Source organism: Nyctereutes procyonoides, unplaced genomic scaffold (genome assembly GCF_905146905.1).
Source record: "Nyctereutes procyonoides isolate TBG_1078 unplaced genomic scaffold, NYPRO_anot_genome, whole genome shotgun sequence".
Taxonomy (NCBI): Eukaryota; Metazoa; Chordata; class Mammalia; order Carnivora; family Canidae; genus Nyctereutes; species Nyctereutes procyonoides.
Window position 1 is genome coordinate 2,784,538 of NW_026575020.1, and position 274,933 is coordinate 3,059,470.

At 51.4% G+C, this 274,933-nt stretch overlaps 14 protein-coding genes and 1 long non-coding RNA gene across 31 annotated transcripts; 10 read left to right on the forward strand and 5 right to left on the reverse strand.

Moving 5' to 3' along the window:
- Positions 1-394: 394 nt before the first annotated feature.
- Positions 395-45,006, forward strand: ACLY (ATP citrate lyase). 7 transcript variants are annotated; one of them, XM_055315254.1, is made up of 30 exons: positions 395-482; positions 1,151-1,196; positions 4,765-4,951; positions 6,100-6,222; positions 8,254-8,316; positions 8,774-8,964; positions 9,449-9,528; positions 11,119-11,249; positions 12,055-12,173; positions 13,233-13,369; positions 14,267-14,328; positions 15,574-15,691; positions 17,524-17,678; positions 18,193-18,283; positions 19,397-19,426; positions 21,976-22,117; positions 22,402-22,570; positions 25,019-25,123; positions 25,940-26,136; positions 29,775-29,856; positions 30,516-30,626; positions 35,822-35,949; positions 36,542-36,635; positions 39,775-39,929; positions 40,981-41,131; positions 41,332-41,475; positions 42,405-42,518; positions 43,050-43,132; positions 43,583-43,659; positions 44,036-45,006. In XM_055315254.1, the coding sequence occupies exons 1-30, from the start codon at positions 395-397 to the stop codon at positions 44,128-44,130; spliced, it is 3,468 nt and encodes a 1,155-aa protein (XP_055171229.1). In that variant the 3' UTR covers positions 44,131-45,006. The 7 variants fall into 7 exon arrangements, with proteins under 7 accessions (XP_055171229.1, XP_055171235.1, XP_055171213.1 ...); XM_055315260.1 differs by lacking the exon at positions 19,397-19,426; XM_055315238.1 differs by lacking the exon at positions 1,151-1,196 and having other exon boundaries at positions 421-532; positions 4,770-4,951.
- A 1,400-nt stretch (positions 45,007-46,406) lies between these two features.
- Positions 46,407-54,039, forward strand: KLHL11 (kelch like family member 11). Its single transcript, XM_055315191.1, has 2 exons — positions 46,407-47,130; positions 51,405-54,039. The coding sequence occupies exons 1-2, from the start codon at positions 46,586-46,588 to the stop codon at positions 52,984-52,986; spliced, it is 2,127 nt and encodes a 708-aa protein (XP_055171166.1). The 5' UTR covers positions 46,407-46,585; the 3' UTR covers positions 52,987-54,039.
- Positions 54,040-54,136: 97 nt separating this feature from the next.
- KLHL10 (kelch like family member 10) lies at positions 54,137-63,800 on the reverse strand. Its single transcript, XM_055345554.1, has 5 exons — positions 63,607-63,800; positions 61,141-61,630; positions 59,790-60,407; positions 58,308-58,457; positions 54,137-58,080 (listed from the first exon to the last, which is right to left on the reverse strand). Exons 1-5 carry the CDS (start codon positions 63,798-63,800, stop codon positions 57,706-57,708), a joined length of 1,827 nt encoding a protein of 608 aa, XP_055201529.1. The 3' UTR covers positions 54,137-57,705.
- An 811-nt stretch (positions 63,801-64,611) lies between these two features.
- NT5C3B (5'-nucleotidase, cytosolic IIIB) lies at positions 64,612-74,612 on the forward strand. The gene is made up of 9 exons (XM_055335710.1): positions 64,612-64,680; positions 64,923-65,021; positions 65,623-65,692; positions 65,779-65,825; positions 69,059-69,144; positions 69,705-69,794; positions 71,853-72,015; positions 72,899-73,099; positions 74,125-74,612. The coding sequence occupies exons 1-9, from the start codon at positions 64,669-64,671 to the stop codon at positions 74,257-74,259; spliced, it is 903 nt and encodes a 300-aa protein (XP_055191685.1). The 5' UTR covers positions 64,612-64,668; the 3' UTR covers positions 74,260-74,612.
- Positions 74,613-76,365: 1,753 nt separating this feature from the next.
- Positions 76,366-84,906, reverse strand: FKBP10 (FKBP prolyl isomerase 10). The gene is made up of 10 exons (XM_055336915.1): positions 84,589-84,906; positions 81,297-81,442; positions 80,673-80,862; positions 80,431-80,576; positions 79,874-80,063; positions 79,556-79,701; positions 78,610-78,802; positions 78,063-78,205; positions 77,727-77,890; positions 76,366-77,409 (listed from the first exon to the last, which is right to left on the reverse strand). Exons 1-10 carry the CDS (start codon positions 84,831-84,833, stop codon positions 77,224-77,226), a joined length of 1,749 nt encoding a protein of 582 aa, XP_055192890.1. The 5' UTR covers positions 84,834-84,906; the 3' UTR covers positions 76,366-77,223.
- Positions 84,907-85,930: 1,024 nt separating this feature from the next.
- Positions 85,931-92,781, forward strand: P3H4 (prolyl 3-hydroxylase family member 4 (inactive)). The gene is made up of 8 exons (XM_055337610.1): positions 85,931-86,491; positions 87,026-87,178; positions 87,272-87,443; positions 88,102-88,230; positions 89,114-89,259; positions 89,962-90,045; positions 91,899-92,043; positions 92,345-92,781. Exons 1-8 carry the CDS (start codon positions 86,012-86,014, stop codon positions 92,365-92,367), a joined length of 1,332 nt encoding a protein of 443 aa, XP_055193585.1. The 5' UTR covers positions 85,931-86,011; the 3' UTR covers positions 92,368-92,781.
- Positions 92,782-102,965: 10,184 nt separating this feature from the next.
- Positions 102,966-127,516, forward strand: JUP (junction plakoglobin). 5 transcript variants are annotated; one of them, XM_055303629.1, is made up of 14 exons: positions 102,966-103,101; positions 113,942-114,154; positions 115,848-116,107; positions 116,338-116,576; positions 117,471-117,672; positions 119,746-119,890; positions 120,012-120,115; positions 121,305-121,643; positions 122,859-123,014; positions 123,242-123,361; positions 124,933-125,083; positions 125,195-125,316; positions 125,911-125,950; positions 126,207-127,516. In XM_055303629.1, exons 2-14 carry the CDS (start codon positions 113,950-113,952, stop codon positions 126,356-126,358), a joined length of 2,235 nt encoding a protein of 744 aa, XP_055159604.1. In that variant the 5' UTR covers positions 102,966-103,101; positions 113,942-113,949; the 3' UTR covers positions 126,359-127,516. The 5 variants fall into 5 exon arrangements, with proteins under 5 accessions (XP_055159604.1, XP_055159683.1, XP_055159836.1 ...); XM_055303708.1 differs by having other exon boundaries at positions 102,967-103,101; positions 113,945-114,154; XM_055303861.1 differs by lacking the exon at positions 102,966-103,101 and adding an exon at positions 103,168-103,185.
- Positions 127,517-140,455: 12,939 nt separating this feature from the next.
- Positions 140,456-149,175, forward strand: HAP1 (huntingtin associated protein 1). Of its 4 annotated transcripts, none has more exons than XM_055337573.1 (13): positions 140,456-141,026; positions 142,050-142,126; positions 142,532-142,648; positions 142,771-142,967; positions 143,182-143,287; positions 143,379-143,445; positions 144,887-145,017; positions 145,416-145,490; positions 145,811-145,966; positions 146,117-146,208; positions 146,461-146,499; positions 147,253-147,719; positions 148,905-149,175. In XM_055337573.1, the coding sequence occupies exons 1-12, from the start codon at positions 140,582-140,584 to the stop codon at positions 147,704-147,706; spliced, it is 1,956 nt and encodes a 651-aa protein (XP_055193548.1). In that variant the 5' UTR covers positions 140,456-140,581; the 3' UTR covers positions 147,707-147,719; positions 148,905-149,175. The 4 variants fall into 4 exon arrangements, with proteins under 4 accessions (XP_055193548.1, XP_055193565.1, XP_055193573.1 ...); XM_055337590.1 differs by having other exon boundaries at positions 145,832-145,966; XM_055337598.1 differs by having other exon boundaries at positions 145,838-145,966.
- Positions 149,176-156,627: 7,452 nt separating this feature from the next.
- On the reverse strand, positions 156,628-157,065 carry GAST (gastrin). The gene is made up of 2 exons (XM_055318373.1): positions 156,855-157,065; positions 156,628-156,731 (listed from the first exon to the last, which is right to left on the reverse strand). The coding sequence occupies exons 1-2, from the start codon at positions 157,063-157,065 to the stop codon at positions 156,628-156,630; spliced, it is 315 nt and encodes a 104-aa protein (XP_055174348.1).
- A 16,783-nt stretch (positions 157,066-173,848) lies between these two features.
- On the reverse strand, positions 173,849-175,921 carry EIF1 (eukaryotic translation initiation factor 1). The gene is made up of 4 exons (XM_055325004.1): positions 175,753-175,921; positions 174,869-175,032; positions 174,622-174,723; positions 173,849-174,067 (listed from the first exon to the last, which is right to left on the reverse strand). Exons 1-4 carry the CDS (start codon positions 175,781-175,783, stop codon positions 174,023-174,025), a joined length of 342 nt encoding a protein of 113 aa, XP_055180979.1. The 5' UTR covers positions 175,784-175,921; the 3' UTR covers positions 173,849-174,022.
- A 45,651-nt stretch (positions 175,922-221,572) lies between these two features.
- On the forward strand, positions 221,573-228,998 carry LOC129509031 (keratin, type I cytoskeletal 42). The gene is made up of 8 exons (XM_055324385.1): positions 221,573-222,334; positions 224,603-224,685; positions 224,813-224,969; positions 226,078-226,239; positions 226,841-226,966; positions 227,228-227,448; positions 228,510-228,559; positions 228,689-228,998. Exons 1-8 carry the CDS (start codon positions 221,834-221,836, stop codon positions 228,784-228,786), a joined length of 1,398 nt encoding a protein of 465 aa, XP_055180360.1. The 5' UTR covers positions 221,573-221,833; the 3' UTR covers positions 228,787-228,998.
- A 1,862-nt stretch (positions 228,999-230,860) lies between these two features.
- LOC129516466 (keratin, type I cytoskeletal 17) lies at positions 230,861-235,952 on the forward strand. Its single transcript, XM_055335878.1, has 8 exons — positions 230,861-231,374; positions 232,417-232,499; positions 232,881-233,037; positions 233,652-233,813; positions 234,412-234,537; positions 234,630-234,850; positions 234,947-234,972; positions 235,749-235,952. Exons 1-8 carry the CDS (start codon positions 230,943-230,945, stop codon positions 235,841-235,843), a joined length of 1,302 nt encoding a protein of 433 aa, XP_055191853.1. The 5' UTR covers positions 230,861-230,942; the 3' UTR covers positions 235,844-235,952.
- A 6,298-nt stretch (positions 235,953-242,250) lies between these two features.
- LOC129517774 (keratin, type I cytoskeletal 16) lies at positions 242,251-245,184 on the forward strand. The gene is made up of 8 exons (XM_055337857.1): positions 242,251-242,865; positions 243,329-243,411; positions 243,534-243,690; positions 243,784-243,945; positions 244,037-244,162; positions 244,462-244,682; positions 244,778-244,824; positions 244,929-245,184. The coding sequence occupies exons 1-8, from the start codon at positions 242,332-242,334 to the stop codon at positions 245,030-245,032; spliced, it is 1,434 nt and encodes a 477-aa protein (XP_055193832.1). The 5' UTR covers positions 242,251-242,331; the 3' UTR covers positions 245,033-245,184.
- A 14,562-nt stretch (positions 245,185-259,746) lies between these two features.
- LOC129515205 (uncharacterized) lies at positions 259,747-263,200 on the reverse strand. 4 transcript variants are annotated; one of them, XR_008665539.1, is made up of 5 exons: positions 262,865-263,200; positions 262,440-262,573; positions 261,700-261,803; positions 260,355-260,409; positions 259,751-260,029 (listed from the first exon to the last, which is right to left on the reverse strand). It is a non-coding gene; the product is annotated as an uncharacterized LOC129515205 (long non-coding RNA). The 4 variants fall into 4 exon arrangements; XR_008665538.1 differs by having other exon boundaries at positions 259,747-260,409; positions 262,865-263,195; XR_008665540.1 differs by lacking the exons at positions 259,751-260,029; positions 260,355-260,409 and having other exon boundaries at positions 260,428-261,816; positions 262,865-263,195.
- Positions 263,201-264,441: 1,241 nt separating this feature from the next.
- LOC129515201 (keratin, type I cytoskeletal 14) lies at positions 264,442-268,848 on the forward strand. The gene is made up of 8 exons (XM_055333943.1): positions 264,442-265,069; positions 266,308-266,390; positions 266,944-267,100; positions 267,252-267,413; positions 267,508-267,633; positions 267,725-267,945; positions 268,041-268,087; positions 268,592-268,848. The coding sequence occupies exons 1-8, from the start codon at positions 264,515-264,517 to the stop codon at positions 268,687-268,689; spliced, it is 1,449 nt and encodes a 482-aa protein (XP_055189918.1). The 5' UTR covers positions 264,442-264,514; the 3' UTR covers positions 268,690-268,848.
- The last annotated feature ends 6,085 nt before the right edge of the window (positions 268,849-274,933 follow it).

Below are 274,933 nucleotides of genomic sequence, written 5' to 3' on the forward strand. Positions count from 1 at the left end.
GAGGGAGACTCCAGGTCTCCAGAACTGCGCTACAGCCCATTCCGCCAACCCCACCCCCACACCGCTCCCTTCAGAGTGGCGTCGGCCCAGCCCCTAAGTGATCAGGCCACGGCCCCCCGCCGCGTACGTTCTTCTCCAGCATAGACCGGCCCATCTCCCCACCCGAAGCCCCGCCTCAGCCCCGCCCCCAGCCCCTCCCCGGCCCTGCCGGCTCCCGAGAGGCGGTGCCGGCCAGCTGTCTGGACGGACGCTCCAGGTGGACTACAAGTCCCAGCAGACCCTGCGTCCCGCCCCCTGGGGCGGAGCTATACCGGGCAGCGAATTGGGAGGAGCCCTGGCGCTCAGGCTAGGGAACGCGTGTGACCAATCGCAGAGCCGCTCGCTCCGTGTGCCGATGGGGGCGGGGAGAAGTCCGCAGGGGCCCAGACAAAAGCCGGATCCCGGGCGTCTGCTGGAGGCTGGAGCGCTCCGGGCATTGGGCGGTGAGGCGGGGCCTGCGGAGGGAGCGCCGCGCACGGACTTTCGCAGCGAGGTTAGTGGCGGGCTGCTGCCTTCGCGAGAGGGACCCTACCTGCCCCGGGAGCTTCCCGCCTCCCTCCCCCAACCCGGAACCGCCTTCGTCGACGCCGGCTTGGTGCTCACGTGCCCTCCCTGCACCTGCCTGCAAGTTCTGGGGGTCTTCGCTTTAGGTTAGCCTTCGCTCGGAGCCCCGGCTGGTGGCCGCGTGTCGGCGGCCCCACCCCCACTCCCCCACATTCCAGTTTCTGGGAATTTGCACGCAGTGAGCCGTCGTCCTGGCTGCTTTTCCCTCCGCCACGCTGCCTTTGCGCTATCCGGGCGCCCCTCACCCCGACCGGGGGCCAGTCCTTGAGCCTCTTCGAGCTTCAGCGGGCTCCCTTGTGTGCCCATCCGGGTCTCCCCACCGCACGCGGGGGACGGGAAGTAGGAAGAGTGGTGGCCACTCGCCCCACTCCTGCCCGGGCTCAGGCCCTTCCTCAATTTTTTTGTGAAGAGTCGACCGAGTCCCGCGCGGAGAAAGTGGAGGGAGCGAGCGGGATGCACAGCCTTGGCAGCCACGCGGGGCCGGGCTGTCCCACGGTGCCCGAGGCCTGGCCTCGCTGTGGGGACCTGCCTGTGGGGCAGCGGGTAGGACCCTCCTCGCTCTGGAAGTGCCTCCGGGCCCAGCCTCCGAGCGACAGATGGCCAGAGTGCCGCTCTCCCTCCCCACCTCTGGCGCTGACGCGGAGCCCGGCCAAGGCTGGGTCCTGAAGGAGCCTCAGGATGCGGCCGCCGCCCTCCTGTAGGGCCTGGCTGAGGGCCAGACCCAGCGCCAGCTGCCCTCTCCAACCTTGCCGGATACTGTGCAGTACCCAGGAGTTCGGCCTTTGGGTGGTCCCCTAGGGTCTGCTTGGCAGGGGAGTTTTAGCGGGAAGGAGCAGTGCATGGCACAGTTTGGCCAGCCAGCCTACTCCCTCCACCCTTTGACTTTGCTCTTCCAGCCGGCTCAGATCCTTGGATATCTGAAATGCTGGGTGAGGAAAAGCTGGTAGACCCCAGCTGCCCAGGGCTGGTAACTTTCATCTCTGAGAGAACTTTAACAGGTTGGGCCAAGGTGACAGGAAGAGCCCTTGGACACGGGGTAGCTGGTGTCTCCACCCCCATTCTGACACTATGCTTGCTGCAGGAGGGGACCCTCACAGAATTCTGCTTCTCCCTTTTCCTCCAGGAATTGCTTGTCCTCACAGAAACAAAAACCACACCAATCTTATGGATACTAACCTAAAAATGAATGCTTTCTGTCTTTCCCAGACAGAGACCCTAAGTAGCATCCCAGTGGTTCCTCTGCGCTGGCTGTGTCCCAGGGGTACATTCCTGGGGGATGAACTCCTTTCATTCAGCCTTACTGTGGGCTGCCTCAGCCCTCAGTGGCTGCTGTGGATGAACGAACTCAAATCCTGGGTCGCTTACCTGTCTACAGAAAAGACCCCATTCAGCACATAAAGTCCTTCCTTTGAGGGGGGAGAAAGAGAGTGGTTCCTTGGCATGATTTCCCCCGAATGATTTACTTGGTATTAGGTGACAGTTCCTGGAGCCTCAAAGCAGACCCCGGGGGTCTTAACTCTGTCCTAAAACCACCTGTCATCAGTTTGACCACATAATTCAGTCCTTGGGGAGTTGGTGGCCTGGATTCCCAGATCCAGATTGGTATACACTTGATTTGGGGCGGGGGTGGGGGGTGTTTGTTTTGTTTTTTAACACTTTATGTCTCATTGTCACTAGAGCAGATTCTCTTAAGTGATGGTCTATGGTCATAATCAGAAGCGCCTTGAAATGATATGCACAGTCAGGTAGGGGCACATTTTTCTGGGCTTTAGGTGCTCAGGAGTCTGAGACCTCAAATAGATGAAGAGCCGTGGCCCTAGAGAGACTACCAAGACCCCCCCTGAATGATTAAATTTTTGAGCTTTCTCTACCCAGTCTATTCCCTGGGTTTGTGAGCCTTACCCTGCATTGGTGAATATGCAAAGGCCAGATACTGTCCCTACTGTTACTCTATCATATAAATCCTGCCTGGGCCTTGAAAGGCCCTGTCCCATCTAAGCCACAGTGCTCTGGTGGCATCTGTTGTTTTGGTAAGATGGCAAATATGTTCTATCCTATATCATGCCTGTGTTGTGTCTCCCCCCTCCCTCCAGGACCCTGTGGAAAATGATCTCTTGGGTCTGAGATTTGATCTGGGGCTCAAGAAAGTTGTGATTTTTCAGCTGCAGAACATCTCTTTTCTCAGCCTTATCCTTTTGTCTGCTTTGGGAGGTGCCAGGTCTGGGGGGTCGTTGTTCTGGGAGTGTCTATCAGACTGCTCTCTGCTGGGGAGGCTTAGCTGAGGGGCTCCTTCCTCCTGGAGTTTGTGATCACAGGTACCTGATATGTCTGAACTGCTGAGGGTGGTCAGCAGCTGTGCCCTCCTTTCCCTGATTCATCTGCCCTGGGTTATATACTCTGTTTGGGAGGGGGGTGGGGGCAGGTGTACCCATCTGATTTCAGGACCAGTTTTTCTGGTCTGAAGTCAAGAAGGTTGGGAAATGGAGCTGGAGTGGGTGGGGGGTGGAGGACTGTGGGACACTGGGGCTGGTTGAGGCATCACCTTCAGAAACATGTCGAGGAGGAGCCGGAAGTCATCCCAGGGGAAGGCTAGAAAAGGAAACATTTCTTTTGAGCCCCTTCCCAGCTACCCCACTTTGGGCCAGACACCAGACTGAAAGCACCCATTGTGCTGAGCTGGAGACTAGCTGGGAGGCTGAGGGGGCCAGCCAAGCCAGAGTGAGAACCTGAAGCCCCAGCCTGGTCAGTTGGGAGGGAGGTGGAGTGTGGCCTCTGGAACTTTGGCCTGTCCTGAGCTGGGGATGGAGACCAACCTTCCCTGGTATATAACCCAGCCAGGCCTATAACTCTGCCCTCCTTTATTTGAACGACTTTTCTTCCCTAGCAAACTCAGCAGCTTCAGTTCTGGATCTTTGTGGGAGAGATTGGAGTGACTTTTACTGATCTGGACAAACTCTTAGCATGAATGATGGTTTCCTTTCATTCCCTCCCCCCCACCTCTCATTCCTTTCCCCAACTTGCTCCTGTCACTCCTCATGAGAGAATGGGTGTTTCAGGACACAGCAGTGGGGAGGGAAAATAAGGAGATTGTCATCACAGACTCTTCTGTGAGGTGAAGGGGGGCCACAGCCTGGTCCTTGGAGAAATGGTCTTTTCTCTAAGGCTGAGGTGTTAGGCGTTTTCTGGGGACCAGGAATAAGGATTTGAGTTCAAGTCCTGGGTCTCCTGCTTATTAGTTTGACTTTTGGGGCTAGTTATCTTAATTCCTCTGAACTTTTATTCCTCATCTAAGAAAGAGGTGAATTTCAGTGTACTTCCCAGGGTTCATGTAAGATGAGCGTCTACATGCATGTGACCGAAGATGACTTCTGGCTCCTTCCCCAGCTCTGGCTCAGTTAGAAGTGACCAGTACAGGGCGGTCCCCAAAGAGGCCCCTGGCTTGCTCTAAACTAGCTGCTGGGTGACTCATTGGAACGGGTGGGATGCACTGAAGGTCACTCTTCCCCTGCCCTGTGTCTGCTCTGAACTCAAGGGTGGGAGCCTAATGTCCTGGGAGAAATAAACTCTGAGACGACTCTTCCTCTTTGCTCCTTCGGGACTTGATCCTGCCTGAGGTTAAGTAAACTCACTTGCCTGGCTCTCAGCCTGGTTGGTGATGAGTGTAAGTGTGTGAAGTGGGTGAGTCTGGGCGTGGGGGGGATAAAACCTGTAGGGGAAGTAAGGGTAGCATTGCACAATTCTGGCTGGGCGCCCCGTAGATCACAGAACCAAAGGGTGTGTTTCCGTGTCTGTGTGAGACCTCAAGTGTGACCAATACTCGGGTTTGGGTCACACACTGGTATTCCTGTCTCCCCATCCAGCTACCTTTTACTGCGAGACGAATGTGAGTTGGTTTGCTGAGAAGAAAGTAGAGACAGGATTGAGGCCAAGAGTCCTAGGGAAAATACCACCTTTGTTTTTCTCCACTACCTTCTCTCCCATCATTTCCTGATCCTCCTTCCCTGCTGTCGGAAGTGGTCATTAAGATCTCCCTTCCATCCCTCCGGCTGAGCCACTTTTCTTTCCCTCTTTTGAGAAGCACTAAGATCTGATTTTATTGTCTGGGGGCAGCTGTATACTGATCTGTTTCCCCTGCCCTTTCCTACCAGCTCTTCTTCCCCCAACAGGTAGAGCGGGTCCCTCTGCAGCCATGTCGGCCAAGGCGATTTCGGAGCAGACAGGCAAAGAACTCCTTTACAAGTACATCTGCACCACCTCGGCCATCCAGAACCGGTTCAAGTATGCCCGGGTCACCCCTGACACAGACTGGGCCCGCCTGCTGCAGGACCACCCTTGGCTGCTCAGCCAGGTGAGCCTGCCCTCCCCGGGCCCCTTCTTCCAGGCCCAAGGTCAGAGGAAGAGAAAGGATTGGTGTAGTAGAGACATCACAACAAGTCACATGATGGCATACTGCCCGCATCAATAGACAGTGTGCAGTGCACTGAGTGGGGTTTTTGTGTTCTGCTGTGGACTCCACATGTTGAGGTGCCCTCGTAGGAGACAGCACGTGGGCTTGGAACTGGACAAACTGGAGTCCAGATTGAAGCTGTCTGTCGATTAAACATGTGGCCTGGAGCAAGCTGTTTTACCATTCTTGAGTGTCTTAATTCCCCATCTGTCAGATGAGCGTAGCACTCACCCTGTGAGCAGTATAGAATTAGCAGTAATGTCTGGAAAACATTTAGTGTGCCACGTGGCACTTGGTAGATGTTCAGTAAAAGTAGGTTTGTGCCCCACCCCCCAAATAGAGCATAACAAGAATGTGTCCACAAGGAAATGTACTGTGAACTTTGTGTAGAATGGCTGATAGCCTTGGGCAGCTAGCCTGGAGTCTGGGGTCAAGGCTCCTTCATTTGATTCCTTACAGGGCCATTGTTGGGAAGTGCAGACTTCCTGGGTAGGGCCCAGAGAGCAGGACTAGGACCCGTGGCAAGTTCTGGGGGTGTATATTCCCTCCCGCTGCCTTAGGAGGTGGTGCCTTTCCTGGCTAGCAGTGTGTGAGAGTGCTTAGAGAGTGCTTAGGGGCTGCTTGTGGGGCTTGTAGACAGGATCAAGCACCGGGATAGGATTGATCAGGTCTCTAAGGTCCTTTATCACCCCAGGGCTCTGTCTCTATTCTTCCTTTTGGATCACAGGTGCTGGTCCATATTCTGAAGAGTTCATGGTTCAGTGAAGCTAAGATACCACATAGAGAGGGTAGTGAATCATTCATTCAGCAGGGATTTGGCGAGCACCTACTCTGCCAGGCCCGATCCTGGGCCATGGATGGCTCTAGATTCCTGGTTGGCAAAAGAAAGGTGTAGGCTGGAAGAGGGGAAGGAAGCTTCCAGAAGTTGACCCTGAAGAGTAGGTGCATGGATTAGAAGCCACACAGGCTTTCCTGTGCTTTGGGTCCCCAGACTATAGCCTCTTGCCCTTCTCTTTCCTTGCTCCACATACAAACCCCTCTCATTTCAGAGTTTGGTAGTCAAGCCAGACCAGCTGATCAAACGGCGTGGAAAGCTTGGCCTAGTGGGAGTCAACCTCACACTGGAAGGCGTTAAGTCCTGGCTGAAACCGCGGCTGGGACAGGAGGCCACCGTGAGTATGGGGACAGGTTGAGGTGGAGATGCTCTTGTAGCAGAAGCAGATGCGGTCACCTCCAGATCAGTGGCGCTGTGGGTTACCCTTCACCCATCCACGCTGTAGCCTGGGGAAGGCGAGAGTCCTGAAGAGCTAACTTGAATGGCAGGGCTAATCATGGTGCCCATTCCCAGCTCTGCCATCAGGGAATGGCAAGATGAGCTGCAAAAGTCACCCCAGTACAGTTCACAGCTGGGTGAAAATGGTGTTTCGTTAAAGGTGATCGTGGAGATGGGACTCTGAGGCCCATTCTGGGAATTCCTTCTTTCCTTCCTCCTTCCCTCCTTCCCTCCCTCTCTAACTCCCTCCTTCCCTCCTTTCCTTCTTCCCTCCCGTGCTTGCTTGCTTGCTTTTTAAAAATATTTATTTATTTGATGGAGAGAGAGAGTAAGAGAGCAAGCACACAGCAGGCAGAGGGAGAGAGATAATCAGGTTCCTAGCTGAGCAAGGAGCCTGATGCGGGGCTCGATCCCAGGACCCCAGGATCATGAGCATGCGCTGAAGGGAAGTGCTCAACCGACTGAGCCACCCAGACGTCCCTGGGAATTCCTTTCTTTTCAGTTTCCAGAAAAGGCATGGCAGCTTGTGACGTGTATACCAAAGGGGGACGGGGGTGGTACTGTTCAAGAAGGGAGATACAGACTGTTTGGGGCCGAGATTCTCAGATGAGACTGTTAATACTGAAGAGTAAATTCAGTTTTTGGCTACTCCCAGCTTGGTGATTAATGTCTGCTCTGTAGATGAGAGCTAAAGTGAGATATGGTTTGGGAAGGCAAGGAGAGGCTTAGGGATAAAATTGCAGTTTTTCTCGCTCTTAGAAGGGGCTGGAGAGCAGGGACAGGGATAAAATTGCAGTTCTTCTCCCTCTTAGAAGGGGCTGGAGAGGGGGAGGGGGCTCAGGTGTCCCTGAGACCAGGGAGGGTGTGCTGTCCTGTGACTGTGACCAGGGGTGAGCTATTCTCTTCCTTGGCAGTCCTGGAAGTAGGATGAGGGTGGCAGTGGACTGTCTTCCTCTCTTACTGGGCTTTCTCAAATTAGCTCTTCATGGTAATTTCTCAGTTTCTGGCTCTTGGAGTCAAGAGGGCTTCTTAAAGTCTTACATGGACCTGGAGGCAGAGGGATCTTGACTGGCCTTTGTGCTTGCAGTCGTCCGGGGAGAGGATGGCAAGGTTAGGGGCTGAATGTTTATCTCCAGGGAGGTCCTTAGGCTGGCCCTTGGGAGGGGGATGCCAGCAATGTCTGAGCTGGCAGCAGCGTCAGTCCCAGCAGGAGCGGCTCATTAGCTCTGATGGATCACTGTCTGGTTCCTGACTCAGCAGTGACGCACATGGGCGGGCAGGGGCTTTGGGACACACTGGGATGAGGACTGTCTCGCCTCAGCAGGCTCCAGGGGCACACTCAAACTGATTAGCTCTGCAGGTCTGTTATCCTCAGCCAGGAAAGTGTGTGTGAAGTTTTCCCTGTCAGGTTCTCACTCCCTCCCCCTGCACCCATCCCTGCTATTCCCTGGGCCTGGACTTCCATCCTTGGGTGGTGTCTCTCTGGTTGAGCTCTGGGAGGGAGTGCCTTGATTTGTCTGGGCTCTTTAATTTGCACGGCTGACAGCAGGAGGGAGAGGACTCCTGATGTCTGTGACTTTGGGGCTGGGGCAACATTGTCTGCCCAGCTTGTTTGTCAGCCTCTAGAGGAGGCAGAAAAAGAACGTATGAGGTCAGTACACTTCAAAGTGTAGCTGGAATGAGGGTAGTGGACGGAAAAGACTATCTCATGAAGACTTCTTTAGCTTAGGGGTCTGTGACCCCATTGCCCTGTTTTTGTTTTTGTTTTTTTTTTTTTTTCCTGGAAAATCTAGCTCTGTCAGATGTTGTAGCAGTAATACTTGGGCCCCACCTCCGATGGGACAGCCAGGTGGGAGGAGCAGAGGGCAGTCCTGTCCTGGGGAACAAGATATACTGTCCATCCAAGCTTTATATTCCTTGATCCCCATAGGTTGGCAAGGCCCGAGGCTTCCTCAAGAACTTTCTGATTGAACCCTTCGTTCCCCACAGTCAGGTATGTGTGAGGTGGCTTCAGGCTGGGTCTTCTCCCTTCCTTTGTGTTCGTCAACCCTAAAATGGTAAAAGAAGAAGCTACTGGAGAAAAGTCAAAGGGACAAGAGTCTCTGAAGCTTCACCAGAGGTCTGAGGGTGCCATGGAGAGGGAGTCCAGAGATGAAGGAAAAGACTTAGTTTGTAGCAGGGAGGAATCAAGGCTCATAACAGAGGGAACTTCTCAGCGCTGAGATGAGAAAGACTTAGAGGTAGGCGTCCTCCCCCAGGTCAGTTCACAGTGACTGAAGTTGTCAGCTGCGAGGCAGTGGCCTCTTCTCTCCTCTTGTCCCCGAGGGGAAGATGGGGGACAGGTCTCCCCAGGTGAGTGTTCCCTACTAGGGTTTTAGAAATGAGACCACAGGGATTGGGCTCCTCAGGTGAGTGCCCCTCACTCCTGTGGTACTGGCTTCCCCTTCAAGGCGGAGGAGTTCTATGTCTGCATCTACGCTACCCGAGAAGGGGACTATGTTCTGTTCCACCATGAAGGTGGGGTGGACGTGGGCGACGTGGATGCCAAAGCCCAGAAATTGCTCGTTGGTGTGGACAAGAAACTGAATCCCGAGGACATCAAGAAACACCTGCTGGTCCATGCTCCTGACGACAAGAAAGAGTTGAGTGAGAGGGAGGGCAGGCAGGTGGCATCAGGGAAGTGGGGAAGGCTGACAGCTCTGGGCACAGAGTAGGGAAAGCAAGGCAGTCTTCCCCGTGAGGGCATCTGCTGACCTGCCCCAGCATCTGGGTGGGAGGGTGGGCACAGCCTGTACCCGTCCTGAGGAGGGGAACTGGGGACGGACAGGAGGCTGGCTCACATTGAAATATGCCAGCAGCGTCCCTCACCTTGTTGCCCCTGTGTCTGGCGTCACCGCCTCCAGCTTAATGCCTGACAGCTCCTTTCCGCCTGGATGGCTGAAGAGTGATGTCCAGGGAGCAGGGTTCACTAGAAGAAAATGAGAGGTTGGCAGGGCGAACCTGTCAGTGGAGCTGTCAGTGGCAGTGAGATTTTGCTGTAGAGAGGGGCATGTTTGAGGGGCTGCTGCTGAGCCTGCTCCATGGCTCCCTGAGGATTGACTGTCCCCTTCTCGCTCCCCCTCTAGGATTCTGGCCAGTTTTATCTCTGGCCTCTTCAATTTCTATGAAGATCTGTACTTCACCTACCTCGAGATCAACCCCCTTGGTAACTGGCTCTGCTGGGGTGGGCCTGGGCGAGGGTCAGTTACAATAGGGTCCCAGTGCCTGTGGTAACCCTGACATTGACATTCAGAACACCAGACCCCACCCCCAACACTCGTAGAGGGCAATACAGACAAGTGTGTTTGCAGAGGGATGTCTGGGCTCATGGAGTGTAATCTCCTGTTTCTGAGCTCTCAGAAGACCATGATTATTCCTCTTTGACCAACTCCAGCTTTCTTTGGTTTTAATTTGTTCTGTGATGGGTAAGTCCTGATTTTGATCTCTCTGCCTACTGGGTGTTCCTGCCCGTGGATTAAGCTGTACTGCCAGGATCTGGGCTGCCTCTGCACAGGTCTGACCATTCAGGCCCTTCTTTCCTCTGAGTGCCCTCAGAGCACCCCCCAGGAGTTGGTCAATCATGGAGCCCCAAGGCTGGGAAGACCTTAGTCCAAGCCTCTCAGGCTGTGAGAGAGGAGGGTGGCGTGAGCTGGCTCTGGCCAGGACTGCTCAGGGCGAAGTCCGATTCCAGATTCTAGCTGGAGATGCAGCCCCTCTAATGAACCAGATGGTTCTGTGCTAACTTAATTAGCTAAATGGCCCTGGGGTGAAGGGAAGATGAATGTCCAGTTAGACGGCAGTAAGTGAATCCTGGCTGGGGGCCCAGTGCACCCCGTGGCTTCTCACTCCCCAGACACTGAAGGCTTCCCAGCCAACCTCAGGAAACCCAGATGTACACACTCTGGGCTTCCCATCAGGGGTATTCTGACAGCAGCCTTTACTTTAATGCTTTTTGTTTTAATGGCAAGGCTATGGACGGGTCAATGGTTAGATTTAAGGTATGGAATGTACCATTTCTTTCTTCTTTTTTTAAGATTGTTATTTATTTATTTATTTATTCATTCATTCATTCATTCATTCATTTACTTGTAAATGAACAAATGAATGAATGACAGGCAGAGACATAGGCAGAGGGAGAATTAGGCTCCCTGCGGGGAACCCGATGTGGAACTTGATCCCAGGACCCAGGGATCATGACCTGAACCAAAGGCAGATACTCAACTACTGAGCTACCAAGGTGCCCAGAATGTAGCATTTCAGAAAATGTTTAAAATCTGCCATGGCATAGGGGTACCTGGGTGGCTTAGTCAGTTAAGTGTCCAATTCTTATGCTCAAGTCATGATCTCATGGGTTGTGGGATCATAGGGCTCCGTGCTCAGCAAGGAGTCTGCTGCTCTCCTTCTCCTACTGCACCTCCCCTGACTCACACGTGTTCCCCCCTCCCTTCCAATAAATAAATACATACATATATTTTTTTTAATGCCATGGCAACTAAAACAGACTTCCCTGTCACATTACCTGTAGGTCAGGGCTGAGGGGTAGTGATCTTAAATAATTTTCTTTTAATGGGGTAAAAGCTGTGTGGAAGGGCCATCTGGTCTTCTGTGGAGCTGGGCAGTTAGTTATTAAGTCTGGGTGGGACCCCGGGGGGGAGGAGGGAGGTGGTGGTGTGTGGGGAAGCCTGTGGAGGTGTTTGGAGGTTGGTGGTTGTCTCTGCCTGGGGTCTGCCTCTGATTGCCTCTGCTTTTTTTGTAGTTGTGACCAAAGATGGCGTCTATGTCCTTGACTTGGCGGCCAAGATAGATGCCACGGCTGACTACATCTGCAAAGTGAAATGGGGTGATATAGAGTTCCCTCCTCCCTTTGGGCGGGAGGCTTATCCAGAGGTAAGGCTGCTCTGGGGAGGAGATGGAGGGTGAGGGGGACCTGGGAGAGGGTGACTGATCTCAGAGGAACATCAGGCTCCCCTCGTGGGCTGTACATTTGGCAGGAAAGGAAGGTTGAAACCATTTAATTTTCTTAAAACCCCAGAGGAGGGGGGAGTGGGAGTCAGCCAAGCCTCTGAATCATGGCCAGAAATCCTTTTAGACTTCTCTCTTAATCAACCTCCCTGGGCTCTTAACTTGATTTGTTGATAATTCCGAGTGGCTCTTGCTAATCCTGCCAGAGGAAGGTAGTTCTTTTGGCCACTTGCTGAGAATTTTAATTGCTCTTTCCTACCTCATCCTTTTGAGAGGTCCTCACAACAGGATCAGGCCTGTGAGTCATAGCTGAGACCAGGAGAAGAGGCTGAGCTGGGAGAAGGGATGGGGCCTGCAGGTGGACATTGGGAGTGGGGGCCATGGTAGAAGCAGGGTGACCAAAAAAACCAAACCAAACAAAACAAAAGAAGCAGGGTGACCTAGTGAGGCCTGGGGCTTGAGCAGAGGGCCAGGAACTTGAGGTCAGAGAGAAAGGAGTTGGGAAGTGTGTCCCGAGGCAGTGACTGCGGCCATGGGGGTTTCGGTACTTGAGAGACATCATCATGTTTTGTCCCAGACACATAGGACCTTACACAACTCCTCTCCTTGGCCCTGTTAAGGCAACTGAGGACCTCTTCATGTGTCTCCAGGGAAAGGAGCAGGGTCCTGGGAGCTGGGACCCAATGAAGGGGGTACCTCCAGGGCCCACCTGTTGCTCTCTGGTCCCTAGGAAGCTTATATTGCAGACCTGGATGCCAAAAGTGGGGCGAGTCTGAAGCTGACCTTGCTGAACCCCAAGGGGAGGATCTGGACCATGGTGGCCGGAGGTGGCGCCTCTGTAGTGTACAGGTGATGGAGGGGCTGCTGCAGGGATGGCAGCTGAGTCTGTCTGGAGTCCACGTGTGCATGGTCTAGAGCAGACTGCCTCATCTTGGGGTGGGGGTGGGGGTCGGGGTGGGGCTCTTCATTTTCTCCCCTTCATGCAGAGCAGAGGCTCTGGTAAAAGCCTGTATGCTACCTTCTGCAACTTTCTTGTTGGCTTCCAAGTGAGGTTATTTTTTTATTGGTTTTCATGTCTGTGGTTAATGATACGTGCTTCACACAGGTATGATAAATGCAGAGAAGAACCTAAAAGTGAATGTTGCCCGACTCTTTCCCCACCCCTCCTCCCAGTAGGTCACCATAGTGAGCACGGTGCTGCTTATCCTTCCAGCTGTTTTGACGGCTGTATAAGTACTCATACTTTCACATTCCACAGGAAAATTGGGATCGTATTCTTTTTTTTTTTTTTTTAAGATTTTATTTACTTATTCATGAGAGACAGAGAGGTAGAGACACAGGCAGAGGGAGAAGCAGGCTCCATGCAGGGAGCCCGACATGGGACTCGATCCCGGGTCTCCAGGATCACACCCTGGGCTGCAGGCAGCATTAAACTGCTGTGCCACCGGGGCTGCCCTGGGATCGTATTCTATACCGTTTGCAATATCTGGTGGTTCTGCACTATTTCTAGGCAGTGATCTACCATGTTCCCTTCTGTGCCTGGCTGGGCCCTCCTCTAGCTGCAACCATTTCACTTCCCTGTTGGGTAGCCTGGCTGGGACTCCTGCAATATGTGATTTTTCCTTGTGTCTGGAAGTGCTCCTTGTTTCTTTGACTTGCCAGTATCAGTGTAGGGCCCCATAATGGCCTGGGGCTAGCAGAGCTCACTGTCAGGGAGAGTCTGGTGTAGTGCAGTTGATCTTCAGGCATGCCTTTTGTGGACCTGGAGGGTGTGAGGCCCAAGAGATTGGCTCCGTGGGCTGGCTACTGGGTGGGCTTTGGGGGGCATCTACATGTCCTCCTGGGCACCCGGCTGCCACCCTCTGCCACTACAGTCAGCCAGCATTGACTTCTGTGTCTCCCTGGCAGTGATACCATCTGTGACTTAGGGGGTGTCAACGAGCTGGCAAACTACGGGGAGTACTCAGGTGCCCCCAGCGAACAGCAGACCTATGACTACGCCAAGACAATCCTCTCCCTCATGACCCGGGAGAAGCACCCAGACGGTGAGATATACACGCTCCTTCCCCAGGACAGCCCCTTGTGCTGCAGTGGGAATAGCTTTGGGCAAGAAGGCACTGGGGTGGTGGTCCTAGTCCTTTGCAGCCTGGGGTTAGTCCTTTAGCTTCTGGACCTCTGTTTCTCCAACTAGACAGTGTGCAGTGTGGCATCTGCTAGATGTGGGAGGCTCTGGAGAGGCAAGGAAGTGATGTGTATATAAAGCCCTATGAGGGACTGCAAAGGAGGTAGCAGTGTGCTCTTAACAACTGCTATAAACTCAGATCTTAGTGGCCTACTTCTTTTTTTTTTTTTTTAAGATCTTATTTATTTGAGAGAGAGAGACACAGAGAGAACAAGAGAGGGAGAGAGCACAAGCAGAGAGAAGGGCAGAAGGAGTGGGAGAAGCAGATTCTCCACCAAGCAGGGAGCCGGATGTGGGACTCATCCCAGGAGGGATCACAACCTGAGCCGAAGGCAGATGCTTTACTGACTGAGCCATCCAGGCACTCCTAGTGGCCCAGTTCTACGTTTACTATCTGGGCTGTGGGATTTCCAGCTTCCCTTTACCACCTGTCCAGTGTTTGGGGCATACCAGTTTCCCCGCCCTTGGGCCAGAAGAGATTCCCACTAGGGGTATCCAGAAACCAAACTGAGTTTCTCAGTGCCAACTAGGAACAATGTAGAGGTTCCTAACCAACTGCTTGGTGGCATAGGCGATGGAAGGCTGAGTTGGTTAAGATTGAACGGACGTCAAGGGAAGCCAGCCTATTCCCTGCCCCACCCAGCCTCTGTATGGATACCTCTTAACACTTGGGGAACCTTTGCTTTTGAACTCCCTTAGTTGTTGGCTATCTGGTAAGATGTTCATGTCTATCTTTCTAACCTTTCTACTTCAAACACAGGCAAGATCCTCATCATCGGAGGCAGCATTGCAAACTTCACCAATGTGGCCGCCACGTTCAAGGTAATCAGCCACAGGGGACTATGCAGCTTCTAGGGAGTGTGGGTTTGAGGGAAGTCAGGAAGGGAGGTTTCCATAAGCCAAGGTTTGAGGCAGAAGCAGGTTCCCATGACTTTTACCCAATTCAGTAGGTGTGCTTATCCCAGGGTTCCTTGTTGGGGATGCAGAAGACACTGGGATAGATTCGGGTCTTCTCCTAAAGGTCAGAATGAGGAAAATGGTTCAGTGATCTGGGGCTCCTGTTCAGCCAGCCAGGGCCTATCAGCCTGGGTCTGTGTGCCGAGGTCAGGGGTGTGAGCACTCAGTTCAGAGTATGACTGCTGGTCAGGAAGAATGGCAGCACTATAATGGTTGGGAGTCATCCCCTTCTGAGCAGCCAACCCAGGAGGCTATTTCTTGTTCTGTATTGTCTGATTGCTCAGTGAAGCTATTCAAAAGAATGTGTCCCATTTAGTTGTTGCTAGAAGTCTTGAGAATAATGAATAAATAAATGTCAGCCTTGAAAATCTGAGCTCTAAAGAAGTAGGAAGACCAGGCCTTGTCAGTTTTATCCTAAAACAGGGTCTCCTTCATTGGTCCCAATTCAACAAACAAATCTGAAACAGGTGAATCTTGACAGTTTTGTGTTCACTTCTGAGTGATCCTATAATAAAGGGAGCAGTGTTGATTGGGTGCTCAGGTCTGGAGCAGGAACTGGGTATAGTGCATTCACCTTGGGTGACAGTAGACACTCCACTCCTGACTGAGTGAACCAGCCTCCTGTATGGAGAGACAGAACTGATACGTACCTGTACATTGTCCCAAATTGTTTCCAGAGTTGATATTCTTTGCAAGGGCTGTTCCATAAAATTGCTGGAAGAAGCTTTAGTAGGACTTTGATATTAAAGTGGACCAGGTCCTAATACTTCTGAGAACTCTTGCATAGGACCCTGGCCTTAGTTTCCCCCCAGACTGCAATAAGAGATAATGGCTGGAGCCAGCACCCTGCGTGTTGTGGGGCGTGACTCCCAGATCCTGCAATACGGTGTCAGCCACATCATGAGTGCCTGGGTGTCCCAGGCCTTGCAGTTGATTGTGCGTAGTCCAATCCACACATGTGAAATTCTTGGCTGCCTGTGCCTGCCATGCTTCTCCATGAGGAAGCCACTTTCGTTATGTGCACCCTGGTATGTTTATTGTAATTGTAACTAACTGACTTATGACTGCCCTGTTTTTAGTCAAATGTCTGTTGGCCTTTCATGCTTCCAGGGCATCGTGAGAGCGATTCGAGATTACCAGGGGCCCCTGAAAGAGCATGAGGTCACCATCTTTGTCCGAAGAGGTGGCCCCAACTATCAAGAGGGCTTGCGGGTGATGGGAGAAGTCGGTAAGATGGGGACCTTTTCTCTCCCAAACCACCATATAGTGGCCTACCTCTGTGGGCTTTCTGGAAGAGGCTCACTTCCGTGAGCAGACACTTCCATACTCCTGCCCTCCCCTTTCTGGATATGCAGCTTGCTTCTGCTAACATTCTCTGTGCTCATCTGACAGAACCCCTGACCTAAACTTCAGAATGGTTCAGAAAGCATTTCCATTCAGCTGTTTGTTGAGCAAATATTTGTGGAACGCCCACTCTATGCCAAGCACCAGAGTTAGAGCTGCACATGTGACAGATAGCAGGCCCCTTGTGCTGTTGTGAACATTGACTGTAACATCAGGTAGCACTAGGTGCCACAAAAGCAAACAAAGCCAAATAAAGGGATGGTGTGTTTGTTGCGGGGGGACAGGACCGGTTTTAATGGAGTGATCAGCGAATGCTTCACTGAAAAGGTGACATTTGAGCTGGAGGAGAGGAGGGAGCAGCTCAGCGGCGATCACAGAGGGAAGGGCAAGTCCCAGGACCCTGTGTGGGAGTGTGCTACTGTGTTAGACCAGCAGGCAGGACCAAGGGAGCAAAGGCAGGTTGTTGGCAGGCGAGGAAGGGAGACAGTGGGAGCCATGTGGGGTGGTACAGGTACCAGGGGCACTTGGCCATGGCCCTGGGCTGGCAATCTCTGCAAGACTGAGGGAGTGGCACGCCTTGACTTAGGGTTGGAAGGGTTGTTTGGCTGCCAGGTGGACAGTAGGTTCAGAGGCAGGAGGGTGGTGACCTCTTGGGCTGTGGGGGAGAGGAAGGGCAAGTAACTGGTAAATGGGAAAGCATTGTCCCTTGCTAAGATGAGGGACAAGAGGGTGGTGGCCTCTGTTTTGGTTTCCTTTCTCCCTTCTGCATTTTGAGTGTCTCCAGCAGGTTCCTGAGACCTCACGTTGAGAGGTTTCCAGAAGCTGGGGACCTCCTCTCAGTCTGGACTAAAATTGTGTCTCCCTAAGTTAACCTCACTGAGCCTGAGAATGTGAATTGGTCACCAGCAACTTTGATCTTCCATGCAGCCCTCATTGCTAAGAGAGTTAGTTGTGGGGCAGGGATTCATGTGAGATGTCAGAGGGGTGACAGAAGATGCTCTTGCTCCGGGAGCAGGTCGTGCCTCCATTTATTTTGGAGGGGCAAAAGCTTCCCATCTTCCTGTTTTCCCAAATCTGGTGGGTTTGGCAGACAACCCACCTACTTCACTTAAAGGGGTGCCAGGCCTCATTTGCACTGACAGCTGAGTTCCTGCTGGGGGCCCAGCCCTTGGGGACAGCACAGTGAATGTTTGTCACAGGCAATTCAAGTAGGAGGGGACAGTAAGCAAGTAAATGATTACTAAAAGAAGATGCTGTCCGGTGGGGATGCATACGGTGGAGTGGCAGGTGCGGGGAGAAGGTCAGGGAAGGCCTTTCTCAGGAGGTGGCACTCCAAAGGGTTCCACACAGAGGAAGGAGAAGGACCAGAGCTCCAAGGAAATAAGCCCAGGAGCTCAGAAACAGAGGCCAAGCCAGGCAGATGTCAAGGTCGAGGGGTTGGGGGGGCCAGGGGCCAGCTTCCAACAAGACAGTGCAGACCCTAATTATGCTTGTGGCTACTGCAGGGTATCAGCAAAGCTCTTTCTTGCTTTACTCAGCAGGTCATCTTTACAAAGAGTTGCTTGATGCTGAAAATAATGACAGTTGGTCTATCCTGGATAATTGGTCTTGTGCAGAAAAAAGCACTAGATGTCAGGCAGGGGCCTTTGTAGAGTCATGTGGACTTGGGTACTTATTTGAAGACTTGAATGATGGATTCTTTTCTTTCCCTCCTAGGGAAGACCACTGGGATCCCCATCCATGTCTTTGGCACTGAAACTCATATGACAGCCATTGTGGGCATGGCTCTGGGTCACCGGCCCATCCCCAACCAGCCACCCACAGCAGCCCACACTGCAAATTTCCTTCTCAATGCCAGTGGGAGTACATCGGTAGGTGCCACCTGTCCTCTACATAAAGCATACTGTGTCATCTTTGCCTCCTCATCATACCTTCCTCCCATCTAGAACACAGTGCCCGTCCTCTGTGCCGAGCCATCTGGGGGCACTGGGGAAAAAGGTTGGTTTCTTTAAAGTAAGCTCAACACCCAGCATGGGACTTGAACTCACAACCCCAAGATAAAGAGTCGCACACTGCACTGACTAAGCCTCGAGCCATCGAGGTTAGATCGGGGGTTAAAAATCAGACCTGAATTTAATCCTGTTAAGAGTGGGGCTTTAGCATGTGTCAGAGCCTCAGTTTGCTCATCTGTGACATGGGACAATACTAATTCCTATCTCAAGAGGGCTGTTAGAATAATACTTTTGGAAGCACTTTGTAGAGGATGTGCATCGTTCTTGTTACTGGATTTCTTTGGGCCTTAAGGAACCAAAGCTTAAGGACCAAATAGTTCTTTTTCCCAGTTGCTACCTGTGACTCTTACCCTGTCTCCTTGTCCCACCCCAGACTCCAGCCCCCAGCAGGACAGCCTCTTTTTCTGAGTCCAGGGCTGATGAGGTGGCACCCGCAAAGAAGGCCAAGCCTGCCATGCCACAAGGTAACTACCAGCAGGCTCAGGCACCCCTGTCTGCCTGCCCTATCCAGGTTCTACTGGGGCGGGCCATGCTGGGGCACAAAGCTGGGCTTTGCTATGAGAGTGGGTATGGCGCATGGGCCAAACGGATGTGAGGACATGAAAACTCGGGTCTTTCCAAGCCTTCCTGTGGGCTCTCCTGGCACTGAGGGACCCATACTGTGCCTGGGTCACCCCACTCCTCGCTATCTTCTCTTCCACCCCCTTACTTCCTGTGGGGGCATGTGAGCCAGGCAAGGAAGCTGTGGAAGAGTCAGGGAGACAGCAATACCCGGAGGTGGCAAAGTCTCCCAGACTGTTTCTAAGCGGAGAGCAGGAGCCTAGAGCTGGGACCGCAAAGGAAGCACCCACGTGGTGGTTCCTATCAATGCAACCTCCTGGGGTTATTACAGGTACCACCCATCACCCTTCCTGCGAACCCACCGTAAAAGCACACATAGATACCAGCCTGTCTGCATTTCGCGTACCCTGTTTATCCTCTGGTTCATCAGATGCGACCCCTGCCACCCAGCCCTTGCAGCCAGCATCAGATATAGGCATTAGCGTGGGGCTGATGCTGCCTCTTTTTGGTACACACAGTGTGAGCTTGAGGCATTTTGTGAAACAGTTACACGGGCTCCAGGCACTCGAGATTGTAGCTGTTTCCTGCAGTTCCCAAACCAGTAGCTTTGTCTACAGCACAGAGTGACACATCCAACCCTACAGTGACGTAACTGTCTTATTGTGCTTCACGGGGATAACCCGGGATTGACATTATGAGGGTGGATTCAGCCAACTGCCTCTGCTCCAGGCCTGGGGGTCTTTGGTGTTTAGCACCCCCTCCAAGCCTTCTTGCCCTTCCCGCCCCCTCTCTGGCCTTTTGGCCCTTTGCCCTTTGGCCCTTTCTTCTGCTCTGCTGATCAGTGCTCTCTTCTCTTCACTTGGCTTCAATCCTGTCTATTGTGGAATAGACGAGAGACTGAGGGCATGAGCCCTACAAGGCTTGTTCTTGGGACCCTTCCCTCTTACCACTCTTTCCCTCCAAAGCCTCCAGCCACCAGCAGGTAACTCAGCTGCCTTGGTCATTTTCTTTGACAGATTCAGTCCCAAGTCCAAGATCCCTGCAAGGTAGGATGCCCCCACCCCACCCCAGCTCTGTGTGTGGCTTTGGTTAGCGGGTTATATAGCCTTACCGTGTGCTTTGTTTGCTCCCAAGTCCTAGTCTTCGCTCTCCTTCGCTGTCCTGCCGCTACTTAGTCACTCCCACCTCCACTCAGCACTCTCCTGGCTGGCTCTCTCTGGCTCCACACTCCCAACAGGACAGGGTAGGGAGTGTGGGAGCAAGAGCCAGGCCCACAGTCTTAGTGGAGTGGTGCCTGCTGAGGAGGGAGGGGGGTCCTGGGAATGAGGGAGCCATGGAAGCTGAGGGGGGAGTGGCAGCACAGGGGCAAGGAGGGCAGCAGCCGCCCTCCGGGATTCCCATCTCCGTCTCAGAGTCTCTTCTTACTTTTCCCATCTAGCCTCACCACCACCTACTGCATCCCTGAGCTCTCAGTGCCAGCAACAGGTTTAGATTTCTCTGGATTTTGCATGGAAGACAGGGTAGACAAGTCAAGGTGAGAGGTATAAGCCTAGATGGATGTGCAATAAATCTGTAGAGGGGACCTGGGCTTTGATGTATGAGGTCACTCTTTATGGAGGACATTTGCTGTGTTCATTCACACATTTGTGCAAACACATGTTCCCCTGTTGACTAATGTGAATGGATTCATCCCTCCAATGCCTCAAGGCTTCCACTGAACTTTTTGACATTCACTTCTGTGGGAGAATTCTCCCTGGGGAAGGGGGAAAACTTGATGACCTTTGATTCTTTGCTAAGGGGAGGGGAAGGGGCAGCTAAGCTAGATCAAATATCTCCCCCTAGAAAAGCCAAGAATGCAGTCCTCTCACCATCTGCCTTTAATCCCTATGTTTCCTGTCTCTGGAAAGATCCTTTGTTACTTGAAGGACTAGACCTAGCCCTGTGTGGAAAGAACTGGGGCCTAACCCCAGTTCTGAGAGCTCTTCCACCCAGGGGGTGGGCTTATCCTACTGTTAGTCCCTGAGCCAGTGGAGTAGCCTGGTGGGGGGAGGGTAGCCCACAGCATGGGTTCCCAGGGACTCATGCTGCTGGTGGGATGAGGATGATGGCCTTTGGCTTTGCCATCTCTGTGCTGGAGAGGAGCACGCTTGAAATCTGCCCCTTTTATGCTGGAAGTGCAGGGTGGGGGCTTGTAAAGATTCCAGGTTTAGTCTCCTTTCTGTAGTCTTAGGTAGACAGATGCATGTGTGTGTGTTTGCTCACACTCTGACTTGGGGGAGTGTGGGCTCGCTTCCTCCCCGAGGGTGGGGAGAGGCCAGGCCCTCCTGGCTTGGATCCCACCCTCCTCCCTTGCATGGTTGAGTTGCATCATAAATTAGTATATAATCTGACCCTGATGCGAGATGGCAGGATCTCCATCATTTGGCATCTCTGAGCTTCAGGTTCCCGGGCCTGGGAAGCAAGGGTACTGGATTAGGTGGCTTCCTTTGTTCTGTGATCTCCTGTCTCTTGAGAACCCCAGTGAGTCTGATGACAGTAAGTCCCAGGTATTTGGAACAGCAGGAGCCTTCTGGTATGAGAAGCTTAGAGCTGAAAGGGAAGAAGCAAGCTTGTATAGGGATGGGAACCCTGCATGCCTAGGGAGAGTGATCTCAAATTTATTTAATTGGACCTTGAACCTAAGGAGCCAAGCCTGCGCTAGTATACCAGGTTGATCAATACCAGATGGCCACTGAGCTCAGTGCCTTGTTCTCCCTGGGGGGAGCTGAGAACCTCCCCTGGGGGCTACTTTCCTGCAGTGGGGACTTGGGGACTTGCAGAGAATGGGAGAGCCAGGTCATCGGTCTGCAGAGTGATGAAGGGGCCTTTCCCTTCAGGCAAAGGAAGCACTTGTAACAGCTTTTCTTTCCCCTTCTCTTCCCTCTCATTCCTTTGTGCTGTTGGAGAGCTGCCCTGGAGCATTGAGCAGGAAAGGCCCATCTGCTGGAGGGGGGCGGGCAGGAGGGACACAGCGCAGAGAAAGTTGGGAGGTGGTGAGAAGCCAGTGCGCTTCAGCCAGAACCTCAGGAGAAATAAGGCTGTGGCCAGCCTCTTCTTTGGGCCCATACTGACCTAGAATCCTGAGGATTCGGATCCTGACCCAAGCTGGTTTATGTCCAGAGTTAGAGGTGATGATTGTCAGGTTGATTCAAGTCCCATGGCTACTAGAATTGGGAGAGTTTGATGTTTTTTTTTCTCAGTGGCTTTAAAAATAATTGATTAAACCTTCATTGGCATGTAAGCAAAATGCTGATGACATGCCTCTCTTGTGAATCAATTCCCTGTGGGAATTCTCTGCCTGGGAATCCTTTCTGTCTTGATTGCTAGCTCTTTACCAGCTAGGCAGGCCTTAGCTCTCTTCCCTCTCTCTGCCACCTCTTTGCAGAGAGACCAAGGCACCTCTTCCTGCAGTTCTCAGAATCCCATCCTCTTGACATCCCTTTGCCGTGGTGATGAGCCCCCCATCCCTGGACCTGGGCATGGAGGGGTGTGGCAGCCCTGAGGGTCTCCCCGGAGTGTGTGTTCTGGGTGCACTCGTTGTGTCTTTGCTCACCAGGAAAGAGTGCCACCCTCTTCAGCCGCCACACCAAGGCCATCGTGTGGGGCATGCAGACCCGGGCCGTACAGGGCATGCTGGACTTTGACTACGTCTGCTCCCGAGATGAGCCTTCAGTGGCTGCCATGGTGTACCCTTTCACGTGAGTCCCACCGAGGCGGGAAGCTAGAGATGGCTGCCAAGTGAGACTTTGTCATCTCATCTCCCTCACTGAGACAGAGTTTGGGGAGCCAGCAAGATTACCCCCTTTGCTGGGGAAGCATCTGCCATCCCAGACTGGGGTGATCCATATTCCTGGGGGATGTTTCACACACGTGGGACCCTGTCTCTCCACCTTCTAGATGAAGCTCCTCCCCTCGGCTTCCCCCTCCCCAGCCCTGACAGCTTAGGGGTGTTCTGACCCCTCCTACTCTTCCTTTCTCACAGTGGGGACCACAAGCAGAAGTTTTATTGGGGTCACAAGGAGATCCTGATCCCTGTCTTCAAGAACATGGCTGATGCCATGAAGAAACACCCAGAAGTAGATGTGCTGATCAACTTTGCCTCTCTCCGCTCAGCCTATGATAGTACCATTGAGACCATGAATTATGCGCAGGTAGGTCAGTGGGCATTGGGATGGGGAAGCAGGGAAAGCTCCTGAATGGTGTCTACCAGCACTGCCACCTAGGACAAATGGCTTGGCACTCAGGACTGGCCGGTGGTTTGGGAGAAAGTGGTTGGATACACTTGATCTTTAGGAGGTAGAGTGGTAACAGGGTAGGTAACAGGGCAGGCAGGCTGGACAGCACTGCTTAACTAGGCTAACAAAGAGTCCGTTCAGGATCATCTGCTCCCCCTACCCACCCAGGTCTTTGTTGTGCTTCTAAGACTGGCTTTCACAACAGAATCAAAAGCAATTTCTTATTATAAAATTATTACGTGGGGTTTGTTTTGTTTTAGATTTTTTTTTTTTTTATTCATGAGAGAAGCAGAGACATAGGCAGAGGGAGAAGCAGGCTCCTCACAGGGAGTCGGATGCAGGACTTGATCCCAGGACTCCAGGATCACGCCCTGAGCCGAAGGCAGATGCTTAACCACTGAGCCACCCAGGTGTCCCTATTACATGTTTATTGTAGAGAAAACTGAAATACTTTTAGGTAAAGAGAAAAAAATGAATACCTCAGTCAATTTCTATTTCCCAGAAACATAGTTGCCAACATTTGAATTTAATCTTCTCCACTTTTTTCTCTGGATTTGAACATGTGGAATAATACTGTCCGTGGCTGTTTTGTAATCCGTTTTCTTCAATTACTCTTTTCACCTCCATGAATATTCATTGGCAACATCAGTTTTGCTTTTTCTGGTCTTGCAGTGAGCATCTTAGATGAATATTTGCATATATGCTTAATTATTTCCCCAGCATAAGTATCTGGAAGTCAAACTGCTGCATCAGAATGTGCAGATTCAGAAGCCTTTGATCCATCCTGCAGGTGCCCTCCAGAAAAGTTATAAGGACATAAACTCCATCAGTGGTTCAAGAAGGCCTGCTGTCTGTACCCTGGCCAACGCTGAATGTTTGCATTTTAAAAACATGTATTTGGGGCCTCTGGATGACTCAATTGGTTAAGCCTCCTACTCTTGATTTCAGCTCAGGTCATGATCTCCGGTTGTGATCGAGCCCTGCGTCTGGCTCTGCATTGTGCATAGAGCCTGCTTAAGATTCTCTCTCTCTTCTTTCTCTCTCTCTTTCTCTGTCCCTCAACCCTTGCTCCCACATGCACCCTCTCTTTCTCTCTAAGAAAAACAAGCATGTATTTGACAAGTGATAGGCATTTTATTTAATTTGCGTATCTTTTTTCTTAAAGCTTTTATTTGAGAGAGAGAAAGTGTGCACACAAAAGTGGGAGGAGGAGGAAAGGGACTCCCTGCTGAGCAGGGATTGTGAGGTGGCTAGATTCCAGGACCCCCGGGGTCATGACCCAAGCTGAAGGCAGATGCTTAACTCACTGAGCCATCCAGGCACCCCTAATCTGCAGATCTGTAATTATTAACTAAGATGAGCTTTTAAAAACATTTATTGACCATTTATATTTTGTGACTTGCTCTTCCTTTTTTTCTTTTTCATTTTTTTTTTCTGTTAAGGTATTTGTCTTTTTGTTAATTGATTTGTAAGAGCCTATAGACTAAGATACTGATTTTTATGTTCAAAATTATTGTCTGATCCCGGACTGGCTTAGCACAGTGTGGGAGAGACTGGAGAATGTAAATTTGTTTTGCCATCTCCGTGAAGCAAAAACAAAAGCACACCTGCTGAAAATGAGCTGCTTTTTCATTCTAGAGCAAAGTTCAGCAAACTGTAGCTGACAAGGGTCAAACCTAGCCCCCTGTCTGTTTTTCTAAAGTTTTATTGGAACACAGCCATACTGTGTTCATTTACATATTGTTCACAGCTGTCTTCATGCTACAGAGGCAAAGTTTAGTAGTTATTGCAGAGACCATATGACCAAAGGAGCCAGAAAAAGTTTGCTGGCCCCAGGTCTAGAACCAAAGAGAGAGAGTTCTTGATCTTTCCTGCCCATCCCCACTCCTTCTGGCTTTCTTCTCCAGCCCACTCTGGTCTGAGTGTGGAAGCAGCTCATTTGTGTTCCATACCCACCCTGAGACATAGAGTCAGAGACTCAGAGGATACAGTGGAAAAAGCCATAGATACCTGCTTTATGAACAAGCACCAGGACAGGTGGGGATTAGGTGGGTCTGAGTCTGGTGGGTTTTTGGATGGGAGAGAATATAGACACTTTTGATGGTAGAAGGGTTTTCAGAAACGTTTGCTCCTTCTTGGTTACTGAATTACTGTGGTGTTAACCAGTGGAGATTGGTTTTGGATGTCTACACCTCTTTTTTGGGAAAGAGTTGGAGTCATCAGGCTAGGGACAGAGCCCTGTAGGAAGAAGGGTTTGTATACTATTAACATTACTTTATTCTTAAGTCTAGAAGGGGGCATGGAAGGTGGGTCCTCGTTGCTTCATTTGAGGCACACAGTTAACAGGAAGGGACTGTCCTTTAGATCCGGACCATCGCCATCATAGCTGAAGGCATCCCTGAGGCCCTCACAAGGAAGTTGATCAAGAAGGCAGACCAGAAGGGAGTGACCATCATCGGACCTGCCACCGTGAGTGTCCTTTCTGGAAAGCCTTTTAAGTTCAAGCCTGTCTTACGAAGTTCTGGTCCCACAGAAAGCTAACTTACTAACACTTCTGTTTCCCTCTTGGGTTGAAAAGATTCAGAGTATACCCATTACAAGTCAGTCTGTTCATATTCAGTTACTACGGGCTCCCTCCCTGATCTGTATCACCTTTATAGTTTTAAGGGGCTAACTTTACAGTTTTAAGGGGGTTTTTTTTGTGTGTTAGTCCACCTTCATACAACCATAGCAATCTTTGATTATTCCTTTCACTGTGATCCAAGGAAGAATCTACTTAGAGGTTTTATTTGCCCAAAGGTCGTCACATAGAAAGGAATCACTCTGAGAATATTTATTGTTGTTTTTCCTTAGCTATTGCATTAAAAAGTTGTTTGAAGGTCAGATTCTTTAATTAAGCAAGGGGCCTTTCTTTCATCTCTGAGGCAGGGGGTGGTGACGTTGAGCAGAGGCACACACGTGTTTTACACTTGTCCTGGGTGCCGTCACCCTTTTAGACCAAAGGAGGTGACTTAAGCCTGAGTATACATATCTGAATCCGCAGTACTAAGCCATGTTTTACAAGGAAGCTTCTCTTTTTACCTGCGTAATGGCTCTTGACAGGGAGATGAGATACTTCCCGAGCTGAAAACCCATTGTGCGGGTAGTTAGCTCTCTCGGACCATTTTCTCCCCATCCTGACCAGAGTGGGGGGAGCAGGTGGTATTGGGCTTTGTGATTCCCCTGAGCTCTGTGGTCGATCAGGAGCTTCTTCCTCCCTGACTATTGTTTCTGCCTCCTCAACAGGTTGGAGGCATCAAGCCTGGGTGCTTTAAGATTGGAAATACAGGCGGGATGCTGGACAACATCCTGGCCTCCAAGCTATACCGCCCTGGCAGCGTGGCCTACGTCTCGCGTTCTGGGGGCATGTCCAATGAGCTCAACAATATCATCTCTCGGACCACAGATGGCGTCTATGAGGGTGTGGCCATTGGCGGGGACAGGTGATCAGCTGGGCCAAGGCAGGCCTCCCACACTTGGGAGTGGCAGTCTGGGAGAAGAGGGGCACTGGGTCCTCCAGTCTCTGCTCCTTGCTGCTGAGTTGAGTCCATAAAACAGAGCATTTCTACTCTGCCTCAGGAGTGACATCAGCATGAAATCAGGGGGAAAAAAACAGGAAAAGGTGTTTTTCAAAGATGTTTGGGCTTTAGGGGTAATTCTGTTTGTTGTCTGAGTTGTGGCCATAGGGAGGCAGCAGAGTGCAGTGATTGGACTAATTCTGAAATCAGAGCAAGGGGGCTCAAATCCCAGTTTCTCTGTTTACCAGGGAGGTGTCCTGTGCAGGTCACTCACCCTCCCTGGACCTCCATCATCCTTACAGATCAAATGGGCAAAATAATTGCACCCCCCTCATGGGTTGTTGGAAGGATTAAGTGAGGTAATAATTTATATTAAGTGGCTAATACAGGACCTGGCACTTAGCAAGTACTCAGCAGGTCTAGCTATAGTCTGTAATGGTGAAAGGAAGAACTGTTTCTTTTTTTTTTTTTTTTTAATTTTATTTATTTATTCATGAGAGAGAGAGAGGCAGAGACATAGGCAGAGGCAGGCTCCATGCAGTGAGCCTGACGTGGGATTTGATCCTGGGTCTCCGGGATCATGCCCTGGGCTGAAGGCAGGCACTTAACCGCTGAGCCACCCAGGAATCCCAGAAGAACTGTTTCTCTACTTTCTTCCATGATCTCACTGACACTTCTGGCTACCAAATGTTGGGATTTTTTTCCTCATACCAAGCAGTTCTCTGCTTCTCGGCTGGGTGTCCTACAGTTCGTTTCAATTCTGACAGTATCTACCTGGAGTTAGTACCAGATCCCACAGGTGAAGGGCTCAGTCCCACAAGATGCCAATTCCAAGTCCAGGCTTCTGATACTCCTGACCAGCTGGCTATACATTGGGGGTCTCCATACCTTAATTCTTGGGTTTGGTAATTGGCTCGAATGGCTTGCAGAATCCAGGAACAGCCAAATGAAAAAAACACGTATGGCAAGTTACGGGGGGCAGTGCATGGAGTTTCTGTGCCCTCTCTGGGCATGCCACCCTCCCAACACATTGGTGTCTTCACCAACCCAAAAGCTCTCCAAACCCCCTTCTTTAGGGATTTTTATGGAGACTTCATCATATAGGCACAATCGATTATTAATTCAATCACTAGTCCTCCCCTCTGCGGAGGATGGTGAGTAAGGCTGACAATTCCAAGCCTCTGATCACGGCTTGGTCTTCTAGCAGCCAGCCTCCATCCAGGGGCTCTGTAGGCTCCCACCAGGAGTTGCCTCATGAGAACAAAAGACACTCCTACCACCTAGGAAATTCCAAGGGTTTTAGGAGCTCTGCATCAGGAACTGAGGACAGAGACCAAATCTCTATTTCTTATCTCACAAATAGTATATTCATTGTTTTTGTTAGTGTGAATGGTAATCAGGATATTATCAAGAGTATTATTTTTTTTAAGATTTTATTTGAGTTAGAGATAGCAAGAGAGAGGACGAGTAAGGGAGAGAGGGAGAAGCAGGCTCCCTGATCTGGGGCTCAATCCCAGGACTCTGAGATCATGACCTGAGTTGAAGGCAGACACTTAACCAACTGAGCCATCCAAGTGCCTTTCAGTAGAGTATTATTTTAGAGTAATGCCTAGTACTTAATGCCATAATACACATTAGCCATTGCTGTTTTTTATTATTACGGTTGCTGTTTCCCTCAACCAAAAGCTATTGGGAGAGCCAGTCACCTTGTCTGTCTCCTGACTCTCCTGTATTGTGTCAGATGGACTTCCCAAGTGAGAAAGATCTCTCACACAGGTCTTTAGGACGGTGGCCTGGGGGACCCTTGTTCCCCGTGCTCCCTGACAATGGGCTCCCGCTCAAATAAATCTAGGCCATTCCACTGTCCCTTTGGGATTTATAATGTTCTTGAAGATCTACAGAGTCACATCCTGGCCCTTAATCCTTTTGTAAACTCACTTGGCAGGAGAAAATTAAAATACAGGTGACCCTCAAACAACATGGGTTTGTTGCATGGGTCCACTTATATGCAGGTTTCTTTCTTCTTCTTCTTCTTTTTCTTCTTTTGCAGATTTTTTTCAATAAATAGAGTATAGTACTGTAACTATTTTCTTTCTTTCTTATGGTTTTGTTAATAACATTCTCTTTTTTTATAGCTTGGTTTAGAGTAAGAACACAGTATATGACACATATAAAATATGTGTTAATCGATTACTGATGTAGTCAGTAAGGCTTCTGGTCAACAGTAGGTAAAGTCTTTTTTTTTTTTTTTTTTTGGTAGTTAAGTCTTTGGGGGAGTTATAGTTATACTGGATTTTTGACTGCATGTGTGGGGATTGTTGTTCCTAACCCACACGTTGTTCAAGGGTCAACTATATATACAGACCGGTATATGGACCTAACAATAGCCTGCCAATCCTGGGACATCAGTTGGCATGCTATATTGGTATGCTATATATTGCTTGTTAAAAGAAAAAAAAAGTTATGTGAACTGAGTGGTTTCAAACTATAATAGAACATTTGTTCTCCTGGTTTCTGTGGGTCAGGGTTCAGGAGTGGCTCAAGTAGGCAGCTGTGGCTTGGGGAGGGGTAGGGTGCAGTGAAGTGGTAGGTGGCCGAGATGCTATTCTCAGCTAAAGGCCTCAGCTTGAGGCTGGACGTGGCTCATCCTCAGGGCTGACACAGTGCTTTTTTGTGGGTTTCTCCATAGGCTGCTCAGTGTTCTTCAAGACATAGTAACCAAAAAAAAAAAAAAAAGACAGTGACCAGCATCCCCCAGCATGAGCAATTCAAGAGTGCCAGACAGAAGCTGTTTTTATAACCCTGCCACAGAAGCCATTGTCAAAGAGTCATTTCTGTCACATTCTGTTTATTAGAAGCTAATCATCAAGTCTGAGCCATATTCAAGAGAGGCATGAGATTCCACCTTGTTGAAAGAATTTTCAGCTATACTTTTTTTTAAAAGGTTTTATTTATTTATTCATGAGAGACACAGGGAGGGAGAGAGAGAGAGGCAGAGACACAGGCAGAGGGAGAAGCAGGCTCCGTGCAGGGAGCCCGACGCGGGACTCGATCCCGGGTCCCCAGGGTCACGCCCTGGACCAAAGGCAGCGCTAAACCGCTGAGCCACCCAGGCTGCCCCTCAGCCATATTTTTTTTAAAAAAGATTTTATTTATTTATTCATGAGAGACACAGAGAGAGCCAGAGACATAGGCAGAGGAAGAAGCAGGCTCCCTGTGGGAAGCCCAATGCGGGACTCAATCCCAGGACCCCAAGATCATGACCTGAGCCAAAAGCAGACACTCATCCAGTGAGCTACCCAGGTGCCCCTTTCAGCCATATTTTAAAGCCACCACACATGTACTCTATAAGCATCTCTTACTGCCAAGCAAACCTCCCTTCTCCTTCCCTTCCCTTGTGCTTCATTTATTACCCACCCCCCACCTCACCCCTTGCCTCATGAGGCATCTCTGGGCCCTCACTGGACACCCACACTCACAAAAAACCTCACAGTAGCCTCCTACACCTGTACATACATCTCCCCATGTCTCCTGATCCCATGTGTTCTCTCTGCTTTTACCAGGTACCCCGGCTCAACATTTATGGATCATGTGTTACGTTACCAGGATACTCCAGGAGTAAAAATGATTGTGGTTCTTGGAGAGGTGAGTTTTGTTTTTTAATTTTATTTTTCTGACTCTAATGTGTGACCCCAGTTTTGAAAAAAAGCTCATGTATTTGGTTATATATAACTTAAAGTGACAGTCCCTGGTAATCCCGCTCCCTACACCCTGGGCCATAAAAGTTGTCACTGTTAAAACTGCCGTGTCTGTTCCTGAAAACGTTCTTGCCTCTTAGTGGCACAAGACTTTTTAGTACCAATAAAGAAGAAGCTTTTGGCTGACATTGGTCTCTTCGCAGCGCATAGGTGGAGTAAGAAGTGTGGTTTTATAGTTTGGGAGAGTCCTCTCTCCCCATTCCTTGCTTGTGCCTCTGAGCAGGTCTGATCCAAAATCATCTTCTACTCTTTTTTGTTTGTTTGCTTTTTTATCTTCTACTCTTAAATCAAGGAGGGGGAGGGACTCCAGAGGATACCCACTGCCCTTTTACAATTCTTCCTTGTCTCCAGTCTCAATCTTCCAAGCTATTATTTGGCCAAAGCCCATGTTTCTTCATTTCCTAACCAAGTTGTAACTCAGGACTCCTGGCGCCTCTGACCCCCACCTGATTTGGGAAAGATTTTCCTGGTGCAGTGCTGCCCATGACAATTTGGGATGGGTTCCACTAACTTGTGGGCTTTTTCTTGTTCCCTGTTCTTTGGCAGATAGGGGGCACTGAGGAATATAAGATCTGCCGGGGCATCAAGGAGGGCCGTATCACCAAGCCCGTGGTCTGCTGGTGCATCGGGACCTGTGCCACCATGTTCTCCTCTGAGGTACAGCCGGGACACGTCACTCCTGGACAGGGAGGCTAAAGGGGGTGTCAGGTGAACTGTGTGGTCATCTCGTTGAGCAGGTAGTTCCTCCAATGATCATTTACTACTTGAGGGTTACCGTGAGGTCCACCTAGGGCCCTGCTCTCTAGAAGGTTAAATCCAGTTAGGGGGGTGGGGGACAGTCATCAGATGAAGACCAGAGCACAGCTCTGAGTCCCTGCTAGGATTGGAGTAGGGCACACTTCTGCTGGAGCAGTTAGGATGGCTTCACAGGGAAAGTGAGGCTTGTGCTGCATCTAAGGAACGAGAAGGAGTTTACTGAGCAGGAATTTACTGAGGGAAGTGGAGGGGGGAGAGGCACAGAGCTGGGGAGGGGCATGGGGAGAGGCTGTAGAAGAAAGCCAGGTTTGTTCTAGATGTAGAAGTATGCCCAGAGGCATACAGTGAGTGTGGCATGGCCCAGGCATCCAGTACCAACACTCTGAGTCACCTCTCTCTGGCTGGGTATGGCAAGGCAGACTGCAGCCCTAGGACTCCATCTTAGAGGACCCTCTGTCTTGAAGATGGCCCATCCGGTGATGATGAAACTGGGGAAACAAAGAATTGTCACTGATCAGTGATCAATAGCTGAGCAGGCTCAAGGGTGAGGCCTTGTATCAGCAGCATATGCGCTATGTACAGATGAAGGTAAGATCCGCCCATAAGGCTTCCTGCAACAGTGCTAATCCCTACTCTGAACCTCCCAACCTTCCCACCAGCAAGCCTGTCACCCTATTCTTTCTGCCTGCAATCCTGCAATACTTGCCTTCCCCACTGAGATTCGTCCCCACCTCACAGTGACAATATTTGTGCAGTTGTAAAATGCACCTCTCCTTTGAACCAGCTGTTCCGCTTTTACAGATTTACGGGTCTGTGCACAAAAATATTTCGAAGTGTGTGTGCAAGGACACTCAAGATTTTTTTTTTTTTCAAGATTTTAATGGTAGAAAATAGAACAGCCTAAATGCAGGTCTGAAGGAGATATGTCATCCCGGCCCAGCCATACAGTAGAAAACCCAGCAGGCAGGAGAAGAATGAGGTGATTCTTGATATGTTGATAAAGAGTTTATCAGATTAAAGAAACAGCAGGATGTAGTAAATGCTTATAATATGATTTTGTATAAGTATTAACTCTGTATTTTTTTTCCTAAGTAAGTAAAAGGAGAGGGGTAGGTCTTGGAATTATTCCCGTGCCTCATGCGTGACTCCCCCCCCCCCGCCAATCTTGGTCGTTCTGTATAACCAGGGCAGGTCATTTGGCCTCTCTGCCTCAGTTTCCTGGGCTGTAAAATGGGGATGATTCAGGATTGTTCTGTGGCTCATATAAGAAGATAATTGAAAAGGTCTGGCGTATACAGGTCTTAGCAAATGCTCATTTCCATTCTTCAGTTCACCCGATTCCATGAAGCTCTTCCTGATTCTCCTTTTTCTTGACTTCTCTCCCCTCTGCCTGAGCAGCCAAAAATAATTGCAAGTCCCAGCTGCATTGTTTCTCTTAACCAGCTCTGCATTACCAGCCCTCCTTTTCACCCCTGCTAAGCTAAGGACACCGCCAACAGGGCAAGGACCTCACTCTTCTGTTTCTAGCTGGGCACGCATCATCACCCCAGGGATGGTACAGGTCCTCAAGGTGTTCCATTTTTGTCTTTCACTTAATTTTTTAAAACATTGGGAAAGGGATCCCTGGGTGGCGCAGCAGTTTAGCGCCTGCCTTTGGCCCAGGGCGTGATCCTGGAGACCCCGGATCGAATCCCACGTCGGGCTCCCGGTGCATGGAGCCTGCTTCTCCCTCTGCCTATGTCTCTGCCTCTCTCTCTCTCTCTCTCTCTCTCTCTCTCTCTCTCTCTCTCTCTGTGTGTGTGACTATCATAAATAAATAAAAATTAAAAAATAAATAAATAAAAAATTGGGAAATTTCAACCATACACAAAGTAGTATAGTACAGTGCCCAGCTAATAAGTGATTTTTGATTTTTTAAGGTTTTAAATTTATTTATTTGAGAGAGAGCGTGAGGGAGTGAGAGACAGAGGGAGAAGCAGACTTTCAGCAGGGCAGGAAGCCTGATATGAGGCTTGATCCTGGGACCCTGGGATCATGACCTGAGCCAAAGCAGATATTTAACCAACTGAGCCACCCAGGCATCCGTGATTTTTGAGTTCTTTTTTTTTTTTTTGATTTTTTTTGATTTTTTTTTTTTTTTTTTTTTTTTTTGAGTTCTTAAGCAGATCTCATGACCTTACAGAACTTTTGACCCTATAGAGGTCAGGTAGGCATGCAACAAAATCTCCACCTGTTGGCAGGCAGAGACAGCTCCTCAGGAAAAACAGAATTAAGAACCAGGCAATGGGAGTAAAGACCAGAGTTATTGGTAAGGTGACATTATTATTTAACTATGTTCCACAAAACTGGTCCTGTAGCAATGGTCCTCAAAACAAAACAAAAACAAACCAAAGCAAACAGAAAGGGGAGCTACTATAAATTATGAACATGCAACATAATCTATTTCTCTTTAAAAGTTTTTGGGTTTGGGATGCCTGGGTGGCTCAGCGTTTTGGCGCCTGCCTTCGGCCCAGGGTGTGATCCTAGAGTCCCGGGATCAAGTCCCACATCGGGCTCCCTGCATGGAGCCTGCTACTCTATTGTCTCTTCCTCTTTCTCTCTGTGTCTCTCATGAATAAATAAATAAAATTTTTTAAAAAATAAAAATTTTGGGCAGCCCCGGTGGCACAGTGGTTTAGCGCCGCCTGCAGCCCAGGACATGATCCTGGAGACTCTGGATCGAGTCCCACGTCAGGCTCTCTGCATGGAGCCTGCTTCTCCCTTTGCCTGTGTCTCTGCCTCTCTCTCTCTGCATCTCTATGAATAAGTAAATAAAATCTTAAAAAAAAAAAAAAAAAGATTTTAAAAAAATTTAAAAAATTTTGGGGGGTTTGTGGGGCACCTGGGTAACTCAGTAGGTTAAGCTTTCAACACTTGCTTTTGGCTTCAGTCATGATCTCAGGTCATGGGATCGAGTTCCATGTCAGGCTCTACACTGCTCAGTGTGGAATCTGCTTGTCCCTCTCTCTCTCTCTAAAGTAAATCTTTAAAAAAAAAATTTTTTTTGTTTTAGTTTAGAGGAATCTCAGAGTTAAACTTTTAATTTCCTTGAACGAAAAAAAAAAAATTTAAAAAAAAAAAAAGGGATCCCTGGGTGGCACAGTGGTTTAGCGCCTGCCTTTGGCCCAGGGCGTGATCCTGGAGACCCCGGATCGAATCCCACATCGGCCTCCCGGTGCATGGAGCCTGCTTCTCCCTCTGCCTATGTCTCTGCCTCTCTCTCTCTCTCTGTGACCATCATAAATAAACTAAAAAAAAAAAAAAAAAAAATTAATTTCCTTGAATGCAGCATTTTGCTTGAGTACAGAATCTCTCCTCCTTCCCACCCCATCCACCCATGCAGATTCAGTCCTATAAAGAATGCATTGGGAGCCGGCGCTTTAAAGCCTGTGTTTTCGAGTGTTGCTAACCAGAGCAGTGGTTCCTGACCTTTTCCACACTTAAGGCCCCCTTTGTTCTATGTAGTGGGTAGGAACGCAGGGAGAGGCCACACTGCCTGGGTTTATTAAATGCTACCTCATCCTACCTGTGTGGCCTTGGGCAAGTTAGTTTACCCCTTTGGTGTTCCACTTCCCTTCTTTTTTTTTTTTTTTAAGATTTTATTTATTTATTCATGAGAGACAGAGAGGCAGAGACACAGGCAGAGGGAGAAGCAGGCTCCATGCAGGGAGCCCGACCTGGGACTTCATTCCCAGGACCCCAGGATCACGCCCTGGGCCGAAGGCGGCACTAAACCGCTGAGCCACCCAGGCATCCCTCCACTTCCCTTCTTAATGGAAGTAGCCATAGCTACTGAAAGATGAAGTGGGTAAACTACACAAAAAAGTGCCTGGATGTAGTGTTACTCAAACAGGTTAGACATTGTGATTACACATCTCAGCCCACCCTAATCAAGGTTTTGTACCGCATCTTATTTGGTTACCTCGTTTTCCCCATTGCATGGTCAAAGATACAGTTACCATGTAGCTCTTCCCATTGGTTTTCTCTTCCCTGATGCTCCCTTCCGTAGCCAGTCATTTCCTGTGCCATTGGGTTTAGAGTTTATCTTAACTGTGTGCTCAGGTGAAAGGGAGCAGTTACTAGGTGACCCTAGGTGATTGCTGCCATGTGAAAATATAGACCTAGTGGTACACAATCTGACTTCTTATCTTTTTCATTTTTATTAGGATTTATTTACTTTCCAGAGGGAGGCGCAGGGGCAGAGAGAGAGAGAATAACTCAAAGGGACTCAGCACTGAGTGTAGAGTGCAACGTGGAGCTCAATCCCACAATCCCAAGATTATCACCTGAGCTGAAACCAAGAGTTGGACACTCAACCGATGTAACCACCCGGGCACCCCTACAATACTACTTTCTAAAAGGAAGCTAGAGTGGCTCTGCTGGTTAGGCATCCAACTCTTGATTTCAGATCAGGATCTCATAGTCATGGAATCCAGCCCCACATGGGGCTCCACATTCAGCAGGGAGTCTGCTTGAGATTCTCTCTCTCTCCTCTCCCTATATGCCTCCCTCTGTTTCTTTCCTTCTCTCTCTCTCTCAAATAAATAAATAAATCTTTTAAAAATAAACATCTATAAAACTAGGGATTTGTATTTTTACATGAGATTTTATTTTTTTTAATATTGGATATATTTTATAAAAAGTATGTGTAGGATAATCCAATTCTGCCTGTGAAGTCAGCTCAGCCTTAAGGTTGCCAGCATGTAACTTCACTTCTCACAGTGGCTCACAACTAGGGCTGTTCGCCGACCTCCACCCACCCCTGAAGGCTGCTGCAGGGAGATGGGCCTCCAGGCTTTGTGTCCTGACTACAGTACACAATAGCTGTGTGACCTTCTGACCTTCTGGGAATTCTCGGTGCTTCGGTCTCTTCTATAAGTTGAGGGAGTCATGTGGTATATCTATTGAGTGGGCCTGTGTGGGGCTTGGATGAAGTGATTCACATAAAGTGTTCAGCAGGGTCCAGCCTGTAAGAGGTACAGACACTCCTAGGAGCCTGTGTTTTCTCCCTTCCAGTATTAACAAGCCCAGTAGAGCCTCTCCCCTTTGCCTTCCAGGTCCAGTTTGGCCATGCTGGAGCTTGTGCCAACCAGGCTTCTGAAACTGCAGTAGCCAAGAATCAGGCTTTGAAGGAGGCAGGAGTGTATGTGCCCCCGAGCTTCGATGAACTTGGAGAAATCATCCAGTAAGTGGACTGTGGGGAGGATGCCAGCCTCCCGTTCCCTCTCAGAGCCCCCGTGAGGATTACAGCCTCTGCGACACAGAGGTGTCTGAAATTCCTGGTCCCTTTTAGGTGACAAGTACAACCATACAAATGGTCCGAAATCTTTTCTTTTTGGGTTTTGTTTTATTTTGTTTGTAGACACAGTCACGGGCTGTTCAGACTGGTATTAAAACATGTTCGGTTTCTGAGCCTACCTACTTGGCTGTTCTGTAAATAAGAAATGAGCATAGAAACAGCTAGAAGGTATCACCTCTGATTGACAAAGTTATTGGATAACCTATTGTGTCTTCCCATTCCTCCCCTCTGTTGTTCCTTTTTCTTCAGATTCTGTAAAAGCCCCGTGGGGCTTGTGGGTGGGTCCTGGCCAGAACTGGCTTTCCTTCAGTTCTCAGGAATCCAGCTGGTGTGTGGCCTTGCCAGGAGAGGCTGCAGACCTAGAAAACCTAGAATTCTGGGGTTAGGTGGAGGAATGTTCCTGGGATGGCTTAGAAGTACTCAGAAGCCTAAAATCCACCCGGATGTCTTCCCTTCTCCCCTTTCCCCCATCTCCCAGGTCTGTGTATGAAGATCTTGTGGCCAAAGGAGTCATTGTACCTGCTCAGGAGGTACCGCCTCCAACTGTGCCAATGGATTACTCCTGGGCCAGGGTAGGTGCCATGGGTGCTTCTGAGAGTGAGAGTGAGGCAGGTAGGGGGCGGGGGGCTGACAGAGTGGGTTTTGAGTTCACTTGGCTTGAATCCCTGGAAACCAGGCCTGTGTTACTAGTTGGGGCAGTCCTGTAAATCACTACTCTGGCCTCCAAACCAAGCCCCCAGGGGCAGCTCTACTCCAAGGGCATCAGAAGAAACAGTGATGATTATTTTTGGATTCCAGCCCCTCCTTGAGCTGGAGCTTGTGAGCTAGCCCCTTCCGACCAACGGGTAAAACAAATGCAGCACCAAAGAGGGCCAAGGGCAGCATGTATCTCCCACAGCCACGTGGCCTGGCCTGGAAACACAGTCTGAAGACAGACAGTATCCCCAGAGTTGTTTGCACTTGCTCTAAGGGGCTTCAGGGTGAAGCAGAGTCCACTCTGCCTGCTTGTCTATGTAGCAGGGATGAAAAACTAATGTTCTTAATACATGAGAACTCTCTGAAATCAATTTTTAAAAGACCACTAGAAAAATGGGTAGGAAAAGGCCTTTCAACATGCAAAAATAAATGCTTAACCTCACTCATAGAAAGGAGCCAAAGTAAAAGCTGTGATACCAATTTTCCCCTTTTGGGTCAACAAAGAAAAAAATTCTTTGATAGAATATTGTGTCTGTGTGGGTATAAGGAGACTTGTGTGTTTCTGCATTGGTCATGGGAGTAGAACTGGGCAGAACCTTTGTGAAAGGCACCTGGGTAACATCAGATTTAAAAGTGCTCATCCTGGGATGCCTGGGTGGCTCAGCAGTTGACCATCTGCCTTCAGCCCAAGGCGTGATCCCCAGGTCCTCGGATCGAGTCCCACATCAGGCTCCCTGCAAGGAGCCTGCTTCTCCCTCTGCCTATGTCTGTGTGTGTCTCATGAATGAATGGATGGATGGATGGATGGATGGATGGATGGATGGATGAATATTTTTTTCAAAGTGCTCATCCTAGGGGCACCTGGCTAGCTCTGTTGGTTATGCATCTGCCTTCAGCTCAGGTCATGATTTCAGGGTCCTGGGGTTAAGTCCTGCATTGGGCTCCCTGCTCAGCGGGAAGTCTGCTTCTCCTTCTGGCCCTGCATACTCGTTCTCTCAAATTAAAAAAAAATACTTGGGGTACCTGGGTAGCTCAGTCGGCTAAGTGTCTGCCTTCAGCTTGAGTCATGATGCCAGGGTCCTGGGATTGAGCCCCACATCAGGCTCTCTGCTCAGTGAGTGAGGGGTCTGCTTCTCCCTCTCCCTCTGCTACTCCCCCTGCTCATGCTCTCTTGCTCCATCTCAAATAAATTAAGATTTTTAAAAATAAATAAATAATAAAATGAAATTAAAAGTTAAAAAACTAAAAATAAAAAAGTGCTCACCCCTGAGGCACCTGGCTGGCTCAATTGGTGGAATGTGCGACTCTTGATCTTGGGGTTGTAACTTCAAGCCCCATATTGGGTGGGTGTAGAGATTACCACCAAAAGAAAAAAAAAAGCATGCTCACACCAGATGGCATAGTAATTCCATATCTAGAAAGCTATTTCAGGGAAATGCTTATGCTTTCACACAAATGTGTTCAAAATTTTTCCAGTTGATGGTTATCAGTGGAAGAATGACTCCCTTGTGGTTTTGTCATATGATGATGGGATACTATATAGCAGATTAAAGAAATGAACTAGATCTATGTATGTGCCAACATTTATGGAATTCAAGTTCATTGAATAAATAGGATATTGTGGTATATATTGATATATATGGTATATATGGACATATTTGGATATATGATAAACAGGAAGTATATTATGATTATGAAAAAACAAATGTACACAAAACTGTTGTGTATCCTCCATGTGTCTGTGTATGTAAATAAAAGTGAAGAAAGGAAGGCCAAATAGATGTCCATTAAACTGACAAAAGCTAAGGCAGAAAGGTGGGGGTTTTTTATTTTTTAATTTTTAAATTTTTTTAAAAAGATTTTATTTATTTATTCATGAAAGACACACACAGAGAGAGGCAGAGACATGGGCAGAGGGAGAAGTGGGTTCCATGCAAAAAGCCCGATGTGGGACTCAAACCCAGGTCTCCAGGATCATGCCCTGGGTCTAAGGCAGATGTTCAACCACTGAGCCACCCAGGCATCCCCAGAAAGGCGTTTTTAAATTAAAATCGAGGGGATGGAGCCCTGCATTGGGCTTCCCACAGGGAGCCTGCTTTTCCCTCTGCTTATGTCTCTGCCTCTCTCTGTCTCTCTCTGTCTCTCATGAATAAATAATTAAAATCTTAAAAAGAAAAATTAAAATCGGTAGGCCCTTCTCCCTAGCAGTTAGCACTGAGATTGCAGAGTATGTACTCTGGGCTTGGACACACATTTATTATTTTAAAAATTTTAAAAAAAACTTTTAATTTTTTTTTTATTTATTTATTTGTGATAGTCACAGAGAGAGAGAGAGAGAGAGAGGCAGAGACACAGGCAGAGGGAGAAGCGGGCTCCATGCACCGGGAGCCCGACGTGGGACTCGATCCCGGGCCTCCAGGATCGCGCCCTGGGCCAAAGGCAGGCGCCAAACCGCTGCGCCACCCAGGGATCCCCGAAAAAAAAAAACTTTTAAATCTTAAAATTGGTAGAGGATAATGGGAGAAATGGTCTTAGACAGAGTTGGCAACGATGCCCCCCATTGTGCCCCAACTCTCGAAGCTAGAAGTTAGGCCCAGTCCCTTTCCTTGGGTGAAGGATGTCTTAAGGGGATCCCGTTTCCACAGTCACGTGCCTCATTACATTTTAATGGGGGGATTCGCAGCAGAATGTGGAGTGTTAGAAAAATTTCCCTTTAGATTCATTCTTGGATTTCTTAGCCAGGTGACCTTGGGTTGGTTTCTGAACTCTATTCCCTCTTCTTGGGACCCATTTGTGAGGTAAAAAGGGACATGCAGATTGAAACTGTGGGTGCTGTGGGCATGGTACTCCTATTTTCTACACCTGAAACCATATAATGAAAAGGTTTTTGTACTTCTTTCTTGGGAGAAGTTTGTCTGAAAGTTGGTATTTGGCAGTCAGAATTTAAGACCTACTTGGGCCACTTTGGTTCTGTGATCACATCATGTTGCTTCCCCCGCCTCCATCTCTGCTCAGGAGCTGGGCTTGATCCGCAAACCTGCCTCATTCATGACCAGCATCTGTGATGAGCGAGGACAGGAGCTCATCTACGCAGGCATGCCCATCACTGAGGTCTTCAAGGAAGAGATGGGCATTGGTGGGGTCCTTGGCCTCCTGTGGTTCCAGAGAAGGTAAGGGAATGCTAGGGCAAAAGATGGCAGGACTCTGGCACCTGTGACTCAAAATTAAGGATTTTCCCCTGACAAGGGAGTGGGGGTGGGCAACCTTAAGGGAATATGTCCAGTATCAGTGGCCACAGATCAATTGCAAGGCCAGAGGAAAGAGATATCGGCTGTTCCTAGGTCTTCCAAGGACAGAGAGGCCAGTCTCAACCAAGAGAAGTAGAAAGCAATGAGCCCATCAGGGATCTTAGATCAGCCTCTGTCCTTGGGGCTCTTAAAAAAATGAGACAGAATAAATGTAAGCCTTTTGAGAGAAAGGTCTGGGTGGGTCTGGTAGCTCAAAGGGTGCTGGCCTGGTGGAGTTGCTAAATAGGCATGAAGTACCTTGTACTGAGTCCTCTCTCATCAGCCCATTAGAAAAAATTAGTTTCTCTGCAACTCCCAAGCTTAGCCTTCCCCTGGGACTGACAGCTGGTAAGGGAGCCAGTGAGTACCCGATTCACAGAGCCCTGGCTTAGGGTCACTGTGAGCAGAAGGCCAGGTCAAAGTCTTGGTTTGTGTCATGCCCTCAGAGGCAGAGATAGATCTTGATTCTGCTTTAGGCCCTTCCTGGGAGGAGTTCATGGGTTATAACACCTGAGTAGGTTTCCCTGTCTGCTCCTGCATCCCCATGTCTCCAGACTTCATTCTTAATCATCAGTTGGGGGAAACTTGGGGCCTCCTACACTGGGAGGGGGACAGGTGTCTCACTTCTCCATCTGTCACTTGGAAGCCACAAATGCAGGTTACATTCTATTGCAGCAACTCACACTGAAAGCCATTGCCTAAAGGAGAGATTTTCAGACCCTGGTGGCTAATTCTGTTTTAAAAGCAGTTATTTGTGAGCCACCTGGGTGTCTCACTTGGTTAAGCATCTGTCTTTGGTTCAGGTCGGTTCAGGTCATGATCCCAGGGAGATGGGAGCAAGTAGGAGCTTGGATTCTCAGGTCAGCGAAGCTCCTGTTCAGCTGCTTGCCTCTATTCTGACCCTCCTCTTAGTGTCGCTTCCCTTCGCCTCTAGGTTACCCAAATATGCCTGCCAGTTCGTCGAGATGTGCCTGATGGTGACTGCAGATCATGGGCCGGCCGTGTCTGGGGCTCACAACACCATTATCTGTGCTCGGGCTGGGAAGGACCTGGTTTCCAGCCTTACCTCGGGGCTGCTCACTATTGTGAGTACTGGCATCCTGGGAGGGGAGAATTTCAGGGGACGTGTGGCGTTGGCGACGTGGGCTTGGCTGCCACGGAGTCCTAGGAGGGGCCTTGGCATGTAAAACCCTCTTATGGGGAACTTTGGGGTATGCCAGATTGGTCTGCGAAGCTGAAGGAGGCTCTTCCAGCTTAGGACAACATGGGCTTGCCTGTCCTACAGGGGGACCGGTTTGGGGGTGCCCTGGATGCAGCTGCCAAGATGTTCAGCAAAGCCTTTGACAGTGGTATTATCCCCATGGAGTTTGTGAACAAGATGAAGAAAGAAGGAAAGCTGATTATGGGCATTGGGCACCGAGTGAAGTCGGTAAGTTGTGGTTCTCCTTAAGGTAGATGGAGACAGCATTGTTCTAGTTGGGAACACCCAGGCCCCTGATTTCCTTTAACCTGCAGAGCTTTGACTGTGTTGACAGATGTCAAAATAAGGCAGCTATTTTTCCATTATAATACAGAATGCCCTTAAATAGGTTTGCATTAGAATCAGGGACTGTGTTAATAGCTCTGAGGGACTGCTCCAGGGTTTGCAGCCTCAGTGACCTCCTCCCTTAGCAGAGATACGCTGGGTTAGTTTGGATTCCAGAAAGGAAGAAACCCAAAAGCCTGAGTGTGGCAACACAGGGCTGACACTCTCTCCGAAGGAGACCCTGCACTGTGGACTGGAGCAGTGCTGTCTGCTTGGGAGCTGGTAGTGGCTCAAGTCGCTGTAGTATTGGGACTTGGCTGGTACCTGAACCACCTCCCTTGCCCTGCTGACCAATTATTGCTTAGTGTGGGTCTCTGAATGGGCATTGCAGGCCCATGGACAGCAGGTCCAGGGCTTTTCTTCAAATATCAGGGGTGCTTTGCTTCCCCACATCATTAAGTGCTTGCCAGTTTAAAAACGAAGAACTCTATTGAACTTTGTTGCCGCTGGATGAGGCTGCTGAGCTGGTGGGCAACATGATTTGTGGCCAGAACCTAAAACTTTTGGAGATTGGGTCCCCTGGTGCTTAAACTGAGGCCTGTGGTGAACTCAGTTAACATCTCCAGGTCTCAGTTCCTTGTTGGTAACATAAAAGACTTTAGAAACCTTGAGCCCCACGGTAGTGTCTGTCATAATCTGTGTGGATCAGTTCCCTGAAACACACATCCTGGATGTGATACATGCATTTGTGTCTGTCTGTGGCAGGAGCACAAACATATCTCTTAATAGTGATGTTAGGGCAGGTTCCTCTGTAACTTTGGGTCACTTTCTAGATAAACAACCCAGACATGCGGGTGCAGATCCTCAAAGATTACGTCAAACAGCACTTCCCTGCCACCCCCCTGCTTGACTATGCACTGGAAGTTGAGAAGATTACCACCTCAAAGGTAAAAGAGAAAATGTCCCTAATTCCCAAATCATAGCTGTTGGTGAATTTCTTGGGGAAAACAAGAGCCAGCCTACATTTCGATTGTGCAGCCAAAAATCAAACCTGGTTTTCCGGGAACTTTTATATATTTGTTTAGTTTTCAAGATTTTATTTATTCATGAGAGACAGAGAGGCAGAGGCATAGGCAGAGGGAGAAGCAGGCTCAGGGAGCCTGATGCAGGACTCGATCCCAGGACTCCAGGATCACGACCTGAGCCAAAGGCAGATGTCTGCTCAATCCCTGAGCCAGCCAGGTGCCCCGGGAAATTTTATTTCTGTTGCACTAAGTTCAACAGATACATACCAAGTATCAACTCGGTGTTGGGTCCTTTGCTAGACATTGGGAGTTGAACTGACACTTCTTTCCTAACCAGCTGGGGTGTTTTGTTGGGAGGTTTGTAAATTGTGGTCAGAATCTATAGTTAGATTAGTAGTAATTGTGGAAGATTACAAAGGAATAGTAAGTGCTTTGAATTTTTTGCCTTCCTAGAAACCAAATCTTATCCTGAACGTAGACGGTTTCATCGGAGTTGCATTTGTTGACATGCTTAGAAACTGTGGGTCTTTTACCCGGTGAGTTCTGTGGCCATTTTAATCTTAACAATTATTGATGCTGTTATTTCCTTCCAGTTCTAAAAGCAGAGTAATGCTCATTACAGAGGATTTTTTTTTAAGATTTTATTTATTCATGAGAGACAGAGAGAGAGAGGCAGAGACATAAGCAGAGGGAGAATCAGGCTCCATGCAGGAAGCCGGACGCAGGACTTAGTCCCACAACCCCGGGATTACGAACTGAGCCAAAGGCAAACACTCAAGCACTGAGCCACCCAGGCACCCCTCATTACAGAGGATTTAGAAAATATGGAGAGGCATAAAGGAAACAAAAATTATCTTTACTTTTACTACCCAGAGCATCCTTTCTCTACTTTGAAACTTTGTTCTTGGGCAGAAGTTGTATTGTCTGTGGGGAGGAGGGTGGTCATGTGAGCCTTTTTAAAACCACAGGTTGATTGTGTGTTGCAGGGAGGAAGCTGATGAATATATTGACATTGGAGCTCTCAATGGCATCTTTGTGCTGGGAAGGAGTATGGGCTTCATCGGTGAGTTGGTAGTTGTTGCTGTTATTAAGAATTCAGTTTGATTTGGTTCCCTCCCCATGGTTCATCTGGAACACTTAACCTATGTGGGAAGTTTCTACATGTCCTATTATCTTCATCATTGTCCCTAATCCTTCCTTTCGTACTTTAACTTCCCCCTTTATCTTTATTCCTTTGTTCTTGGAAATGACTGCTAGCCCAGGAAAACAATGAAATCTGACGGTTGCCTTTTACCCAGGCTGTCATCCACCTATGCAGTAGATCTGGATTTACTTCGTTTTTTTTGTATTAGATTTCTCATCCTTATCCTCTCCCGCTTGCCAGACTTTTAACAGACTCACCAACTCTTAACAACAAAGATGCCTTTGCTCCATTTCAGGACACTATCTCGATCAGAAGAGGCTGAAGCAGGGGCTTTATCGTCACCCTTGGGATGATATTTCATATGTTCTTCCGGAACATATGAGCATGTAACTGAGCCAGGAACCCTATTGCAGTAAAGTGAAGACAAGAACTCCTCCCCTGGGAAACTGCGTACAGACAGCCGGCACTGGAGCTTGCTATAGGATGGGCCTGGAATGTAAACAGCTTTTGATGTCCAGGCACCGAAGACAGCCACAGGCTAACTCTGGTCAGTCCACACAAAGAAGCTTAGTACTTTTTTTGTAAGCATAGAATAAAAACCAAGCCAATAAATTGTGACATTTGCTCTGGTACCTGCTGTATTTATTATATGGAAGCATCTAAGCACTGTAAGGATAGTGTTTTTCCTCGTTGTAGGATATTAGGATGTTGCTTTCTTCTTTCTATTAGTTAAAAAAAAATTTTTTCCCTCAGAGGAAGGGAATGAAACTTTTAAGACCTCAAGACACTATCAATTGAAAACATCCCTAATGTCTTACTTTTCCACTTCTCTCTCTTCCTCCTATAAACCGAAGAGTGTTGTGTTAAACTGATTTTTAAAGATCTGTTGATGTGTTATGTGTTAAGGGTTTGTTTGGTATCTCACCGAAATGTTCTATGTTGCAGACCAAACTCTCCTTATGTCAAGGGGATGGGACCATTGCATCCTTAGCCATTGTCACAAAATACATGGAATAGTAATTTAAAATGTAAAGTTGTAACATACATATGTTTAAAACAAACGCAAAGTGAAAAGCTGTGAAATGTCTCATGTCTTTCGTTCTCCGTATTTATGCAACCGATTTATCAGTCTGTTACTGAAGTGTGGGTTCAACGATTTGTCTCCAGCCACTTTGCATCTGTAATCCACCAAGATTCTGGGAGCTGCCACCTCAGTCTCTTTTCTGTATTATCAGTTTGGTTTCAATAAACTATCTAGTAACAAGACATACTACTGTCTCGTGTCCTCTGTGTCCTTTCCTCTGTATTCTTTTGAACTATACTTTCTAATGGTTTTACTACATGTCATTTTTTAAAATGTTCATCCACTTTTTCACACACAGAAAATAACTAATCAAAACACTAGCTTCAGGGCAGCCCGGGTGGCTCAGGGGTTAAGCACTGCCTTCAGCCCAGGGCCTGATCCTGGAGACCTGGGATCGAGTCCCACGTCAGGCTCCCTGCATGGAGCCTGCTTCTACCTCCGCCTGTGTCTCTGCCTCTCTCTCTGTGTCTCTCATGAATAAATAAATACGATCTTAAAAACAAACAAAAAAACCCACTAGCTTCAAAGGAAACCACCCCCCATGCGCACATACCCCTGCCAGGGGCTCCTGGCTGGCTCAGTTGTTGGAGCATACGACTGGATCTCAGGATTTTTTTTTTAATTTTTATTTATTTATGATAGTCACACACACAGAGAGAGAGAGAGAGAGAGGCAGAGACACAGGGAGAGGGAGAAGCAGGCTCCATGCACCGGGAGCCTGATGTGGGATTCGATCCCGGGTCTCCAGGATCGTGCCCTGGGCCAAAGGCAGGTGCTAAACCGCTGCGCCACCCAGGGATCCCTGGATCTCAGGATTGTGAGTTTGAGGCCCACCTTGGGTATACTAAAAAATAAAACTAGAAAAATTATGAACAAATAAAAACTCCATCTTCTCCCCTCAATCTGTACCACTCCCTTTCTTAGTGAATAGGAACCAAGCTCTACTCAGATACTCAAGCCACAGAGAGTCCTCCTTTTCTACTCCCCTTCTCTCTGGTTGCCACCTCCTAGGGATCTTATCCTTTCATTATCCCTCTTATCTACCCATATCTCCTCTTTTAACTAGTGCCACTTTTTCATTATTTCTAGAGCCACCAGTGATATTTTAAAACATGCATCTGAGCCACTCCCTTGCTTAAAACCCCAAAGTAGCTTTTATTCATCTTTTTAACAAGTATGCATGGAACAGTAAGTATGAATCAAACCCTACGTAAAACACAAGCATCTCGTTTAATCCTCACAGCCATCTCCCAGCGTAGATACTATTCCATTTTAAGAAGATAGATTAGATCAGAGGCACTGAGTGACTTCTCACCCTCATCCACTTACTTGGGGCTCGGTCTCAAGCCTTTTTTTTTTTTTCTTTTCTAATGTTTACTCTAAATCCATGCTAACTCTAAAAATCCACTGTTGCCACCCGAGACACTAACAATGGGTGGTGGTCCGGGGTGGCTCCTGTTCTACGCCACGGCCACGAGGAGCATGCCTTCGTGAAGGGGAAGGAGACAAGCCGCGCGCGCACACACACACGCACACACACACAACCCACAGAAACGCGGGTGGGACGTCTGCGGACAGCAGCACCGTGGAGCCCTGTCCAAGGTGGGACGGGCAGCTCCGGGCGGGGGGCGGCCGCGCGTGCGCACACCCGCGGCGCCGGCTCCGCCCCGCGCCCACTATTTATTCCCAGAATCCCTCTGTGTCGCACCAGAACGGCTGGATCGTTCCGAGACTGCGGAGGTCGGGCGCGGCGGCGTCAAGATGGCGGCGGCGGCAGTGGCTGCGGCGGCGGCGGCGGCGGCGGCCGCGTCTCTGCAGGTGCTGGAGATGGAGAGCATGGAGACGGCCGCCGCCGGCTCTGCAGGGCTGGCCGCCGAAGTCCGAGGCAGCGGCACGGTGGACTTCGGGTCTGGGCCCGGCATCTCTGCAATGGAGGCGAGCGGGGGCGATCCGGGCCCGGAGGCCGAGGATTTCGAGTGCAGCTCTCACTGCTCAGAGCTGTCCTGGAGGCAGAACGAGCAGCGGCGCCAGGGCCTCTTCTGCGACATTACCTTGTGCTTCGGCGGCGCGGGAGGCCGCGAGTTCCGGGCCCACCGTTCGGTGCTGGCCGCCGCCACCGAGTACTTCACGCCCCTGCTCTCGGGCCAGTTCTCGGAGTCCCGCTCGGGCCGGGTGGAGATGCGCAAGTGGAGCTCTGAACCCGGGCCCGAGCCCGACACGGTGGAAGCCGTTATCGAATACATGTACACCGGGCGCATCCGCGTCAGCACGGGCAGCGTGCACGAGGTGCTGGAGTTGGCCGACAGGTAGGCGGGATGCGGAGGGCCGCGCGCCGGGCCGTGGAGATGCTCGCCCGCCGAGGGCCGCGTCCGTGGAGGAGACCGGAGGCAGTGCCTCCGGGGGGGCCCCGAGGGGATGCGTTTGTTCGATACTTCTGGAGCGTCTGTTGTGCGCTCTGGGGCAGCCACTGCGCTGGGTACTGAAGATGCAGCCGGCCCGTCTGACGAGGGCGCCCTGCTCTTGGGGAGCTCAGATTCCAGGTGGAGGGACAAAGGCAATGAAAAAGAAAGTCTGCGTGTAATCAGTGCTGTGTTGACATTTGAAAAGGATGAAAGGATAGTGATTGGGTAGAGGAAAGACCTTTCTGAAGAGGTGACATTTAAACCGACCTCCAAACGATGGGAAAGACCTATTGTGCAAAGATGGGAAATGAGCATTCCAGGCAGATGGCTCAAAGGCCCTCATGCAGGACCCAGTTTAGCTTAAAGAACTAAAGGAAATATCCAGTGGAGCTGGATCCAGTGGGTGAAGGGTCTGTGAAATGCATTGAAATAAAGGAGTTTGATGATTTTTTTTTTTTTTTTTTTTTTTTTTTTACTGTGGTGGGAAGCTGGGTGAAGAAATTTTCTGATTTGATTATTTTTAAAGATGATTCTGCTGCTGTGAGAAATGGACTGAAGGGTATAGGAATGGAGGCTTCAGAGACTGGTTAGGAGGCAGGTGAATGCCATTTTTAGAGACGTCTGTTGTGGCAGTATTGTGTTACAGGTACATTATTTTAACGAATACCTATTGAGTGCCTGTGATGCGACAGACACCGGGTTCTCAGATGCTAGGAATTCAGTGGTGAACAAAACAGACAAAAGTCCCTTTCCTCATTGCACTTACCTTGGTAGATGGACAAGTAAAGTGAATAGGTGTCAGATTGTTACAATTTTGATGAAAAAACACAGCATGGTAAGGGCATATAGAAAGTGCTGGTGGAGAGGAATTGTGTTTTTTAATTGGGTACAGAGAGAATGCCTAATGAAGAAGACATTTTGCAAAGAACCAAAGGAGATGAGGTAAAGAGTGTTTCAGGTAGGGAGCACAGGTGGAAAGGCCACGAGGTGGAGCTTATCTGGATGTTAGAGAATAGTGGGAGGCCAGTGTGGCTAGATCAGATGGATGCAGATAGAGAGGGGTGGGAGAGACCCTTCAGAGTGGTAATGGGGATGGATCTAGATTCCATGCAATTCAGATTCCAAAGGGTTTGCGGTCTGTGGAAGGACTCCCAACTCTTACTCTGAATGAGATGGGAAGGTTTAGGGGAAGAGGAATGATGCAGTCTGATTTGAAGAATTTTACTTTGGGGGCCGAGGAACAATGCAGTCTGATTTGAAGAATGTACTGTGTTGAAAAAAGAATGGGGTGGTGGGGAAGGAGCTCCTGGGGCAGAAGCAGAGAGATGAGGTTGTTGGAATGGTGGTAGAGGCTTGGATCAAAGAAAAGTAAAGGTGAGTAGTGCGTCAATTCCAGATATGTTTTGAGGGTATAAGGGACAAATTTGCTGATGGGTTTGATGTAGAGTGTAAGGGAAAAGACTGCTAGTTTTTTTATCCAAGCAGTTGGAAAGATGGAGTTATTATTAAGATGTGGAAGAGTGTAGGAAAGCAAGTTTGGGAAGATCAGGAGTTTGGTTTTGGTCCAGGAAATGTCTGAGTAGGCAGTTGGATATAAGAACATTAGGAGAGATTGGGAGGAATAAGGCATGTCATATAGATTGTAATCTCATATCATGAGATAGGATGAAATTACTTAGGAAGAGAGTGTAGACGTAGAAGGGACAGGATTGAACCTTGGGGTTCCAAAAGATTAGAGGAACCAGCAGAGGAGATGGGTCACACAGAAGCCTTAGAAAAGGGTGTAGAGGAGGGAGGGGGTAGCCAATCAAGTCAACTTTGTCAACCATAGTAGATGATTGGATTTGACAGTAATAGAGGTCCTTGATGGCATTAACAAGAGCCATTTAAGTCTTCCTTTAAAGAGGGTCAGAATAATGATACACATGGAAATGTTTGGAGAAGAGTCAGGGGAGGTTGTTTTCTCCCTTGTAAGATAGGAGATACTAGAGCTTGTTTGTGTGCTGGAAAAAAAAAAGACGAATCCGTGGAAGAGGAGAAATTGATGTTACAGAAATGGGGGAATAATTGCAGGAGCAAAGTCCTTAAAACCAAGAATGGGACAGAATCCGTGTTTAAAATGGAAAAGTTGAAAAAATAAATAAATAAAATAAAATGGAAAAGTTGGGCAGCCCCGGTGGCGCAGCGGTTTAGCGCCGCGAGCAGCCCGGGGTGTGATCCTGGAGACCCGGGATCGAGTCCCGCATCGGGCTCCCTTCATGGAGCCTGCTTCTCTGCCTGTGTCTCTGCCTCTCTTTCGCTCTCTCTGAATAAAGAAATAAATAAATCTTTTAAAAATAAATAAATAAATAAATAAATAAATAAATAAATAAATAAATAAAATGGAAAAGTTGGACTGGGAAGGCAGAGTGCAGGCAGATTGACCGGGGGGAGATGATGTTTCCGTCTGATTGCTTTTCTCCAAGCACAGGGGTGGGTCATTCATTAGAAGGTGAGAAAAGATGGGTGCAAGTATAAAGATTTTGCTTATTTTATTATTTCAAAGCAAAACGGTGAGGGGCAGAGGGAGAAGCAGACTTCCCATTGACTAGAGAGCCTGACATGGGGCTTGATCCTAGCTGAAGGCAGATGCTTAACCAACTGAGCCACCCAGGGACCCCAAGATGAAGGCACGTATAGATCTGAGAGAGGGAGGTTTGTTGAATGAAAATGGATGAACATGGTCATTGCACTCACTCAAGCTGTGTTTGTGTCTGTCATGTGGTCTTGTTTTTCCATCCCCCCCCCTTTATAGGGGGAATTGGAGGTGAGGAGAGAAGGCCCCAGGCAATTTTCTTAAAACTCTTAACTTCTCTCCATCTGTCAGCTGCTTGAGCAGCTGCCTTGTGTTAGGCACTGTTTTAAGTGCCTTGCAACCATCACATCTAATCTTACGCATCAGTTCTGAGGCAGCATCCCTCTCCTTACCACCCATATACTCCGTTGATGATACCTTCCTTCAAGGGTACTTACAAGGAAATAACAGGAAGTGCCCAGCACATGACGAAGGCCTGGTATATGATATCTGTTGTTTTCATAGAGCAGTGTTTCCAAACACCCTATCCAAGGGAATATGTGTCAAATGTATTTGGGTGAGCAGACAGCTTCTACTCCGCTACATGCCAAACCACTTTCATACATTTGTTATTGTTGTTTGAGGTTGCATTGCCACTCCTACTTTTAATGAGAACCCATCTCAGGCTGCACCCTCAAAGCACCACCCCCTGCCCCTATCATCTGCTGCCCAAGGAGAAAACTCTGGTGAAAAGATTAAAATCTCTTGACACAAGGCCTCTACTGATGTTCCTTCTGATATTTGAGGAAACAGCCTCCCAGGAGCCACAGTTCCTTTACCATGTAGTTAAGGCTCAATAAAGTCTCTTCCTTCAGAGATCCTGCCTCATTGAAGAAAAGGCTAGTGACTGACGGGATTAGGACAGGAATAGCATAGACAAATTAGGATTGGGATTTGCCTTTGCTAATAAAAATAAAGTGTGGGACTATTGTATTTTTTTATTAATTTTTAAATTTTAATTCCAGTATAGTTAGCATACAGTGTTATATTAGTTTCAAGTGTACAACATAGTAATTCAACAATTCTATACGTTACCCAGTTCTCATCACGGTAAGTGCACTCCCCAGCCCCCATCACCCATTACAACCTCCCTCCTCCCCTATGGTAACCATCAGTTCTCTATAGTTAAGAGTCTGTTTCTTGGTTTGTATCTTTCTTTTTTTTTCCTTTGCACATTTGTTTTGTTTCTTAAATTCCACATAAGAGTGAAATCATATGTATTTGCCTTTCTCTGACTATTGTACTTTATTAAAGGATATGTTCCAGAAAAACCTTACATTATGAAGAACTCTCCATTGTGTATATATGATACATTATATGTATCATATATAATTGTATATAGACTATATAATACAAATAATTTAAAGTATATATAAAGATGACTATGCTTTTAAATATACTTTGCAGCATAAAAATCCGTTTTAATTTGGGGGGATTTGTCTTTTTTCAAATGTTGGGTGTAAATTAAGATGAAGCTTACCATTTTAATTTGTATAATTCAGATGTTCTCAAAATGCAACCACATAAAATATGCACATTTGAAAATTATTTTTCTTGATTTTAGGTTCCTTTTAATTCGTTTAAAAGAATTTTGTGGAGAATTTCTCAAGAAGAAACTTCATCTCTCTAATTGTGTGGCCATTCATAGCTTAGCTCACATGTATACCTTGAGCCAACTTGCACTGAAAGCTGCCGATATGATACGGAGAAATTTCCACAAAGTAATTCAGGATGAGGAATTTTATACTTTACCTTTCCATCTCATTCGAGACTGGCTGTCAGACTTGGAAATTACGGTTGATTCTGAAGAGGTTCTCTTTGAAACAGTTTTGAAGTGGGTTCAGAGAAATGCTGAAGAGAGAGAAAGATACTTTGAAGAACTTTTTAAATTGCTCAGATTATCCCAGATGAAACCTACTTACCTTACTCGGCATGTCAAACCAGAGAGGCTGGTGGCCAATAATGAAGTTTGTGTCAAATTGGTGGCTGATGCAGTAGAGAGGCATGCTCTGAGAGCTGAGAACATACAGTCTGGCACCTTCCAGCATCCCGCTTCTCATGTCTCATTATTACCTCGCTATGGGCAAAACATGGACGTGATCATGGTTATTGGAGGCGTGTCAGAAGGAGGGGATTATTTAAGTGAATGTGTGGGATATTTTGTCGATGAGGACAGATGGGTAAACCTGCCCCATATTCATAATCACCTTGATGGACATGCTGTTGCAGTAACAGAGTCCTATGTGTATGTTGCTGGATCAATGGAACCAGGGTTTGCTAAAACTGTGGAAAGATACAACCCAAATTTGAATACATGGGAACATGTTTGTAGTCTGATGACGAGGAAGCATTCTTTTGGGTTAACAGAGGTCAAAGGGAAGCTCTACAGCATAGGAGGACATGGCAACTTTAGTCCTGGCTTTAAAGACGTGACTGTTTATAATCCTGAGCTTGATAAATGGCACAACTTGGAATCAGCACCAAAGATTCTTCGAGATGTCAAAGCGCTAGCCATTGAAGACCGGTTTGTGTACATTGCTGCCCGCACTCCTGTGGACCGGGACACAGAAGATGGATTAAAGGCTGTAATTACTTGCTATGATACTGAGACTCGACAGTGGCAAGATGTGGAATCTTTGCCACTTATTGACAATTACTGCTTTTTCCAAATGTCCGTGGTCAATTCAAACTTTTATCAGACAGCATCATGCTGTCCTAAGAGTTATTCTTTAGAAAATGAAGAGGCAGTAAGAAAAATTGCCAGCCAAGTTTCCGATGAGATCCTTGAAAGCTTACCTCCAGAAGTCCTAAGCATTGAAGGAGCAGCTATCTGCTATTACAAAGATGACGTTTTCATTATTGGAGGCTGGAAAAACAGTGATGATATTGACAAACAGTATCGGAAAGAAGCCTACCGATACTGTGCTGAAAGAAAGCGGTGGATGCTTCTTCCTCCCATGCCACAGCCACGTTGTAGAGCCACAGCTTGCCATGTGAGAATTCCATACCGGTACTTGCATGGCACACAGAGATATCCTATGCCTCAAAACTTAATGTGGCAGAAGGACCGGATCAGACAAATGCAAGAAATACATCGGCACGCCCTAAACATGCGACGAGTGCCGAGCTCTCAGATTGAATGCTAGGTTCTCTAATAGGTGCAGCTTAAAACAGTTGTACCTGTTTCATGAGGCTGAGGATACCCAGACTGTTACTTGAAAAAGTATGTCGATAACTTATTTTCTACCTAAACTGATTATTGCCCCATATAAAGGAAATATAGTTAAAAACTGAAGAATGGGAAACTCGATTTAATATGTGGTAACTTTTGTTGGTTTGCAGTCTTTTTCTGTCTTTGGTTTGTGTGGATATGCTGGCTTAATGAGATCTTATTAATGACAAGTGGAAAAACCAAGTATAGTCACTTGGGTGTTTTTCTGCCAACAAGTTAAAACTCCTTTGTCTTAGGGACTGTTTTGAACATGCTTTAAGCAACAATTTTATTTGCACATTTACTTTGATATTCCTTTTTATTTTATTTCCTGAATGGCCGATTTTGAAAAGGGCAGAATATGCATTGAGCCCTCATCTGCAGGAGGTATGTGCAATAGTGATACTGAGATTTGAAGGGAAAAGCACAATATTTCAGCAAGATGATTTCAGAAGATTTGCATTGATATTTTGTTGTATGTGCTTATCTAGAAGTGCTAGTTTATTTCTAGAGGAGATGACTGATGAGAAATTTGTGATTGGCTCATTTTTAAAATTTTTTCATTCTTCAGCAACTGTTACAGGCATGGAGCCATCACTTTGAGATGATGGTAGTTGACAAGAATATTGATCTTTAGCTGATTGATTTAATACAGAGGAAGTTATATATGTGAAATTTGTTTCTTTAAGGAGAAAAGTATTGTAGACTGAGCAATCAAAGGCATTAAAACATTTAAATGCTTTTTTCAGGAGTCGCAGGTTTATTTGAGGATAAGTTAATGAGTGTAAATGATGCCTATGACAATCAACACAATGCCTTCAGTTTTAAATTTTCCCCTAATGTATACTGTATAGAATCCTTATTCCTTTCTAAAAGAAACCTTTTCCAAATGCGAAGGAAGGTACAATTTAGAGAACTGTTGCTAAAGAGAAGCCGTATTGTTTCTCAGCCCTAGTTGTTCTAGTATTTTATCCAGTTGCCCTAGACTTTTATTTTTTTTTTTTTTTTTTTTTTTTTAAAGAATTTTTTTTTAATTTTTATTTATTTATGATAGTCACACAGAATGAGAGAGAGAGGCAGAGACATAGGCAGAGGGAGAAGCAGGCTCCATGCACCGGGAGCCTGACGTGGGATTCGATCCCGGGTCTCCAGGATCGCGCCCTGGGCCAAAGGCAGGCGCCAAACCGCTGCGCCACTCAGGGATCCCCTGCCCTAGACTTTTATTGGAACTTTGAACCTAGAATACCAAATTTAGGTACACCATTTTTTTTTTTTAAAGTTCTGATTCTTTCTCAGAACTTTTTTTTTTTTTTTTTTTAATTTTTATGATAGACATACAGAGAGAGAGACAGGCAGAGACACAAGCAGGCTCCATGCACCGGGAGCCCGACGTGGGATTTGATCCCGAGTCTCCAGGATCACGCCCTGGGCCAAAGGCAGGCGCCAAACCGCTGCGCCACCCAGGGATCCCCCTAGGTACACAATTATGTCTCTTAAAAATGTATTGCTTTAGTTATCTTTTATTTTTATGCATTCTTCTGATTCTCTAACACACTCCCAAGCTTTAGCCTAAAGGACTTCTGTTCTAATGGTTTGCAAAAGGGATCCATTATATGTTTGTTTTGGAATACCAATCTCCTTAGACATTCCAGAATGCAGTTCTGGAAGTTGAATTCGAAGTGCAGTGATTATTGTTTCCCTAGTCCATTATATTAGCCTCCTTATTATATCAAACATCAAAAGAAAAAAAAAGTACAGCCAGAAATATTGGCTCTCAATTTGCTGCAAGACTATTAGTATTTAGCTCTTGGACTGTATACTAAGAACTTCCCTGAAATTTCTAAATTAGCATCCCTGCCTAGGACAGTTTTTCAATAAATGTGTTGGAAATCTGCTTTAAAACCATTTCTTTTATTTATTTTTTTAATTTTTTATTTATTTATGATAGTCACAGAGAGAGAGAGAGAGAGAGAGGCGCAGAGACACAGGCAGAGGGAGAAGCAGGCTCCATGCACCGGGAGCCCGATGTGGGATTCGTTCCCGGATCTCCAGGATCGCGCCCTGGGCCAAAGGCAGGCGCCAAACCACTGCGCCACCCAGGGATCCCTAAAACCATTTCTTTTAGATTGGAGTGGAGGTAGTAAACTTCAAGTCCTGTTTCTGTAGGAGGATATATTATCCTATGCCACCTCCTCCATTTTATCAATTTCCATTTGTAGTTATTTTGATAAAAGCCATTTCTGAGAAGTGCTAATTCTGAGTTGAGAGAGGTCTATGCAAGTGAGACAGAAAAGCTCATTGAGTAATATTCTCCTCTCTGATAGATGCCGCTAGCTATCAGACTTCCTTTTCTTGGTGATGGTGAAATAATTCAGTAGTGCACTACAATGGCAGTTTCTCTCCAGAAGGTGTGATGTAAGATTTTTGGATCTTATCTCGGAGTTGTCTTCTGAGACCATCATTACCAAGTTATTTGGGGGGTGGTCTTTTTTCACGTGATGTGACACATTCTAACTCCTCTTAAGATTTAGGTATAATCTGGTTTTGAAAACTTGATTGAAACTGTTGTTTTTTAACTCAGCAGGCAGCCTAGGCCATGGCTGAAAAGAAGTGGTAAGTCCTTCCTTGCATGATGATGTGTGCAGGTTTTCCTGACAACTCAATTTCTAATTTTCATATTTGAATTCACGTGTGACTTCACATCAATAACTTGTGTTTCTGAAATATCCTAACTAACTTGTTAATAAGGAAGGAAACCAGATTTGCTTAAATCTGTTCAAGGCTGACATTCTGAAATCTAAACTGGAAATAACTTTCAGAGTATTTGGAAAGGTTCTGACTATAACCAGCCTAATGGCTTTTTGGGAAGGAAATTTCCTTTTTGATGAAAACTTAGAGTGTGTTTGGTAATTTAAGCAGTTAAAAATATAGCTTTAAAAAAGACAGCATGTTTTCAAGCAAACCTGTTGTTGTTACTGTTGCTTTTGTTTATGTTTTGTGAAAGGAAAAGACAAGAATTGATTATACCAAAAAATAATACCTATACATAATTTTGAGTGCTACTTATATCTTAGAATGGATATCCTTTAATTATACCTACCACACCATGGTATACAAAAAAAAAAAAGAAATCTGTGATATACATTGAGAATGTCAGTCATGAGCTTAGTGTTTAAGTAATACATCTCACTTGCAGTTGTTTGCATGATTAGTCTTGTATATCTTGATATCCAACTTTGCTTTTGTTGTGCCGATTCAGAAATATTTTGCAAAAAAAAAAAAAAAAAACCTCAAAATTCATTGACATCAGTTTTGTTTTGATCACTTAGTTTTATATAGTATTGTTGGGACCAAAAACTTTTAAAATACTGACTTTTTAAAAAAATACAGAACAGAGGTTTGAAGATGGAAAGATAGTGTTTGTCAAAGATTTGTGTGCTTTTTTTAAACTCTTCAGGCTGCTGGTAAGACATTTTCTAGGGCACACTTTTTTCTTGTTTCTGGACTAGTGTAGCATGTGGTATGTTTACTTCATTCTCTGCTTTATAGTTCTAATAAGACACTATTCTGTAGGTAGACAAGTAAGCTAAATTGTATATTTTAGTTACTTGGCCTAATCAAGCATAACTAAAGGGACTTTTTTTGTACTTTCCTCAAATTAAGCTTAAATAAAAAGGGTATATTGGCCACACTTCCTGTCTTTTGAAAGTCCACAGAATTGTGAAGCAAGTTCTCTGCCTCCACTAGAAAAATAGGGTACTTACTGGTTGCCATTTAACTGTAGAATACTTGAGAAACAAACAGTTCAGTCTCTCCTTTAATTGTCAGACATTTTGGCACGGTCCATCACTCCAGTTTGTCACTTTCTTGAGAATGTCCGTTTTTGTTGTTATAATGCCTACATTATAACGTGTTCTTGTCATTGGAAACAAAACAGCTCCTAGTTGAGTAATACAGTAACAATAACATAATATAGTAGTCATCTTGCTTCAAGGAACTTAATTAGGTAGCCAAATAACTGCTTTGTTGATTACCTTGGTAGGGCTTTTGTCTTACTCTCCGAGCATCACTACGGATGTCTGACATTGAAGCACATACAGTAGAGCACTTGTTAACTTAATCCTCCTGCATAATGCATTTGTGAAAAATTAAACTTGCTAGATGTTTGAAGATGATGATCCATGTGCCTAGGGCTCATTGAGTTATTTGTAAAATACATATTTAGGTCAAGTTGACACACAGTGAGTTTTTTGGGCTATCAGTATCCAAGCCCCTACTCTACTGAAAATTTAATCTTGGCTCTCTCCCTTAAAGTCAGAGGAGATGTAGAATTTAGGATGCTTTGAGACATTACATTGTAAAATAGCTTGTTTTATGTTCCTGAAGGTATCTCGTTCTGTGTTGACGCTATTGTCTCAATGTAAGTTACAAATAAACGTATTTCTTTAGAGCTGGTTTGCACTGTTTTTTTTCCTTTTTCATGATGCACTGTTGGATATAAATGCTTTCTACCTTTCCTCTTACTCCCTCCTTCAACCCTTGGCTCCCTTAAGTTGAACATTTTCCAGTACTCTTACAAGTTTAAACACTGTATTTATTTAAAAAAAGAAGTAATTCTTATTGCTTAGACTCTTTATTAGCTAAATGAAGAGGCTCATACAGGTAGGGTACTTGTCGAAGCGGAGTACTTTACTTCATCTCGCAGTGCTAATCCTGTGAAGTTGTCCCGTCTAGCTGCATATTCCCCGACGTTGGCCAGCCCTGGCACCACACAGCAGCTCAGAGCACTGCGGTAGATGCTCATGTCATGGGCGTCATACCACTCGTCCGTCTTTTCGTCATAGCACTCCACGTTAAAGGTGGTAGTGAAGCCATTAAAGCCGCCCACCACAAACAAGAGGTCGTCTACCACCTCGATGCCAAAATTGCTACGAGGATTAAACATAGTGGGGATTGTACGCCAAGTATTAGCCACTGGGCTGTAGGCTTCTGCACTCCTAAGTCGATTTGCTCCATCAAAGCCACCTACCTATGGATGCAAGGGAAACATGGTTGACTGTTAGCCATTACTTCTGTTCAACAAGGAAGAGGTCTTCTTTGAGGGTGGGGGTGGGGAACCAGTGATTTCATACCTCCCTCTTTCCACTGTTTTCCACAGAAAAAAATGCTTTTCAAATGCTTACCAATAAAAGCACAAACCTATTTGTGAACAAAAAATCTAGGGTTATCGTTTTGTGTGGTACAAGATAAACTCACCGCATATACATGTTCTCCATAAGCAATTACACCTATTCCACTCCTCCTGCTTCTCATGGGTGCTATGACTGTCCACTGATTACTCTCAGTGTTGTACACTTCTGCTGTAAACAGACACTCATTTCCGTTAAAACCACCACATATGTAGACCTGTGTGAAGAGAGGCACAAGGGGGACACCTGGGTGGCTCAGCAGTTGAGCATCAGCCTTTGGCTCAGGGTGTGATCCCAAATTCCCCGGATCGAGTCCCACATTGGGTTCCTTGCGTGGAGCCTGCTTCTCCCTCTGCCTGTGTCTCTTCCTCTCTTTCTGTGTATCTCATGAATAAATAAACAAATACATAACATCTTAAAAAAATAATTACCTCTGAGGAGTAGAAAGTAACGGTATGTATGATGGGACCCTTCTGATGTCAGTCTGTACAATCTGTTTCTTTTTTCCGTGTATGCATATGTTGCTTTTTATTTTTATTTTTTTAAGATTTTGAGAGAGAAAACATGAGCAGGAGGATGGGCAGAGGGAAAGGGAGAAGCAAGCTCTCTTGATCCCAGGACTCCAGGATCACGACCCTAGCAGAAGGCAGACACTTAACCAACTGAGCCACCCAGGCACCCCAGGAACATGGGATCTTGACCTGAGCCAAAGGCAGACGCTTAATCAACTGAGCCACCCCATACATTGTTTTTAAAATATATATATATTTTTATTAATTTAAATTCAATTTGCCAACATACAGTATAACACCCAGTGCTCGTCTCATTACATATCCTCCTTAATGTGTGTCACCCAGTTAACCCTATCCGCCTACCCACCTCCCCTTCTTTTTTTTCTTTTTTTTTAAAGATTTATTTATTTACGATAGATATAGAGAGAGAGGCAGAGACACAGGAGGAGGGAGAAGCAGGCTCCATGCCGGGAGCCCGATGTGGGACTCCATCCTGGGACTCCAGGATCGCGCCCTGGGCCAATGGCAGGCGCTAAACCACTGAGCCACCCAGGGATCCCCCCACCTCCCCTTCTGCAACCCTTTGTTTCCCAGAGTTAGGAGTCTCTCATGGTTTGTCTTCCTCTCTAATTTTTCCCCAGTTTCCCCCTCTTCCCTTCCACTAATATTGCTTTTTATTTTTTAATGTAGTCTTTAAAAGATTTTATTTATTCATGAGAGACACAGAGAGAGGCAGAGACACAGGCAGAGGGAGAAGCAGGCTCCATGCAGGGAGCCCGATGTGGGACTTGATCCCGGGACTTCGGGATCACGACCTGAGCCAAGGACAGATGCTTAACCATTGAGCCACCCAGGTGTCCCTCATATTGCTTTTTAATGAGTAAAATTTTAAAGGATCATTACAAAGGGCCACTCAGTCATTTGAGGACAGTTAGTACTGCAAAGTGAGTATTGCCTCTTCTATTTTCCATCCATCCCCAAAAAACAAAGAAGAGCATTGCTTCTGGACATGTTCTTTTCCCCTTCCCCATTCTTACCTTCCCGTAGAGTGTTGTGGCACTTGCGTCGCTCCTCTGCTCGTGCATAGGGGCAATGAGCGTCCACTGGTTGGTCTCTGGCTCGTAACGTTCAGCAGTGTTGAGACGCACATAGCCGTCAAATCCTCCCATGGCATAAATGAAATTGCTGAGGACTGTCACGCTGACATAGCAACGTCGGGAGTGCATCGGGGCCACCTGATGCCACGTTTTCTTGACTGGGTCAAAACGCTTAACGCTATTGAAATAGTCTACACTATCGAACCCCCCAATGATATAAACGTAGCCTTTCAAATAGGCTGCCCCGTGGTAGGCACGGGGACTCTCTTCCTCACAAGTGACATTCACCCATCTGTCTGCCCGAGCATCATATGCCTCAATGGCATTAGTGGGGCTCCCACCACTCCAGCCACCAATTGCAAATAGAATGGCATAGGGCAGGCGGGGCCTGGTGAGTGGGTTGGTAAAGTCAGAATTAGAGGGTCCATTCATGTTTAGGTCATACATGGCCTTTAGGGCATTGATGATTACTGGCTTGCATTCCTCACTATCTTTGACATAGTCATTCATCTTCACATTGTTCATGAAGTACTCAGCATGCATTAGGGCTAAGCGAACCTAAGAAGGAAATACAGGAAGTCAGATGAGGTGAGGGTACCTGGAAAACCCATCTCCACAACTCCCTGTTTACAATCAGCCTTTGAATTGCAGCCCTTTGAACTACATATGAATATGCAGTCATATTTTGTTTTGTGTTTGAAATTTACAGCTCACAGTTTCAATATTTGCTTTTCAGAGGTGGCATACATTTGGATGCTGAGAATGAGCTAGATAGAAGGCACCTCAGTGGTCACAGAGCCAGCCCCCTCCTTGGCCACCAGGCAGTACTATTAGACCAGAGAAAGCTGTGGTGATTGTTCAGTCATTGAACATCTATGTTTCTCTATAAAATAACACAAATTAGCACCAAATGGCTGTAATTGTGTATAATACTCACAGTTTGGTGTCTAGTCCCACTTCTACCTGGGGTTTGGGGAAACTCACAGAATAAAAAAAGGGTGAACGGAAGGCCCTTTAGAATTCTTTTGAAGGCCTTGCCATCTCCTGCCCCACTGCCAGGGAGAATTTTGGTCAAAGAATATAAGTGGGGTGGAAGCAACTAGCAATGCCAAGGGCAAAGAAAACTGCAAAATTCCACAGAACAGTAGGCGATGCCTTCTATACAAGTGTATGTAAATACAGCCCCCGGAATCTGCCAAACATCTGAATATGGCTCTTCGCATAGTCCCTCCGGGATTAATGAACCCAACATGAGCAATTAAGCATCCCACAAAAAATAACTAAACTTGACCTTGGGAAGCAAAACTGAAATATGCTGCTTCCTATTTTGGGAGTCATGAGAAATCCATTTTAAAATGGCCTCAAATACAGCGTCTTCTTGTTTGACGTTGAGCTCATCTTTCTCAATGATATCTTTCAGCTCAGTGACTGAGAGCTCTAAAAACTCAGCCGAGACCTTCACCATCTCCTCAAAGTTGTGCAGTATGAACATATAGGCCTTCTGCCTCAGCTCGGGACAGTAGTAGTAGTCCGTGAATTTGCAGATGCCAATACAGTTATCCAAACACAGCTCCGACTTGAGGAACTCACAGCAACCCCTGACGATACCCATGATGTTAAATTGGTCTGCGGCTGCCAGCAGCTTCTCCACGTTGTCCGGTGTGATCGGGACGGTCCGGGTGTATGCATATTCAATAATCAGCTTCATCATGTCAGGGGAAATGCCAGGAATGTTGTATACCTTCTTTTCAGTGTTGTTCCAGCCACTTGTAAACAAAGCTCTGGAAGAAAGAGAGAAACTAGCAGCCACTGAAACATTTCTCTCCAGTTTGCCAGGTTCTCCCTCCCCACCTTTTGTTTTTGTTGAGGAGAGTTTGGACATTTCCCAAATAGTGCATGGTGAGTAGCCTGGAAATAGATGGGTAGGAGGGAGTCAGACCTGTGTCTATTCTATCTGAATCTTGCTTAAGGGAATTAAGCTTAAGCAATATGCTTTTTAAATAAGTACCATTCAATCAACACACACTCAGGATCTGATGGCTCCTCACTGCTTACTGCTACCTCCTTGGTCCAAGCCACCATCATCTCCTGCCTAGATGATTGGGACTAACCTCTGAACAGATCTCCCTGCTTTTGCCCTTCGATGCTGCCAGAGTTTACCGTCATACCCCAACCACCTTACGAGTTTACATACCCCTTGCACCCTAAACTTTCCACCGACATCCCTTCTTACTCAGAGTAAAATACAAAGTCCTTCCCAGGGAGTACAAAAGTCCTCTAAGATCTGGACCAGTAATACCTCTCTGGCCACTTCCTCCCACCTTTCCCCTCCTTCCGTTCCAATCCCACTGGCCTTGCTTGCCTTGAATACACCATAGGTGCTTCATTTTTGGTCCTTTGTACATGCTGCTGCCTTGGCCCAGAAGGCTCCCCATTGCAGATCTCCATATTTCTCACTCCCACATCCCCCTTAAAGTCTTTGCTCAAGGGACACCTGGGTGGCTCAGTGGCTGAGCATCTGCCTTTGCCTCAGGGCATGATCCCAAGTCCTGGGATCAAGTCCCATATCAGGCTCCCCACAGGGAGGCTGCTTCTCCCTCTGCCTATGTCTCTGCCTCTCTCTCTGTGTCTCTCATGAATAAATAAAATCTTAAAAAGTCTTTGCTCAAATGTCACTTTATCAGCAAACATCATCCTATTTAAAATCGCCACCCTCCTCTCCCTACTTTCCCTTTTTCTCCCTAGCACTTATGATCTGCTATTTTTTATGTATTGAGTGCCTATTCCTCCTCCTAGGAGGTGAACTTCATGAGGACACAAATGTTTATCTCTACTTGTTTTATTTCTAGTACCTCGGATAGTGCCTGTCACAAAATAGGGACTCGGTAAATAATTATTGACAGTGTACTATTCCAGAACTATTTATTGGGCTCCCACTGTATAGCTAGGTACTATTTTTTTGGGTGTTGAATAAGACAGAAGTCCCTGCTCTAACAAATTTTTGCTTCCTTTTTCTAGGTGGCTTCAGGGAATATGGGCTTGGAAATCAGAGATTCTTCTCTAGAGCAGGAGTTTGTGAACTTACAGCCTCTGGGCCAGATTTGGCCTGCCTCTTGTTTTTTGTACCACCTACGAGCTAATAATGTTTTTTTACCTTTTTTTTTTAGAGAGAGAGAGAGAGAGAATGGGCTGGGGGGCAACAGATGGGGGCACATTTATCATATCTTCATTGGAATTGATTACTCAAACATTTTAAGCTCATGAACAAGATAGCTCTGCCACTTTCTAGGTTACAGTGTTGTGGCCCAAACTCCCTTTATCTTCTGATAAACATTTCCTTGGTGCTTTCCTGCATCGTCCTTCCCATCTGCTCCATCCTTGTTAATTTATCACCCTGTTTGAGATAGTCTCTATTGGGATGGGGGCACGAGGGGCAGCTGAAGTGGCACCTGTCATCTAGGTTTAAGTAGGAAATCCAGTATGGGTGTCCAACCTTCCCAAAGGTTGGTTTGGGTGAGAATCAAAGGAAAAAAGCACCTGGCCCACCAACAGTTGGTTGAAATCCAGTTGAAAAGCAGAGAGGAGGCTCTGGCCCTAGTTGTACCTCTTCCGAAGACAAAGCCAGGCCACAGGAACCCCGAGTTTTTGACAGTGTCCCTAACTTAAGATGGTAGGGGGTGGGAAACATGAAATGAACCAAATGTCTCAAAAGGAGCCCCAGTCCCCTTTTTGGCTGAGCCTGGCCACCCTGTTATACCTAAAGTAGGAACTGCAGCTACAGAGGATGTTCTTGTGGGCATTGAACTCAAAGCCATTGACCTTGATGACCACGTCGCAGAGCTTGCCCTCTAGCCTAAGCTCGTTGAAGATCTCACAGGTCATCGCACTCATCTTCCTCTCCATGTGAGGCTGGTGGAAACGTGTGGAGGCCGCCGTGCTCTCCATCTCCATGGCACCCTGGGACCAGCGGAGAGAGGCTGCTGTCCTAGGGTGTCGGGGAGGGTTGTGGGGGTCCCTTTAGCCTGCTGTTGCTCCTTTTCCCTACTACATCTTTCATATAGGGCCCATCAGGCAGCCCAAGTTCCAGAATCCTGGGCCTGCAATGAGATCACTCTCAGGATTGTGCTCTCGGGTTCTGGAACCCTCTCCTGTCTCCGTCCTCCTTCTTTCAACCCCCCCCCCCCACCATTCTGGCTGAATGGTCCCCCACACCTTCCAAGCCCTTGAATCTGGAGTGGGTCGTGACCATGACACCATATAAGAGTTTTTATCCATTCTAGCTCCTGTTGCCCACTTCAGTTGCCCAGTTCTGTATCCTGGTAGCATCATCTACCTTCTTCCACTGCTAGGCAGTGGCTCCCCAGACACTGAATTCAAGGAAACTGAGTCAGAGGAGGCAGAAGGAAGGGAAGCTGCCCGGGAGTTAATGCTGGCCCAGCTGTCCAGGGCCTTCCTGCGCTGCAGACTTGCGTTAGTGGCTCATGATCTTTTGCCATGAGGAGTGGGCCCAGGGAAGCCCCTTCTGGACGTTTGCCATATCCCCCTCCCTTCCTGCGGCTTTTTTGGGGGTTTTGGCCCTGCACACTTTGTGTTTGGAAATGACCATTTTTGCTCCCGACGGTGGCATCCGGTCACCCCCACCTCTTAGGACCCTCGCCCTCCTCAACACAGAGCGGGGAGCCACGGGTCTTCTCCCGGCCCCGCCCGCCGCCCTCTCCCGGCCCGGCCCCGCGGTCCCGGCTCCCGGCGGGCGACGCCTGCGCAGTGCGGCCGCGGGGGAGGTCGTTGTCCCGGCGCCGTCGTCCCGGCCGCGAGCGCCATGGCGGAGGAGGTGAGGCGGGAGGAAGCGTCCGGCGTGGGGCGGGCCCCGACCCCCGGGGCGCTCCGAGGCCCCCAGCGGGCCGCCTGGGCCCCGCCGCGCCACCCCGGCCAGTAGGCGGCCGGGCCGGCCCGGAGCCCCCCTCTGCGCGCCCCGCGCCCCGGCCCGGCCTCTCGGGGCTGCCGAGCCGCCCCGGGCTCCCCTTGGGCCCAGCGCGGTGCCGGGGTCAGCGCTTCTCTCGGGTCTCGGGACAGGTGAGCACCCTGATGAAGGCCACAGTCCTGATGCGGCAGCCCGGGCGGGTGCAGGAGATCGTGGGCGCCCTCCGCAGGGGCGGGGGAGACCGCTTGCAGGTACGGCGGCCGGGGCGAGGTGGGGCGGCTGGGGGGTGACCTGCCCCGGGGCCCGTCCGCGCCGCTGCGGACGCTGCGGGCAAGCAGGGAGCCCCGCGTGATCGACCTGGGGTAGAGCTGGAGAACCTCCATTCCAAACGTATCGGCCTTGACCAGCTGCTGCTTCCTCTAATTAGGTGGAGAGCACCCGGCACCCGGCACCAGGCCCTGGGGCCTTGCTTCCACACCTGCCCCGTCAACGCCCCCCCCTCCCCCCGCCCGGTTGCAGATGGGGAGATGGGTCACCTTGGGAGGGACCCGGGGCATTGAGATGGCGACGCCAAGAGTCAAAGGGGGTCTTGATTCCTCAGTTCCCCATCTGCCAGCGACCTGCAAGAGGCTCGCATCCTCAGGCTTAGCACGCTACTACTAACTGGGATTAGTTCTCCCTTCCACACCCTGGCCTTTCCTAATTCCTGCAGGGCTTTGCCCACTGGCTGGGCACTGAGCTGGTTTGCCTTTCATAATCGTCCGTCCCCCGTCTCCCACCCCCACCCCCACCCCCAGGCAGGGCCACACAGGAAAGAGCCTGTATGGACAGCATCTCTCTTTTGCATTTTAGATCATTTCTGATTTTGACATGACCTTGAGCAGGTTTGCATATAATGGAAAACGATGCCCTTCTTCTTACAGTAAGTCACGTACTAGGTTGCTTTGTTGGGCTTGACAAGATGGTGGTTTCTAAGTGGCAAATGAAAGGAGTTTTGTGTTTTTGCAGACATTCTGGATAACAGCAAGATCATCAGTGAGGAGTGCCGGAATGAGGTGGGTTACTCCCCTTCTTTGTTCAGAGATGGCTATCATATATGACTTCAGACGGTTCTTGGTTAGGACCAAAGATTCCAGGGTAGAGATCTTAGAAGATTAATATTTCTAAAAATTGTTTTTCTCATGCTCAAGTGAACCTGGTCTCGTACACTGGGGCAGTGTCTCCTTTTTGTTAAAGATGTGATGATTGGTGGTTAGAATAGGGATGTTATGGGTACTGCTAGCTAGAGTTTACAAGAGACTTCAACGTCGCTGTTTAACCCTCAGGCAATTCCGAGGGGTGGATAGAACCACTATGATCTCCACTTAACAGATAAGAAAACAGAGGCTTGGAGAGGGTAAACAACTCCTTCAAGGGTCATACAGGCAAGACACAGAGCTTGATTTTCCCATAGATCTGATTCTGTCCCAAACTCTTCACTATTATGCTCTTTCTTTAATAATATAATTTTGGGGAGGGTGCCTGGATGGCTCAGTGTGGGTTAAGCATTTGCTCTTGTTTTTTTTTGGTTTTTTTTTTTTTTTTTTATTTACTTATGATAGTCACAGAGAGAGAGAGAGAGGCAGAGACACAGGCAGAGGGAGAAGCAGGCTCCATGCACCAGGAGCCTGACGTGGGATTTGATCCCGGATCTCCAGGATCGTGCCCTGGGCCAAAGGCAGGCGCCAAACCGCTGCACCACCCAGGGTTCCCTGCTCTTGGTTTTGGTTCAGGGTGGTGGAATCTGGGTTCAAGCCTGCGGAGGGGCTCCCTACTTAGCAGGGAGTTTGCTTGAGATTCTTTCCCTCTCCCTCTGACCCTTCCCCTGCGCATGTGCACTCTTTTTTTTTTTTTTTTTAAGATTTTACTTATTTATTCATGAGACACTGGGACAGAGAGGCAGAGACAGGCAGAGGGAGAATCAGGCTCCCTGCAAGGAGCCCAATGCAGGACTCGATCTCTGGACCCCGGGATCATGTCTTAAGGCCAAGGCAGACACTCCACTGCTGAGCCACCCAGGTGTCCCTCTCACTTTAAAATAAATAAATCTGGGATCCCTGGGTGGCGCAGCGGTTTAGCGCCTGCCTTTGGCCCAGGGCGCGATCCTGGAGACCTGGGATCGAATCCCACGTCAGGCTCCCGGTGCATGGAGCCTGCTTCTCCCTCTGCCTGTGTCTCTGCCTCTCTCTCTCTCTGTGTGTGTGACTATCATAAATAAATAAAAATTAAAAAAATAAAATAAAATAAATAAATCTTAAAAAATACATCATTTTTTGGTAAGGTAACCGGTATCAAGAAAGACCTCTGAATCAATGTCAATATATAATAACGCTCATTTCCGTGCAATACATACAGATATATATCCTGCAGCCTTAGAGTTCATTTCACTTTGTTCCATGTTCTTCCCATCCATGTCCTCTTTGCCATAGGAGAGCTATGCTGGCTGCACATTTCTCTGCAGTTTGCTGAGCTCTTTCTACTGAATAACTCTTATTTAGTTTCACTTCGTCACTAAATTACATGCAAAGGGGTCTCTCAGTCTCTCATATTGGTCAGCTCCTCCAATACTGTCATGATTACTTTTTTTAAAATATTTTTAAAAGATTTATTCATTTATTTATGATAGAGAGAGAGGCAGAGACACAGGAGGAGGGAGAAGCAGGCTCCATGCTGGGAGCCCGACATGGGACTCCATCCTGGGACTCCAGGATCTCACCCTGGGCCAAAGGCAGGCACTAAACCACTGAGCCACCCAGGGATCCCCAATTACTTGTTATTAAGATAGGCAACAAATCGAGATGCCTTGGGGGGCTCAGTTGGTGAAACGTCTGTCTGCCTTGGGCGTGGGTCATGATCCAGGGATCCTAGGATCAAGTCCCATGTCAGGCTCACTGCTCATTAGAGAGTCTCTCTTTCACGTCTTCTCTTCTCAAATAAATAAATAAAATCTTAAAAAAAAAAAAAAAAGATGGGCAACAAATTATAGATAATTCTTATATTCCTACAACCAGTCTCTCTGGAGATGCACTTTTGGTTTAGTGTAAGTTCTGGCTTCAGGACCTTTGGCAGGTCACTTTTAGTGGTTCCCTGACATACCTGATCTTATCAGCTTCCAGAAAGCTGCCCCCACAAGTAAGACAGCTGGTTTGGGTGCCTGCTCAAGGGATGTGCTCTTAGGGAAAACCAAGATTCCAGGTGTTGATGAGCTCCCCCCAAAATTAACACAGCAAAGTTTATGCATAGAATCTTTTTTTCTTTTTAAAAAAGTATTTTCTTCTCCTGAATTATTTTATACTTTTAGAAAAATGTTCTCACATTCCCCCCCCCCCCCCCCCCCACAAAACGTATACATTGAGAATCTTAATGCAGTTCAGGAGGTTTCTCCCTTTGTCAGTTTGTGACCTTTGCCTTTAACTCTCTTTTGGACCTGTGGTCAGGGACTCTACGTTTGATCTCATAATATTCTGAGATTGTGCGTATATTAGAATTAAATTTTTTCCCCAGTTTCCATTTTTATTGGGCGCTGTTCCTGACTGGCCCAGTGTGACACATGGTCCTTGAAGCGGTCTCCCTGGACAAAGGTCCTGGCAGGTGGAAGGAAATCTTAGCAGGGGGAGGCACTTGTAAATGCTCGTCAGGTGGTTCACCCAATGTTGGCGTTGTGATGGTTGTCCACTAACATGTTGGCTCCCAGATTCACTCCCATGATTTTTCTACTTCTGCTTTTTGCCATATCTGTGGTGATTTTTACCACATATTTTACTTAAAGTTTGGTTACTATTAAAAATCTGAATGCAATTAGAAAAGAAACAATCTTTGTGAAAGCCTGAGTTTGATGTGCTAGGAGTCTTTTTCCTTAACATGCATTAAAATGAATCTAAAACTGCTAACATGAAAAGTGTTTATCCACATGCCCCTAAAGTTACTTTGCCTACCCCCTGAGAAAGTGTACCCCATTTTTGGGAAATACAGCATTAATACTTTCTTACTGGTTAAGCCCTGCCAACTGAGCTAATGAATAACAACAAAATCCTAGTAACCGTTCCCTTGAGAGCAAAAGGTCTTTCTTGATTTTTTGGCCTCAGATTCTGAGGGTGCATGCGAAGGGCTGACCAGCTCTGCAAATCAGTCACTCTCTAACACAAAGTTGCATCTTCTAGGTGATTATTTTCTCACGATAAACTGTGGGACTTCGCTGGGAAAAAGTTGACGCGGGCTAACGGCTTTTCTCTTCATTTGGATGTCCCAGCTCAAAGCTCTCCTTCACCACTATTACCCAATTGAGATTGACCCACACCGGACCATCAAAGAGAAGTTACCTCATATGGTGGAGTGGTAAGTGACAGTGGTTTTGAACCGCTCCTGAGCCCCACGATGCACTGATCCAGGAGGGGGTGTGCTTTTCCTGAGCCTGGATGAGGCGGCAGGCCCCCTCTTACCTTATTCAATGCCTCTGGCCCACCTATTAGAACAAACCATCCAGCCACAGTGGGGATGCTTATGGCTGCTGCTAGAATGGGAGGCCCACTGAGAATCCTGGGAATGAGGTACAAACCCCTTGGTTTGGGGGAATAAGTACTTTGGAAAGATAACTCCTACAGGAACCAGTATCACTGGATGGAGCCCCAGTTCTCCAGAATATGGGGTCACCAAGGGAAGGATTCAGAAGAGTGGTTGACTTCAGCAGTTAGCTCACCCACTTCTTGTTCCTGTGGCTGTAGTATGGCTTTCTCACCCTCTTCCTTTTAAGGATGGCCAGAGTCTTTCAGGAAGTGGCTTGGTGGAAAAGGATGAGGCCTCCATTAATCTTTCCAGAGGGAACTTAGTCCTTAAAAGCGAAAGGACGCTTTACTTAGTGGTTGGAATTTGGACTTTTGTGGGGTGTCTGTTTCTAGGTGGACCAAAGCACACGATCTCCTGTGCCAGCAGAAGATTCAGAAGTTTCAGATTGCCCAGGTGGTTAAAGAGTCCAATGCAATGCTTAGGTAAGCGGCTCGCTCTGGAAAACATTTGAAACTGGTTTGCTCACAAAAAAGAGTCTGAGAGGGATCCCTGGGTGGCGCAGCGGTTTGGCGCCTGCCTTTGGCCCAGGGCGCGATCCTGGAGACCCGGGATCGAGTCCCACGTCGGGCTCCCGGTGCATGGAGCCTGCTTCTCCCTCTGCCTATGTCTCTGCCTCTCTCTCTCTCTGTGACTATCATAAATAAATAAAAAAATTAAAAAAAATAAAAAATAAAAGATTTAAAAAAAAAAAAGAGTCTGAGAGAGAGTGGAAGGGAGTCAGTTGCTAGGGGAGTCAAAAGAGACAAAACACCGTGAGTGGCTGATGTGAAGATCTTGCTTTTCGTCTCTGAATATAGCTAAAGGATATCTCACCCTTGGGTGCTTCCTAGGAAACTGTCTACTGCTAGCGGGTATAGTATGAATATGACCAAGGCTTCATCTCCTAGAATAAACAGTTTCTAGCTCATTTTCTCCAGTGGTAAAAAGACTTTGGGGTCACCCTGATGACTGGTGTTCTTAACTCCAATATGAGAGTTGGCTGGCCTGAGACTCTTGATCATCAGCAAACTTCCCAGTGCTGCCATGATCTTTACTGGAGGAGGGATGAGGGCACATAGAGGAAGGAGGCAACATGGATGCCTGCTCTCAAGGATTGGATGTCTTTCCTAGGGAGAGCCACAAAAAGCCAAGAAAGTAGAGACACATGCAAACCCAGTAAGTGCCAAGGGGTTGGGGTGTTTCCTCAGTGAAGCTGTCCCAGATAGCTACCTGGTTGTATTTTGCTCGAGCAAAATAAGGCAAAAACAAACAACAGCCCATTTATATGAAGTTCAAGGATAGGCAAAGCTAATCAGCAGTGCACATGAGGTCACAACAGGAGGGGATGGCATTGGTTGGAAAGGGAACCTTGATCTGGTTAGTAATTACATGGGTGTATACATATGTAAACATTAGTTGAGTTGAAGAATTAAGATTAGTGCATGTTAACCATTTATTATATGTATTTTATACCTCAATTTAAAATGTTTTTAAAAAGAAAAAATGTGGGGATCCCTGGGTGGCGCAGCGGTTTGGCGCCTGCCTTTGGCCCGGGGCGCGATCCTGGAGACCCAGGATCGAATCCCACGTCGGGTTCCCGGTGCATGGAGCCTGCTTCTCCCTCTGCCTGTGTCTCTGCGCCCCTCTCTCTGTCTCTCTGTGACTATCATAAATAATAAATAAAAATTAAAAAAAATTAAAAAAAAAAAAAAGAAAAGAAAAAATGTAGGGGCGCCTGGGTGGCTCAGTTGGTTAAGCCCCCAACTATTGATTTTGGCTCAGGTCATGATCTCAGGGTGGTGAGATCAAGCCCCGTGTCAGGCTCCATACTCAGGGGGGAGTCTGGTTAAGACTCTCCCTCCCTCTGCCCCTCTGCTCCTCCCTCCCTGCACATGTGTGTGCTCTCTCTCAATAAATAAGTAAATCTTTTTTTTTTTTTTCCCTTGTTTTTTTCTTAAAGATTTTAGTTTTTTTTTTATTTTTATTTATTTATGATAGTCATACAGAGAGAGAGAGAGAGAGAGATTGAGGCAGAGACACAGGCAGAGGGAGAAGCAGGCTCCATGCACCAGGAGTCCGACGTGGGATTCGATCCCGGGTCTCCAGGATCACGCCCTGGGCCAAAGGCAGGCGCTAAACCGCTGCGCCACCCAGGGATCCCTAAGTAAATCTTTAAAAAGAAAAAATTTAAAAATATATCACCAAAGTAGAAAATAAAGACCAGGAGCAGACGAGTGCCTGGGTGGCTCAGTTGGTTAAGCATTTACCTTCAGCTCAGGTCATGATCCCAGGTCCTGGGATCAAGCCCCATGTCAGACTCCCTGCTCAGTGGGGAGTCGGCTTCTCCTTCTGACCCTCTCCCCTGCTTGTGCTCTCTCTCTCTGTCTCTCTCTCTCTCTCAAATAAATAAATAAAATCTAAAAAAAAAAAAAAAAAGAAAGAAAGAAAAAAGACCAGGACCAGAGGCAGTGCAATTGCAGAATCCATCCATCTCTTTTCAGGGAGGGATACAAGACGTTCTTCAACACCCTCTACCAGAACAACATTCCCCTTTTCATCTTTTCCGCGGGCATTGGTGACATCCTGGAGGAGATTATCCGACAGATGAAAGTGTTCCACCCTAACATCCACATCGTGTCTAACTACATGGACTTTGATGAGGACGTGAGCCGGGTCTCCTTTAGGCTAGGGATGGAAGAGGGGTGGGGACCACCAGCCCCCAGGGCCATATCTGAAACCATTAACCCTAATCTGGGGAGGGAAGGCATGCTGGCTTCTTGCACTCAGTCAGTTATTTATTTATGCCAGCTAAAGACAGTTACCTCTGAAGGACCTGCCCTCCCTAGGGTGCCTAATTTAGGGTTCAGGCAAGCCCCATGTCTCTGCCCTAGGTCATGTGCCATCCTAGGTACTCAAACTCAAGGTACCTAGGACTTAGACTTTGACTTGTTTTCCTGGAGCCAGAGGTGGGTTACTCTGACTCACTCATGCTCTGACTTCTTCCCTTAAACCAATGGCTGGAATTCCCATCCCTTTAGCCTGAGGTGAGGACATGGCTCACAGCTGAGGGTGAGCACACATGTAGCCTGAACAGTGCTTGTGTCACGGGCTTCATGCTACCCCAGAGTATGTGAACAATGATATTGAGGGTCCTTGTGAGTTTAAATCAGGGATTACAAACTTTTTTTGTAAAAAACCTGGTAGTAAAAAAAAAAAAAAAAAGCCTGGTAGTAAATATTTTAGACTTTGTGGGATAGACTTTATGATCTGTCACAACTACTCAACTCTGCTGTGGAAAAAAAAAAAAAAAAAAGCAACCGTGGACAGATGTAAACCAATGAACCTCACTGCGTTCTGAAAAAACTTAATTTACATACAAAAATAGGCCAAATCTGGACTACAGGACCTAATTGGCTGGCCCCTACTTTAGACTACAATGAGATTTTGGCATTTCTGTCTTTCAGGATTCCCTTTCCTCTGTGATAGCGACAATGGAAAACTGGCTGTAGATGGGTCCCTGTAGCTCTTCTGTCTCTTGATTCTTTAGGGTTTCCTCCGGGGATTCAAGGGCCAGCTCATACACACATACAATAAGAACAGCTCCGTTTGTGAGAATTCTGGGTACTTCCAGCAGCTTCAGGGGAAAACCAACATCCTCCTGCTGGGAGACTCCATGGGGGACCTCACTATGGCTGATGGGGTGCTTGGTGTGGAGAACATTCTCAAGATTGGCTTCTTAAATGACAAGGTAGGTGTGAGACCGGGGCTTCTTATCTTAGTGGCTTGCTTCTTTTTCAATTTCTGTTAACAAATGCCTGGTGAACACTCTATGTGCTAGTCACTGTCGAGTCTTAGAGGCACTGAGGTAAGTCACAAGCTATATTTTCAGAGGGAAACAGAAGAGATACACAGTGATGATGGCTATGTTGGGCACATGGCGCGACAGGAGTTCAGAGACAGGGTCATCAGCCTGCACTTACTGTTGGATGCTCACCACATACCGGGCACATTGACCCATTTAATCCTTATGGCAGCTGTTTGAGGTAGTGACTCTCAGATGGGAAACCGAGGCAAGGAGGTTCATCTACCCATGGTACATAGGATAGGATGTGGTGGGGCTGATTGCAGTCCTCATGTCGTACCTGTAAGGTATGATTGAAGTCGGAGAGAAGTCAGTATTAGGAAAGTGCGTTTATAAGAACAGACCAGGGCAGCCCCGGTGGTGCAGCGGTTTAGTGCCGCCTGAAGCCTGGGGTGTGATCCTGGAGACCTGGGATTGAGTCCCACGTCAGGCTCCCTGCATGGAGCCTGCTTCTCTCTCTGTGTGTGTGTGTCTCTCATGAATAAATAAAAAAAAAACATCTATAAGAACAGACCAGAGGCCGACGGGTGCAAACACCGTGGTCATAAAGGGGCATAGTATGGTGTCAGATTAGAAGGCCACCACTCCTGTCCTCCCCTCACCATCAGCCAGCAGGTGCTGAAGACCTCTAGAATGCTTGAACCTTGTGAAAATTCAATCCAGATGGACTAGAAATAACATCTGTTTTTTAAATTTTAATGCTTGTACTGACCTTTTGGCACTGACACAAGGGTTAATTGTGGTACCCTATGCCCACTGCCATCCAAAGGGCGGGTCCCTGTCACCTGGAACTTCTCTTGAGAGTTGCAGCCTGAATGCCATCGTCCCCCTGCCCCAGGTACCTGAGAGGCAGAGGCAGAGAAGGCAGGGCATCCTTGGGACTCTCTGTCACCCCCCCCCCCCCCGGGCAGGTGGAAGAGCGGCGGGAGCGCTACATGGACTCCTATGACATTGTGCTGGAGAAGGACGAGACACTGGACGTGGTCAACGGGCTGCTGCAGCACATCCTCCATCAGGGGGACTGGATAGAGATGCAGGGCTCCTGAGGGCAGGCGTGGGGCTGAAGCTGCAGGCTGCGGAGAGGAGGGAGCCTCACCCGGAGGCCGCCCTGTGGGGAGCGCTGCTTCTCCCTGTGTGTGCAGAGTCCAGGAGGGTCCAGCTGCTGAGCCCAGGCCTCTCCCTCCTCCTTTCCCAGCATCTTCTGTTGTGTTCTCCAGAGTTTTGCGGGAAGCCCACCAGATGGGAGGGCCAGCCAGGTGAACACAGGACCTATAGAGTGTTAGCACTCTAGGGACCATCTAGTCCAGGGGTTCTTTTTTCCCCCAATTTTTAAAAATAGGAAGCTATTCTTCAAACATCTAATGTGTGAAACAGATCAAAATAAAAAAAGGAAAAAACAGCTGTTTTGATTTGGTGGGTACAGGGCTGGCTGGCTCAGCCTATTGTGTGTGACTCTTGATCTCAAGGTTATGAGTTCAAACCCCATGTTGGGTGTAGAGATTACTTAGAAAATAAAATGTTAAAAAACAAAATCCGAATTCACTCACGATACCCTCTGAGCATACCATAAATGTGCCTGGGGATGGAGGTGGGCTGGTGCGGTTGGAAGGGTGTGTTTCTGACCTGAAATGGTTTGACTTGACGCTGAGGTAGCCATTACACCTAAAATTCTGTTGGGGTCAGCCAGGTCTGGCCAACCCTGTCTGCAGAGTTCCCTTTTTATGGATCCCCCAAAGGGATGCATGTGGGTGTCGATTTTCTCCCTGAGCCCTTGGCTCCCGCCCTCTCTTCTCTTCCTTATGTGGGCCCAGGGCCATGAAGATGGCTGACTTAAGGGGTATCAGGACCTGGGACCTGAAGGGAGAAGGTGCTCTGTGACACAAGAAAGTGGAAGTAATTTCTACTCAGTCGTCTGGCATCACTGGGCTTCCTTCAGAGTTTCTTTCCCTTCTTCCTCCCCTGTTGACTTGGATGGTCAAGAACTAGCAGAATTCTCTCTAGGGCACCTTTTGAAGAGAAAATGTAAAGCAGCTGATGTCACCTGGCCTTATTTAGCCTGTCCTCAGAGGACTTCACCCCTCCTCCTCCTCCTGCAGAGGACGCCTGGCTCTGGGAAGTGCAGGGCTGAAGGAGAAGGTGGCAAGGTGGCGGCTGCTGTGGGCGCAGGCCTTTCAGACCTTCCCAGGGCGGTGTAGTTCCATTTACAGGTGGCTTGGAAAAGACCAGAAACTTGCTTAAACTCCATAGCTAGAAGCAAGAGCCGGGATTTTAGGGTTTCTGACCTAAGCCATAGCATTTCTCTGGCATCGCTCCTCCCTGCGGGCTTTGGTTCAGAGCTGGCTTGTTCGCTTTAGGAGAAGAGGTGGTTACCCTCTGAGGCCAGTGGGTAGCCACTGTCAGAGCCTAAGGTGCCTTCAGGATGCTTTGTAGCCTGGAGTGTCCAGGATTGGTTGTGGGGAGAAGCCGTGTCTCAGGATCCTGGGCAAGAAATGGGTGCTTGTGGGGGGACAGGTTAGTCCAGGGAGCCCAGTACCATTGGCTTCTCTCCCAAGCCTCCCCTGCTCCCCCATCCTCTCCTGGCGTAGGACATCTTTGACGCCCTGGCCAAAGTCCAGCCCTGTGCGGGGGGGGGGGGGGGGGGGGTGGCCTGCCCGCTGGCTGGAGCAATTCTCCCTCAAGACACTGTAGGTTGGAGCTGATAAGTTTCCTTCAGATGAAGGGAGGGAGGATCCAGCAGGTGGTAATGGCTGGCAGCCAGGAGCAAGGAGAGGCGGGAGGTAGCCTAGTATTGAAACAAATCTTCCTCTGGAAGAGAGGAATCCAACCTGTGCAGCTTAATTTAATCCTTGAATTTCTTCAGTTTGAGGTTGGGGGCAGGGGGACCCCACCTTTCCATTCAGTTGGGACAGTTAAGAGCCAGGGATCATCTTTCCACACCTCCCCTGCAGGCCCCCCTGTAGATGACCACTCCCCACTCTCCCTCCAGCACACAGGGGGCTCCCTTTCCATGGGGAGGGCCCTGGTTAGGCCACAGCAGGTAGGAGGCAGAGACCTAGGGACGTGGTATCTTGAACGCCCACTTTCTTCCTGGTTCTTCCCCAGTTTTGGGGTCCCAGGGCCACCCTCCAACTGAAAGAGCACATCCTGAGGCCTTTGGTTTAGTCTTTTATTTGGTACAAAGGAGAAAGGGATCTGCCACCAATTTAGCCTTTTGAATGTGCAGAGCTGTCTACCCCCCTCTCACTTCAAGCAAGCCTTTCTTCCAAGTTTATCTCTCCCCCAAACCAAGGATTTCGTAGCCCTAAGACTACATCCATCCTTATCCCCACCCCCTTCACCCTCCTCTTCTCTGTCCCATAGAGAAAGAAAGCAGGGACAGAGAGGGAGGAAGGGCAACACCAAGCCCAGCCCTGAACAGAGCACCCCAGGGTCACTCCAGCCACCACTGGACATTGTGGGGGGCCAACAGCAGAGGTGTGGGGGAGGGAGTGGGTGGGGGAGGGCAGTGCCCTCCCTAGAAGCCCCCAGAGCTGAGGGTCTGGTGAGTCCTGGTCTATGCTCTTGGGGGGCTGCCTGGACCCAGGAATAGAGACCAGAGCAGGGTAGTTGGGGACAAGGAAAAGTATGGGTAAAAGGAAAGTCTGAGAAAATAAATGACTGAGCTGGGCCTTGTTCAGTGTCTGGTGACGATGGGGGCGGGGGATATGGGTGAGGCTCAGCAATGGCCCCACCCGACCCCCAGACTCCGCCAACAGATTGGCTTTGTGACTCCAAAACTTGTAAGGGAGGGGTTTGGGGCCAGAAGAGAAACAGTAAATCGAGGTCTGTATTGTGGATTTTACTCTCGGGCTGGTGGGGAGACCAGAGTTGTCTCCTCTGACCATGGTTCAGGTGTTCCTAGACATGATGCCTGCACAGGGGAGGGCGACCCTTGGAAGGTCAGCCCCAGGGCCCACTGTCCTCACAGAAGCGGGCCTCCACATTTGGGCCTGGGCCCAGGCTCCTGGCCTTCAGAGCTCCTCATGGACCCGCTCCTGGTCTTCGTCCGACTTCAGTTTGAGCTCCTCCATGGTGATCTTGCCATCCTGGTTGCGGTCCTGATTCTGGAACATGTCTGCTATGGTTTTCTCTGCGTCCTGCCCAGGCATGAGGCGTCCTTTGCCCTCGCTGACTTGAGCCTTGATGAAGGCGGAGAACTGGGAGCCAGGAGAGCCAAGGGGAGAGGGGGGTGAGGGTCTCACCGGAGCAGCTGCAAGTGGCCTTGGGAAGGGTCCCAGAGGGGGCCGGGAGAGGAGGTAGGTGTGGAGGACAGGCAGCAGTGGAAGGGGGGAGCTGGGCTGCATGAAGAAGAGGCAGGGACAAGACCTGAGGCACCGTGACCCAGGACAGGGGCAGAGACAGGTGCAGCTGGGACTGCAGACATACTGCGCTGCATGACACCACCACACACAGCAGCTCCTGTCAGGGTGACAGTGTGGGAGAAGCTATCAGGAGGACCGAACTCCTCACCCACCTCCTCCAGGGGGACCTCGCCGTCCTTGTTGAGGTCCAGGCCTTCGAACAGGTTGACAGGAGGGTCCTCATGCCACACGAACAAGTAGCCTGTAGGCAGCCCCTCCTCCCGGGACACCAGCTCCACCTCAAACAGCAGCACTGCACTGCCAGGGACACCCCGGGCTGGAGATGGGGGGGAAGAAAGGGAAGCATCCCAGTTAGGCGGAGGCCTGGGTCCGTCCTGCAGCCTGCCCTAGGTGCTCCTCAGTCCCCAGTTTCCCCTGTTGGACACAGAACCCTTGGGAAGGCCTCCCTCATGGGCCCCAGCAGCCCCTAGTGCCGGTCTGCTCCTCACCTCCACTCTCTCCGTGCGCCAGGTGTGGGGGTACCACGAGCTGCCGCCTCTCTCCCACACACATGCCCTGCAGGCCTGTGTCCAGGCCTTCGATCACCTTGTTGGCCCCCAGTGTAGCCTCCTGGGGGTCCCCATAGTCATGGCTGCAGCAGGGGGAAAGCAGATTCCCAGGCCAGTCAGCATCCCATCGTCCCCCACCAGCCCAGTCTCCCAGCTACTCCTCCTGGTGCCTGCCCCACACAGTCCAGTGCTGGGCCCAACAGTTCAGAGTAGGATGCCCTCCTCATCATGCCACTGCCCCCCAAGTGCAGCCTGGAGGGCCCATCTCTCCCTGCTTTGGGTTCCCCTCCACAGATGGAGACAGCAGCTCCCCTAGACTAACTGGTTCACCCTCCCTGTGCCCATGCATAGAGAATCTCAGCTCCTCGGGGTCCCCCATGCTGGCTGGATGGGAACATCTACAGAAGCACCCGTCGGGGTGTGTCGGGAGGACTCCCCACGCCTGGGCCCACCCACCTGCCCAGCCCTGGCCCTGCCCCGGACCCACGAGGAGAAGAGCTTGGTGCCATCCAGGAGCGAGCAGTTATAGTGGTAGCGAACAAAGTCCCCAGGCTTGGCTGTCTCATTGCAGGTCTCCGGGGGTGGGGACAGTATCTTGATCTCCACAGGATCCCCAGGGTTGTGGAAGTCAATGATGTGGACATCGAAGATCAGCACAGCAGAGCCGGGGATCTTGTCTCCTGGGGTCAGAACGGAGAATGGATCAGCTCAGAATCCAGGAAGGGCTGCTCAGGCCTCCCCTAGGCCCTTAGGCCTCCCCCCCACCCCACCACCACCCCTGTGTCTGCAAACTAGGATGGGCCACAGTCTTTGTTCCCAGGGTCAATTCTTCTAATACGCTCTTGTGGGGGTGAGGGACAGGGGAGGGGAGGACCAGGCCAGTTAGAAAGCCCATTACGGACACCTAGGTGGCTCAGTGGTTGAGCGTCTTTTGGCTCGGATCATGATCCCAGGGTCCTGGGATCAAATCCCGCATCGGGATCCCCTTGGGGAGCCTGCTTCTCCCTCTGCCTATGTCCCTGTCTCAATCTCTATGTCTCTCATGAATAAATAAATAAAATTAAAAAAAAAAAAAGTAATTTGCCCCATTTTACAGGTGAGGACACTTAGGCTTCCAGCAAAGCTGGGTCTCAAGTCCAGGTCTCTTTGCTTCCTAGGGCTATTTCTTTTCCTCCATAACAACCCCACCTCCCCAAAACTCAGGAGTTGGCTGCCCTCTCCATGATGGAAGGGAGAAGTGGGGCGGGGTGTGCCCCAGGAGGAGAGGATGGAGTCTGTGTGGCAGGAGGCGGGCAGGTGGCAGGTGTGGCAGGTGACTGTTGGTGATGAGAGGGGCAGCGCGGTGGCTGGAATGGCCCTGCGCCCCTGGGGAGTCAGTGGACAGTCTGCAGTGATGCTACCATGGTGACTGTGAGCACAGGGGACACGCCTACCTGTCCCATTCTCTCCGTAGGCCAGGTGTGGGGGGATGGTGATCCTCCGGCGCTCCCCCATGCAGGCGCCCTGCAGCCCCTGGTCCATCCCGGGGATGATGTAACCCTGCCCCACATAGGTGTTGTAGGTGTGGTTGCGGGAGTAGCTGTAATACAAGGCAGGAAGGGCCAGCAAGGGAGGTCACAGGGCCCCCCACCCGGCCCTGCCCGGCAGCTCAGAGCCACCCCCAGCTGCTGCCTGGGGTGACCCCAGGTCCTCACTCCCTCTTCCACCTTCTGTCCTCAGGAACCCTCCTGCTCCCCCCGCCCCACACTAACCTGGAATCAAAGAGGGTGCCGTCCATCAGTGAGCCGTTGTAGTGGTAACGCATGAAGTCTCCAGCCACTGCTCTCCGGACGCAGCCAGGAGGTAGTTCCAGCGTCTCTAGCTGGATGGTGTCCTTTGGGTTGTGGACGTCAATCAGTAGCACGTGGAAGACCAGGGAGGCCTGAGGGGGGATCACAGTCCCTGGGGAAGGGATAGGCTTGAACCATACAAGTGGAGAACAAACGGGGCTCCTTCTCCACTCAGGAAGGCCCGTGTGAGCACCCTGCAGAAAGGTGCTAATTCTGCTCTCCAGAGACCTTGCTCTATCCTCAGCAGCCCTGTTTCTTGCTCCCCCTGTGAGGTGTGAGCTAGATCCTCCGCAAGGCCATCACTAGCCCCTACTGAATGTCTGTGGGAATCAGAATAAAGCACCCTTTCTTAGTGAGATCATAACCAAGAGAGATTTCATCTCTACGGCGTCCTGAGTGCCCTTTTGCAGGACACAACCCGAACAACCGTACGTGACAGTCCTCTTCTGGGGAATCCCCGAGACCCTGTCTGCCCTCACCATAGCCTTTCTCGCCATAGGCCAGGAATGGAGGGATGATGATCTTCCTTCTCTCTCCAGGACACATGCCCAGCAGCCCCTGATCCATGCCCTTGATCAGCCATCCAGAGCCAACATAGGTGTCATAAGTGCCGCCCCTACTGTAGCTGTAGAGAATGAGGTAGAGCTGGTGGAGATGGGCCCTGGACACCCTCCCCATCATACCACGGCCCCCAGTGCCCCAGGACCCCTCTAGCCCTTACCTGGTGTCAAAGGCGGTGCCATCCAGCAGTGTGCCATTGTAGTGGTAGCGGACAAAGTCGCTGTCCTGGACCATGCGGGGGCAGTGGGCTGGGTGGTGCAAGGTGCTCACCTGCACGGTGTCTGCCTTGTTCCACACATCCAGCAGGACCACATCAAAGTAGAGGGTGGCATCCGGGGGAATGAGCCCCGCTGTGAGAGTCCGGAGGCCACAGCTCATGTCCGGTGCAGCCTCCAGGACCCCTCACCATGCCACAGTCCCCTACGCCCAAGACTCCCTCTAGCCCTTACCTGGTATCAAAGGCGGTGCCATATTTGCTGCAGCCCCAGCGTGGCAGGTTGAATGGCCACTTGAACGTCCTGCTTGGCCACCCCCTCTACTGCCCCTAGTTCCCCTTCTCCCTAGTCAAGATTTGATTCTACCCAGGGCCTGTCATTTCCTTTCCTCCCACTCCATGGGCAGGAGACTGAAACTCTAGCCCCAGACCTGTCTCAACGCATACTGCATAGGCAGTGTGACCTTGGGCAAGTCACTCTCCCCCTCCGAGCTTCAGTTTTTGGCCCTGGGGTCCTTGTCTGCCTCCTGGGTCTCCTCCATCCCCATGCCTGTGCCCAACCCTTCTCACCCACACCAATGCTGCCATAGCCCAGGTGGGGAGGCACAATGAGGCGTCGCCGCTCGTTGACACACATGCCCATGAGGCCTCGGTCCATGCCGGTGATGAGGCGCCCGACGCCCACCACGATGGCCACTAAGGTGCTTCGGTCATAGCTGGGGGAGGGGAGGGGAGGGAAGAAGCAGATGGGGTTCAGTGGTCTCTGCCCATGGTCACACACATGCGCAGGTGCACACACACTCTATCCGCCTCCCTATACACAGGCGTGGGTCCACATACTCCTGTCTCCTCTCAAGCCTCCCTCCTCCCTTAATAGGATGGGCTGCTACAGGAGAGACGTCCCTGAGGAGGTCAGGGGTTTTTATTTGCCTGGGACATAGGAGGTCTGCATAGGCCTGTGTGCTACCACTATCTGCTGATAGCAGAGGGGTGCTAAGTATGGCCCAAAGGGGAAAAGGAACATTTACTGAGCATTGGCCATGTGCCAGATGAAATCCTTGACCTTTCCCTTTCACCACCTTATTTATTTTATTTATTTACTTGAGAAAGAGAGCACTGGAGAGACAGAGCAAGCATAAGTGGGGGGCAGAGGAAGAGTGAGAAGCAGGAGCAGCCTCCACTAAAGCCCAATATGGGGCTTGATTGATCCCAGGACCCCGGGATCATGACCTGAGCAGAAGGCAGATGCTTAACTGACTGAGCCACCCAGGTGCCCCTCAATACCTTATTTAATTCTTTCCCCTTTGAAGTGGGCATTAGCATTTTCATTTTTCTCATGACAAAAATTGAGACAAGACACTGACTTGCCCAAGGTTATGCAGCTAATCCGTGCCTTATTCAACTCCATGTTTGTGCCACCACACCATCACTTTTCCAAGGAGAGGAGGGGGAAGCAGAGCTAGCTGAGGATAGAGATTAGTTTCCAATTCTGGAAAGACACATTTTAAAATTGCCATGGCCTTTATTGGTTTTTGTTTTATCTTACTTTTATTTATTTATTATTTATGGAAGTATAATTGACATACAAGATAATACTAGTTTCAGGTGTACAGCATAGTGATTTGACATTTACAGACATTAGGAGAAAATCAGAATAATAAATCTAGTTAGCACCTGTCACCACACAAAGTTAATATGATATTGTTGTCTATGCTCCCAGTGTACACTACATCCCCATGATTTGTTCATTTTATAATTGGAAATTTTTACCTCTTGACTTTTATTTGCTTTTAGTTAGTTTTAAGTTCTCAGATGCTAAGGGAAGATGAGAGGTTTTTATTTTTTAGAAGGAAATTCTTTTCTTTTTTTTAAAGATTTTATTTATTTACCATGAGAGACACAGAGAGAAAGGCAGAGACATAGGCAGAAGGAAAAGCAGGCTTCCCGCAGGGAGCCCAATATGGGACTGGATCCCAGGACCCTGGGATTAAGACCTGATGCTGAGCCAAAAGCAGTCGCTCAACCACTGTGCCACTCAAGAGTCCCTCTTTTCTTCTTTAAAAAAGATTTTATGTAGTTGAGAGTGAAAGAGAGAGAGAGAGAGAGAGAGAGCAAGAGCAGGGAGGAGGGACAGAGGCAGAGGGAGAAGACTCCCCCCTGAGCAGGGAGCCCAATGTGGTACTGGATCCCAGTACTCCGGGATCATGACCTAAGCTGAAGGCAGACACTTAAATGACTGAGCCACCCAGGCGCCCTGGGAGACTTTTATTTAAAACAAATTTTTAAATCACTTTTTTTTAAGTTTATTCAATTTTTTAGTAAGCTCTACCTCCAATGAGGAACTTGAACTCCTGACCCCAAGATCAAGAGTTGCATGCTCTTCCAACTGAGCCAACCCCAGGGGACTCCAAGAGATTTTTCTTTTGACCAAAAGAGTTAAGAACCATGGGTTAAGGACGTTTTTCCAAGCTTAGCACTGCATGAACTGGGGCCAGCCAGGCTCCCAGAGTCCCACCAAGGAAGCCATCCCCGGCTCCCAACCCTTCCCTGACTTGGGCTGTATTCCTGGCCACCAGCCATCCCTCATTCTGCCCACTGAGAGGCTTCCTCCACAGTGCTGTGGTGAGGGCCCAAGCCCACACAGAATTTCTACCAGTTACACACTATCAGAGCACTCAATCCTCCCCAGAGTCAAGGCCCATGTGCCCTGAACTTGCTTTCGGATTGGCAGGCGCTGCGTGAAATTCACTTTCATTCATCATCATACTTGAGCCCTGTTATCAGCCTTAGGAAGAGGGAATTGAATTTTCCAGATTATTTTTAACCTCTGTTTTTCAGATAAGGAACATGAAGCTGCAAGTACTAAAATTTTTTGTTCATGGTCACAGGCTGGATTTGAACTCGGGGTCCTGCACTCTGGAGCTCATGTCCTTCATTCAGTACACTGCCTGCCTTTCAAAGCCATGGCCAACGATTTCCCATAGGCTGAGTTGTGTGTTTTGGGAAGGGGTCTAAGAGGGACTGAGCTCTTGGGATATGGTGTATGACTCGGCTCTGAGGTTTAACCTAGGCTGGCGTGCAGCCCTGCCCTGCCTCTACCCACAAAAGTAACTTGCCAAAGCAGATCAAAGGTCTGATCAGACCAGAAGCCCATCTCTCAAACCCCAAAGCGGACAAGATGGGAGGCAGTCCTGGGCTGGTGGAGCTAAGATGGAGGGAGGTGGGGGGTGCAGGGAAACCCAGAGAGGGAGCTGAGAACCCCCTGAGGAGCCTGGGGGTCAATGCCCAGCCCTGTGACACGTAGACACATAGGGTCCCTACACAGAGCTATGCCCTCCACTCCTGGGTCACCCTGCTTTACCACCCTAGCTGCTCAAAACCCCCGTGGCCTCCAAAAAGGTTCTACTGCCTCTTCTCTGGGTACAAAGGCTGGAAACCTGGGGCTGGAACCAGAAGGGATTCAGGGGGTCCCAGGCTGAGACCACTGGAGGATTCACATGTAGCAGGGACCCTGCCCTTCCCCCCAGCACTAGGGACCAGAACCTCCCTGCCAGGTCTTTAAATAAAGCACTGGTAAGTAAATACAGCAGTTCACCTCCATCATCACTTTGGGGAAAACGGGGAGCTTGCTGTAAAAGAAACTGGGGTCCTTTGAGAAGTGAGGGTTTGAAATTGAGGGTAAGGATGTCCTGGGGAAGATGGATATCTGGAAGTCCCCATTCCCAGGGTGCCGCATTAGAGGTTGGAAGACCACAGAGTGAATAGGGGATGCAGATACAGCCTAAAGGGACTACGGATCTCCAGGATTACAAGAGCCTGGCCCCAAGGGGAGTGGCCAGTCTGGGGGCACCCAACCCGTTACCTCGAGTCAAACTTCTTGCCATCCTCGAAAGTGCCGTTGTAATGGTAGCGCACAAAATCCCCCATCTGCACTTCCCGGGGACAGGTCCTGGGGATGTGGTACCTCTCGATGACTACATCTTCCAGGGGGCCCCCGGTCGGGCTAGCACGGCCCAGCCCCCTCCCCACGGCCTGTACCAGCAGCAGCAGCAACTGCAGCAGGGGGAGCCGGAGGAAGGTGTGGCTGGGGAACCCCGCGCGGAACATGGTGCCTGGAGCGCGGACGGCCAGCAGTGAGGGCGAGCGAGGGAGTCGCCGCCGCCAGCCTCCTTCCCCCCTGCTCCGGGAGCAGGCTCCCCCCCTTCCTGTCCTCGTCCCCACCCCCGCCCTGGCTGGTCCACGTGGAATGGGGGCTGGGGAGACTGAGCTGGCGGGACGGGGGGCGGGAGACGGGGGGTGGGATCGGAGGAGGGGGCGAGGCTGAGTGTTGGAGTTACAGGAATGCGCGAGAAAGACTCCAGATTCCCCCTCCCTCCCGGGGCTCGGCGTCCAGGGGCCCGGCCAGGGAGGGAGGTTCGGGAAAGCCGAGAAGCAGGAGCTGACTCCCATTTCAAAAAAAAAAAAAAAAAAGAAAGAAAAGAAAGAAAGCAATAAAGAAAGAAAAGAAAAAAGTTCGGCATCCCTTTTCCGGAGTCCCCGGGTCCTAAAGCCGAGCTGAAACATCCCTGGCTTCTCTCGCCACCACCTCCAAATTAGGCTCCTCCAGATGGATGGAGGGGCTCCAGAATCTGGGGATATCTTGGCATCTCCCCGCCCCCACTCCCCCAATGCCCCAGGGAGGGCCTCTCCGGGGACAAGCCGCGGTGCCTCGCGGAGGCTGGCGGGCCCGGACCCCGGACCGTGCCGCGCGGGGCTGGAGGCGGGTGGGCAGCTGCGGGAGCGCTGCGCGCCTCCCAGTCGCGAACTGGGGGTGCGGGCGGCGGGGAGAGGACACTAGCAGTGACTCCTTCGGGGCTAGGGGCGGAGAAGGAGCAGAAGGGACCCTGTACTGGAAAGTAGACCAGGTGCCAGGGTTTGGGCAGAGTGGAGGAGGCGGCGCTCCGTCAATTTCTGGACCTTAAGGTGGGGGGTTGTCTTCGCGTGGGGAGGAGGGGCTTTGCGGGCTCCCAGCCCTGCGGGAAGCGTCCTTCCAACCGCTTCCAGAAGGTCAGGGGGCAGACCCCCAAGGGCAGGAGGTGGGCCACCGTAGGAGACTCGGGACACCCCGGGCCCTCTGCCCCTCGGGGGAGCTGACCCAGCCCGCGACCCCGCCCTCCTGCCCCCGGTGCCCGGCACTAAGACCCAGCGGCCCCCGCTCCGCTCCCGCTCCCGCCCGGCCCGCCCGCCGCCCCGCCAGGCCCTGCCGCCTGCTCCGCCCCGGGAGAGCCGGCCGGCGCGGCGCGGCCATGGGGCGGGCGGCGTGGGGGCTGCTGTGGCTGCTGCTGGGCAGCGCCGCGGCGCAGTACGAAAAGTACAGCTTCCGGGGCTTCCCGCCCGAGGACCTGATGCCTCTGGCCGCGGCCTACGGACACGCGCTCGAGCAGTACGAGGGCGAGAGCTGGCGGGAGAGCGCGCGCTACCTCGAGGCGGCGCTGCGGCTGCACCGGCTGCTGCGGGACAGCGAGGCCTTCTGCCACGCCAACTGCAGCGGCCCCGCGCCGCCCGCGGCCTCGCCCTCGGGGCCCGCGCCCGGCCCCGACGGCGGCCGCGGCGAGGAGTGGGCCCGCGAGCTGCAGCTCTTCGGACACGTCCTGGAGCGCGCCGCCTGCCTGCGCCGCTGCAAGCGGACGCTGCCCGCCTTCCAGGTGCCCTACCCGCCGCGGCAGCTGCTGCGCGACTTCCAGAGCCGCCTGCCCTACCAGTACCTGCACTACGCGCTGTTCAAGGTGGGCCCCGCCCCGGCACCCCGCGCGGCGCCCCTCCCCCGACCCTGGAGTCCCCAGGCCCGCCGCGACCCCCAGCCCCGCCGCCTCTTCCCCGACCCCCGAGTCCTCCCGCCCCGCCTCCCCCATCCCTCCTCACCCTCCCCCGCAGTGCGGGTGCCCCTCGACACCCCCCGGGGCCCCCCCAGCCCCGCCTCGCCTTCCGCGACCCCGGAGGCCTCCCGCCCGGCCTCCCCCATCCCTCCTCACCCTCCCCCGCAGTCCGGGTGCCCCTCGACACCCCCCGGGGCCCCCCAGCCCCGCCTCGCCTTCCGCGACCCCGGAGGCCTCCCGCATCCCTCCCCGCTCTCCCTCGCAGCCCGGGTGCCCCCCCAGCCCCCCGACGCCCCTGCCCAGCCTCGCCCCCGGGGCCCCGCTGGGGCGTGTGGTTCCGAGCGGCCGTCGGGCTCCGTGCGGTCGGGAGCGGAGTCGCGCGCACTGCCCGGGACGGCCAAGCCCAAGCCGGCGCTCCCGACCCGCTCTGTGCCCGCCCCACAGGCTAACCGGCTGGAGAAGGCGGCAGCGGCGGCCTACACCTTCCTGCAGAGGAACCCGAAGCACGAGCTAACCGCCAAGTATCTCAGCTACTACCGGGGGCTGCTCGACGCGGCCGAGGAGCCCCTCACGGACCTGGAGGCGCAACCCTACGAGGTGGAGGCAGGGGCAGGGCTGGCCCCCAACGGGGCTGGGAGCGGAGAGGAGGTGTTGGCGGGGCTCCCTGACCCTTCCCACGCTCCCCTCCAGGCCGTGTTCCTCAGGGCTGTGAAGCTTTACAACAGCGGAGACTTCCGCGGCAGCACCGAGGACATGGAGCGGGCCCTGGCCGAGTACCTGGCCGTCTTTGCCCGATGTCTGGCCGGCTGCGAGGGGGCCCACGAGCAGGTGGACTTCAAGGACTTCTATCCAGCCATAGCAGGTATTGCCCACCCCCTCACACCCTTGTGGGCCTCCTGCTCTCCCACAGGGCCCTGCTTCCCGGAGCTCTCAGGCCCCTTAGCACAAGTTTTCATCCCCTACATGTTTATGAAGCACCCAGGAAGTTCTTGGGAGGTGGATAGGAGTGAGGTGTTATCCCGCCCTGGGAGCCTTCAGTCTGTTGAGAGGCATGTGCTACAATCCTGTCCCAAGTGTGGGCATGGGTGCAGAGAGGTGGTTACATCCCACAAGGGGCTGGGGACACTGGGTTCACAGGCCTTCCAGGCAGGAGGGCAATGCAGGGGCAAAGGTGCCAAGGTGCTATGTGCAGGATCAGCCCAGCAGATGGGTGCAGAAGGCAGTTTGTGGTCAGAAATCACACCTAATTGGGATCCCTAACTGTAGGGTCCCTCAGCAGGGGCAGAAAACACCGTCCGAAGCTGCTCTGTCTAGGCTTCTTACCTCCAAACCTCATCTGCTTCAGAATGCCCCGGCTCCCTCTGGTTTCGGGGTAGGGGTGATGTTAGCTCAGGCCACAGTGGCAGTCCTTAGCAGTGTCCTTAGTATGCTCAGCAAAGTCTTCTCCGGCATCATCTCCTGTGATCGTACAGGCTGGGCAGCCACCAGCTCCTCACCACTGCCTCCCCCTCCTCCACTAGATCTCTTTGCAGAGTCCCTGCAATGCAAAGTGGACTGTGAGGCCAACCTGACACCTAACGTGGGCGGCTTTTTTGTGGAGAAGTTTGTGGCCACCATGTATCACTACCTGCAGTTTGCCTACTACAAGTGTGAGCCTCCTGGTGGGCTTGGGGTGGGGGGTAGAGGGCAGAGAGAGTACGGCACTGGGAATGTCACAGAGCCATGGGGAGCCACCCCTCAGAAGTGAGGACCCTGGGTGACGGGAGGGAAGCCTGGGGGTGGCGGGCAGGTGAGAGGGTGGGAAGAACAGAGAGCAGCCTTAGCAGAATTCAGGGACCTCTTAGTTAAATGACTGGGTACCCCACAATTGCACAGAACTTGACAGTTTACATGTCTGTTTATCTCACTTGATACTTTTACCCCCAACCAGCAGACGTTACTGGACCCATTTTTCAGTTGAGGAATCTGAGGCTTATATAGTACAAGGGGCCATTAGTCACATGGCTAATGAGAAGTAGCACCAGGGTTTATGGCTCTTCTTGTCTGGGGGAGATCCTGGGCATCAGCTGGGGCTGGGATGGATGATCTCCAGTGTTCCTGCAATGCGAAGATGCCGAGATTCGGATGGTTGCTAGAGTTGGAGCAGAGGAGCTGAGGCCAGTTCCAGTTGGCAAAGAGGTTGAGGGCCGGGCTGCTGGGCTCTCATTCCCTAGTGCCATTATACTCCAGCTGTGTGAGCTTGAGAAACCTACCTAACCTCTCTGTGCCTCAGGTTTCTTGTCTGTAAAATGGGGATGATGATAACAGTGAAGCTTAAATGACCCGGGCCTGGCACATGGCAAGTGCCCGGGACATTCTAGCTTGCCTTATGATTTGGGGGTGGGTGGGTGAGGTGCCTAGAAGATATTCTGGGAGGCAGCTGGGGAGCCAGGTGCACTGGATTGAATTGGGAGATGGGGCTGGGCTAGGAAGGTGTTGTCCCTGAAAGTGGGGCAGTGCCAGGGCTGCTCCTCACTCCTGTCCTGCCCGCAGTGAACGATGTGCGCCAGGCTGCCCGCAGCGCCGCCAGCTACATGCTCTTCGACCCTGAGGACAGTGTCATGCAGCAGAACCTGGTGTATTACCGCTTCCACCGGGCTCGCTGGGGCCTGGAGGAGGAGGACTTCCAGCCCCGGGAGGTGGGCACTGCCTTTGGAGGCACTCTCAGGACACGTGGTTTAATTTAAAAAAAAAAAAAGAATATATATATATATATATATATATATATATATATATATATATATATATATATATAGGCTGCTTTGGAAGGCCAGATTGGAAGGGAAAAGAAAGACTATGGGTTGTGAGTGGGTCCTGGGTTAAAAGCTGGCCGCCTCAGCTGAATGGGCCTGGGAACATTACTGATCCTTTCTGAATATGTGGCCTCACCTGAAAAATGGGAGTGGGACTGTCTACCCTGACAGCCCAGTGCTCAGGCTGTGGGAGTTGCAAGATACCTGTCCCTGTCCCCACCTGCTCCCTGCCCCACCTTCATCACTCTCACTACTGGCCTTTGCAGGGACCCCGTAGCTTGGACCAACTAAGGAACCCCTGGAATCTAGGGCAAGACTGGCAGTCGGGGGCACATGGTATCACCCTGGATTTCTGCAATGTGGCAGACATTGCTGATGGATAAGGAACTTTCTAGCAGCCCTCAGAATCCTCCTTAACCCAGGCACTCCCAAGCAGCTGTGATTTTTTTCAGTCAGCATGTGAGCTGATACCTATTCCCTGCTCCTTTGACTGAAAAAGGGTGGGAGACCCAGAGCTCCAACAACTTGGCTCCTCCCCCCATCTGGCCACAGGGTCTGGCTTACCCCCACTTCCTCCCCTCCTCTCAGGAGGCCATGCTCTACCACAACCAGACCGCTGAGCTTCGGGAGCTGCTGGAGTTTGCACACATGTACTTGCAGTCAGATGATGAGGTAAGCAGCCCCCCTGCTGTCTAGGCTGGGCCACGATGGGGACCCTCAATCTTTTTCCAAAGCTTGGCCCCACCTCCTGTTAGTCATATGCTGTGACACAGGAGAGAGACCTGTCCCTTACCTGTACCTGTGCTTTTCTCCTCACTCCGTGTTCTCATGCTCCCCTTCTCTACATGTCTGAATCTTGCCCAGTAACTCCGCAGCCCAGCTTAAGTGGCAGCTCCTCCAGGAAGCCCTTGGTGCATGCCCTGGTTCTGTCTCCTGGGCTTTCAGGGCCAACTTTGACCCTCTGTGTCTCCCTGGACCTGGAGTCATTTGCAGCCCCGGCCTATCTCACCCCCAAACCCCTTCTCTAGCTGGGCTCCCAGAGGACTCTGCTCTGGGATGGGACACCAGGTTGTTCCAGCTTTCCCACAGCATCTGCCGCGGAGCTAGTGTTGGGAAACTTGAGTTTGAATGAACCGATAAATGAATGAATGCAGGAAGGAAGGGCTACTATGTGGTACCTTGATTCTTTTATTTTTTTTTTTTGAAGATTTTACTTATTTATTCATGAGAGACACACAGAGAGAGGCAGAGACCTAGGCAGAGGGAGAAGCAGGCTCCCTATGGGGAACCCAATGTAGGACTCAATCCCAGGTTCCCAGGATCATGACCTGAGCCAAAGGCAGATGCTCAACCCCTGAATCACCCAGGTGTCCCAATACCTTGATTCTGAATGAGGGTTTGAGCGTCTGAATTTTGGTGAGGTGTTTCTGTTCAGTGCTTTTTTTTTTTAAAGATTTTTATTTATTCATTCATGAGAGACACAGGGAGAGAGAGAGAGAGAGGCAGAGATACAGGCAGAGGGAGAAGCAGGCTCCATGCAGGGAGCCTGACGTGGGACTCGATCCCAGGTCTCCAGGATCAGGCCCTGGGCTGAAGGCGGCGCTAAACCGCTGAGCCACCTGGGCTGCCCTGCTCTGCTTATTTATTCATTCCCCCCTTTGTTCACTCACCCGTGCCCCTACTTATTACATATGGGGCAGGGGCCACATCGTTTGTACCCCGCCTTTGGTGATAGCCAGCCTGGGCCCCACCACTTACCAGTTGGGTGGCCTCCAGGCAAGTCTTAGGTAGCTCTTGAACTTCTGTTCCTGCATGTGGAATGGGAAGGATGATGCCCATGTCACACCAGCGTGACAGTGAAACGAGGTCAAGTAAGGAAAGTACTTAGTACAGGTGCTCGGTAAATGGTGGCCATTTTGATTACTGTTATTCTTGGCCTGCTGTTTGTCAGACACTGTGTGGGGCTGGGCTAAGTTGATGGAAGGCACCGTCCTTTCCCTAAGTAGCTCACAGTCTAGTGGGTGGGTGGGGAGCACAGACAGTGCTTGGGAGAGGTCAGCACCGGCTACCAGAGGAGGGCTCCAGATCCAACGAGGCTCATGGGCCAGGGTCACATTCTTGATGCCTGGCGTTGGCGAGGTTAACGAGAGCTGTCCAGGCGCTATCCGGGCGCAGGGTGGTGGTTGGGGAGACGATCATGTTCCTGGCCAGGAAACTGCATGAGCAGACAGTATGCCTGGATTAGCAGCATTTGCTCTGGAATTCATGCTTGGAGAGGGAACACTTATGCTGACGTTGAGTCTCTGCTGGGGGAGCCCCATGCATCGGCTCCAGGAGCAATTTGGGAGTGGTACCTTATGGGAGAAACTCTCAGATCAGTCCTGGGTGGGATCCTGAGCCTGGGGAAGGAGGGGCTTTGGGGACTGAGATGGATTGAGGGGAGTGCATCTCATCCAGGAAGGGAGCCCATCTGGCTTTGCGCCTGCTGTGACCTCATTTCTCCCTTCACCCTGGGGCTGCTCTAGATGGAGCTGGAAGAGACAGTGTCTCCCGGAGAGCCCAAGGATCCGCCATCGGATGCTGAGTTTGAGGGCGAGGGGGACTATGAGGAGGGCATCTATGCTGACTGGTGGCAGGAGCCAGATGCCAAGGGCGACGAGGCAGAGGCCGGTCAGTGACTCGAGTCCTGGTGGAGGGTGGGGTTGCAGCCTGGGGTGGAGGTTGGTCACAGGATCCACGTCCTGGGCTGCAGAGGCAGTTGGAGTGCTGGGACCCCTCCTCTGGGGCCTTCTAGCCTGTTAGCCAACCCTGTGTGTGAGGGGGTGGCATCCTTTCTGGAGCTGGGACTCAACTGAGGCCTGTCCATGGGACCCTCTCTCCCTCCTGCCCCCATCCCCCAGGACAGCACCTAGATACTTGCTGGGAGTGGAGGGGGGGGGGCTAACCCCATGTTCCCTCCTTTCCTTTTCAGAGCTGGAGCCCGACCTAGCATGAGAAGAGGGCCACCCTCATATCCCTCAAGAGCTTGGAAAGCATCAGCCCCGTGGCACCGCCCTCACCACCCTGGGCAGCAGCAAGAACTATTTATTAAAAATGTAAAATGGACAGAGCTGACCAGGCCCCATCCCATCCCACCTGTGCTCCCCAGGCCCCTCCTGTGTCCTCTGGGGCTCTGGGCCACGGGATGGTGGTGCTACAGCTGCTGATGGCCCATCTTCCTCCCCAGTGCTCTCCTCACCCAGACAGGCTGCTGGGGAAGAAGGTTCCTGCTCCTCCAAGTGGAGTCTCAGCCTGAATTTCAGGGACAGCAGAGGGGCAACTGGTGTCGTGAAGACCACTGGACCAGGAGTCCAGTGGTTCCTGGTACACTGGCAGTGGGTGCTCAATAAATGTTTCTTGTTGAATGGATTGCAGGACCCTGGGTCCAGTCTCCCCTGGCCTGAAGGTGCAGGTAGTTCCCTCCCTCCCTCCACGTCCATCTCCCCTGTTTGCACATAAGGGATGGGTGAGGGCTCAAGTCTTTGGCCTTGGATCCTGGGCATTTGTGAGCAGAGAGCAATTGCAGATCTGCCCACCAGGAGGCGTGAGCACGCAGTTCCTGCTCCAGTGCCTGGAAGGTGGTTTCAGATTTCTAAGATGGGCTGCCCTACATTCTCCTGGTTCAGCATTGCTTCCCTCTGGGGAGTGTGGTAAGCACCGGGAGGGGGCTAAGGACATTTCCGGCTTTTACTTTCTAGCCATTTCCTGACGCAGGTTCTCCAGGGTCTGAGCAAGCGTGCCCTGCCCTGCTCTCTGCCCATTCTCCCATTCTTCACATTTAACAGATGTGGGGGGTTCCATATCAGCAGCCAGAGGGGCCCCAGGATCACAGGTCGATAACATAAGACCTCATGGTGGCAGTGGACCTGCCAGATCCTCTTGCCCAATCTTCATCAGCTCTAGGGGGCAGGGAGTCTGGAGGTACAGAGGTAAGGGTGATGCCAGGTGGCTAATTGAGCGCTGTGATGCACCGGTGTCCCCTCCAGCCTCCCTAGTTCCACAGTAGAGGGGCAGGCACTCTGGAGAGGGGCCCTGGGCGGGGACCAAGCAGGTAACAGTTCTGACTCCCTATGTTTCAGGCCTCCCTGGAGGCAGGGTGGTGTAGGAGGCTTCTCTTCCTACTGGAGGGTGGGGCTGATGCTGGGAAGCCCGGTTCTCACTGTCCGCACCCCTGCCCTCCCCACAGATGTGCCAGGTGACCTGGCCTGGGCCCTGCCCATCTCTGTGCCCAGGAGGACTCTCTGCCTCACCCCAAACCCCTCCCCTGGGTCTCTGGTGGGGACGACGACAGGAAGGCCAGACAGAGTCAGTCTGGAGCAGGGCTGGGGCAAGGCTGAGGGCACCGGTGACCTCACTCCTCCCAGTCTCGGTCTCCGGTAGGTGGGTCTGCAGCGGTAGCGTCTCCTCGGAGCCTCCCAGGTGCCACGGTGGCCCCGCCCTGCCCACCCCACCCCTTTCTAGCTGCAGGGCTGTGAGCCTCCACCGAGGCCCCGCCCCCCGTTTCTGGGAGGGGCTGCCCTTGGGGCTGGCCCTTGAGAGGGTGGGAGCCGGGACGTGCTGGAGCGCGCCTGCTGTGAGTAGGAGCTTTGGAATCTGGACAGCTGGGTGTGAGTCTGAAAGGGCGTGTGCGCAGGAGCAAGGAGGGCTGTGCGCTTGTGTGCTTCTATGCTGTGTGGACGTGTGGTTCCGGGTGGGAGCCTGTGCCTGCGTGCACGTGTCTGAGGGTGTGGCAGTTTCACGGGTGACCGAAGGTGTTTCTGCACACGGATGCGGATGCGTGGGACTCCGTGTACTTGTGAATGTGTATCTAGATGGGCTCACTCAGCACGTGTTTATTGAGCACCTAGTAGGTGCTAAGCACACTGTTGGCGCTGGCATACAATAGAGAGCAAAGCAGGCCAGGCACCCTGCCTTCGTGGAGTTTGCGTCCCAGCGGAGAGACCTGCAATAAACAGTAGGTGTTGTAATGAATCATTTATGCGGTTAGTCTGATAAATCAGACAGAAAAAGAGACCTGGGAGGTGCCATTTAAGAGGTGTGTTGTGTGTGTCTAAGTGTGCATCTGAGAGTGGCGTCTCGAGTGTGTGGTGGTGAGACAGTTCTTGGGGGGGTAGGTGTCCCCTGGAGGCAGGAGGCCAGCCCCTGCCTCAGCCCTCTCCCCACAACTAGGCTGTAGCTTGAGCCCTTACTCAGCTCTCCTCTTCCAGGCAGCCAGCAGCCCCTCCCATCTCTCCATGATGCCGGCGTCTCCCCACTGCCAGGCCAGCTCCCCAAACCGGTGAGACCGAGTCCCAGCGTGGGGCCTGCCGCCCATTCTCCCAACCACACCCAGGGCAGACACCCTCGCCTCCTCCACATCTGTCTCACCTGGTCCCTCCTTACCCCACCCTCCAGCAACCTGCCCTGCACCGCATCAGTCATAGCATCTGTAGTGTAATGGGTAGAAGGTTGGGGAAGGCCAAAAAGGGACTGGGGATGGTGACCTCACACAATAGGGCCAGGCTCCGATGCCACGGAGGTGCCCGGACCCGGAAAGACCCTGTCCTGAAGCAAGCGTCACGCTGCAGCATATTGAGTACCTACCATGTGGTGGGCACTTGGCGGGTTCTTCATAACCCTTAAAGCAGGCTTGTGACATAGGTATCAGCTCCCTTCTGCTATAGGTGAGGCTGAGGAATGAGGAACAACTTGTCCAAGGTTTCTCAAATTGAGCGATAGTGGCTGAGCTGCATTTGAAATTTCTCCCTGGGACGCCTGGGTGGCTCAGCGGTTGAGCATCTGCCTTTGGCTCTGGTGGTGATCCCAGGGTCCTGGGATAGAGTCCTGCATTGGGCTCCCCACAAGGGACACAATGAATTTGAGACACAGAGAGATAGAGAGAGGCAAAGACACAGGCAGAGGGAGAAGCAGGCTCCATTCAGGGAGCCCGACGTGGGACTTGGTCCCAGGACTCCAGGATCATGCCCTGGGCTGAAGGCAGGCACTAAACCGCTGAGCCACCCAGGCTGCCCTGAAAAATAGTTCTTAAAGTCACACCCTGGTAGGGGGAGTAGGGTCTTGCCTGGGGACAGAGAGCGACCCCCTCCCTGTGTCAGAAGGCTGTGTCTAGTTGGCACTAGTGCCAATAGCAGGTGTAGGGCCCCTAGCCCCCCTGCAGCTCCCCACTCTGGGGTCTTCATCTAGGTCTTGCAACCCCTCTCCAAGGACAGTCCTGGCAGATGGCCTCACCTTCATGGATGGGGAAACTGAGGCCCAGAGAGGCTAGAAGGCTGGCTTAGCCCCAAGATGACTCAAGGATTCAGTGGGAATATGTTGGGGCCTGAGGGCTGCCCATCAGAGCCAGCTCCAGGCCAACCTGTGGACACATCACCTGTAATCACCACCTGCCTGGGTCTCACTTGGCGCCCGAGCAACTGGATAACATCTCTTCTGTCCCCCAGACAGCTTTGGGGTGGGAGCACCTCTCACACCCATGACTCAGGAGGGGAAACTGAAGTAAGGGGGGGGGACATGCCTGCTTTTTCACACACACACACACACACACACACACACACACACACACACACACCACCCGTATACTTAATCCTCTGAATTTGAGGAAGAACTCAACTCACTAAGGTAAGCCACTCCCAATGAAGAGTCAAGGAGACCTTGACATTTTCCATTCTGGGTCACTTTTTCATCTTTCCTTTTTTAGGAGAAGAGTGGGATATTACATTCTTGGAGCAAAGTAAGGAGTGGCCCCATTGAGATGCCTTCCTTTTCCCTTGACCACTTGGCTAAATCCTGGTGGCCTTCCTGGAGGAAGCTAGGAAGGAGCACAGTTCAGCCAGTCTGAGTGGCAAGTCTGGCTTCTCTCCCCCTGGCCCTGAAGGGTGTGGGGAGCAGGGGGCCTCTCAGAGGCCTTGCAGCCATGAAGGACATCCCATTAGAAGGTTTTTGAGGGGTGGGGGGTGCCTGGTTGGCTCAGTCAGAGGAGCAAGTGACTCTTGGTCTCAGGGCTGTAAATTCAAGCCCCACATGGCATATAGAGATTATTTAAAAGTAAAATCTTAAAAGAAAAAAGTGCTTTTGGTATCTCCAAATGAGGTTAGGCTCACAGTTACAGAGACACAGGGATAGGAATGAAGTCAGAAAATGCTTGTCGCATGACTTTAACCCTTTAGCACAATTATTTTGACAAACTTGGTTGTTGTTGGTGGGTTTGTTTTTCTCCTTTGATAATACATTGGGATCCTCAAAAATGGAAATGTCCCAGGCCTTGGAGCGCACCCACCGGCCTGCCCCACGCACACTAACACATGCCACACTTTGGATGGACCTGGCCTCTCTCCAGCACCCTGAGCGTGTGCCCAGTCCAGGCTTCACCCACCCCCACGCCCCCTGCCCCTCCCCCTCCCCCCTCCCAGGTTCTCTGCCAGCGCCATAAATTATCCATGAGCTGGAAGTTGGCTGCTGCTTCCACTGAAGGCTGAAGTGCCGATGAAATATTCAGGGATCTCAACTCTCAAATTCCCTGGTGGCCGCAGGATGGGACTGGGGAGGACGGGATTCATGTACCAGGTTAGGGGGGGCCTCCAAGCCCTGGCTCCTGCTCCCTAGCTCCTGCCCTGCTGGAGTCTAGGGAGGTGGGGGAAAGGTCTCTGCCAAATCCAGGGCCCTGGTCTGGGTGGTGCCCTCTTGGTGTAGAGGCTTGAGTGGCAGTGAGCAGAGGTTACTGATTTCCAGCCCCAGGGAGGGCCCGCCAGCCCAGCAAGGCCTCCCTAGCTCCCTGGCTCTTGAATCCCAAAGTCCCCCCCCCCCCCCCCGCCAAGTTCCATCTTGAGGTGACTTCCCACACAACTGGTTCCCATCTCCCTCTAACACATACCCTGCCCCTCACCTTTGTAGAGGTAGGAAAGACCTAGGTTGGTGGGTCTGCGGGGCTGGTGGGCAGGAGACGAGGTTCAAGTCCCAGCTCTGCCAGGAATTTGCTTGTGTGACCCCAAGGTCAGACCTTCTTCTCCTAGTTCTAGACTCATTTTACACACACACACACACACACACACACGCACACACGCACACACACAAGAAAGGAGGTTCTGATGGATTGTTTCTTCTTCCGTTTCCTAAGAACTCTTCACGGTTTGGGGAGAAATCCTGTTATCAGTGTGTGTGTGTGTGTGTGTGTGCACTTGCACATGTGTGTGCCAGAGGAGGAGCGGCCTTTCTATGGGAAGGCGCTTGTCGAGGCAGGCATTTCTCCCAGCTTGTTGGGAGAGGGAGGGGCAGGCAGGCTGGCAGGCGGGTGGAGCCTCAGCTGTGTCAGCCTGTGCCAGGAGTCACCCAGGCCAGGAGCAGCAAGGGGGTGACTCAAGTAGCAAGGTTCTCTTGGCTGCGTCCCCCCACCCAAACTCTCAGGAGGGGGCGGGAGTTGCTCAGAAAGCTGGGAAGATACAGATCAAGAATATAGTCCCAATTCTTGGAGCCCACCCTGCTGAGTTCCTGAAATTCTGCAATCCCATCTTTTTGGGGGCTTGGGGTAGGGAAGGGGGGACAGTCATCCCCTGGAGAGGTCCTGACCCTCTTCCAGCCTCTCCATCCACCACCACCTCTAGCCCCTGGTATCTCCCCCTGGCTTGTGCTATTTCTGGCCATCCTATCTCTGTTTTCTTGTCTCCCTGTTTTCCTTTTGACATTCCATGCCCGCCCACACGCCTTGCAGTGAAGTGTCTTGGGAGCTACCTCTATAATTAAGAGCACTCCCCAGGCTGGCTGGGCACACACCCTCAGGACCCAGCTGTGGGCAGTCTCTGGCCTCCAGACTCCTCCCCAGGACAAAGAATAGCACAAAAAGCAGGAGTACCTCACCACCACCACCTGCACCCACCCCCGACTCCCCACCTCTGCCCAGGGGTCTTGCACCTTCCTATGTGCTCCTGCTCCCAGCAATGGCTGGCCCCTCTCCAGGCTCTTCTGCAGCCGAGGTTGTCTTCCTAGCCCTGAAGGGATCACACTGAGCAAGTCCCCCCACCCTAACACCAGTGGGCAGGGGCCAGAGTACAAATGGAGGCCCGTACACAAAGATCTAAATTAGCCACAAATTAAACTAACAAACTGTTAAATAAGATGCACCTTGACAAGGATACCCCCACAACGCCCTCAAAGGCCAGGATGCAACTGAGAGTTCTGATTCCTTCTTGGAACACAGCATCTTGGGGATGACTGTTCCCTGACCCCCGGCACCCCCAGCCCCTGGGCCATCTCCCCTTCCCTTCGCATGCCATGCCTGCTCACTAGCACATGACAAAGGGCTTCCAGCACATGTGTGTAGATACCCTAGCATCATGTCAGCTGTGTCCATCCCTCCCCTATAACTGTCACCTCTATCACCCCTTTGCCTAAGTGTGCACATAACACACATGCTGCTGTTGTCCGCTCTCAGGAGAAAGAGCCAGAACAAGAGAACTACAGGCCCCCAATGAGGGGTTAGCTCTGGGCAGGGAGTTTCAGTCTCCGGTTCAGAGGTCCAGAGTGTGATCTCAAAGGGTAGAAGGGGTATGTATGCTCTGTAGGCTCCTCCCCGTGTTCCTGTGTGGAGGGGTGCACCTGTGGGAGGACCAGAGCAGGGGCAGGGCCCGAAGTTTAGCCACCTGTTAGTTTACCCCATCTTCCTTTTTAAGATTTTTTAAAAATGTATTTATTTGAGAGAGAGAGAGCGTGCACACACACACACACACACACACACATGCACTTGCATGAGTGGGGGCAGGGGCAGAGGGAGAGGGAGAAGCAGACTCTACGCTGAGCAGAACTCCTGTTGGGCTCTATCCCAGGACCCTGAGATCAAGACCTACTGATGTCAGGTGCTTAACCTATTGAGCCCCTCCCCTATCTCCTTTTATAGGGATGGCCATCCCTGAGGACACCTGGGGTCAAAGAGGAGGGAAGAAGGGAGTGTGTGTGTGTGTGTGTGTGTGTGTGTGTGTCTGTGCTGGGGAGAGTGCTGACACGCCCGGCATTGTATGTCTGAATTTGTGTCAGTCAGGGTTTATCTTGGAGGTAAGAGTACAGAAGGGTGTGTTTGTGTGTGTGGCTTTTGTAGATCTGAATCCCTGAAGGCCTCCATGTGGGGAAGGGCCTCCCCCGAGAGAGGGGGCTGAGATGGAAGACACAGCAGCGTCTCTTCCACCACCTTAGATGGCCCAGAGGGCTGCAGAGGATGAGCTGAGGAGGGCTGCATGGCTGTTCACCTTCTCCCAGGGAAGCATCTCTCTGTCCCCACCAGCTCCCCACCCCAACATTGGACCCTCATCATACCCCTCTTTGCTGGTAACTTCTGTCTCTGGGGCAGCTTGGGATGAGCCCTTTGGTGCCTGTTCCTTCTTTACTCAGAAAACCCAGAAGGCTGCAAAGGTGAATTAACCATTTGTGTTCTTCGTGGCCCCAAGACTCTGCTTCCACTGAACTCTCGGCAAGAGAAATGAGCTTAAAAGTCAGGAATACGAAGTGAAGCCAGACACAACAAGGAACTTAGAATAAGGAGACAAGGCTATTCATACAAGGGAGGCTGAAGAATTTCCTTTCCTGGAGATCTGTCAGAGAAATCAAGGCCTTATAAAGGCTTGGAGGAAGGGGACTTGTGGCCACAGTGACTCTCATGCCTGTCCCTAGGTGCTTCCTCACCCCCTGAGACCAAATCCCCTACACAGCCAGCACTTTGCAGTAAACATCATTTTCTGATTCTTTTCTGTATCCTACAGGTGAATCCTCAGTGCCAGAGAGGCACACAGTAGGTGCTTAATAAATGTGCAGAAAATCCCTTGACCTGGGAGGAGACACAGCTCTTATTCCAGTCTTTCCTGCTGCTGTAGGAGGTGCCTCCACCCAGTCCCAGTCTGATGCTTAGCTTTGGGGCCGGCATGTTGCAGCTTGTTACAGGCTGACATACAGGGAACATTCTAGGGAGACACACACACACACACACACACACACACACACACAGGATTTATTCTTTTTTTTTTTTTAAGATTTTATTTATTCATGAGAGACACACACACAGAGAGGCAGAGACACAGGCAGAGGGAGAAGCAGGCTCCATGCAGGGGGCCCGATGTGGGATTCGGTCCTGGGTCTCCAGGATCACACCCCCGTGGCCTAAGGGGGGTACTAAACTGCTGAGCCACCCGGGGCTGCCCCACAGGATTTATTCTGAAGCCCTATTTGTGTCCCTCTACTCCACCAGGCTCTTCCACCCCTCTGTAGTCAACCAGCCTTCCCAGCCTGTACACTGAGAGAGGAAGAGAGGAAGGAAGGAATGAAGTCAGGCTTGGGTCTGGGAAGTGTGTGTGTCTGTACGCAGGGGTGGAGGTGGGGAGATGGGCAGGGGATGGGGAGAGCAACAGAGGGAGGAAGTGAAACCCTAGGGTTGGGAGCTCTATTTCTCCCAAGCTGAGGGCTGGCCATGGTACTGGGGACTGGGGACTGCTGGTACTGCCTGGTTGGTGGCTAGGGGGAGCAAATGGGGGGGGGCGGGGAGGGACAAAGTAGGAAGATACTCAGAAAAGCAAGAGGAGGGGGAGTCAAGGCAACTAAATGAAGGACAGTGCCTTGGCATGTGGGATGGTACCTGGTTAAGGATGCTGATGTCTCCTTGACCCCCTCCAGGGAGGCTTCTTGGATGGCACAAGCCTCAGAAGTGAGACTGTTTTGGCCATCATTCCTTTCTCTGGTGGGAAAGTGGTCAAGGATACTGCTGGGGTGCCCTCACCTAGCCCACCCCAAGTGCCAGCGTGGGGACTATGGAACTTGTTGGAGGGAGGACCTTTCCCTGAACAACCACTCCCCCAATTCCCACACACTCAGAGTGGCTATGGTGACCTGTTTATACTTAGCTCTCTGGGAACCTCTCGAGGATTGGGATCATTTTGGTTTTCTGTGTTACCAGGGTCTACTCTGGTGCCTAGCATACAGTTGGTGCTTGATACTTGAATGTTGATGAATGAATGTCTTTAGGAAGTTCAGCATGCTGTACATCCACTGGAGCAGTCATCCGTTTCATTAACCACAGAAAGGAAAGACCCTCATCTTCTTAACTTGCTTGCCTATTGGGAAGTTCTTTCTGATAACTAACCCACGACCTTCCACCAATGAGGGGGTGCTGCTGCCCCATTTCTTTTATGTTAGTGTTGCTTTCTTTTGGATCTGATGCCTGATTTTTTTTTCCACACCCACCACTACTTTCTCTATCTTTGTCCCAAATCATTGCTCTTCTGTCTCAGCCCAGAATAGTTGTTTTTGCCCTTCCCCCTCCCCCTCCCCACTGCTTTGACATTTTATATCTATGCTATTATTCCACCAGGAGAACATGCGCTTGGTGGGCCTTGATAAAATTAGAAGAAAGTGGGATGCCTGGGTGGCTCAGTGGTTGAGTGTGTCTGCCTTTGGCTCAGGTCATGATCCCGGAATCCCGGGATCGAGTCCCGCATCGTAAGGAGCCTGCTTCTCTCTCTGCCTATGTCTCTGCCTCTCTCTCGAATAAATAAATAAAACCTTAAAAAAAAAAAGAAAGAAATTAGAAGAAAGGATTTCTAGCATGCCACTCTGTTGTTTTGTGACTTTTCTGAATTTCAGCTTCCTCATTGTTGAAATGAGGCTCATTTTGTTGTCCTAATCCCCCCCAGAATTGTCATGAGAATTAAAAAAAATCCCTCCATATCATTAAATTCTAACATTTAGCAGTCGTCCAAGTGATTTCACGAGCCTTAGTTTTATTCCCACACTCCCCATGAGACAGATACAGCTAATGCACCCAATGTATAGATGAAGTGGTGAAAGATGAACAATTTATAGATGAACAGGATGAAAGGTAGGGTAACTTGCCTGAGATCAGATAGCTACTAAGCGGCAGAACCCAAACTCAGGCCTTCTGATTCTTTTTTTCTTTTTTTTAGGCCTTCTGATTCTAAATCTCATGCGCTATCCGTCTTTGGGGGGGGAAAAATAAATCCCAACCCAGAAAAAAAAAAAAAAAGCCTGTGAAGTGCTATACAAATATGTTATTATCCCTCTGTGGCAAGAGTGAATAAGCCCAAAGAAGCCTCACGCCTGACGCTGAGTTGGCTGGCCTGTGAGGGCGTCTGTCCTTTCCCATGGCGCCTCCTGACTCACCTGTTGGACAGGTAGGGGGAAGGGGAGAGTAAGGAGTCTCACCTGCTCAGAGCTAGGGTGGGGCAAGACACACCCCATCCTTCCCATTGGTGCTTTCCCCAGCCTTGCTGACAATCCCTTGCCCAATCGGGAGGGAGTAACCTTCTGTCTGCCAATAGGTGCGGAGGGAGGCTGGAACCTCAAGCTGGAGGCCGTCCGCGGAGCCGACTAGCAGTCCCCGGGGCCAATGGCCAGCGGATAAACAGAGGCCGCGGGGGAGGAGGCCTGGGCGCGGGGCCCCGCCCCCCGACGGGGCCGTCGGGAGAGGCAGCCAGTGAGCCCTCCTCAGCGGGTGGGCGTCTCCCTCGGGGGCGGAGCTTCGAGGGGGCGAGAGGCGTGGCTTGGCTGTCAGGTCCCTTCGCCTTTTGTTCGGTTACGGAGTTGCTGCCTTGGCCAGAGTCCGGAGCAGCCGCCGCCCGAGCGCGCCGAGCCCACCCGCTGCCCGCGCCGGCCCCCAGCCCGGCGCGCCCCCTGCCTAGCCCGGCCAGGCTCCACACGCAGGTGCGCACGAGCGGGGCAGGGGCGGCGGGGGCGAGGGAGGGGCGGCGGGCGGCCGAGAGGCCGATGCCCGCGGTCTCCGGGCAGGTGAGGGCGCGAGCCAGGAAGCGCCACCGTGCACCGGCGGCAGGGGGCGCGCTGGGCTCCTTGGGCGCCGCCGCTTAGGGGGCGCGCGGTTCGGGAGGAGGGCGCCGGGGGCCGAGTGCGCCGGGGACCTGCGGAGGGCGGGGAGGGACGAGGGCAGGTGTCTCTGGGGTAGCGCCTGACCCGCGGCCCGTGGGGTGAGCTCGCCCGACGCCGCGTGCCCGACTCGCGCCCTGACTCCTGCGAGGGAGACTTTGCCCTGCTCGTCTGCGTCCCAAGGCTTACTCCGTAGTCAGGAATGTACAGTTCGGGAAACTTGCTGCCGCTGGTGTCTTTGGGGCCACCCTCACCCCACCTCACGCGTCATCCTCGCTTTCCCTCCCTCTCTACTCCCCCAGGCTTGGGTGGGGCCCTATTGTCTGCGCCCGGCTTGCCCAGCCTTGGGGGCCGAGCGCACATTTTCCCAGCGACGCAGGCCCCACCTGCGGAGCAGGTGAGCGCCCGGAGAGTCCCGAGGCCCAGCCCTCCGCTCCTCGGCCTCGTCGGTGCTGTACCTGCGGCGCCTCGGTCCGGCCCGGTGGGCGTCGGACCAGGGCCCAGCCCCCAGAGGTGGGATGGGATGGGATGACAGCGGGACTGGCGCAGGGCCCGGCTCCGCGCGCAGCTGGTGTCTGGCACCCGTGGCTCGGACTGGGGTCCGGGCGGAGGGGTCGAGCCTAGTTGGAGAATTCACTGGCCCTGTTCCCGTGGCTGCTGCTTCCAGGGAACAGGACTGCTCTTCTCTAACCTCGAAAAAATCACCCCCAACAAACTTTCTAGCTGGAAGCTTTCTCCGCGGGTTTTCCTGCCTCCTTGCTCAAGGGCTTTCCCCCAGGCTTAGGGGGTCCGTCTTGGGGCAGAACCTCCTCCCCCAGCCGGCCTGGGTGAACCTGGGCCAGTGCCTGCTCTCTGACCCTGTCCTCCCTGCCCCCACCTCCATCCTGTTTGCTGGGCCCCTAGGGCCCGAGGTGGGGGCAGGGGTGGGGGGTGCGCCAAAGGGGAAGCAGCTTCTTCCTTCTCTTCCTGCCTCCGGGGACCACCACACCCCCTCGCTTGAGGCCTGCGCCAGTGCCTCTCTCCCAAGCTTTGCCCCCTCCCCAGGAATGGGGGTGGGGCAAGGCCAGGCCAAACTGACGAGGGTGGGGAGGGGGGAGCGATTGTTCTGGCCTTTTTTTCCCTTACCCCATCCCCCACGTTATATAGCTGGCTGGTCTTTGAGTCTGAAGAGTGTGGAGCTTGGGGTTTGGTTTCCATTTGATTTCTGGATTTTGAAGTTGCATTCCTTCTAGAGGCTTCTGCAGGCAGTCCCCCAGCCACCCATTCCTGAGGTTGCTGGGTGGGGAGAGTGGGACAGGCTGTAGGGGGGAAGGTTTCAGTAGAGCTGCATGAGGGCCCCTTTCACCCCAATCTCCTGAGAGCCCCTTCCCAGGGCAGAGTTGGAGATCACCAGGCTTTCAGCCCTCGTGTTCAAAAATAGGAGGTGTGGTCTCTCTGCAGGGATTTGGATGCCAGCCTCCTTGAGGAGCAGAGGGGAAATAGAAGAGCCAGGCTTTCCCTCAGTCTTGGGGTGAAGGGAGTTTTGGAGGGAATCAGGGCTATTGGGCCTGACTCAGTTGGGAAGACCCTACCACCTCTTTCATGGTTGTAGTTGGGGGAGTGAGGAGGGGTCAGATCCATATTCATGGAACGCCCTGGGTTAGGGGAGGCTGAGGAGGGAACCCCATCCTTCTGCTCTAGTGGGTCTTGTTCCTCCGGGGAGGCAAAAGGTCATGGAATTTGGGCAAAAATAACCTGTTTTCCTTCTTCTGTGTGCCAAAGTGGAGGAGGGGAAGGCATTGTAATTACATTGGTTAAATGATTAGTTTAGCTAATCTGGTTTGTGGCTGTGATCAAAAGATAATACTGAGGAAGTATCACTAGGAGGTGCCTGGTGGAAACTGGTGGTTCACGGGAAGGGAGGTAGTGGGGGAGGGGGGGGAAAGGTAGGATCCAGTGAGTCATTTCTTGTTAGATCAAGCCCCAGCTTGGGTGACAGGAGCCCTCCACCCTGCCCCCGCCCCCATTCCCTCTGAACCTCTGTTTGGGGTGCCAGGGTGGAAGCTTTGAGAACATGTAGGAAGGATTCCCTCCTGGAGGCTCATGGGGCAGGTTCTGATGAAGGGTTGGGGAGAGGAACCCCTTGAGAGTGATGGGGTGACTGTCAGTGGAAGGGCTGTTGGAGAGATATTACTGTAGGGCAGTTCTGGGTTTGAATCCCAGCCCTGCCACTTATTACCTGTGTGGCCTTGGTCAGGTCCCTTCATCTCTCTGAGCCTCAGTGATCTCTACAAAATGGGAGTAATACCCATAACCCAATAAGTATTTGATAAATGGTGACTAAAAAAGCAAGGGAGGACTTTACAGATACTAAGCACTTTCATGGAGTGTTCTCACTTAATCCTTATGACTGTCCCTAGAGGCAGGTTATCATTACTCTGTCCAGCAGATGGGGAAATTGAAACTCAGGGAAGTTAACTAACTTGTCCAAGGTTGCACAGTGAAACCCAAGAAGGGCCAAGACTAGCCTTTGGGTCCTCTGGTTCCAAGCCTGGATCCCATTCTGCTGTACTGTGTATCACCCCACTACAGCTCTGGGAAGAATCTGCCACTGTTCTTTGAGAGCCTCTGTTTGGGAATCTGGGGAGAAGAGAATTCTAAATGACCAAGGAAGGTATGTGTGGGTGGTGAAGGTGGGGGCAGGTTGGTCAGGAGGGGGTGACTCATGTCCTAGCCTCCAGCCCTCTGAAACCTCCGTGGCTTGGTTTTTAGTTCCTCGGGGAGGGGGACATCTCCCCAAGGCCAGAGGCTGTGGACATGTGTGGAAGAGGCTGGTGGGGGAGAGGAGTGCAGGGGTCAAACTTGCTGCTGCCTCCTGGCCTGCATTGGGCCAGACCCTGGGCTGTTCTGGGCTTGTCCCTGTATAGGAAGTGGGGCTTCCTGCTTTGCTGGGGACTGGGGCTGTGCCAAGATGAAGGGGGCCCTGGTCTCTGGGGAGGAGACGGAAACGAGAGTCAGATTTAGGACTGGGCCACTGTGCTTCAGGATTGTGCCTGGCTGCTCTGGGGCCTCAAGCTGGCTGTCCTCTGCTTGGGAGCCCGGGACCCTAGGACCTGGGCGGGCCTTTCTGGTGGTGGGTGTGGGTGGGGTCAGCCAGGGCCTTGGTCCCTGAGGGAGGGGCTGGTGTCACTGTCTCTGGCAGCTGGGCACCTGACACCAGAATGGGCCTGGGAAATGGGGCCTCTCTGTGGGTGTAGCCTGGGCACTGCCTGTCAGCACTGGGCTTCTGAATCCCTTCAGGTCAAGAGGAGGATACCCCCCCTCCCAGGGTTATTGATCTTGGAGAAGAGAAGCCTGAGGGGACTTGATGTGACAGAGAAGGAAAGAGAATGATCTGATGCTATAGAGAGGGTTCTGGGTTTGCTGTTTTCTATCATCCCTGAGGACACAAGAGCCATCGGGACTGATGCTCTTAGGGAAGGAATGGGGCTAGACAGGAGGAAGGACTTCCTGTCTGTTAGAGATGAGATCTTGCATTGCTGAATAAGAGGGAGAGATGGAAGGTCAGAGGTGACTCTTCTCTGAGGAGGAGGAAGCAGGGCTCTGTGGGAGCTGGACGAGGGCCATCATGCCCAGGAGAGAGGACAGGAAGGAGTCAGTGCCTTTGGTGCCAGTCTGAGGTCTGTGGGGGGGGTCCCTGGGGAAACTCACAGTCTTGTGTCTGTTGGGAGAAGAGAGTCCTGGTGGTAAGAGGGACAGGTATCCATGAGCCGGCTGGCCCAGTGACCCCTGTGAAGAGAAAGAGAGGTGTGGCTGGGGCAGGTCCCTCAGGTCTCTCCCCTGGGGCATGGTTAAATCTAGTGGAGGTCTGGGGGCATGGACTGCCCCAATTTCTAGCAACTTCCTTGGCCAGGCCTGAAGAGAAAGCTCTTTGCTCAGCCTCCTGGCACCTCAGCCTTTGGGAACCCTCAGGACAAGAAGTTCTGTTCCCTGTGACCTGCAGAGTGTGAGTTAACAAGCCTGCTTTCCTTCTCACTGTAGGGACAGGGACTGAGTGGCAGAGACCCGAAGAGTTGGGAAGGGGCTGGGCGATCAGTATGCTTCTTGTTTGGGGCTGAGGGAGAGGCTGGACTGTGTGAGTCCTCCAACCTCTTGATTGAAAAAGTAGTATCTTTTCAAAGATTGGAAAGTTTAGAAAAGTTTGCAAGAGAAGAAAAAAAATCACCCATTATCTCACTCCATAATCCCACCACTAACATTTCTTCCCCTTCTCTTTTTCTTAGCGTTATCTTGTTTCTTAGCCTCCGTCTCAATGATCTCCTGCTCTGTATACAATGACAAATTTTAGGGACGCCTGGGTGGCTCAGTGGTTGAGCATCTGCCTTCAGCTGGGTCATGACCCTGGGGTCCCGTGATGGAGTCCCACATCGGGCTCCCTGCGGGGAACCTGCTTCTCCCTCTGCCTATGTCTCTGCCTCTGTCTCTCTGTGTGTCTCATGAATGAATAAATAAAAATCTTAAAAAACAAAAACAAATTTTAACCAAATCTTTATCCACATCCTAGTTTTCTCCAGCAAATGTAGAACAGGGAAGTCATGGTCGGTTTTTCCTTGTACTTCCAGGAGGGGGTCAGGCAATCCTGCAGAATGAAACCCTTGGGACCACCCCCTAAGGAGAGGATACCAGCTGTACCCCCCAACCCCCCCTCCAGGGGCCCTTGTGTGTGATGTGACACTGACCCAGGTCAAGCCTTTGTTGTTTCCTGAGGCTGGATGAAGTGTTTTTCCATTCCCAGGAGCCCTGGTTTGGGGTGATCCACTGGTTTGGGGTTTTGCCCACAGAGTGTCAGCAGCAGAGACGGGAGCTCCAGCTGGAGCCCTCTCCAGGGGAGCCCGGAGGTTCTCAGGGTCGAGCCACCTGGCCCTGCATTTCCCCCCTTCCTCCAAGTCCCCTTCATTTTCCCACCCTGGTTTGTTTGCTTTGGGAGGGAGCCCAGAAGGAAGAAAACAAACAGCAGCTGGGACGGCCTGACCTGAGCCTCCCCTACCCCCAGCCAGTCCTGGGCAGCAGCTTGGGCTGCCCTCCAGACCGGAAGCGAGGGTTTTCCTCTGGAAGCATCCAGGAGGATGGGCTCCTCTGTCTACTCCTGTCCCCAGGGCCCTGGCCATACATTGTGCCCACTTTAGTCTCTGCCTGCTTGGAATGATCATTTTTTTTTTTTTAAGATTTTATTTATTTATTCATGAGAGACGCACAGAGAGAGGCAAAGACACAGGCAGAGGTAGAAGCAGGCTCCACGCGTAGGGATCCCGACGTAGGACTTGATCCTGGGTCTCCAGGATCACGCCCTGGGCTGAAGGCAACGCTAAACCGCCAAGCCACCCCGGGCTGCCCTGGAATGACCATTCTGAATGGAGAGATTACAGTACCTGTCAAGGGACCTCTAGTCTGTGGGTTGTTTCCTCCTGGAAGCCACACCAGTCTGAGGGGGGAGGCCTAGCTGGGAAGCCCCAGCCTGTTGGGGGAGACAGGGCTCTCAAAGGAAGCAGTCACATCTGTCTCTACTTTTCTAGGGTCTGTTTCTGTCTGTTCTTGGGAGCGCTGGCCAAGTCTCTGCTGGAGTCAGAGACAGTGGGGAAGGGTGGGGGCTGGTGGCCCTGCTCAGCCCAGCCTCTCTCCTGGGACTGCTATGTGGGGAATGTCTAGGCCTACTGGCCTGGCCAGCCCTGGCTGCAGGAAGCAGCACATGTCACTGGGGAAAGGCAAGGCAGTGGTCAGTGGGCAGAGCAGTGTCTTCCCTCCTGGACCAGGCACAACTCCCCAGTCACACCTCACCCCATTCCAGGGGCTCTGGCCTAGGGCTGGGAGGTAGACATCCTCCCTGGTCCTGGGTCCCAAAAAAGGAAGGCTTGGCCGCTGGCCACCTTGCTGGGCCTGACTGCTGGCTCCTCCTCTGCCATTTCTTTGCTTTGCTAATAGAAAAAAGCTCGCCTGGGCCTTTACTGCCCACAGAGGGATTCCACGGTCACGGCTGTGTTAGATCCACAATCCACACATGGTCTGAAGAAAGGAGCGGCTTGATTATCTCTACCTTGCAGATGAGGAATATGAAGCTCAGGGAAGTCGAGTGACTTGCCCAAGGGCACGCAGCCAGTGAGTGAGGATGGATGGATCGTCTCCCCCCACTCCCGTGCTCTCCGGCCTTGCCTGCAGCCCCCTTCCTCTGCGCCCGTGATCTGCTGGTCTCTGGCCCAAGGAATTGCTGGAGAACCCTGCCTGTTCTCCTAGCTCTCCCATGCAATGTGTCTAAGTCTGCTTCCAGCTGGCCTCTTCGGTGGCCCGTTCCTGTCCTCATTCCCAGGTGTTTTATTGACACTTGGCACCCTGCCGCCCAGCCCAGCTGTGCCCAACACTGGTGGGGCAGGGGCCTGAGGTAGGTCTGGTGGCAGGGTTTTTTTTTGTTGTTGTTGTTTATTTAGGTATTTATTTATTTATTTAAAAGATTTTATTTATTTATTCATGAGAGAGGTGGGGGTGCAGAGACAAGGCAGAGGGAGAACCAGGTCCCATGCAAGGAGCCCGATGTGGGGTTCATTTTTTTGGGGGGGGTTCATTTAGTTGTTTTTTTTTTTAATATTTTATTTATTTATTCATGAGAAACAGAGAAAGGGAGAGAGACAGAGACAGAAACACAGGCAGAGGGAGAAGCAGGCTCCATGCAGGGAGCCCGACGCGGGACTTGATCCCGGGACTCCAGGATCGTGCTCTGGGCCAAAGGCAGGTGCCAAACCGCTGAGCCACCCAGGGATCCCCCTTATTTAGGTTTTTAAAAATATTTTATTTTTAAGCAATGGCTAAACCTAAACCGTATTTAGGTTTTTAAAAATATTTTTAAGCAATTGCTATACCCAATGTGGGACTCGAACCCACAACCCCAAGATCAAGAGTCGCCTGCTCCTCCGACTGAGCTAGCCAGGAACCCCAGTGGCAGTTAATTTTAGCGTCTCGGCTGGACCACGCTGTGCCGGGACCGTCTTGGACTTAGGGTGCCCAGTGGCAGGCTGCTGGGGAGGAAGCAGGAATGAAGGGCAGGGTCTGTCCAGAGCTTGCCTGCACATTCCTTCCTTGGCGCTCCTTCTCCAGGGCCCAGGCTTCTCTTCCTGTCCCCTGTACTGTCCCCACCCTACCCTGTGATCTCCCGAGCTGCTTCAGCCTCCTGTGTTCCAGCAGTAGAGCATGCTGTGAAACAAAGGCCCCCCATGCAACTCAGAAAGCTGCCCGGTGTCTGGCTCTGCCCGGCTCTGGCCAGAGCGTGTGGGCAGGGCCCGCGCCTGTCTCGCCCACTTCCACCCTGGCTCTGTCCAGGGGCATTGTGGCAATCCCGCTCCGGGTGCAGGGTGGAGAGGGGTGAGACCAAGCTGGGTGCGGCCCCCTCCGCCCTGGGAAGTGCCAAAACAGCACTTTTCTTTCTTGGTGAGAGAGAATTGCCCTGGTTCCCCTGGGAGCCAGTGAGAAAGGTGGGGTGGCCTGACAGTCCTTCCTGAGGTCTGACTCCTCACCTTCCTGCTGCAGGAGGAGCTCACCCTAGGATCCTTTCCTTGAGAAGAGTTCTAGTGTGTGTCCTCTCTGCACTGTTTGCTGACTCTCCCGTGGCCCACCTTCAGCCTTCTCTTGTCTGTCTTGGGAAGGCTGAGATCTCAGCGCTCCTCTGAGATCAGCTGGGCCACGCTCTCTGTGGATGAAGCACAGAGGGCAAGTAATTGCCTAAGGACACCAGTCAGCCTGGGTCTCTGTGGCTGGGACCAGGACCAAAGGCCTGGTACTCCTGAGTTCACAGCCAGGGCTCTCTGGCTCCAACTGTGAGCACCCTTGGCCTCCCCAGCCTCTTCGCCTGCTGGCAAGGGGCTCAGCTCTACCCATGCTCTGGCCAGCCCCTGTCGTACACCAGTGTCTGGCCCTCTCTCCTTGCAGGGCGTCCCCCGTTAGGAGCCAGGGGAGCAGCCTTGTTTAGTGGGCTGGAGGCTGGTGTGCAGAGAGGCAGACCCCGGATCCCAGCAGAACGCTGCCCTGTTCTTAGGGTGGTGCCTCAGTCTCCTCAACTGGAAACTGGGACCGGTAAAATGCCCCACCAGGCTGGAGATTCATTTGACTGTAAAAGCAACCGAGTGTCCCCTCCCCCATGGATCTTTTGACCTCCTGGTGGCCTCTGTCTTGCTCTGGGCAGCCCTTAGCTTCTCTTGGCTCCAGGCCTGGGCTGGGGGGGTGGTAGTGAGGGGCCTCCACCCCCGCCACCCCCCTCCCTGGCTGGGAAAATGCTCCTCCTGTGGCCAGCCTTGATCTCGGGGGTCCCTGTGGATGGAGGCTGGTGGGGAGTGGGGGGGGGTTGATCCTGAGGTTCTGGGTGAGGCCTGTGCCCCTCTGGCTGAGAAGCCCCAGGGGGAGGTGGAATGGTCTCTGCTCTGGGCAGGATGCTGGGGGGCTCTTCCTGGCTCAGGTGGGGTGTTCTTACTGAGCAGGGCTGGAGATTTCCAGGTTGTCCTGAACAGATCTCAGTGCCCAGATGCCTGCTCAGCCCTCTGCCTGGCATAGTGACATTACAGGGTTAATCCTGATAGAGTTTTACCTTCCTTCTGCAGCACTGGGCCGCCCAAGGCCTCCTCCCCAGGGCTTTCCCCTCCCCAGGGGTGGCTCCGTGACAAGCTTCCTCCTCCAAAGTTCTCTGTTCTTTCTCCCACCAGGGAAGGCAGGAGCACACTGGGCAGTGCGTGGTTAGGGTGGGGGCCGGGGGCTCCTCCTGAAATAGCCGCACTTGGCCAGTGCCTGGGAAGCAGCTGGGTGCATCTGGTGGCACGGAGCCTGCTGTCTGGTGTTCTGGGCCTGCTTCTGTTTATCAGCTCGAAACTCTGAGTCACTTGGGGTGAAGAGAGGAGAGGAAGGAGGCAGCCGGGAGCTGGTCTGGCTCCTGCCTCTGCCTGTTCCAGGTGTGCTCATAGGCCGGGAAGGAGCCCGTGTCACCATAAAAGGCAGGGAGGCCTGAGGATCATTCATCCTCCTCCTTGAGGGTGACCCTGGGAAGACATACCCTAAAGATCTTTGTTCCTGGGGTGGGGCCAGGCTGAACCAGCTGAACCTGGGCCCCCATCACCATGGGACAATAGCTCTGAGGTGCTGAGTACTGCCCGCCTTCATGGGTGGACCAGCCTACAGTCTGCATGTGCCAAGGCCTCAGACTGGGTGTCACCCACACCTCTGCCTGGTCCCAACTCTGCCACCTTACCTGGTGGAGCCTCAGTTCCCCTGTCCATAAACGGGGGGAGCAGAGGATCTGCATTAAAACCTGCTTGCGCAGGGATCCCTGGGTGGCGCAGCGGTTTGGCGCCTGCCTTTGGCCCAGGGCGCGATCCTGGAGACCCGGGATCGAATCCCACGTTGGGCTCCCGGTGCATGGAGCCTGCTTCTCCCTCTGCCTGTGTCTCTGCCTCTCTCTCTCTCTCTCTCTCTCTCTCTGTGTGTGACTATCATAAATAAATTAAAAAAAAATAAAATAAAACCTGCTTGCGCAGATGACAGCCTTATTGAAAGCTCTGCACCAGGCGGGCCCTCACCAGAGCACAGCCCCCCTTGCCTCTCCTCCCAGGGGTGGGACTCAGGGGTCAGCTCCCGAGACAGGGAAGCCAAACAGACCGAGTGAGAGTCCACCACCCTGGTACACAGTATGGCCCAGCAATTCATGCACCTCAAGTGCCCCCACGTCTCTGCAGAGAGATGGAGGGGCGCCTGAATAGCAGCAACCCCTCCTGAGGCCTGCCTCACCCCTTATCTTAGCCTGGGTTCTACAAAGACAGGAAGTGGGAACCCCCCACTGAGGGAGAGGCACCGCTGATAGGTGGCCGGCCACCAACACCCAGCACCCACTATGTACCTGGCACCTGGCTGGGTCCTTTACAAATCTGGCCTTCATAACAACCTGCGGGGGGTGGGGGTGGGGTGGTGTTACCCACATTTTGCAAATGAGGGTTTGGTTCTGCGAAGTGAATTGGTCCAGTCATATGTGGCTGATATTTGGAACTGATCGATGGGGCTCAGAATTTCAGAAAAGGCTTCTAAGACCTGGGGTGCTGGAGAGACAGGGATCTTAGAGCTTGGGCCTCTGGGGTCATTTGTGATCCTGCCCCATCTTCAGGAAAGATCCTTGAGATCCTGGAGTCTCTAAGGGAGCCTCTGACTGCTCCCAGCAGCCTCCAGGGCTCTCCAGAGAAACCCGTCTGACTGCTTCCCTGCCCCACCCAGTTTCCTGTCCGATGCTTGGGGTGTAGCTGCCTCACCATAGACTTTCCCAGAGAGCCCTAGTGCATGGGGGCGGGGTGTCTGTGGGACCCCAGAACCTGCTGGAGGCCCTGGTTACCTTTTGCTCTGAGAGTGTGGGCCTGGGGAGACCAAGATGAGCAAGCCCAGGGCTAGGTTGGGGCATCTGGCTCTTAACTGCCCCACGCCCCCTGGGGTGTGCTCCATCCGGGGCTGGAGGTAAGCGATCTAAGCCCTGGACTCACCCTAGGGTATCCCACCCCACGGTGGGGATTCCCTCCCTGGGCCTGGGAATGGGCTGAAACCGGGGGCTGGGCCAGATGATGATGGGCTGCCTCACTGGAGCCAGCTGATTTCTTGTCTTCCTTTGTGTCCCCAGCAGCCATCATGGAAGTGATGAACCTGATTGAACAACCCATCAAAGTGACTGAGTGGCAACAGACATACACCTATGACTCTGGCATTCACTCGGGTGCCAACACCTGTGTGCCCTCCGTCAGCAGCAAGGGCATCATGGAAGAGGATGAGGCCTGCGGGCGCCAGTACACGCTCAAGAAGACCACCACCTATACCCAGGTGCCCCAGAGCCAAGGTCAGGAGCCCCGGGGACTCGTTCATGGAAACTATTCCATGGAAATACTTTAGCAGAAAACCAGTGTGGGTCCTGGAGGAAGGTCAGGGCAAAAGGAGGCAGACAATGGGAGCTCCTGTCTGAGGGAGGAGGCACAGCTACTTCAGGGTTGCCCCCATCTGAGAGGGCGGCAAATTCCTCTTCCTTAAACTTCTCGTATGGAGGGAGAAGCAAAGTCTGAAGGCAGGGTCCTTACCCTCCATGAGCTTACAGTGTAATGACAAGGTGTCACTGTTGCCCTCAGGAGGCCCATGGATGATCAGGGAAGATGGTCCTTTTGCTCCAGGGGCCCCAAGTTTGACGGGGAGGCAGGGCTCCTGACGGGGGTAGGAGGAGACCTACAGGTAGGTTGTGGCCAGGTGGCAGAGTGACGACCCAGTTCGGGCTCCCATCTCTGGGCCTCCGGCAGCAGGGGATGCCTCACCTAGGGCGCTGGCCTCCCCGGGGTGAGAAGGGTATCTGAGCCCTAGGACTGCTGTCCACGGGTGCCTCCCAGGCCCCGAACACTGAACGGGATGAGCTGTGGGAGCTGGGAAAGGTATGGGGCGGGCTGTGACAGGTGGAGGCCCTTCAGAACTCAGCCTCCGCCCGGGGCTCTCCTCCCTGACAGCAGGCAGGGAGAACCAGGCATTGTGTTGGTAGCTAAAAGTACAGCATTCCAGGTGGGAAAGCTGTGTGGGTGTCTCCTCCTTCCTGACTAATTGGAGGGTGGAACCGCTGCCTCTTTCTCCTCAGGGCATCGGGACACTTGCCAGGGCCGGGCTGCCTGGGAAGTTTGGGTACCTATTTGTGGGGCTGCTGGACCCACCCAGGGGGTGGAACCCGGAGTCTTAGCTAAGAACCCACCTCCTGCTTTCTGAAACCCACACTCCCACCTTTCCCTCTGATCTGTTGTATGATACTGGGTAGCCCTCTGAGCCTCTATTTGTTTGCCTCTATAATGGGAGAGTTGCCTCCTTCAGAGATGATGAGGATATAATTAGAATCATGAGATCTCAAAGAAAGGAGACCTGGGTTGTCTGCTGCTACCCCAACCTGATTGTTAAGGGAGCGGCATAGGGTTGGGGTTTGGGCTCTGGAGTCAGCCTGTCTGAGTTCAGACCCCAGCTTGGGCTCCTAGGAAAACAACAACAACAACAACAACAACAACAACAAAAAACCCAAACAACTCTCTGTGCTTCAGTTTCCCCATCTGTAAAATGGAGATCGTAATAGTATTTATCTTTTAGGGTTATTATGAGATTAAATGAGAAAATATAAGAAAAACGTTTAATTCACTGCTAAGCACTTTGTAAGTGGTCAAAATTTTTTAACTGTTCCCATGATAGTAATCTTCACTAACACTTTTGTAGTGATGTGTGTAGGACATTCTTTCTTTTCAGAGCAAATTACAACTATTATCTCATTTAATTCCCTATAAAAATTCCCTGCGATGGACAGAACAGGTGGTGCCTCATTTTACAGCTGACATGACTGAGGTGGTGGTGACCTCCCCCGGTGAGAGGCAGAACCACAAGTGGTGCTGCTGGGGCTTTGGTTGGGGTGGGAGCCAGCCCAGAGAGCCCAGTCTACAAGGCCTGCCCTGCCCCCTGTGCTTCCCCACCCCTGCCCATCCTGCCACTCAGTCCCTGCCCATTGACACCCCCCCATCCAGGTGACCTGGAGTACCAAATGTCCACGACGGCCAGAGCCAAGCGGGTGCGGGAGGCCATGTGTCCCGGCGTGACAGGCGAAGACAGCTCGCTGCTACTGGCCACCCAGGTGGAAGGGCAGACCACCAACCTGCAGCGGCTGGCCGAGCCGTCCCAGCTGCTCAAGTCAGCCATCGTACATCTCATCAACTACCAGGACGATGCCGAGCTGGCCACCCGGGCCCTGCCTGAACTCACCAAACTGCTCAATGATGAGGACCCGGTCCGTGGGAGGCCTGGCCAGGGTGGGGGCAGGGCAGAGAGGGGAGAGGTCAGGTGTCTTCAGGGGCCGGCTCTACCCAGGGCCCTATCAGCAGAGAGAGTCTGAGCTGGGTCCCTCTGAACTTTGTAGAGGGGGTCACTTGCCCTCCTCCCCCCATCTCACGGTGGCAGCCAGCCCAGCCAGCCCGGCTCCTCTGCTCACTTTTTCCCATCCCTCCCCATCCCCCTCAGGTGGTGGTGACCAAGGCAGCCATGATTGTGAACCAGTTGTCCAAGAAAGAGGCGTCGCGGCGGGCGCTGATGGGCTCGCCCCAGCTGGTGGCAGCCGTGGTGCGTACTATGCAGAACACCAGTGACCTGGACACAGCCCGCTGCACCACCAGCATCCTGCACAACCTCTCCCACCACCGCGAGGGGCTGCTTGCCATCTTCAAGTCGGGCGGCATCCCTGCCCTGGTCCGCATGCTCAGGTACCCACCCCTACCCACTGGGGGATACGGGGGACTCCCCTCACTTGGGCTTACCCTCTCTCTTCCCTGGGCTTCCATACATCAGGTATTGAGGACCTACTGTGTGCCAGGTGCAGACCCATGCCCGTGCTGGTGCTCAGCTACTCACAGCCTAGCAGGCGGGATGGGCATGTGACCGGCGTGTTAGTTACTAGGATACAGTATATGCTGGAGAGAGGTCTGCCCAGGATTGCTCAGAGCTCCAGGAAGCTGTGCACTCTAACAGCGGGGTGTTGATGGATGAGTGGCGTTTGGCCTGCGTAGATGAAGGGAAGAGTATCCCAGGCAGAGGGAACAGCAGAGACAGCCCCTTGCCCCCTGTATCTTTCCCAGCCTTACAAGGTTCATTGGTCTTTCTCCTTCTATCCATGCCAGGCTGTGAGTTCCTTGAGGTTGGAGATACTCTGACCCCCTCATAGGACCTTTCTAGCACACAGCCTCCCATGTGGTAGTTCCTTAGTACCGACTGTGCGCTCAGCCCTGGGCTAAAAGCCCAGAAGCAGGAGGAGTCATGGTCCTGGTGGGGAGAGGAGTGGTGTGTGCTGTGTGATCTCTGCCTAAGAGCGGGGCTGGGCTCAAGGGACGATGAGGTTTTAGTAAAGTGCTGTTTCCTTTTTTTTTTTTTTTTTTTAAGATTTTATTTATTTATTCATGAGAGACACAGAGAGAGAGAGGCAGAGACACAGGCAGAGGGAGTAGCAGGCTCCATGCAGGGAGCCCGATGTGGGACTCGATCCCTAAAGTGCTGTTTCCATGGGGGTGTTAGTATGGGGAAGGCTTCCTGGGGGAGGTAGCCCTCATTTATGCCAGACCTTTGGGGCCTGACTCACATCAAACCACTGCCCACCATCCCAGCTCCCCGGTGGAGTCGGTCCTGTTCTACGCCATCACCACGCTGCACAACCTGCTGCTGTACCAGGAGGGCGCCAAGATGGCGGTGCGCCTGGCAGATGGGCTGCAGAAGATGGTGCCCCTCCTCAACAAAAACAACCCCAAGTTCCTGGCCATCACCACCGACTGCCTGCAGCTCCTGGCTTATGGCAACCAGGAGAGCAAGGTGAGCTCTGCTGCCGCACACCCCCCAACCACACCCCGAGGCCTTCCAGTGTATCTCCTTCTATCCAGCTGTAGCTTTGGACCACTGCCTCTTTACCCCTTTTGGTTTAAATATATGAGTATACGTGGTTGTACATCTTTCATCATATAACTGAATATTCTGAGGTTGAGGAAAAGGAAAAAAGTCACTATCCTTATGCAACCACTGCTATCTCCGTGTGCTTCCTGTGGACTCGTCCTGTGGGCATGTCTGTACATGGTTGTAGTCATGGCAAATGTACAACTTTGCATCTGTTTTCTATGCATTTTTAATTTTTTTCCCGTACCCTCAAAATCACCCTCTACAATGGCAGATAGCATTTCATTAAGTGGGGGTCCCAGACTTCATTCTTAGGGAGGGCATTTAGATTGCTCTCAATTGTCTACCTTTATAAACAATGCTGTCATGAGCATTTTTGGACACACAGCTTTTCCCAAAGAATGGGAAATTTTTTCATCAGTGGGGCTAAGGGTTTTTAATATTTCTGGGCTTGTACCCAGATTGCCAAATGCTTTCCAAAAGGATTGTGTTACTTACAATGTTGTTGGTGGTGTCTGTTAGTAGTTTCACCTCATCCTTGTCAGCATTGTTTATTATCCTTTTTTCTTTTATCTTTTTTAAAATTTTATTTATTTATCTGAGAGAGAGAGAGAGAGAACCAGCGAGGTGAGAGGCAGAGGAAGAAGCAGACTCTCCATTAAGCAGGGACCCCAAGATGGGGCTTGATCCCAGGACCCCAGGGTCATGACCCGAGCCTGAGACAGATACTTAACTGACTGAGCCACCCAGACATCCTTTTAAAAATTTTGACTTTTGGGCAGCCCTGGTGGTGCAGCGGTTTAGCGCCTCCTGCAGCCCAGGGCGTGATCCTGGAGACCCTGGATCAAGTCCCACGTCAGGCTCTCTGTATGATGCCTGCTTCTCCCTCAGCCTGTGTCTCTGCCTCTCTCTCTCTCCCTCTCTGTCTCTATGAATAAATAAATAAAATCTTTTTAAAAAAAAATTTGGCTTTTGGGGATCCCTGTGTGGCTCAGCGGTTTAGCACCTGCCTTTGGCCCAGGGCGCTGTTAGGTTTTTTTTTAGTAACTAAATGGAAATGAGACCGCCAAGGCAAGCAAGGGTCCAAGAACAGATTTTATTGCAGGCACCCTCGGGCGAGGTTCCACGACTCATGGGTCGGGGAAGTCGCGCCAATACAAGGTGGTAGGGGGTTTACATAACCTTGTAAGGCAGAACGGTTTCCTATTGGTTGGCTCATATGCAAAGGAAGGATTGCAACCCAACCAGTCAGAGTGACCCTCACTATGCAGAGGAAGGATTGCAATTCGGCCAGTCAAAGGTGACTTCCTCCTCTGGGGTTTGAAGGGCATTGGGTTCGGTTGGGGAAGTCCAAAGGAGAGGTCTAAGGGTCTGCGTCAAGCTGTCAGCAGGTCATTGGTCCATTGGCGTCCCAAGTGGAGGTAGTGACAGGAACTTCAGCCATTTTGGGGTATCCGCCATCTTAAGGAGTTTCCCTTCCCGCCTGGCCCCAACAGGCGCCATCCTGGAGACCCGGGATGGAGTCCCACATTGGGCTCCCTGCATGGAGCCTGCTTCTCCCTCCGCCTGTGTCTCCACCTCTGTCTCTGTCTCTCTGTCTCTCTCTCTCTGTCTATCATAAATAAATAAAATAAATAAATCTTAAAAAAAAATGTTGGCTTTTTTTTTTTTTAAGATTTTATTTATTTATTCATCAGAGACACAGAGAGAGAGACAGAGGCGGAGACACAGGCAGGGGAGAAGCAGGCTCCATGCAGGGAGCCCGATGTGGGACTCGATCCTGGGTCTCCACGATCACACCCTGAGCTGAAGGGAGGTGCTTAACTGCTGAGCCACCCAGGTGTCCCAAAATTTTGGCTTTTTTAGTAGTCATAAAAGCTGTTCAGGTTTTAGTTGAAGTTTGGTAGCGACAGCTCTGTCACCCCCTCCCCTTTCCTTGTTCCTTGTCATATTTCTTGTCTATCTCACACTCATTCTCCACTGTCTCCCCCTCAGCTCATCATCTTGGCCAATGGAGGACCCCAGGCCCTTGTGCAGATCATGCGCAACTACAGCTATGAGAAGCTGCTCTGGACCACCAGCCGTGTGCTCAAGGTGCTGTCTGTGTGTCCCAGCAATAAGCCTGCCATCGTGGAGGCTGGTGAGGATGGCCTGCGAGGACAGCCCTTGTGCCCAGGAGGGATGGGGTGGGGGCTTTGTCTGGCAGCTGGGCTTGGTGGGCCATGCTCCCCTGCCTTACACGCCCCCATCTCTCGCCCCAGGTGGGATGCAGGCCTTGGGCAAACACCTGACAAGCAACAGCCCCCGCCTTGTACAGAACTGTCTCTGGACCTTGCGCAACCTCTCGGATGTGGCCACCAAACAGGTGAGGGAGACCTTGGGGCCTGGGGTCCACCTCTTCAGCCACCTCATGCTCCCCTCTTGCCACAGGCAGTCTCCTGTCTGGGACTCTGACTTTAGGAGCTGTGGGAGGCCTGAGGCCTCTACATCTTGCCCCACTGTGACTAAGGCTGGAAATACCCTGAAATCCCTGAAATTCCTCATCCCTTTAGCTTAGGGCTCTAATGGCTGTTAAGGACTCAGGAAGGGGAACAGAGGAAGGGGCTGATATTCCTAAGCTGGCATTCAGATGATACCAGGGGAGTAATTTTGATACAGACCCTGCAACAAGGAGCAGCAATGTACCAAGAGATGGCCTGAGGGCTCTGGTAGCTAAAAACACAGTTTAAGGAAAAATGGCAGTTTTAGGACAAGATTCCTGGTCCCTCCTTCCCACCTGATTACCATTCCTAGGAGGCCCCTGCCCCCCATCAATAGGCTGTTTAATGGCCCCCGGCTACATGCTGGACTCTGCTTAGGCCCTGGTGGATATTGGCTTGCTTTGCCCTTTCAACAACTAGAGGTGGAAAGGGGACCCAGTTGGTTGGGTGAAGAAACAGGGTCCCAGGGTGGTCACGTAATGGCCCTTGATCACAGCTAGTAAGTGGTAGAGGTGGGATTCAGGAGTGTCATTTCAGAGCCTGGGGTCTTTCTGTTCTACCACAAGGCCCATGTGGCTCCCCCTGGGAGAAGTGAGGCTTCCAGATCACTGATGTTTCCTGGAAGTGGATTTGGTCTGGGGACCACTGAGAGGGGCAGCATGAAGGCCCAGAATGATGATGAGAAGCCAGGGAAGAGCAGTCAGCTGGGCCACTGAAACAGGTGGCCTCCTCCACTTTTCCTTCTGACCCTGCCTGGGTCTGAGGATGCAGGGGGCGGGATGGGGGTTGGAAGCAAGAGCATGAGCTTGGAGACCGGCCTGAGGTCACAGATGGCTTGCTGGTGGTGGCTCTGTGGGGAGCCCTCAGCCGCTCCGAGTGCCACTGCCCCATGGGACTGTGCCACCTTCTCATGGGGCGTCGGCAGAGGCGCCGGGGCAACGGTTCCCAGGCACGTGGGCACGGCCCGTTGGCTCTCAGCTGCATGGCTATCTCGCTCCCCCTGGACACCTTTGGGAAGACCTCCGGGAGCAGAGAGTCTCCCTCACCCTCTGCTGCCTCCCCCACAACCCACAGGAGGGCCTGGAGAGCGTCCTGAAGATCCTGGTGAACCAGCTGAGTGTGGACGACGTCAACGTCCTCACCTGTGCCACGGGCACTCTATCCAACCTGACGTGCAACAACAGCAAGAATAAGACGCTGGTGACCCAGAACAGCGGCGTGGAGGCTCTCATCCATGCCATCCTGCGGGCTGGCGACAAGGACGACATCACGGAGCCCGCCGTCTGTGCCCTGCGCCACCTCACCAGCCGCCACCCGGAGGCCGAGATGGCCCAGAACTCTGTGCGCCTCAACTACGGCATCCCGGCCATTGTCAAGCTTCTCAACCAGCCCAACCAGTGGCCACTGGTCAAGGTCTCCCCTGTGGCTGTGGTGGGGGTCAGGTGGGGGGTAGGAGGTCTCGGCAGTCAGGATTTAGGTGCTAGCTGGGTACAGGCAGAGCCATGGAGCAGAGAGGCCCTGGGTCTGTAGGTGGTGGCGGGCTTGAGACGCTGCCTTCCTAACACATTCCAGGGTGATGTTGCCAGTCTGTGGGACACATTGCTTCCACTCATGCTTTGGATCTTGACCATGTGGCCATGTCTAGATACAAGGAGGCTAGCAAAGTGTCATGTGTCAGAAGGCCACATCTGCTAAATTTGAGGAGGGATCCTAACCAGATAAAAAATAGAAAGGTTCTGGGGGGACACATTTAGCATCTGTTGGAGGGAGTTAAGGGTGTGAAGGGGTACAGCCTTCTCCACAGGAGGCTGCCTGAGGGCAGGAGAGCCAGCTGGCAGGGCTCCCATTGATGAAGTTTTAGACAGTTTGACAGTACAGATAGGAATGACTCTCAAGTAGTTATACATTGAATTTTAAAAACCCATAGTGAGAAAAAAAGGCATGTGGTCCCTCTTTGGGATTGGTCCCTACCGTAAGCTTGAGGCGGGGGGAGGGTTTCACCTAGCCGCTAAGTGACAAGTGACCTTGGTAGTTCATCTACCTGTGCTCATGTCCTCATCTCGTGATTTTTGTACCTAGCCTTCTGGATTCTTGTTTTGCGGGTCAGAGGAGATGATAGCTTGCTTCGCAAGACCCTGAGGGACCCTAGGAGGCCAGAGTGGCCCCTGGCAGATGGGGTGCCCTGAGGAGGACACTTCTTCCCAAAGCTGCCTTGCTGGGGATTGATTACAATAGAAGTATCAGTAAAGCAGGAAGCTTTGAAGTCAACCATAGCAAGGACTCCCTGCTAATCAGGGTTTGGGAATTAGCTGAAAAGCAAGTAAAACTCCAGTGTATAGGGGAGGGTGGTTGTTGAGGGAAGGGACAAGGGTGAGGGTCAGGGCATGGGGCTGGTGGAATGTTCTGGAGTGGGGCATCATTTTAGCAGGGACTGTTAGCATTAGACATGAGGACCCACAGATTCTATGGAATAAGGGACATGGGCTAGGAGTGGCTCATGGTCTGGAGCATGTTTGTGTCTGGCCTGGGGGATAGAGAGATGACAAGGGAAGGAGGAGATGATGCTTAGAAATTGAGATTCTCTAGATGCCCAAGAATGTCCCTGATTATTGTCCTTTTTCTTATCAGGCAACCATCGGCCTGATCAGGAATCTGGCTCTGTGCCCAGCAAACCATGCCCCACTGCAGGAGGCAGCAGTTATTCCCCGCCTTGTCCAGTTGCTGGTCAAGGCTCACCAGGATGCCCAGCGTCATGTGGCTGCAGGCACACAGCAGCCCTACACGGTAGGTTTGCTGGTGGTGCCTTCCGGGGAGGTCAGAGTTGTCCTGCTAGGGAGTGTGTGTGTGTGTGTGTGTGTGTGTGTGTGTGTGTGTGTGTGTAAATGAGGAGGCAAGTTGCAATTGAATGGAACTCTGAGGACCAATGAGGTTTGGCAGATTGTCATGGTGGGGGCATTTGGGCATGTCCAAGGGCTATCAGTTGCCATGACCCAATGCCTCTTGTTGTACAGGACGGTGTGAGGATGGAGGAGATTGTGGAGGGCTGCACTGGAGCCCTGCACATCCTCGCCCGGGATCCCATGAACCGCATGGAGATCTTCCGACTCAACACTATACCCCTGTTTGTACAGGTGAGTCTGGGGCAGGTGGACAGCAGAGGTCCCTCCAACCCCTGCAGCCATTACTGAAAGTGGCAGCCATGGGTTTGGTGGGTCTGGGCCAGTCATCAAGAGGTCATTGGAGGAGTTTGGAGAACAGTGACCATGCCAGGAGTGACCCCTTAGCAGATCCCTGCATGGGAATGGCTTTCCAAGCTCAAAAGCAAGGGAAGAGATCACAAATGAGAAAAATATCTCAACCACATAAACGTTAAAATCATCTGTACGTCAGAAACAGTCTAAAAAGCAAGAAAAAGTCAGTAGCAAACTGGGAAAATGTTTGCAAGTATCACAACAGACAAGAGTTTAGTATCCTTCATATAAAAGAGCTCAGTAATACTAGACCCCAGTGGTTAGATGGGCAGAGGCAGAAACAATCCCAGGTCGCTCATAAACAGGCAGTGCTCAACCCCAGGAGTTTAAAGAAATGAAGCTTATGCTCCCAGTGAGATCGTCCCATTTTCTGCTATCAAACTGGCAAAGAAAAAAATAAATGAGAATGCCCTGGGCTGGTGAAAATAAATAAATAAAAATCTTAAAAAAAAAAAGAGAGAGATTTATTTATTTATTCATGAGAGACACACAGAGAGAGAGAGAGAGAGGCAGAGGCACAGGCAGAGGGAGAAGCAGGCTCCATGCAGGGACCCCAATGCAGGACTCAATCCCGGGTCTCCAGGATCATGCCCTGGGCCCAAGGCAGACGCTTAACCGCTGAGCCACACAGGTGTCCCATAAATAAATAAAATCTTAAAAAAAAAAAAAAAAGGTCCATTATATCATATGGCTGAATACAGTGAGGTTGAAGAATTTTTGGCTTTTCAAATTTTTTCCCTTTAAGTACTAGAGTTCAGAGTAAGGGATTAGCATCCTTGCAACCTCCAGTTGTGACCAATGAGGGGTTTTGTTTTGTTTTGTTTTTTTGTTATTGTTTGGCTTTTTAGCACTCTCTTTTTTCTTATCAGTATGGACTCAGATTTCTAGGTAAAGCTTTTTAATAATGTAGGAAAATGCCTTATGTTACAGCGTGAGGTAAAACAAACAAACAAACAAACAAAACAGGAATCAAAATATCAAAATAAGGGACAGCCCAGGTGGCTCAGCAGTTTAGCACTGACTTCAGCCCGGGGCCTGACCCTGGAGCCCCGGGGTCGAGTCCCCCGTCGGGCTCCCTGCATGGAGCCTGCTTCTCCCTCTGTCTGTGTCTCTGCCTCTCTGTCTCTCTCTGTGTCTCTCATGAATAAATAAATAAAATAAAATAAAAATCAAAATAGGGATGCATAGTCCTAAAACAGGACTATGATAAAAACATGATGGAAATATGCCAGTGTATTAACAAAGGCTATATGTGGGTGGGGAATTATGGCTGGTTTTCTTTCCTATTTCTTTATGTTTCTTAGACTTTTCCACACTTTCTAGTAGGAGCTGGTGTTAAGTCCAGAACAGGGGAGCCGAGACTAACAGGGCTGGGGGGCTAGCGGGCTTCCCATCTGCCTTACACCTTGCCCACCTGCGCCCCTTCCCCACCCCACGCACCCTCTCCCCAGCTCCTGTACTCGTCAGTGGAGAACATCCAGCGCGTGGCTGCCGGGGTGCTGTGTGAGCTGGCCCAGGACAAGGAGGCAGCTGATGCAATTGATGCTGAGGGGGCCTCAGCTCCACTCATGGAGCTACTGCACTCCCGCAACGAGGGCACCGGTGAGGGGCTGTGCTGTGGGCCAGGGGGAGACAGAGCGGGGGCTGGGTCTTGGTCCTCCAGCCAGGGTGAAGGCAGGCGCTGAATTGATTTTTCCTCTCCTCTCTGCTCAGCCACCTACGCTGCGGCTGTCCTGTTCCGCATCTCCGAGGACAAGAACCCAGATTACCGTAAACGCGTGTCTGTGGAGCTCACCAACTCCCTCTTCAAGCATGACCCAGCTGCGTGGGAGGCTGTGAGTATCCTGGGTTGGACTGCAATGTATGGTTGTGCAAGTTGCACACTGCACATGGGACAGTGCCTTTGAGGGAGCTCCTCCTACCATACTGTCAACTTCAGATTTTTATTTTGTAATTGGATCATTGATGACCATTTCTAGCAGATGGCAGAGGTAGGTTAAACTATCTGCTTTTGACCTGCCAGAATGGCAATTTTATTTTGTCCATGTTATTAGAAGTGTTTGAAGCAGGGGGCGGTGCCTTTTTCTAACGTGTGCAGAGGTGCTCTGTAGGCTATTGCTGCCCCAATCCTGGGTGGGGCAGCTCCCAGTACCCGTTCTCAAGTCATCTTGTGCACTGCTGTCCCCAGGGCTGCCCTAGTTTTGTGTGCATCCCTATGTGAGAACGGTGGGAACTTCAACTCTTCGGAAGTGACTGAGGAGAGGAGTCCATTGGGGCACTGTGTAACCCCATTTCATTCCTCTGTTCCTTCGAGGGGTCTATGCTTTTCCCTCTTTGTAGAAGCATCTCTAGCTGCCCACCCCCCAGCCCAGAGCCGACATTTTGCACCCTTCTCCCCTCCTGCAATGTTTCTCTGTCTCTTTCCTTAGGCCCAGAGCATGATCCCCATCAATGAGCCCTATGCAGATGGTGAGTGTGTGCAGAGTTCCTCAGGGGGCCCCGAGAGCCTGCAGTGTGGGGTCTCTGGGGATGTGAGTGAAGGAGAGGCATTGTGTCTCCAGGGCCGCATGACCAGTGGCAGCCACTGTAGAGTCCACACCTACTCCTGTGTAGGCCCCCTGATGTGGGGGAGTGGAGAAGGGGTCAGACCCACTGGAGATGGACTGTGAGGTCCAGCAGGGTGGTCTGCAGACCTTAGAAGGTCGTCTTCTCTTCTTTTCCCCAGACATGGACGCCACCTACCGCCCCATGTACTCGAGTGATGTGCCCCTGGACCCCCTGGACATGCACATGGACATGGACGCGGACTATCCCATCGACACTTACAGCGACGGCCTGAGGCCCCCCTACCCCACGGCGGACCATATGCTGGCCTAGCTGGCTGCACTCCAGTACGGCACCTTCCTGCTTGCAGGCTTCCCCCATGCCTGGGGCCTCTGGGCCATTGAGACATGCTTTTCTTCCCCGCTAGAACCTGCTTCTCACAAAGGCCCTGTCATCTTTCCTTTGAAACCTTGGCCCTTTTCTGGGGGAAGTGAGTGTGGGGCCTTTTGCCATTGAGCTCCCCTGAGGAAGGTGTGCCTTGGCCTGCCTCACTCCCTTGTCTTGCTGGGGGCAGGTGGGTAGTGGGTGGGTGACACGGAGGTGGCACAAGCTCCTGGAGGCCATAGGCCTGCCCTGACCCCTCTGTGTATAACCCCCCCTCCCCCAGGTGCGGTTCCTCATCTGAGAGGCTCTCCATGTGGGCGATAGGGCGAGACAGGAAAGTGCCTGAGCCCAGGGGAGCAGGGCCACGACTTCTCGCTACGACTTCTCGCCGGCCCATGCCTCCAGACGTCCTCTATAGGGTCTTTCTAGGGATGCTCCTGCTTTTCTGTCCTAGGCTGTGGGTCCAGGGCCCAACACCCCCTCCCACCTCTGTGACCCTGGCACTAAAGCTTTAGACTCAACCACCCACTCTCTTCCCCCACCCAGTAATCACTCCCCACTCCCACCCCCACCCTGGGTGGCCTGACTCCAGCAACCCGGGCCCCTCAGAGCTTTGGTTCCTTCTCTGGGCCTGATTTTCTCACTGAACTCCAACCCACCAACTGTTCTGAGACCCTGGGGTGGCCAGAACCCAGGTTCAATGCTCAAAGTCCCAGAATCCAAAGCTTGTTTGAGAAGTTCAGGGATGGACCAGGGAGATGGGACGGAGATGAGGACACTGCTTGCTCCCCTCTCAAGGATGCTCAGCTGGCTTTGGCCCCTGCTTGGGAGCTCTGGGGACAGCTCCCTCTCACCCCATCCCACCCCATCCCACCCACACAACCGCCCTAGCTGACTCCTGAGAAGTGCTCTTGGCTGACCCCTCTGGTGTGCGGTGAGGGGCTTTCTCTTCCCCTTCCTGTTTCAAACCCTCCACCACCTCCTCACGTGGGTGTGGGGGGCTGGGGGTGGTCCCAGCAGAGAGTTTTATTATTCTCGCTTTATGTTTTTGGTTATTGGTTTTTTTTTGTATAGACCAAAGCAAAGAAAATAAAACTAACACATAGATCCAGTGGAAGCTGTGAGGGCAGGTGGGATGGGAAGTTGGGGGCTCCCTTAGCAGCCTGCTGCCTCCTTGGTTGGGTCCCCCATGAGCTCATGGCCACCATGTGTGTGGCAAAGACATGGGGAGGGGAGTCAGGGAGAAAGGAGCGTTTGAGGATCTGGAATTGATTAAACTCAATACATACTCACAGGGCTTCAGCCTAGAACCTTGGAGCCTTAGGAGGTAGGAGGGGGAAGAGATGGCTGTGCATGAGTTCCCCCACCAGGGACACTAAGCCTTGGTCTCTCCAAGGGGCGACCCCCCTGCTGGCCTCAGCCTCCAGCCCTGCCCTGTCTAGCCTCAATGTACATGTGGTGGATTTCTCTTGGGCGGAACACTCCCTGTGGCCTAGGGCTTGGTGTTCAGCCCCCTTTTTGGTTTGGGGTGGGCCACCCCAGCCCCTGCCCATCCCTTCTGTCCCCTCAACCAGCATCCTCCTTGCTGGTTTATTGCCTCCTGATCTTTGTCCATGCAGTTCCCTCTGCCCAGGATGCTTTCACCTGCATCACTCACTAGGATTCCCCCCCAGACCTCACTCCAGAAACATTCCTCCATGACTTCCCACTGCTCCCAGCCAGGCTTAGCTGCTGCCCCTTCTCTATTCCATAATGCTAGTGCGCACCGTCATTTCATCCAGCCAGCTGTCGTAACTGATAGCTTACGTGATGGCTCCCCACCCATATCCCTTTTCCCAGGGAGGGCCCATTGCAATGTACCGCCAAGTGTGAGGACCTATGGCCCCTGTTGGGCTGTGATGGCTTCATTTCTTCACCGGCCTGAGGTTGGGCAGTGGAGGGAGACCATGGCCTCATCCACGGAGAATCTGTGGCACTGGGATGGATGTGCTGGGGTCAGGTGCATGAGCCCAATGGAGAGGCAGGTGTGGGGTGAGGCAAGAGGTGATGAGATGCCAGATGCTAAGCTGAGCACCTCTGAGGGAAGGGAAAGGACTGAATTTTCAGCATCACAAGGACTTTTAACAATGCATTTCCTCTGCACTCTGTTGGGCTCTCTTATTCTGCTCAGGCTGCTATAACAATATCATAGGCTGGAGGTTAAGCAACAGCTATTTATTTCTCACACGTCTTGGGGCTAGAAGTCCAAGGTCTAGGTCCCAGCAGATTCCTCACCTGGCGAAAGCCCACTTCTTGGCCTGTAGATAGCCACCTCCTCGCTGAGTTCTTGGTGCAAGCTCAGCTTGGGGAGAGATCTCTTTTCCCTCTTAGAAGGGCACTAATCCCATCACCGGGCCCCACCCTCATAGCCTCATCTAAACCTAATTACATCCCAAATGTCCTCCTCTAAATATCACTTGGGGGCTAGGACTTCAACATATGAATTGGGGGAGACACCTTCAGCCCAGGACCCGGCCCTGGCAAGATCTACTCAACTTGGGTAAACTGAGAATTCAAGGAGCAGTTCACAGAGGCGTGAACAGGAGGTAGGACCAGCAAAGAAGAGGGCAGCACCCTCTGGCTAATTACAGTGGCCTCAGGCAAGAAGGTGGGGGAGTGCTTCTTGGGGATGGGATCCTGTGGGTGAGGCTCCCTCCTACCAATGCTGCCTGTTGGCCAAACCTAAACAAACCAGAGAATCCATCCATGTATAGTCCATTTATATCACTGCCACCCACAGCAGCGTGGAGAGATATACAGGGGCCATGGACAGACAAGCTGCCCGACCCCAAGCTTTCCAGAAGAGGACTCGAGGTGGCTTACAAAAAAGGATTGTCCTCTCAAGTCTCCTAAGAAGCAGTGAGGACAAGGGATGGGAGGGGGCAGCATTAGGCACTGAGCTTCCTGGCAGCCTGGATAAAAAGGGAAAGCTAGTTAATGAAGTGAATTGACGCTTCAAGTTTTCGTGTGGAAGCTAACTGAGCCTCATAACCTTGACAAAAATCAATTCATGTCTCTGAGCCTCAATTTCTTCATCTATAAAATGAGGATAATGCCTGCTCTGCCTACATGGAATGAGGGCACAGTGATTCCAGGCAGGAAGAAGGGGAAAAGGCAAAAGGCTTTTTCCCAGAGGAGTTTTGCCTTTCTGTTTTCCAGAAAGGACATCTCCCTGAGGGACATTGGCAGGAAACTGTCACATGACCCTACTATCCTGCAAGGGGAGCTGGAAAATTGAGGATATTTTATTTTATTTTATTTTTTTTAAAGATTTTATTTATTTATTTATTCATAGAGACACACAGAGAGAGGCAGAGACACAGGCAGAGGGAGAAGTAGGCATCATACAGAGAGCCTGATGTGGGACTCGATCCAGGGTCTCCAGGAGTCTCCAGGATCACGCCCTGGGCTGCAGGCGGTGCTAAACCACTGCGCCACGGGGGCTGCCCGAGGATATTTTATTGTACACATTGCCCCCTTGTTAAAATCAGGGTTCTGATGGTAAGAAAGGAAGGAGGCATGGAAGGCGGGGTAGATCTCCAGTTGTGTCTGCCATGACTTGGAGCTAGACTCCCTGGCCAGCCTCTTCCTCTTAGGTAGGCTTCTCTGAGGGAGGCAGCAGAAGTGCTGAGTGGGTGTCCGCAAAGGAGCCTAGCAAAAGGGGAAGTGTGGGCTTACTTAGGTGGTGTGGGTGGGCCAGACTGGACCCCCATGCCGAGCAATGGGAAGCCTGGCCCCAGTGGTCTGGGGGAATGTTAGTGCCCACCACCCACCACAGCAGTTTGTGTCCCCAGTACCAATGGAGACTGACACCCACCCATCACAATGGCAGGTGCCACACTGGAGACCAGGGAGTGGAACAAAGGCCACCCCACCCCCCAGAAATGGCAGTGAGCTAGAACGGGGGACAGAATCCAACAAGGTGGTGTTGGGCAGAGGACCTCCTCCTGCCCTGTGGTTCCTGCCAGCTGGACTTAGAATCAAACTGACATGAGACAGGGACGCCTGGGTGGCTCAGTGGTTGAGTGTCTGCCTTGGGCTCAGGGCATGATCCCAGGATCCGGAATCGAGTCCCACGTCTGGCTCCCTACATAGAGCCTGCTTCTCCCTCTGCCTGTATCTCTGCCCCACCCTGTGTGTCTCTCATGAATAAATAAATAAATAAAAATCTTTTTAAAAAGTTAAAAACAAAAAAACCCCAAATTGACATGAGACAGATGAACAGAAGAAAATAAAATTTAATAGGTATACTGGTATGATGGGGAACCCACCCAGACATGAACTTCCAAAGACAATGAGGCAATGAGAAGCTTATTTGAGCTAAGGAGACCAGGAGGGTCTGAGGGTACAAACAAGAGAAAGCCCACTAGCAGGAAGATAAGAGGAGAAGTTTGGAAAAACAAGGTTGCTCAGGTATGTAGGTTCTTAGGTAAAGGGGAGTCTGCTAAAAGCTCTCTTCCTGATGCAGGCTCTCCTTTCCAATGCAAACTTTGGTAGCTGAAGGGGAAGCAGAGAGCTTTTCCTGCATCTGTTGGGATTTCATTACTTTTACCTCGAAGTAATCTTTATGCCCAAGTGGCCCTTCTTGGGGGCAGCCTGCTCTTGGTCCTAACAGTGGGATTTCAATGTCAAGTTATCAGAGGGCACTTGGCTGGCTTAGTCGGCAGAGCATGTGACTACTGTTGATCTTGGAATTAGGAGTTTGAGCTCCATGTTGGGCAAAGAGGTTACTTAAAAAAATAAAATCTTAAAATCAAGTTATCAAAACAAATCCAAAGTAAGTTATCATTTGTGAACCTAAAAGTACTGTTAAAAATACAATTCCATTAAGAAAAATTTTTAAAAGATTTTATTTATCTATTCATGAGAAACAGAGAGGCAGAGACACAAACAAGGAGAAGCAGGCTCCTGTGGGGAGCCCGATGTGGGACTCAATCCCAGGACCCCAAGGTCATGACCTGAGCCAAAGGCAGATGCTCAATCACTGAGCCACCAGGTGCTCCGAGTCCCATTTTTTTTTTCTGAGTCCCATTTTTAAAAAAGACTTTATACATTTATTTGAGAGAGAGAGAGAGAGAGAGAGATCATGAGCAGAGGGAAGAGGCAAAGGGAAAAGCAGACTCCCTGCTGAGCAAGGAGCCCCATGTGGGACTCGATCCCAGGACCCTGAGATTATGACCCGAGCCAAAAGCAGAAGCTCAACCAACTGAGCCACCCAGGTGTCCCAGTCTTTAAAAAGTTATTTAAAAAATTAAAAATGTTTTTAAAGTAAGTATTACTAGGGTAACTACCTGGCTCAGTCAGTAGAGGGTGTGACTTGGGGTTCTAAGTTCAAGCCTCACATTGGGTGTAGAGATTACTTAAAAACAAAATCTTCAGGATACCTGAGTAGCTCAGTCAGTTAAATGTCTGATTCTTGATCTCAGCTCAGACCTTGGTCTCAGGGTTGTAGGGTCAGAACCCCCTTGGCTCCATGCATGTGGCACCTGCTTAAGAAAAAAAATAAAAACGTTTAAAAAATTAATTTAAAAATGAAAAATAAAGTAAGTCTTACACTAAAAAAAAAAAAATTAAAAACCTGTCTACACAACCTCACCCAAAAAACATGTTAGTTGGCTAAAAAAGACACAATCGACAAGATAAAATAGCTAGGTAGGAAATAATTAGATGGAATCCTAAATCCTATGCTTTAATCCAAAAACATCTACACACATATGGAGAAAATGGGGAAACTTGGTAGCATCCAGGACACGTGGGAAAGATTTGAGAAATTCAGTTAGTTGACCCCCAGGTCCCAATAATTACTAGTACAACGACCCTGTGGGAAAATGTGTCCAAACGCAGCCCTGGTCTGTATTGATAGGGATGTAGTGTCTCTGGAAGGGACAGGAGCACTCTTCATGGACTAGATTCATGGGTCATTCGTTCATTCAATCACCAAAAGCTTCATAAAGACCTGCTTTCTGCCAGGCTTTGCTCAAGGCCCTGGGGATAGAGATGCCCCACATGCTTCCAGTGCAAATCGGACAGGGAAGCATGCTAGCAGGAGAGTGTGCACGTGTGCAGGGTGCTGTGGGTTTCGTGCGTTCTGTGAGCCTATGGAGGGAGAAGGTGACAAGTGAGCCACCTTTCAAATGAGCAGGTGTTTGACGGAAATCTTGGAAGACCCGAGCCTTCCTGGCAGTGGGAGCAGCAAAGACATGAGGAGGGGAAACTGAACACAGAGTAAAGAGAAATGACCGTGGGTTGAGCAAGAAACAGGCTGAAAAATGAGGCAAAACTGGTGAAAGGTCTCCATGGAACATAGCACAATGAGGTGCCTGTGACAAGGGAACCCCAGGACACTTTCTTCTGCTGGGATTGGCTGGAATGCCTGCAGTCCTCACTCAGTGGTCAGGGGTGCTAGCCCCCTGTTTCTCATCTATCAAATAATAATATTTCTTCTTCCTTCTGGTGATGATAAAATGAAGTAACACATACAAAGCTTAGGGGACCCAGTGAATTTGTGTTTCTCTCTGCTTTGCTGTCCGCCAACCCCATGACTTGTTCCTGGAAGGGCTCTGAGTCTGGACATGGACCCAGGGTTCAGAAGGAGCCGCTGAGTCTGGGGACAGAGTCAGGGAGTGAAGGGCTCCTCTGTCATCTCCCTGACCCTGGAGATAGAGGAGAGAGGCCCAAGGACAGGAGAACAGCCTCCCAGGCTCGCCACCATTGCCTACCCAGCAGGCTAGACATGGCTGATGGCCCTGCCCTCCCTGACACTGAGTGCTATGGTTCCCTCAACCTGGCTCCCAGGTGCTTCTCACGGAGCCTCCCAGGCCCCGGGCAGGCCCTGTGACCAGCCACCTGCTGATAGATCCTATCCCACTTAGGCCTCCAACTCTGGAGCCTAGAGGAAGTGAGTGAAGGCTGAGCTGAGGGGCTCTAAGTACGAAGCAGGGAGGGGACTATGCTGGAGTCCCCTAAAACCCTCCACCCCCGAGGGTCAGCTGTCCTTGTGTCCTGGGAGGTCTCCTGGTGGGGCTCACCTATGTTGGGGAGTGTGGAGCGCTGTGCAGCGTCCAGAGCCTTAGGATCTCACCCTAACTGGGTAAGCCTCTCCGGAATCTTGGGGGGACACTCCCCACCCCCTCCCACAACCAGACTCACCCAGAGAATCCATCATGTGGTCATTCAACAGATACTAAGTGCTTACTCTGGTTAGAGCCCTAAGGATACAGAAGTGAGGAGACACTACTCTCCTGGTTAAATAACCACCTTATAAGTAACAGAATCTTACACTGTGAGCAGTGAGAGGCAGGAAGATGCCAGGAGAAGGCGCAACAGGGAGGCACCCCTCCTGGGACCAGGGAGGGCTTCTCAGAGGAGGAGGCCGCCCTCAGCAGGAGAGCCGGAGAAGAGCAGGGGCGAGCCTGCAGGCTCTGTGGGTGGCAGGTAGTGGGTGCCCCACCAAGACTAGAGCCCCCAGATGAGAGAGGGTGCCGTGGGGTTTGGAGTGGAGGTCATCATCGTCCCCTAGGACCCTGGCCATCCCTGCTAGAGCCCGGCCCCCTCCATCATCCCGTACTTCCCCTCTGCCTTTTCTCCAAGCCTCTTGCCTTCCCTCGCCCTGACCAGCAGGGGGCCTAGAAACCCAGAAGACACCAGGCTGAGCCACGCAGGACCCCTGTGTCCCCAAGTCCTCACTCCAGGCTTGGGAGAGGCTTGCGGTGTTCTGTGCTCAGGAGTCTGGTCAGGGTCTGGGGAGGAGGAAGAAAAGAAAGGGGGGCCTTACCTTGCAGAGGGGCCCGGGCACCTGGTGGGGAAGAGGGGCCAGGAGAGGGAGGAGGGCTCCCAGGGGTCCTGCAGGAGAGCAGTAGGAGTGGGGGTGGTGAGGCGGCTCCCTGGCCCTATGCCCAGGGCACTCCCTTCTGTCTGATGCAGAAAGTGGTCCTGGTGTCTGGCCGTGCCCAGATCCCTGGCACTGACCCTCAGGGGCCCTTGCTGTGGGGTAGCCTGTTTTCTAGGATCAGGCCAGGGGGGGTGGCCTGAGTGTGTGTGTGTGTGTGTGTGTGCGTGGCCCGAGGCTGGGTTTTGGAGTGACTGTGCCCCCATGTTCATGGCTGTGAGGGGTCACGGGTCCCTTCCTATCCTCTCTCTGGTTCAGCAGGTGTCAGAGGGTGCATGCTGGGAGGGAAGGCAGGAGGCTTCGGGTTTCTGTCCTGCCAATCCCTCTGGGGGACAAGGCTGACGGACACTGCTGGAGAGGGGCCCAGCCAGGTCTCCCGGGCAGCCCTGCGCTGTGGGAGACATCCATCAGCCAGGCCAAGAGGCCTACTTGTGGAGTGACCAGGGGTCTGAGCTTTGGCTTCTCCATCTGCAAAATGAAGTCACCATCCTTTCTCTGCCACTTGTGGGGTCACTGATCCCACACGTGAGGGCCGCCTGGGTGAGGGTAGGGATATGTGGGCTGGCACTGCCCCCTGGTGGCTGTAGCTAGAGTTACTCTGCAGGGGTGTCCAGACCTGGAGGGTGCAGTGTCCTGGGAGCCTGCAGGGTCCCCTCCATGTCTGTCTTCTCCACTCCACTTTCTTCTTCTTCACCTCAAACTTCCCAGGGTCCTCAGGGCTGCTTTCTCATGAACAGGGATAAGTCAGCTCAGCAAACGTCCATTTAGTATGGAATGGGCACCTATTTATGTCCTGTTCTCTGCCACCCCCCAAATAAATAAATTTTTATTTTTAAAAAATATTTCATTTATTTATTCATGAAAGAAACAGAGACAGAGGCAGAGACATGGGCAGAGAGAGAAGCAGGCTCCCTGTGGGGAGCTTGATGCAAGACTCGATCCCAGGACCCGGGAATCAGGACCTGAGCCAAAGGCAGATGCTCAAATCACTAAGCCACCCAGGTGCCCCAAGTAAACAAATCTTAAAAAAAAAAAAAAGGTATGCAGGGGGAAAAAAGACAAATTACACTCAGGGAAATAAAGAGAAGAATGAATTCGAGTCCCAATTGAGATGTGCTATGAGAATAAAATGCACTCTCAGTTTAGTATAAAAAATGCAAAATATAATCTCATTAATAATTTTTTATGTTGATTACATGTTGAAGTGATAATATTTTGGAGACATTAAATTAAATTAAATATATTATTAAAACTAATTTTAGGGCACTTCGCAGGCTTAGTCAGTGGAGCATGGAACTCTCGATCTTGAGGCTGTGAGTTCAAGCCCCACAATGGGTGTGAAGCTTACTTAGATTAAAAAAAAAAGAAAAGTTAAAAAAATACACTATAGCTGCTAGAACATTTAAAAATACAAATCTGTTGTGACCGAAATAGATTTGCAGTTACCAGAGGCTAAGAACAACGAGTGGGATGAAGGGGAGATAAGAACTCATTGCTGATTAGTATGGGGAGTTTTGTAGGGGTAGGTGATAAAAAAATGTTAAGAAATTAGATACTGGTGTTGGTTGCACAGCTCTGAATATGCTGAAAACCACCTATTGGACACATTTATTTATTTATGATTTTATTTTATTTTAAGATTTATTTATTTATTTTGGTGGGAGAAGGGGCAGAGGGAGAGAGAGATTCCCAAGCAGACTCTTTGCTGAGGTGGGCGGCAGACCTGGGGCTAGATCCCATGACCTGAGATCACCAACTGAACAGAAATCAAGTTGATGCTCAACCGACTGAGCCACCTAGGAGCCCCTATGATTTTATTTTATTTTTTAAAAAGATTAATTCAATTTATTTATTGAGATATATAGAGAGACACAGAGAGAGAGGAGCACAAGCAGAGGGGAGGAAGAAGCAGACTCCCCGCTGAGTAGGGAGCCTGAGGCAGGGTTCGATCCCAGGACCCTGAGATCATGACCTGAGCCAAAGGCAGATGCTTAACTGACTGAGCCACCCAGGCACCCCTCTGATTTTATTTTATTTTATTTTATTTTTGATTTTATTTTTAAGTAATATCTATACACAACTTGGCGCTTGAGCTCACAATCCTGGGATCAAGAGTTGTATGCCCCACTGGGTGAGCCAGCGAGGCACCCCTGGACATTTTTAGGGGTGCCTGGATGGTTCAGTAGGTTAGGTGGCTGACTCTTGGCTTTAGCTTAGTAGACAATCTTTTTTTTTAAATTTTATTTATTTATTCATGAGACACAGAGAGAGAGAGAGAGAGAGAGAGAGAGAGAGAGAGAAGCAGAGACACAGGCAGAGGGAGAAGCAGGCTCCATGCAGGGAACTTGACGTGGGACTCGATCCTGGGACTCCAGGATCACGCCCTGGGCTGAAGGCAGCACTAAACCACTGAGCCACCCGGGCTGCCCTTAGTAGATAATCTTCTTCCTCCCTTCTTTCTGTACCCCCTCCACCTCATGGACACTCTGTCTTTGAGATAAATAAATACATCTTTTTTTTAAAAAAGCTATTTTTTTGTTGTTGTTTTGCTTTTTAAAGAGGGACAGGGTTGTTATGGTCTAAATGTTTGTACCCCCCTGCAATTCATGTTGAAATCCTAACTCCCAGAGTGATGGTGTTTGGAGGGGGGCCCTTTGGGAAGTGATTAGGTTTTGAAGTGGGAAGCCTCACAAATGGGAACCAGTGGCTCTTGTAAAAGAGGCCCCAGGGAGCTAGCACCCTTCACCCTTCCACCACCGTGAGGACCGCAGGGAGAAGACAAGACAATTGTCTCTGGACCAGGAATTGGAGGTCTCACCAGACACCAAATCCGTGGGCATCTTGATCTTGGACTTGCAGCCTCCAGATCTCTGAGAAACAGTTTATAAGCCACCCAGTCTAGGCGGGTCTTGATAAAACCGCCTGAGCAGACTAAGACACCGCCCACTGTCTGTCTACTCTCAGCCCTGGCCTTCCTGTTCAACCCAAGTTAGATGACATCTCTCTGATGACAAGCCCTCCACTTCCTCAAGTGAGGTCTGGTCCTTGAGCCTGCTGCTCCCTTTCTGACTCCACCACCTGCAATTCTCTCTGATGATTTTGGCCATTCCCATCACCTCCTTCTGCCTCAAGCCTTTGCTTTTGCTGTTGTCTTTCACCTTCTTTCAGTGACTATCCTCTCCTGCTCCCTCCCTCCATCTGCTTTGGGCAGAAGTGACTCTTCAGGGACCACCCTGATGTTTAACTTGCACCCCACAGCCCGCCTACTGCTCCCAGGCAGCCCCTCCTGTTGTCTTTTCCTCCACAGTACATGCCCCATCTAATATACTCTCTGATTTGCTTCTTTGTTTATTATTTGTGGCTCCCCATTGTATGTGGGCCCTAGGAGGGCAAAGATCTTTGTGTGTTTTGTCTCCTGATATGTCCCCAACACCTGTCACATTGCCTGGCATCCAGGTGCTTAATACATGTGTGTTGAAGGAATAATGATGGATAATTTAGGGGGACAGGAACAGTGGAGATGAAAGAAGAAAGGAAGTCAACAAATATTAAAGCAGCTCAAGATAATCATCAGAAAACAGGACAGCACGTGAAAAGCACGGCGGGGGGGTGGGTTGTGAATCTTGGATGCCTCCTCTTCTTATCCCCATGCCTCTGGCCTGAGCCCCCCTTAATAGTTTGGAAGGAGTATTGCAGTCTGGGTGGGAGGAGGGGAGGAAATGAGGATGAAGAGGCCTGTGGGCAAAGGTTGGGAGGGGTCTGAAGTCCACAGGGGAACTGCTTCTTACTTCCCTGCCCAGAGGAGGCTGGACTTGGAGCCAGTATTTTAGAAATAACATGACTAAGGAAGATTGCCCCTTTGATAAACAGGCAGATAATTCCCCGTCGGGCTGATGGGGGTGGGCGTGAAGGATTTGGTGCTGGGGAGGTGAATGGGCACCAGGGTTCACTCACCAGTCAGGAATGAGGGATACTGGCTCCTGAGGAGAGAGGCTGCCATTGGAGGGGGACAGGTATGAGCTGGCTGTGAAGGCTGGCGGAGTGGCCTGAGATGCAAACTACCAAGCCATTAATGATTGTCCTCCCCCACCCACCCAGACCACCCCGTCAGACAGGTTATTTCTATTTTTCTCATAGTTCCTTGTTTTGTTGTTTCCCTCCCCCCAAATTCACCATATTTTGTAATTGTCTTGTTTTCTCATTTATTTGTTTCCCTCTCTAGAATCTGAACTCCAGGAGACCAGGGATTTCTCTTGTTCCCTACTCTAGTCTGAGAGTGTATATATACATATATATATATATATATATATATATACACATACATATATATATACATACACATATATATACATACATATATATATACATACATATATATACATATATATACATACATATATATATACATATATATACATATACATACATATACATACATATATACATATACATATACATATATACATATACATATACATATATACATATACATACATATACATATATACATATATATACATATACATACATATACATACATATATATATATACATACATATATACATACATACATATATATACATATATATACATACATATACATACATATATATATATATATATACACACACAGACCTACTATATATATATATATATAGTAGAGACCCTCTCTCTCTCTCTTTCCTTCTTTTCAAAGATTTTATTTATTTGACAGAGAGAGATGGTGAGAGAGCACGAGCAGGAGGAGAGGCAGAGGGAGAGGGAGAAGGAGACTCTCCATGGAGCAGGGAGCCTGATGTGGGACTTTATCCTAGGACCCTGAGATCATGACCAACCGACTGAGCCCCCCAGGCACTCTATGGTAGGGATTTGTCAAATGAATGAATGGACCCAGATGGAATTCTTATCACAATGCTTCTCTGTGGAAAGCTGGTGGACCAGGTAGTCTGATCCTTGTCCCTGGTTTGTGTCTCTTGTCCTGTGCTATGACCTGGATGTCTGGCCCCAAAGGCACGTGTCAGCAGTAGGAGCCTCTGTCCCAGGTGCAGTCCTTGGGCAAGAGCCTCTGTCCTGGGCTCAGGCTTGGAGTGGTGGCTATGTGCAAGGGGTTCCTGGAATTCCTTAGGGATGGATTCATGTGGAGGGGGCAGGGGGAGTATCATGAAAATCTAGAAGAGAGGATGAGGCCTCAACAGCAGAGGGGCTGGAGAGGAGACTGCACGTTTGAGGCATATTTAGAAGGTAAATTAAGCAGGATTGGTTATTCAAGGGAAGAAAACTGTGGCACCAGGGATGATTCTAGGCTTGAAAATAATTAGTGCCACCACCGTCTCTTTCAGGCCTGCAGGTTCTTCCAGCCTAAAGGTGCAGAAATGGCCCCCAGACTCCTGTGCTGCCCCACCCCGCTCATTCCGGACTTTGGGACTACTGGACTCTCACTCTCTCGTGGGTACCGCCTCCCGTGGCGCGTTCCCTGCGCTGAAGGGCCGCAGGTGTGGTCTTGGGGACAGACGCACTCTGAGCACTGCCGGCCACTCGAAAAGGATGCTTGGGGCCACGCGGGACGCGGTCGCAGGAGTCTTCACCCGGAGACCTCCTCTGAGCGCGGTCTCCAGGAAGAACAGGTTTGCAGGGTGGAAGGAGGTGGGCAGAGTGGATGAAGGCTGGAGGCAAAGCACAAGGAGAGGTAATAGGGTGAACCCCGAAGTAAGCAAGAGGGCTGTGGGGCGGCTGGAGCGCGGGGTGGGAGCGCGGGCCGAGTGCGTGACGCGCCCCCCTGGGCAGCGCGCTGAAAGCATCCTGGAGTTTGGAGTCACCTCCCAGCCCCCGGGGACAGCACAGGACGGCGCTAACTGCCCGCTCACATCCAGGTGGGCAGCCGCAGCCCCGCGGGAGCACAGGGAGGCGTCCCCAGCCGCGGTCCTCGAAGTCTGTACCCGAATTCCAGGGCCGCGGCGACTTGGGACAGAACCATTCTCCGGAGGCGGAGAGGGGAGGAGAAGTCCTGCCCTCGGACCCCAAGCCCATGGAACCAGCTGGAGCCGCCGCTGCACTCTTCTCCTTCTTCTGATTTTTGCGCTCTGCTCCTGCCGCCGAGAGCTTCCCGCGCGCGGCCCCCAGGCCCGGGCCCCAGCGGTGGCTCCCGGCCGCCCACTCCCGCGCGTGGTACGGCCCGGCGGGCGCCCACTCGCGGCGCTGGTTATAAGGGCCTTGGCTGCGGCAGCCGCCTGCGGACTCGAGCGAGATGCGTCCTAGGGGGTCGGGCCAGGGCGCCGCGGGGCGCCGCGTCAGGCCCGGGGCTCCAGCGCGAGTCACCCTCGCGCCGCGCCCCGCGGCCAGTCCCGCTCCGGAGCCCTGCGCGCGGCCCGAGCGCGGCCCTGGGCACGCACCCGCGGGGGCGCAGGCGGCAGGCTCCAGGTCCGCGTGCGTCTCGGGACCCCAGGCCCGAGCTCGCCCCACCTCCAAGGCCCCCAAGGCCGGATCCACGTTCTCCGTTCTCCAGGGGAATGCCCAGGCCGTGCCCCGCAGCTTGGACGCGCCATGGACCCGCTTCATATTCCAGGGGCCCTTGGGTCCCCGGGCCGCTGGCCTGGGGACTGGGAAGGCGGCAGGCATCTGGAGGACGCTTCACCCAGGGCCTGGGGTGTCGGGCCCCGACCGTGCCGCCTTCATTCGGGAGCTGGAGGAAGGTAAACCGGGTCCCCGGAACCCCAGAGCTGGTGGGACCCGGGCATTCCCAAGGAGAAGGGGGCCCCGTCGGGTCCAGGCGCCCCGCCCCCCGGCACTCAGTCTCATCCCTCGGTCCTCCTGCGATGTCGCTGTCTGCGGGGCCTGTCCGGTCGCCTCCTCCCCATCTCCTTCCTCCTCCCTTCTGTCGTCTCCCGATTGCTGTCGGTGGGTCCGGTGCAGGGGCTCCGCGCGCGCCCGTTGCTCCGCAGATCTGCGCGCTGTCCAGGGCACCCCTGCCCAGGCTCCCGCAGTGCCCGGAGGGGGGGGGCGGGGGGCGGGAGGGCGCTGCCCACCGTGCTCTGAGTCTGCGCTGGCCGCCAAACCAGCGCCGGGGAGGGGAGGGGGCGGCGGAGGGGGCGGCTTTGGCAACCTTTAGGGGAGGGGGTCAAAGCCCTGCCTTCCCCAGCCTGGGGGTGGGCTGGGCCTCAGGTTTCTTCCCCTCGTGGTCTCTCCTGGGTGGTGGGAGATCCCTGGATTGGGTCTAGAGTCTCTCCGTCCCCCTACTCAGTGCTGGAAAAGTCTCTTCCTCCTCTCCACATGCAACAGGTGCACGGTGGGTGGGTGACTGTGTCTTTTTTTTATGACCCATGAAGCTCCAGTGAGTCGGCCAAGGCTGCCCTCTGGGGAAGGGGTGATGAGTCAGTCTGCGGCTGCACTTCCATTCCACTAGCCGCCTGCATTCTTCTAGGTGCCAGGGACCCAGGCGGCCGAGCTTGGAGGACTGTGATCCTTCACCTCACCCAGGGCTTTCCAGAACAAAAAAGAGTCCAGTTGGCCCTGGGAGCAGGGAAGGGAGTGCTCGGTACTGGGGGTGTGTGGAGAGGATATTGGAGGCAGGAAGGGAGCTCAGTCTTCTTCTTCCTTGTCACTGACTCTTGTTGTTGGGGGAGAACTGGGGAGAGGGCAGGAAACAGAGAGATGTGAGGTAGGTTATGAGCCCCCCTCCCATCTTTCTGACCCAGCCACTCCACCTGCTTTTGCAGCTCTGTGCCCTGACAGACACTTGCCAGTCAAGATCACCCAAGAAGATGTCAAAGTGATGTTAAATTTGCTAGAGGAGGTGTGTACTGCCTTCCCTACTGGGGCCAGCCTGAGCCTTAGCCAAGCCTCCATGCTAATTCTGCCCTGGAGGGGTAGGAGTCTTGTCTATTTCCTGCTTGACTATTTCTCTGGGGGCCAAGCTGGGGGATCCCTCTTATGGAAAGCAGGTATATGTGGGATGTCTAGGCTGGAATTGGTCTCAGAACCATCTGATCTGTTCTCTTCTATAAGGGGAAACTGAGTCGGGCCCCACAGTGGGTTGATGGCAGACTCTTCTAGTACCCTGGAAAACTAGGGTGTGGAAGGGTTTTGTTTAGTGGCCTAGCTTCCCGCTGACCCCTGTGTACTCCTTCGCTTCTCCCAACTGTCTGGGAGATCCCAGAAAACAGGAAAGTATTCCCCATGGATGTGGGTCCCTCTGCAGAGAGAGCGGGACCTAAATACGGCGGCTCGCATTGGCCAGTCCCTGGTGAAGCAGAACAGTGTTCTGATGGCGGAGAACAGCAAGCTGGAAGCCATGCTGGGCTCAGCCAGGGAGGAGGTAACTGGGCAGGGAGGAGGGGTAGGGGGGGTGCCATCCCAGACCTGCCTCATTGCCCTTGTGCCAGGACCTGTGCCTGCCCCTGCCTGCGTTCCAACAGGGATCCTCTCCCCCACTGCCAGATTTTACACCTGAGACACCAGGTGAGCTTGCGAGATGATCTCCTTCGGCTCTACTCAGACTCTGAGGAGGAAGAGGAAGAAGAAGAGGAAGAGGGGGAAGAGGAAGAAGAGGAGGAGGAGGAAGAGGAGACAGAGGAGGAGGAGGAAGAGGAGGAAGAGGAGGAGCAGCATGATCATCCCTATGGAGCCTCTGAGCTGTGAGTATCCTGCTTTTTCATCTGGGAAGCCCCTTCTCTGTGCCTCGGTTTCCATATTTGCAAACAGGGACACGTGGGGTAGCTGCCAGCAGGGTTGCTGGGCCAACTGAGACCACCACATTTAGCCTGAGTGGGCCAACCCTGGGTGGACTGGGACCTGGGTCCCCCCTCTCCCCCCTCACGGTGCCCTGACGCCCATGGCTCCCACCCCTAGGACTTCTCTGGAGGAGCCGGAGTCACTGCACTTCTGCCCACAGCTGGAAGCCCTCCAGGATCAGCTGAGGCTGCTGGAGGTGGAGAACGAGCAGCTGAGAGAGGAGGTGAGGATGTGGCAAGGGGGCGCCCCTGCAGGCAGGGGCCTGTTGACTCCCCTGCCCCTTCCTCTCTCCCTTCCTCTCTCCCTCCTTCCAGGCCTCTCAACTCGACGCCCTGGAGGAGGAGGAGCAGATGCTCATCCTGGATTGTGTGGAGCAGTTTTGTACGTGGGGTTGTAACTTTTCATGGAGGGCTATCCCAAGGAGCAGAAGGAAGACTCTGAGTTTGAGTTCCAGCTCTGACTCGTTCTAGCTGTGTGAGCTTGGACAAGTTCCTTGGCCTCTCTGAACCTTCATCTTTAGAATGGGGAGGAATAATCTCAGCCCTGCAGACCTCTCCAGAGGCACAGCTGAGGAAGTGCTTTAGCACACTGTAAAGAGCTGTACAGAAGCTAGGGGGCCCCTCTATGCCTGTTTCCTTTTGTTATTTGGGAGGTGCCTGGAAGCAAGGAAGAGAGGAGCTGTGAGCTGCCAGAGACCAGGAGAGGCCCCGGGACTGGGGCAGGGGCTGGGCTGGTACCAGTACCGTGTGTTTATGATGAGGGAGGCGCAGCGTGAAGCCAAGTCTAGTTGTGAGATGCAGGCACGAGATGGCAACATGCTGCTCCCTCCCCGCACGCCTGGCTTTCCTTCCCTTGGTTCCTGCCCTCGGAGCTGGTCCCCAAGTTCTGTTGCTTCCAAATACCTCCTAAGAAAGGCTCAAGTCTCCTTCCTTCTCCTCACCCCCTGCTCTAGCCCAGGTCTGGTAAGGTCTGGTCTTAAATGGTCACTTTGTCTGTACTGCTGTGCTTCCAGGTCCTTCTGCACACAGCCCAAATATAGTTTGTTTGTTTGTTTGCTTCTTTTTTTTTTTAAGATTTATTTATTTGTTCATGAGAGACACAGACATAGGCAGAGGGAGAAGCAGGCTCCCTACGAGGAGCTGATGCAGGGACTCGATCCCAGGACCCCGGGATCATGCCCTGAGCCAAAGGCAAACGCTCAATCACTGAGCCACCTAGGCAACCACCCCCTGCCCCCCAAATAAGTTTTCTAAAGCCAAATCTGACTATGTCATCCTGGGCCTAAAACCCTGAACTTCCCTTTGGCCAAAGGGTAACCTCAGCCCCCTGCCCAGCCCCTAAGCCCTCCCTCCCAGGGCCTGGTGATTGGCTCTGGGCTGCTCCACGTGCTGCCTGGACCTGGTTCACCCTTCTTTGCCCGGCTGGCCTGCTTACCCTGCAGGTCTTCGCTTCGAAGCTGGTGTAAGGCAGGATGGGAGCCGCAGCTCTGATTCCCAGCGCACCCTTTACACTTGCTCTGTCCTACCCAGAGTAGGCGCTGGTGGAATTTCCTTGCCCATCGATGTCCCCACTAGACTTGAGCTCAGTGTGCACTGGGACCTGGTCTCGTGGACTGCTCACCCAGGGCTCACCGAGGGCCTTCCCCATGTCAGTCAACAAACATTTATTGGAATGAAGACCCAGGGAGGAACACAAAGTCCTGGAAACCCAGAGTCCTCTGCAGGAGCCGAGGGTTGGGGCAGATGGAGGCATCGGGAGGGCCAGACCGGTTGCTGAAGGCCATGGGAGCCAGCGCTGACCTTCCGTCCCTGCCCTTCCCCAGCCGAGGCCAGCCAGCAGATGGCAGAGCTGTCAGAGGTGCTGGCACTCAGGATGGAGAGCCATGACCAGCAGCGGAGGGAGGTCACCCAGCTGCGGACCCAGGTCCTGAAGCTGCAGCGACGCTGCCAGTCGGTGCGTCTGGGTGTGTGCATGGCTCCCTCCTTCTGTCCTGGTCCCCACAAAACCCCAGCCCCCTTCTTCCTGCCCTGGCCTCATGGAGCTCTCAGCTCAACCAGGCTCATAGGCCCCTCGCTGTGGCAGAGTCAGAGTCGGAGGAGATCTCAGTGAGCATCTCATTCTGCCCCCTTGTTGTCGCAGGGAGGGGACCAAGGCCCAGAGAGGGTCACGGGGTGTTTCAGGAACCAGGCCACACGACTCTCCTGCCTTATGTGGCCTCATTCCCTGTGACTTCATACTTCAAGGGTTGCCAAAGGCTCATCAACATGCCTGGGGAGACTTGGCGGAGGTGGTAGGGACTTGGGTGGGGCTGGCCAGTCCCGGGTCTGGCTGACCTGTCTTGGTCCTTCCAGTATGGGGTTGAGACGGAGAAGTTGCAGCAGCAGCTGGTTTTGGAGAAAGAAATCCAGATGCGGCTCCAGGATGAGGTGAAGCTCCCCCTGGCTCCTGCCCCAGCCTTTGAGAGCCCCTGGCCCAGAGCAGGGAACTGGGGGCCCTTGGTCAGCTGGCTGAGGCTGACTCTCCCTGGAAGACGACGAGCCCCTTGAACAGGCTCTGGGTCTGTTCCTTTACATGCCCTCGGTATCTGGCATGGGGCCTGGCGGGTAGCAGCTCAGATGGGGTCTGAGTGGAGGAGAGTCCGGGGACCTGCCTGGGGGCACTGCTTGCCTCTTAGCCCACACTTCCCTGCACGGTGGGGAGAAGATGGGCCTAGTGTGCTTGTCTGGGGGTGCCTGGGTCCCCGCAGAACCTGCAGGTGGCTTCCCAGCTGCAGGGCCTGCAGGAGAAGTACACGGAGCGTGGGGGCATGCTGACTGAGGCCCAGGAGGAGGTGAAGACCCTCCGCCAGCAGGCCTCTGTGTCCACTGGTCCTGTCACCCACTACACATACACCGCACCTCTGGTGAGGATCCCCAGCTGCCTGCCTCAGCCCTCTGTGTGCTTGTGCCTTGGCCCCGCTGGCTGATTTCTATCCCCAGTCCCTTTCTGTCCCTGGCAGTAGCGGCTGGAGTTTTGGGGGGGTCCCCTGGTAATGCCTGCCTTTCCACTGTAGGATGCCCTTCCTGGTTTCCAGGAGACCCTGGCCAAGGAGCTCAGAATGTCTATAAGGAGGATTATCTCAGACCCTGTGTTTTTTATGGAAAGGTGACCCCCGGGCCCTTGCCTGATGTGCACTCACTTTCCTAGAGTGGGGAGGGGGTTTGCTTCCTACCTTCCTTCACTCATGATGTTCCCTGTTACCTGCCCCAGTTCCTCCCCCTCCCCACCCTTGTCTCTGTCCGTGGGTGTGGGTCTGTCATTTTTCCCTGGGATCTTTTCCCATGTTGGGGCCCCAGGGACTTTGTGGTTTCAGCTAATGTTGCCTTGGGACAGTGAAGGCCCTTTTCTCTATTGAAGGAATCATGGAATTACTGCAGACGAGATGCCACACCTGGGGTAAGCTGGCCAGGGGCTCCCCTGTCACCTGCTCTCACTTTTCAGCAGCCACACAACCACCTGTGGGCCTGCCACCCTGGAGAAAGCTCTACTCTCTGGGCTGGCTGCGCCCAGATGTTCTGAGAAGGGGCTGCACCCTTTCCCTTCCGATCTTGCCCCATATGTGGCCATCTGACTTAGGCTGTTCCAAATAGGGACTGAAGCCTTCCCTTCACCTCACTAGGGACTGAGAGGTGAATGAGCACTGGCCTAGGAGCTGGAACCATCTGGGACTGAGTCCCAGCTTGATCCCTTTATTGGCTGTGTGTCCTTTGGGCAAATCCCTTGACCTGTCTGAGCCTTACTAAAATGGATTTGTTCCTATGGCAACTAGCTGTGGCATGGCCTGTGATGGTTAAATCCTGGAGAGGAGTGGAGGGAATATACTATCCTTGCTGCTCTGTGCTGTGCACAGGGTGGGAGTACTAGGGGATGGCAGGGCTTGTGCAGTGTTGGTGACTGTTCTCTCTCCTTCTCACCTGGTTCCTGGGCTGAGTATTTGAAGCCCCGAGGGTGGTACCCAGCTCCCCTTTCCCCTTGGCTGGGACAGAAGTGGGAAGTTAGCCATTGGGTGTATGTGTAGATGGGCAGAGAGCAGGAGAGCTCCTCAGCCCTGGTGGCTGGGGATGTCCTGGGGGAGCAGAAGAGGGGGGCTGAGGGCTCTGGCTGGGGTTGGCTTTAGGGGCACAGAAACTTTCCTGTCTCCCTGCCCAGGTACAAGCTGCGCTGCGGTGAGGCACAAGAGCAGGGACGGGGGTTTGAGGCTGAGAAGGGGTTAATGAGAGCAGAGGATTTTGTGGCAGAAGATTTTGTGCCTTCCGAGGAGTCAGTACCTGAGGAAGAGCCAGGGGCTGCAGAAGAGGTGGTGCCAGCTGATGAGAGGTCGACAGAAGAGGCAGAGCTTGTGTCTGAGGAGACTGAGGCCTGGGAGGAGGTGGAACTGCAGCTGGATGAGACAACGAAGCAGACGAACACAGTGACTTCAACCCTGGAGGCCACAGGCTTGGGCCCCTCTCACCTAAGCATGAAACATGTCCTCCAGCAGCTGGCTAACTGGCAGGACTCGGGGTACAGGCGGCACCTGAGGCAGAGAATGCTCCAGGAAGGTGGGTGCTCCCACAGGGGCCTCCCTTCGGCCAGGACAAGCTGCAGATCATCAAGCCTATGAAAGTTGAGGACAGGTGAGCTCTGGGGTGCTCACTTACCCCAGCCTGGCCCCACCCACTGGGCTGATTTGCATGTACTTTGCATATCAGTTGCATAGGCACCTCTGGGTTCCTTCGGTAGGAGCTATAGCTCTAATACTCATTTATGTGGAATTTGCCTAGGATTTCAGAGCTCTACCCCCTTTTCTCCTGGGAGCTGGGGCTGGGGATCAGATCAGGACTACAGCTCCCCATTGCACCTCAGCTTCCTCTCTCTCCTGTCCCCTTCCCTGGCCTCCCACTCCACCTCCCCCATCCCCAGAGCTCCCCAGCCATACAGCAGTGGTGGCAGCAGTGGGTCAAAACTGTGTAGGGGGAGGGATCTCAGAGCAGGAGCTAGGATGCTTACCCAGGACTTCCAGTGTCTGGAGGAGGACAGGGCCAACCCCCCTTCCAGGGCCTGGGAAGAAGGAAGGTGTCCTGGGGCCACCCAGGCCATTGGGACAAAGGCCTCTGCCAGCAAGGGTTGAAGTTGGACTAGTTCCCTGGGTAAGTCTGAAGATGGGCTAGAGTCTCCTTCAGGGTGGCAGGGGGTGGGCCCGGGTCTCCTCTCCCCAGCTAGAAACCCCAAGGTTTGGGGAGCTGCACCTGCTTAATGCCAGCTACATGCTCTGCGAGTGTGAGTCCTGCCTTCCAGGAGCTCACAGAGATACCAAGGTGATTTAGTGACTGGCATTGTTTCCTTTCATACTCACACCCCCCATAGGTAGGAGTTACCATCCCCCTTTGTTAGGTGAGAAGCCTGAGGTTTGCAGAGCTAGAGTAGCATGTTCAAGGTCACACAGCTCACACAGCTGGAGTGGATCTGAGCCTGTTTCCATCACTACGACACCATAAGCACCATAAGGATTTCCTGGCCTGTCTCTCCCCTCTGACCGTGTCTGCTGCCTGCCTGGCCTGCTCAGTCAGCTGTAAAATTTATAGCCTGTTGTTAGCCTTACTGTCATTATGTGGCCAGCCCCCACTCCGATGGCCTTGTCACTGCTGGGCAGCCTCAACAGGGTCACCATGGAAGGTTGTGCAGTTTGTAAACTGAACGGTGACCTCGTTGGCTGGCCTGCACAACGATCCATCCTGGTTATCTTTTTGATACAGCTGACAAGGCCTCAGCCCCTGCCCACTATCGGCCTCCAGTTCACATCCGTTCCCCTTCTCTTCCAGGCTTTGCTGTTCCTCAGCAGCCTACAGAGGCCCCACAGACAGACCGAGGCCCCTCCTTCAGCTGCCTGGCCAAGTCCCACCTGCCCCAGAAACCTCCTTCCCATCCTCCCAAACAGGACCCTCCTGTCTGTTGCTAATGCACCATCAGTCCTGACCAACTTAGGCTGGGGCTCAGGACCCCGGTGGGTCTGGCCCTGCTCCCTGCTCTGCTGCTCGCTCTTCTATTGTTTGTCAGGCCGTACACCTGCCGGTACAGGAAATAAAGGACCTGTGTGCTACCTGGCCGGGACTCTGGCATCTTTCTTGGAGTGTGCACATGTGTGTGCATGTGTGTGCATGTGTGTGTGCTCATGCCGGCAGCTTTGCTGCGGCAAAGTTGTAGAGAGAGAATGGGCTCTAATACTGAATCATGCGCCAGGGCTTTTTTTTTTTTTTTTTTTTTTTTAGATTTTATTTATTTATTCATGAGAGACACGGAGAGAGAGGCAGAAACATAGGTAGAGGGAGAAGCAGACTCCCTGCAGGGAGCCTAACATGGGAGTTGATCCCAGGACTCCGGGATCACGACCTCAGTCAAAGGAAGACAATCAACCACTGAGCCACCCAGGCATTCCTGCCATATGCTTTTATTAAAAACATTACTTAGTCACATCAACAACCCCTGTGGAGTGGTGGGTGAGCTGATAAATGGTTGTTGGAGGATGAAACAGGCCCAGGCAGGTTAAATGACCCCCCCAAGGGTCTAGCAGCTAGCCACGGAACTGGGATGTGAACCCAAGCCCTCAGGCCTCTGGAACCTACAGTTAGGCTCCTTTCCTTGTTTTTCTGCTGCAGGGATTCTGGCCCAGTACCCTGGCTGCAAGGGATAAGACACAGACCGACAAGAGTCACCCACTGTCTTAGGTAGAGATCCCTCAGACCTGAAATCAGATCTGGAACAGCATTTGAAAACAAGTAGTTTGGAAGATGATCCAGGAAGCACTTCTGGGCGAAAGTGGGGAATTGAGAATGGGAGGATGCTAAAGAAGGGAGATGCTTCACTGACTGAACCACTCAGGCGCCCCGGTTTATTTATTTTAGAGAGAGTGCATGTGAGCGAGCATGGAACCCAACACGGAGCTCAATCCCCAAGATCATGACATGAGCCAAAATAAGAGTTGGACGCTTAACCTACTGAGCCACCCAGGTGTCCCATCATATGGCCATTCACAGACAAGACCCCCAAGGAAACCAGCTGGCCTATTGCCATCATGGTAACTCTTGCACCTTAACCGGTGACAACCTGATTGCAACTGTTGTGCCAGTGTGGGCAGCTTTCCAAGGAGAGGTCAACACAACCTCTGATACCTATCTGCTGCTGTTGATTTGATGAAAACTTGATTTCCTATCTATTTACCTGGAACAGACTGCAGTGCCCACTCATAGTCTTGCCCAAGTCTGTGTCAGCTCCCTGGCTTTCTGTCACAATATCATCCGATGCAATATAATTATCTAGACATTCTGCAGAGTACCACTATGGTCCAATTCATCGATGTCATCATAATAATCAGACCTAGTAAGGAGGAAGTGGCAAGTACTCTGGCTGCCCTGCTGCTAAGACACATGTGCGTCAGAAGTTGGAGCACAAACCGTTCAAAAATTCAGGAATCCTGGTAAAGTTTTTAGGGATTCAGTAGTCTAGGGCAAACCTTACCTCTACTACTAAAAAAAAGAGGCACAGGGCTTGCTAGGACTCTTTGGGTTTTGGAACTAACACTACTGTCCTTGGAAATACTGCCCTGATCCATTTATCAAGTGAATTAGGAGGCTGCCAGTAGAGCCCAAATCAAGGAAGAATTCTTGGGCCAGTCCAGGCAGCCCTACTGATTGGAACTTATGACTTGGTGGACCCCACAATGCTAGAAGTATCCATGGTGGACAAGGACACCATGTGAAGTCTCTGACAAGTCCCAATAAGAAGCACAGTGCAGGGACGCTTGGGTAGCTCAGTCATTGAGCATCTACCTTCAGCTCAGGGCGTGACCCCGGGGTCCTGGGACTGAGTTCTGCATCAGGCTCCCTGAGCCTGTGTCTCCACAGCCTCTGCCTGTGTCTCTGCCTCTCTCCCTGTGTCTTTTCTGAATAAATAAATAAAATCTTTAAAAAATAAAAGAACTGTAGTGCAGACCCCCCTAGGACTGGCAAACTTTCTCTAAAAGATAGAAAATAGTTTAGGATTTGCAGGACAAGAGGCAAAACCAAAGATATGATGTAAGCATTCAAATAACAATGTAAAGTGTAGCCATTTAGGGGTGCCGCACTGGCTCCATGGAAGAAGCATGTCTCTTGTTCTTGGGGTCATGAGTTTGAGTCTCATGTTGGGTGTAGAGATTACTTTAAAAAATAAAAAAAGGGGCACCTGGGTGGCTTCGTTGGTTGGGCATCTGCCTTGGGCTCAGGCCATAATTCTGGAGTTGAGGGATCAAGCCCCACATCAGGCACCCTGCTCAGTGGGGAGTCTGCTTCTCCCTCCCCATCTACTGTTCCCCTTGCTTGTGCTCTCTTGCTCTCTCTCACTCTCTCTTTAATACATAAATAAAATATAACAAAAAAATAGGGGCACCTGGGTAGCTCAGTCAGTTAAGCATGTGACTCTTGATACCAGCTCAGGTCTCAATCTCAGGGTCCTGAGTTCAAGCCCCACGATGGGCTCCATGCTGGGTATGGAGCCTACATCATACATACATACATATATAAAGTATAGCCATTTAAAAATATCCATCCCAGGGGTGCCTAGGTGGCTCAATCAGTTAAGCATCTGTCTTGGGGATCCCTGGGTGGCTCAGCAGTTTAGCGCCTGCCTTTGGCCCAGGATGTGATCCTGAAGTCCCAGGATCGGGTCCCACATCAGGCTCCCTGCATGAAAGCTGCTTCTCCCTCTGCCTGTGTCTCTGCCTTTCTCTCTGTGTCTCTCATGAATAAATAAATAAATAAATCTTAAAAAAAAAAAACCAGCATCTGTCTTCAGCTCAGGTCATGATCCCAGGGTCCGGGATTTCCCTGCTCAGTGGGGAGCCTGCCTCCCCCTCTCCCTCTGCTACTCCCCCTCCTTGTGCTTTCTCTCTGTCAAATAAATACAGTCTAAAAATTAAATAAGTAGATAAAATCTTCACAAAATTGCCATATGATGGAGTCCATCTCCTATGCACTCTTTAAGGATGGTATTAATCTCTGCCATTCCACCTAAAATGTATTGTGAGCAGGAGGGCGGCTTCACTTAGCTTTTCTCCCCATGATGGCACTTGCTCCCCATGACAGGGAATTAATGTGAGGGTTCTGACAGTTTTTAAATTTATCTGTCCCTATCATGCAGTTGGGGACCAGAGAATGACCAATTTGTGTCCAAGGATCCATTGGTTCTACTGTGAGACAGATGCCACTTGTCACTTGGCCTCCATGCTCTCTCTCTTTTAAAGATTTTATTTATTTATTTGAGAGAGAGAACAAGTGAGCAAGTGAGCAAGGGCACAAGCAGAGGGAGCAGCAGAAAGAGAAGCAGATTCTCTGCTAGGCAAGGAGCCTGATGTGGAGCTCAATCCTAGGACCCCAGCATCATGACCTGAGCCAAAGGTGGATGCTTAACAAACTGAGCCTCTCAGGCGCTCCAGAAAAAAAAAAATTAAAGATTTTATTTATTTGTGGGAGAGGAGCAGAGAGCGATTCCCCACTGAGCAGAGCCTGGACTGGGGCTTGATCCCAGGACTCTGGAATCATGACCTGAGCCGAAGGCAGATGCTTAACTGCCTGAGCCACCCAGGTACCCTAGAAATTTTTTTTTTTACTTAAGTAATCTCTCTACCCAACATGGGGCTCAAACTCAGGACTCTGAGATCAAGAGTCTCATGCTCTATTGACTGATCCAGCCTGGCGTGGCACCCCGATGAGCTCTTTCTTTAACGTAGGTGGAGGTGTGATGACATTTGGGGTTCTCTGGTGTGGTAGCAGCTCAGACCCTGTATACAACAGCTTTCGAAATATCTGGGTGTGCCTCCTTCTCCAGTGTACACAGGTAAATGGCAACTTCTGAGAATTGTTGCAGATTTGTAAACCAGGCAATGGATCTTGATTTTTCATTTTGGCAGTTGACATCAGCCTTAGGCTCATCTGCTCTTGATCCATGCTCCTTGTATAGGGCAGACCATGCCCTTCTTGGCCACCCATATATCTCAAGTTTAGAAACACCATGGTCTGTCAGCTGCCGCTGCAAATCCTGTGGGTTAAGGCCTACTACTGACTATGTCCACTTTACTTCTGATGGTTAAGTGCTGACACCTGGTCCCCTCTGTCTTGCAATCCTGTCATCCCCACTGACACTAAGTAGCCCAGGTCCATAGTAGCATCTCCTACATCAACCCTGGCCTGCAGCGGATAGCCACTGCTGAGCTTCTCAACAACTTTTGTGTCCTCACTAACACATTTGTTATGTCCTCTGGAAAAGGACTATTCTTTGGGCCCTTGCAGGGACTGTAATCATGTGGTGGATGCTCTTGTCTTAAATGACAATTCATTCTAACATGCCTACCCACATTTTGACTCTTTCCTCAATACTCTGCTGGGGCAATTTGAGGGCTTCACTTCACTTGCTATAGGCCACTGCTTTGTCCAAGCTTCAGGGAGTCATTTCCAGCAAGGCATTAAGACTGGCTCTGGGTGTCCTTGCCAGGACCTGAAACTCTAAGTTAATGGGAGACTGTCCTCCTCTCCCGTATCCACAAACTCTCCCTAACCAGTCACTCTGCCATTCTCCAGCCAGCCTCCTTGGTCTGCCAGCCTCAAAAATCCCCTACTGTGTGTACTCTCCTGGTTCTTGCTGTGACACATTATCCAGCTTATTCAGATCTTTCAGTATTTTGGGTGAATAATACCTTTTCCCACATGTTTGGGACAGTGCTTCCGCACATCCTAAGACCTGACCCTAGCTTCTGGTGCGGAAGCCCTGAAGGGAGGCAGGGGCAGATCTTGAGAAGCATCAGTTTGCAAGGCATCTGCCTCAAGGAGGCCTTGGCATGATCTCCAAGGAAGGGGAGGCTGCTCCCCTCTGGCAAGGTGGAGGCACTTCTTCAGCCCAGAAGGTTCCTGGAAACCTAGGAGTTCAAAATTCTTCAGGGCATCTCAAATGACCCATGCAACGTGTCATGGCCCCCTGCCTTTCTTTTCTTTTTTTTGTTAACAGTTTATTTTTATTTTTTTAAGGATTTATTTATTTATTTATTTATTCACGAGAGACGGAGACACAGAGAGAGGCAGAGACACAGGCAGAGGGAGAAGCAGGCTCCGTGCAGGGATCCTGATGTGGGATTTGATCCTGGGCCTCCAGGATCAAGCTCTGGGCCGAAGGCGGCTGCTAAACCGCTGAGCCATCCAGGGATCCCCGGTCCCCTGCCTTTCATTCTAGGACTTTGACGGGAGAGACTTGCTGGGGTTCCAGCTTATCAGCTTTCTTTGTTATCTGACCTCCTACATTCAGATCTTGGGTTTGAGTTAATGGTTGGCTGACCTGAGGTTAACATTTTCTTCCTTCAGAGATTCTCTGATGATTAGTGGTAGCCAACAGATGACACAACCATAATCATCATTGCTCTTCTGTCTCAAATGCTGAAGCAATTGGCTATGCCAGTGCACTTCTACGACTTGTACCCCATCCGGATGCACCAGCGATGAGAATCTTAGTAATAGTGTTGCCACAACACTCCAGGGGTTATCACACCCTGCTTAACACCAGCAAAGGAGTCTGGTTAGTGAAAGATCAGATTCCAGAACCCCAACATGAGAATGTTGCTTTCTACAACTCTTCTAGGACCAACTGTTTTCAGAAGAGTCCCCTGCCCAGACGCAGATTTGGAAATAAGGATTTGAGTGCAAGTAGTTTATTTGGGTGGTGATCCCAAGAAACACCAGTGGGACCGTGAGCATGTGAGACAGGAAAGGGAGGCCAGTCAACAAAGGATGGCCTTGAGCAGGTTCCTGAAGTGGGTAAGTGGGGCTCAGTCCTGTGGGGGCATTCTGGGAGACGGAGCTGAATACACCTCAGAGTTATTCTACCCAAGGGGTGAGGGAGCTGGGGTATTGATCCTTCCACTCTCATCTGTCACTGACTTGGAGCTGCTTCTGGAGGCACTAACTCTGTGGCATTTCCAGCCTGCCTTGCACTCAGAAAGCCCTCAGAGGAACAATGGAACATGCTTGTGGAAGGATGCCGCTGACAGGCAGAGAACAATGAGGGAATATGGGTGAAACATCAACAGTGCTGGGACGTCTGGATGGCTCAGTTGGTTAAGCATCTGCCTTTGGCTCAGATCATGATTCCAGGGTCCTGTGATCGAGTCCTGCCTCGGGCTCCCTGCTCAGTGGAGAGTCTGCTTCTCCCTCTCTCCCTCCTCTCTGCTTGTGATTGCTCTCTCTCTCAAATAAATAAAATCTAAAAGAACAAAACGAAACCAACCCAACCACCAACAAACAAACAAACAAACAAACAAACAAAAAACCCATGAACAGTGCTTGTGCCAGTCACTCACCCACTCGTCTGACAAATATTTATTGGATACTTGCTGTATTTGGAACTGAGGATACAGCAGGGAAGAGGGACACATGATCCTCACCCTTATAGAACTTCCCTTCTAACTGAGGAGGCAGCCAATAAACTAGCAAATGAGACAATGACAGTGACAGTGTGAAATGTCCTCTAGAGACCAATGTCAGAGACTATGGGGCCATCAGAGAATACCGGGGGCTGTGTATGAAGTGGGAGGAGCAGAACAGGCGGGTCTCTCTGGAATAGACATTTCAGCCAGGCCCTCAGAGGGCAGGCCATGTTTGTGCCTGGGAAAAGCCTTCCGAGCCTAGGAAATAGCAAGGACAAATGCTCTGAGCAGGACTGAGCGCATTTGTGTAAGAGAAAGGGAGAGAGGAGGAACATGGCACCTGCCCTGAGGACAACAGGGCTGGGCTTAGGGCTCTGGCAAGGAGTTTAGGTTTTATTCTAAATGCAACAGGAAGCATTGGAGGGTTAAAACCTGGGGTGGCACAATTTGATTTATCTTTTAGAAAGCTGACTCTGGGGCAGCCCCGGTGGCTCAGCAGTTTAGCGCCGCCTGCAGCCCGGGGCATGATCCTGGAGACCCGGGACTGAGTCCCATGTCAGGCTCTCTGCATGGAGCCTGCTTCTCCCTCTGCCTGTGTCTCTGCCTCTCTCTCTCTCTGCATTTCTATGAATAAATAAATAAAATCTTAAAAAAAAAAAAAGAAAGCTGACTCTGGGGCACCTGGGTGGCTCAGTCCATTAAGTATCTGTCTTTGGCTAAGGTCATGACCAGAGTCTTGGAATTGAGTCCGGCCCTGGTCTCCCTGCTCAGCAGGGAGTCTGCGTCTCTCTCTCCCTCTACCCCTCCCCACTGCTCCCCCCCCAAAATAAATAAATAAGTAAAATATTAAAAAGTGAAAAGGAAAGCTGACTCTGGTTGCAACCCCAACACCATTTTTCACCTGTGTGACTAGATTTGTGGTCAGCGTTAGGCTGGCCAGGCCCTGTCCCCAGGAAAGTGCTCAGTCTCAACCCTGGCCCCACCAACTCCCCTCTCCTGCCCCACACTTGACACAAGGTGATCCATTGGAAGCTAGTTTATTTTGATTGGTTTTTCATGGGGCTGGGCGGGGCTGGGAGATAGCTGGGCTTTGAAGCTCTGTCCTAGGGACGTTGGTCCTCTTCCTCAGCACTGCGGCGGCCGAAGTCCATCCATCCGTATGCTGCTTCTTCTTCTTCCATCCACGGTCCCTGCTTCTTGGACAGGTCTGAGGGTCAGAGGAGGAAGAGGATGTGAGGATACGGGAAGGATGGTTAGCTGCCAAACCAAGGCCAGGGCCAACCCTGGCTGGGTGAGGCAAGCAGAGGCGGCTGTCCTGGCAGGTTCCTACCTGCCACCAGCTGTGGGGGACCCTGGAGCCCTAGCTGCCTTCGGTGGTGAGAGGCTGGGCCCAGTTGGTCCAGCCCATGTGGCTCCAGACCCCTATTTGCTCCTGGACCCGAGGGTGCATCTTGCAGCCAGGAGCGGGGCTTCCAAGAAGCTTCAGAGAAGGTGGCCAGAGCCAGTGCCAAGATCAGTACGTACACACATAGTCGCTGCATCTTGTCTGCAAAGGAAAGAGGGGCAGAGCTGAAAGCTGGGCCATACGGGCACCCCTGGTCCATCCAGTGGCCTAGACCAGATGGACTCTGCTGGCATGTATGCCGCTGTGTGGGGTTGTGGACTGTTCCTCATTTTGCTTCTCCAGTTCCTGCCAGGCACTCCTACTCCCAGGCCTGGCCCCTTCCCTCCTCACCTACCTTAATTACAGCAGCAGCTTCTCTCAGAGGAATTTACAACCTGGAGCAACTTCTGCAAAATTCAAGGCTCTGTGAGTGGCTCTGTAGATATTTATGTTTGTAGTTTAAAGTGAGCTTTTATTTAGTTTTGTTTTTTAAAAAAGATTTTATTTATTTGACAGAGAGAGAGAAAGAGTGAGAGCACACAAGCAGGGGGAGCAGGAGAGGGAGAAGCAGGCTCCCCACTGAACAGAGAGCCCGATGTGGGACTTGATTCAGGACCCCTGGATCATGACCTGAGCTGAAGGCAGACACTTAACTGACTGAGCCACACAGGTGCCCCTGAAGTGAGCTTTTAAACAGTAACACCAAAGTGCACATTACAGACTGCAGGGTATCTCTTTGGAGGCCACGAGCATATTCACTATGTGGTCGGGTCACACCGTTTCTGTGCCGCCCGAGGAGGGAAACTTCTCTTGCCAATTTTGCTTAACTGAGGAATATCTTGCGATTATAATCAAGCAGTTAAAAATGAAGCTGTTGCCGTTTGCACCTGTGTGTCAGGGTGACCTGAGTTTGGGGAAGCCATAATACAGAGATAAACTGGGTATTCAAATGACTCTAAAATTCAATTCTAAAGTTCCATTCTCTGCATTTGTGTTCTTTCATCCTCATTATATGGATGGGCTTTATCAGAAGCAAAATATAAAAATGTTACCTTCCAGGAACACATTTATATGAATAAAATACTATTTTTATCTGTTTTTCACAGTGAGGTTCTCTGTTAGATTTCCTTTGGGTTCTTGATGCTAAAGATACACGATTGAACAGTCAGTGATCTAGAGCCACACAGGCCCATTCTAGCCACATGTATTGTCCAATGTGGTAGCTACTGGCCCCATGTGGCTCTTTACATGTAAATTAATTAATATTAAATTTTTCTCCCCTAGGAGAGCCACCGTTCCAGTGCACCTGTGGCTGGTGGCTACCATATTTGGGATGGTGCAGATACAGATCCTCTCCTCATGGAAAGTTATTTCAGACAGTGCTGGTCTAAGAAAGAGCTTGAGATGGGATCCAGAAGCCCTGGGTTCTAGTTCCAACCCTGCCAAATAATTTGTGTGACTTTGGACAAGTCACATCTCCTTCAGGGCCTCAGATTTTTCACCCGAGAGTTGAGAGAATAGCCTTTGTCCTTCTCACCTTGCAGACCTAGGGTGAGCGTGAAGTAGGAGGGTTGTAGCATCAGGTCAGCTCAAAGGAAAGGGTTGGGAATGCCAGGGTGGGTTCTAGAGCTGAGACCTAGTATGGTGTCGAACTAAGAGAAGGGTGGCAGCCCTGGAGACACCGAGGCGTGAGCCTGGTACCTTGATGCAGGGAGTCGTCCCATCAACCCTCTTCCCCGCCTTTATAATCCCCTCCTGGGTGCTCTTACCTGCAGAGCTGGGAGGTGGGCGATGCTGTAGCTGGCCTGGTGCCTTTCTGTTCTCTGTTCTGCTGGGTGCTCCAGCGCTGCCTTATAAAGCTCTCAGGGCCCCTCCCAGACCCCCATGAGGCCGGCCTCCACTATATCAAGACAAAAGGGGGTGGGCACAGGTACGTCACCCCTGCCCTACCCCATCATTCAGTCAGTCATCCACATGTGGGAAGGGAAGGGAATTGACCTTCATGGCAGTGAGGAGCAGGTGCAGGGTTGGGGCAGTTCTTCAGCTGGACATGAGGGCAGGCAGGACCCCAGGGACTCCCTGGGATCAGGAACAGTGCCCCCCACCCAGTCGTTGGGGTCAGAGTCTTGGTATGCATCAGTCCTCTGACTCTGTCCCATTGGAGGGCAGGTGAGGCAGATGCACCGAGTGACCTTGGATTCAGAGGAAGCATATTTCATCATACATTGATGTTTGAAGAGCAGGGAGTGTGTGGTTGTGGAGTGCTGTATTGATCCCCTGTCCCCTCTGCTGGGCTCTGCAAACAGTGCGTGAGGTAGTTATCAGGGGCAATGGGGCATGGGCTGATGGCCCCATTTTCTCTGCCCTGGGGCTGCAGCTGGTTGCCGCTTCACCTCCCTTGCCTGGAAATCCCTGAACGCTCCCCACTCCTTGTGCCTTAGTGCTGGCTAGGTTTGGCTTGCAGCTCCCCTCCATCTCAGGTCTGCCCTTTACGCCCAGCCTCTTGCAACCCCCCTACTCAGGGCTGATTCCTTCAGGCAGCTACACTTGGAGGCTCCCTCCTTTGGTTTTCAAGGGGGGATAGCAATCTGAATAACTCATTCACCACTTTTCAATATAAAAATACATCTTAGGGGCACCTGGGTGGTTTAGTGGTTGAGCATCTGCCTTTGGCTCAGGTCGTGATCCTGTGGCCCTGGGATTGAGTCCTGAATTGGGCTCCCCAGAGGGAGCCGGGTTCTCCCTCTGCCTATGTCTCTGCCTCTCTCTGTGTTTTCTCATGAATAGATAAATAAAATCCTTAAAAAAATATGTCTTAAAGTGGTTAGCAAAGAGACTAAAGGGTTTGCCCAAGATGTGCCAGAGCACCAGACAGTAAGCTTGTTGACTTCTTTTTTTTTTTTTTTTTATTTATTTATGATAGTCACAGAGAGAGAGAGAGGCAGAGACACAGGCAGAGGGAGAAGCAGGCTCCATGCACCGGAAGCCCGACGTGGGATTCGATCCCGGGTCCCCAGGATCGCGCCCTGGGCCAAAGGCAGGCGCCATACCGCTGCGCCACCCAGGGATCCCAGCTTGTTGACTTCTTTGATAAATTGCCACCTTGGCCTGGTTTGGACAGATAGATGTAACTAGTTCTAGGCTGCTTTTGATTTTTCTATGGTTGGCATTAGAGATTTTGCTCTTGTTCATGTGTCATCAGGGCCCCTCCTTGTCTGGGGGAGCTCTGATGCCCCTTGGGTCTGGATAAGGGGCAGTGGTACCCACGCTCACAGCCAGCCTTGCTGAGAATTAACAGGTGATGAAGCAGGCTGTGAGGTGTCCATGGCAACCAGCAGCCGAAAGTTCTGGTGAATAACCACTCTAATCCAGAGCAGGGCTCCGTGACTCAGCAGATGGAATTAAGTGAAAATGACAAAACCAGTGCAGGCATTGGTGATAATGACTTGAAGCCAGAATCCTAGAGATGGAAAGGCCTTTGAGGGGGCTTGGGAGATGGTGGCGTGGGGAGCAGTTCTGTTCACATGCTGGAAGAATAGAGAGGTTCGTGTTACCTTGGTGATGAGAAATTAGAAGCTTTCTGCAGAGCCTTAGATGCACCAGAACCCACGATTTCTGCTGTGGAGGGGCTTATGCACAACCCCCGCATTGCCCCAGCTATTCTCAGGCTGATCACACCAGGGCTGGTGATGATAGCAGCAAACAGAAGTGGGTATTCACTCAACAGATGATGGTGGAGCACCCCCTGACTATGGGCACTGGTGGGCTCACAGGGAGGGCTCCGCTCAGAGTGGAGAGAAGGCACTAGTCCCAGGTTGCTCAACATCACAAAACTACATATTCTGCTCACAGGTGAACCTTGTCCCATGGGAAAAGAAAGGATTTCCAGGCCCCTGCCCTTTTCCAGATGTTGTGCTGTGGGCAGATCTCTCCCCCTCTCCAAGCTATGTTCTTCTCCAAGAAATGAGGAAAAGAACTTGGGTGGGGGGAGTCTCGTGAAGGTGATGTACATAAAACACTGTGCACAGTGCCCAGAACATCTTGAGGGCCTAATTTATTTGCACCTTTAGCTCTATCCTCTCCAGACCTCAGTTAGCCTCACCTATGAAATGGGAATCATTCATTCCTACCTCATAGGGCTACTGTGAAGGGAAAATGTGACAAGGTCTGGGCACACGCTTTGCACGTATCAGAGAGCTTCTCCTTTCCCCAGGCTTAAAGAGGGTGATTCCCTAAAAAAGCATCATCTGTGCATCTAAGATTTTCCCTCCTGACTGGCTGTGACTCAGAGGGACACTTGTCTTAGGTTGCCACTGAAAGACTTGGCAGGGATGGAATCTATCTATGGAGGCTGGGCCTCTCTGACGTTAGAGGATTTTGGAATTGGTGAGGCCAGGATAGACTCCCGGTTCCAACACCTAGACTACCTGGGTGACCAGAGCCTTCAGAAAGGAGCACAGCCCTGGTGATACCTGCATTTCGGCCCGGGGAGCCACACTGTACCTGGGACTCCTGCCCTATAGAACTGGCAGAGAATGAATTGGTGTTGTCTTAAGCTTCTAAAGTTAGTGGGAGTTTATTATGGCTGGAACAGAACACAAATATGAGGGGTTCCAGCCTCATTAAGGTTTCTGTCGGTAAGAACTGGTTCTGCGCAAATTGGCACGTGATTTTTTTTTTTTCCCAAATACAAGTGAGGAAGATGTTCGTTAAAGTATTGGGCCAGTCATCGATTCCATTTTCCTTCCAGTTAGTGAGCACCTGCTGTAAGCCAGGGGCAGGATGAGGCCCCAGGGATAAGAGGTGAATATGATTGGCCCTTTCATGGGTTGGTGGCATTTAGAGTCCAGGGGAAGGGGGCATCGAAAAATAGACATAGTAACAACAGTGGAGAGGACTTTCCTTGGGGAGGGAGACTCCCAGGGGCATTCTGCACGCCTGATCACACTCCCACCTGCCAGCGGTGGCCCTGGCAAGCAGCAGTACTGGAGAGTTGCAACCGCTGTCACCGGCCGCTGAGCCTCCTTATTGGTATTGATGGAGGACAAGGGAGAGGCTAGGATGCTGCCTGCGGAGGGTGCAGGTGCTGGGACAAACAGTGACACCTGGGAGGTGTTCCAGTCAGCATGGACATCGTGGTCCCTCCCGGGGCGAGGGCTGTGGAGGAGGAAGTGGGTTCACAACTGACGGCTGTACCGGCTCTCCCAGGGTGGTCAGGACCAAGAGGACAGTCCGCAGGCTGCTCTCAGGCTGAGGTGCTCTCAGAGGGTGCCCTGGGATGAGCTCAGGGGCCAGGTGACCTGCCTGGCTGCCTAGCAGAGAGCACCCCCATGTTCCAGCCTCAGCCTCCTCTCCCTAGCCCCCCTCGCCCCTTCTCATCTCATCTCACAGGCCCACCTGTGCCTTTGGAGTGATGACTCTCAACCCGCACCTCACCTTAGGATCCCCTGCAGAGCTCTAAACCCACCTCTATGCCCTGGGCACTAATCAGAAGTCTTCTCAAGTCAGAAGCAGGGCAGGGTGAGACCCAGGGTGGAGCTGGAGTCTGTATGTAGGACTGGTGTGTGTACATGGAAGGCCAGGAAGGAGGCTTTGCACCTGTGCTGAATCCCAGATTTGGCACCTCCTAGCTGTGATCTGAGGCAAGTCATAGACTTAGGATTCACCCCGGGATCCCCTGGGAGGGCCACAGGGAGGGATAAATGAGACACCTGCAACATTCCCTTGGTCTCTGATGCATGGCAAGTTCTCCGTAAGAGTTTGCAATTATCATTGGTATTTTTAGCATCACAGCCTTACCTGCACCTCATCTGCTGCTGCATCCTGCTGACTTCCAGAATATTCTACCTCCCTTTCTTTGATTATTTTCCTCTTCACTCTTCCCTGTAGTACTCCCTAGAGCCTTTCCTCACAGGTTAATGCTGCCTCCTCCATGCAGGCCTCGGGTCTACCTACCTTCTGCTTCCCACGGCTGGCCTGCCATGGCTCACAGCCTGGCTTCTCCCCAGGATTGTTTTGCCGCCCATATCTTAACAGTAACCCCTTCTGCGGTTGCATAAGTGCTGACAGGGCCTATTATCTCACTTAACAATCAAAATCAAGCCCAGAACCCTGTTTGCAGACTGTCAAAACTTGTTGAGGACACACTTAGGATTGCACATCCCATTATACATAAATTTTATTTAAAAAAACTGTAACAAAGTTGAATTCTAGTTAATGGAAAAATCTAGAGTTAAGTGTATTGTACATTTACTTTGAAATACACAAAAATTAAGTAAATAAATCAAGTAAATAAAATTAAAAAAATAAGATGGATAGACTGATGATAATAAAATTATAGAATCTAGGTGGTGGGCATTTGAGTCTTCACTTTATGTATTTATGTATTTATTTGACACAGAGAGAGAGAGAGAGCACAAGCAGAGGGAGTGAGAGGCAGAGGGACAGGGAGAAGCAGGCTCCCCATTGAGCAGGGACAAATCCCCCCCCAACACACACACACTTGGGGCTCAATCCCAGGACCCTGGGATCATGACCTGAGCCATCCAGGTGCCCTGAGTCTTCACTTTAAAATTCAACTTTTCTGTGTATTTGAACATTTTTATAATAAAATATTAGAAATTATTTTGTTTAGCACTACAGTGGCTTAAAGATGGGGAAAGGATCCTGAAAGCACCAATGTGAGAGTCTTTACTCAGGTGCATTTTAGAGTTGAGGGTTGGCCAGGTGAAGCTGCTTGCCCACGCCTGACAGGTGAGGGAATGGAGCTGTGCGCCTGGCAGGTTTCTGGACTCCATGTGCTGCTGCCTCTCTTGGGCCACAGCTTCTGTCCCACCCTCTCCACAAGCCCAGTTCCTGCTGAACCTGCCTTAGCTGTGACTGTCAGTTGTTCCCCCTGCCTTGGTTCTCACAATCCACCTACCCCTCCTGGTCTCATTTTCCTCCCTCCAAAGCCTGGCCCCACAGGTTTTTTGTTTTGTTTTTAATTTCATGTATGGGCCATGCACCTAGCTCACATCCCTGTCCTGTTTCAGAACCTGCCAGGCAGCCTTGTCCCCAGTCGCCATCCCTTCCTCAGCTCCTGCCTCCACATCACAGCAAACAGGAAAGTTCCTAAAAGTGGCCAGTTGATTCAATTGCAAATTAATATTCTGCAGCCGGATGGTTGCCTGGCAACCTTGAGAGTCAGGTTCCCATCACTCCCAAGGCCATCTGACTTCAGCCCCCTTCTCCCTGCCCTGACCACAGTTGTCAGAGGGTGACTCCTGCTCTTTTCTCCTTTCCTGTATCACTGGAGAGTGTGCCCTGGCAAGCTCAGCCCCTCAACCATGGCTCTTCATCCTAGACCCTCCTATCTGCTCTGAGACCTAATGCCTTCGCTTTACATTCATTCATTCATTCACTCACTTATTTGTAAGTGCCCACTTTGTGTCAGGTACTGTGCTGACCCTGGGAACACAATGTTGATCAGGACAGTCTTTGTTCCTTTTCTCTTGGGGAGAGACAGTGCGATGATGAGCTTAGGGTACCATGGATGGTTGGGGGAGGGAGGCAGTACGTGGGGAAGGCTTCTCTTTCACCCCAGTTCTTGTAGTTCTCTTAAATGCAAGCTTTCCAGTGTCTATAATACATTTTCACCTCACGCTTCCCCTAATAATGGTGATTAAAATTTAGAGAGTCCTTCTAGGGCCAGGCCTTAATGCTAAGCACTTTACAGGTGTATGTCTTTTTTTTAGATTTTATTTATTTGAGACAGAAAGAGAAAAAGTGCAGGGGTAGGGAGAGGACTAGGGGGAGAGAGAGAAGCAAACTCTGATGAGCAGGGAGCCAAACTCAGGGCTCTATCTCAAGATCCTGAGGTCAAGACCAGAATTAAATGCAGATGCTTAACCGACAGGGCCACCCAGGCCCCCGGGCATTATGTCTTGGAGTCCTCACCACAACCCCACAAGGAAGGTAATGCTATTGCCACTAGTTTAGTTGAGGAAATTGGTGAAGCAATGAAGCAGTTCGCCATGAGCTTTGAGCATCCCTGAGTCTTCTTGCTGAGTATGCCAAAAGGGTAAGGTCACAGTCACTCTTTACTTGGGCCATTTCTCAGGGTTGTGTTTGCAGGGAGTGACCTTGAGGGATGAGGTCATGTCTCCCTCACAGAGGGACACAGAGCAGCCTTGCTTACTACTTCCTACAGAAGCAGTAGAGTCCCAGGCTCCATGTTCTTGGCTGCCTCCCAACTATGGCCCGTGTAGACTCTGTGTGAGTCCCCAAGGAACTTGAGGGGATTGATGCAAAGTATACTGCTAGCTGGGTTGCGAGTAATAAAGTTCTTTATCTCTGATCCAGGGGTCTTGTGTCTTCTGCTCACATTGGTGAAAGAGTAATAGGATAGCTTATCCGCTTGTGAATAGGGTAAAGTCAGATCCCAGACTCAACTCAGTGACTAGCCCAGGACACAGAGTCCATCAGACAGATAGTTGAGGCTTGAACCTAGACAGTCTGATTCTGTAAGCATTAAATAAAAGCCTTTCCTTGCTGCTTTCCTGCTTCCTTTACAATGAGTCTTCTGTTCCCGGTGTCCTGTAATCTGTTGAGCCAGTGAGTGGGGTTAGTTGGAATAGCGGACTTGGGCCAGGGAAATGGGAGAGGTTCTGGTAGCTGACTTTACCTGTAACCTTACTTGGCTATTGTGAAGAGCTGTTTCAGGGAAGGGAGAAGGGGTGGTACATTTCTTTAGGCCTTATTACTGAAGTTCTTTCTGCTCTTATAAACCCATCTAATTCCAAACTCTCCCTGGCAGAGGGTAAGGACATTTCTATTCACCAACCCAAAGTGATACTTCCATGTAGTAAGGGCAAAATCCCTGTTCATAATTTGCCCACCCAGCCAGCTTTGACATGACACAATTAAAAAAATATATAAGGGGCACCTGGGTGGCTCAGGTGGTTAAGCATCTGCCTTCAGTTCTGGTTGTGATGGGCCCCCCCACCCCACATTGGCAGGCTCCCTGCTCAGCAGGGGTCTGCTTGTCTCCCTGCCTGTTCCCCTGCTCATTCTCTGTCTCACTCTTAAATGAATAAATAAAATCTTAAAAAAACACACATATAAGATCTATTTGTTGAGATATAGTGTACATATCACACCATTCACTTTTTTCCCCCACACCTTCACTCTTTTAAAGTACTCAAACCAGTGGCTTTCAGCACATCCACAAAGGCACAACCATGACCTTTATCTAGTTTCAGAATATTTTCATCCCCCAAAAGGAAAAACCCCAAATCCATTTGCAGTCACTCCTCATTCCTCCTCCCCCCCATCCCTCCCACCCCCCACCCCAAGGAAGGACTAGGAAATGAGAAAGAGGTTTGAGAGTAAGAGTAACTGCCCGGAGAGCTGGTAACACAGAGATCACATTAAGAGAAACTCCTTCCTCATTGACTGTTTGAAATTTAAAGCTGCTTTCTCAAATAGCACGCAAAAAGGAAACCAAAAACCACAGAGTACAAGAACATCACAGCCGTGACAATTCTTTTTCTTTTTTTAAGATTTTATTTCTTTATTCATGAGACACACACACACACACACACATACACACACAGAGAGAGAGAGAGAGAGGCAGAGACACAGTCAGCAGGAGAAGCAGCCTCCATGCAGGGAGCCTGATGTGGGACTCGATTCCGGGACTCCAGGACCACGCCCTGGGCCAAAGGAAGGCACTAAACCACTGAGCCACCAAGGGATCCCTTCTTTTTCTTTTTTTTTAAGATTTTATTTCTCTATTCATGAGAAACACACAGAGAGAGGCAGAGCCACAGGCAGAGAGAGGAGCAGGCTCCATGCCCGGAGCCTGATGTGGGACTCAATCCTGGGTCTCCAGGGTCATGACCTGAGCTGAAAATGCTCAATCACTGAGCCACCCAGGCGTCCCTACAGCCATGAGAATTCTCAGAGATGGGAGAATATGGTCAAAATCAAACAAAGATAGATTGTAGACTTGTTCAGGTCGTCTCTGTCACAGGCTGAGTGTGGCCCCTTGTGCAAGCACGGCTGAAGTAATTTTAGGTGTTTGCACACTGGTTGGGTTAGCATCTGACTCCCCAGCTAGAGCAGAGACTCCTGGAGAAAGGTGTGCTTTGACTTGGTCGTTGCTGAACCCGCACACTTGTCAGTGCCTGTACCGAGTCCTCCATAAATGTGAATGAATGAGCGAACACAGCAAAGAGTTGGCAGTGGGCTCTGGGCTGGAAAGAGAAGTTGAGGCTGGAATCAGGGTGTTTGGATCATGCACATTAAGGCATAATCAGTCATGACCCAGGATGAGGCCACCAGGCGAGAGACACCGGAGGCCAAGACTGTCTTAATTCCTTTGGAACTCCTACATTTGGAGAGTGGAGGACTGGAGGGTCTGAGTAGGTGGAGAGGGTGCCTCGCAGGAGACCTTATCAGAGAAGCAAAGAGGGCTGGTGTACAGTGCCCAATGCTGCAGGAAACAATTGTAGGAGACGAGGAGATTCAAGGCCCAAGATCCGTCTTCCCCTACTGGACTGTCATGTCTATATGGGCAGGGATCCCTGTTTAGTGCTATATCCCCAGAGCCTCAAAGGGTGGCTGGCACATTTGAAATGCCAAATAAATGTTTACTGAATGAATGAATGGCTAACGCTATGAGAAGTTTAAAATTAGCAGGGTTATCTTCTGTAACATCATGATTTGCTCTCCTTGCCTTACATTTCTACTTGGTAGAGCAGGAGGGAAAGGATGAATTAAATCAGTGGTTCTCAAGAGGGGGATGTAGTTTTGCCTCCCAGGGGCATTTGATGATGTCTGGAGATAATTCTGGTTGTTGGCCGTGTGTGGGAAGGAGTGTCATCAAGTAGTGGGTGGATGTCTGCCATGCTGCTAAACATCCTGTGATACACAGGTCAGCCCCTTCCTCCCCAAAATAATGATCTGGGCCCAAACATTAATAGCGCTGAGTTAAATGAAGCCCCGGGTTACACGAACCCCCTGGGAATTGTCATGAGCCTGTGGAGCTCTTTGTGAACCTGTCCACATGAATGTCTTCTGTTCTGCCTCTAGTAGCAAAGCAACTGACCTCTGCCTGAGCAAGTCTTGGCTTTTTTTGGACTCAAATTCTTTTCCCTGTCATATCAATAATCTAGAGGACCAAGCTGGGAACTTTAGATCTTTTTCATCATATGCCAGGTGTCTGCCCGGCATTTTAAGTAAAAAATAATTTGAGGTTGGTAAATTACAATAGCTTCCTTTAAAGTCCAATTTATAATCTATAATAATTGTACCATTCAAAGACAACTTTAGACTTTCCCCACTATAAAAGTGACAAAACACTATTTAGATTTAATTAGAAGAAAAAGCAGGGCAGCCCCCGTGGCGCAGTGGTTTGGCGCCGCCTGAAGCCCAGGGCGTGATCCTGGAGACCCGGGATCGAGTCCCACGAGCTCCCTGCATGGAGCCTGCTTCTCCCTCTGCCTGTGTCTCTGCCTCACTCTCTGTGTGTCTCTATGAAAAAAAAAATCTTAGAAGAAAAAGCATGACTTCAAACAAATTAAAAAGGATATTGCATTGTGTTTGGTTCTGAGAACAAATGTATATTAAAATGCAGGTTTCAAGAAGGTAGTGAAGCAGACATCGGAGGGCCCCCTCAAGGGCATCCTGGGCTACACTGAGGACCAGGTTGTCTCCTGAGACTTCAACAGTGACACTCACTCTTCCACCTTTGACGTCGGGGCTGGCATTGCCCTCAATGACCGCTTCGTCAAGCTCATTTCCTGGTATGACAATGAATTTGGCTACAGCAACTGGGTAGTGGACCTCATGGTCCACATGGCCTCCAAGGAGTAAGAGCCTCCTGGACTACCAGCTCCAGCAAGAACAAGAGGAAGAGAGAGGCCCTTAGCTGCTGGGGAGTCCCTGCCCCAACTTAATCCCCCAACATACTGAGAAGCTTCTGACCTTCAATTTACATCCCATACCCCAGGAAGGGGAGGGGCTTGGGGAGCCCTACTTTGTTATGTACCATCAATAAAGCATACTGTACCCTCCCCCAAAGTATAAAAAAAAATAAAATGCAGATTTCATTATGTACTTTAAAAAAATCTAATGTTCAGTGGGATCCTTATATTTGTTATAGCTTTTGTATTATTCTTCCTACAGGGCGATAGACGAGTTTCAGGCCACTCACAGCTAAGCAAACTGCAAATGGCACTTGAGAGATGGAGGCTGTCTTCAGTTCCAGTGAAAGAGAAGTCAAATTAGATCTAGCCATCACTGTATTTTCTCCTTCAGGGTTGTTTCTAACATCCTGGAGACCTCTTAATCAGATGGATGGGCCCTGCATGTCTGGTGGGCTTCGATGGGGGTGAATGATCATCATCACTCATGGGCCACCCCCAGTGGTTCTATCCGGAGGCCCTGGGGGCTAAGCTTGGTACTACTGAAGGGTTCCCCAAGTTGATCCCCATGACAGCCAGGTTTCTGCACCTCTTAGTGCAATGAAATCAGGTCATATTCAGCTCAAAACTGTTGCTTTCCACACTTCGACTGTTATTGTGTAATTTATTTATTCATTTATTTATAATATTTTTAAAGATTTATTTATTATTTATGATAGAGAGAGAGGCAGAGACACAGGAGGAAGGAGAAGCAGGCTCCATGCTGGGAGCCTGATGTGGGACTTGATCCCGGGACTCCAGGATTGCGCCCCGGGGCAAGGGCAGGCACCAAACCGCTGAGCCACCCAGGGATCCCCCTGTTATTGTGTATTTTAAATGCACATCTAAAATGATAATGGAGGGATGCCTGGGTGGCTCAGCAGCTTGGTGCCTGAGTTTGGCCCGAGGCGTAATCCTGGGGTCCCGGGATCGAGTCCCACATCGGGCTCCCTTCGTGAAGCCTGCTTCTTTTTCCTTCTGCCTCTCTCTCTTTCTGTGTCTCTCATGAATAAATAAATAAAATCTTAAAAAAAAAAATAAAACCATAATGGAAAATCTACTTATAAAAAAAAGTCATGGGATGCCTGGCTGGCTCAGTGGGTGGAGTATGTGACTCTTGATCTCGGGGTTGTGAGTTCAAGTCCCATGTTGGGTGTAGAGATTACTTAGAAATAATGTGTTAAAAAACAAAAGTCATAATGTTATTATTATTTTTTTTAACCAGCTTGCAGACCACAGTAGGAAGTCTGCTAATCTTATGGTTCAAACTGGTGCTTCTCAAGCTTTGTTAAATGCAGATTGTTAAAATGAGGATGGGTTCAGGAGGTCTGAGGTAGGGCTTGAAATTCTGTCCGTCTGACGAGCTCCCAGGGGATGCTGAGCAGCGTGAGTCTGTAGTTGTTTCCAGGGTGGACCAGGGAACCTAGGTAGTAGGTCACATCTCTCTGTATTGACTTTGTCCTTGGGCTTGTTTTCTATGGTTCCACAGAAATGGAGAATCAATGACTTGACACACACGGAATGACGGTCGTGTTTATGCTCCATGTTAACATTTTCAACCTCTGTGTTCCCTGGGCTTCCTGTTTTTGGCCAATTGTCCATTCTGGGTATAAATTGACCATAAAGGACTAAGATTAAAGACCATTTAAACTGTGCAACGGCCCAGGCTGCTGAGGCTGGGTGGTGGCTGGCGGAAGTGGCTGGGGAGTGAGTGAGTCATAGACGGGCATCTGAGGCTACGGAGTCCACTTGCTGCGTGTGTGCCTTCTGCCCAACACATACTCGGTTTTGGAGCTGTTTAGAAATATCTTTAAATAGTTATTAATTTGCCAAGTTGATATTGGAATAAGCACATTGCTGCTTGCAATGCTGTGCCTGGAAAAACTTTGTTAATCCTGGGTCTTTGTAAGCCTGGGGAGGAAACCACAGACTGGTGATTCTTAGCAGGTTTGGGTAGTGGGCTCTTTTAAGAATCTGATAAAAGCTGTGGACAGTCTTGCACGAAAATGCTCACGTGCACTTTATGCACAAAATCCCAGGGGTTGGTTTCTCAGATGCTGGTAACCAAGTTCTGATCCTTGGCCCCCCTCTTTTCAAACCATCGTATCATTTTTAAAGATTTTATTTATTAATGAGAGACACAGAGAAACAGGCAGAGACACAGGCAAAAAGAGAAGCAGGCTTCCTGCAGGGAGCCAGATGTAGGACTTAATCCCAGGACCCCAGAATCACAACCTGAGCCAAATGCACATGCTCAACCACGGAGCCACCCAGGCATCCCTCAAACCATCTTAAATATAATACTTCTGATTGCTTTCCCTGAAGCTCAGCTCTGGTAATGCTCTCCTCCTGCTGTTTCCTCAACAGCTCCCCATAAGCCACAGCAGTGTTTCCCTAGTGTGATTTGTGGCCCTCCCGTAAGAATTGGTTGATGCCAGTTGAAAAGGCAGGTTCTTGAGCCCCAAATCAGAACCTCTGGATCGTCTCTGGTTTTAGAGGCCAGACCATTTCCTGGAGCCTCATGGACCAGGCATTCTATCTCAGAGGCTTTGTTGTACTTCTTATCAAGTGAATAAAATGCACCCACAGGCCAAACAGACATTTTCTGTAGTATTTTGGAAAGATATATACATTTTACAAATCTGAGTTTTGTTAAAAATAATACTGGTCTTGGGGCGCCCAGGTGGCTCAGTTCATTAAGCATCTGACTCTTGATCTCAGCTCAGGACACTTGAGCTCAGGGTTTTGAGTTCAAGTCTCCCATTGGGCTCCATGCTGGGCACGGAGCCTACTAAAGAAATATTATTCTAGGGGCAGCCTGGGTGGCTCAGTGGTTTAGCGCCACTTTCAGCCCAGGGTCTGATCCTGGAGACCCAGGATTGACTCCCGCGTCAGGCTCCCTGCATGGAGCCTGCTTCTCCCTTTGCCTGTGTCCCTGCCTCTCTCATGAATAAATAAAATCTTTAAAAAAAAAAAAAATTCTTAGGACACCTGAGTGGCTCAGTGGTTGAGCGTCTGATGTCTTACCCCATCAGCTCAGGGCATGATCTTGGGGTCTGGGGATCAAGTCCCACATTGGGCTTCTCACAGGGAGCCTGCTTCTTCCTCTATGTCTTTGCCTGTTCTCTCATGAACAAATCTTTAAAAAAATTTTCTCTAGAAATTTTTATTGCACTCATATATAGTTATATAAAAATTATACTGCAGTGATAGCCAGTGTTAAACACTCATTTTGAGTTTTGTGGTCAAACTTCAGAGGTGGTCAGTTTCTTACATTACCTAAACATTTTTGTAGGCCCTTGAGAAGCACGTGGGATTGTCCAGCTACCACCCAGTGGAGCTATCTCTTGGGTGGGGCCCAGCATCTGAATTTGTGTTTATTTTTCAGAATCTGAATTTTTAATGAACTTCCCAAGAACAGTGCAGTTTATGAATATGAATTAGGATTTAAGATAGTCCAAGTGAAGAAATGGCCTAACTCCTCACTATCTGCTAATTCTGATAGAATGGGTACGTCCTGAAAAGCTAGACTAGTCAGGAAGTTCTTGATTTCAAAGTCTTGTGACCAATAAACTGTGTTTTGACACTCATGCCACACAGGCGAAGCACCCAGGCTGGTAAACAAGGAAGTGGGTCAATTCCCTGACTAGTTGGTAAAATGTTCCCAAATATACCAACTTTCTTTGTCCTGTTCCTAGGTAAACTTTGAGTAGGCTTTAAAGCAGTTTTGGGGGATTCCCGTGCAGTTTTAGCTGACCAGTATTCATCTTGCTAACAATTTTTTTTTTTGGAGATTTTATTTCAGAGATACAGCATGATCCACATGCTAGGGAAATTTTGATTAATGGCGCCAGGAACAGACTTCCACATATTGTCTTTTGTCAAGGGATGGCCTCGACATTTAAGCTTCTTAGAACACTTTTATCACTAAAGTTCGTTATACTATTATCTATATACCTATTTCCTGGAAAAGGCCCTTTTGTATGCTTCCGGGGATCTGAGGATTAGATCAAGTCCCACATCACGTCTGTCCCTTTATTAGAGCCTTAAGGCAAGATCCTGTCACTGAGGGGACTTGAGGGTTTCCAACCAAACTGCTCTTATCAGCTCACAAAGGAGAGTTCCTCCATAGCCAGGGAGCAAGGACAGCCCTGTGACTACTCAAGGGTCCACCATGCCTGCAGAACAGCTGACCTGTGGGGAACTTGGGATAAACTCAAAGTTTTATTGGCCAAGGCTCAGGCCCCAGTTAAGCTATGGGTATATACTATCCACTGCCCATTTCTGTGGTTCCTTCATACATGCAAGACTGATTATACATAAAATACAATCTGCAAGTCAGGTGTTTCTGAAAACAAGTTTTATTTAAATAAGGGTTTAAATACATTACATAACATTAAAACTGAAGGAAAAAATAAACCAAAAACCAGTCTGTTACTTCACATGGCATTGGGCAGCTGTTGCTAGTAAGTTGCAAGCTCTACAGCTAGCTACATGACGGATACATCAGTTTTAAGTTTGTTCCCTTGTCAAAAGTTTAACTCAGATAGAAGGTTGGCCTCACATTCTCGTGTTTGGACATCAATTAGCTAGGATATGTCTGGTCAAAAAGACCTTGGTGGCAAGTCAGATGTCCTATCACACCTCACTATAGGGAAGGTGGCCACTCTAAGCTCTGCCCACCTGGTCCGTTGGAGACACCAGGGATCTTTGACTACCAATGACTCCCTGTAGCAGCACAGCTGCTGGTGCTGTCTTACCCCATCCTGGCCTCTCAGCTTCACCGTGGGCTGTTCAGGAGGTGACATTCTCTTAGGGTGGGGAACTCTGAAGAGGGAGAGCCGAGGAGCTTCTGGCCAGACATAGTCGTCTGTGATCTTGGGGCTCTGGGCTGGACCGAAACATCACGTGACTGCTTGGTTTCAGGCCGGACACTGCCAGGCGCCTATTGCTTGACCTCTGTTTAAATGAGGGACTTCAAGACTAGACAGCATGGCTCTTTTCAGTTTATTGCATGAAGGAGTTACACTAGTCCAAGTTAAAAGCAGACCCCAAATGGTTACATTATACAAGCTGTGAGGTTTTTAAACTTGTGACAAGGGACAGAAAGGAAATTCTACTCATTGCAAGGAAATCCTCACTTAAGCTTCAGTGAGCCAAAAGCACTTAAAACCCATGAACCTTCAGCTGGTCGTCCTTAGCCAGTCCAATCTGCAAAGAGCAAAGAACAAAATTATAATAGGGATGTAAAGAGAGTTCAAGTCCCCATGTCTCATGGCAGCAACTTCGTTGGCTTGCTTCTATACCGAGCAAGGCAAGTCCAACAGCCAAGACACATTTCAACCACTATGAGCACAGTGGTTCTTTTAACTCAGGCTATGCACTTAGGGATCAATGACAGAATAGGATTTTAGCACTTGGGAGAGCCAGCCACATGCCCTGTTTTACTATCTGTGTGCAATTTTAAATTGCATCTTTAAAGCAGATCCATGCACAGGGCACTGGCTGGCTTAGTTGGTAGAGCATGCAAATCTTCATCTTGGGGTTGCTGAGTTTGAACCCCACACCTTGCAATTAAGTAGAGATCACTTAAAAAAAAAAAGTCTTAGGAAAAAAGATCCATGTAAAGTTTAAGGCAATTTGTTTTGCTTAGCCTTACAAAACAAGCCTCCGTGTCTCCAGAAGAGCTTGAAAGGACTAGGCAGGATCTGACAGTAGCCGGGCCAGACACACAAATAGAGATTATTACAAGTGACTCAACTCACCTCTACCAGGAACTGGCATATGTTCTTGCGCTGGTCACCCTGTAGCTGAATTACTTCTCCATATTCTGGATGCTCAATTACAGTACCATTGCAGGCAAATTTCTGCAAGCACCAACGAAGCAAACAAATTAGGCCAAGCAACAGCCCCAGTGCACTAATAATCCCAAATGAGAAGCATTAGAAGTTAGCACCCCCGATTCCAGCAGGTTAAATGTAATTTTTTCCTACAATCTCATTTAATGCCTACCTTCTTAAACGCCTTCACTAGTTTCTTTTTATCGTAATCATCAGCGATCCCTTGGACAGTAGTAAGGGTCTTCCTGCCGTTTCTCTGTTGAATTCTTATATGGATATAATCCTCAGTGCCAGCAGGAAGCAGATCATCACCCTTACTTGCATCAGCAAAGGGGTCTGGGAAGAAAGATCAAGCTCGGTTACGGGTACTGGGGCTCTGGCGCCACTGCCCGCCCCCCCCCCCCCCATGGATCTTTCAGCGCGCGTGGAAACAAATACTGAAACCGTCAGGGCTTAGATCAACGTCAGATCTGTCCTTGCTGGCTGTCCACGAACGGGTCAGTCCGGGACGGCAAGCTTCCCCAGCGCCCGGGCCTCCTGCCCCAGGTCCGCCCTCGGATGGCAATCACGTGCTGGGGGAGCCCGGGCTGGCAGGCAGCGCCCCACCCGGCTGATGCAACAGGCCGGAACCCGAGCTCCAAGGCGGGGCCAAGCTTCCCACCCCATTGGCAAGAGCGTTTGTCACTTAGGGCTGGCGCCGCCTCTCACTCCCGGCTCCGCGACAACGGCCGTGACGTAACGGACGTGACGCACGGCTGGCGGGAGGGGGCGGGTGTGGCCCAAGGCAGCCCGGGAGCCATTAGTAAATGCGCCACCCGAGACGCCAGGCCCGCCCAAGGGCTGCCTCCCTGGCCCGCTCCTTCCGGTCGCGCTTTGAGGGCCGATCCCGGGGCCCGGGGGAAGCCCCGCTTCGTGCGAGCCCGGGTACCTCCCCCCTCCACCTAAGTTCACGGAAGCCGGGGACACCTGGCAGGTTCCCGGGCCCCGACTCCGGGTCCAGGGCACTTGGCCGCCCCACCCAGGCCTTTCTCCCCGCGGGACCCTTCCGCAGCTCACCGAAAGAGTGGAGGTTCTGGATAGCGGACATACGATACGATTCCTTTTCCTCGGTGGAAACGGCCTGCGGAAGGCGGCGGCGGGAGAAGGCGGGCGGGGGGGACGGAGCGTCGGGAAGCGAGGGGGCTCGAGGGGGAGGCTGCTGAGTCCTCGGCGGCGGCTCAGTGACTGGGGCGGAGGGGCGGTGCCTGTATTCACTTATATAGCCGCCCCTGTGACGCCAGCGCGCTGCCCTCACGGCCCGGCCCCACCCCCGACGTCGTGGCCCACGCGCCCCGGCGCCGCCGTTTCCGATTGGTCCGGGGGCGGGGACGCGGGGCGGCGCTTGCGCAGGAGCTCTGGGCTGCGGGAGGACGTCCTCTCGATTCTGGGAGAGGTGGAAGGGGGAGGGAAGGGCTGGTCGGCCTAGGCGCCTGCGCAGTGCGGGAGGAGGGTGTTAGGGGGAGGAGGGTGTTAGGGTCGCGCAGGGAGCCGGCGGGGGTTCTCTGGCACGTTTCACCTCCGTGACCCTGTGGCAGCCCCACCTGCTTGGAAGAGAGCGTTTTCATGGAATAGATTGGCACTTCAATGGGATTTAGATGCTGAACCTCCTAAACGTGACAAATTCCCACTATCTCATACCCAGTTACCTGCTCCTCTTTATGGATTTAGGGCAGCGCTTTTATTTAATCAACACAATAATATGATCTAAACCGTAACATCATTATTTAATTTACTATTAGATGAATCTAATCTTTTTTTTTTTTAAGACTTTATTTATTCACGAGAGGCAGAGAGGCAGAGACATAGGCAGGGGGAGAAGCAGGCTCCTCGCAGGGAGCCCAAGGCGGGACTGGATCTCGGGACCCCAGGACCACGCCCTGAGCCGAAGGCAGCCGCTCAACGGCTGAGCCGCCCAGGCATCCCTGGATAAATCTAATCTAAAAATAGATTCATCTACTTTAAATATATCATTTATATAATCTGAGAAATGCCCAGCTCCTTAGCATGGATTCAAGGGACAGCCAGGCTGCTTCTGGGGTCCAAGAAGAATTCAGGCACCTGAACAGTGTCTATGTGTCCTCCAAATTGTGTGGGGTAGAGCCTTCCCACAGTCAACCTTACTTGCTCTTTCAGTATGTAAATTGAAATGTTCTCAGTTGTGGGGGTGAATTGAGTGGATTTAGACTCCAAAGGCCTCCAGGGACCAGGCGGGTAAGATAAAGGAGTGAAGACAGCCAACTGTGATGCAACGGGGTGTGGAGGGGGCCAGGGTGAGAACTAGAGGAGGTGGCAGCCACTCACCTCCAGCCCATCGTGCTAGATCTTTTTTCCAGACAACTTGGGGACATTCGGATTTTTATGTAAAAGCTCTTGATTTTTGAATATTGCCAGTAAATTGAAATTTTGGAAAACACCATGGAAGGCAAACAAAAAAAGTGTGGATTGGCCCCATGGACTGCCTGATTATGTCCCCTGGCAGTCAGGGTCACTGGCCTCCTGGAATCTAGCGGGAGAGACAGATAATAAACAAATCTGGCAGATTGTGATAGGGGCCAAGAAGAATAAACAGGGCAATGTGAGACCCAGCTGCCCGAGAATGGGGAAGCGCCCATGGTGGGGCAGAGTTGAGAGCCTGCCAGACGAGGAACTCTAATGGAAGGAAAAGCTAGGTGTACTAGATAGTTTGTTTTGATTGCATCTTTGATAGCTAAACTTTTGATTAACAATTTGGTTTCCGGGCTGCCTGGGTGGCTCAGCAGATGAGCGGCTACCTTTGCCTTAGGGTGTGATCCTGGATTCCCGGGATGGGGATCAAGTTCCTCATCCGGTTCCCTGCTTGGAGCCTGCTTCTCTTCCCTCTGCCTGTGTCTCTGCCTCTCGTTCTGTGTCTCTCATGAATAAATCTTTACAAAACAAAAACAATTTGGTTTCCTTGATACCAGGAAGGAGGGACCCATAACTAGAAGTCATGGGCATCTCAATCCAACATCTATCCCAACCTGTCCTCCACCTGGGAACCTCTACCCTCATAGAGGTGGCTGTGCTTGAGAACGGTTTGAGGAGAGAGAGTGTGAGTGCGTCAGAGCTAGCCTTTCCAGTATGCACACATATTTTGTTACACAAAGTTTTAAATTAGCGATGTGGTCTAGCTTATCAATCTTTCCTTTTAGGAAAAGATTCTTTCTGCACAATTTTAAAGAAATCTTTGCTTTGAGTTTATAAAGATACTCTTATTGTTGTTATTGTTTGTTTCAATAGCTTTATTTTTGGGATGCCTGGGTGGCTCAGTGGTTGAGCATCTGCCTTTGGCTCAGGGCGTGATCCTGGAGTCCCAGGATCAAGTCCCACATTGGGCTCGAGCAAGGAGTCTGCTTCTCCCTCTGCCTATGTCTCTGCCTTTTCTCTGTGTCTCTCATGAGTAAATAAATAAAATCTTTTAAAAAAAGCTTTATTTTTATTAGTTGTTATGATTTTTAAAGATTTTATTTATTTATTTGACAGAGAGCACAAGAAGGCAGAGTGGCAGGCAGAGGGAAAGGGAGAAGTAGTCTCCCCGCTGAGCAGAGAGCCCAAGGTAGGGCTGGATCCCAGGACCCCAGGATCATGACCTGAGCTGAAGGCAGCTGCTTAACTGACTGATCCACCTAAGCACCCCATTATTATTATTTTAAAAATATTTTATTTTTTTATTTGAGACAGAGTCAGCATATGCAGAGAGAGGCAGAGGGGGATGGAGAAAGAATCTGAAGCAGATTCCACACTGAGCGTGGAGTTTGATGCAGGGTTCGATCCCATGACCCTGAGATCTTGACCTGAGCAAAAACCAAGAGGCGGTGGCTTAACTGACTGAGCTACCCAGGCACCCCTATTTTATTATTTAGAGAGAGAGAGAGAGAGAGAGAGAAAGAGAGAGAGAACAAGTGGGGGAGGGTACAGAGGGAGAGAGAATCTTCAACAGGCTCTATCCCCAGTGTGGGACTTGATCTCAAGACTCTGAGATCATGACCTGAACCAAAATCAGGAGTCAAACATTTAACCAGTTGAGCCACCAAGGCAAACACACTGTTGTTTGCTTTGAAAGCTTTAAAGCTTTACTGTTACCTTCTTTAAAAAATTGTTTTTAAAGATTTTTAATTTATTTACTTGAGAAAGAGGGAGAATGTGAGAGAGAGAGAGCATGAAGGTGGGGAGGCACACACAGAGAGGGAGAAGCAGACTCCCTGCTAAGCGGGAGCCCGACAATGTGGGGCTCAATCCAGGGATCATGACTTGAGCCAAAGGCAGACCCTTAATCAACAGAGCCACCCAGGGGCCCCTGCTTTTACCTTTTACATCTTTAAGCCACCTGGAATTTATTTGTGTGTATGCTGTGAAACAGGGATCTAATGGATAGCCACTTTATTGAAGTGTATGTGTGCACCACATATTTATTGAAGAATGTATAAGCCATGGTTCTAGTAGTGTGTGGGTTTGTTTTGGAGTCTCTATTCCGTTGCACTGGTTTGTTTATCCCAAAGCCACACTCCCTTAACCCAAAGTCTCACTGTCTAATAGGATGAGCCCCTCCATTTTGTTCTTCTTCAAAATGATCTTGGCTCTTGGTCCTAGCTCCTCTGTCGGCCTTGTGGCCTATTACCACATTCCACACATCCCAGTTCTATGAAGCATCCTGAACTTTCCCATCTCCGGGTGTTTGTACCAAGGCTCTCCCTTTGCTTGGAATGTTCTTCTGTCTTTTGTGTGATGTCTCCCACTCATCCGTCAGGACTCAGCTGAGATTATCAGTTCTTTTGAGAAGGCTGTGCTTGGAGCCCATTCTGTGCCCCCAGCTCCTCTATTTTGGCATTTATCACATTGCATTTGTCTTGCCTGTTCCTTGAACTGGCTACATAATTTGCTGCACCCGGTACAAAATCAAAACATGTGAGGCCCTTTGTTCAAAAATGGTTAAGAATTTCCAGACAGGGACAGAGGACTATTAAACCAAACACATGGTGCTTCCAAGCATGAGGCCCCACGTGACTGTGCAGGTTGCATGCCCTTGAATCTGGCTCTGCCCCTTCCCTTATTTGTCTCCTGCTGGGCTGTGAGCTCAAAGAGCAGGGCGCACGCCTATCCTCTATAGTGTACGTGCGATTCCTGGCACACAGTGGGTGCCCAATACTTGTCGAATGAGCACATGGACATACACTGCAGGTGCTCAGTTACATGGAATGGCTGATCCCTGACTTCAGGTTGTCACTTCTGCTACTGTATTAGAGACTCCTGGGGTGGTGGATTGAGGAAAATAATTCTTTTGAGAGGTCGGACTCTGGGCTCCAAGGAAAGCTTCTAGATCTGGCCTCCTGGCTCAGGGCAGGGGGGATAGCCCTAGGTAAGCCACATCCCCCAGCCTCTCTTGCAGGGACCCAGCACCCACTGCCAGACCTGACCTCAGTGCCCTGTAAACAGTTATCACCACAAACACACATGGGCTTTGCCGTGGGCAGGATGCAGTTCAGAGGGCAGGCCTGGAGCCAGCAGTTAGGGTGGCAAGAGACCTAGTTCTTTTTTTTGAAAACTCAGGGTGTGTTTTTTTGAGAAGGCTGTGTTTGGAGCCCATTCTGTGCCCCCACCTCCTCTATATGTGTGTGTGTGGGTGTGTCTGCAAGAGTCCACAGTCCAGGTTGGAGGTTGTCCCAGCCCCAGGAGCTTGTGGAATTATGATGGGGGCAGGGCAAATTTGTCTGAAAGTGACATCTGTGTCTACTGTTAACATTGGCTTATTTGTGATTGTGCCCCCACTTCTGAGGTCCTGGCCTGGCAGCCAGGGGCTGGCTGCAGCACGTAGGCTCTGGAGTACCTGAACCTAAGTATCACGGCCACCTCTTCCTGCCAGGAGGACTCCGTCTCTCCCAGTCTTCATCCTTTTATCTGTACAAAGGGATCATGATGTCTTTTTCTTGCCCTCTCTCTCTCTCTTTTTAAAAGATATATTTATTTATTTGAGAGAGAATAGAGACAGAGAGAGGGAGAAAGAAGGAGTGGGACTAGGGACAGAAGGAGAAGCAGGCTCCCCACTGAGCAGGGGGCCCTCAGGACCCTGGGATCATGACCTGAGCTGAAGGCAGATGCCTAACCAACTGAGCCACCCAAGTGCCCCTCTTACCCTCTCTTTTGAGAGGATTTTATTTTTATTTATTATTATTTTTAATAATAAATTTATTTTTTATTGGTGTTCAATTTGCCAACATACAGAATAACACCCAGTGCTCATCCCGTCAAGAGCCCCCCTCAGTGCCCGCCACCCAGTCATCCCCACCCCCTTTTGAGAGGATTTTAAGAGGAGAATAGAATATATGTGATGGGATAAAAATGTAGGGTTATTAAGTCACTGCAAAGTTTATGCCAGGTTCCCGGAGGTGAAAGGGGAGAGAGAGAGCGAGCCCCTGAGAGCATCAGGAGACAGGAACAAGTCTCTCAGAGTGGGGATGGGATAGAGGTGGGTGCTTCTACATGGTGATCTCCATAGGCCGTGTGGCAAGGGCATGGCTGTGTGGGACCCCCCCCCAAGACCCTCAGCCTCAAGAATTCCCCATGGCCCCAAACTTGGCATGGAAACAGCAGAATCTCCTGTCAGGAATGAGTCATATCCTCTGGGGAAATAGGTGTCTTCTTGATAACTAGGGCAGATGGATGATCTGGACCAAGGGGACTTCCTGTAGCTCTGGCACTACAGGAAACACTGTGACCTAGAGAGAATCCTGGGGCATGTAGAGCCCTTGCCACATCCAAGATGGGTTTTCTGGGCAGCTGGTGGGATGTTAACTGGCATGAGATTTAACTTGATTTAAAGAAAGTCAAATAAATGCAGTATTTCTTGCATTCCTTATTTGGGAGCCACCACCTACTCATGAAAATGGCTGGAATGGTGTCCCCCCCACTGCTCCCCAGTAAATGAAGTCTGCTATTGTTACCACTTGGGAAAGGAGGGAGAGCTGGGCTTGCTGCGGCTCTGGCCCAGGTTGCATGTGATTGCTGTAAGATGTGCATGCTAGGAGTAGGCTGGGGTTCTGCGGACAAGGTAGCTCCCCCCGCCCCTCCCCCCTTGCCCCGAAGGGTGCTGACTGGGAAGAGACACGAGGGATACTAATGGGGTGCTGGAAATGATCTCCCTTTTGATCCAGGTGGTAAACATGCATGGAGCTGGACCCTTAGAGCTAACATGCTTTTGTATGTCAGGTCTGCTTTACTCCTCTCCAACCTGCTCCCCCAACCCAGCCCTGTTTCCTTCTTGCTCTCATGTTTCTGCCCCTTGCCCCCGAGGGACTCACTTTTGCCAAGCCAAGGGGGGAACCCCTCTGCTCAGTTCAGAGCATCTTCCTGCTCTACCCTACCTTTTGCTCCTTCCCCTCTTCTCCCTCCTACCCCCCCCCCTTCTGGGGAGTCCCCTGTAGATGGGATGAGGGAGAGGTGGTCTTGCTTGGGCAGCGGACACAGAACAGAGCTCCTGGTCCCTGTCCCCTGGGCAGGGCCACCTGGGTGACCAAACTGCAGATGTGGTTGCTGCTGGTTGGAAGGATAAAGAGCAGCCTGGGCTTGTGGAGGGAGCGAAGGGCCAAACCTGGCACCTGTCCTCAAGGAGCTGACAGCTCAGGATGGGAGAAGTGCCAGGTGCAAGTGCACAGAGGCGCCCTGCATTCTGAGGGGGCACCGGAGTAGGAGTCCCCTACTGGGGTGGGGGTGAGCCAGGGTGGACAATCCAGACCAAGGGAAGAGCAGTAGATGTGCTGTAATGGAAATCAGCTCAAACCTGGCTTCCACCAAGACCACAGCTCCTCCAACCTCCTCCTATTTTATTTTTATTATTTTAAAGCTAATATGATACACAAGGGCCGTTTCCAGAAAGGCCTCTGTTTACCGAGCAGCAAATCTGCAGCAAGTCTCCACAAGTCGTTCCCATGGGCTTGGAGAACTCTCTGGTTAATTGGGAGAGAGCCGGTGGTTTGTACTGAGGATCCAGGGGGAAACAGAGAGACAGCTGACAGAGCACAGCTGGGTGTCCCCACCCCTTCATTCCACTTGCCCCTTTTTCAGCCACATCCAGCTCTGCACCCTGCCCCCAGCACCCAGCTCTTCTCAGTGTGTCACCTGGAGGTGCCTGGGCCACTTTGGGTGGCCTCTGCTCTCCCCTTCACCCACCCACCTTCCCCAAATTAAATCCAACTCACAAAGGGCCACAGCAGCCATGGGCCACATGTGGCTCAGGAGCCCTGGAAATGGGGCTAGTCTGAACACAGATGTGCTAGAAGTATAAAAAACATGGGAATTAAATTTTTTTTAAAAAAATTTAAATGTAATTAATTACCATATAGTATATTATTAGTTTCAGAGGTAGAATTTAGTGATTCATCAATTGCATACAACACCCAGTGCTCATCATCTCACATGCCCTTCTTTTTTTTTAATATTTATTTATTTATTCATACAAGACAAAGAGAGAGAGGCAGAGACACAGGCAGAGGGAGAAGCAGACTCCTTGCAGGGAGCCCGATCTGGGACTCGATCCAGGATCCTGGGATCACACACTGAGCTGAAGACAGACGCTCAACCACTGAGCCACCCAGGCGTCCCTCATGTGCCCTTCTTAATGCCCATTACCCAGTTTCCCTGTCCCCCCCCCCCACTTCCCCTTCAGCAACCCTCTGTTTCCTATAGTTAAGAGTCTCTTGGGGATCCCTGGGTGGCGCAGTGGTTTGGCGCCTGCCTTTGGCCCAGGGCGCGATCCTGGAGACCTGGGATTGAATCCCATGTCGGGCTCCCGGTGCATGAAGCCTGCTTCTCCCTCTCCCTGTGTCTCTGCCTCTCTCTCTCTCTGTGTGTGTGACTATCATAAAAAAAAAAGTCTCTTACGGTTTGTCTTCCTCTCCATTTTCGTCTTATTTTATTTTTCCTTCCCCTTCCCCTATGATCCTCTCTTGTATCCTAAATTCCACATATGGGTGAAATCATATGATATTTGTCTTTCTTTGACTTATTTCACATAGCATAATACCCTCTAGTTCCATCCACGTCTTTGCAAATGGCAAGATTTCTCTTTTTTTGATGGCTATATATACCATTGTATGTATATACCACATCTTCTTTATCCATCCATTCATCTGTAGATGGACATCTGAGCTTTTTCAATATTTTGGCTATTGTGGACATTGCTGCTGTGAACGTTGGGGTGCATATGTCCCTTCAGATCACTATGTTTGTGTCCTTTGGATAAATACCTAGTAGTGCAATCGCTGGGTCATAGGGTAGCTCTATTTTTAACTTTTTGAGGAAGCTCCATACAGTTTTCCAGAGTGACTACACCAGTTTGCATTCCCACCAAGTTTGCATTCCCAGCTTACATCCTGCACACACAGAGTTTTGAAGGCTTAGCATGAAAAAACAATTGTAAAATATCTCAGTGATTTTTTGTCTCAACTCTTTATTGAAATAAAAGTATTCTGGATGTATTGGATTATATAAAATACATTATTAAAATTAATTTTGCCTCTCTTTTTAGTTTTTAGAAAATGTGGCTTCTAGGACATTTACAGTTATATAGATGGCATGCACTATAATTCCACTGGGCGGTGCTGCTCTAGATAATTCCAGGCGGAAGAAAGGGTCCACGACCCAGCACAAGCAAACCCATCCTCATACACATGACTCACCACAGCCTTCTCCTCACCAACATCAACCTTATTTCTGTCTCCTACTCCCTCCTCCAGCCTCTCTGGTTCCTTTTGCCATGACCTTGCAAATTGCTCTCTGCTCAGTGGTGGTACTACTGAGGCTAACCAGGGGTGTCCAGAGATCTTTCCTCTCCCTGTGGGGCTTATGAGCCTTCACCACCCAAGCTAAGTCTCTTCCTGGGTGGAGGGAGAGTTCTACCACCAAGAAGGTGATGTCCTTCCCTTTCTCACTCGCCTAGCCCAAGCAGACCCTCCAATTGGCTAGTGTCCAAATGCTGCCACCTGGGAATGTCCCAGGGTGGTGGGGTCGCTGACCTCAACTTTTGCCCCCCAAACTCAGCAATTGTGCTCTGTACCTATAGAGCGGACTCTTCCAAAGAGGAATTAAAACAATTTTTTCAATTGAGTACCCACTACATTCTGAGCGCTGTGTTGAGTATCTCCCACTCACGTCCCATGGAATCCTGACAGAGTAGATGTTTTTGTCTTCTGCAGGTACGGTGCCTGGGTTTGGGCAAGGACACAGGCTGGGGTGTCCACAGCCTTCCTGCTGGGCTGCATGGCTACCCAGAGGGGTTCGGGTCCCAGGAGGAACCTCTGGCTCGCTTCTGACCTTGTAAGGGGGGGTAGCTGTTCCCTTGATGGAGCTGGCACCCGGGAGTGCACCCCAATTCTCTGCCAGAGCTGGGGGGTGTGACTACACGTTTGAGGAGTAAGTCTGGGTGACCAGTGATACTGAGGACAGGCAGCCATTGCAGCACACAGACTAAGATTTTTTTAAAAAATGGCTAATTTTGTTCTCTAAACAATGGCTGAGCTCCCACTCTGACCAGCACTGAGATGGTGAATTCCTGAAGTGTCAGGGAGATTGACAGAGATCATTTGTGGTTCAGAGAGGAGTGGGTGTTGTGGAAACAGAGATGTGTGTGTGAGTATACGGATGTGGGGGTGGTGTGAATACATGGGGGTGAACACCCATATGCATGCCGCATGTGTGTGAGCGCCCATGTGCACACGTTTGCATATCTGAGCCAGTGGGAGCATGTATATGTGTGTGTGGTCCTTTCTTCCTTCCCAGATGCTCCGGAGGATCTGAGAGCTTCCTGGGGACAGGCAGGCCCAGGGGACGGACCTCAGTTCCTACAGGGAGGCTTTGCTGGCATGATCGGGGTTTTGAGTCAAGGGACTATTTGAGATGCTGTCCTGCTACCTGACTGCTCTGTGTCCTCAGGCAACTTACATAATCTCTCTGAGCCTGTCTTTTCCTGTATGTGTATCAGGAAAAACCCCACTGGACTTATTAACTATAACTCCCAGCTCACCTTCTAAGGACAGTGGCTCCAGATAGAAGGTGTCCTGAGGGCCTTCCTTGTCAGATGGGGGAGGCTGTATGCCGCTAAGGTGCTGTGCAGAGGATGGAGACCCCAGGGAAGACTTGAGTGGGTAAGGAAGTGCAGCCAGAGATGCTGGGGGCAATGGAGTGGACTTCTGGAGGAGAGGCTAGCACTGGTGCACTGTGTTCTACTTGCCCCATCCACATTACTCCTGCAGAATCTTTAATAAACTATCCATTACTCTCTGGTGCTTTTGCAGACAGGATTTTCTCTTGGGGACAGAGTGTGGTTTTGGGTTCCGCTTGAACACTGGCCTGGGCTGTGTGTGGGGGAAAGCGTGACACCTTGGTTAGATTACAGGGAGTTCATGCCTCATTGCAGAGCGTCTGTTTATTACCTACTTCCAAGTGCCTGACATTAAGCACTTTATATTTATTGTCTCTTTGAATCCTCCTGACACCCAGCAACCAGAAGGAGCTATTCCCTTTTACAGATGAGGGAGGATACTGAAGTTTAGAATGGTGGCATTGTTTTTGCAAGATCACAGCTAGTAAGTTGCAGGGCTGGCTTCAGGCCCAGCCTGTAACTTTGACTGCGAAGGTGCCCCCACCCTGGAGGGTTATCTGTGCTGGCTCGCTCCCCTCTGCCGGCCCCCAAGGCTGGCTTCCCCTTCTAGATCTGGGAGGAGGCACCCTTGCCCAGGGTGGGGTGGCCTGGCCCAGCCTTGAGTGAACTCACTTCCTTCTTTCAGTACCTCTATGTTTTATTTTATTCAAAAATAATGATTATATTTCCCTTGTTGTAAAATACTATATTATTGCTTCTTCACTTCTTAAAATTTTTATGCAATGAGAATATATTATTTAAAAAATATGATATATTCTTACTGTGTAAAAATTTTAAAAGTAGAAAAGTGACCCCAAGAAATCACCTGTTAAATCAGTTCCTGCCTAAGAATGACCAAGATCCATTTTGGCATGTTTCGATCTCTTCATGTGGATATTAATAAAGCTGTCAACTGCTCTGAGTGTCCTGCTGCTTTGTGCTGTGCTAGCTCTTGGCATCTCTCAAATTCTCCCCCAAAGAATCCATTCTCATTTTGATTGATTGGTTGGTTGATTGATTGATTGACTGATGTATGACAGCTATCATTTATTTTTCATAGATTCCGTGAATCCGGAATTTGGCAAGGGCACAATGGGGATAGCTTGTTTCTTCTTTATGATGCCTGGGGTCTCGAAGGCTAGAGGCTGGAATCACCTGAAGGTTTATTCACTCACAGGTCTGGTTTCAGATTTGGGATGATGGGAAGAGTATGACTGCCAACCTGCAAGTCTACACATGGCCACACAGCCTCTCCATGTGCCTTGGCTTCCTTAGGGCATGGTGGCTCTAGGTAGTCACAGTTTTTATGTGTTGGCTCAGAGTGTCGAGTATGAGTATTCCAGGGAACAAAACAAAGACCAACCACATCACATGTTTTGACATATCATTGGAAGTGTCACAGTCACTTCCTCTGTGCCCAGGTTGATCAAAGCAGTCACAAAGACATCTCATCCATTCTCATTTGAAACACCAGTGAACAATGTGAGCCTTACTCAGTAACTGCTGGTGGAAGAGGAGGGTATTTACATCTCCCCAACATAGCTCAAAAGTCTTAGCTTGCTAGGACCCCTCCTGATCACTCTAATTGATGAAGGATAGTTGGAAGAAAGGCAGGCAGGGACAAAACCCCCCCAATCCCCCAAGAGGAAACCACCCTTAAAAGGATTTTACACCACCCTGGAAGGAGCCTTCCATCCTTTTCCATGTGATAGGTAGATGACAAAAACCTGAGTGCAGGATGTCAGGTGCAGGGAGGGTTAATCAGATTAAAACAGCTGGCCAATGAGCCCATCAAACCGCCATAGACTTAGAAACTCTGGAGGGAACACTCTCGGGTCTCCTCCCTCTTTGGGAACTTTGTATTCTCATTTTAATTTCGCTTGATAAACCTTGCTTTGCAGCCCACCATTCTCTGTCTGGTCTACCTCTTCATGCTTCCAAGCAGCCTGAGAACTGCAGTCACCAAGGAAAAGAAACCTTGTAACATAATGGTGTCCTTTCCTCCCTCTAGGATCTGTTTTTGCTAGCTTCTTCATCTCTGCCTTTGATTCTGTTCCTGTCCTAGACCTTTTAACCTCCTCCCCGCTCAGTTTTGCAATTCAGCTCTGCCTCAGGCTTCCCCGCAAATGTGTGCAGCCAAGACCAGTCTCCATTTGGCCAAAGGGTGTGCTGGCTTGTAGGACTCCCTAGAGCAGAAATGCAGTTAGAGACCTCAAAAGGTTGTGTGTGGGTGGGTGAGTGGGTGAGGTGGGAGGGTCAGGGGGAGAGGGGGAGAGGGAATCCTAAGCAAGCTCCATACCCAGGACAGAACCTGATGAAGTGTGTGTGTGGGTGTTCCATCGCAGAACCCTGAGATCATAACCTGAGCCAAAATCAAGAGTCTGACGTTCAACCAACTGAGCTGCCCAACTGAGCAGGTGTCTCTGCTTCTGCTTTTATACATGAAGCAAAATGTTTTTTTATTTAGGATCCAACTCTACAAGTTGCTTTGTGACTTGCCTTTTGTAATGTAATATAAGGAGGTATGTTATTGTTTATGTAAGAAAAAGGATATAATGTGTATTGTTGTTGTTTTGACCAAAAAAAGGGGAAAAAAGGTTATCTGTGAGGAAAAGGAGGGGTGGAGGGAACAGGGATAGAAGCTGGATTTCCTTGAGTATCTTATTTTGGAAATTTGATTTTGGAACCATGAGACTATTTTACATAATTATCAGGATAACAACTGCGATAGATTTAAACATATCCAGTATGCTTACTTCAAATATATTTCAATCACAAGTTTATAACAATGAAAGAAATCCTTATTTGGTCACTGTTGGAGGATGCTACAGAATCATCTCATTACTTTGAAAACTGGAATCTAAAAGAAAATTATTGGGGTGCCTGGCTGGCTCAGTTGGAAGAGTGTACAACTCTTGATCTCGGGATCATGAGTACAAGACCCACACTAGGTGTAGAGATTACTTAAGTAAATAAACTTAAAAAAAGAAAAGGAAATTATTTACCTTGCTTTTCCTGTAATATCTATGATTTTCCTGCAAAGTGGAATCAAACTACAGATGAGGGGGGAAGGGCATGATTCCCTTTTATAGAAGCAGCAGTCCAGGTAATAAATGAAGAGGGAGTGCTATAGTTAGAATACTATCATTTTGCAAACCCTAATCAATGAATGGGTCTGGGCATTGATCATTAACCTCTAAAGCCACCAAAGGAGAAACAACACATCTCTTCAGCACCACCTATAATTGCCCCTGGTGGGAGGAGGAACCCCTGAATCTGACTAAGATATTTATTTATTTATTTATTTATTTATTTATTTATTTATTTATTTATGAGAGACACACAGAGAGAGGCAGAGACATAGGCAGAGGGAGAAGCAGGCTTCTCACAGGAAGCCTGATGCGGGACTCAATCCCAGAACCCTGGGATCATGCCCTGAGCCAAAGACAGATGCTCAACCAGTGAGCTGCCCAGGCATCTCTGATAGATTTTAGATCTAAATAGCAAGTTTCAGGCAATGCAGAAGACAGAGGAACATGCTAAACTACATCATGGTAATGCGATGCTAAAGTCCAGATGGGAAACTCTATAAGATAAATGATATTTTCTACAATGGATAAATGGGAGGGGGGAAGAAAGAGAAGGAGGAGGTACTTACAGTTTGAAAGACTTAAGATACATAAAACCATGGGTTGTGGTTTTATGTGAGTTCCCTGCCCATCCCCCCACCCATTTTCAAAGATTTACTTATTTATTTTAGTGGGGAAGGGGCAGAGGGAGAGAATGTTTAGTAGACTCCTTGCTAAGGTGAGTCCGATAGAGGGCTTGATCCTACGGCCCATGAGACATCCCAGTTTAAAAAAAAAAAAGTTGCCATTTATCAAAGCAGGAAAGAATATCCAATTGAAAAAAGGCAATCTCTTCAACAAATGGTGTTGGGAAAATGGGACAGCCACACCATACACAAAAATAGACTCAAAATGGATGAAAGACCTAAATGTGAGACAGGATCCATCAACGTCCTAGAGGAGAACATGGGCAGCAACTTCTGTGACCTCAGCCACAACAACATCTTGCTAGACATGTTTCCAAAGGCAAGGGGAACAAAGGCAAAAGTGAACTATTGGGACTTCATCAAGATAAGCTTTTGTACAGCAAAAGAAACAGTCAACAAAACCAAAAGAGAACCAACAGAAGATATTTACAAATGTCTTATCAGATAAAGGGCTAGTGTCTAAAATATATAAAGAACTTATCGAACTCAATATCCAAAGAAAAAATAATCCAGTCAAGAAATGGGCAGATGACAGGAGCAAACATTTCTCCAGAGAAGACATACGATGGCCAACAGACACAGGAGAAAATGCTCAACATCACTCGGCATTAGGGAAATACAAATCAAAACCACAAGATACCACCTTACACCAGTCAGAATGGCTATAATAAACAAGTCAGGAAGTGTTGTTGGATAGATGTTGGGGATTCTGAGAAAGGAGAAAGGACCCTCTTACACTGTTGGTGGGAGTGCAAGCTGGTGCAGCCACTCTGGAAAACGGTTTGGAGTTTCCCCAAAAAGTTAAAAATAGAGCTACGGCATGACCGAGTAATTGCCCTGCTAGGTATTGACCCCAAAGATACAAATGTAGTGATCCAAAGGGACACCTATACCCCAATGTTTATAGCAGCAATGTCCGTAATAGCCGAACTATGGAAAGAGCCTAGATGTCCACTGACAGATGAATGGATAAAGATGTGGTATATATATACAATGAAATACTACTCAACCATAAAAAAAAATCTTGCCATTTGCAGGAACGTGAACAGAACTAGAGGGTATTATGCTAAGTGAAATAAGTCAATCAGAGAAAGACAGTTATAGTATGATCTCACTCATATGTGGAATTTAAGAAACAAAACAGGATCACAGGGGAAGGGAGGGAAAAATAAGGAAATCAGAGAGGGAGACAAACTATAAGAGACTCTTAATCATAGGAAACAAACTGAGGGTCGCTGGAGAGAAGGGGTGGGGGGATGGAGTAACTGGGTGATGGGCATTAAGGAGGGCAGGTGACGCAATGAGCACTGGGTATTACATAAGAGTGATGCGTCACTGACCTCTACCTCTGAAACTAATAATACAGTATATATTAATTAAATTTAAATGAAAAAAGAAAATCAAGAAAAAAAGAATTTAAAACTTATTAAGCTATAAGCAGATAGAAAAAAAAATAATACCAAAGAAATGAAGAAGACATGCTGTCATGTTGGAATAAAATTGGAAATACCAGCATTCACTCATGATTTTAACATAATATAAATCTTTCCAGATCTGTACAATAAAATTACCTACTAAAGATGTCATCCTGGGGCACCTGGGTGGCTCAGTTGGTTGAGCGTCCGCCTTTAGCTCAGGTCATGATCCCAGGGTCCTCGGATCGAGTCCCATGTTGGGCTCTCTGCTTAGTGGGGAGCCTGCTCCTCCTTCCTGCTTGTGCTCTCTCTTTCTCTCACAATCTCTCTCTCTCAAATAAATAAATAAATAAATAAAATCTTTTAAAAAAGATGTTATCCTACTAGCATTAAAAAATAGTCATTTATGTGACTTACATATTTATTTATTTATTTATTTATTTATTTATTTATTTATTTAGAGACTTAGAAATTTAAACGCTGACCAGGTATTTGATTATATTAAGTGTGATAGTGTGATGTAAGAGAAATTATATATTTGATCTCTGCTCCCTGGTTCCTGGCAAAGAGATCCTAAAATCCCTGTAATTTCCTGAATGATAAAGGTGCCGGGGCAGAGAGGCTGGAGGTTGAGTTACCGTAAGTGGCCAATGAGGCAATGCATCACACTTACAAATGGAACTTCCATAAAAACTTTTTAAGCAAAGGGGTTTGGGGGAGCTTCCAGGTTGATGAACCCATCCATGTGCTGGGAGGGAGGTATTCCTCAACTCCATGAGGGCAGAAACTCCTGAGTGTGGGGGCACTTCCAGATTTTGCACCATGTACTTCTTTATCTAGTTGCTTATCTATGTCCTTTATAATAAACTGGTAATAGTTAAGTGTTTCCTCCCTGAGTTCTGTGAGCCGTTATGGCAGATTATCGAACACTAGAAGGGGCTTGTGAGAACGCTTGATTTGTATGTAGGCAGATGGGACAACTGTGGGTAATTGTGGGGCACTCTAATAAGATGCAAGGAGGCGGGTGCCAAATGTGGGGTTTTCTTATTGGGTGGGGCCGATGCGCTGATGGCGAAAGGATTCATGCAAGACAGAACAAAAGAGAGGTTTATGAGGAGGGCTCATGTGATATGATGAGCACTAGGTGTTATATGCAACTGATAAATCACTGGACACTACATCTGAAACGAAGTATGTACTTTATGTTGGCTAACTGAATTTAAATAAAAAGAAAATAGGGGCACTTGGGTGGCTCAGTCCGTTAAGCATCTGCCTTTGGCTCAGGTCATGATCCTGGGGTCAGGGATTTGGGATCAGTCTTGTGGAGTTCCCTGCTCAATGGGGAGTCTCCCTCTCCCTCTGCAGCTCCCCCTGCTTGTGTCTCTGGCTCTCTCTCTCTGTCAAGTAAATAAATAAAATCTTTAAGTAAATACATACATAAATAAAATAGTTACAAACGAACAAACCAAAAGAAGTTTATTGAATGCACTGCAAGGGAGCAGCAAGCAGGACAGGAGAGGAGAGACTGTCTTTGAGGAGGAGGAGGAGGAGGAGGAGGAGGAGGAGGAGGAGGAGGAGGAGAGGCTGTGGTACAGGGTGGAGTGAGGGAGACTGGCCAGTAGGGACCTTTCCCATTTTTGGTAATCTTAGGAACTGTGCCGGCTTGCAGTTGGTCAATTAGGGCCTGAGGTTATTCCGAGGTAGGTCCCTTCAGGAACCTGTTCACACTGCGAGGCTGGGGTCTCTTCACTTTATTCAGGTTTCCAACACTCAAGCTTGTTGCCTAAAAGCAGCCTTTACAGTGATCTTACGACTTGTTGCTTGGGATTCACATCTGAAATGGGAGGTCAGTGGGACTTGTGGGACTTGATCCCTTAGCCTGTGAGGTCTGTGCTAACTCTGGGTGGTCAGCATCCAAATTGCTTGGTGTGGAAAATCCACACATTTGGTGTCGGGTACTGTGAGCAGAGACCTAATTTTCCTTTATTAAGAAAGTATTATTATTTTAGGTATGATGATTGTATGTGTTTTTTTTAATTTTTAAAAAAATTTTATTTATTTATTCATGAGAGACACACACAGAGACACAGGCAGAGGGAGAAGCAGGCTCCATGCAGGGAGCCTGACAGGCGACTTGATGTATGTGGTTATGTTAAAGAAAAGGGGCTCTTGTCTGCTAGCTGCATACTGAGATAATATTTACTTATTAAGACTTCTATATTTATTTATGAGGGACAGAGAGAGAGAGGCAGAGACACAGGCAGAGGGCAGAGGAGAAGTAGGCTCCCTATGGGGAGCCTGATGCTACTTAATCTTAGGACCCCGGGATTACGACCTGAGCCAAAGGCAGACACTCAGCCACTGAGCCACCCAGGTGCCCCTACATACTGAAATATTTACAAGTGAAATGCTATCATGTTTGGAGTTTGTTTGAAAATGATGTGGGAGGGGTGCCTGCGTGGCTCAGTGGGTTAAGAATCTTCTTTCAGCCTAGGTCCTGATCCAAGGTCCTGGGATCCAGCCCGGAGTCAGAGTTGGGCTCACTGATCATCGGAGTGTCTGCTTCTCCCTCTGACCCTCCTCCATCTCATGCTCTTTATCTCTCTCAATATATAACATCCTTTTTTAAAAAAACAAAGAACATTATGTGGGAGAAGGGAGGAGGTGAAGGGGGTGTAGATGAAGACTGTGAGTTGATAATTGTTGACTTGGTGAATGAGTGCATGGGGGCATGTTATATCACTTTTTCTACCTTGGCACATGTTTTAAACTTTCCATAATAGGGAGGCCTGGGTGGCTCAGTGGTTGAGCATCTGCCTTTGGCTCAGGTCGTGATCTCAGGGTCCTGGGATTGAGTCCTACATGAGGCTCCCTGCAGGGAGCCTGCTTCTCCCTCTGCCTGTGTCTCTGCCTCTCTCTGTGTCTCTCATGAATAAATAAAACTTTTTTAAAAATAAAATTTCCATAATAAAATACATGTTTGAGTCTCTTTCCATGCTAATAAATAGAATTCTACTACAACATCTTTAACGACTGTGTAACTTTGCTATGGATGTAGCATAAATAATGTAACTCGTCCACTTTTGTTGAGCATCTAAATCATCTCCAACCCTCTGTTCTCGTCAGTACTGGATGAACATCCTTGTGGATAATTTGACGTGCACATCTCTCAGCATTTCTTTTTTTTTTAATTTTTTTAAATTTTTATTTCTTTATGATAGTCACAGAGAGAGAGAGAGGCAGAGACACAGGCAGAGGGAGAAGCAGGCTCCATGCACCGGGAGCCGGAAGTGGGATTCGATCCCGGGTCTCCAGGATTGCGCCCTGGGCTAAAGGCAGGCGCTAAACCGCTGCGCCACCCAGGGATCCCTCTCTCAGCATTTCTTAGGATACATTTCTCTAAGTGGATTTTCTGGGTCAATAGAAAACCATATCTTAAACGTGTTTGCAAAATTACCGTCCAGGGACAAATTGTTCACATTCCCTCCAGCAGCCTACAAGAGGGAGGTCCTTACCACTCTCTCTTCTCTCAGCAATTTCTCAAACTTCTGTGACCCAGTCTCAATCTTTGTTACTTCTCTCAGCTCATCTCAATACACTATCCTGCTCTCCCCATTCTAGCCACATCAGCTCCCTTGCTGGACCTAGAACATGCCAGAAGTGCTCCCACCTTGGGTTCCGGAGGCTCCTCCCTAGATATTCACATGACTTTCTTTCCCAAAATCTTTTTTTTTTTTTTTTTTAGAAAGGAGAGGTTGATATATTTTTTTATTTTTTATTTATTTATGATAGTCACAGAGAGAGAGAGAGAGAGGCAGAGGGAGAAGCAGGCTCCATGCACCGGGATCCCGATGTGGGATTCGATCCCGAGTCTCCAGGATCGCGCCCTAGGCCAAAGGCAGGTGCCAAACCGCTGCGCCACCCAGGGATCCCCTCCCAAAATCTTACAGGGAAGGAAATAATAATTTTTCCTCTACTCTCCTAAGTTCTTGACTGAGACCCCTGTAGTAAATAAAATACAGGTTAACAAGAGGAAAACAGATGGAAATTTATTAACATGTTTACTTCATGGATACCCAGGAAAAATAAATATTCCTCAAGGTGGCTTAGCATGCAAGCTTGTATACTTTCTTAATAGAGAAAGAGAGGGGGTGGATAGCCTCCCAGGGGAGAGCATAGGATTTTTTTGGAAATCTGAGTGGGCCCTTAGAAGAACAGCTGTAATGATGGTCATGAGAAGTCTGTCTGGATGTGATGTCAACTTCTAGACTCTTCTGCTGGCTTCCCTGGTTGATGACTCTCCGTCCTGGGGAGGGGACTGATGATACTTGAGTCCTTTTTGGAGACTCTGTCTTTAGACAGATAAGGGGAGTTTAGAAAAAGCTTGCCCTTGCATTTACTGCTTTTCAAGTGTCAACAACTCAAAATAATCACTACAGCAAAGCTGCCCATTCTGGGTAGGTACATCCTGCTATCCTTCAGTCTCCAGGATTTTTTAAAAAAGATTTTATTTATTTATTCATGAGAGATACAGAGAGAGGCAGGGACAGAGGCAGAGGGAGAAGCAGGCTCCCTGCGGGGAACCCAGTGTGGGACTCAATCCCAGGACCCTGGGATCACTACCTGAGACGAAGGCAGAGGCTAACCACTGAGCCACCCAGGAGTCCCCAGTCTCCAGGATTTGAGACTTGAATGTATGCTTTGTCCTGGGGTCCTTTTGGACCATCCTGCTTCAAACTGAACCCCCCTACCCTCTTTTACCTATACTTTTCCTCCCTTTTCTCCCTAGCACCCTCTAATACACTGCATACTATACTTACTCATTAGGCCTACTAGCTAATGTGTCTCCCGCACCCCCCCCTCCTCGGAATCTAACCCTGTTTACTGATGAATAGTAAACCATGTAGCTAGCATAGGGCCTGGAACATAGTAGGGGCTCAGTAAATACTAGTCAAAACATGAACATGCTTTCTTTCTTTTTTTTTAAGATTTTATTTATTTATTCATGAGATACACAGAGAGAGGCAGAGGCACAGACAGAGGGAGAGGCAGGCTCCCTGTGGGGAGCCCGATGTGGGACTCGATCCTGGGATTCCAGGATCATGCCCTGAGCCAAAGGCAGACGCCGAACCACTGAGCCACCCAGGCATCCCTGAAGTGCTTTTTTTTACTATGAAGTCTGTGCACATGGGAGCAATTGCTTCCCCTTTTACTCATATATTATTTCTAGTTGCCTAAAGACATCTTCACTGGGACTCCATTTTTTTTAAGATTTTATTTTTAAGTGATCTCTACACCCAATGTGGGGCTTGAACTCACAACCCTGAGCCAACCATTGAATGCTTTACTGACTGAACCAGGCAGGTGTAGCTTCACTGGAATTCCTGACAGCAACTCCAAGCCAATTCCTCACCTCTCCTGCTTGGCCCTGGCTTGTCTAGCTGTCAGTAGTACCCTCTTTAGCCCTGAAGTCCTCCCTACTCCTCTCCCAGCACCCTCTCTGTTGCCCTGAAACTTCTTCCATTTGCCCTGTTCACTCCTGTCCCCTGCAGCTAGTATTTTTTTTTCTTAAAGAGACCCCTGCTCAAGCTTTATCCTTGCCCTAGGACCTTTGTTGGTTCCCCAGCACCTAAAACTCTTAGTACAAACTCCCTAGACCACCAGCCAAAGACTGGCCCATTTGGCTCCCAAATGATCATTTCCTCCTCTCCATATCCGACCTAGGCTTGGGACAAACTGGAATCCTTAGAACTGCTGTTTCCCTGTCTCCGTGACTTTGCTCAGGCCGGTGCCTCTCCCTGGAGTGCCTCCTGCACACTTCCTCCCGTCAAATCCTACCTGCTGCCCGCTGCCTCTCCAGATGCCTCCTCTAAAGCATGGGAGAGACCATCTTTTGGAAACTTTTCCATGACCTGTTCTGGTGGGTATCAGGCGCTGAGTTCAGTTTTGGACATGCCATTTGGAGGCTCCTCTGCCAGACTGTGGGCTTCTTCAGGGCACCGGCTGGGCTATGTTCCCTTCTACATCCCATGAGTTCCCAGAATAATGTTCAGTTTTGCTCAATCCGTGTTATTTCCAATTTAGAGCCGGACAGGCGCACTTCCCGAACTGGCCACAAGATGACAGCATAGACCGGGCTTCGGGACCGACCTGAGGCTCCAAGTTCCAACTTCCCAGGGGTCAGAGCCCTGACAGGTGGCCGGTCCCCCTGAGGTGCTGCAGGAGGCTCCTCTCTCGAGGGCTGGGGGTAGTAGGCCTAAGGTGGGTGGCTGGCAGTGACTGTGTGTCTGTTTCCTGTGCTGGCCCCTCCCAAGGTTTGTTCTGTGGTTCCTTTTCCCAGAGAAAGAGCACTGGGTGGGGGGTCGGCAGGTTTCGGTCCTGGTCCTGCATTGCAGCCTTGGGCAAGCGTCCTGGTCTGTGGACCAGGAAAAGGCCAATCGCAGAGTCCAAATACACATAAAACTTCCTTTTTCTTTTCTCTCCTGGACTCCCTGCGGTCCCCCCACCCCCCATGGTTGCAGTAATGCTGGGAGGCTCACCACATTGTCTCCCTTCCTGAGATTCAGTGTGGTCCAGAGGAGGGGCAAGGTGAGGCTCATGGGGCACCAGAGGGCCCTGCCCCCATCTCAAGGCCCACTTAATCCCCCTTACTGAAGCAGGATGAGCCCCATTCAGCCTGATGAAAAACATCAGGTTTCTGAAACTCTTGTGCTGTGACCTCGAGTCAGCTGCGTCACCTGTCACCCGCTGGCTGCGGCTGCCCATCTCTGGAGGGACCGGCTGCATTTCCTGGACGGCCTGGCAAACGACAAGTGCCTCGCCAATGGTAGCTGTCGTTAATAACCGTAATATAATAGTAATAAATGTCCCTCCCTGTGCTAACATTTGACTACGCTGAGGCCACCTGAGGGATGGTGGGGATTTAGGGATGCTTGAAGTGTTCGCTGAAGAGCAGGAGAGAGGAGACAGGAAGGACAAAGGTGTCCGTGGAGCCTCAGGGATAATTTGGGGCTTCCCTGTGTGAGAGGGTGTGTGGGGAAGGCCCCCCCAGGTCGAGCCTCTCTCCCTGGCTGGGCTGGTCCTGGGGGCCGCGGGGAAAGAGAGGGAGAGGCTGCGCCAGGCCCGCCCAGCAGAGGGCACCGCGAGCACCCAGGGCTCAGTCCTGGGTTTACCTCCAGCTCCTCCTGCCAGTGGATTCGTCTTCCTGAGCTGTGGGCCTCTGCACGATCGATCACCCGGGATGTGATGGGAGTGAGGGTACTGCTGGGGTGAGGGTGCTGTGGTATTGTCACCCCCTGTGATTGTTGGCCTGTGTCCCAAGTTGTAACTGTGGGTTTGCCTGTAATCACCCCATGAATCACTCATACATTCCACTAATGCTGCTGGGCACCCACCAGCACTGGATGTCGAGTAAAGTGGCAAAGAAAGAGCACGCCCTGGTCACCACCTCCCATGATCCAGGTGACAGAGGTGGGCCTAGGGCGCTGGGGGAGCGCTCCCCACCATCAGCCTTCTCACTGGCCTCATCTCTCAGGTGAGCTGTTCTGCTGCTTTTACAAAGGAGAGAATCCAGGTTCAGACAGGTTAAGGAACCACCCCAAGGCCACACAGCCAGTAAAGGGATGAGTGGAATTGCACCCAGAGCCAGTTCCAGTCCTTCCACCTGCCCTGGGGCTGCCTCTCCCCAGGAACGGCCAGTGAGACTGTGACCAGGTGAGTAGCTGGCCTGGAGGCAGGGAGGCTACTCCGTCTGTGCATGCCCCCAGCAGGACAGGACCTTGTGGGCAGGGGAGGTTCTAGGGTGGCTGATTTCATCCCAGAATGAGGGAGAACCTGCCAGCAGCCAGAGCTGCCCAGTCACAGAATGGGTGAGCCCAGGGAACAGAAGTGCCCTGCCTCTTCCCAGATGATGCTGTGCCCCCCTGTTGAACCTGGCATTCACTCAGCGTTGAAGGTCCGCCGGCACAGTCTCTTTCCCCCTCCAGCCTCCTCTTGCTCCCCTGTCCTCATTACCTTCTATGTTCTTGCCTCTCAGGCTTCTTTCAGCAACTTGCTGGGTATACTCCTCACCTCCGGGCCTTTGCACATGCCGATCCCCTCTCTGTCTGGCAAGCTCACCCATTCTGCAGGCACCGGAAGCCTTTCTTGATGCCCCATTAGGTCGGGGCACCTTATGTGCTGCTCATTTAGACTTCTCTGCTACCCCCAAATGTGCTTCATCACGCTGTACTGAAATTACTGGTCTTTTCCATGACACTGTCAGCTCCGTGGCAGGGACTACACGGTGTTGTTCTCTGGTAGTTTTTCCAGTGTCCAGAGTCCAGCAAAATGTCTCCTTTGGTGTTCAAGAAAAGCTTGTTGAAAGGATGAATGAATAATGAGTGAGGGTAAGAAAGGATGAAGGGTGCATGTAAAGACAAATGCATGGGAAGGGGGACCCGGGTCAGCAGGACGTTCCAGTCCTCTCCTACCACCCTGTGCCTGCAGCTCCTGTTCTTTGCTCAAGTCCCCAGGAACTGGACATTCGGAGCCACAGTTCGCAAGCATTTGGTAAGCATCCAGGTACCCCGCTGGGCGCTGTCACCTGTATTCTCACCCATCAAATAAGCAGGGACAGATGAAACGTTTTCAGCGGACACTGGCTGGTAGGCTTCAATCCCTGCCTGGAATAGTTGGCACCTTGGTCCCCGGAACTGGCCACGTGGGTCCCCGCCCTGCCCTCTCGCAGTCCCCGCGCAGGCTGCGCTCCCGGGCTGCGCTTCCCGAGAAGGCCAGCAGATGGCGGCAGACGCCAAGAGGCGAGGCTCAGCCCGCGCCGGCCTGCCCCTGACCGCCGGCAGGGGGCACTGCTGCTCGCCCGGCGCGAGGCCGGGTCTCAGGTTTACCAACCCACGGGGAAGGGGGGCGCGCAGCCGGGAGTGGGTCCGAACCGCAGCCCGGGAGCCAGGCTGTGTGGCACCCTCGTTCTTCCTCCCTCGGACAGTGCGTTCTTAACCTCTGCTTTATAGGCTTTGCAGGCAAGCTTGATTGGGGAAGGGCCAGATGGCAAGTATTTTAGGGTTTCGCTGGCCCTATAGTCTCTGCTGCAAGTCCTCAACTCTGTCCTTGGCCTGTGACACAGCTCGTGGACAAATGGGCGTGCTCATGTTCCCATCAATCTCCATGGACATCGAATGTGAATTTCATGCAGTTTTCATGTGTCATGAAATATTGTGCTTTTTAAATTTTCTATGAAGCTACCTAAAAATGTCAAAAACCATTCTTTGCTCTTAGATGGGGCCACCCCTGGTCTAAGTAAAGTCCCAGACTGGTGTGTGGCATACAGTAGGTGCTCAGTTAGTGCTAACTGGTGCCAACCATTCAGGGGCACTCAGTAGGAGCTCCGCCGACCCTCCCCGCACCCAGCAGCCCTTGGAATGGGGCAGGATACTTTCCTTCCAGGTTCGGTCCCTAAATCTCCAACACACCTCACAGAAGCACTAAGTGAAGGGGGCACCAACCACCTTCCTTTGGCGATAATGGGTGGCACTTTCACTGCCTCTGCCGTGACCTTTCTGTGCCAATGAAATCCCAACCCTTTTCATCTATCGATACCTGATCTCCTCGGTCACTTGGTAAAAGTCCAATTTTATTGAGCTATTGCGTTCAGCTATTTTAAGTGTGGAGTTTATGAGTTTGACAAATGTGTGTCCCAAAGGAACCACCGCTACAGTCAAGATAGAGAACATTTCCTTCATCTCCAAAACCTCCTTTGTGCCCTTTCCTAATCGGTGTTGGCTTTTATTTTATTTTTTTACTTGTTAAAGATTTTATTTATTTATTCATGAGAGACACACAGAGAGAGGCAGAGGCATAGGCAGAGGGAGAAGCAGGCTCCTTGAGAGGAGCATGATGCAGGACTCAAGCCCAGGACCCTGGGATCATGACCTGAGCCAAAGGCAGACACACTCAGCCACTGAGCCACCCAGGTGCCCCTCAATGTTGGCTTAAAAAAAAAAAAAAGTCTCCCAATGATCAATGTGCTCCCTTAGGAGCTGGCCAGAAATGGAGGCTCAAGCCACACTCAGAAATTCTGGGCCGCCTAGCTGGGGTCCCAACTGTTTCTTACTGGGGAGTGGTGGCTGCATTTGTGTGCACTTCTCTGCCAGACTGTGAGCTCCCAGAGCCTAACTCATGACCTCTACCCTGCAGCCCTCACAGAGTTTAATTAGTAAGAGCAGGAGGCCAGCTCACAGGGTGAGGGTTGGGAGTGGGGACTGAGTATCTCAGGAGCTAGTGGGAGGAGTGAGGTCAGCAAGCAGGAGGGCCATCTCTCTATCCAGAGTTTGGAGGTCTGGCTCTCTACTCGCTCTGGCAACTATCCAAGCTGACTCAGGGAGTCTGGGTCTATTTGCATACATTGTGCATGTCATTAGCATATCTCTCCCGGTGCCTTTCATCCTCTCTTTATGGGGAAGGAGCAGGCTGGATTTGGGGAGTGGGGGGACAAGACAGAGAACTCAGGGTGTTGGCGGAGGCCTGGGTCTGCAGAACCAGGCCCCAGCTCCTTGCTGATGCCCATCCTGGGAGTTTAAGGGAAGTCAAGCCCTGACCCTTTTTTTGGATGAGGAGGAGGGGCTGCTAGCTTCTGCAAATCTGGATACTTCCTATGGGAGCAAGTCTGGGCTGGGCTCCCCTAGTTTCCCTATCTGGAATGTGCTAGTCATTCAGCAGAATTTTCTATAGCAATGAGAGAATCTTGTACTTGTAAGATTGAGCAAGAAGACAGCAAAGAAGCCATATTATATGAGCCAGTTATATAAAGCACAAAGTGTGCCAAATGAATCTATGTTGCCAGAAATAGTAGCCAGCCCTGGCAGGGGGCATCCCAGGGGAGGCCGCTGCAATTGTTTTGTGATCTGGGTTCTGGTTACACGCACTCTGTGAAGCCTCACTGAGTTGTGTATTCGTGAGTTCTTTGTGCATTTTTCTGTCTGCAAATAAAACATTGAAAACACACCAGATCGAAATTCTGCGAAGAATCCTACACGTATTCCCCTGCTAGGAGCCCCTCCCAGGGATGTTTGCCCACCTTTTGCAGCTGTTGAGGGCCTGGCTGCTCTTGACTCACCTTCTGCTCCTGCTGGGCTGTGACCGACCTGAAGGCAGGCCGAGGTCCCGTCATGCTCTGTCCCCTGGCATGGGATTGGCACAGAGCTGAAAACATGGGTGACTGACTCCTTAACACCTCTGGGTGGCCCAAGAGGTCTGGGGCACCAACCAACTTAGGAGGGGGTGTTTCTCCTTACTACTTGCACAGCCCCCTGGGGGTCAAGGGGCTGCCATTAACACGCTTAGCTGTGGCCTAGGGCTAGAAGTGAGCTAAGGAATAGGTTGATAGAACAAGCCAGAGGAGAGAGAGGTGGGACTCAGGGGTCCCTGGGTGGGCCTAGGAGTGGGGGCTCTTTACTTAGGTTGGAAAAACTGAAGATATAGCGGAAATAAGGAACAATTACTAAATGAATATATTAGTAACAGGGAAAATGCAAGTTCAAATTGCAACGAAATACTATTTCACATCAACCAGGTAAGCAAAATTAAAAAATTCTGGTATCATTCTGGCTCCCCAGCGCCCTGGCCTCTCGCTGATACTCCTTTCACACAGTCCTGTGTACTCCTGACCCTGAGGCCCCCTAGGCCCCCGCTGAGCCCCCTCTTCAGACTCAGGGATGCAGAGGCCGAGGCTTGGCTTCTCTGGCCTTGGCCCTGTGCTGAGGCTGCCCTGAACCGGCTTCACTCACCCCTGCCCTCCCTGCCTTGCAAGCTGGGTTCTTCCTGCTGCTGTCCGAATTACAGGGACCTGCAAGCAGGCAGGCACAGAGCCCTCTCCCCACCTTCTAGAAATTATCACAGAAGGACTTTGGGCAATGGCCTGGTCTTTCTGGCCTTGGTTTCCCTTTCCTGTAGAGTGGGAGAACAATTCCTGGCTGCCATGAGGTGAGACGGGTTGGAGGGTATGGAGAGGACTTGGGAACCCATAGGTGCGGGGAGCAGAGGCCTGTCGGTGTGGAGAGGGGGATGATCCGTGAGGGGCCATGCAGCCCAACCCCTTCGGCTGTGCCCCAGTCCTCAGGGTGGTGGCAGGTGAGGAGGTGGGAACCATCCATGCTGCTGCTCTGGGGGTTTCCTGGGAGGTGGTGTGGTGTTGGGAGCATAGGAGAGTCAGGGGCCTAGGTTCTGGTCTGACTTGATTCAGTCTACAGGCCTATTTCCCCTCTGGACCTCAGTTTACCCTTTTGTCAAGGGGACCGTTGTGTTCAGCCACCCCCCCCCCCCAATGAGTTCTGAGGCTCTCTTACTTCTATGTTCTGCTAGGCCTGCATTGGTGTTATTTTGGAATCAGTTTCTAAATCTTAAAGATTGAGAGACTTTCCAATCACATCCAGAGTTCCCGCTTCCTGCGCACAACTGGGATCTGGCTGTTTGGGAATCCCACATTTGCAGGCACAGCCTGGGGCAGCTCCTTGGGAAGGAGCCTCGTTCCCTGCCAAGGGCACAGCTCTTCTCACTGTGCACACACTGGGGGCCACTCTTGCCCATGAGCCTTAGCTCCCAGACCTGTGGGTCCCCTCACGCCCCCCTCCACAGGCCCAGCGGCCTAGCCCGTCACTTGTACGGGCAGGCCCCTTTTCTCTTTTGTTTTGCCAACTTAGGGCTTTGGAGGGCAGGTCTGGATTGGATTGGCATTCTTAGCTCATGTACTTATCCAAAGCGGAGACCTAGGTACTTGGGATTTCCGGGTGGTGTCTAGAGCCTCAGTCAGGGCCGAGGGATGGTGTCTGCTTGTGGGGAGATGGCTGTCTCCCACCTGGGACCATGTCCTTTTCCTCCCCATATTTCCAGTGGCTCATCCTGGCCACAAGGCCCTTAAAGTTAAGCTCCTCGTCCATCTAGGCCTCACTTCCAGGCTCCCCACCCCCAAATGCCCACACACATTGTGTTTTTTATGGCATGGCCTGTCCCCACACTCAAGCCCTTTCCTCTTTGGTCCCTGGCAACCCCCAGACCCTAAGTCTCAGCTTCTCCACCCCACTGGAAAGCTTCCCTGCTCTGTGTTATTGAGGCTGGTCTTGGTGCTGTCTGTGGCCTCCTGCACGGGCTGTGTCCCTGATCCTGGGATGGGGCCCAGTCTTACCTCCCCAGTTTCCAGCACAGAGCCAGGGACACAGGCAGGGGACTGATGCTGTGACAAGTTGCTGATGAGAAGTCACCAGGGGGCAGGCCCAGATTCTTTTGGCTGTTGCTTGGCCATTGCTGGAAGAGGGAGAAAGGTAGCCCCCACCCTCAGGGCCACCAGGAAAGGAGATCCCCCTCTTCTTTAATGCTATTCCTGGCCACGGCTCTGGGTTCCTGGGGTTCCTGTGTTCAGACCCCTCTTGGCACTCATGGGTCTGGGCTGGGCAGTGGGCCTGCAAAGGGCAGGGCAGTGGGCCTGCAAAGTGGGAGGAGCCCTCAGGGCCAGGGGCTCTCAGTGGGCCATGCTTCCCAGCCCATGGCCTGACTCCCCAATCTCTCAGTTCGTGCAGGGAGAGTAGAAGCAGGGGAACCCCCCTGGGACTACCCAGGCTAGCTCCCGACACTTTACAGATGGGGAAACTGAAGTACAAGGGACTCGATCTGGTCCTGGGACCCTCCTCTCCTGGGTTGTCTGATCTGTCCTGGGGGTCGGGACATGGCAGTGCCTGCCTAGTTGGGGCTCCAGCTCCCCCCAGCCCCAAATCTGAGCAGGAGAGGAGCCTGCCCTACTCCCAGCATGCTTTACCTGGCCTGGCGTGTCCCAGAGCCAGCAGAAAGGTAGGGCGGCAGCAAGTCTGAGTCTGCCCAGCGAGCTGCGAGTCCTGGCGGGCCTTCCCTGCCCGCAGGCCCTGGGAGCAGAGAGTGAGGGCCCCACACCCCAAATCCTCTGCCTTCCCTCCCCACCCACACATTCAGCCTGGGGCCCAAACACGGCAGAGAGCCAGCTTCCCTCCTTGGTAACCAAGGCACAACACCCAACACTAGAGACTGTTTGTCCTGCCAACACCGCACCCCAACCTGGGTCTACACACCCGGCTGAAGCCTGGCTTGGGGGGGGATGAGGGGGAGGGGAAGGAGCAGGGGCCTTGTGGGTCTGGGGAGACCCACCCCTTCCCTTCCCGAGGCCAGGACAGCCAGGGCTTGTTGCTCTAGCAGCCTTTGATGGACGGTATGGCCCCCAACCCCTGAACTTAGCAGGGCTCAGCAGGATAAGGGTCTGGGACTGGGTCTGAAGCACAGGAGAGAAGTGTAGTTCTGAGGACGAAAGCCCTCCTGGCCAGCTGGGTGATGGAAGGGTTCAGGGGAGGGAAGGTCTGACAGGGTCCATCTGTCCTGGCATGGGAAGGATGGCAGTTTGGCTGGCTCCCGGGCTGAAGCCAAAGGGGGACACTCCAAGGCAGGGGGGCTGGCTGGGTGGCTGAGTGGAGGAAGGTCAGGGCCTAGGGAAGTGTGGGTGGCGTTGGGAAGGGAAGAACAGGTTTTCTGGTCTTCACTGGCTTTGGTCTTCGTGGTCTAGGTCAGGGAACACGGGGAGATCATGAAAAGCAGACAGGGTCTCAGCCCTGGGGGACTGCTTGTCTGAAGAAGAAATGTGGCTGCAGCCACTGGGGATCTCCCAGCCGAGGGAAGGACGCAGCCCCCATCCTGGGGAGTTTGGAACATCCACCTGGGATGACAGGGCCAGAGGACTGGGCAGGATCACTCAGCTCTGCTGGGAGCACCGGCCTAATCAGGATCCCCTGGGACTTGGCAAGTGCTTCTGTGATCTGGGGACAGGTGAAACCCCGGGATCTTTCTGCTTTTCCTCCCCAAGCGGGAGCACCCTCCCGGAGCCTGGTTAAAGCTGCGGTGACTTGACCCCTGCTCTTGTCAAATGCTTCCAGGTTCAGCAGTAGCTTCCCCCCAACCTCAGCCCTGCACTGTGGGGAAAAGCCAGCTCCTTTAACAGAGGAGGAAACCGAGGTTCAGAAGAATGGCAGGTCTCTCGCAGGAGTCGCAGGGGGGCAGAGCATCATGTTTCGAGCACCCGGCTCTCCTGACACTTGGGGATCTGAAGTGGGCAGACCCCCGGGGCAGTGCAGGAGAGGGGCAAGCCTGACACATTCCTAATGGCCCTCTATGTCCTGAGGCCTGATGGGAGCCCCTCTCTCGGGCAGTGTCCCCTGCTTCAGTCCCCAGTAGGGAGGGTGGGGTGGGTGAGGCTCAGGGCCTGCTGAGGCTGCAGCTTCCCAGCCCACCCAGGCTGAGTCAGGGCTGGGTAGGAGCCAGGCGGGTGGCAACTTTCCCAGGGCCAGCCCGGGCGGCGTCCACATTCCTCACCAGTGGGGTGCGTCAGGGCTGGGCCCAGCCAGGTGTTCCAGGCCCCGCCTGGGGCCCCCGCCCGCCCGAGCCAGCTCAGCTTCACAGCCTTGTAAGGAACATGTCTGGCCTCCACTTGGAATGGGTGTGGGAACTGCTGGCCTTGTAGGTCCTTGCTGGGTGGGGTGCCGGCTGGCAGGGGCGGGCCTGCGAGAGCCCAGCGCCCACAGGGGCCCAGGCTACTGGGTGCCCCTGCTCGTGCCCTCCTGTAGCCTCTATACTTGGGGAGTTGGGGGCCGAGACTTAAGACAGTTTGTGGTTTGGGCCTTGGTCTTGCTTGTCATTCAGCAAATGTTGGTGGAGGAGTGAAGTGTGTCTGAGAGCTTGGGGGTGGCCAGGGCCCCAAAAAACCCAGGAAGCAATAGGGTCACATTGTGTTTGTTGTCCTCAGTTTCCCAGGGAGGCTTTGTCCTCACCAGCTTGGAGCTGGGGTGGGGGCCTGGGGCTGGGAGGGGGACATGGGGGGTCAACCGAGGTCAGTCCCCACCACTTACCAGTGGTGAAATTCTGCCCACAATCCTCTTCCTCTCTCTGGGCCTGAGTCCCCTCTCCTGTGATAATGGAACAAGGCCCTTGAGCTCTTGGTGGATGGAATGTGACCTTGGGACCTAAGATGGGCTCTGCTGGGCACCCCCCTGCTCAGCTCGGCCCAGCCCAGCCCTGCAACGTTCCCCATTAGACTCTGCAGTGAGGCCAGGCGGGCTCCTGATGGGTGGTAAGGGGGGATAACTTTAAGTCTGGGATTTGTGGACTCTTTCCACTGTTCCCCCTCTTCCTCTGAAGTTGGCTGGCCAAGATAGCATTTCATTCACTCCAGGGAATGGCGGAGGGCCCCCCCTTGCCTGCCTGCCACCCTGTTCTGCAGTCCTCAGCAGGTCTGAGCTCAGCCTGGGGGACCGGGGCTGGTCTCCTCCATCATGCCCCTGCAGGAGGCAGGGCCTGGCTATTCCTCGGGCGGGCCTAGGGCCGCTTGGGCTGCAAAAATCACTTCCCAGGCTTTGGTGGGAACAAATGGGTCCTGGCCCTGGACCCGAGTAGGGGGGCGTGGGAATTCTGTCTGCATGTAGAGTCAGGAAGGGTGACACCAGGGTTGTGGGAGGAGAGGCGGGGTGGGGGTGGGGGTGGGGGATGAGCTGAGATGTCATGCCTGCACCTGTGCAGGGTGGCAGGCTGAGCTCCAGGCAGCAAGGGGACCTGGGTTGGGGAGAGGGAGAGTCCAGTAGGTGTGGCCCTGCCTCCAGTTAGCCCAGCACTGAGCCGTGGTGGGAAGGGCTGGCCTGGGATGTATCAGGCTGGGGCAGGGACCCCTTGCCGCCCCCCCCCGCCCCTGAGCCCTCCTTTGGCTGAGCCCTTGGGCTGGCGTTGTGGGGTGACTTCATTCTCGGGGACCTTCTAGAGACTTTGGCTGCCATCTGTCCTCTTCTGTTCAGGGCCTTATGGCAAAAAGGCAGCACTTTGTCGCTGAGGCTGGTGCTGTTTGCAGAGGAAAAGGGTAGCACAGCTCCCTGAGAGCTCCATCTGTGTCCTGAGGCTGAGGATGGTTCGGTGTGTGTGTGTGTGTGTGTGTGTGTGTGTGTGCACGTGCATGTGTGCATGTGTACATGAGTGTGTATATGTTGGGGGGAGGCAGTTGTCCCAGTGGAAGAGGGATTCTGGACATTTGCACCAGAGTCTCTGTAGTTGTATCCTGAACCGTGAAGGATTCTGGGAGTTGGCACTGAATACTGGGGCCCAGGGCAGCCTGGGAAATCATGGGAACAGGTGAGAACAGGCTGGAGGGGTGTGGCAGCCACTGGAATGTGTGGACTGGAGTTGCCCCACCCTCCCTCCTCCAGGCGCGGGTCCTGGCTGGGGGGTCAGTACAGCGCCCTCCTTGAGCTGTCCCCAGCCCTGCTCTGCCAGCCTCCCCGCCCCTGCTCCCTGCTGCGGGGTGCCCCCACGCCCCCTCACTTCAGGCTGGGCAGAGCAGGTGGCCTGGCTGAGTCAGGCTGTTTGGGAGAAGCTGAGGACTTTTCCTGAAGATTGCCAGGTTCTCGGTGCTCTGTGTTTGTTTCTGACCCCTTGTATGGACAGGTCCTTTGCCACTCACAGGGACTCGTTCTGACAAGTTAGGGAAGCATCTGTGGGGGTTCCACAGACCAGTGGATGTGGTTTTGGGGTCAGCTCTGTTCTGGGATGGGGGCTAAGGGCACCTGCCCATCCTGGAGCTTCTGGACACGCACCATCGGCCTCAGCACTTTGTTCTCTCTCGTTGTGCACAGTTGATCAGGGCTTCCTTAAGAGGAAGGACACACTCCTTCGCATGGCACATGGGGCCTTCCACAGGCGAGCCCCTACCAGCCTCTCCAGCCCCAGGCTCCTGTCTCTGTCTCCCTGGCTAATTTCCCTTGTCTGAAATGTCTCACTCTTTCCTGAGGGTGCCAGGCCCCCGCCTGGGAGGCCAGTGTGTGTACAGGTCCTGCTCAGACCCCTTCTCCAGCTGTCCTGCCCCTTGAGCTGTGACAGGGGCCCCTTCTAGGTGCTTCCACGGGTCCACTTGCTTGTCTCTATGATGCCCTGCTCAGTCAGCTCATGAGGTCTGGGTGTCTCCCCTGGAGACAGATTGGAGCCCACTGCGTGTCCCCTGTCACATCCCCAGGCCCTCCCTCACCTAGGTCAGGGAGTGAGAGAATGAACTAATGAACAGATGCAGAGAGTTTGGGGACTCCCTCTGAGGCATGGGGACTTGCAAAGAGCTGTCACATGAACTGCTTCTTTCATTCTGAGGAGAAACACCTCTCTACCTTGGGATTGGGTCTCCTGGGAAGATCCCAGAAATCTCTCTTGAGAGCAAAGAGAGCACAAGCTCCTTCTCTCTGCCTGCGATGACTCAAGGTTCATGGGCCAGAGCATGAGCAGCAACTGGCTGCTTTGTGTAAGTGTGTGAAAGAGTGTGTAAAGCAAAGCAGTGGGAGGCTGTGTGAGTGTGCACAAGTGAAAGCACACAGGCCTGTCCATGAGTGTGTGAAAATGTGAGTGTGGGAGTCTGTGAATGTGTATGAGTGTGTCAGGCCATGAAAGTCTGCCTAAATGTGTGTGGATATGAGTGATTGTGCGTGTGTACATGCGTCTGTGAGTGGGAATGCATGCGAGTCTGTGTGAATGTGCGTGTGAGCTGACTGGAAGGGAGTGTGGGAATCTGTAGGTGTGTATATAAGGTGTGTGACTGTGTATGAATCTACGCGTGTGAGTATGTATATGTCTGTGATTATGAACGTGAATCCATGAGCCTATGTGAGTGTGATTGTGTTAAGCTGTGGATAAGTGTGAATATGGGAGTTCTGGGTGCACATATGTGTGAATGCATAAGTATGCAAGTGTGACATTGTGAGTGCAATTTGTGTGAGAAGGAAAGTGTGAATATGTGTGAGCTGTGTATAAATGTGAGTGTGAATGTGCACGTGCAAGAGTCTGAAGTTGAGTGGCTATGCCAGTCTGTGAGCATGTGACCATATGTGCGTCAGCTGTGAGCGTGTGTCTGATGAGTGTGTGAATGTGCGTGTGAGCTGTGTGTAAATGCTTGTCCTGGAGGGAGGTTGGAGGGAGGCCCAGGGCCGTAGAAGCTTGGTTCTCCCCTCCCCCAAGGCCACGGCCAATCCCAGGGAAACAGCCTCCGCAGGAGATCTGGGGAGTCCCAGGGAGCTGGAAAGCATGATTTACTCAGAGGAATGAGGGGTCTTTCCCGTCCTAGAGAATTCTTTATTAAAAAGAATAAAGGATTCCTTATTTTTTAAAAAAGTACTTCTGAATGGATTCAAAATAACATGTACAAAATGCGAGTCGGGCTTAAGAATTAAGATACCGCAAAGGCCTGTGATCCCAACACTCCTTTGGAGGCTTTGCGAGCGCCCCTTCCCGGCCCGCCTTGGCCCAGCGGGCTTGGCGACCTGGCCTGGCCGGCGGGGCCAGAGCGGCTCAGTGCTGCCCCCTGGGGGCGCGGGCGCCAGCTTCTTCCCCCTCGGAGCCGGCGGCAGCCCGGGGAGCAGCCCCACCAGGTCCCTGCAGAGACCCCACGGCGGGGGCCGGGGGCTACTCACTGAGCCCCACGCACAGGGCGCGCCTGGACACGGACGCACACGCTGGGCACTCACAAAGGTTTGCACAGAGAGACGCATCCCATCTATTGTGAACAGCGTGGGGGCCACACTCTGAGCGGGGCATCCCGCCGAGAGCGAGCCAACGGCAGCTGCTGTCCCTAGGGAGCTGGCTGCGGTGTCCCTGCGGAGCTGGCTGCAGGAAGGCAGTGTTCTCCACCGACTGGAGCACGGAGCACGGCCTAGAGAACCTCACTCGGGGCTGGGGAAGTCAACCACTGGTGACTTTGGTTTGATGGAAGTGGTTGAAGAACCTAGGGGTGGGGAGGGTTGCTTAGGGCCAGACGCAGGGCAGTGTTTTGAGATGGAGAATGGGGGGGGGGGGGCAGGACGAGACGTACAGGCCGGCTTTAGACAGGGCTGGGTGGCGGGCACCGAGGTGGGCACTTGACGGGATGAGCGCGGGGTGTTATTCTATACGTTGGCAAATTGAACACCAACAAAAAATAAATTTATAAAAAAAAGGAACTTCGTCTCCCTCGGCCTAGAGGCGGGGGAATGCACGCAGAGGAGTAGCCTGCGTCCCCGGTGCTGAGCGTCCGGGAACTGGAAAGGGAGGAGCCGAGGATGGCGAGGTGGAGGCCGTCCCCAGGCCCTCCTCCAGCCGCGGCCGCACCCCCCAGGACTGCGGGGCAGAGGCGCGCGACCCAGGGCGGCCAGCAGAGGGCGCTCCCGGTACAGATTTGAGGCTCCGGCCCGCGCTCCCGAGGGAGCGGGGGGGTTTAATCCGGACGGTTCTTGGAAAGCCCTGGGCCTGGAGGCCCGGGAGTCCCGACGTAAGCATTCCGGCTTCCCCTTTGGGAGCTACCGAGCGAGCGTAGGGGTGAGAGTAGATGGCCTTAGGACGTGGGAGCCACAGTGTCCTCTTCCTCCCCGCCCCCTGCTCCTGGGTCAGGCGCTGTGTCTCCAGCCCGGGACCGGGTATCCTCGTGGTGAGCTGGAAACCACGCCCAGAAACGCGACTGGCCCGCCTCGTGGGCCCTGGAGGTCTTCCTCTGGACCACTTTGGTCTGCAGGGGCCAGCCAGTCTTTCCAGAAGGTTCTCAACGGTTCTAGCTCCAGGGCTCTGCCTCTGCAGTCTCCCTGGTGACCTCACTGGTTTCCTGCTTCCCTGGTTCATCTCCAGGTGGAGGACTTCCTGGCTTGGTGTCCGGCGAGGGCCCTCAGCAGGTCATATCCAAGGAGCCGGTGGATTCTAGAGTCCTAGGACCAGATGCAGCCCCTTATCTTTTGGCACGGGCTGGTGGGCACAGCCAGGTCTGGCTGGCTCAGATGAGGGGTGGCCAACCCCATATGCTCCTTGGGGGGCAGGGAGGTGCATTACGGAAGAAAAAGTCCCTTGAGTTGTGAGTGTCTCCTTCTGCTCCCGCGCAGAGGCACCTGGCACTCAGCTCATTCATTTATTCATTAATGTCTATAGTTATCAAGCACCACATGCTGTTTCTGTTCCTGGGGACAGAGAGAAGAAGGAGGCAGGGGAGGGTCCCCGCCTGTGTCTAGAGGAGGAGACAGGTAAATAGGTGTGACCACACAGGCTGGTAGATGCTCAGAGAGCAGGGAATTGTTTTCTTCCTCTGAACCTTGCTTTTCCCTCTGACTGGGTGCCTCAGTCAGCAGCAGCATTACCCTCCCACCCACTCTACCCAGAAAGTGCAGAGTCATCCTGCTGCCTCCCCCACTTGGGCCTGCCTCCCCATTGGCCACGGGGCCTGTCCTCACCCTCACCAGCCATCACTTTAGCCCCAGAGCTGACCCTTGCCCCCACCGAGCTTTCACACTGCCCCCAAAGCAAGCCCCTGCTTCAGACTACCTGATACCTAGACGCATCCAAGACGCAGTGAGCGAGTGTGATCTGAAGGAGATCGCCTGTTTGGAAAAAGACACTGTCAACAAAGTTGGAAGACTATGAGCCAAGTGGAAAAACCCCTTTGCAGCTCATGTGCCAAAGGTCTCATTCCCACATTTGCCAAAAGCTCACACAAGATGGGGAGGAAGAGACCCCACAGAAAAAAAAAATAAGTAAAGAGTAGGTACAGTCTGTTCGTAAGAAAGAAGGAAAATAAGGGGGGGACCAAAAAATATAGGGAAGGATGACTCCCAATCTTAGGATTAAAGAAATGGCAGCTGGGCAAGTGAGGACTTCAACCATCAAAAAGACAAAAATCAGAAAAACAATAGCAACAAATAGAGCTTCAAACCTTGATGAGACTCAGTGCTGGTGGACGTGTGAGGAAACGCTCTCAACGTGGCTGGCAGGAGTGAAAATTTGTAGAACTTTACCAAGGAGCCTTTTATTTTATTTTATTTTATTTTATTTTATTTTATTTATTTATTTATTTTTACTATGGAACATTTGAAATATACACAAAAGTAGGGTGATGAGCCAAACCAATGACCCTTTGTCCATCACTGAGTTTGACAATTGTCCTCGTGCTGTCACTCTTATTCCTTCTGTCTCCTGCTACCATCTTGGGTGGAGGGGGCCAGAGCATCTGCAAGCAAACCCTGTCTCTCATTTCAGTTCCCTCTGGGAAGACAATTTGGGGGTGGCTATCCAAGTAAGTGATGGGTTTACCCTCTAACCTGGTAATCCCACTGCTAAAATTGCCCTCATGGAGGTATTTGCAAAATTTCACCCTGTTGTACGTTCAGGGCGGTTGATTTCACTGTTGTGTGTAAAAGCAAAAGAAATTCCTGGTGACCAGAGAGGTGGTTGGTAGGGGCAGGAGTAAATAAATTACAGCTCATAGTCATGAGGCATTAAATAGAATGAGGTGGCTCTCCGAGAGACATGATTAACTGGGAAACCGAGGCATTGACAAGATTGATACTACTCCTTTTATATGATTAAAATCTCTATAAATAGACACAATAAAAATAAAACAGAGGACAATGAAGCTTGGAAGACTCTCTAGTGCTGCAGGATAAAGTCCAAACTTTTTAGTGTGCCTCTCATGCTGGTCTTCCTTTCCAGCCTTCGTTCTAGTCATCTCTCTCACTTACGTGCGCTAGGAATTGGCCCAGAGATTCCCAAAGTGGGTTCCACGGAACCCCAGCACCATCCGCTCTTCCTGCGTGAAGAAGTTTGAGAAATGCTTAGCGCTTTACCTCCCCACCCTCCTTGGACAGTCACAATGCACAGTAGCTTGTTAAGGACTCTGGGAAGACTGCAGTAAAGCAAACTAACCAGAAACTGATGAGAATGTGCCCTGGCCTGGCCTACCAGGCTCTCAGCCCACCCATCTCTCATGAGCACCCGCTGGGCCCTGCTCTGATGTATCAGGGAATGAGAACCACTGCTCTGTGTGGTTGGCTCTGTCCTTTTCCGGCGTTAGGTAGCTCCATTTTCTCCCTTGCTCACCCACCCTAGCCACACTGGCCCTTCTCTCCAGTCCCCAAAGAGGTACACCTTGATCTAGCCTCAGGGCTTTTGCACTAGCTCTTATCTTGGCCTAGACGGCCTTTCCTGTACATGGCTGGCTCCTTCCTCCTTCCCTAATTCAGTTTCCTGCTTGACTGTCACCTAGAAGAGGCCCTCCTTGGCCTCCTGCAACTCTCATATCCCCTTTGTGTTTCCCTAGAGAACATACATTCTCTGGTTTGATGACTGCCCATGTCTCTCGCTAGAATGTCGGCTCCAAAGAGCAAAGATGTTGTGTCTTGTGCTGATCACCATACCCCCACCCCCAACCCCGAGTCTAGGACAATGTCTGACACACAGTAGGGGCTCCACTAAGAGTGGCTGAACAAAGGCGTTTCCTTACGAGGTCTGTCTTCCTTCATATTCCTATGGCACCTTCCTGGCTGCAGCTGTGGCCTCCTGGTGCTCCCCGCCACACCAGGTGCGTTTCCACCTGCGCCTGGATGATTTCTCCCCTTGTCTTCTCTACCTGCAAAGCCCTGCCCTGGCTTCGAAACCCAGCTTTGTTGTCCCTCCCAGTGAAACTGTCTTCAGCGGCCTGGTCTGGATGAGTCGCTTCCTTCTGCTCCTCCCAAGGTGCTTGTACACACATACCTTTATCAGCACACAAACACCACTGTGCCGCGATGGGCTGTTTGTGCATCTGTCTCTCCATCACCGGCCTGCGCTCCTGAAGGGCAGGGCTTGGCTGACTCAGGGTTGAATTCTCAGCACCCAGCCCGGTGACTGCCGCACAATGAATGCAGTCAATGGTGCTGAGTGAATTCCAAGCTTGGGTTCTTACTGCCTGCCTCCTTTCAGCAAGCAGCAACTGGGTACCTATGGTGTATACAAAGTGCTGAGTTAGAACTCGTATTGGGCCCGGGGATGAACAGAAAGCCGTCTTTCGGCCGTGAAGGATTACAATTCTGAAAAGGGAACAGGTCCACCCCCAAATAATTCTAACACAAGTGAGAGTGGCTAGTACGTGTTGGTGCTAGAATGGGCTAGGGGAGTGATTAGTTCCCTAGTGCTGTTCTAACACATCACCGGGACTTAGGGGTGAAAAGTAACACGCATTTGTTATCTTAAGGTTCTGGAAGTCAGAGGTCTGGAATGGGTCCTACAAGTTGTCAGTAGGGCTGTGCTCCTTCTGGAGGCTCTAGGAGAGAATCTGTTCCTTGCCTTTTCCCACTTTTTTTTTTTTAAGATTTTATTTATTTATTCATGAGAGACTCAGAGAGGGGCAGAGACACAGGCAGAGGGAGAAGCAGGCTCCATGCAGGCAGCCCGACGTGGGACTCAATCCCGGGACTCCAGGATTATGCCCTGGGCTGAAGGCAGGTGCTAACTGCTGAGCCACCCAGGGATCCCCCTTTTCCCACTTTTAGTGGCTGCCCACATTCCCTGGCTCATGGCCTCTTCCCTCTGACCTTCACTTCTGTTGTCACATCTCTGACTCTGACCCTCCTGCCTCCCTCTTATAATGAATGACCCTTGTGGTGATAGTGTAGTCTCAGCCTGATCATCCGGAATGATCTCCCCATTGCAAGTTGCTTAACCATATCCGCCAAGTCCCTTTGGCATGTTCTGTGTATATTCCCAGGTTCTGGGGGATTAGGATGTGGACTTGCTTGGGGTACATTATTCTACTCGGGACAAGGAGGGAAGGATCACATCCCACTGCTGGGAGGCTTCACCAGCCAGCTTTGGAGTCATCGAGGCTTTACTGGATCTCCGGTACAAACGAGGCACAGTGCCAGCTGCTGTGACGTGTACCTCATTTCAGCCTCACGAGTTTGTCATGGAAGACTTGTGGCCTCATTTTATAGAGGATGGAGGGAGCTGACGTTGGGGGAGGGGATGTGAGTTGCCTAAGGCTACACAGAATCTTCAGAGACCTCAGGCCCTTGGATTTGGGCTTCTGATCACAGATAATATGTGCCTGACCCCGGGGGGTCTGACAGATTAGGAGCTGTGGTTCCTCCCTAATAACACCTTGCTGGGGAAAGTGTGTCACCCCTGAAATGTTAAATAACAAGGCTTCAGGGCCCCAGGTGCTGAGGCAGCACAGGAGCACAGCAGGCTAAGTTCAGCAGAGGGAGCTGGCTTCTGGCCAGCAGGTTGGGGCAGCTTCAGGGGCCAGGCAGGCCTTGGTGGAGAGGAGCTGGTGGGAGGCCGGGGGCGGAGGTCGGGGGGTGTTGGTGGACAGAGTATCCCATGGAGCCTAGGCCTCTGCACAGGTCTGCTCCTGCTCTGTCCTCCTGTTTTGCCCTTGGAGAGGACAGATGCCCTACCTTCCCAGTGTGACCTCCTCAGTTGGGATCGAAGGCCCCCTTCTACCTCCTCCTGCCTGCCTTTTATCTGCCATTCCATGATTCTTTCCTGCTCTTCCTCTCCCTGAGCTCTCCTTCCTTCATCCTCCCTCCCTTGGTCCTCCACCTCCTCTTTCCTGATCCTCCTCCCCTCATCCTCCTCTCTGATCCTCCTTATCCTCCTCTGTGGTCTGCCTCCTCTCATTCTCCTTCCCCTGGTTCTCTACTTCCTCCTCCCTGAGCCTCTTTTCCTCTTCCTCTCTCCTTTGGTCCTCCTCCTCCTCCCTGATCCTGCCTCCCCTGGGCTTCCTCTTCTTCCTCCTTGTTTCTTCTCCCTGATCTTCCTCTGTGATCCTCCTCCCCCTCATCCTCCCTCCCTTGGTCCTCAACATCCATCTCTGATTCTCCCTCCTTTTTGGTCCTCCTTCTTGATCCTCCCTGTCCTCTCCATGATCCTCCCCATTCTCCTCCTTGATTTTCTCCTGTTCCTTTTTCTATGAGCCTCCCTCCCTCCCTCCTACCAAGGTCATCTTCCACCCCACTCCCCCCACTCTTCCTCCCCCCTTGTTGGTCAGGGTCACAGTGTGATGGACTGGGTGGTCGGCACAGAGACAGAGAGCCAAGAGACCTTCCCCCTCATCCTGCCAGCCTTGTTACGTGAAGGAAGAAGGAGGCAGGCCACGCTCAGAGCATCTCTGGGCTCACATGGGGAGGCACAATCCCCAACCCAACTGAGCTCCCAATCTGATGGGGGAGACACAGCTGTTGTTGTGAGGAAGTGTCCAGTCTGAGGGGAGAGACAAAGCCTCTCCTTGGGAGACTGGCCCACACTTGTCCCTGGAGATCACTCTAGGAGCATTAAAGATTAAGTACAAATGGGTGTGGATTGATAGGGAGCAACTGGCCGGTCGGTGGAAGAACAGAGTGGGCAGGTGGGGCAGGGCCTGAGGGTCTGGGAAGGCCGGGAAGGAGCCTGGACAGGTCCCTTCAGGATCTGACTTCTCTTCCCTCAGGTTCTAGGGCCACCTCAGCCAGTTTGTAAGATAAAATGGGGAGAGGGTGTGAGCCCCAGGCCTGAAAGGGGAACCCAAGAGGCTGCTGCCCTCAGGCCAGGGAAGGGGGGTTAGAAAGAGGGAGGGAGAAGAAGAGAGAGGGACAGGGAGGGAGGAACGGGAAGGAGGAGGGTGAGAAGGGCAGAGGGGAGAAGTTGGTCCTGTCAGGCTGGAGACTTCTAGGCTGTGGGAAGCAGCAAGAGTTCCCACACATGCCTCCCTCAGGCCCAGACTTCCTCTCCACCCATTCCCGCTGGTTCCCTGCCCTCCTCCCTTGCCCTGTCTTCCTACCTGGGTCCTGTCTGGACCCCTAAGGGCTCTGGGTCCTTTTGGGGGAGGGGCCCCGGACAGCTGATGTGGCTCTCCTGGAACGGTGCAGTGTTCTGGGCGCTGTACGTACCCTATGCGTTGGGTCCCCCCCAGGCTGATAGTTCCTGGAAACCAGTCAAAGGGAGGTGGCTGAGTCTGTTGTCCCTGAGGAGAGCGTACTCAGAGGCTCCTGGTGTGTAAAGGGACACTGGGGGACCCCTGCCTCCAACTCCCCTAACTGGGAGGAGACTCAGGAGTCCCAAGAATGTTCCACACTCCCACAGCCCCTGGAGTGGAGGGGAGAGGCTCTCTTTGGAGCTCCACAAAAGTCCTCAGTGGGTGGATCCGGGTGGGGTGGGCCTTGGGCCTCAGGACAGAGGCTGAGGAAATGGTAGAGGAAGAGGAGGCTTCCACCTGAGGGCAGGTGTGGCTGGGCATGGGGGCCCTTCTGAGGGCATGCTGGCCGGGCAGGGGACTCGTGGGCTCCTTCATGGCCCTGCCGCTCCCATCCCAGGCAAGGTTCCTACACAGGAGGGGTGAGAAGGGCTCAGGGTCTGTGGTATGTGGAAAGGAAGAGACAGGTACCTAGTAGCAGGTGTCTGCAGATAGCATCAAGCTCTTTGGTACCCCTGAAGGATTTAGGGCCCTTTCCTCCTCAGCTCAGCCAAGGTCCTAGTGGGGAGCCCACCCCCGGACTCCTGGGCCTCTCACTTCCTCCACCTTACCTGATATGGACCCTTTCCCTCGGTGGAGAGTGGGAAATAGCCATGTGTTTCCTCTCTGGGCCCCTGTCTCCACCCCAGTCATGGTCCAGCAAGCACTTTAGAGCTCCTGCCTTGTCCAGGTTGTGCCCCGGGTTCTGGGTGGGGTGGGGGGTGGGCACTGTCCTAGGGGGTGACAGTTAATGCCTGGGGGGTGAGCCGTAGAGCCAAGGTCAGCTGGGATGATGTGGCATGACCTTGGTCAGTATTAATAGGCATCTATTTTTTTTTAAAGATTTTATTTATTTATTCATCAGGGACACAGAGAGAGAGAGAGAGAGAGGCAGAGACACAGGCAGAGGGAGGAGCAGGCTCCATGCAGGGAGCCCAACATGGGACTCGATCCTGGGTCTCCAGGATCACACCTTGGGCCGCAGGCGGCCCTAAACTTTTAGCTGAGCCACCCGGGCTGCCCCGGCATCTATTTTTTTTTAAAGTTTATTTGTTTATTTAAGTAATCTCTATACCCAATATGAGACTTGAACTCATGGCCCTGAGATCAGAGTTGCAGGCTCTTCTAACTGAGACAGCCAGGGGCCCCTTAACATGCATTTATTGGACATCAACTGTGTACTGGGGCCCCCAGTTACTCTACACTCTGAGCCTTCCATCAATATCACAGGGGTGGGTGTGGTTCCGGGGACGCTCTCCCCACACCCTGGTCCTGCTCAGATCGGAGGCAAGGCCTGTGTCTACTCCACCGGTGAGCACACTGGCTTCTCAGCAACCTCTGGAGACGAGACCCAGGGCCTGTGGGCTTAGGCAAGCCTCAGGCTGGCGTGACGGCCCTGGGGACCCTGGGGGTGATCCCAGCCACTCCCTGACTTCCTCGTCTGGTCCTCTCCCTCACTGTGCTTGACTCCCAGCAGCCTCTGGGGCTGGAGCTCTTCCTCCTTTTCTTCTCATCTTCCATGTGGGCCAAGCTGCTGATGACTGCGGGGGCTGTGGGCCTGGTGCTTGGCTGCCAGGGGCCTCTCCCTGCCGGGGGTGGAAGACAAGCCCGGGCAGGAGGCGTCATGGCCGAGAGGACCTCTGTGCAGCCCTCTGGCTGGCTCCTGTCCGACCTTCCTCCCCCCTCGCAGGGAGAGTGGGAGCTGCTGGGGCCCTGGCTCCAGGCCTGGCTCTGCTGCTAATGCCGGGCCACCCCACCTGGCCCTGCCTGCCCGCCCGCCTGCCGCTCAAGTGTTGTGTGCCTCAGTTTCCTCTCAGCACTGCGGGGAAGGTGTGGCGAGGGCTGTCCTTGAGCTGTGTAGGTCTCCTTGGCCAGAGCTAGTCAGGCCCTGCAGAGGGTCAGGGAGGCTTCCCTGGGGTCTAACTCTGCCCTTTCACTCAGCCTGTGAGGCCTTCCTGGGTTGGGATGCCCTTGGGGGATCCGTAGTTGGTGGATCTCTCTCCAAAGAGCGAGACAAAAGGCCTGGGAGTCACCAGTGTGGGGAGACAAGCCCAGACTCTGGCATGCAGTCTGATGTCAGGGGTGAGGGAGCTTGAGGGGCCCAGGTGGTGGTGATGGTAGGTGGGGCCTTGGTGATTTGGGAGGGAAGAAGGGAGGTTCATGAACTCTCTGCCCCCTGACACTGGGGCTTGAGCCTAAGATCTGGGAGCTTTGGAGGTAGGGTGAGGGCTGAGCTGTGGGCTCCAGGGAGAGGCATGCAGAGCCCCTGGCTGTGCTCCAGGTTCTGTGTGGAAGGCAGACGCTCAGCCCAGGGAGGCCTGCCTGGAGGGGACAGGCCAGTCGGCTCCTGGAAGACGGGGATCCCTGGGAGTGTGGCTCCCCTGGGGAAGGGGAGGGTCTGCTTTGCGTGTCCTCCTGTGAGAGGGCGATGGGCTGGTACAGGGCCTGTCTCTGGCCCACTCAGGTGACCCTGGGTCCTCCCCAGAGACCATCCTGGATAGCCAGGAATTCCTCCCTGACGTCTATCCTCATGTGAGAACCCTGCTAGTCTGACCTGGCTCCTGTACCTTGGCTTCGAGCCCCCTCTCTATCCTCCCACCCTAGCCACACTGGGAGCCCCCAGAATTCACAGGCAGGGCCAGAGCAGGGTTAGGTTGGGGTTCGTCCCCTCTCTCCCAGATAGCTTGAGCTGTCCCCACTTCCCCAGAGAGGAGACATCTTCACTCGAGAGGCCCCCCACTTTCTAAGCAAGACGTCCTTCTGGAAGTCTAGCCTCAGCACAGCAACCTGGCTTACGAGGAAACCCTGATTCCCACCCTGTCCCCGTGTGTGGGCTGAGAGCCCAGGCCACCCGCATGGGCTCCAGGTTCGCCCTCACCTGCCTGTCCCTCAGGCCCTGGGCGCCCCTGGGAGCTCCCCATTCAGACAGGCCCGGTGCAGACGCCAGTGTCCTGGCAGCACCTAAATCGTTAGCGCCGAGGAGATTAGGCTGTAATCTCTTGTTGGGCGGCGGGCGGGTGCCAGCTGCCAGGATGTGGGATGGCGCGGCTTCCTCACTGGGGCGGCCCTTCCCTGGGGCGCAGCACACTAGCTAGGGGAGGCACCCTGCTTCTTTCTCCTCCTCCAGGGGGGCCCTCAGGAGTGGCTTTCCTTTGCTCTGGGGGCATGAACAGAAGTGGTCACCCTAACTCTCTGTTTCATTTTTTTCCTTCTGGCCTCAGACCTCTGACCTCAATTTCACTGATGCCACCGCCTCTCTAGATTCCATCAAAGACCATGGGAGACAGGAATTACCCCATTTTACAAATGAGGAAGGTGAGGCTTGTAAATTGACTTCCTGGCAATTTGCATCCAAAGCTCCCTCCGGCCAGAAGCAATGTCTGTTCGATCCCGATCCCCCAGGCCAGGAGCTGTGTCCCCTCTCACAGCTGTGGACTCTTCAGCTGGAAGATCCCCCTCAGCCTGGGGGGCCCTCTCAGGGCCATGTTGTACCTGGGAGAGGGTGTCACCCTGAATCTCTCCACCCTCTCTCCCTGGGGCCCAGGAATGCTGGTTGGGGGGCCAGACCAGCCTCGGGGCTCCAGGCCTGTGGAGCCTTGTTCCAGGCCCCGTCTGGCTCCCAGGGCTGGGTTCTCCGGACTGCCCCCAAGAATGAGCTCAGCTGCTTAATTGTGGCTGAGGATGGAAGTTCACCCTACCCTGGGGCTGCGGCTCCAACACCACCTTTGTTTCTGAACAGACAATGGGCTGCTAAGAGGCCACCTGCCCAGGCCCAGATCAGGCAGGGGAGGGGTCCCCGGGGATGCACTCAGCATGTCCAGCCTGAGCCCCGGGCCCTGGGCGGCTGGTACAGAAGCAAATTACATGGCTGGGTTTTGGCTCTGACTTCAAGGGCCGGGGGCCCAGCCTCCCTTTAGCCTGGCTATAAAGGGCTGCCCGGGGTCTCTGTCCAGACCAGACCCTGCTCCCGACTCGTGGACACCATGGCTGCTACCACCACCAGCATCCGCCAGTTCTCAACCTCCGGCTCCGTCAAGGGGCTGTGCGGGCCCGGTGGGGGCTTCTCTCGGATGTCCTCAGTTCGTGTTGGGGGCGCCTGCAGGGCCCCCAGCCTCCTGGGAGTCGGCAGCTGTGGCAACATGTCGGTCACCTCGTCCCGCTTCTCGGCGGGCTTGGGGGGTGGCTACGGTGGCGGCTACACCTGCAGCCTGGGGGGGGGCTTCGGCTCTGGCTTCGGCTCCGGCTTTGGAGCGGGCTTCGGCGTGGGCTTCAGCTCCTCTGACGCCCTGCTAGGGGGCAGCGAGAAGGAGACCATGCAGAACCTCAACGACCGCCTGGCCTCCTACCTGGACAAGGTGCGCGCCCTGGAGGAGGCCAACGCCGACCTGGAGGTGAAGATCCATGACTGGTACAAGAAGCAGGGGCCCGGGCCCGCCCGCGACTACAGCCACTTTTTCAAGACCATCGAGGAGCTGCGGAACAAGGTGTGTGGGCCAGGCAGTTCCCTGCCCTCTGCCCTCTGTCCTTACTTAGTGCCCTCCCAACTTTGGACCTTTTGGTACATTTCTTCTCTGCCCTGGGTCTTCATTCATTCATTCATTCATTCATTCATTCACTCTTACTCGCTCAGGAACCCAGCCCTGTGCCAAGGTGCCAAGCCTGGAGGGCATCCCATGCAGGGAGACTGGAGTTCTCCCTTTGTGGGGGGGGGGAAGTATTTGGGGGTGAGTGATGGAGGAGTGAGTGGGGAAGGCTTCAGAGCTTTGAAGGCAGCAGACGGCATTCCTGGTACAGAGAACACTGTGGGCTCAGACACAGAGGTAGGGGAGTTTGGTGTGGCTGCTGGGAGGTGAAGCTGGCCTTCTCCTTCTCACTATTCCATTCGTCGCTGGGTGTGGCTCTCTGCCTGTCCCACCCTCTCCAGGGAGCCCTCCTGAATGGGTGGCATTTGCCTTCTATCCCCAGATCTTGAGGTCCCTTCAACGTTCTGTGGTTCAGTCAATGCCCTGTTCACTGTGCTGGTTTCACGGAGTCTGGCATATTCTCACAGCTGGTTTCACTGTGGGTCATCCTCACTCTCTCCGTGATGGTGACTCTGAGGGTCCCAGAGGGAAGGAGCTATGTATTCCTACTCAGACTGGAAGCTCCCAAGGGCAGGAATTACTCTAAGTTAGTCCGAAGGAGAACACAACACATGCCCACGTGCTCATGACCTCTGAGAACATGGCCTTGGGCTTCTGTGCATGAGGCATCTGGGTCTTCTACACAGGCCTTGCCCTTGGAGGGTCCTCGGGGGGCTGTAGCCCCCAGAGGTATGTGAGACCTCAAAGAAATGTGGAGCTGTTTAGGGGAGGCCACGCTGGGGCCTGCTCTCTTCTGGTGGAAAACCAGGTCTGGTGCTGCCCTGTGAGGGGCTTTGCCTGTTCCTGCCCGGGACCTCAGCCAGGAAGGGAATTCCTGCAATTGCCCCCTGGAAGCTGAGTTAGTGGGAGTGCCAGATCAGATAATGGGCTTGGTCTGGGCAGTGGGGAACCCAGGGGAGCCCTGGTGAGTCAATGTTCCAAGCTTTGGGGTCAGCCAGCTCCTCACCACCAACCCCCAGTGCACCGCATCAGGCCTCTGCCCCTCTGAGTCATTGCATCCCTCGGGGGTTTGCACAAGGGCCCCTTGCTAGGCCCAATCAGCATCCTGAGCAGGGAAGTGACTGGGAGGCCGGTCTGTAGGCCACCGAGGCCAGGGATGGGTAACAAACTGGCCCTTGGGCTTGCTCTAGAAATAGGGCCTGACCCAGGGTCACTTCACAGGGCCCTCAAGGGGGCTCAGAGGCCCAGAATGAGGCTATTGGGGCTGCTTTTCCCTGCTGGGGCTATCTCCTCTTATATGGTTCTCCGTGTCTGCCTGGAGCCTTAAAAACGTCCAGAGGTTTCCTAGCTCGTCTGCCACCTCCACAGAGCCCTCCTCTCTCCTGCCTCTGGGTGGCATTTGGGGGCCTTCGTGTCCTCCCACCCACATGGCTCTTGAGTAGAGCCTCTCTAGGCATTTCTCACAAAAACAATGACAGTAGTAGTAATAATACCCAACCCTCTGCTCCCTCCGGAGCCCATTCGCTGTTCTCATTTAAACCTCTGAGATGACCCTGGGCGGGAGGGGGGGGGGGGGAAGGAAACTTTGTTATAGCCTTGAGGTGGGGCTGGTCATAATCTTATAAATAAATAAATGAATAATTTAATTGCTTAATTAAACTAATGTTTCCTGGGGGCTGACTGTGGGCCAAGTACTTTGCCCAAGGCTAGGGATTCTGAAGAGAATGACCTTGACCTCCTGGAGCTCAGAGTCCATTGGAGGAAATATCCAAAGAACTCATGGAAAAATCACAGTTGTGAGAAGTGTTGTGAAAGAGATGGGCAGGGAGGAGGTGTGACTGGAAGGAGGGATCCAGAGTCAAGGAGCGCTTCCTGGAGGAGGTGGCAACTGAGCCTTGAGGTCAATTTAGTTGGGGAGGAGAGTGTGAAGTCCATGCAGCTTGGCCAGGAGAGGGGTGAATATGTGTGGGTCTATCTCCTGGCCTATGATTACCTGTGGCTAGGCTTTGTGCCCCCATCATTCTGGGAGCCCTCCAGCAGGGTGCTCAGAGGGAGAGATTGCAAGGAAGGACCCTCACCTCCTCTGTCTGGCCCACTCTCCAAAGGGCTGCAAGGAGGGCATTGCAGGGCTTTCCCATAGTGCTTGCTTAAGCCCACTATGCCCCCCAGATCCTGGCGGCCACCATTGACAACGCTAGCCTGGTGCTACAAATCGACAACGCCCGCCTGGCAGCTGATGACTTCCGCACCAAGTGAGTCTGGGCCTCCAGGTCTGCCCCTGGGGCCTGGTGGTGGGTCTGTCTCTGCACATCAGAGCTCTCTGTGTGTACAAGGGGGTGTCCTGGGGTACTCCTTGGCTCATGCCTCCACCCTTTCCAGGTATGAGACGGAGCTGAACCTGCGCATGAGCGTGGAGGCTGACACCAATGGCCTGCGCCGGGTGCTGGACGAGCTGACCTTGGCCAGAGCTGATCTGGAGATGCAGATTGAGAGCCTCAAGGAGGAGCTGGCCTACCTGAAGAAGAACCACGAGGAGGTGAGGCTGACCCTAGGGAATGCAGGAGAAACCCCTACAAGGAGCAAGGCTGGGACCCTCAAATCTTCCTGGGCCAGGGCCATACTCTCAATCCAGTTCCCATCTCTGGTGCGTTCCTGGTTCTGATCCTGAGAGACCCTTGGAGGGGCCTGCATGAAGCCTGGAGGGTCCTCTCCCCTCAGAGATATTTCCCTTGTCCCTTGAGGCACAGCCTCTTGAGTGGTGGCAGTTAACTATCTAATGAGCAAATCAGCCTAAGAACATGAATGCTAATTACTCTAATTAATTGTAATAGTGATAGTCATAACAACAACCAAAATCTGCTCAGCACTTTACAAGTGATTCATGGCAATTATCTCAGCTGATCCAGTGGCTCTGGGGGTAGGGAGCTCTGTCCTCCCCTTACTGGTGAAGAAACAAGCTCAGAGAGGTTCAGAGATTTATCCAAAGCCACACCCAGGCCACCACTTTGCCCCCTCTCCCACCTCCCTTTTTCAGAGGGTCTTGGGGCCCTGGGGACCCTAAGACTCAACCCAAGGATGGGGATCCCAGGCCCTATAGGGGGACAGCAGCTTCCTTCTCAGCTGACCTTTGGGCTGGCCTGAGATTAGGGGAACCTAATCTTAGAGTAGCAGGAACCCAGAAGATATCTCCACTTGGCTTTGAGGCTGGTCATAGGGATTGCATCCCCCCAGCAGATTAACATTTCCTAATGAGGTTTGGCTCCTCGCTGATACCAACATGGGGCTGCTTCCCCTGTGCCCATACTGTGTAGTTGGTGGTGGGGGATAAAGCAGGCAGTCAGGGTGGTGAGCAAGGCTGTCCTGGCTCATCCCCTGACATGTTGCGGAGTTGCCATCTCTCTTTGCCTCACATACATTGGAACTGGGCAAAGTCCATCCCCGAGCACACGTTGAGGGAGATGGTCCATATTCACAACCCTGTGTGTTTGAGACAAGATCACATCTGCCTCCATCTTCAAGGGGAGGAGACATTGGGCTGTTTGTGTCTGTCTGCCATCTGTGCCTGTCTCCCTGAGGCTGAGAAGGCAGGCCCTGGGGTCTCTCCCCCAATGGCCTTGGTGAGCTCCTGCTCTCCTCTTGCCTAGGAAATGAATGCCCTGCGAGGCCAGGTGGGTGGGGATGTCAGCGTGGAGATGGACGCCGCCCCTGGTGTGGACCTGAGCCGCATCCTGAATGAGATGCGCGACCAGTATGAGAAGATGGCAGAGAAGAACCGCAAGGATGCCGAGGACTGGTTCTTTAGCAAGGTGGGTGGCCGTGTGTGAGCAAGTGTGCACATGTGTGCATGCATGTGCTGGGTGTTGGGTATGGGCTGGAAAACTTGTAGATCTACAGGCTGTCCCAGCTGGAAGGACCTTTGGAAACCAGTTGGACCTACTGCTCATGTCTGATGCATGATGTGAGGCTCAGGGAGGCCTCAGGCTCACACAAGCCACACTGCAGCTGGGGGAACAGATCCAGATCTCGTCATCCCTGTGTAGGGCTTCTCCCAGCACATTTGTAGGTGTGTGTGTGTGTTTGGATGAATAATTCATGCCTGTAGTAGATTCACACTGAGTAGCTACAGCGCCCAGGATGGTGACAGGCACAAAGAGAATTGAACCTGTCTTTGAGCAGTGCTCGGTAGGAGTATGGGATGCAAAGCAAGGTGCATCTGCTAAGTTCTAGGGTGGGCAGAGAGGGTGTCTGTGTGCAGGTGAGTCTGTAGCCCCACAAAGGCCAGGGAGAGGCAGGGGGTGGAGTGGGGTGGGAATTGGATCCAGCAGGTCAGGGCTCAGGGGCAGACCCTGTCCTCTGCCGCACCTCTGCAAGCCTTCTTAAGCCCCGGTGGCCCACCCTGCTTTTCAGACGGAGGAGCTGAACCGGGAGGTGGCCACCAACACCGAGGCTCTGCAGAGCAGCAGGACGGAGATCACGGAGCTCCGCCGAACTGTGCAGAATCTGGAGATTGAGCTGCAGTCTCAGCTCAGCATGGTAGGGCCTTGACCCAACCCCTAACCCCGGCCTGTACCTGTCACCCCAAGGTGGGCTCAGCCTAGCAGACTTCCACTTGGAGAACTCGAATTCCCCCCCCGCCCCCAGCCTGTCATTCACACTCAGTGACACGGGCCCCTCCCTGCCCCATGGCACCAGCAGTGCCCACGACCCCACACGGGTGAGTCCCCCTTCTGGGTCCTTGCTCTGGAGAAGGGCGCCAGCTTGGTCTCACCCAGCCACCTCTACTTTGGCCCGCAGAAAGCCTCGCTGGAGGGCAGCCTGGCGGAGACCGAGGCCCGCTATGGGGCCCAGCTGGCTCAGTTGCAGGGGCTCATTAGCAGCATCGAGCAGCAGCTGGGTGAGCTCCGCTGCGACATGGAGCGCCAGAACCAAGAGTACCAGGTTCTGCTGGATGTGAAGACGCGGCTGGAGCAGGAGATTGCCACCTACCGTCGCCTGCTGGAGGGCGAGGATGCCCAGTGAGTGGGGGCACTGGGGCACATGCTTGGTTCTGCTGGGGCCACTGCATCCAGGCAAGGACATTTGTGCTGAGGGGACAGCACAAATGGTGTAGGAGGTGTAGGAGGACAGGAGGTGTAGAGGTTTGCAGGAGGTGGAACTGAGAACGCTGGCTGGTCCCACTGCTGAGGAACACTGAAGGCCAAATTAAAGCATCTAGACTAGATTGTGTGGAAAGTGGGGAGCCACGGAGGGATTTTGCACAGAGGAGAGTTTCTATCATCAAGATGTCTTAGAACATTCACTCTGGCTGCATCGAGGGGCTCCAGTGGGGTCAGGGAGACCTGTCAGGAGGCTGGAGCTGGGAGTCAGGCCAGAGCAGCCCTACTGTAAGGCAGGGGTGGAGGGCAGGGAAAGGAATGTGGTGTGTGAAGAGGATGTGTTATAGTTAAAAACAGCAGGGCTAGCTGTCTGAGCGTGGGAGCAAGCGTGGCTCGCCGGCAGCATGCAATACATGTTGAGTGAGCACATGAAGTAGTGGAGAACGATGACCCTGGGTTTCTGGTTTTGATGACTGTGTGCTTGGTGATGCCATTATCCGGGATAAAGAGCAAGGTGGGTGGAGCTGGGCAGGTAGATCAGGGCCCTAGTGTAAAGTGGCTGAGAATGTCCTGGAGTCTCCATGCTAAGTCACCCACCCCAGCTTTTTGCTCCCTGACGATAGTGAGGTCCATGTATAGTCTAACCACAGTCCTTCCTGCTTTAATAGTCTATCTGTTGGGCCCTTTGGGATATGGAAAAACCACTTACTCAGCTTCTCCTTGTAAATCCATGTTTAGCCACAAAGTACCTCTGGACCCTCTTTTGGGGTGTCCCCTTTCCTTAAGTCCTGCCTACTGGGCCTTCACATTTGACCCTTGTGGTTGCTAATCTTTTCCATGTATTCTCAGCTGTGAGTTCTCTCTGGTTTGCTGGGACCTCTCTCCCGCGGCCCCAGGCCTCCCTAGCTGCTCCTCCCCCAGGGGGCCAGGCTCCGTGCCAGCACCCCTGAACTGACGGGTCCCCCTTTCCCTCCCTGTAGTCTGGCCACCCAGTACTCCTCTTCCCTGATCTCACAGCCCACCCGGGAAGGTAAGAGCCTGCCCCATCTGGCCCAGAGGGAATGGGGAGAGGCTGAGGACCCTTCTGTTGCGGGGGGTGGGCTCTAGGGGAGGGGCTCAGGCCTGAGGTTCCCTGTGCATCCCCCTCGTCTGCCCGCAGCCACAGTGACCACCCGCCAGGTGCGCACCATCATGGAAGAAGTTCAGGATGGCAAGGTGGTCTCCTCCCGCGAGCAGGTCCACCGCTCCACCCACTGAAGCCCCTTCTGACCTGTGACAGCCTGGCCTTGAGAGTCATGGGGCAGCCATCGCCTTGGGCTCCCAGCATGCTACTGCCACACCCTGAGCGCCCATCTGGGCCACCACCCAAGAGCTGTTGCCTTTCTGTAACTGTTTCCTGCAGCCCCTCACTGAGGGGGCCTCTTCGAATTGCCCTAGTGACTGCTATTAAAGCTTTGCCTGAAGTTCAATGCCTTGTGTGATCTGGTCTGGTCATTGGCTTAGGGCAGTGTGTGCCAAGGGACTGGGGAGGAGGACAGCTTGTTAAGTGTTTGGGTGCCACTTGTTAGCTGCTGGTCCATTCTGCCCACATCATCCAGGCCTGGGACTCCTGGGAAGGCCAAAGAGAAGAAGGCAGCAGATTGAGGGCAGAGGGTTAGGAGAGCCCATCAAGCTGGGACAGTTTCCAAGAATCAGCCTGTGGGTCCCTGTGGGTCCCCATGGACTGGTCCCTAGGAGGGCCCCATAGGCTTTCAGGGGAGCCACACCTGTTACAGGGAACTCCCTGCCTCAGCCTGGGGTAGGTCTGGGTTTAAGATCAGAGGGAGAGGGGCTGAACAGGGGGTTTTCCAAAGGTGTGGTCCAAGGTGTTGATGGATGAGAGGGGGTGGCAGTGGCACAGCTGCCAGCCCCGGAAACCAGCTCGTCCCGGTCAGGATGTGTGTGGGGCGGGGTTGCCCCTGTGCATGTGAGCGTGGGGGGCGTCCTGTTTGCTTTGGTGGCTTGGCAGCTCCTGGGCTGTTGGGGAATCTCTCTCAGCTGCTGGCTGGGGCTGTCTGGGCCTGTCTGGGAAGTGGAAGCCATCCGCATTCTAAGACATGAGCACATTCTATCCAGCAGGCCTGCCGGGACCCTGGGACCCACCCAGGTGGGCAGGGAAGGGTGGGGCTATGGGTGGCATAGGGCCAGTCTTGAAGGGCCTCATCAGGGACCTGGTGTGGGCCTCTGCGGGAGGGGGGGATGCTGGCTGGGGGTTCCCAGGAAGATCCTTAGACAGTGTCCTCTACATTTCCAGTGGGCTCAGACTTGCGGTATATGCCCCTCACCTCAACCTGAGGCCTCTTCTGGCATAGGAGGACTAAGACGGGTGGCGGGTGACATGGCCCTCCCCGTTTTTTCCAGTCCCCTTTTACCAGGATGCTCTCCTGCCAGGCTGTCATGTCCCATCTACAGCCAAACTCTTCTTTGCCCACCCTGGTCCAGGATACTCCCCTACAGGAGGATGGTTGGGGGAGATTAGAGAGGAGCCTGGGTCACCAGGGTTTCCAGGGATGGGGTCAGTGTCAGAAAACTGGCCAGGTGGAATCACAGCTCCTGGAGTGCTTCCTTGTGTCAGGGTTCTGCAGAGAGTGGGAGCAGTGTGCTGGGGCCCTGGGGGGAGTGTGGGTGCTGTGGAATAATGGGGACAAAGGATGCAGGAACCCTGCCAGCCCAGTTCTGCGGTTAGGTGGGGCAGTGGGGCACTGTCCCTCTCTGAGCCTCAGTTTCCTTATCTGTAAAATGGGGTGGTAAATTGAGGGTCATTGTATTGTGTGATGAGCCCAGCGGATTTAGGTCCAGTTTCCAAGGTGGGACAGGGTCTCAGTCTGTGTCTGTGTGTGTGTGTGTGTGTGTGTGTGTGTGTGTGTGTGGTGTGGTGGAGGAGAGCACCCTCAGGCTGGGGGTTGCCTGGTTCCCCAACCAGTTTCCCCACCAGACACAGGGGCCAGGTGGGCTGAGCTGGGGTGGCAGCTGCCTGGGAGGGCCTGGTGACGGTGACGTCCTATCTCTCCTCTTCTCCGTATTAGGTCATGGGAAAGCATAGCTGGAGGGCCTGCCTGAATCACAGATGACAGGCTTGAGACCAGAGACACGCACACGCGTCTGCAGACACCCAGCACGAGGGTTCAGAGAAGGGAGGCACAGCCCCGATGGTGGGAGGGGAGGGGGCCCACAGCCACCTGGGAGCTGGCTGGCGGCCAGCAGTGATGAAAGCTCAGGGGAATGGAAACAGAGGAGCGATCCTGTTGTAATCGCTACGCCCACTTGGCAGCCTATAAAGGACGCGGGCGAGCCCTGGCAGCAGCACGCACCTTGGGTCTCCCTCCTCACCAGCCCTCTCGCTCTGTGCCTGCCTGCTGCCCGCTGCTGCCACCATGACCACCACCATCCGCCAGTTCACCTCCTCCAGCTCCATCAAGGGCTCCTCGGGGCTGGGGGGCGGCTCGTCCCGCACCTCCTGCCGGCTGTCTGGCAGCCTGGGTGCCGGCTCCTGCAGGCTGGGGTCTGCTGGGGGCCTGGGCAGTGTCCTGGGGGGCAGTGGCTATTCTAGCTGCTACAACTTCGGCTCTGGCAGTGCTTACGGTGGCAGCTTTGGAGGTGTTGATGGGCTGCTGGCGGGCGGGGAGAAGGCCACCATGCAGAACCTCAACGACCGCCTGGCCTCCTACCTGGACAAGGTGCGCGCCCTGGAGGAGGCCAACACTGAGCTGGAGGTGAAGATCCGCGACTGGTACCAGAAGCAGGCCCCGGGGCCTGCCCGCGACTACAGCCACTACTACCAGACTATCGAGGACCTGAAGAACAAGGTAGGGCCTGCTGGTGGGGCAGGGCCTGTGGGGCGTATGACTTCTCCTTCTCCATCTCCTCCCCTTGACTGTGGCCCAGAGTCAGCCTGGATGGCTGTCACAGGGTCTCAGGGAGCCTTAGTCTCAGGGAGCCCACCTTAGAGCCACTGTGTGGCATGTTCCCCTTTGTTCCACTGGGCAGCAGCTGGGCCAGGGAAAAGCAGGCCTCGTGGAACTGCTGTGAGCCTTGGTTTCCCCATTGTGGGGCTTACTGCCACCACCTCAGGTAATTGGATAAGATGCGTGGATGCATGTAGAGTCTGGGCTCTGGGGGCTGCTGGATACGTGGGTACTTCTCTTCTTGAAGCAAGGGGGTATTTTGGGCCATGGTGGGGTGAGGACAGCTAGTGAGTTCCTGATGGCACCTGCTGGAGGAGGAGGTGGAGAGAGGGGGCGGGACCTCGGAAATTCCTCTGTGTGCCTTATTTGGTGATTTTTCTGGCTCCCCATCCCTCCCACTGCCCCCCTCAAGAATAGGACTCAGCAAACCTCCAAGGGCAGAGCTCCCCGCTGGAGTCTGGGGTTGAGGCCTAGCCAGGGTCATGACTTCTGATTTGGAACTCTTCTTTGGTGAGGGGTCCTGTAGGGCCCCTTCTGAGGGATCCTCTTAGGCACCATCTCCCCAACTGTAAAATGAGGGGATTGTTTACCTCTCCTCCACTTTTTGGACATCTACTGCCCCAGGGACCATTCTTATCTCCCTTGTTGGACACTCCCGTCTGTCCACCTGTTCTGATTGAGGGCAAACCCCAGCATGGGGGTCCATGTGGGGGGAGGCAGGGCCCGGGAGGAGGAGAGGCAAGTTTTCGCCTATCAGACTCCTGCTGGCCCCGCCTCTGCCAATAATTGCTGCCCAGTAAAGGTGAGAGGCTGGGCAGGAAAGAAGCCTTCCTGGAGAAGGCAGCCACATCCTCGCCTCCGGGCAGGAAGATCCATCTCATAACCCTGGTCCCGGCTGAGCTCCTCCCCACCAATGACCTTACCACTCTCCTGTTCTCCCCAGATCCTCACGGCCACTGTGGACAATGCCAACATCCTGCTGCAGATTGACAATGCCCGCCTGGCCGCTGATGACTTCCGTACCAAGTGAGCCCTAGCCAGTGGGCTGGGGGGAACTGGGGCACCCCTCCTCACGCTAGGACCACAATTGCTGTGGGACGGGTCAGGAGCTGGGGGTGGAGGAATCCACCTCTTAGTCACAGATGTGGCAAATGCAGCAAATTCTGAAGGTCACTGGGCTTAGGCAGGGAGAAGGAGGAGAGAGAGGCAGGGGGCATAAGAGAGAGAAGCAGGAAGCCAAGAGTGGTGGTGGGGCTTTGCCTTACATGGTCCTACGGCCCTGGGGCTACAGTTTGGTTCCACTCCACCCCTCTGCCCCTATCAACCCTCACAGGCTCTTAGAGCCTTGGCCAGAACATGGACCTGCACCACCAAGCATCAAGACTAAGTCTCTGGTTCCTTTTGCAGGTTTGAGACGGAGCAGGCTCTGCGGGTGAGCGTGGAGGCTGACACCAACGGCCTGCGCAGGGTGCTGGATGAGCTGACCCTGTCCAGAGCTGACCTGGAGATGCAGATTGAGAACCTCAAGGAGGAGCTGGCTTACCTGCGGAAGAACCATGAGGAGGTGAGGTGGTAGGGCAGCAGGTCATAGAGGCTGCAGGGGGTCACAGGACTCTGGGGCTTTGCCAAGCCTGAGACCATGGGAAGAGCACAGAGCAGGTGCTCCAGGGCTGGTTGCCTTATGGGGCTGCCCTGTCTGCGGAGCCCTGATCCAAGCCTCCTCCAAGTACCATCTTGCTTACCTGCTTCTGGGGACCCTCCCAGGTTCTGCAGAGGCCTCTTCTGCCCATCCTGGCCTCCCTCATGAGGACAAGGGATAGGTGAGGAGGTCTCTTTGCTTCAACTCAAGCCTTTGAACCTGGACTCTATGTGGGAATTTGGGAATTAGAGGGGATATTTTAGGGGTACAGGCCTAAAAATTAGATTTTATCTTTGAAGAACCCTTGGTCTAATGGAGGAGACATAGAACCTGTCCTCAGGGAACCCCCAGTCTGATGGTAGGGACAGAGCCCATACAGAGCAGATGAATAAGAGTCAGCAGGAGGGGCAGAGGGTAGAGGATAGGCAGAATGAAGGAGAGCTCCTTGGGAGGGGTCTGGAGAGCTTGCCTGGGAAGGTTTGGAAGTAAGAGATCAGGACAGGCCGAGTGCCCACACCCACAACCCTCTCCCTCCACAGGAGATGAATGCCCTGCGAGGCCAGGTGGGTGGTGAGATCAACGTGGAGATGGATGCAGCCCCCGGTGTGGACCTGAGCCGCATCCTGTCTGAGATGCGTGACCAGTACGAGAAAATGGCAGAGAAGAACCGCAAGGACGCCGAGGACTGGTTCTTCAGCAAGGTAGAGGCTGCAGCAGGCCAGAGGCCTCTCCCAGGGGGTGGGGAGCAAAGACTGAGTCCTGGCTTATGCATAGTACCTGGCATCTTGGGGTGCTCTATCCTCAGTGAGCCACATGGATCCCAGGGGACCAGGGTCACCCATTGCATCAATAGGCTAGGAGCTTGGCCAGAGTTGGGATCTAGGCGTGGGAGGAGAGCCCCCCGCAGGAATAAAGCCAGAGGGTAAAGACCCCAAGAGCTTCCAACTCTTCACGAGGTCAGGAACTGGCAGCAGGGGACTGGTTGATATCTTGGCTGGTCCTCAAGTTGCCTATTCTAGGGCCTTCTACTTGGAGGGACTAAAGATAAAGCTTCACATCATTTCAAAGGTTTCTCTCATTTCTGGAAGTGGGATGCTGGTGAGAAGGCACTGCTCCTACAGTCAGGTTTGGGAAGAGGCCCAGGGGAGGTCAGGAAGGTGACCACATCCAGGGGAGTTATGGGGAGTGAGGAGAGACTGGGATGCCCATTTGGGCCGAGCATATGGAGACCATGGGGGTCATCTGACTCAGAGAAGGGATCCCAAGCTAATGCTGCACTGTCCTGTGTCCTGTCTGCAGACAGAGGAGCTGAACCGCGAGGTGGCCACCAACAGTGAGCTGGTACAGAGCGGTAAGAGTGAGATTTCCGAACTCCGGCGCACTGTGCAGGCCTTGGAGATTGAGCTGCAGTCCCAGCTCAGCATGGTAGGGGAGCTGCTAAGCCTGGGGCACATCTGGGACCCTGGAGGGGGCACTGAGCATCCTTGGTGACCCCTGGTCCTCCTGCCTTCCTGCAGAAAGCATCCCTGGAAGGTAGCCTGGCTGAGACAGAGAACCGCTACTGCGTGCAGCTGTCCCAGATCCAGGGGCTGATCGGCAGTGTGGAGGAGCAGCTGGCCCAACTGCGCTGTGAGATGGAGCAGCAGAACCAGGAATACAAGATCCTGCTGGATGTGAAGACAAGACTGGAGCAGGAGATCGCCACCTACCGCCGCCTGCTGGAGGGCGAGGACGCCCAGTGAGTTGGGGGTCAGGAGCCAGGGCTGTGGACCTGGGGTAGGGGTGGAAATCTCAGACCCAAATCTAATCTCCTCTCTGTTTCTTTTCCCCCCAGCCTGACTCAGTACAAGCCCAAAGAACGTAAGGATCTGGGTAGCTGAGGGTGGGGGTGCACGGGGCTGGCAACCCATCTGCATATTGTTGGGGAGGATCCCCAGGAGCTCCAGGAAATGATGGTTGATCCTTAGCAGGGGTGGGGGAAAGGACCTGTTAGGGCCCAGGCGGTTGATGTTGAGGGGAATCAGATGAGGGGGCAGGACAGAGAGATGGTCCTTACCTAGAGATCCTAATCTGATGTGGCAGATGTGGTCCTAGCTCTGGAGACTCTTCCGACGGGGAGATTAGGGATGTGGTCTCATGGTCTTTGTTCTTGAGACCCTACAGATGAGCAAAGGCAGCCCTGTCCCTGGGGTCTCTAGTCTGATGGGAGAAAGGGACATGTTCCTTGTCCTCCAGACCCTGGTCTGATGGGGAAGATAAGATCCTGGCCCTGGGTATATAGTCTAATGAGGGTGATGTGGATCTGGTTCTTGTCTTGGAGATCCCAGTCTGGTAATGGGGGAGACCAGAGACAGACTCCATTGGGAAGTGTCCAATCTCACAGAGGGACACAGTGGGTCAGGATCATACCACCCATCTGGGCGGCTGGATTCACACAGGCGCAACAGCACAGGGATGGGATGGAAGAGGGAGTGGCAAGAGCAGGAGGGACACAGGTCTGGATGTGATATTGAGAGGCGAGTAGAAGCACAGACAGCAAGCAGTGGCGGAGAAAAGAGCTGGCTCCACCCAGGGGGCTGGGGGCTGAGCCAGGGTCTCCTGGCCCTCGCCCACCTCCAAGTGTCTGTCTCCTACAGCCGTGACCACCCGCCAGGTGCGCACCATCGTGGAAGAGGTCCAGGACGGCAAGGTCATCTCCTCCCGGGAGCAGGTGCACCAGACCACCCGCTGAGAGCTCTGCCTTCCTGGTCAGCCTCTCAGAGTTCCCCTGCAGCCTCAGCTCCTGGCTTCGGTCCTTTCCCATACCCCTCCGCCTGACCAATAAAGCTTGTTGACTCAGATATGGAATGTGTCCTGATTATGGCCACTGAGGTGGGCCCTAGCGAGCAATGGGTGAACTGGGGGAAATGAGGACGGGGGGAGGAGTCTGTGGACACAGACTATTGTTGACTTGGAGGTTAAGGGTCATCTAGGATCGTGGTAAAGAGTAGGTCTGGGCAGAGCTTAGGGAACCATTTGTATCTCCTAAAGGTCAGTGATCCTCGGGACAGTGGTCCAGGCAATACCAGAACTAGGTGGGGCCAGCATATCTGGGAGGGTCTCAGGTGGCCTCTTCTTGCCTGGTAAGGAGGTCCATTACTTTGGGCAGTGTGGCTTTGCCTTGCTGAGCTTCATTTCCTCATCTATAAATGGCTGAGGAGATGTCAGGTGGGAGCCGGAGTCCTAAAGGATGACACATCCAGTCAATTGCTCTGAGAGGGGGCAGGGGATGGGCAAGGATGGGAGTCAGGATCCTCCTGGAAAAGGCACGAGCATAGGGAAGGTGGGGAGGCATGCTGGGTGGTTAGGGCTCAAGTTCCTTTGTGAGTCTCAGGAATCCCCCCAAGGGAATTTGGGGGCTCCCAGGGGTACTTCTATTTCCTCACCCCAGGACTGTGGGTTGCAGACTCTGCTTCTAGAGAAGGCTGTGGGCCTCGGGCAGGTGTGGGAGAAAGGGTGGGACTTACCTCAGGGATATTTCCTCAAATGGTCAGCCCATTGTTCAGGATGGGGTGGAAAGGGGGGTGTGCCAGGGTAGGGCAGGGAGAAGCACCACCTCCCTGGTAGCCTGGGAGAAGGGAAGGTGGGAGGAGCAGTCCTGCCCTAGCCACTCCCAGGACCCTCTGGGCCCCAGCCCTTTTCTCTGGTGTCAGGCAATGGGCCAGTTGAGGAGGAGCCCCAATACCTGGAAGTCTTCCTTTGAGTAAATCTGGAAGCCACAGAGCAGGGCAAGCCTTCCCGGTTTTCTTCAGGAAATGAGGATGGGTGGAAGGGGTTAATGACAAGAAGGGCGCTCCCACCCCAATTCACTGACAGGTCAGGCTTCTGTTGTGGAATCAGACCAGGGCCCTCCTGGTGCTGGAGACTGAAGGTGGGGATCAGACCCTCAGATGGGCCAGAGCCGCGAGACCTGGCGGGGTGCAGGGCTCGGGCCTAGTGGTAGTTACAGCATGGTCTATGAGGTGCCCAGGTGGGTGTGGGACTTTGGACAGGTCCCAGGCCTGCTCTGGACCTCAGAGACTTCAGTAACTGGGGAGAGAGATGAGCCCAGCTGATGGTCCTTCCAGCCCTGACCCCGGCGCGATTGAGGACAGTGAGTTCCTTGCCATTGGCAGGGACTGCCGGCTGGAGTCCAGAGCCCGTGTCTCAGAGGCAGCTGCAGTACTCAGGGCAGCCTGGGAGTGTGGACTCCGCTCCGCCAGCAGCTGGCGTCTCCCAGCTGCCTGAGCAGCAGTAAAGGATGGAGGGCAGGGGGAGGCACTGTACCCACCAGGCCCCACTGCATTGCCAGCTACAACCAGAAGAACCAGCCCTGGGTTGAGGATGGCTCATTGGGAGAGTGATCTCATTTGTCAGAATGACAGTCCCAGGAAGCGGGGAGGGCCTGGGTTAGAGGCGCCCCATTGTGTGGATAGGGACACTGAGGTTCCAAGGAACAGTGACTCAGCCCTTGTCTGAGTTGTGCTGGGAAGAGGAGATGAGAGTCCCACCTCTTGCTCTGCCCCCAGCTCTTAGGCAAGGGCCTTCTCTCCCTGCGGATCCTGGGGGCCCACCCCTACTGATGGGGTGAGTGAGGAGGGGTCACAGCATGGGCGTGGCCAAAGATAGCTGGGACTTGGCTCTTCTGCCCAGGAAGAAGGTCCTGCCCACAAAGTGAGTGGGTGGGTGGCTCAGGAGGCCAGATCGAGAGAAGGCAGGTGCGAAGAGCTGGGCCAGTAGAGGCAGAGGTTGCCTGCTAAGGATGGGAGTCCCCAGGGGGTGGTCCTGGGTCCAGAGAGGGGAAGCCCCACTCTTTCCAAGAGTGCTCAGCCCACACCTGGGCAGGTAGAGCCACAGGATGGTGTAGTGACTGGGGGCTGAGAACCGTGGTCCCCTTGGGGATAGTGTGGGGGAATTTTGGTGGCTGGAATTTTTTTGTCCAGGTACCCCAAGCCAACCCAGGCTGCTGGGGATGCGTGCCTGTGGCCAGACTGGGGACCCAGCTGTGGGACTCCATGGTTCATCCATATCCACCCATTACCCTGCACAAAATATTTCATCTCCATCAGGGAACCGGTCTATAACCGCCCTTGGCACTGCTTTACCCGCTTTCATGTGATGGACACACACACCTGATTTCCAGGCCCAGGCCAGGCCCAGCAGTAGCCAGGCCCTATGACTCTTTCTCTGCCATGCCCACACCCTGAAAGTGTGACCAGGCAGTGCTTTCCGTAAGGAGACCATGTGGCGGTAACCCTCTGTCCATGACATGGCATCACTCTGTGCTTCTGCACTGGCCCTGGGGGGAAGGAGGAGACACATGCCCTGGCCTGGCAGGACCCTGCAGGACCCAGTTTAGAGGTGGTGGGCACAGTGCTGAAGCTGACAGTACTCCTTCAGTCCTTATGCAGTGCGGTGGGGGTGGGGGTAGGAGGTTGAGGAGAACAGGGGGACTGGAGCCACCAGGTGCAGAGCAAGGCTCTAACTGAACTTGATCTTGTTCCGCTGAGGGCCCCTGGGTGGTGCAGACCAGCGTGATGGGCTGTGATAGTCCCCACCCTCGGAAAAGGGGCAGGAAACACACGTGAAATGAGAGGACCACCTGCCATCTGGCACTCACAGATTCACCCAGAGCCTGGGACCAATAGTGGGGCCACAGCCCGGACTGGGGACACCTGTTCATCCCCAGGGAGCCTGCCCCCTCCCTGCAGGCCCCCCACACTCCATAGTGGCTTGGCCACACAGCATTGGGGTTGTTTATAAGTATGCCCCGAGGGCTTCTCTGTCTGGTTCTTTGTATCTGAGTGTCCAGTCCAGATCTAGCTCCTGCTTGCCTGACCCCAGGCCACTCTGTCCTGGCTCCATCGGGGATCTTCTCTTTCTTCACCCTGCCCTAAAGCCTGTGGTTTGGACTGCCACTGGGGGCTGGGGCCCTGCAACAGCCCCCTCTCACCCTTCAGTCTCCTTAGGGTCTCCCTACCTTTCCTTCCTCCCCCAGGCTGCCTCCTGCTTCCCAGCCTGGCTGGTCACCAGAATTTCCTGGGAGCTCATAAAATGTCCCTACGACCAGGCTTGTCCTGGGCCATGCTGAGACTGTGGGTCAGAGCAGGTCGGGAATCTGTATGAAGATCCTGGTGATCAGTCAGGTTGGGGAATCACTGCAAGCTGAGGCATGCCAATAATATTTCCCAGACAACTCAGGTATGAGATGACCTCATACCTGAGATGGGGCGGGTGAAGGAGCAAAGAAAGAGGCCCCGGGTTGGGGGAAGGAAGCCACTGCCTGGAGGGATGCCAGTTTGGTGGGACTCTGTGCCCTGTGCCCACAGACCTAGCGATCCCAGCTCTCAGCAACCTTGGGCAGGTTTGCCTTGCTGGCATGGAATAAATGTCCCCTGCTCCTTCTCTGTCGGTTCAGATCTTCTGAGGCCCAGCTGGAGCCTCTCCTGATTACTCCCTCCTTTACTGCTGAGGCTCAGGGTCGGGTAATGCTCACCCAGCTGCATTCCTTGGGCCAAGCACCCCAGGGTTTCTTGCCACGTGGTGCCATATTCCAGGCCTTAGCTTTCTCTCTGGGATCAAATGGTAGGTTCCAAGGTCAAAGACTGTGTCATCATCTTCCCCACCTCCCATGCACCGGGTGCTGGGCACATGGTGGTGGGTGCTTGGTCTGCCGTATTGCCTGAGTGGTTGGATGGGTTGGTCGGCAACTTCCTGTAGCTTCTCAGCCTCAGAGATGTGCAGCCATCAGTGTGGGGCCTGTGCGTGAGGCCACTCCGACTCCAGGAATGGTGGCAAGGGGCAGAGCTCCAGTCAGAAGGGAGGGAGGTGGAGAGCATGCCGAGGCAGGGGAAGAGGAGCTCCCAGAGACCCCTGGGAGAGTCTGTGTGAACCTCAGGAACTGCACTGGAGCTGGGTTCAAGTTTCTGCTCCTCTGTTTCTGTACTCATCAACCTGGGACAAGTCTTTCTCTAACTCTGCTTGGTGGCCTTAAATGTGATTTTTAGTTCTGATGAGTCAGTCTGTAGTTGGACTGAAATCCAGACCCATCTGGACAGCAGAGATGGCAGGGGTTTTGTTCAAGATTCTAGGACCCATTTTTGGGGGTTAGGAGAGGGGAGCATTGGGTCCTGTCTCCCAAGCCTGGCCCTGAAGGTATGTATTGGGCGCCAGCTCTGCTCAGACCTCTGGGCCCTGTTCCTACAAGCTGAGTGACTGACAGGGCGCGATGTGGCAGCAATAAAGTTCTGGTTATGCTGAGACAGAATTTCCTGTCCCTGGGTTCCAGTAGTATCACCCAGCAGTGCTCAGGCTGGGGCAAGCCCTCTCTGGGCTCCTCTCAGGGCCACAGAGTCACTTCACAGCAAGGACCGTGGCCAGCTCAGGGCACCCCGAGGAAGCTCCTGTTTGGGGGTTTAGTTCCCCTCCAGCCCTCAGGCCCAGGTCATGCCCACTGTGGACAGAGCTCATTCCAGGCACTGTGGGGAGGTAGAAGAGGAGACGTACTGGTCCCAGCCTGCAAGGCATCATGGGAAAGTGGAGACATCCTGAGCCCAGGGTTCCAGTCTTGCCTCCACAACTTGAAACTGAGTGACTTTGGGCAAATTACCCCCTCACTCTGGTTCTCCCTCTCTCCTTCCCAGTTCACAGGGTTTATTCAAGACAATTATGCATGTTGGTGATACATGGATAGGGTGGTTCAGGATGGTGGGAAGGGCTCCGACTGGGCAAGCAGATAGGAAGGGGTTCAAGCCTCATCTTGCTGCTTGGCTGGGGTCCCACTTAACACCTACCAGTTCCCCTGTCTGTGAACCTGTAGCAGGAATATTGCCCCTCACAGAATTGTGTGGCACACATACAACACTCTATCCAATACCCAAGCATGGCAGGTGACCAGAGAGGTCACCTTCCCCACCTCTCCTTGACTGAATGAATGAAGCTGCCAAGTGCAGTCCAGCATCTGGGGACACTCGAAAGAAAACTGTTGAAAACAGAGCCCTGGATACAGTGTGGGAACTTAGAGGGCTGTGGCGGGGTCAGAGGTCACACATGGCAGTAGTGGCAGGATGGAGACTCCTTCCCACCCCAGTTTATGGTGGGTGTCCATGATTAGGTAAGGATATGCACTGGGGGTGGGCTGCTCAAAAGGCAGAAGTATTGAGGTTTAGAGGAAAGGGCAAGGTTGTGGGAGGGAAGTGCCAGAGTGCAGAGGTAGGTGTGGGGAGGCAGGTAAGGGGGCAGCTGGCTGCAGAGAAAGGGTGAGGAAGCTGAGGGGCAGAGCCACCATCGGGGAGGCACAAATGGGGTCCTGTGTGCATGTTCCTCTGTGGCATGTCCTCCCCTTTTACAGATGAGAAAACCGAGGCCCAGAGGGGCTAAAGGGCTGGCTGCTATGCTACACAGCTTGTAAGGGGCAGCGTGGGGAGCTGTCACCTATCTGGCCCAATGGTACACGCTGGTTCTGTGGTACCCAGCACTTCTGAGGACCTGGGGTCTCAAAGGCAGCCTCTGAAGCTGGGATTGGATCCAATTAGGGAAAGAGAGTCAGAGGATTTTTAGAACAAGAAAGGATTCTAAGATCACCCAGTCCAACCTTTGTCACTTTGCCAAGGGAAATCAGAGGCCCAGAGAGGGGAAGCAAGGGGCCTCGGATCACACAGCGAGCAAAGCAGAGCGAGACCATGAATCCAGCTCTGCTGTCCTGAGTCGGGCAGGTAGGATCCCCACAGCACAACCCGAGACAGCCCCAGGCCGGCTGTCCCGTGGGGCAGGGAGTCCTTCATGGGCTGACTCACTGCCTGGGGACGCAGGCGCCACAGAGCTGCTGGTGCCAAGGCCCCGCTGGCCCCTGAGGCTCCAGGAACAAGAGCCCGATTCCTGCCGCCCAGCCTGAGTCATGACCGACTCGCGTTTGTGTGTTTTTCTCTCGGCCCCACACCCCCAGAGCTGGGTGGGAACTCCAAGCAGCACCCAGCGAAGTGAGTCGACCCCGGGCTGAATAATCCTGATCCGGAGTGGGGAGTTGGACGGGACCTGGCGTGATGAAATCCAGAGGGGAGCCCGCAAGTCAGCAGATGGGAGGCCCCGCCTGCCCTGGTGCATATAAAGGTTCCTGGGACTTGAGCAGCCCCAGCATCCTCCCAGCCTTCCTGAGCACCTTTCTCTCCTCTCTGCTCACTCGCTCACCTCCTTCCCGGCACCATGACCTCCTGCAGCCGCCAGTTTACCTCCTCCAGCTCCATGAAGGGCTCCTGCGGCATCGGGGGCGGCTCCAGCCGCATGTCCTCTGTCCTGGCTGGAGGGGCCTGCCGGGCCCCCAGTGCCTACGGGGGCCTGTCGGTCTCCACCTCCCGCTACTCTTCCGGGGGGGCCTGCGGCCTGGGGGGTGGCTATGGTGGTGGCTTCAGCAGCAGCAGCAGCAGCTTTGGGGGCCTGGGTAGCGGCTTTGGTGGAGGATACGGTGGTGGCCTTGGTGCTGGCTTCGGTGCTGGCTTCGGTGCTGGCTTCGGTGCTGGATTTGGTGGTGGTGATGGCGGCCTCCTCTCTGGCAATGAGAAGCTCACCATGCAGAACCTCAACGACCGCCTGGCCTCCTACCTGGACAAGGTGCGCGCCCTGGAGGAGGCCAACACTGAGCTGGAGGTGAAGATCCGCGACTGGTACCAGAGGCAGCGGCCCAGTGAGGCCAAGGACTACAGCCCCTACTTCAAGACCATTGAGGACCTGAGGAACAAGGTGTGTGGGCCAGGTGGGCGGCACTGGGGGGTGGAGCATGGAGAGGTCACGACTGCAGTGGCTCTTAGAGAACCACTTTCTAGCATCTTTATTTTACAAACAGGAAGACTGAGCCCACCTTGGGGAAGTGGCCAAAGGCAACTCAGAATTGGTGGCAGAGGGTCCCTTTTCAGCATCTAGGTTTCTGAGCTGGGACTGGAGCCCTGAGGCTCTTATTCCCTGCAAGTGTGCTTTGCACCCTCAGCTTCTCTCAGCCTGGGGTGGAGGATGGGGTGATAGGAGACTGGGGTGCGTCCCTCACATCTGGGTGGAAAAGACACCCAGGCTGGCTGGGGGAGCATAGGGCCTGACCTGCCAGCCAGGTGACCCTCCCATTTGGGGAGATACCTTTCTCCCCTCTCTGCTCTTCCCCCTTGAGCAGCTGTCTTGGCTAACCAGGCCTGTCCTTCTACCCTCTCTGTAGATCATCACAGCCACCATCGAGAATGCTCAGCCCATTCTGCAGATTGACAATGCCAGGCTGGCAGCTGATGACTTTAGGACCAAGTGAGCAACTATGGTGGTGGGCTGAATGTGGCGTAAAGGGCGGGAGGCAAGCAGTGGGGTCATTGGTCTTCCCTCAGAAGCCTCACAGATGGTACCTGATGCCTTGACTTCTGTCCTGCCAGGTATGAGCATGAGCTGACCCTGCGCCAGAGCGTGGAAGCCGACATCAACGGCCTGCGCCGGGTGCTGGACGAGCTGACCCTATCCAGGACTGATCTGGAGATGCAGATCGAAGGCCTGAAGGAGGAGCTGGCTTACCTGAGGAAGAACCATGAGGAGGTGAGGTTGCTGCTGGCGTTGGCAGTGGGAAGCTGGTTCAGGGGCCAGGAAAAGGGTCCGCTGAGCTGACCACCTCCTGCCATCCCTTCCTAGGAGATGCTTGCCCTGCGGGGTCAGACTGGTGGGGACGTCAGCGTGGAGATGGACGCCGCCCCTGGCGTGGATCTGAGCCGCATCCTGAACGAGATGCGTGACCAGTACGAGCAGATGGCGGAGAAGAACCGCAGAGACGCGGAGGCCTGGTTCCTGAGCAAGGTGGGGCCCAGGTCCTCAGCACTCCTGCAGGACTTCCCAGCTGGGGAGCAGCTCAGGAACGCCTCACACCTGCTCTTCTTTCCAATCGCAGACCGAGGAACTGAACAAAGAAGTGGTCTCTAATAGCGAATTGCTGCAGAGTGGCCGCAGTGAGGTGACTGAGCTCCGGAGGACGCTCCAGGGCCTGGAGATTGAACTGCAGTCCCAGCTCAGCATGGTACGAAGACCCCATCCAGCCCCAGTCCCCAAGTCACCAGTAATGGCCACAGCCCTGTAACCCTGCTGCAATAAGTTCTGCCTCTCTTATCCCATAGCAGGATGGGAGGGATCATTATACCTATTACATAGACACAGAAATTAAGGCCCAGCACAGTAGAATAACTTTTTTCCACATTGTCTGGCTTATCAGTAGTCCAGCTGGGGTCAAAATCCATGTACCTCTCAGGAAAGATGCCCAGAGGTCTGGGGGGACAATAGCGACCACCTCTGTTGACTCTTTCTTTCTCCCATCCACAGAAAGCATCCCTGGAGAGCAGCCTGGAGGAGACCAAAGGCCGCTACTGCATGCAGCTGTCCCAGATCCAGGGGCTGATCGGCAACGTGGAGGAGCAGCTGGCCCAGCTGCGCTGCGAGATGGAACAGCAGAGCCAGGAGTACCAGGTGCTGCTGGACGTGAAGACAAGGCTGGAGCAGGAGATCGCCACCTACCGCCGCCTGCTGGAGGGCGAGGATGCCCAGTGCGTGCCCCCCCTTACCCTCCTGTCCCCACAGAACCTGTGGCCCCACCGTTGCTCCCAGCACATCTAACTGTTCTGCCTTTTCTCCCCCACAGCCTCTCCTCCCAGCAAGCATCCAGCCATTCCTATTCTTCCCACAATGGTAAGGCTCCGGAGGCTCTTGGGCGCCTCAGAGACCCCCAGCCCTCCCTCTGTGAGGCTTCTTAGCTCCAGAGCCCTTCTCATGCCCTCTCCTCTCTCCCACAGTCTTCTCCTCCTCCTCCTCATCCTCCTCTGGCCTCCAGACTTGGCCCATCCTCAAGGAGCAGGGCTCTTCCAGCTTCAGCCAGGGCCAGAGCTCCAAGCACTGAGCTGCCTGTTCCAGAGCCTCCTGCCCGCCTACCGGCCCCAACCTCCTGAAGGCCTGGGCCACGGCCCTGCTCTCCCAGCGCGGTTTCCAGCTGTCTCCCCTCCCCCTCCACTGGTGGTGGGCTAATAAAGCTGACTTTCTGGTTGATGCAAACCTGTGCGATCTCTGTTTTTGAACTAGTGGGAGGGGGTTGAAGGTGTCTCCCAGGGACCCTCTGGGATGTCTCAGAAGCACTGGTAGGGTCTTCCTAGAAGAACCTTCTACTAGTGAGGGTGTGGGAGGTGGGACACAGGATGGGAAGGAGCTCCCTTGTGTCGACAACCACTCTGTGAGGAGGGTGTGGTCAGGCCTGTTTTGGAACAGAGACAACCCTGCCTTTCAGAGAGGTTAAGTAACTTGCATAAAGTCATGCAGATAGTAAGAGGTGTGACAATGGTTCACACTGGGTCTGTCTGGTTATGAAGACCATGACTTTTTTTTTTTAATGCCACTCTCTCTTTTTAGGTATTTTAACCCTAAGACTCCAAGGCTCTTTACCCTTTGGCACCTTACACTTGCCCAAGTTCTGTGTTGGATGGTGGGAAAGAGCTTTCTGCCATGGGGATGGGCTCCATGGTTAGAACTGAAGTTTTCTTCTCCAAACTGCTCCTCATCACCCTTTAGTAGACCCTTCTTTCTCATCCCCCTTGGGCAGGGGACTGAGTACTGAGGAATTCCCTAGGAAACATCTGTCTCTCATGTCCTCCTCTTCATCTCCACACAACCACCCCTGCATTCAAACTTGCTACCTCTCTCCCTACAACTGGGCACAGCCCCCTAAGTAGGCCATTTGCTGTTCATTTCTCACATTTCTGCCTGATGGCCTTTCTAGCAATAATATGGTCAGGATCAAGAACAAGGACATCAATCAGGACTCCTCTGGTTAACCTTTCCCTTTCTCCTCTGATGCTCAGCCCTCTGTCTCAACCTGCTTTGGTGCTTTCCCACCCTGCCCTGTTCTGCGCCCAAGAGCCAACCATCCTGTCCCACACCTCTCACTTGCTATGGGTGCCTTCTATATTTAAAAAAATTAATTAACAGAAGTTATGCATGTATCATATAATAAGCCTTTTTATGAAAAAGAGCTGTCCCCAGGCTGTGTCACATGCCTCTCTTCCCATCTCCCATTTTCAGCTCTTAGCTGTTACTTTTGGCATTTGCCTTATTTCTAAATCATAGGCTTATACTACCATTGCTTAATTGTTTTTTTCAATTTTAGTTTTTTTTTAAGATTTTATTATTTATTTTGGGAGAGAGAGAGAATATGAAAGCGTGTTGGGGTGGAAGAGGTAGAGGGAGAGTGAGAGAGTGAATCTTGAACAGACTCCACACTGAGCCCAGAGCCCAATTTGGGGATTGATCCCATGATACTGGGATCATGACTTGAGCTGAAAACCAAGATGCTCAGCTATCAGAGCCACCCAGGTGCCCTATTTTAATTTTTAATTGCTTGACTTCCTGCTGTGGAGGAGGGAGGGTCAGCTCTTTTTTACAGTATTACCCCTCCCTTCTTCTTCCTACCCTCTCAATGTATCCATATTTCACTAGTTACTTTTACATCATGACAATTTAACTATTCTTTATAGTCAAAAATATTTTATACTGTATTATATTTCTTGGGAATAAATATCTTTTTGAATTTGTTGAGGTTTTCTATGTACCTCTCCTAAATGTATTCCCTCGTTCAGTGCCAGAAGTATAGATCTCCTAAAATGTTAAATCACTGAGTATTCCATTAGTTTTATCTTCTTGAGAATATTTCTCTGGCGCCCATTGTCCTGGTCCAGCATGTTCTTGGTGCTATCTGTGCCACCTGTCATCCCGAATCTTCCTTTACTCTCCTCTTGGATATCCCTTTTTTCTGCATTGCTTCCATCTTTCTGGATCCCATGTCTCCCCTTTTCTTTTTCTTCTTTCTTCATTTTAGTGAAAAACATCCTCTGGCAGTTTCCTGAGACAGGATTCATAGACTTTTCATATCTGAAAACATCATTAGTCTACTCTCATTCTTGACTGATAGTTTGGCTGGGTATGCAATTCCAGGTTGCAAATAATTTTCCCTCAGCACTTTGAAGGTATTGTGTCACTATTTTCTGGCTTCCAGTGTTGCTACTGAGAAGTCTAATGCTGCTTTGATTCTAGACCTTTTATGCTATCTGATTCCCACCCCTTTCCCCAGAGCTTTTAGGCTCTTCTCTTTCTCTCTAGCAGGCTGCAGTATCACTTGTCCTGCCTCAGTGTGGCTGTGTTGGCTCTGTTGGGCACTTGGCAGAATCTTTCAGTGTAGAAATTCATGTTCTTCAGAAAATTTCCAAGAAATTTTCTATTTATTTCCTGATTTCCTCCATTTTCTCTCTCTCTGGAACTCCTCTTTTTCCTATGTAGTTCATTCTATTTTTCATCTAACTTGTCTTTTTTTGACTTCCTGAGATTTTCCTAAACTTTACCACTTAATCTTATTATTTAATTATTTAATTTTAAAAACATTTTCAGTACCCTATAGCTCTGGATACTTTTTTTTTAAAGGCTTTATTTCAGTTTTCTCTTAGCTACCTTTTTCCTGGTTTGTCTTGTCTCTTTCCTTTATGCCAGAGGCTTCCTTCCAATGTCTGTGGTTCTTGGTTGTCAGTTAATATTTAAGAGTAAGTCACTAAGAAGGTGATTGGAATGTGAGTGTGTGTGTACTGCAGGGGGACTTTTCCCTTGGTGAGGCTCACTATAGAATAATCTGGTGGAGAATATGCTGTTTTATTGGAGGATCTCAAATGTCAGTATCTGTAGGCATTTTCTCTTGGGTAGGGTCTTCCTCAAGAAAAACGCCTCTAATTTTCTGCTTGGCTTGCAAAAAGCTACCAGTTTTAGGAAGCTATGTGGGGGAAGGGGATGGAGTGGGTCTCAGTCTCAATTATCTGAGTTAAGTCAGTTTATTACCCCACCCTTAGCTGTGCTTCATCCCTCAGGGTTTAGTCCCTTTGAGTAAATTCTCCAGAGTACCCCTCTAGTTTCTTCTGAGGTAAAGGAGGAGTGGTTGGCATCAGGCAGGATTGGGGTGAAAGGAGCTCTGGAAATATCTCTGCTTTTTATACAGACATTTGACCCATTTATCCTTCTATTTCTATTCCACTTGCCCTCATTTTCAGAGGTACTTGGTGCCTCCTATTCCAGAGGCTTCCCAAGGTCCTACTTGCTTCTGGCTTCTCCCTGGGAAATACCACAATTACTTTTTTGTTTGTTTTCTAAATTCCAAAATTTTGTTACTGTGATCCCTTCTCCTGTTCTCTTTGTCCAATACAGGTTTTATCTTACACTAATTTTAGGGGTGCTTATAGGGGCAGTGATAAGTGACACATTTAACCTCCAGTGTCATCTGAAGTCCCTACTTCACATGACAAAATATTTTTCATCTTTCAAGGCTGTCAAGCCTGATTCATCACTCTGTAATGCATAATCTTTGTTGGTTGTTCAGCAAATATGGTGAACAATCCTGTCTCCTGGGCCATAGGTGAGCTTATGATTCAGATTTGACCCTAAATCCCAATATCCAAAGGCAACCACTAATAACATTTTGATGAGTTTCTTTCATATATATATTATAGGTCTATCTGTCTACCTACCTATCTGTTTATCTACAATGACACTATATCATTTTGTATTCAGTTTTTATTAATATTTTAAGAGAAGCATTTCTCTGTGTTATTAAAAGTGTTATACATTTCAATGCTGTTTCTATTGGTTTTTGTTGTTGCAAATTAAAATAATAAAGAAATAACATCTTTCTGCATAAAGCTTTTACAAATATTTTACATTATTTCCTTAGGGTTGATTCCCAGAAGTATAATTACTAGGTGAGAAGATAACAAATATTTTAAGGGTCTTGACTTGAAAAAAAAAAAGGGTCTTGACTTGCACTGTCAAATTGATTTAAAGAAAAGTGGTACCAATTTACATATTTTGCCAGCCTATTTCAAAACTGCTTACCAACTTTGAGTACTATCTTTCAAAGATCTCTTTTATTAATTAATTCATCTGTCACTTTTAATGCTGACCTTATGAAAGGACGCTCACACAGAGAGTCCTGGCCTGGGTTGCTAAAACCTCTTGGGCTGGAACACATGCTTATGAGTTGTTCAGTAATGAGTTGTCAGAGTAGAGGATGCAGAATGCCCTCTACCTAACAAAGTTGTCCATGCCCAAGTCTTCACGATGAGTATCACCCATCAGTGAATCTTCTGGAAGCTCCATGAGAAAGGCCTCCATTTGACAGATGGGGAAACTGAGGGCCCAACTAATTAAGGAGAAAAAAATTTGTAAGGTTCTGGTCTCTTAGCTAGTTATAAAACTACCTGAGCACAGAAAGCATGTTTCTCCCTTTCATTGTTGTATCTTGTGGAAACAAAACACAAACTCTTTTTAAAAGATGATTATCAAGGCAGAAATGTGAGTTTCTCTTTCACTGGGGGAACTAGCTTTTCCATCTGGAAATGTCTTACTGCTTGGCTTCCCCAAGTTAAGATTCAAGTCCCAAATCAGACATCATCTTGCTCTTGTCTGGCCTTTCCAACTTCCTAAGATCATGGCCCTGAGATGAGGAGGTTGAGTGCTATCGAATGTTCCTTGTAACTTTATTTTGAACACACCCTTAGATTCTTTATGCTTGAGTTAGTGTCAAAGTTTGTGAAATATTGTTTTAGATAATTGCATAAAGAGCTAAAACAATGGCTGGAGTGAGAATTAATGATATCCCATAAAGTGTATCTGCTGATGTAAATAAATGAGTAGTAAGCTCATCAGGTTTTGCCTTCTTTGGGCCCATTGTTTCTGAAGGCTATAAAAAGCACGGTGTCACTCCTAGTGTCTGAGATAAGCCATTTCTTATGTTTGCCTTCCCACCTCTGAGGCTTGTTGTTTAAGACCTTCTGACAAAAAAAAAAAAAAAAAAAAAAAAAAAGACCTTCTGACAGCTCCCTGAGACATCAACACAAATGAAGCTTTTTGTTTTGCTGGTCCGCGCAACCCTCAGACAGCACCCAGTGCATTTGGTATACTCAGTAAGGATTTGTAGAATCAGGCCTTGGGTCTGGGGTAGAGACCTTACCTCTTTCAGGTTTCCATGGAATCTTCTCAGAAACAAGCTTGCTTGCTTTTTTCTTTCTTTCTTTCTCTCTTTTTTTCTCTCTTTCTTTTCTCTTTCTTTCTTTCTTTCTTTCTTTCTTTCTTTCTTTCTTTCTTTCTTTCTTTCTTTCTTTCTTTCGTTTTATTTATTTGAGAGAGAGCATGTGAATGAGCAGGGAGGAGCAGCCGAGGATGCAGGGCTCGATCCCAGGACTCTGAGATCATGACCTGAGCAGGAGGCAGATGCTTAACCCACTGAGCAACCCAGCCATCCCAGAAGCAAATTTCTTGAGGATAGACTTCTCTGGATTCCATGTGCCCCTTGGCAGGTTGGCACGAGGCAGCCACCATGGTAGGTGTTGATGAGCTGCATGGAAGAGAAAGCGTTTTCCTGAGTCGTTGAAGGATGGGAGCTTGATCTTGCAAAAGCTGATACACTGAGACAGGAGAGTGCTTTATATGGCCCTTCCTCTGATGTGTTCTGTGGCCACTGTCATGGGTGGATGGAGCTCTGCATCTCCCTTTCCCCAACAGTCCAGGACCCCTGCAGGGCTTTGAGCAGGTCAAGGGGTGTTAAAGCAAAGATGTCAGCTATTCAGAGAGTCCATTTCTGACTTAACTCACTGTGAACACATTGCTGGGGTCTGGGGTCCTTTTCTGTCCTACAACTGATTATATTGTTACACATAAAACAGGTAGCTTTTATTTGGCATATAAATCATGTGACAATGTAAACAGAAATATAAAAAACAAACACATTCATCCATGGTTCTGTCCCTAGAATTTTTCTTCTCTTAGGCTCCTTTCTGGCTTCATTATGTGTGAGTACATGTCAAAGATGATTTTCAAATGATCAAAGGGCTTTATTATTAAGTGAATAAACTGATAGAAATAAGAGACCACTGTAAAAGGACATAAGTGCAAGAATATCTGTTATTGCATTATTTACAGTGACCAAAAAGGGAAAACAAAGTGATTACTCATTGATAGTATGTAGCTGAGTAAATAAGGATCCACTCATATAATGGAATGTTAAGCAGCCACCACAATCAATAAATTGGAGCTATGTCAGCTGGCAAGATGAGATTCTTCAGGGTATTGGGGAAAGGGAAATAAATGCATGATACAGAACCGCACAGGTAGTATATTGATCTCACGTGTGTGAATAAATAAACAAGGAAAAGATCAGTTCAGAAAAAAAACATAGAAAATTTTGTAAATTAATTTTACTGGCAGTTATATTGAGTTGAAAAATGGTGCTTGGCCCACTGGTTAGGTCAAAATTATTGAACTAACTGTTTATAGAGACATAGTTTCACTAAGCTTTACTGTCCCCTATTTATGTAAATGCATATGTGTACATCTATATACAAACACCAAAAATATGAAAAGGTACATATGCTTTTTTTTGAAAAGGTACATATGTTATTAACATGGGTTACCTTGGGGGTAGAATGGGAGGCCAAGGTGGGTGTAGGGGATAGTAGAGGGAAAGAAGAGATACAAGAAAATAGGAAAGCAAAAAAAGACTGTACCCACTTTCATTTTTTTTGTATATTTTTTATTGGAGTTTGATTTGCCAACATACAGTATAACACCCAGTGCTCAAGTGCCCCCCTCAGTGCCTGTCACCCAATCACCCTGTCCCCCCACTCACCTTCCTTAAACCACCCCTTGTTTGTTTCCCAGAGTTAGGAGTCTCTCATGTTCTATCTCCCTCTCTGATATTTCCCACTCATTTTATCTTCTTTCCCCTTTATTCCCTTTCACTATTTTCTATATTCCCCAAATGAATGAGACCATTTAATGTTTGTCCTTCTCTGACTGATTTACTTCACTCAGCATAATAAACTCCAGTTCCATCCATGTCAAAGCAAATGGTGGGTATTTGTTGTTTCTAATGGCTGAGTAATATTCCATTGTATACACAGACCACATCTTCTTTACCCATTCATCTGTCGATGGACACCGAGGCTCCTTCCACAGTTTGGCTATTGTGGACATTGCTGCTATAAACATTGTGTACCCACTTTCATATATAACGATAGAATTGTGTCTGTGCATATATGAACAAAGAAAATAAATAAAAAATTTAAAGACCATAAAACCAGTTCATTTTTTGAATCCCACATCAACTTCCTAGTTAAAAACATGGGTGCCTGGCTGACTCAGTCAGAAGAGCCTGCGACTCTTGATCTTGGCGTTGTGAGTTCAGGCCCCACATTCAGTGTAGAGATTACTTAAGATAAATAAACTTAAAAAAAAAGAACTAAAAAACCTATATTGCACACACCAATATCCTGGACTGTCAGTTTTATATTACCACTTAATAGATTCTTTTTTCCTTTTTTACCATTTTAATAATTTTTAAGTGTTGAGTTCTTGAGTTCTGTAGTGTTAAATATATTCACAAAATTATACAACAGATCTAAGCTCTATACTCTCTATATCCCAATTCCCTTTTCTCCCTTGCCCCAGCCCTTGCTAATAAACTTTCTACTTTCTGTTTCTATGCTTCTGCCTACTTTAGGTACTTGATGAGTGGAGTCACACAATATTAATCCTTTTCATGACTGCCTTATTTAACCTAATGTAATGTCCTTAGAGTTCATCTGTGTTGTAGCATGTGATACTATCTAATAGACTTTATTTATTTATTTTTAAAGATTTATTTATTTATTCATGAGAGAGAGAGAGAGAGAGAGAGAGAGAGAGAGAGAGAGAAAGGCAGAGACATAGGCAGAGGGAGAAGCAGGCTCCATGCCGGGAGCCCGATGCGGGACTCGATCCCAGGACTCTAGGACCACGCCCTGGGCCAAAGGCAGGTGCTAAACTGCGAGCCACCTAGGGATCCCCATCCAATAGACTTTAAATTAACTTTTAATTTAGATAAAAATATGACTACATAAATCAAAAGTGATAACCAAAAGGGGAGAAAAACCCTAAAGTTAAATTGTAGTCCCTTGCAGAAGGTAATGTGGAATAGTGAAATGAGGCAAGAGGTCAACCAGGGGTTGAACCTGGAGTGTGGTCCCTTCATCCCTGAATTTCGGCTCCTTTTTCTGTGAATTTAGGGTATTAGTATCTACCTGAAGAGGACCAGTTATTACCTTTGATTCTTGTGGCTAGGATGGGAGCAGGCAGTTGTGTCTTGCCTCCTAAGGATGAGTGGGATCAAATGTCTCCTTCCTGCCCACTTTCTGCTAAGACTCCTTGTTATGTCCCTGCACCATACTCATCTCATTTTACAGGTGGGGAAACTGAGACTCAGGGAGACTGAGCGACCTGCTTAAGGGTGCATGACTAGTAGGTAAGCTATCAGAATTGGTAGGTACGCTTTCAGGTAAGTTGCTACCTCTATGTTGATCTTTCAGATGAGCAGACTCCTGGCCTCGCTGGACTTGATCAAGGTTGCAGAGAGGGCGAGTTCCTGCGAGAGTGAAGTGAACTCAGCCTTCATCGACTAAGAGGTTACTCTGGGCTAGGAGTTGTGTTGGACTCTGGGTGGGTGGTGCCTATGGTGGCCAACTTCTTCCTTGTCAGCCCTTCTCCGACCCCTCCTCCTCCCCCCCTAGGTGATGGTAGGGTATTTACAGAGTGGAAATGGTAAATGTTACAAATCAGGCCCATATTTGTTGTGTTTTATTGATTGTCTAGACTTGAGAAAACCTAGACTTAAGATTTCAAGAAAAATTGTTAAAAATAATGACGATTAATCTTAAAAGTGTGTCGTGTCTCTAGCTGTTGCATAGTTAATAGCAAAAACTATAAGAAAGTAAGCTTTCTGTATTTTATTTTATTTTATTTTATTTTATTTTATTTTATTTTATTTTTTTGCTTTCTGTATTTTAAATCTGCAATCTGGTTCAGCAAAGAAGACACTTGTTTCAATGATGAAAGGCTCAAGTTAGGGCATATGTCTGTGCTGCTTCTCTTTGATCTTCTCTCAACATAAACAAAAATTTCAACTAGTATTCATGTCAGAACTATACTTGCTTGTCAATTGCCACTACAGGTTGCAAGAGCTTGGCAAAAATCAATGAAAGCATTCTATGGAGATCTATGGAATTTACAATAAAGAATACTCTTCTTATTTGTAAGTTAAGTGCTATATATCTTTTATATTAGTACAATTTATAATATTTGTTATATTATTATAATGTCTATAAGATAATATATTTTATATATTAGTAAAATATATTCTATACAACATATATATTTCCCCTCTTGGGTGCCTTGGTTTGGGTTCCAGAAGCAGACCCTTTTTTTTTAAATAAATTAATTTTTTATTGGTGTTCAATTTACCAACATACAGAATAACACCCAGTGCTCATCCCGTCAAGTGCCCCCCTCAGTGCCCGTCACCCATTCACCCCACCCCCCACCCTCCTCCCCTTCCACCACCTCTAGTTCGTTTCCCCGAGTTAAGAGTCTTTTTCTTTTCCCATCCCTTATATTCCTTTTCACCAGAAGCAGACCCTTAAACAAAAACTCAAGTGCAAGAAGTACCCTTGGCTGGAGTCTCATGAAACATCATTAGGGAATGAGTAGGTGAGATGGGGAAGGGGAGGAAGCTAATAAGGGATGTATGATCAAACAAGTAAACACTGTGAACCACTGTAGTCTAATTCTTAGGGACACTGAAAAATAAGAACCTCAGAGTTCCTCCCAGAGGACGAGGGAGTTGAGGTATTTACCCTCATCCTGATAGGTTGAGGGAGCTCTCAGGCAGGGGAGTGGTGTTAACTCTCCAGCACTACAGCCTGCCCTGTGCACAGGCACGATGGGCTCTGATGGCCGGAGAAGGTCCTCAGGCAGAGGTCTCTGGTGCTGACAGTTGGAAGTCTGGCCAGTAAGTGCCCAGGAGAAGTGGCTGGAGATTGGTGCTTATAGGTGGCATGCTGTGATGCTGCCAGTGTTAGAGAACCTGGCTTTATGGAGCACCTCAGTAACTTTGAGACACCTCCATATTCAGTGGCAGCTGGGAGGTGCCTGGCTCTTGGGGAATGAGGCTCAATGGAGCTTCCTTACCTTTAGCTCTCTATGTCTATGAGTTAGACACAGTAACACCTTCCCCAGGGGGCTTCGTAAGATTAAATGAGAGTATCCCTATCAGTATGCAGGGTCTAGCATAGTGTCTGACAGAGCAAGACTCAGTGAATAGAAACCTCTTTGCATACTTCAGAATCTCTGAAGAAAGATCCTTCTCAGCTCTCAGAACTTAGAAGACATTTGTGTCTCTGGACAGGCAGACAGGCCTCCTTGTTAGTGAAGTTTCATATCCATTATGTTTTCCTTTTTGTCTTGGCTGCTGGGAAACCCAGACAGATGTCAGGTATAGGCAGCCTCCCCCCCCCCTTTTTTTTAAGATTTTATTTATTTACTCATGAGAGACACAGAGAGAAAGGCAGAGACACAGGCAGAGGCAGAGGAAGAAGCAGGCTTCATGCAGGGAGCCCGATATGGGACTCGATCCTGGGTCTCTAGGATCACACCCTGGGCTGAAGGCAGACGCTTAACTGCTGAGCCACCTGGGCATCCCAGGCAGCCTCTTCCATATAGTTTGGTGGTGGACACATACAGGGTAGCTGCTTAGCTTGTAAAGATTGGAGCCACGTCTGTGTCTTCCTTCTTCTAATACCAGATCTCTTTTCCTTGGTCATGGACAGAAGACTAGTATGCCTGCTGGGTTGGTCATATAAGATTCTAGCCACTATCCGTATCAGTCCTCTCTGAGATTTGTCAAATTTGAGCTGATCCTCTCAGGCCTTGAGACTGAAGGTTGAGTGCAGGGCTTCCTCAGCTATGGCTGCAGCCTCATGGGGGTGGCTGGTCTGTGCATGTGAAGTCAGGAGGCAGATCAAGGCAGGGGTGTGTGTGTATATGCGTGTGTTTCTGTGCATGTGTTGGGGCAGGAGGGGAGAGTGGGAGAGAACAATGAGTCAATGAATCGCCTCTTTTTGAAACGAATTCAAGTTACTTCTATTGCTTGCAATCAAAACATGTTTATCAGTATACCTTATTACCTAATTTTGATTTGTCTTTGGTCCATGCTGGATATTTTCAGTTTTATTATACATGTGTGTTTTGTCATAAGCTGATCCAGCTCTCTGTTTTGGAAACGAGTGACATAGAAATAGTGTGTGTACGTGTGTGTGTGCACGCGTGTGGGCACTCAGATGTCACCCCCATTGCATCAATAGCCAGGGCTGGGAGGAGAAGAACCAGGCCTTGGGTGATGCTGAGTGGCTAATGGGGCTTCCCTGACCTTGAGACCTCATTGGAACACCTGAGCGGCTCCTTCCTTGTCCCCTTCACTCCCAGTCCCTCTTCAGAATGTGGGCCTCACAGCAGCTCCCATGCCTTCTCCCCTCACACCCAAACCATCCTGCTGACTCTTCCCCAACAGGGCTTCTGGGCCTGCCCATTCCCATCCACTCCACCCTAGCTGGGCCCTCACAGACTCAGCAGCTCATCATCTGTGTCTGCTGGCCTCAGCAGCTCTCCTGAGGCCTCCCTCCTCCTGCCACTCCACTGTCCAGCACTATCCTAGACCCCTCTTTGTTCTTTGACTCTTGTTGCCTAAGTTTTGACACTGTTCTCCATTTGAGCTTACCTCCTACCCCCATTGGTCAAGCTCTAGGGCTTACTTTAAGAGAACTTTTTGCCAAACATGTTCTCTGTGCCAAGTACCATGTTGGCCACTTGCCATGAATAATCTGGTCCTCTCAATAGTCCTGTGACATGGGAACTGCTATGTCCATTTGATAGGAAATAGGCTGGGGGAGCTGCAGTGACTTGTCCAAGGTCACATGGCTGGTCAATGGGGGAGCTCAGCCTGGAACCCTGATCTGACTGATTTGCGAGGCCCTGGGCCTTCCCCAGTCCCATGTGATGGCTCAGTCTGGGGGAGGGCAGGATGGCACTGAGAATGCCACCTGACTTCTGTCTGCTGGAGGTCCGTTTCTTTCTACTTGAGAGGCTGGAACTGCAAGGGGACCACTTTCTTTTCCCTTCCCTGCCCATATTTCAGGACTCCTGACGCAGCCATTCCAGCTCAGGTGCTGACTTTCCTCTCGACTCACCGCTGGCACTGGAGTTCCCACAGCCACGCCCCTGCCTGGGAATGCCCTCTCCCCACTCCACCCATGCAGGGCTCTTCTTTCTTTCAAAACCTGAGTCAAACGCACCCTTTCCAAGAAGTCTTCTATGTACTACCCACCCCACCTGGTGGCTCCTCAGCTCTGGGCTCCCCTCAGACAGTAGAGAAAGTTCTACACCCATTTACCCTCCCCCATCAGATTGGACATCCCCAAGGACAAGGGCTGTGTCTCCCCCATCAGGCTGGAGCAATTCCAGTAAATTGACTTGCCAAGCACCTACTATGTGAGAGATACTTTGTGACCCTCTCAGGCAGTAAGGTAAGCTCTCCTGAGAGGTGGGACACATCACAGAGGCTGTAGGAAGGTTGAGAAGGGGAAAGCCAGGTGATCCAAAGTGATGGGGTAGGGCTTCCTGGCAGAGGAGAGGTCTGAGCCATCCCCGTCCCTTACTTGGATAATGGCAAGGCAACATCTTCCTGGCTTTCCCTTTTCCCAAAGTATGTTCCACATGGAGGCCAGAGGGCCTTTGTGAAACACACCTAACAATGTCACTCCCTGTGTAGAAGCTTTGTCCCCCTAGTGTTGTTACGATAAGGTCTGTGATCCTCAACTCCACGTGTATCCCCAGTCTCTGTTCTCAGTTTTGTCAGGCAGTTCAGCTGTGTACAGCAGCAACTCTTAGATACTGCACTTTCCTCAGTTGCATGCCACTGAGTCTTTGCTCAGGTGAACAAATGGAATGTCCTCCCTCACTTCCTTTCTTGCTCAGTATCTATTCATTGTCAAGGTTCAGCTAAGTTGAGAACTCCCGTAGGATGCTTGCCCACCCTGGGATGGGTGAGATGACTGCCTTTCCTGTTTTCCATCCATCCTTTGCACACTTTTCCACCCACCATCTATCCACCTTCCATTCTTCTATTTCCATCCATTATCCTTCCTTTCAACCATCCATCCATCCATCTGCCCAACTACCGGCCCATCCATCCATCCATCCGTCCATCCACCCATCCACTTATCCATCCATCCATCCCATGCATCCTTTCACATTACCTTACTATCTTCCTATTCACCCTCTTCCTCCTTCCCTCCCACTCCTCTCCTTCCCTTTTGTTCATCTTTCATCTACTTTCTGCCACACATATTTTAAATCTGTGTGTTGAACTAAAGCTTGGCCTTAAATAACATGAAGAATTTAGGCAGGAAGAGAGGAGAGAAGTGGAAATTCAGGCAGAGGCTGGAGAATGGGTGGGGACATAGGGATTGATGAGGGGACTGGAATGTTGGGGGTGAAGCTCAGTTTTCAGTGGGCATTATGGGTAATTGGCTAGAAAAGGTAAGTCTTACTTTGCCTAAATAGATAGCAAATAGATGGCTAGTGAACCTGTCTGTTGCTGGGCTTTGGCTACCTAATTTCATGTTCTTAACAACCTAAATTGTGATTCTGGGGTATAGGCACAGCTCTTTTCACCCTACATATTCTCAACCTGCCTACCTCAGATTTCTGGGAGGCACTTGCAAATCAATCCCTGCTGTGGGACTTTGGACATGACCCTTTCCCTCTTGGGGCTTCAGTGTTCCTATCTGTAAAGTTAGGAGTCTGGTTTAAATGATCCCCGAGACCCTTTTTGGCTCTGAGTTTCAGGGATCTTTTATCAGAAGGGGACATGTCATTGAAAAGTGAGGCTCAGAGCCAGGCAGAGCTGGGACTGAATCCTGGCTGAATGGCTTTCTCTCTGTGGGCCTTGGGAATTACCTCAACCTCTGAGCCTCCTGCATCTATAGTGTGGAACAGTCAATTTCTGTCCTGTTGTCTTTAGCAGCTGGCAGGTACAGACAAGGCCATGGACACTGAAACACTTGGCTTGGCCCATCTGTTGTGTCAGTGCGGCTCTCACAAGGACAAGGCCCAGATGGGCAGGCTGGCCTGGGAAACAAGTGGGTGGCAGACCTTTCTAGGGGAATGGGGACTCAGGGCCTCGGGGAGGTGCCCCAGGCTCCCAATAGCCTCCTGTGTCTGCAATCCTACCTGTCAGCCTGCTCACTGTCCCCATGCTAGCTCAGCCTTTCTGGAGGCAGAAATTGAGCTCCAGGTCAGCTCAGGCTCCAGTATGTCATTCCTAGAAGTGACAGCCCTCAGCTCTAGGAGACATTACCCTTGCTATAGGCAGAAAGATGGCTGGGACATGGTGGGGAAAGGGATGGGCCAAGTGAAAGGGGTGGACAAGGAAGGGTGTGGAGGGACAGGGAAGGAAGGGCAAGGGATACAGAACTCTGTTAAGAGGAGAGAAGAAGCCTAGCCCATGGCAGAGGTCTGAAAATCACTAAGAGGGCTCTAACTAGGCAATTCTATGACTTTCTCTGGACCTCAGACTTCCTACCAGTGATATGAGGAAGACTCTGACTGTTGCCTTCTTTCCTCCAGGTTGGTGGGGGTCTAAGAAAAGACTCTGGACATCAATGATTACAGAAATAGTTGGTATGTCTTTTTTTTTAAAGATTTTATTTATTTATTCATGAGAGACACAGAGAGGGAGGCAGAGATGTGGACAGAGGGAGAAGTAGGCTCCATGCAGAGTGTGATGTGGGACTCGATCCTAGGACCCCTGGATCATGATCTGAGTCAAAGGCAGACGCTCAACCACTGAGCCACTCAGGCACCCCAGTTGGTATGTCTTTAAGGACAGTGGCCTGGGAGCGTCTTAGGGTACAGAGAAGATTTGAGGAGGCCCAGTCTGGGTTTAAGGCTGGAAGAGAGGAAATAAGAGTTTTTTCTTGGGCCTGGACTCCCTTCCCCAAAGTGTTTCCTAAAAACCATAGTCCTTCGAGGAGTCCAAGGCAAATGACACTCTCAAGCTCACTGGGTATCAAGTGCTCTTTGCCACTGCTAATGGATGCAGAATTAGTGCCAAAAAAAAAGTTGAAGAGAAACAGTATGGTTGCACAGTCTCAAACTATCCTTTTCAAGGTATTTATTAATTTCAATGGGAAAAATAGTAATGCTACAATGGAGAAATCCACAAACAGTACCTTGGCCAACGGACAGCAATATTCCATATACGTCTACTATACCTGAGATGATGCACTGGACAAGGACACATCATTTCTGTGGTTTTCTTGCCACAATCTGATGATGAGAAAAATATGAGGAAAACCCAAACTGAGGGATATCCTTTTGACTAAGCCTCTTCCAAACTGTCAAGGTCATGAAAGAAAAGGATGGACTAAGGAGCTGTCACAGGCAGGGAGAGACCAAGCTGACCTGACAACCAATGAAATATGGTATCCCACAACAGAAAGGGACATTAAGGTCAATGTTAATTTATTTGTTTTGATAATTGAACAATGGTTATGCACCATGACCATAATGGGGAAGCTGGGTGAAAGTTGCACATGAATTCTCTGTACTATTTTTGCAACTTTTTCTATGATTTCAGAAGAAAAATTTAAAAACAAAAATAAAAAAGGGCTCTCTCCCAGAGCAATTTTTTATGTATAAAGGGCCCGGAGAAATTGGGTGGTGGGAAGTGTGGCCCGGACTCCTGAGAATTCTGTCTCTCTGCTGCCCCATCCCCTAGTACCTTTCTTTGTGGAGCTACCAGCTGCCCCCAGAAGCCTTCCAGACTGGCCCTGCCCACATCTTGTTACAGTCATGCCTCCACCAACTGTTCACCACCTCTCCCCTTGCATTGTGGATAGCTCCTGGTCTGTCACATGTGTTGTGGGTTGAACAGTATCCCCTGCAAAGTCACGTCCACTGGAACCTTGAAATTTGTGACTTATTTAGAAATAGGGTCTCTGCAGATGTCATTCATTATGGTGAGAATTGAGATCACACTGGGTTAGGGTGAGCGCTGAACCCAAGGAGTGTCCTTAAAAGAGGCAGAAAAGGACACACAGAGAGAAAGATTGAGACATAAAGGGCCATGTGAAGATGGGGAGGCAGAGATTAGAGTTTTGTTGCCACAGACCAAGGAATGCAGGGAGCCACCAGAAGCTGGAAGAGGTAAGTAAGGGCTGTCCCCTGGAGCCTTCAGAGGGAGTGTGGCCCTGACGACACCTTGATTTTGGGCTTCTGACCTCCAGAGCAGTGAGAGAATATACTTCTATTGTTTTAACCCACAACATTTGTGGTGATTTGTTACGGCAGTCCCAGGAAACTAATACATATGGATTGCACTTTTTGTTGTTGTTGTTGTTTTTTAAATATTTTATTTATTTATTCATGAAAGACAGAGGGGGAGAGAGAGAGAGAGAGAGAGAGAGAGAGAGAGAGAGAGAGAGAGAGAGATCGGAGAGAGAGAGAGGGAGAGGCAGAGACACAGGCAGAGGGAGAAACAGGCTCCCTGCAGGGAGCCCGACGTGGGACTCCATCTGGGTCTCCAGGATCATGTCCTGGACTGAAGGTGGCGCTAACCTGCTGAGCCAGCCGGGCTGCCAGGATTGCACTTTTCTTCTGTTTGTCCGCATCTTAAGTAATTTTGATGTGTGTCCTCTTTCTCCTTGCAGGTTGCCGGCTTCCTAAGGGCAGAGACTGTCTCTTTTATTATACTGGGCTCTGGGGACAGGGGCAGGGCCTCTTTCCTTGGACTGGGATGCCACAAGGTCCACTCCTTCTTTAGGAACCCATCTCCTGGTGCCCAGCCCATCCTCAGCACACAATGCAGGCTCTGTGGGGGGCTGCCTGGCTCTGCTGCCTCACCTGTTTGCATTGGCATTGGTCACCTCCTGCAGGCTGGCAGGGAGACTTACCAACCACAAGAGACACCGCCCTAGGCTCCTCTTTTGCCCTCTCCTTCTTGGGGCAGCTGGAGTGAAGGTTAGGTACTGGGGGCCACACAAAGCCTGTCTAGGAGTCCAGGGCCCAGCAGACAAGCATCAGCCCATTAATCCCTGCTGCCCTCGAAAGCTACTTCTTCTTACAATGTTGTGAGCACCAGACTAGACCATTTGTGCCTGGTTCTATATCTGCAAGGATTAGTCTCAGGATCTGGACCACCAGAGTTCTAATCCTGAGTGCTGGTAGGAGGGGGTTGGGGGGGATCAGACTTATATCCCATGTTGGGGTTCCAGGGTCTGTAGGGGTGAGAAAAAGTACCCAGGCAAAGTTCTCTTCTTAGATTGTGTGCATGAGTTCATATGTCATTGGTTTCCTACCCTCTTTACTTTTAGTTTTCCCTTGGAGGCTGGCAAGGAAGAAGCTTCTTTTGGGTTCCACTGAATCAGGGTAGAGGGTAGAAGAGGAGAGCTTTTCCTGTGTCCTGTGCTCTAGGGATTTTATCCATGGTTTCCTGCAATGGAGGGAGATAGGGGGGTGGGCAGCACAGAGAAACCTGGTGTTGGGCTCTGCCCCCTCTCCTGCTCCCCAGGTCCCTGATGCTGCATTTTTCTCTGGTAAGTGCCCCCTCTGCCCCACCCAACAGTAATATGCCTCCTAACACATGCATCTGTGCCTCAGCCAAAATCCCTGCTACCTCTCACTGGGGAAGTTGTAGGGCTGGGCCGGGGTGGGGGAGCATCCTCTGGAAGGAGATTAGAGTGTCTGTCAGGGGCGGGTGGGGCAAGGTGGGGCCCTTACTTACTCACATCCTTGAGAGTCCTTGGGCGGCAGATTTGGGGAGCCCACAGCCTCCAGTGTCTGTCTCAGCGTTGTCTCCCAAGCTCCTAAGCCCTGGTGAGGGGGTGCTTTCTGGTGTCTGCTTTGATGGCAGTCGGGGTTGGGGGGAGAAGGAGGTTTTGCTTCCTTTGTGGAAGCAGTTGATCCTAGGAAGAGCGTTGGAGCCTCCAGCGGGGGCTGTCAGGGCCTGTCTGGGGAGATGGGACGCGTCAGACAGCCCCAGACACGACTGCATTCCTCCCAACATGCCTGCTGGGGTCCGTAGAGCTAAGGGGCTGGCTGGCGGGTGGGCGGGGTGTGGCTGGAGGGGGTGTGGCTTTGGAGGTTGTCTGGGAGACGTGGGGCAGCTGAGGGCCCCCATATACAAATATCCAAGGCAGAGCCAAGTGGACCCCTGGAAAAGTCCCCTGAACCTCAATGTTTCAGGAGTCAGGATCCCCCCTCAAGTCCACTGCCCCGTAGTGTCTGCATCCCTCCCGAAATCCCCTGGGCCAGCTCATAAGGGTGCCTGGGCCAGCCTCTTCCACTGCAGAGAGACACCTGGGGCTAGAAGGAAAAAGGCCTTCCTGTCCTGTTCCAGGGGTGTTGCTCCACCCTCTTTGGTCCCAGACTAGCATACAATGCTAACCAGACTTTGCGCCACACTTGGCTTACAAAACCCTTTCGTGTACATTACCACTTTGCATTCTCAGAGCTGACTCTGCATTAGGCAGGGCAGATGATATTTATCCCCACTTTACAGATGAGTAAACTGAGGCAGCATAGGGTTACATAGCAGAGCCAGGATGCCATCTGACTCTGCTTTTTCAACACGTCTCTGGCTGTGCCTGTGATGCCACCTGCTCTTGGCCACCTGCTCTTGGCCACCCAATGCCACGGGCCCACCCACAGGTGTGTGGAAGATCTCGGAGGCTGTGCCCAGGGCTGGGGAAAGCTGCCTGGATTTCCCTTTAATGAGGGTGTCAGGGTGGAAGCCTGAGCCACCTGACTGGGGGGGCATGTTTCAGGGATGTGACAGGCTTCTCAGCACAGCCTAAGAGGTCAGATCTGAGAGACCCCTGAGAGCTTCTGGTCTCTTTATAGATGACCTTGCTGAGGGGCATCCCTGTGCCTCATGTAACCTTGCCACGCTGGCATTTCTGCAGCCAGGTACCACCTGGAGTGATGGGCTTCCTCTAGGTGGATGTCAAAGGCCCACCTCGTTAATGGGAAACTGACAGGTCATCAGGTTTACGGGGCAGAGGCCCTCCTTGCTGCCACCTGGCCGAGCCTAGCATGTAGGCTCCTGATGGCTGTGGCTCCCAGGGCCAGATGGGAAAGTGTAGCCTGCAGGCCCACACCTCCTATGTGAATCACGCCTGGCGGGACAAGAAACCAAAAACACCCCAAACAATGAGTTTCCAGTAAAATATGACAGACGTGATGAGGCGGGGGAGGGGAGGGATCTGACGGGGAGTTGGCACTGGCCTGTAAGTGATGAAAGCCAAGGGGAATGGAAAGTGCCAGTCCCGCCCCCTACTCAGGAGTATAAAGCACCCACATCCTATTCCAACTTACCTGAGCACCTTTCTCTCCTCTGCTCGCTCACTCACTCGCTCACCTCCTTCCCAGCACCATGACCTCCTGCAGCCGCCAGTTCACCTCCTCCAGCTCCATGAAGGGCTCCTGCGGCATCGGGGGCGGCTCCAGCCGCATGTCCTCTGTCCTGGCTGGAGGGGCCTGCCGGGCCCCCAGTGCCTACGGGGGCCTGTCGGTCTCCACCTCCCGCTACTCCTCTGGGGGGGCCTGCGGCCTGGGGGGCAGCTATGGTGGTGGCTTCAGCAGCAGCAGCAGCTTTGGTGGGGGCCTGGGTAGCGGCTTTGGTGGAGGATACGGTGGTGGCATTGGTGCTGGCTTCGGGGGTGGCCTTGGTGCTGGCTTTGGGGGTGGCCTTGGTGCTGGCTTTGGGGGTGGCTTCGGTGGTGGTGACGGGCTCCTGGTGGGCAGCGAGAAGGTGACCATGCAGAACCTCAACGACCGCCTGGCCTCCTACCTGGACAAGGTGCGCGCCCTGGAGGAGGCCAACACCGACCTGGAGGTGAAGATCCGCGACTGGTACCAGAGGCAGCGGCCCGCTGAGACCAAGGACTACAGCCCCTACTTCAAGACCATTGAGGACCTGAGGAACAAGGTGTGTGGACTGGGCAGCAGGACTTGCCATTCCAGCTACCTCGCTCCGGAGCAAGAAATGCCTCAGGCCGCTGGCATCTTTAGATTCCTAGACAGGGCAGATTCCAACCCAGATCCCTTCTGCTCCAGACACGTCCGGCAGGGCTGGTGGGTCCCGGGCCTCACTCATGCCCTTCTGGGCTCCAGACCTCAGACCATGTGAGACTAGGGATTCCTACCTTTACATTTCATGGAGGAAGAAGTCAAAGCTTTGAGAGGTGCTGTGACCTGCTCAAGGCCACACAGCAAATCAATGGCAGCGCTGAGGCTAGAGCCCTTGTGCCCACTTGCTCGTACAGGAGGCAGCTACCTGTTCCCCAGCACAGGGGAGGAGCAAGGCTGTAACGGGAGCAGACTAGACACTCAAACCACTCATTAGCTCATTAGTCTGGGCTGTGGTGGCTGCCGCCCATGAGCCCCGGCACTGGCCCCTCCCCACAGCCAGGGGGTTCGCAAAAACCCCAGAGATAATCAGTGGCGATCCACTTTACACGCCCTGTGCAGGAGGGAGACTGGGGGACTTGTGTCACATGATTCCAGCCCCACCCTCACCCCCTGCTCCAACTTACCCAGGGATCCCCCCCCGCCCCCTACACACTGATCCTGCTTTTCTTGGTGTCTGGTTCTGATGCCTCTTGTGGATTAGGTAAATTAGATGATGAAGGAGATGAACTCCAGCCAATCCAGGATTCGATCTTTGTTCTTGTTCTTCTGTCTCTTCTTCTATCATCTCCTGTGCTGGCTTGGGTCTCCTCTTTTGGGAAAGCCCCACCTGAGATCCCATGCTCTTGTGGGCTTGGAAAGGAATGGGTGAAGACTGGCAGGGCTGGCTTGTGCCTAAAGAGGAAAATTCAGACCAGGGAGGGAGTCTTGAGAAACTTAGGTCACCCCTCTACTCTGTAGGTAGGGAAACTGAGGCCCTGCAGCTCATCAGTGGTAGAACCAGGACCCACAACTCCAGGGCTTTGGGTTCCAAGGCCAGGGCTCTTTCTATCCATTTTCCTGACCCGGAGTCAGCAAAGCCCTGGGTCAAAGCTGGACTACTGAAATTTGTCCTTTAGACTGTTGTGGCAAAGGCTTTTGGGAGAAGGGGGGACTCAGGTGAGAGCAGGAAAGCAAAGGCCTGATGTATACAGGCTGCAGTAAAGTCTGGCTAGTGATGTCCATTTGTCTGATGACCTGCATCCTTTCCACTTGCAGATCCTCACGGCCACTGTGGACAATGCTAACGTCCTGCTGCAGATTGATAATGCCCGTCTGGCTGCTGACGACTTCCGTACCAAGTGAGTTTGCAGTGTTGTTTCAGGATGTCCATTCCCCCCAGGGTGGGGCATTTTTGGGTTCCCTAACAGAGCTGATAAGTTGCCAGGACGGCCACGTGAAAACCCCTTGAGGTGCTTGTAAAAATACAAGGTTCTTGGGCCCCACCCTTGGAGTTCTGATTCAGTTATTTTTAACAGGCTGCCTGAGTGATTCTGATCCACAGCCAGGTTTGGGTGCCATTGCTTTAGGGAGAGGTGTTCCCTACTTCCCCACCTGCCCTCAAAGTGCAGGAGGCAGTCACATTTGGAAGCTTGTGTGCTATTGGTTGTGAGACCAGAAGCATCTCCCCTCCCTTAATTCTACAGCATGAGGAATTGCCTTATTCCCTGGCCCCAGGAATGTTCAGATCTGAGCTATCAATGGGTGCTGTGTTCAACCATGTTATTTTCAAGACTGACTCCCTAAACCACTCACAGGGTGCTGGCTATGGGAAGAATCAGCAAGGGGCAGAGAACAAAGCCTTCAATGTGGCCAGGATGGGTGTCTCATTCTTTTTCTCTCGGGTCATTCCAGGTACGAGACAGAGCTGAACCTGCGCATGAGCGTGGAGGCCGACACAAATGGCCTGCGCCGGGTGCTGGATGAGCTGACTCTGTCCAGAGCTGACCTGGAGATGCAGATTGAGACCCTGAAGGAGGAGTTGGCTTACTTGAAGAAGAACCACGAGGAGGTGAGAGCTGGCATAGAAGATGAGCTGGGAGGAAGGGATGGAATTGAGCTGGGGGAGGGCAATGCTCAGTCTAGGAACACCTCTGACTTGGGAACCCCAACTGGCCTCCAGAGTGAGGCTCCTGACTGTGGATTATGCTTTGGTTGTGCAGGAAATGAACGCTCTGAGAGGCCAGGTGGGCGGAGATGTCAACGTGGAGATGGACGCCGCCCCTGGTGTGGACCTGAGCCGCATCCTGAACGAGATGCGCGACCAGTACGAGAAGATGGCAGAGAAGAACCGCAAGGATGCCGAAGACTGGTTCTTCAGCAAGGTGGGTATCATCCTGGGTGGAAGGGACCCAGGAGACCCACTTTCCAGGAACTTCTGCTGTGAATGTTTTTTTTTTTTTCTTTTCTTTTCTGCAGACAGAGGAGCTGAACCGCGAGGTGGCCACCAACAGCGAGCTGGTACAAAGCGGCAAGAGCGAGATTTCCGAGCTCCGGCGCACTGTGCAGAACCTGGAGATCGAGCTGCAGTCCCAGCTCAGCATGGTAGGGGAGCTGCTAGGCTTGCATTGGACTCAGGACTAGGAGGGAGGGAGTGACTACCCTCACTGATGCCTGATCTTTCCCTCCCTCACAGAAAGCATCATTGGAGAACAGCCTGGAGGAGACCAAAGGCCGCTACTGCATGCAGCTGGCCCAGATCCAGGACCTGATTGGCAACGTGGAGGAGCAGCTGGCCCAGCTGCGCTGCGAGATGGAGCAGCAGAACCAGGAATACAAGATCCTGCTGGACGTGAAGACAAGGCTGGAGCAGGAGATCGCCACCTACCGCCGCCTGCTGGAGGGCGAGGATGCCCAGTGAGTGCACTGCCCTCTAACCCAGTCCTGCCCCCTCACTATTCACCTGTTCTACCAGATATGTCTAATGATCTTGCCCTTTTCTGTCTTCATAGCCTCTCATCCTCCCAGTTCTCTTCTGGCTCTCAGTCCTCCAGAGATGGTAAGACCTTCCTCCTCCTCAAGCCTGAACTCATCATCACCTCCTGTCTCCCAGCAGGTCTAGGGAGGTGGCTTTTTGAGGGGTTGAGCTAGAGTTTTCTCATCCAGGATTCCTTATAAACCTTCTTGAGTAGATGAAGCCATTTTTCTAAATCTTCCTTAGCGTTAGGAGCTAGTGGCTTCTACTTTTTACTTCTGTCACCTGGTACCCCACAGTTTAGGTGGTCAGCACCACGGACAGGCCCCCACGGGACATTTCCTGTGGATACCAGTCCACTTGGGTTGATCTGGACAGAACCAGTCTGGTCTGAGTTCTTAGGAGCCCAGTCTGAGGACACAGACTCTGTCCCTGACCTTAGGGAACTCTAGTCTGAAAAAAATGTGTTGATGGTATCAGTGCTGGGATAAGAGCAGTGAGTGAAGTGATAATCAGGGGAGAGAGCAGCAGGGAGATAGTTCACTGCCTATCCACTGTTGGTAACACCCTCTCTCTCCTTTTCCCCAGTGACCTCCTCCAGTCGCCAGATCCGCACCAAGGTCATGGATGTGCACGATGGCAAGGTGGTGTCCACCCACGAGCAGGTTCTTCGCACCAAGAACTGAGGCTGCTCAGCGTTGCTCAGGCCTAGGAGGCTCCCCTATGTGGAACAGATCTCACTGGGGAATCCCCTCTGTTGCCCCCCAAGCACTCCACACTTGAGTCCTGCCTCATCCTTTTCCCCTCCTGGCAATCAATAAAGCTTTATTATCTCAGTTGCACAACTCCCGCCTCTGCCTGGTCATTGTTAGGAGTGGGGGTGGGGAGAGAGCGGGGGAAGTATCTCTTTGGAGCTTGTCATAACACCTGGCTGTGGCCTCTGGGATTGGGAGAAAGGGCTGGAGGCAGACTGGGCTCAGGTCCTGGGATGGCTTTCACCATTCCAAACATACTGATAGATGTGTGTCCTAGGTCATTTGTAGTGTCTCCAAGGGCATGGAGGAACATTCATTCACTCACTCACTCACTTGTTCACGTATTCATTTATTCATTAATTTATTTATTCACTTGCCAATATTATTGAGTGCCTGTGGCAGGTTAAAGATTTTTTAAAAGATTTTATTTATTTATTTATTTATGAGAGAGAGAGAGAGAGAGAGGCAGAGACACAGGCAGAGGGAGAAGCAGGTTCCATGCAGGGAGCCCGGCGTGGGACTCGATCCAGGGTCTCCAGGATCATGCCCTAGGCCTAAGGCAGGTGCTCAACCGCTGAGCCACCCAGGGATCCCAAGATTTTTAAAAACAATTTGGTCATCAGGGATTTCTTTGAGAATATATTGAAAGTTATAGATCTTCTCTCCTCCCCCAGCCCAATAAGCACACACCCATTTGCACATAACTCATGAGGTTCATGGGTCCCCTAAAGCTCATCAGTGGAGGTCCACAAACCCAGTAGGAGCTCATACTTTATTGAGAGGTTGTCTCCCTCCATCTCACCTGCTTTTGCCTCTAGAGTTGGGGCTGATCCTGTCTGCTATAAGTTGACATTAGCACAGGTTCATTATCATCTCCAAGCTTCAGTTTCCATGTCTGTAAAGTGGGCACAATGACACTACCTACCTCATGGGTGTTTTGTGAGGATTTGCTGGAAGAATGCATGAAGGCCACTAGCACAGTGCTTGGCATAGTGCAGGCTCAGGGCATGACAGTGAGTTATACTGGATGAGCTACCTCTCATGTGTGGAGATTCTCCATCTATGATGAGGGCAGTTTTAAAGGCTTAGGGAACAGATTGACTGGATTCTAACTCTGGCTCTGTTCTATATTAGTTCTGTGATCTTGAAGAGTCTCACTTTCCCCACTTATCTAGTAGACATGGTGAACACAACTTCTTAGAATTAATATGGGAATCCAGTAAGTGAATGCACATTAAGAACCAGATTGTACAGAGAAGGACAAACAGTGTATGTTCTCATTCATTTGGGGAATATAAATAATAGTGAAAGGGAAAATAAGGGAAGGGAGAAGAAATGTGTGGGAAATATCAGAAAGGGAGACAGAACATAAAGACTCCTGACTCTGGGAAACGAACTAGGGGTGGTGGAAGGGGAGGAGGGCGGGGGGTGGGGGTGAGTGGGTGACGGGCACTGAGGGGGACACTTGACGGGATGAGCACTGGGTGTTATTCTGTATGTTGGTAAATTGAACACCAATAAAAAATTAATTTATTAAAAAAAAAGAACCAGATTGTAGGTTGTAGGAGACTTCTCTGGTGGGAAGTGTCTTCTTCATTCTGTAGGGGGCTGGAAAAGGAGGAAGAAGGAGAGGATCTCACCTGAGTGCATAGTGAAGATTCCAGAGGTGGGTAGGGCCCATTGCCTCCAGCTAGGAAAGAGTTGACTAGTCACTGTGTCAATTTCAAGAGCTCATTCATTGGGCTATGTGAATGAAATTGCTAGGGGGGGAGCCAAGGATGGGACTGGGGTTAAAGAAACACTTAGTTCTTGAGGGCAAGGGATATAAAAGCCTGGACTTTGGAATTAGACACCCAGGGTTGGAGTCGCGGCTTACACATTTGACTAGCCTGGAAGAATTTGGAAAAGATCCTCTTTTACAAAATGGGAAATGAAAACCCTTACCACATAAGGTCAATGGTAGATTGAATGATCTCACTCAGGCCAAGAGTTTAGCATTGTAGTTGGCACATTGTTGGTGCTCTATAAATGGTATAGTAAGAGGGTGAATTATTAGGAATTGGAATGAAATGATGTTGGTTTCTTCTCTTCACCTCATCTTCACCCCAGGGAAGAGAGGCCTGCTTTGTGTTCCTGAAATTCTGTGATGTTTTTTCCCCTGAGTTTTGGCATTAAGAAGGGTTTATCTGGGGTGATCTCTGGGGGAGGGTGCTCCATTCTGAAGATGAATGATTAGTTTCGGAGGTATGAGGGGACAACTCAGGGAGGAGGTAGTTTGAAGGACTTTCCTTGGATACTGGGAAGGGATGGTTTTGTGGCCCTAAGAATGATAGGACCCTGGTGCAGAGGGCCACATGGTATCCCTAGGGATGCTGAACCCTAGGGACTAGTGTTTCTAACTGGCCAATGAACTCATGTGTGATAGGATTCTGGGGAGTTGTTCACATTTGGGAGGTCACATGGACCTAGAAAAAGAGCAAAGCCTATCAGCAGTCATCCATGAGAAATACTGAAGTCTAGAATGTTCTGAACTGTGTAAGAATCCCCAGGCATCGTTCTGCTGTGGAGGTGGTGGCAGATTAAAGCTTCCAGCCCCCAAAGATCTGATTTAGAGCAATATAGCATGTGAGATTTTTTTCTAGACTTGAGTGTGGTGTGGTGAGCTTCCCCTCCTCTTGACTGGTTGCCATTTCTCTTTGAAGGATATATGGGGTGAGTGGGCTCACTTGATGGTAAAGATGGCAGCTGGAGGCCACCTGACTGAAAGCAGGTTCCATAGTGGGAGGAGAGGAACTCAAACAGTGGGCCTTGAGGGGCTTCCACCCTGTCAGGGCCCTAGAGGAAAAAAGCAGGCAGGGCTGCCATACCAGAGTCCCACATGGAGTCCACCTCTCTCCGAGGTCCCCTATCACCATACTGCACTGGGAAGAATGGAGTCAACACTGTGGGTCCTGCTGCTGACCAGTGCTCTTGTTCACAAGGCCTGGGACCACAAGAACCCACCTAAGGACCCAGGCCAGCCACTCTGAGGATGGCAAGACTGCCTCCCCCACCGCCACCCCCAGATCTGAATGATAGGAAACCAGGAAAGTGACTCCACAGCACAGTCTAGTGGAGGCAGAAGGAATTGCCTCGGGGAGGCCTGGGGCAGGTCACATGGCTTCTCTGGCTCCTCTTCCCGCCTAAGCAATTTGGTAGGAGTGATACCCTCTTCCTGCCCTCTCAGAGCACAGAAGGGCAGTGCGGGAAGAGTGTGGGAGACAGCTCCTCCAACCTCTTCAACTTGGGGGAACAGTGGCCTGCTCTAAGTCATACAGACTGAAAGTGGACCAGGTGCTCTGGTCTCTGGTCCTTGACCAGGCTTGTGCTTCATTCCTGCTGTGTTCTCTCTCAGGGATGAGATGAGGCTGAGAGCCTCACGGGACAATTATGATTTTTTTTTTTCCTAGCTGACTCTGAGGTTTTTGTGTTATGGGATGGACCCACCTTGAAATACTGGGTCCTCTTTAGTTTTGGGGACCCTTTTTATTGTGAGAGGAACTCAACTTTGTCCAGGGAACTTTATGGGCCCAAGTGGCACATCGCCCTGTGGTTACCTGATCTGGTGAAAGGCTCTTCCTCAAGGCCACTGATGACCTGGTTTGGGTAATGTAGCCAACTAGTCCTACAGGTTAGTGTCAGAGGGGGCAGGTCCTGATGTCCTGGCCTGGCTCAACTCATTGAGCTTGGATGCTGCCACAGAGGGGACAAGGGGATGCTAGGGACTTCCAGGGCAATGGCCTGGCCTCGGGAAGACAGGATAAGCACCAGCAGCTCCTCTTTTTCCCTTTGCTGGGCCAATAATTTCCTGCTGGGGCTTCCTTGTGTGGTACCATCAACTGTAGGGCCAGGCCTGGGAAAGGAAGCCTTTTCCTTTGAGGTACCCTTATGAACTCTGGGATGTCTTGGCATGTGAGAAAGGGTAAAAACAGACACAAAGAGATAGAAACAAATGCATATAGATAGACAGAGTCAGACACAGGGAGACAAGATAGTGAAGGCGTTGGGCTAGGACTAGGCAGCGAGGATCACTCATTCATTTATTCATTCATTCACACTTATTTATTGAAATTTACTCTTTCATGTGTGGAGGAACATGGGGGTGCATTGAGGCAGCCTGAAACAAGGAGAAAGGCCAAGTGAGAAGGAAGGTAGAGAGGGCCCCAGAAGGCATGGGAGGCTGGAGGGTGGAGAGAGGGAACCCCAAGCCTTGTGCCCATCTTAGCTCCCACTCACTGCAGGACAAACCGTGTTCTACCTTCTGTTTGTTTAGCTCTGTGACTGTGGCCAAGACACTTAGCCTCTCTGAGCCTCAATTTAGTCATTTTTAAAATGATTTAAAAATGAGTATCTACTTCATTAAACAATTGTGAGGATTAAATACGGTAGGGCAGGCAAAGCAATGGTGTTCTTGTCTGGAGCCCTAGAGGTCCCTTGATGGAAGAAATCATGATCCTCTAACCTTCATGTGACCCCCTCTCCAATCCCACTGAGCGCAGGTCCTCAATCTTACTAGGGACTCAACAGACCAGAGGAGTAGACTGGTAACAAGAGAGAGGGCTGAGAACCCAAGTTGTCCAAAGGGTTCCAGGGGAAGTTAGGGGGATGGTACATTGCCAGTGACAAGAAAATGTCCCACTAGGCGCTGGACCCACATAAGTAGTTTTACATTAGCTCTTTTAAGCCTCACCATCAGCCCTTCAGCCACACTGGCTTTCTGCCTTTGCAGTCACATTGTTCCTTCTCACCTCAGGATATTTGTACATGCTCTCTATGCCTTCTCAAGGATACTCCTATCACCCTTCACTGAAGTGTCTTTTTCCCAAGGAGACCCTCTTCAATCTCTCAGATGGGGTCACACCTTTGTCATATGCTCCCCATTTCCCTACCAACAGCACTCGCCCTAGTTTTGAATTATACATTTATTCTTGAGGGTCTGTTTTATCCCATAACTGCCCAAGAAGGTAGGGGCTATGTCTGGCTTGCTCACCACTTTCTCCCCAGCACTCAGGACAATGCCTGGAATATAGTAAGTACTCAAGAAAAGAGGAATCCAAACTCACAATGAGGAAATTGAGATTCAGTGAGGGGAAGCAACTTTCCCCAAATGAGTGGAAGAACTTGGCTTTAGACTCAGACCCGTCTGGCTCCAAAAGTTGGTGTGCTGAGCCTCTTTGCTAGGTATGTCTTTGCACGCTTGCCCAGAGTCCCTGGTGTCATGGGGTCTAAGTCTGGCTAAGTGGGGTGGTGGCAGGTGCCTGACATGTGAGGAAAGAAGTGTTGGCACACAGGTGAAGGTGCCTGGCCCTGAGCCCATGGGCAGTCCCTGCCTAGCTAGATGGGTAATGGAGGCACCGACTCGCTGGCCCATGCCTGCCTCCCAGAACAGCCATGCATGATGACTCAGGGTGCTCCCTGGGCCCCACCTGGGGCTCAGTGACACAGCAAGTGTGGGCTGTGAGCAGCTGGTTGCAGGCAAGCAGCAGGGCTCCTGTGGCTGGGGAATGGCTATCCTTGTCCCCTGCCCCCTGCCCTTTGCCGACACCATGTAGGTGTTTCTCCTCTGTTCGCCTAGTTGGAGCGGCCCCTTCTGTCCCACTCCTCTCGCTGTGCAGGCAGGGCCTGTGGATGCAGGCTGCAGCCTTGCCCATGGGGCTACAAGGGCAGTGTGGATCCCCTCCGGGTCTCAGGCACCAGGGTGTCCTGAGCTGATGTGCGCTGCACCTCACTCATGTGCTGGAGGCTTCTGGCAGGTGTTCAAGTAGGACTCAGAGGGCAGGGCCGGAGTCCTGTGAGGGTAGGAGCGTGAGCCATGTCACACGGCCCTGAAGAAATCAGTTACTCTGCCCAGGGCTTGGTGAGCCTCCCCTATCACTAAACTTGAAGGGATGGCACCCAGGGGCCACCAGAGGAGGGCCTCATTTCTGGCCACAGCAAGCACTGTGCTTGGCCTTGGAAGTAGGGCTCAATGTGGAGAGACCTGACAGATGTGGGAAGCAGGGCCGCACATGGGGAGTAGCTGGGCATTTGTCCAGAGACCCCTCCAGATGAGGCCTGATGCACGCACTGTATTTATGGCCCCTGACACTGTGTATGGGAGGGCTTCTCATGAGGAGACTGAGGCCAGGCCCCAGGG

Excerpts from the sequence above, each read along its gene's own strand:
- FKBP10 (XM_055336915.1), bottom strand. The coding sequence starts at position 84,833 with ATGTTCCGCGCGGGGTTCCCCAGCCACACCTTCCTCCGGCTCCCCCTG. Across the intron at positions 78,803-79,555 it reads CTACGGAGAGAATGGGACAG|GAGACAAGATCCCCGGCTCT; the intron begins GTAGGCGTGTCC and ends TTCTGACCCCAG. Across the intron at positions 77,891-78,062 it reads GGCGCACGGAGAGAGTGGAG|CCCGGGGTGTCCCTGGCAGT; the intron begins GTGAGGAGCAGA and ends CCCCATCTCCAG.
- KLHL10 (XM_055345554.1), bottom strand. The coding sequence starts at position 63,800 with ATGGAGATGGAGAGCACGGCGGCCTCCACACGTTTCCACCAGCCTCAC. Across the intron at positions 61,631-63,606 it reads AGCTGCAGTTCCTACTTTAG|AGCTTTGTTTACAAGTGGCT; the intron begins GTATAACAGGGT and ends TCTTTCTTCCAG. Across the intron at positions 60,408-61,140 it reads TTTCAGTTTTGCTTCCCAAG|GTTCGCTTAGCCCTAATGCA; the intron begins GTCAAGTTTAGT and ends TTTCCTTCTTAG.
- JUP (XM_055303629.1), top strand. The coding sequence starts at position 113,950 with ATGGAAGTGATGAACCTGATTGAACAACCCATCAAAGTGACTGAGTGG. Across the intron at positions 119,891-120,011 it reads GCCTGCCATCGTGGAGGCTG|GTGGGATGCAGGCCTTGGGC; the intron begins GTGAGGATGGCC and ends CTCTCGCCCCAG. Across the intron at positions 123,015-123,241 it reads GCACACAGCAGCCCTACACG|GACGGTGTGAGGATGGAGGA; the intron begins GTAGGTTTGCTG and ends CTTGTTGTACAG.
- NT5C3B (XM_055335710.1), top strand. Across the intron at positions 65,693-65,778 it reads ACGATGCCCTTCTTCTTACA|ACATTCTGGATAACAGCAAG; the intron begins GTAAGTCACGTA and ends GTGTTTTTGCAG. Across the intron at positions 69,795-71,852 it reads GAGTCCAATGCAATGCTTAG|GGAGGGATACAAGACGTTCT; the intron begins GTAAGCGGCTCG and ends ATCTCTTTTCAG.
- LOC129516466 (XM_055335878.1), top strand. The coding sequence starts at position 230,943 with ATGACCACCACCATCCGCCAGTTCACCTCCTCCAGCTCCATCAAGGGC. Across the intron at positions 231,375-232,416 it reads TCGAGGACCTGAAGAACAAG|ATCCTCACGGCCACTGTGGA; the intron begins GTAGGGCCTGCT and ends TGTTCTCCCCAG. Across the intron at positions 234,851-234,946 it reads CTGGAGGGCGAGGACGCCCA|CCTGACTCAGTACAAGCCCA; the intron begins GTGAGTTGGGGG and ends TTTTCCCCCCAG.
- KLHL11 (XM_055315191.1), top strand. The coding sequence starts at position 46,586 with ATGGCGGCGGCGGCAGTGGCTGCGGCGGCGGCGGCGGCGGCGGCCGCG. Across the intron at positions 47,131-51,404 it reads GTGCTGGAGTTGGCCGACAG|GTTCCTTTTAATTCGTTTAA; the intron begins GTAGGCGGGATG and ends TCTTGATTTTAG.
- ACLY (XM_055315254.1), top strand. The coding sequence starts at position 395 with ATGGGGGCGGGGAGAAGTCCGCAGGGGCCCAGACAAAAGCCGGATCCC. Across the intron at positions 4,952-6,099 it reads ACCCTTGGCTGCTCAGCCAG|AGTTTGGTAGTCAAGCCAGA; the intron begins GTGAGCCTGCCC and ends CTCTCATTTCAG. Across the intron at positions 14,329-15,573 it reads ATGTGGCCGCCACGTTCAAG|GGCATCGTGAGAGCGATTCG; the intron begins GTAATCAGCCAC and ends TCATGCTTCCAG.
- LOC129509031 (XM_055324385.1), top strand. The coding sequence starts at position 221,834 with ATGGCTGCTACCACCACCAGCATCCGCCAGTTCTCAACCTCCGGCTCC. Across the intron at positions 224,970-226,077 it reads TGAAGAAGAACCACGAGGAG|GAAATGAATGCCCTGCGAGG; the intron begins GTGAGGCTGACC and ends CCTCTTGCCTAG. Across the intron at positions 226,967-227,227 it reads TGCAGTCTCAGCTCAGCATG|AAAGCCTCGCTGGAGGGCAG; the intron begins GTAGGGCCTTGA and ends TTTGGCCCGCAG.
- EIF1 (XM_055325004.1), bottom strand. The coding sequence starts at position 175,783 with ATGTCCGCTATCCAGAACCTCCACTCTTTCG. Across the intron at positions 175,033-175,752 it reads CCAGAACCTCCACTCTTTCG|ACCCCTTTGCTGATGCAAGT; the intron begins GTGAGCTGCGGA and ends CTTTCTTCCCAG. Across the intron at positions 174,068-174,621 it reads TATGCCAGTTCCTGGTAGAG|ATTGGACTGGCTAAGGACGA; the intron begins GTGAGTTGAGTC and ends TGCTCTTTGCAG.
- HAP1 (XM_055337573.1), top strand. The coding sequence starts at position 140,582 with ATGCGTCCTAGGGGGTCGGGCCAGGGCGCCGCGGGGCGCCGCGTCAGG. Across the intron at positions 141,027-142,049 it reads CATTCGGGAGCTGGAGGAAG|CTCTGTGCCCTGACAGACAC; the intron begins GTAAACCGGGTC and ends CTGCTTTTGCAG. Across the intron at positions 142,968-143,181 it reads CCCTATGGAGCCTCTGAGCT|GACTTCTCTGGAGGAGCCGG; the intron begins GTGAGTATCCTG and ends TCCCACCCCTAG.
- LOC129515201 (XM_055333943.1), top strand. The coding sequence starts at position 264,515 with ATGACCTCCTGCAGCCGCCAGTTCACCTCCTCCAGCTCCATGAAGGGC. Across the intron at positions 267,634-267,724 it reads TGCAGTCCCAGCTCAGCATG|AAAGCATCATTGGAGAACAG; the intron begins GTAGGGGAGCTG and ends CCTCCCTCACAG. Across the intron at positions 267,946-268,040 it reads CTGGAGGGCGAGGATGCCCA|CCTCTCATCCTCCCAGTTCT; the intron begins GTGAGTGCACTG and ends CTGTCTTCATAG.
- LOC129517774 (XM_055337857.1), top strand. The coding sequence starts at position 242,332 with ATGACCTCCTGCAGCCGCCAGTTTACCTCCTCCAGCTCCATGAAGGGC. Across the intron at positions 244,163-244,461 it reads TGCAGTCCCAGCTCAGCATG|AAAGCATCCCTGGAGAGCAG; the intron begins GTACGAAGACCC and ends TCCCATCCACAG. Across the intron at positions 244,683-244,777 it reads CTGGAGGGCGAGGATGCCCA|CCTCTCCTCCCAGCAAGCAT; the intron begins GTGCGTGCCCCC and ends TCTCCCCCACAG.
- GAST (XM_055318373.1), bottom strand. The coding sequence starts at position 157,065 with ATGCAGCGACTATGTGTGTACGTACTGATCTTGGCACTGGCTCTGGCC. Across the intron at positions 156,732-156,854 it reads TCCCCCACAGCTGGTGGCAG|ACCTGTCCAAGAAGCAGGGA; the intron begins GTAGGAACCTGC and ends TCTGACCCTCAG.
- P3H4 (XM_055337610.1), top strand. The coding sequence starts at position 86,012 with ATGGGGCGGGCGGCGTGGGGGCTGCTGTGGCTGCTGCTGGGCAGCGCC. Across the intron at positions 87,179-87,271 it reads TGGAGGCGCAACCCTACGAG|GCCGTGTTCCTCAGGGCTGT; the intron begins GTGGAGGCAGGG and ends GCTCCCCTCCAG. Across the intron at positions 88,231-89,113 it reads GCAGTTTGCCTACTACAAGT|TGAACGATGTGCGCCAGGCT; the intron begins GTGAGCCTCCTG and ends TCCTGCCCGCAG.